The 288,358-nt window shown below is 41.3% G+C and overlaps 1 protein-coding gene, 1 long non-coding RNA gene and 1 other non-coding gene across 5 annotated transcripts; 2 read left to right on the top strand and 1 right to left on the bottom strand.

The window, feature by feature from the left end:
* Window positions 1-53,158: 53,158 nt before the first annotated feature.
* Window positions 53,159-263,412, bottom strand: LOC100671416 (protoheme IX farnesyltransferase, mitochondrial). Of its 3 annotated transcripts, none has more exons than XM_064271809.1 (8): window positions 263,301-263,412; window positions 251,129-251,262; window positions 248,871-249,195; window positions 196,619-196,743; window positions 118,111-118,181; window positions 80,217-80,449; window positions 56,195-56,551; window positions 53,159-53,325 (listed from the first exon to the last, which is right to left on the bottom strand). In XM_064271809.1, the coding sequence occupies exons 1-8, from the start codon at window positions 263,341-263,343 to the stop codon at window positions 53,174-53,176; spliced, it is 1,440 nt and encodes a 479-aa protein (XP_064127879.1). In that variant the 5' UTR covers window positions 263,344-263,412; the 3' UTR covers window positions 53,159-53,173. The 3 variants fall into 3 exon arrangements, with proteins under 3 accessions (XP_064127879.1, XP_064127878.1, XP_064127880.1); XM_064271808.1 differs by having other exon boundaries at window positions 263,283-263,385; XM_064271810.1 differs by lacking the exon at window positions 53,159-53,325 and having other exon boundaries at window positions 54,607-56,551; window positions 263,283-263,385.
* Window positions 254,209-254,311, top strand: LOC111747851 (U6 spliceosomal RNA). The gene has a single exon (XR_002783800.1). It is a non-coding gene; the product is annotated as a U6 spliceosomal RNA (small nuclear RNA).
* Window positions 263,411-277,111, top strand: LOC135228128 (uncharacterized). The gene is made up of 2 exons (XR_010318459.1): window positions 263,411-263,500; window positions 267,219-277,111. It is a non-coding gene; the product is annotated as an uncharacterized LOC135228128 (long non-coding RNA).
* The last annotated feature ends 11,247 nt before the right edge of the window (window positions 277,112-288,358 follow it).

Below are 288,358 nucleotides of genomic sequence, written 5' to 3'. Positions count from 1 at the left end.
TGCTTTGAAAGATGAGTAAATTTGCATTCTTATATTTGGTTTCCCCCCATGTGCCTGTCAGTTTGTCGTACTATGGGGGCTTGTGTGTTGTTGCGAAGCATGCAAAAGCTGGACAATGAATAAGGAAAATTAAAGAAGAATTGATGCCTTCGAATTGTGGCGTTGGCAAAGAATATTGAATGTACCATTGACCGCCAAAAGAATGAATAAATCTGTTTTGAAAGAAGTACAACCAGAATGCTCCTTAGAAGCAAAGATGGCCAGACTGCATCTTACATACTTTTGGACATGTTGTCAGGAAGAATCAGGCCCTGGAGAAGGACATCATGCTCAGTAAAGTACAGGATCAGCAGAAAAAAGGAAGACCCTCAACGAGGTGATTGACACAGTGGCTTCAGCAATGGGCTTAAGCATAACAACGACTGTAAGGACAATGTAGGACTGGGCAGTGTTTCGTTCTGTGGTACGTACGGAACCGACTCGACAGCGCCTAACAACAGCGTACTTGTTTTCATCCCTCTTTTTTTTTTATTTAATTAGTTGTTGTCAGGTGCCGTCCGGTTGATTCCAACTCATAGTGACCCTGTGCACCACAGAATGAAACATTGCCCGGTTCTGCACCCTCCTCACAATTGCTGCTATGTCTGAGCCCATTGTTGTAGCCACTGTCAGTCCATCTCGTTCAGGGTCTTCCTCCTTTTCGCTGACCCTCTACTTTACCAAGCATGATGTCCTTCTCCAGGAACTGGTCCCTCCTGATAACATGTGCAAAGTATGTGAGACGAAATCTCACTATACTTGCTTCTAAGGAGCATTTTGGCAGTGCTTCTTCCGAGACAGATTTGTTCGTTCTTCTGGCAGTCCATGGTATATTCAATATTCTTTGCCAACACCATAATTCAAAGGTGTCAATTCTTCTTTGATTTTCCTTACTTATTGTCCAGTTTTTGCCTGCACGTGAGGCAATTGAAACTACCATGGTGTGGGTCAGGCGTACCTTAGTCCTCAAAGTGACATCTTTGCTTTTCAACACTTTAAAGAGGTCTTTTGCAGCAGATTTGCCCAATGCAATGCATCGTTTGATTTCTTGACTGCTGCTTCCGTGGGTGTTGATTGTGGATCCTTCTTCCTAGTCTGTCTTAGTCTGGAAGCTCTGCTGAAACCTGCCCACCAATACTGGTGGCATAGCTTTTAGTATCAGAGCAACATGCAAGCCATCATCACAGTACGACAAATTGACAGACAAGTGGGGTTTTATTAATTACTAATGATTTTTTTAATGAATATTTAATTAGTGTATAATTAAATGTGTTTTATTTTATTAAGGGTTATAATATTTACTCTCTTAATCACAGTTCCCTGAGTTCTTTACTCTTAGTTTTCGAGAAAGCCAAGAAATGAGAGCTTCATTTTTGATATATATTGTAACCCCAAAACCAAACCCATAGCCCTCGAGTTGATTCTGACTCATAGGGACCCTATAGGACAGAGTAGAACTGTCTCATAGAGTTTCCAAGGCTGTAATCTTTATGGAAGCAGACTGCTACATCTTTCTTCCATGGGGTGGCTGGCGAGTTCAAGCTGCTGACCTTTTGTTTAGCAGGTGAGTACGTAACCATTGTGCACATATACATATTGTAGTTGGCTGGAATTAATGGAATAAATGGTGGTTGTTTTCAGAAGTGTTCATGGATGTTGCACTTCTTGATTTTTTTGTATGCTTGAGAATCTGTCTCTGCTACCTCTTTATACTTGATCAGAAATTAAAAAAAAAAAACTGTCTCTGCTACCTTTTTATAGTTGATGAGAAATTTAGCTGGGTATAATATTCTTGGGATATATATATATATATTTTCACTTAGAATTTTAGGTAACTTATTCTGTTATTCTGTTCTAGGGAGCTGTGGTGGCTCAGTGGTTAAGAGCTCAGTGCTAACCAAAAGGTCAGCAGTTCAAATCCACCAGCCATTCCTTAGAAACCCTCTGGGACAGTTCTACTCCATCCTATAGTGTCACTGTGAGTCAGGCAATGGGTTTTGAGTTTATATTCTGTTCTGGTGTCATGAATGGTTAAACACTTGGCTACTAACAGAGAGGCTATTGATTGGAATCCATCTAGAGGCACCTCTGAAGAAAGGCCTGGTGAATGATCTATTTCCAAAAGCTCACAGCCATTGAAAATCCTATGAAGCGCAGCTCTACTCTGAACCACAGGGGGTCACCATGAGCAGAATCGACTCCATGGCAACTTTTTATTTTCCTGCTTTCTACTGGGAAAGAATGTTGTCAGTTTGTCCTTTGTATCTATTCTGTAACTCAACACAGCTATTAAGTACTTTATTTCAAGGATTGTATGCTTTACATACCAGTCCTTGGCAAAGTACAGAGTCAGCAAAAAAGACGAAGACTCTCAAGGAGATGGAATGACACAGCGGCCACAACAGTGGGGTGAAACATAACAAAGATTGTGAGGATGGCACAGAACCAGGCAGTTTTGTTACATTGTACGTAGGATTGCTATCAGTCGGAACCGACTCAATGGCCGCTAACAACATGTTTTATATCTTACATTTCTATTTTTTTTAAACTCCTCATCATCTGCATGCCTCAATTGTCTAATCTTTCTTGGTGAGCTCGATTGGACTCAGTTTCTGCTGCTGTGGTACTCTAAGTGGTAGTGTTCCTACGAATGGTGGAAGGGACAGCAGTCTATGTCCCTGAGCCTGCAGGGGGGCAAGGTTGTCAACCTTTATAGAAGTATAAGAGAAAGCCTCTCTGTCCACTCCTTGAACTCTGATGGTCGTGGATACATTCTTTAGGGCTGAGAAGATGTGAACAGATGACATTTTCCCTCTAGTCTTTCAATCTCTACTAGCATAATCCAGATATTTGCTTTTGTCTGCTGTTTGTCTCTGGGATGGGTTTGGGATTGGAGTTGGGAGAACTGAACACGTTTGAGATGCCATCTGCTGAGAATCCCCTGCTTCCTCCAGGAAGCCAAACCCAGGAGACACTTTTCTGTCCTCGTCTTGCTAGAGCTCTAGGCAGCATTATATTCAGCTGACCATTCTGCCTTCCTTGACACTCACTTCTTTTGGCTTCTGAGACATCACAGTATTCTGCTTTTATTTCTGTCTCACAGTTCATTAATTCTTTGTCTCCTTTGCTTATTCCTTCTGTTTTACCAAATCTGTAAATATTAGTGTTATTCAGGGCTCATTCTTAGTCGCTTTTGTCTTCCCTTTCCGTACTCTCTCCCTAACTCAGTGGTTCTAGACCAGGGGCAATTTTGTATCTCCACCATGAGGACATTTGATAATATCTGGAGACATTTTGTTGTCACAACTGGGGAAGGTGCTACTGGCATCTAATGGGTAGAGGCCAGGCATGCTGCTGAACATCCTCCAGTGCACAGGCCAGCCACCCACAACAAAGAATTATTTGGCCCCAAATGTCAATAGTGCCGAGGTTGAAGACCTCGGTCATAGGTGATTTTGCTTAGTCTAATGGCTTTAAATACTTTCCATTTCTGATGGCCCAAATGTACATTTCCAGCCCAGACATTTTCCTGAGGTCTAGACTCACACATCCAACTGAATTATCAACAGTTCCACTCAGGTATACCACAGAAATATACAATGTTATATATTCAGGATAAGAATCTGGATTTCACCCTCCTCTTGCTCCTCTCCTCCCTCTGTCAATAGGAGGTAGCATTACCCACATAACTGTTCAAGCCAGAAACCTGGGAAGAACTAACCCTTGGTTCCGTCCTTTGCCTCACTTTCCATATGCAATCTACCAGAAAGTCTGGTCAGTTCTATTAACAGCACGTAGTTTTCACCTTTCCTCTTCATTGTTATTGTTCCCACCCTAATCCAAGCCTCTGTATTATGTCCTCTGGTCTTGTGCAACTGTCTCCCAACTAGTCTCCCCAGGTCCACCCTGGCCGCACCTCCAATCGATTCAGCCAGAAGGAGTTTTCAAGAATTGGGTGATATCTGTTTTTCAGGTTAAAAGCCACTTAAAATAAGATCCTCACCCTTTACCAGAACTTAGAAACTCCTGCGTGCTGCAGCTCCTACCAACCTTTCCAACCGCAGCTGATCACTGTCATCCAGTCACACTGGCTTTTTCAAAACCCCTTGGGTCCCCGCAGCTATTCCCCCATCGCAGTACCTTTGCACATGCCGATTCCTCGCCTTGTAATTGCTCCTTTTCTCACTCTTGCATCATCGCTTCCTTCTCAGTCTTTAAACATCAGTTTCTTCAGCTTTTTTCTGACCACCCCATCCAACGTACTCCTTCTCTAACTCAACTCCACATTTTTTTTTCCCGATACTTTTCACAATGTGTAAGTATGTTGTTATTTCGTTGTTGTTGTTCTTTCATTGTATCATCTTTGTCCCCCACTAGGATAATAACAGAGTCCCTGGGTGATGCACGAGGTTAAGGTGCTTGACTACTAAACAAAAGGTTTATGGTTTGAATCCACACAGAGGTGCCTCTGAAGAAATTCCTGTGGATCTACTTCAGAAAAATCAGCCCCTGAAAACCCTGTGGAGCACAGTTCTACTCTGACACACGTGGGGTCACCAGGAGCCAGAATTGACTTGACAACTGGTATTTAGGATCCTAGCAGCTTTGTTCATCATTAAGCACCTAGGACAGCGTAGGCTCTTAATGTATATTTGTTGACTAAATGTATAAATGTAGTTTGTGAAGATAATATTAAAATGCATATAAGGTGCATGGAGCCCTGGTGGCACCGTGGTTAAGAGCTCAGCTGCTAATCAAAAACGTTGATAGTTTGAATCCACCAGCCACTCCTTGGAAACCCTATGGGACAGTTCTACTCTGTCCTATAGGGTTGCTGAGTCAGAATTGCCTTGATGGCAATGCCTTTTTTTTTTTTTTTTAATAAGGTGCATAATACTATACCTGACACATTGTACAAGTCTAGCAATAATTCCACTTCGTTGAGAATGTGGCTATTTCTACAAAGGTACTATGGATTATTTGTGAAAATTCCAACAAATTCCTATTGCTTTTGAAAGAAAACACAGACACATTTTATGGAACTCTTGGAGCACTGGTTCTCAAAGTGTGGTCCTTGGACCAGCAGCATTAGCTTTACCTGGGAACTTGTTAGGAATGCAGCCAGAAACTCTGAGGCACAGCCCAGCACTCTGTATTGAAACAAACCCTCCCGGTGGGTCTGATGGGAGTCAAGCTTGAGAATCACTGCCTAGAACATTTTTATGTGTGTTTGTTCTTTTTTTGTTCTTGGGCCCAGTTTATAGGATAGCACACACATCTGCAACACACTGGTGAGGAATTTTCAGTGGCTTCGACCTTTAATTTTAAAGATGGATTCAAAATCCAAATTTCCTATCAATGTCATGAAAACCCTGACTTGGCTTATTCATATTTTACAGCTATCAAAATGGGACCTTTTTCCATGACCATCATCAAAACTGTAAAGACTGACAGATATATACTGAAAACGCACATTCTGAGACCTGTCTCTTCCTTCCCACAGACAGCATGTTTAGAAGATGGTAGGAACCATACTCAGGAGCTGAAATGCCCCACAGCAAATTGCTCAGGGGAATTGAAAGAGATTTTGAAGTAGCTGGATGGAATGTGAGAGCCTCGGACCAAATTCCATTCACTTATTAGCTAAAATCAGAGCAAGTCCACCAGAGCCAAAATATGACCTTGAGTATATCCCACCTGAATTTAGAGACCATCTCAAGAATAGATTTGACACATTGAACACTAGTGACTGCAGACCAGATGAGTTGTGGAATGACATAAAGGACATCATCCATGAAGAAAGCAAGAGGTCACTGAAAAGACAGGAAAGAAAGAAAAGACCAAGATGATGTCAGAGGAGACTCTGAAACTTGCTCTTGAGCATCGAGCAGCTAAAGCAAAAGGAAGAATTGATGAAGTAAGAGAACTGAACAGATGACTTCAAAGGGCCTCTTGAGAAGACAAAGTATTATAATGACATGTGCAAAGAGCTGGAGATGGAAAACCAAAAGGGAAGAACACACTCAGTGTTTCTCAGGCTGAAAGAACTGAAGAAAACATTCAAGCCTCAAGTTGCACTAGTGAAGGATTCCATGGGAAAAATATTAAACGATGCAGGAAGCATCAAAAGAAGATGGGAGGAATACACAGAGTCATTATACCAAAAAGACTTAGTCAATATTCAACCACTTCAAGAGGTGGCATATGATCAGGAACCGATGGTACTGAAGGAAGAAGTCCAAGCTGCTCTGAAGGCATTGGCGAAAAACAAGGCTCCAGGAATTGATGGAACATCAACTGAGATGTTTCAACAAACAGATGCAGCACTGGAGGTGCTCAGTCATCTATGCCAAGAAATATGGAAAACAGCTTCCTGGCCAACTGACTGGAAGGGATCCATATTTATTCCTATTCCCAAGAAAGGTGATCCAACCGAATGTGGAAATTGTAGAACAATATCATTAATATCACATGCAAGCAAAATTTTGCTGAAGATCATTCAAAAACGGCTGCAGCAGTATACCAACAGCGAACTGCCAGAAATTCAGGCCTGTTTCAGAAGAGGACGTGGAACCAGGGATATCATTGCTGATGTCAGATGTATCCTGGCTGAAAGCAGAGAATACCAGAAGGATGTTTACCTGTGTTTTATTGACTATGCAAAGGCATTCGACTGTGTGGATCATAACAAACTATGGATAACACTGAGAAGAACGGGAATTCCAGACCACTTAATTGTGCTCATGAGGAACATTTACGTAGATCAAGAGGCAGTTGTTTGGACAGAACAAGGGGATACTGATTGGTTTAAAGTCAGGAAAGTTGTGTGTCAGGGTTGTATTCTTTCACCACACCTATTTAATCTGTATGCTGAACAAATAATACGATAAGCTGGACTATATGAAGAAGAACGGGGCATCAAGATTGGAGGAAGACTCATTAACAACCTGCGTTATGCAGATGACACAACCTTGCTTGTTGAAAGTGAAGAGGACTTGAAGCACTTACTAATGAAGATCAAAGACCACAGCCTTCAGTATGGATTACACCTCAACATAAAGAAAACAAAAAGCCTCACAACTGGGCCAATGAGATCATGATAAATGGAGAAAAGATTGAAGTTGTCAAGGATTTCATTTTACTTGGATCCACAATCAACAGCCATGGAAGCAGCAGTCAGGAAATCAAAAGACGCGTTGCATTGGGCAAATCTGCTGCGAAGGACCTCTTCAAAGTGCTGAAGAGCAAAGACGTCACCCTGAAGACTAAGGTGCGCCTGACCCAAGCCATGGTATTTTCAATCGCATCATATGCATGTGAAAGCTGGACAATGAATAAGGAAGACCAAAGAAGAGTTGACGCCTTTGAATTGTGGTGTTGACGAAGAATATTGAATATACCACAGACTGCCAAAAGAACGAACAAATCTGTCTTGGAAGAAGTGCGGCCAGAATGCTCCTTAGAGGCAAGGATGGTGAGACTGTGTCTTACATACTTTGGACATGTTGTCAGGAGGGATCAGTCCCTGGAGAAGGACATCATGCTTGGCAGAGTACAGGGTCAGCGGAAAAGAGGAAGACCCTCAACAAGGTGGATTGACAGAGTGGCTGCAACAATGAGCTCAGGCATAACAACGATTGTAAGGATGGCGCAGGACCGGGCAGTGTTTCGTTCTGTTGTGCATAGGGTCGCTATGAGTCGGAATCGACTCGACAGCACCTAACAACAACAATAACATTAGCTAGAAAGCAATCTCTGGTTTTAATCAAAGAGAAAACTCCCAGCAGTATCTCGGGGCGTCAGTGGTCCTTATAATCTATCTCCCAAAGATCTGCACACATTGATCAGATATTTCAATTTGATTCCTCTTAACATAACCCAAAAACCCAGTGCCATCGAGTCGATTCCTATAGCGACACTATAGGACAGAGTAGAACTGCCCCATAGAGTTTCCAAGAAGCGCCTGGTAGATTCGAACTGCCAACCCTTTGGTTAGCAGCCGTAGCACTTAACCACTACGCCACCAGGGTTTCCCGTCTTAACATAGCAAGTAGTTATTGCCCAGAGTATTTTGTTGACCAACAACCAAAAACCTGTTAAAGTCATACAGGAATTTTTCTCATACCAAATCCCATTGGAATAGAACTTAGGATTCTTTCTAAACCTTGAAATATGTTCACCCTGGAATTTTCCCAGCAGTCAGCTGTTTGCTGTCCTATTTTTGTAGCTAGTCACCGGTTCTCCAACCTGATCTTAGTGAAAGCAAAGGCCTACTGTTCCTTGCCCCATTTCACATCCGAGGGGCTGCTGATTCCAGAGGTTTCACACTATGGCACACTGTCCCTTTATTCCCAGAGCTAACGCTGCTCTGCACTCCTATCACAATTGATACTTTCCCCTCTTTTATTTCTGGCCATTCCCTTCCATTTTCCATCTTTCTCCCTCTGGAAGTCACTGTTGTAACCTACTCTTCATTTCAGGTCCTAACAGGTACCAAACAGGCTGCACTAATAGACTAGTGAGTTTCCTGTCATCGTAAGTGCTAGCCCAGTCTCCCTCACTTAGCTAAGAGCGTGGTGGAAACACCGGCTGCTCAGGGAACATGGTGGTTTCCATTGACTTCCATTCGCACTTTATAATTCCTTAAGTTTGAACTTTTGGGAAACAAGTTTGAAATAGGGACACCTGGTCCTTTTTGTGAGGTAAGAAGTGTGAGTATAAAAGAACAATACTGACTTTCACAAACCATCCATGAAAAGCAGTTCCATGACTGAATGGTGGGCTTTGTCTCCCCGGCTGACCTGCCTGGCTTTTAAACTTCCAGAGGCCGTTATCACATTGGCGGCCCTATTTCTGCCTGGTAGGCACGAAAGCACAAAGGTGACTCTACAAGAAATGAGGCTTATGAAACACAGAGCTCCCTCTTACTGGGTCTCCTGGAGAATTTGGCTATTTGAGCCTGTGCCATCATTTCAGACTACTCTGTAGCCCCAGGCTCTACTCTGTTCATCTAGACTAATCCTGCTAAAATGCCCGTTTCTGCCAGTCACTTTTCCACTCAAAGATCTTCAGTGGGTTTTGGTATGGTGATTTATAGCTCTCAACTTGAATTTCATCTGAAGTGAGGCTTAAAAACAAAAAACTGTTGCCGTCTAGCTGATGAACTTCCCCATAGGGTTTTCTTGGCTGCAGTCTTTAAGGAAACAAATCACCAGGCCTTTCTTCCACTGTACCTCCGAGAAGGTTTGGACCACCAACCTTTACATTAGTAACCAAGAGCAAACCATTTATGTCACTCAGGGACCTGGAGTAGGTCTACCTGAGTTAAAATTGTGGCTCTGTCACTTGCATCCCAGGGCCCTTTGAAAAGTTATTAATCTCTCTGGGCCTCAGTTTCCATCTGTAAAATGAGTTGATGATGCTTTTAAAGGGCTTAGTATATGCCAGGCCTGTGTCGGTATTCAATAAGTGCTAACTACTCCTAACCAGTTGCCATTGGGTCAACTCCAACTCATGAAGACCCCATGTATGTCAGAGTAGAGCTATGATCCATAGGGCTCCCAAAGGCTGATTTTTCAGAAGTAAATTGCCAGGCCTCTCTTCCGAGGTGACTCTGTGTGGACTCCAACCTCCAACCTTTCAGTTAGCAGCCCAGCATGTTAACCATTTGCATAGCACAGGGACTCCTAGCTCTTCCTATCATGACTTGAATGATCAGTACACAGCTCTCACCTTCCTATACACTCCATTCTGCACTACTGCTCCTCACACCAGTGAGTCTCAGCTAAGGAAGTGGGGAAAGGGTACAACTAGGTGAGTTGATTTGAAATGTTACAAACTCAAAATCGAACTTATAAACAGCCCTGGGGCCATTCATTTTTGAGCCAAGCACAAGTCTGCACTGCCGATTCAGCCTACAGAACTTCCAACCCCAACCTCTGGCCTACACACTTTTGTTCCTTCCACATAGTTCTGAAAGACGAAGAGAAAATGACATCGTTTGAGTCAAAAAGACTTCAGTGTGCACTGAGTCAAAATGCTGCTTTTTATAGAAGTTTCAACAAAGGAAGTGACTTGCTGAAAGTCACCTAGACTGTGGCAGAAGAGACCAAGCAGACTTGTCCCCCACTCTCTGGCCCACCAGACAATGGTCTCTTGATCCAGAAATCTTCCTCTAGAGAAATGCACGGACCACTCCTTGTTAATTTTTTTCTGTCTGTATGTACCTTACTCACCATCCAGGTGTCAACTCTTCCACTTATTTGTAAACACTCCTCCAGCCCTCCCCTTAGCGCCCAGCACAACGATAGACCCATAGTAAGTGACCAACAAATTATTGTTGCTCAAAGTGATTAAGCACCTTTGTTATTGCATTAAGAGTAATAGCTTACTCGGACTCCCTGGGTGGTGCAAAGGGTGAAAGCATTTGGCTGCTAATTGAAAACTTAGTGGTTGGACTCCACCCAGCGGTGCCCCAGAAGAAAGGCCTGGAGATCTATTTCTGAAAAAATCAGCCATTGAAAACCCTATAGAGCAGTTCTACTCTGAAACACATGAAATCTCTATGAGATGGAACTGACTAGACAGTATTTATTTATTTTTTGGAACAACATACTTTATGACCATTGAAATACTTACATGGGTAATGTCAGTATATGGTTGGGTCTAGAGACCTTAGATTCTAAAAGAGTCCTGGTGGTGCAATGGTTAAACCCTTGGCTCCTAACTGAAAGATTGGTGGTTCAAACCCACCAGCTGCTCCTTGAGAGAAAACAGCTGGCGGTCTGCTCCTGTGAAGATTACAGCCAAGGAAGTTCTACTCTGTAATATGAGTCGGAAATGACTTCACGGCACACATCGACAACAACAAATTCTAAAGTCAGTGAGTTTCTGTATCCTCCTAAATTAGCTCAAAGTCTTCATTCATTCATTCATCTGGCCTTTATTGAACAGCTTCTGTTGGCTAGGCACTGTGGTAGCTGCAGAGACACAGTTGGAAATGAGAGTCCAAGTCCATGCCTTCATGCAATCTATAGAATAATCTCAATGTCATTAAGTACAGATGTTATAAAGGTATATACTCATCATAAAAGGGAAAAAAGACAAATAAAAAAATGAATTCAGTAAAAACTGAGACAGCTGTATACAAGGAGGAAACCCTGGTGGCGTAGTGGTTAAGTGCTTCGGCTGCTAACCAAAAGGTCGGCAGTTTGAATCTGCCAGGTGCTCCTTGGAAACTCTTTGGGGGCAGTTCTACTCTGTCCTATAGGGTCGCTATGCGTCGGAATCGACTCGATGGCACTGGGTTTGGTTTTTGGTTTTGGTACACAAGGACTGTATCTCCGTCCTTGTCCCCAATATCCCTTTTTGGAAGCTCAGAAACAAATAAGTACTTCCTGAGACAACTGAGGAAGCCTGAATAACTCCTGTCCAGCCAAGTGGCATTATAGCACCAGAGATATGGAAAGGGCCTTGGGGATCTGTTTGCTCCGTCCAGGAAGGATATTACTGAGGCAAAAAAATTTTTTTTTGAGTTATTGTGGTAAAATATAATAAAACATTTGCCATTTTAAACATTTTTTTCTAAATTTTATTTTGTTGTAGAGAATATACACAGCAAAACATACAACAGTCAACAGTTTCTATATGTACAATTTAGTGACACTGATTACATTTTTCAAGTTCTGCAAACATGCTCACCCTCCTTTTCTAAGTTGGTCCTCCCTCATTAATATAAACTTACTGTCCTCCAAGTTCCTGTCGAATCTTTCGAGTTGCTGTTGTCAATTTGATTCGATATAGGTAGTTCTTAAAAGAGCATAATGCTTAAAGCAGAGCTTTTTTTTTTTTTTTGCCAGTTTAAACTATGATTTGGTTTTAAGATGACTTAAAGCGTATTTTTGGTTTAAGGTTTAGAGATTATACTAGGGTAATAGTTTCAGGAATACTAGGAAGAAGGACCTGGAAGTCTACTTCTGAAAAAATTGGCCAGTGTAAACCTTATGAATAGCAGCAGAACATTGTCTGATATAGTGCCAGAAGATGAGCCCTTCAGGTTAGAAAAAAAAAAATTTCTTTTTCAGGTTAGAAGGCACTCAAAATACGACTGGGGAAGAGCTGCCTCCTCAAAGTAGAGTTAAACTTAATGATGTGGACGGAGGCAAGCTTTTGAGACCTGCATTTGCTGATGTGTCACAACTCAAAATGAGAATAAACAGCTGAAAACATCAGTTAATAATCGGAACATGGAATGTACAAAGCATGAATCTAGGAAAATTGGAAGGTGTCCAAAAAGGAAATGGAAGACATAAACATCGATATCCTAGTTGTAAGTGAGTTGACTGAGTTGACGTGGATGAGTATTAGCCATGTTGAATCAAATAATCATATGCTCTACTATGCTAGAAATGACAAATGGAAGAGGAAGAGTGTCACATACATCGTCAAAAAGAACATTTCAAGATCTATCCTGAAGGACAACGCTATCAGTGATAGGATAATATCCATACGCCTAAAAAAAAAAAATTTTTTTTTTTTTTATAAGGAAGACCAATTAAAATGACTATTGTTCAAATTTACACACCAACCACTAAGGCCAAAGATGAAGAAACTGAAGATTTTTACTAACTTCTGCAGTCTGACATCAAACATGCAATCAAGATGAATTGATAATTGCTAGTGATTGGAACTCAAAAGTTGGGAAGAAGGAACTGTACTTGGAAAATATGGCCTTGATGATAGAAACGATGCTGGAGATCGCATGATAGAATTTTGCAAGACAAATGACTTCCTCATTGCAAATACCTTTTTTCAACACATAAATGGTGACTATACACATGGACATCACTGGGTGAAAAACAAAAAAATCAACTACATCTGTGGAAAGAGACTTTGGAAAAGCTCACTGTCATCAGTCAGAACAAGGCCAGGGACTAACTGTGGAACAGATCATCAATTGCTCACATGCAAGTTCAAGACGAAGCTGAAGAAAATTAAAAACAAGTCCACAAGAACCAAAATATGACCTTGAGTATATCCCACCTGAATTTGGAGACCATCTCAAGAATAGATTTGATGTACTGAACATGCTAATGATTGAAGACCAGACGAGTTGTGGGAGGACATCAAGGACATCACACATGAAGAATTCAAGAGGTCATTGAAAAGACAGGAAAGAAAGAAAAGACCAAACTGGATGTCAGAAGAGACCCTGAAACTTGCTCTTGAATACAGAGTAGCTAAAGTGAATGGAAGAAATGGTGAAGTAAAAGGGCTGAACAAAGGATTTCAAATGGCAGCTTGAGGAGACCAAATAAAGTATTATAATGAAATGTGCAAAGACCTGGAGTTAGAAAACCAAAAGGGAAGAACACTCGTGGCTGAAAGAACTGAAGGAAAAACTCAAGCCTTGAGTTGCAATATCAAAGGATTATATGGGCAAAATATTCAATGACACAGGAAGCAGCAAAAGAAGATGGAAGGAATACACAGTCGCTGTACCAAAAGAATTGGTCAGTGTTCAACCATTTCAAGAGGCAGCATATGATCAAGAACTGATGGTATTAAAGGAAGAAGTCCAAGCTGCACTGAAGGCATTGGTGAAAAAACAAGGCTCCAGGAATTGACCAAATACCAATTGAGATGTTTCAACAAACAGATGGTGGTGCTTGAGGTGTTCAAGTGGCTATGCCAAGAAATTTGGAAAAACAGCTACCTGGACAACAGACTGGAAGAGATCCATATTTGTGCCAATTCCAAAGCAAGGTGACTCAATAGAATGTGGAAATTATTGAACGATATCATTAACATCACATGCAAGTAAAATTTTACTGAAGATAATTCAAAAATGGTTGCACCAGTATATCATCAGGGAACTACCAGAAATTCATGCTGGGTTCAGAAGAGGACATGAAATGAAGGATATCACTGGTGATGTCTGATGGACTCTGGCAGAAAGCAGAGAATACCGAAAAGATGTTTACCTGTGTTTTAGTGACTATGCAAAGGCAGTCAACCGCATGGATCATAACAAATTATGGATAGCATTGTGAAAAATGGGAATTCCAGGACACTTAACTGTGCTCATGAGAAACCTCTACATAGACCAAGAAGCAGTTGTTTGAACAGAACAAGGGGATAATGGGTGTTTTAAAATCAGGAAAGCTGTACATCAGGGTTGCATCCTTTCACCATACTTATTGAATCTGTATGCTGAGGAAATAATCAGAGAAGCTGGACTATCTGAAGAGGAACCAGGCATCAGGATTGGAGGGAGACTCATTAACAACCTTCGATATGTAGATGACACAATCTTACTTGTTGAAAGGGAAGAGGACTTGAAGCACCTACTGATGAAGATTAAAGACTGCAGCCTTCACTATGGATTACACCTCAACATTAAGAAAACAAAAATCCTCACAACTGGACCAATAAAAAACATCATGATAAACAGAAAAGATTGAAGTTGTCAAGGATTTCATTTTACTTGGATCCATGATCAATGCTCATGGAAGCAGCAGTCAAGAAATCAAACCATGTATTGCATTGAGCAAATCTGCTGCAAAAGATTTCTTTAAGTGTTGAAAACCAAATATGTCACTTTGAGGACTAAAGTGTGCCTGATCCAAGCCATGATATTTTCAATAGCCTCGTATGCATGCGGAAGGTGGGCAATGAATAAGGAAGACCAAAGAAGAATTGATGCCTTTGAATTATGATGTTGGTGAAGGATATTGAATGTACCATGGACCGGCAGAAGAATGAACAAATCTATCTTGGAAGAAGTACAGCCAGAATGCTCCTTAGAAGCGAGGATGGCGAGACTTCATCTCAGGTAATTTGGATGTATTATCAGGAGGGACCAGTCCCTGGAGAAGGACATCATGCTTGGTAAGGTAGAGGGTTAGCCAAAAAGAGGAAGATCCTCAGTGAGATGGATTAACACAGTGGCTGCAACAATGGGCTGAAACATAACAGTGGTTGTGAGGATGGCACAGGACCAGGCAGTGTTTCATTCTCTTGTACATAGGGCCGTTATGAGTCTGAACTGACTTGATGGCACCTAACAATAACAAATAGTTTCAGGGGTTCATCCACCTTCCATGACTCTAGAAAGTCTCAAGCCCATGTGAATTTGAAATTATGTTCTGCATTTTCCCCCTTTTGATCAAGTTTCTTCTACAGAATCTTTTATCAAAATGTTCAGCAACGGTAGCTAGATACTATCCAGTTCTTCTGGTCTTATGGCAAAGGAAACAGTTGCTCATGAAGGCAATTAGCCACACTTTCCATGTCCTTATCCCACTCCTGACTCTCCTTCTTCTTCTGTTGTTCCAGGTGAATAGAGACCAATTGTTGTGACTTGGATGGCCCCTTGCAAGCTTTTAAGACCCGAGGCTCTACGCAATGAACCAGGAGGTAGAACAGAAGCACTAAACATGTTATTAGGCCAGTTAACTGGGATGCTGCATGAAACTATGACCCTTAACTTCCAAACCAAGGAACCAAATCCCACGTTTGGTTGTATATGAGCAGCCTCAGTAGCTACTCTTTTTCTTTGTCGTTATTGTAAATATATCTATCACACAATTTTTGCCAATTCAATTTTTTACACACGTACAACTTATTAACAGCAATTACAACAATTGGTAATGCAACCCTACCCTTAATGATATGTTTTTTCCATCACCTTTAGCACCCTGTCATGGATTGAATTGTGTCCCCCCAAAATCTCTGTCAACTTGGCTAGGCCATGATTCTCAGTATTGTGTGACTGTCTACCATTTTGGCATTTGATGTGATCTTACTATGTGTTGTAAATCCTATCTCTATGATGTTGATGAGAAAGTATAAGTGGCAGTTATGTTAATGAGGCAGTACTCAATCTACAAGACTGGGTTGTGTCTTGAGCCAATCTCTGTTGAGATATGCAAGAGAGAAGTGAGCAGAGAAACAAGGGGACCTCATACCCCCAAGAAAGTCGCGAGCCAGGAGCACACATCCTTTGGACCTGGGGTCTCTGTGCTGAGAAGCTCCAGGATCAGGAGAGGATTGATGACAAGGACTTTCCTCCAGAGCCGACAGAGAGAGAAAGTCTTCCCCTGGAACTGGCACCCTGAATTTGACTTCTAGCTTCTAATCTGTGAGAGAATAAGTTTCTCTTTTTTAAAGCCATCCACTTGTGGCATTTCTGTCATAGCAGCACTAGATGATTAAGACACACCCCTTTTCCCTTCCATCCCACCCCTAAAAAAAAACCAAACCCATTGCTGTTGAGTGGATTCCAATTCATAGCGACCCTATAGGACAGAGTAGAACTGCTCCATAGGGTTTCCAAGGAGGAATTGGTGGATTCAAACTGCCAACCTTTTTGGTTAGCAGCTGAGCTCTTTAACCAAGCCACCAGGGCTCCCCCACTCTTGGTAAAAAAAAAAAAAAAAAAATTTTTTTTTTTTTGGTAGCCACTAATAAATTTTGGTCTCTATACAATTGTCAGAAACCCTGGTAGCATAGTGGTTAAGAGCTACGGCTGCTAACCAAAAGGTCGGTAGTTTGAATCCACTAGGCGCTCCTTGGAAACCGTATGGGGCAGTTTTACTCTGTCCTATAGGATCACTATGAGTCGAAATTGACTCGACAGCAACGGGTTTTTTTTTTTTATACAATTGTCTTTTTATATAAGCGAGGTCATGCAATATTTGTCCTTTTGTGACTGGCTTATTTCACTCAGCATAATGTCTTCAAGGTCCATCCATACTGTGGAATGTATTAAGACTTCATTTCTCCTACTGGCTGAGTAGTTCCCATTGTATGTACGTACCGCATTTTGTTCACCCATTCGTCTGTTGGATGGGCGTTTAGGTTGCTTTCACCTTTTGGCTATCGCGAATAGAGTTGCAGGTTCTGCTTTCGAGTCTTTTCAGTGCGTACCTAGGAGTGGAATTGCTAGGTTATATGGTGGTCCTGTGTTTAGGTTTTTGAGTAACCACCACACTGTTTTCCACAAGACTGCACCATTTTGCATTCCCGTCAGCAGTGGATAAGAGTTCTGATTTCCCTACATCCTTGCCAACGTTTGTCATTTTCTGTTCTATTTTCCACCTTAGCCACCCTCGTTAGAATGAAATGGTATCTCATTGTGGTTTTGATGTTTTGATTTGCATCTCTGATGGCTAACGACACTGAGCATCTTTTCATGTGTTTGGTGGCCATTTGAATGTCCTCTTTGGGGAAATGTTCATTCAAGTCCTTTGCCCATTTTATGATTGGGTTATTTGTCTTTTTGTTGTTGAAGTTTTATATATATATTGGTTATTAGATTCTTGTCAGATATATAGTTTCTGAAGATATTCTCTTAGTTGGTAGCTCGTCTTTTCACTGTTTTGATAAAGTCTTTTGATGAACAAAAGTTTGTAATTTTCATGAGGTCCCATTTATTTATTTTGTCTTTTGTGGTTTGTGCTTTTACTATTATATTAATCCATTGTTGAAAGTTAGGCCTGACAGCGTTGCCCCTGCTTGTTCTTCTAAGAAATTTATGGTTTCAGTTTGCATATTTAGATGCTTAATCAGTTTTGAATTTGTTTTTGCTTGTGGTATGAAGCATGTAGAAATCCAATTTTCCCAGCACCATTTTTGAAGAGAATTTTCTTTCCCCACTGAATGGTCTTAGCACCCTTGTCAAAAATCAGTTGACCATAGATGTGTAGGTTTATTTCTGGACTCTCAATTCTATTCCATTTGTCTATTTTTCTATTATCATACCAGTACCAGGCTGTTTTGATTACCGTAGCTGTATAGTATGTTTTAAAATCAGGAATCATGAGTCCTCCTACTTTGTTCTTCTCTTTCAACATTATTTTAGCTATTCAGGGCCTTTTGCAATTTCATATAAAGTTGAGGATTGGTTTTTATATTTTTGTAAAGAAGGCTGTTGGAATTTTGATCAGGATTGTGTTCAATCTATAGATTGCTTTGGGTAGTATTGAAATCGTAACAATATTAAGTCTTCCAGTACAAGAACATGGAACATCCTTCCATTTACTTACATCTTCTTTAATCTCTTTCAGCAGTGTTTTATAGTTTTCATTGTATAAGTCCTTCACGTCCCTGGTGAAATTTATTCCTAGGTATTTTCTTCTCTTAAATGCTATTGTAAGTGGGATTGTTTTCCTGATTTTCCTTTCAGAATTTCTCATTACTGGTGTATAGAAACCCAACTGATTTTTGTTTGTTGACCTTGTGCCCTGTGACTTTCGCTAAATTCCTCTATTCACTCTAGAAGTTTTCTTGTGGGATTTCCTACATATAGGATCATATCATCCACAAATAGAGATAATTTTACTTCTTTTCCAATCTGGATGCCTTTTATTTCTTTTTCTTGTCTTATTGCTCTGGCTAGAATTCTAATACAACATTGAATAGAAGTGGTCAGAGCAGGCACCCTTTTCTCATTCCTGATTTCAAGGGGAAAGCTCTCAGTCATTCTCCATTAAGTATAATGTTGGCTGTTGACTTTTCATATATGCCCTGAATCATACTGAAGAATCTCCCTTCTATTCCAGCCTTCTCTAGGGTTTTCATTAAGAAAGAGTGCCGGATTTTATCAAATGCTTTTTTCCATATCTATTTTTTTTTTTTTTTAGAGAAATAAATATGTAGTTCTTTTCCTCTATTCTATTGATGTGGTGTACTAGGTTGGTTGATTTTCTAATGTTGAGCCATCCCTGTATTCCTGGAATAAATCCCACTTGGTCATGGTGTATGACTCTTTTAAGACACTGTTGGATTGTATTTACTAGTATTTTGTTGAGATTTTTGCATCTGTATTCATAAGAGATATTGGCCTGTTTGCTTCATAGAATGACCTAGGGAGTATTCCTTCCTCCTCTATCTTTTTGGAAGAGTTTAAACAGTACTGGTGTCAATTCTTCTCTAAATGTTTGGTAGAATTCCCCAGTGAAGCCATCTGGTCCAGGACTTTTTGTTGCTGTTGTTGTTGTTGGGAGGCTTTTGATCACTGATTCGATCTCTTCACTTGTTATGGGTCTGTTGAGACTTTCTATTTCCTCTTGAGTCAGTTTGGGTAAGTTGTGTGCTTCTAACAATTTGTCTATTTCATCTAGTTTATACAACCATTCATAATATTCTGTAATAATTTTCTTTATTTCTGTTGGGTCAGTTGTAATGTCCCTTCTTTCATTTTTTTTATTTCAGTTATTTGCATCTTTTTTGTCACTCTAGTTAAAGGTTTGTCAATTTTATTGATCTTCCCAAAGAATCAACTTCTGCTTTTGTTTATTCTCTCTATTGTTTTTCTGTTTTCAATTTTATTTCTGCTCTGATCTTTGTTATTTTCTTTCTTCTGGTAGGTTTAGGCTGAGTTTGCTCTTCTTTTTCTAGTTGCTGGAGTTGTCAATCAGGCCATTAATTTGAAACCTTTCTTCTTTTATATAGGCATACATTGCTATGTTTTCCTCTGAGTACTGCCTTCACTGCATCCCATAAGTTTTGGTATGTTGTACTTTCATTTTCATTTAACTCTAAGACATTTATGATTTCTCTTCTGATTTCTTCCTTGATCCATTAGTGGTTTAATAGTGTGTTGTTTGATTTCCATATGTTCATGTATTTTCCAGGTTTTTTTCTATTACTGATTTCTAGCTTTACTCCATTGTGTGTATGATTTCAATTTTTCTTAAATTTATTAAAACTTGCTTTGTGACCTAAAATGTGGTCTATCCTGGAGCATTTGAAGCATTTTTAAGTGTATAATTCAGTGACATTAATTGCATTCACCATGTTGTGCAACCATCATCACTATTCATTTCCAAATGTTTTCATCACCCCAGAGACTCAGTGCCCCTTCAACAATAATGCCCCATTCTCCCCTTCCTTCACCCACTGGTAACCATGAATCTACTTTCTGCATCCATGCATTTGCTGTTGCTATCCAAGATACTTCATACAAGTGGGATCATACAATATTTGTCCTTTCGTGTCTAGCTTATTTCACTTAGCATTATATTTTAAAGGCTCATCCATGTCGTAGCATGTATCAGGACTTCATTTCTCTTATGGCTGAGTAGTATTCCATTGTATGTATGTATCACATTTTGTTTATTTGTTCATCTGTGGATGGGCACTCCGGTTTTTCTACTTTTTGGCTATTGTGAATAATGCTGCTGTGAACATTGGTGTACAAGTATCTGAATCATTGTTTTAAATTCTTTGGGGTATACACCTGAAAGTGGAATTTCTCAGTTACATGCTAACTCTATATTTAGCTTAAGGAACCACCAAATTGTTTACCACAGTCACTGCACCATTTTACATACCCACCACCGATGCATGAGAGTTCTTAAAGACATTTTAAAGTAGCATTTCATGACATTCTCTCTGCCTTTGGCCTCGATAACTGCTGAGCATAATTACAGACACTGCACTGCAACTAATTACTTAATATGACCCTTATAGCCATGCATGGTCCCACAAAATTATTGGGTAGTACTATGAAAGTAAGGTGCTTGTGACCCACCAAGGGAATTGAACAGCCTGGTAAAAATGCAAATAAGGTGTGCAGAACCCTTGTAGGGGTGGGGCCGTGCAAATAAGGTGTATGGAACCCTATCAAGGGGATTGATCAGCTTTGTCATCCCCCTAGGCTTAAATGGAGCCAATCCCAGAAGCAGAAAAGGAGACCTCACTACCACCAAGAAGAACAGCTGGGAGCAAAACGTGTCTTTTAGACCTGGGGTCCCTGTACTGAGAACCTCCTAGACCCAGAGGACAGAGCTGTAACACCAGAGACAGTATGAGATGGCCAGAAGCAGCAAAAGAGAAACAGCAGCGGCAGAACCAGGAGACTAGAGCCAATCGGCACAGTGGGTTTCCCGGCCCATGAAGCGAGGTGGCTACAGCGGGTGTGCTGCCCTACAAAGTGAGAGAGCGGGCGACTTCAGGCAGGAGGCTTCTTGGTGGAGTGGGGTGCCTCCAGGCACTTGTTGGCAGAGTGGGTCTCTCCGACCCATGGAGTGAGAGAGCTGAGCGCCTTCTGTTTGAGGCTTATTGGTGGAGTGGTGTGCCTCCAGGCACTTATTGGCAGACCTAAAGAGTTGTGTAACATTTGCCCAAGTGGGGCAGAGGCCAGGCTGAGGGGCCAAGAGAGAAGCCTGCCTGCAGGTATGGCCGAGAAGCTGTCCTGATTGAAGAACTGTATACTGAGTTGTTTCTGATCCTGAACTGTAACCTTTTGCTTCCTTAATAAACCTCATAACTGGGAGTATGATCTGTGGCCATTACAATGAATTATCAAACCCAGCAGAGAAGTAGAGAGTGCCATGGGAGGAATGACTAGTGTCAGAACTGGTAAAAAGATTGGAGGATGGAGGTATGTTTGACCCCTGCCTCATAGGAATCATCAGCCTTGGGCTAATGTTGATCTTGATTTTCTCTTCTCCCCCTTGTGAAGTCAGACAAGGAATTCTGATGCTTTATGCCATTCTTACAGACACTACGTAATGATTCAAGCAATTAAATCCTATTGGGTAATTACAGAGGAAGTTGGTTCTAGTGAATCTAGGCTCTTGGAGTGTGATTGGGACACCTTCTAGGGTCCACCTAATGCTTGGCAGTTCCTTTACTGGTTCTCCCTGGCTGCTTGGCCTCTTAATGTTAGGTCGGAGGTCCCCTTTTCTTTCCTCTCTACACGCTTTCCCAGGTGATTTCATCAGCTCACGTGGGCTTGAATTTCCTCTACGTCTTGGTGACTTCCACATTTACATCTCCAGCCCAGTGTTCTCATCTCTGAACCACAGCCTCACATGTTCTACTCCCTACATGACACTTCCACTCCACTCAGAGGTTGTCTTAGTTACCTAGTGCTGCTGTAACAGAAATACTTCAAGTGAGTGCTTTAAAGAACAGAAGTTTATTTTGTCACAATTCTGGAAGCTAAAAGTTTAAATCAGGGTCTTGGCCATGTCGATTCCTTCTGTGGCCCCTCTCCTAGTTTCTGGTGACCCACTGGATTCCTTGGCATTCCTTTGCTTGTAGATGATCCTCAAGTGTTGTCTTCCCCCGTGTGTGTCTCTGTGTCCTGGTATTTTTAGAACTCAGAAGAGATTAGGTTTAGAACACACCGTACGCTGGTATGACTTCATTAACATAACAGAAGAAAAAACCTATTTCCAAATGAAATCACATCCACAGGTACAAGGGCCAGGAATTCAACACATATTTTGGGGGGAAAGGGGGAGGGAACAATTCAATCCATAACAAAGGTCTTACAGATATTTCAAAGTAAACCAAGAGAACCCCTCAAACCTACCCTACCCCAGTAAAGCGCACCATTGTCTGTTTGAGCCAAAAAACTAGGAGCTATCCTTTTCTTCATCCATCCAGTCCAAACCATCAGGAAGTCCTGTCACATCCTTTACATATCCACCTCTCCTTCCTCTTAGCATCTCTACTGCCACGCCTTAGTCAGATTACCATAATATCCCTCTTGCACTATTGTGAATAGCATCCCATCTGGCCTCCCTGCGTCCACTCACACGGCCCTTCAATCAGTGCTCCACTCAGCCACAAGGGATGTTAAAGGTAAATCGAATCATGTCACTCCTCTGCTTAAAGCTCTTCAATGGCTTCCCATTGGACTTCAGGTGGCCTTCAACCAAACTATGTTCAGCCCACCCACCTTGTCTTTTGCCCTCCCCTCCTTACTCACGGCCCTGCAGGTTCAGTGTTCTCTCAGTTTTTCAAGTGCTTCCTCCATTGTGGCCTTGCCATGCATCCTCCTCCTGGCGTCCTTTTCCCCACTCTACATGACTTGCTGCTTCCTAGCCTGAGGCCTCACTCAAATATCCCCAGTTCCAAGGGGCCTTCCTTGACAGCCCAGAAAATTAGAGAACACCACCCACCCACCCACCCACAGACTCAATCATTTCCTTTCCCCCCTCTCCCTGTGTGGCACATATGAGGACTCATAATTATTGCTTTTATTTGATTACTGGTCTCTCCCACTGGAAGGGAAGCTGTATGAGCACAGGAACTGTGTCTATCTTGGTTGCTATCCTCCCCAAGTACATAGTGTCACCAAAGATGTCCTCAGAATGTCTCTTCTCCCCACGAGGGAGAGACAAGAGTAGAGGGAAGAAGATATCTAAGAATCTGTGACTGAGGAGTGATACACAAAAAGGTGAGAGGACACCAGGGAGCCCAGGATGGCACCGTTGGTAGCAGTAAAGTAGTTGACCAGGTGAACTTAGGGGACAGTGACTCAAATGCAGCCAAGAGCGGCATACCTGGGGAAGCACATGGTGATGCAACAATGAAACACCCTGTGATGCCAAGATCATGTTTAGTGGGGGACCCAGGGAGGGTGAGGGTCAAGGATGTTATGTTAATTGAGCTCTTTTAGGCTTCAAGGAATAAGGAGGCTCTTGTTACAGACCTCAGGTGATAGGATTTTACTGGAGGGGGTGCTAGAGCAGTGAAGGGGCACAGGAAGCCCTCTTCACCACCACCCAAATACCCTATATCTTGCTTTGGTCAAATCACATATCTTAGTTTCCTAGTGCTGCTGCAACAGAAATACCACAAGTGGGCGGTTTTAAAGAACAGAAGTTTATTTATTCATAGTTCAGGTTCTCACTGGCTCTAGGGGAAGTGTCTCTCTCTGTCATCTCTGGGAGAAGATGCTTTTCTCTTTTAGCTGCTGTAGTTCTGGGAGTTCCTTGGTTCCTTGTTGATCTTCATGTGGCATCTATCTCTCCCCACCCCAGTGTTTTTTCTGTGTCTAGTCTGTTCAAAATAATGACACAGTTAAGGATTTCCTTTTACTTGGATCCACGATCAATGCCCATGGAAACGGCAGTCAAGAAATCAAAAGACGCATTGTATTGGGCAAATCTGCTGCAAAGGACCTCATTCAAGGGTGAAAAAGCAAAGGTGTCACTTTGAGGACTAAAGTGTGCCTGACCCAAGCCATGGTGTTTTTGATTGCCTCCTATGCATGCAAAAGCTGGAAAATGAATAAGGAACATTGAAGAAGAATCAACGCATTTGAATTATGGCATTGGCAAAGAATATTGGATATACCATGGACTGCCAGGAGAATGAACAAATCTATCTTGGAAGAAATACTGCCAGAATGCTCCTTAGAAGCATCTGGCTTACTTTGGACATGTTACCAGATGGGACAGGTCCCTGGAGAAGGACATCATGCTTGGTAAAGCAAAGGGTCATGGAAAAAGAGGAAGACCCTCAATGAAATGGATTGACACAGTGGCTACAACAATGGGCTCAAACATAGCAACGATTGTGAGGATGGCACAGGGCCGAGCAGTGTTTCGTTTTATTATACACAGGGTCTCTATAAGTCAGAACCAACCCAAGGGCACCAAACAACAACAGTCTGCTCTTTATATAATTTAGAAGGGATTAGGTTTATGATATTCCCTACACTGATATGGCCTCATTAACATAACAAAGAAAACCCTATTCCCAAACGGGATTACATCCACAGGTACAGGGGTTAGGATGCCAACACATATTTTGGGGGGTCATAATTGAATCCATAACAACTCAGTTGCCCAATCAGGCCTCACAAAGAGCTATCACCCCACTTCTCTCACCATCCTCGGTAGGGAGCATCCAGTGCTCTCCCCATAGTTGGCCCCCTTACCAGACACCAGCTGCTCTGTCTCAGTGTTTGCAGCTCCACTGCCACCTCCTGCCTTGTCTCTCAGCTTCTCCTTCCTCTGCCGTCTCTTTCCCGCATCCATTGTGCTCCCTTCACCCAGCTCCCAACAAAGATTCTGGCCACTGTTCCAGTTCGGCAGTCCCCGGTCACCTGGCTGGGCACTAATAGATCTCCTGTTCAATCAGTTGTGGTAGTAAGTCAAGCAATACAAAACCAGCAACTTATACTGAGGAAACTACCTGTGCCACTTCCCTCTCAATGGACACTGGAGCCTAGGAGGCCAGTCTGAGCCCAGGTTCTCTAGAAAACAAAGCCAGAGGCGAGGATTAAGGGACTAACAATTTACTGGAGGGGCACAAGCCATCAGTGATGTGGATGAGGGAAGGAAACGGGACGGGGGAGGTGAGGTGAGGGAAGGAGTGCTGAGGTGTGTCCCTGGTTGATGTTCATTTACCAAGAGCTTTGATGAGTGGGCCTTTACCTGAGTTGTTGAGAGGGGGGTCCACAGGAGTGGGGGAGGGAGGTGTTACAGACTGAATTGTATCCCCGAAAAACATATGCTTGAAGTCTTAAGCCCTGCTACCTGTGAATATGATCTTGTTTGGAAACAGGGTCTTTGAAGATGTTATCAGTTAACATGAAGTAGGGTGGGTCCCAATCCAATCTGAGTGGTGTCCTGTAAGAGACAGACAGACAGGCAGGAAAGATGGCCATATGATGACTGAGTTATGCTGCAGCTCTGAGGGAAGGTATGCCTAAGGCATCAGAAGCTGAGAGAGACAAGGAAGGATCTTTATCCAGAGCCTTCAGAGAGAACTGACACCCTGAACTTGGACTCCTAGCCTTGAGAGCTGTGAGACAATGCACTTCTGCTCTTGAAAGCCCCCTACTCTGTGGCATGTTGTCACAGCAGCCCTGGGAGACAGTGCGGGAGATGTGTCTGCTGGGCTCCTCCTCCGTCCCTTTCTCAGTGTTCAAGTTTCATGGTGGGGAGTTACTTCCTCATGCTTGCAGGTTGTATCATCTGCCCCTCCTTGGCTCCTCAGGAAGCCAAATGTCTAGAGTGTGGCATTTCATTCCAGTGGGAAAGTGGAAGAGTGTGGTGGTTAGTCTCTGTGTCAACTTGCCAGGCTATAGTCCCCGGTTACTTAATCAAACACTAATCTGGGTGTTGCTCTGAAGGTATTTTGTAGATGTGGTTAACATCTATAATTGGCTGACCTTATGTAAAAGATTACCCTCGATACCGTGGATGGGCCTCATCCGATAATTTGAAGGCCCTAAGAGCAAAAACAGATTTCCAAGAAATCCTGCCTGAATTTCCAGCCTGCTGGCCTGCCCTATGAATTTCAGTCTTGCTAAACAAAAAACCCAAACTCTTTGCTGTGGAGTTGATTCTGATTTGTAGTGATCCTACAGAACAGAGTCGAACTGCCGCATAGGGTTTCCAAGGCCGTAATCTTTATGGAAGCAGATTGCCACATCTTTCTCTCACAGAGCAACTGGTAGATTTGAATCGCCGACATTTTGGTTAGCAGCTATGTGTAATCATTGTGCTGCCAGGGCTCTTTTCAGATTTGCTAGTCCCCACAATTGCTTGAGCCTATTTCTTAAATCTCTTTGTACTGGGTTCTTAGTATATTGTTCTTGTTAGTTGCCATCTAGCTGTTTCCAACTCATGGTGGCACCATGTGTGCAAAGTACAACTGCTCCATAGGGTTTTCAAGGCTGTGACCTTTTGGAACCGGAGCACCAGGCCTGCTTTCTGAGATGCTTCTGGGTAGATTTAAACTGCCAACACTTCTGCTAGTAGCTAAACCATCTGCACCACCCAGGGACTCCTTTTAGTGTGTGTGTGTGTATCGTTTTGATTCTGTTTCTCTGGAAACCCTGAGTGACACAAGAGGTGAGTAGGTACAGATCAGGTAGTCCACAAAATGACAGCAAAAGAAAGACGCATGGAGGAAATTTGAGGTGAGGGAAATGTGCATCTGGTGTAACTCCTCCTCCTCTGTCAGGCCTGGTGGGGGGTGGGGAGGGAGGAAGCCGACGTAAGGACATGGGCCTGCCTAGAGCAGCAGATGTGAAGTGGAGCTGGAGACTGAACAAGGCAGGGAGACTGAAGAGCTGTGAGATCAAAGGGAGTCACAGGTTTATTAAAAATGGATGTTGTTGTCAATGTGGATCATGGTGGGCTGTAAAGAGAAGAAGGATAAACACAGGGTTGCAGTTATCTAAGCAGGAGGAGAGGAGTGGAGGTGGGAAGTGGATGGCAGCTGGGATTATCTGGCAAGCCTTGAACAGACGAGGGACTTGAATTCCAGGTGACACTGCAGGACAATTGGCACCAAGAGGCTGATCTGGCTGTAGAGGCAGCTGTCTGTCTGTCCATCTGTCTACCTACCTGTCTATCATCAACTATAGCCCCTGAACCATGGCTCCTGCAAAAAAGAAAGCCCAAGAGAATTTAGGCATACTTGTGGAGGAAAGGCAGGTTGGCCAGATGGAGGATTCAGTTCAATTCACTAAACATGTTCTGTGGCAGGTACTATTGATGTCCAGGAAATGCACATGCTTCCATTTGAAATACAAAATCAGAAAAACAATGCTGGCTTCAAGACTTTAGGTGGAACCAGCAGGAGCAGATGATGTGGGTCCTTTTTGGGAAGCGTTGTCACTTAAGGTAGAGGTAGGGGGAATTGGGTCCCTAAACAGGACTAGAAAGGACCAGATGCCTGGATGAGTGGGTACTTCAGACATGGAAACCCAGCCAGACACATTTACATGCAGATGTACACACACACCCACACCCTACACTTCAAGGCATTATGATTTTTTTTTTTTAATCTTGTTCTACTTTACAGCTTCTGGCTGTGTCTACATCAGGCCAAAATAATCGGGCAATTTGGCAAAAACTTTAATCAAACGAAAAGTTCAGGGAGGCAGTGTAGTATAGAGGAGAGAACATGAATTGCTTACTCTGACCCCTCCTGATAAATTTATTTTTTATTGTACATTAGATGAAGGTTTACAGAACAAACTAGTTTCTCATTAAACAGTTAGTACACATATTGTTTTGTGACGTTGGTTGCCAACTCTGCGACACGTCAATACTCTCTCCTTCTTGACCTTGGGTTCCCTGTTATCAGCTTTTATGTCCCCTCCTGCCTTCTAGTCCTCACCCCTGAGCTGGTGCACCCCTTTAGTCTCGTTTTGTTTTATGGGCCTGTCTAAACTTTGGTTGAAGGGTGAACCTCAACACTGAGCTAAAAGGGTGTCGGGGCCATACTGTCCAGATTTCTCCAGTCTCTCTCAAGCCAGTAAATCTGGTCTCTTTTTTTTTTCCTGGGTTATAATTTTGTTCTACATTTTTCTCCAACTCTGTCCAGGATCCTCTATTGTGATCCCTGTCAGAGCAGTTGGTGGTGGTAGCCAGGCACCCTCTAGTTGTGCTGGACTCAGTCTAGTGGAGGCTGTGGTAGTTGTGGTCCATTAGTCCTGTGGACTAATCTTTCCCTTGTGTCCTTGGTTTTCTTCATTCTCCCTTGCTCCCAAAGGGGTGAGGCCAGTGGAATATCTTACATGGCTGCTCATAGGCTTTAAAGACCCCAGATGCTACTCACCAAAGTAGAATGTAGAACATTTTCTTTATAAACTATGCTAAACCCTGGTGGCGTAGTGGTTAAGTGCTACGGCTGCTAACCAAGAGGTCAGCATTTCGAATCCACCAGGTGCTCCTTAGAAACTCTATGGTGCAGTTTTAGTCTGTCCTATAGGGTCGCCATGAGTTGGAATTGACTCGACAGCAGTGGGTTTGGTTTTTTTTGGTTTTATGCCAACTGAACTAGACATTCCCCAAGATAGATAGGAATTATGTTGCGTTTAAGAAGGGGATACAAACCAGAGCTCGAAGAGTCAGCCAGCTACATGGTAGAACCAGCACTAGAATCCAGATCTGTGTGATGCCCACATGCATGCTTTTTCCCTCAGTGTTCCAAATGAGGGTGCAGTGGTGGTTAGTGGTAGACTTTTCACCTTTCATGCGGGAGATACATGTTCCATTCCAGCCAATGCATTTCATGAGCAGCTACCACACATCTGTCAGTGGAGGCTTGCAGGTTTGTGCTTTGCTATGATGCTGAACAGGTTTCAGCAGAGCTTCCCAGACTAAGACAAACTAGGAAGAAAGGCCTGGCGATCTCCTTCCAAAAATCAACCAATGAAAACCCTATGAATCACAATGGTTCAATCTGTAATTGATCATGGGGAAGGCGCAGGGCAGGGCAGCATTTTGTTCCATTGTGCATGGGGTCATCATAAGTCAGGGACCAATTCTGTAGCAGCTAACAACAACAACATGCCAACTGAATTAATCTACATGCTCTTTGAAACTTCTAAAGCCATCTGCCTGAGATGAAATGTGTCAGAGGAACTAAGACACTTGAGAAGAGTAGGGCAAAAATCTGTAAGGAAGTCATCTCCCCATATTATAAGCAGCCTGACTCACTCCCTGCCCCCAGCCTAATTTCATTAGGAAATCCATGGATAAGCTTCGGGGGGAACCATGAAGCCTCTGAGATTATTTGCAAGATTGTGTGTGCAGATGCCTGTTTTCTTGGAGGCGAGGGCCTTAGCTCTCATCGGGTTCTCAGAGTAGATTCTTCTCCTTGCTCTAGACATAGGAAAGAAAGCATGTGGGTTATAGGAGGAAAGGCCTGGCTTCTTAAATGTAATGCCAGCTGCACACAGTCCACAAATAAAGACGGTGCTTTGGGAAGAAACTCTAAAACTTATGTCAGAACCAATTTATGAAGAGTCATCTGTATAGAACCCTGTCATAAGTCGGGGACTACCTGTACGTGTGTTTTCTTTTTCAGCTTTGTCACTTCTGTCTAGGCAGTTATAGTCATACTTAGGTGTGATAGAAAGATATAAAAGGTTCCCCCCACAAAGCAAACCCTGAAGTTATCAAGTCATTCCAGTTACATAAAGACTTTACTAAAATTCTTGAGAAGCATGTCTACATGCCCTGTTCATTTTCCTGAAACTTTCTAAACTGCTATGATCCCTTCTTAGTGAGCTGACAAAGGTCAATTGACAGAAAAATTGATGCATTCAAACTGTAGTGTTGGTGAAGAATATTAAATATACTGTGGACTGCCAGAAGAATGAACAAATCAGTCTTAGAAGACAACCAGAGTGCTCCTTAGAAGTGAAGATGGTGTGACTTCGTCTGGCTTACTTTGGACACATCATCAGGAAAGACCAATTGTTAGAAAAGGACATCATGTTTGGTAAAGTAGAGGGTCAGCAAAAATGAAGGAAACGCTCAATGAAATGGATCGACATAATAGCCCCAACAATGGACTCAAACATAACAACAATCATGAAGACAGCCCAGGAGGGGGCAACGTTTCATTCTGTTATACATAAGGTACCCATGGATTGGAGCCTACTTGACGGCAACTAACAACAACTACACATCTACATGGGAGAAGCACAAACAGGGAAGGGAGAGAAAATGAGTCAGAGTGAGGCATACGTTCCCTCCTTTTTCTGCCAAAGCCCATCTGATTTTTCCCCCACCAGTTTACCCTCCTCTCCAGACCCAGAGGAAGAGGATCCCACTTCCTCTAAAGTGAACTCTATCCGTCCTCAGTCTCATCCTTCAACCCCAACTGTCCTTGAGAATTATCTAAAGGCAGATGTCTTAGTTACCTAGTGCTGCCAAAGCAAAAACTGCCAAAAGTGGGTGTCTTTAAAGAACAAAACTTTATTTTCTCACAGTTCATGAGGCTAGAAGTCTGAATTCAGGGCATGGTTCTAGGGGGAGGTCCTTCTTCGTCTATTGCAGCTTCCAGTAGCTGCCGGCAATCCTTGGAATTCCTGGGCTTGTAGATTCACCTGCCGTGTGTGCGTTTGTCTTTATGTGGCGTCTTCCTCCTATTTGTGTCTATTCTGGTCTTTTTATAACTCACAAATGATTAGCTTTAGGACCCATCCCACTCTGATATGACCTTATCAGTATAACAAAAGACAGCCCTTATTTCCAAATAGAGTCATATTTACAGGTACAGGGGTTAGGATTTCAACACATATTTTGGGGGACATAATTTAATCCATAATAACAGGGAAACCAGCAAAGGGAAGAATGTCATCATCCAGGTAATCTATAATCCTCCCCAGAATAAGCTGTGGATATTGGAAGGGAATGAAAGGTTAAAGATTGCAAACAGTTCAAACCTAATCAAACATAGCAGTAAAGTTCTTTGTTTCCAAGTGAGAGAAAACACAAAATGGTGTAAGTCCAAAAGCAATTGATTAGCTCATGTACATGAAAAATCCAGGGGACACTGCTGGACCCAGGGGCTCAGAAGATGTCATTAAGACCTAAACCCTCCCCACCTTTTTACTTGACTTTCATCTGTGTTGCCTGCTTTCTCAGAGAGACCCTGTCTTTGGGCTGGCAAGATGGCAGCCAGCAAGTCTAGGTTTGAATTCTTACAACTGTAAATCTGATGGCTCAGTACCATTCAAAGTCCTAGGCCTGATTCTCATTGGCCTGCACTAGATCACATGACCGACCCTGGACAGACCACTGTGGCTGAGAGGATGCATGCTGTCACTGATGAGGCCCAGATAACATGTCACCTGTGGTGCCTGGGTAGAGTGAGTCCCACCCAAGTCCATGGACAGAGAGTAGAAGAGGGCTTGCTCTCATGGAAAAGTCAGGGTCAGGTGAAGAGAAAAAGTGAACAAATGGCTGGCAGTGTGTACACTAGACCAGGCTTTCCTGTCTGGATATCTGAGAATACTTCTAAGAGGTTTGCCCCCAGGGGACACTTGGCAATGTCTGAAAACATTTTTTTCCCCTTAAGCAGCAGCACACTTTTACCTCGCATTTTCATGGGTCAGACGCCTGGGCATGGCTTAGCTGGATCTTTTGCTCAGGGTCTCAAGGCTGCAATCAAAGTGTCAGCTGGGCTGCAGTTTCATCTGGAGGCTTGACTGAGAGGAATCCACTCTGGGATACAGGCAGCATTCGTCTTCTTCTGTCTGTATGACTTACGGCAGGCAGACTGCGTCTTCTAGGCTAGCAAGAGGGTCTCGTACCTCAGGGAGGGCCCTATTCCTCTTTCAACTATTTTCACCAAATTAAATCAGGTCTACCCAGGATAATCTCCCTTTTAATTAACTCAGAATCAACTGATCTGTGACCTTAATTACATCTGCAGAATTTCTTCACCATTATCATATTCTATTGGCTAGAAGCAAGTCATAGGTTCAGCCTGCACTCTGGGGCTCCCTGGGGTTCATCTAAGGGTGTACCTGCCCCAAGTGGTGATCCTAGATGTCAGGTGAGCAGTAAGTGTCACAAACAAGGACGTGCTAGGTGCACATTGTTCCCATTGCTTAGGTCACAGTGGGGAATGGGGTGTAGTTCTGGGTGTCTCACTTACGGGGTCATTGACATACTGAGTAAGGAAGACAACAGCCAGGAAAACAGAGGGCCTAGAAAGCATAACACTGAGAAATGGCACGGAAATTGGAAAATTTTAGCCCAGAGAAGACTCACAGGGACGGACCGGCCACCTTCAAACATCTGAAGACTTACAATGTAGACATTCTTTTCTGACTTCCAAGACACAATCAAGCCCAGAGGGTAAACATTCAAGAGATGTGCATTTTGGCTGGAAAAAAAATTTCCCTTTTCATTATATTTACAGAGTTGTGCCTGAAAATGTTTTGATTATCACAACTAAGGGAGGGTGCTATCGGTGTCTAGTGAGTAGAGGCTAGGGATGATGCTAAGCATCCTACAATGCACAGGACAGCCCCCATGACAAAAAAGTAAAAAATTGGCCTAAAATGTGAATAGTGCCGAGGCTGAGAAGCCCTGTTCTCAAACCTGGGATGCAGACACTGAAGCAATGACCTATCTCATCAGAATGGAGAAAAAGGTTTCTGCCCATGGAAGCTGAGAATGTTCCTGCGTGCGCCTCTTGCATTTTGTGGGTATGTCTTGGCATTTCAGAACGAGAAAGAGGCCCCCAATCCATCCTTGTTTCCCTTAACTCTTTTTTTTATTGTGCTTTAGATGAAAGTTTACAGCTCAAGTTAGTTTCTCATACAAAAATTTATACACACATTGTTATGTGACCCTAGTTGCTATCCCTGTAATGTGACCGCACGTTCCTCCTTTCCACCCCAGATTTCCTGTGTCCGCTCGGCTAACTCCTGTCCCTTTCTGCTTTCTCATCTTACCTCCGGACAGGAGCTGCCCATTTAGTCTCCTATATTTACTTGAACTAAGAAGCAAACTCTTCATGAGTATCATTTTGTCTTATAGTCCAGTTCATTCTTTGAAGAGTTGGCTTTGGGAATGGTTTTAGTTCCAGGTTAGCAGAGAGTCCGGGGGCCATGTCTTCCAGGGTTCCTCTGGTCTCAGCCAGACCATTAAGTCTGGTCTTTTTGCTAGAATTTGAATTCTGCACCTCACTTTTCTCTGCTCTATCAGGGACACTCTGTTGTGTTCCTCATCAGAACAGTCATTGGTGGTAGCTGGGCACCATTTAGTTCTGGTCTCAGGCTGACGGAGTCCCTGGTTTATGTGGCCCATGTTGTCTCTTGGGCTAATATTTATTTTCCTTGCGTCTTTGGTGTTCTTCATTCTCCTTTGCTCCAGGTGTGTTGGGACCAATTGATACATCTTAGATGGCTGCTTGGAAACCCTGGTGGCGTAGTGGTTAAGTGCTACGGCTGCTAACCCAAGGGTCGGCAATTCGAATCTGCCAGGCGCTCCTTGGAAACTCTATGGGCAGTCCTACTCTGTCCTATAGGGTCACTATGAGTCAGAATTGACTCGACGGCACTGGGTTTGGTTTGGCTTTAGATGGCTGCTCGTTAGCCTTTAAGATCCCAGATGCCACTCACCAAAGTAGGATGCAGAGCATTTTCTAATGAATTTTGTTATGCCAATTGACCTCGATGTCCCCTGAAACCATGGTCCCTAGAACCCCGCCCCTGCTACACTGTCCCTCAAAGTGTTTTTGTTGTGTTCAGGAAACTTCTTAGCTTTTGGTTTAGTCCAGTGGTACTAACTTCCTCTGTATTGTGTATTGTCCTTCCCTTCATCTAAAATAATTCTTGTCTAATATCTAGTTAGGGAATACCCCTCTCTCCCTCCCCGCCCTTATAAACATCAAAGAATGTTTTCCTCTGTGTTTAAACCTTTTCTTGAGTTCTTATAATAGTGGTCTCATATATTTGTTGTTCTGCAACTGACTAATTTCACTCAGCATAATGCCTCCCAGGTTCATCCATGTTATGAGATGTTTCATAGATTCATCATTGTTCTTTATCGTTGTGTAGTATTCCATTGTGTGAATACACCATAATTTGTTTATCCACTCATCGGCTGATGGGCACCTAGGTTGTTTCCATCTTTTTGCTATTGTGAACAGTGTTGCAATGAACATGGGTATGTGTATATCTATTTGTGTGACAGCTCTTATTTCTCTAGGATATTTTCCAAGGAGTGGGATTGCTGTATCGGATGGTACTTCTATTTCTAGCTTTTTAAGGAAGTGCCAAATTGATTTCCAAAGTGGTCGTACCCTTTTACATTTCCACCAGCAGAGTATAAGTGTTCCAGTCTCTCTACAACTCTTCAACATTTATTACTTTGTGTTTTTCAGATTTGCCCATTTTTTAATCGGGTTATTTGTCTTTTTGTGGTTGAAGTTTGCAGTATCTTGTAGATTTTAGAGATTAGACCCTGATTGGATTTGTCATAGCCAATCTTTTTTTCCCAGTCTGTAGATTGTCTTTTTACTCTTTTGATGAAGTTTTTGATGAGCACGTGTTTGATTTTTAGGAGCTCCCAGTTATCTAGTTTCTCTCCTGGTGCTTGTGCATTGCTATTATTTTTTTTAATTCTGTTTATGCCATGTATTAGGGCTCCTAGCATTGTCCCTACTTTTTCTTCCATGATCTTTATCGTTTTAGATTTTATATTTAGGTTTTTGATCCACTTTGAGTTAGTTTTGTGCATGGTGTGAAGTATGGGTCTTGTTTCATTTTTTTGCAGCTGGATATCCAGTTATGCCAGCACCATGTGTTAAAGGGACTCTCTTTTCCCCATTTAACAGACTTTGGGCCTTTGTCAAATATCAGCTGCTCATAGGTGGATGAATTTATGTCTGGATTCTCAATTCTGTTCCATTGGTCTATATACCTGTTGTTGTACAAGTACCAGGCTGTCTTGACTACTGTGGCAGTGTAATAGGTTCTAAAATTAGGTAGGCGAGGCCTCTCACTTTGTTCTTCAGTAATGCTTTACTCATCCAGGGCCTCCTCCCTTTTCATATGAAGTTGGTGATTTGCTTCTCTATTTCATTAAAAAATGTTGTTAGAATTTGGATCGGGATTGTGTTGTATCTGTAGATTGCTTTGGGTAGAATTGACATTTTCACAATGTTGAGTCTTCCTATCCATGAGCAAGGTATGTTTTTCTGCTTATGTGGTCCCTTTTGGTTTCTTGCAGTAGTACCTTGTAGTTTTCTTTGCATAGGTCTTTTACATCTCTGATTAGATTTACTCCTAAGTACCATCTTCTTGGCTATCATAAATGGTATTGATTTGGTGATTTCCTCTTCGAAGTTCTTTTTGTTGGTGTAGAGGAATCCAACTGATTTTGGTATGTTTATCTTGTATCCTGATACTTTGCTGTGATCTTCTATTAGTTCCAGTAGTTTTCTTGTGGATTCTTTAGGGTTTTTTGTGTATAAGATCATGTCATCTGCAAATAGGGATACTTTTATTTCTTTCTTACCAATTTAGATGCCCTTTATTTCTTTATCTTGCCTAATTGCTCTGGCTAGGACCTCCAACACAATGTTGAATAAGAGTGTTGATAAAGGGCATCCTTGTCTGGCTCCCATTCTCAAGGGGAATGCTTTCAGACTCTCTCCATTTAGGATGAGGTTGGCTTTTGGCTTTGTATAAATGCCCTTAATTATGCTGAGGAATTCCCTTTCTATTCCTATTTTGCTGAGAGTTTTTATCATGAATGGGTGTTTGGCTTCATCAAATGCCTTTTCTGCATCAACTGATAAGATCATGTGATTATTGTCTTTTGTTTTATTTATGTGATGGATTACATTGATTGTTTTTCTAATGTTGAACCATCGTTGCATACCTGGTATGAATCCCACTTGGTCTTGGTGAATTATTATTATTTTTTGATATGTTGTTGCATTCTATCGGCTAGAACTTTGTTGAGTGTTTTTGCGCTTAAATTCATGAGGGATATACAGACCAAAAAACCAAACCCTGTGCTTTCGAGTCGATTCCGCCTCATAGCGACCCTCTAGTACAGAGTAGAACTGCCCCGTAGAGTTTCCAAGGACAGCCTGGTGGATTTGGACTGCTGACCCTTTGGTTAGCAGCCGTAGCACTTAACCGCAACGCCACCAGGGTTTCCAATGAGGGATATAGGTTTGTAATTTTCTTTTTTTATGGTATCTTTATCTGCTTTTGGTATCAGGGAAATGCTGGCTTCATAGAATGAGTCTGGAAGTATTCCATCATTTTCTATGCTCTGAGATACTCTAATAGTAGTGGTGTTAATTCTTCTCTGAAAGTTTGGTAGAATTCTCCAGTGGATCCATCACGGCCAGGGCTTTTTTTGTTGTTGTTGGGAGTTTTGTTTTGTTTTTTTTTTTAAACTATCTTTCAATCTCTTCTTTTGTTATGGGTTTATTTAGTTGTTCTACCTCTGTGTTAGGTTAGGTAGGTAGTATGTTTCTAGAAATTTGTTCATATCTTCTAGGTTTTCAAGTTCTTTAGAGTACAGTTTTTCATACTAATCTGCTATGATTCTTTTAATTTCAGTTGGGTCTGTTGTGATATCGCCCATCCCTTTTCTTATTCAGGTTATTTGCTTCCTCTCCTGTTTTTATTTTGCCAGTTTGGCCAGTGGGTTATTGATTTTGTTGATCTTTTCAAATAACAGACTTTTGGTCTTATTAACTCTTTCAATTGTTTTTCTGTACTCTATTTCATTTAATTCTGCTCTAATTTTTATTATTTGCTTTCTTCTGGTACCTGAGGGTTTCTTTTGTTGCTGTCTTTCTATTAGTTCAAAGCGTAGGGATAATTCTTTGATTTTGGCCCTTTCTCTTCTTTTTTGAATGTGTGCATTTATTGCTATAAATTGATCTCTGAGAATAGCTTTAACTGTGTCCCAAAGGTTCTGATAGGAAGTGTTTTTATTCTTATTGGATTCTATGAATTTCTTTATTCTGCACTTTCTTCTATAACCCAGTTGCTTTTGAGCAAGGTGTTGTTCAGTTTCCATGTGTTTGATTTTCTTTTTCCTTGCTTTTTCTGTTATTGATTTCTACTTTTATGACTTTATGGTCAGAAAAGATGCTTTATAATATTTTGATGTTTTCTATTCTGTTAAGGCTTGCTTTGTGGCCTAATATGTGGTCCATTCTGGAGAATGTTCCATGTGCGTTGGAAAAGAAAGTATACTTGTTTGGTGTTGGGTGGAGTGTTCTGCATATGTCTATGAGATCAAGTTGGTTGATTGTGGCATTTAGATCATTTGTGTTTTTATTGAGCTTCTTTCTGGATGTTCTGTCCTTCACTGAAAGTGGTGTTTTGAAGTCTCATAGTATTATTGTGGAGCTGTCTATTTCTTTTCAATGCTGTTAGTTCGTTTTATGCATTTTGGAGCTGTGCCATTGGGTGCACAAATATTTATTATGGTTATGTCCTCCTGGTATATTGACCCTTTAATCATTATATAGTGTCCTTCCTTATCCTTTGTGGTGGATTTTGTCCCCTAACTCATAAGCTAATCCTCTAGCTCCATCTATGTGTATATCAGGAACTGTAGTCATTGAATTGACTGTTTCTGATCCTAAGTAATTAGGTGGGAAAATTCTAGCAGACATCTTGTAAATCAAGGTTCTGAGCAATCCTTAATACCACAGGTGGTGGGCACTGGCCTGTGGGGTCCTGGCGAAGGTCAGCTGAATGGTCTGCATATTCTACCACTCAGGACTGGGAGGAAGCTGCCTACCCATCTGAACTCATTGTCCTTTTGGCCATATTGGCTGGCAAAACTGGCACCAGGACCAGAGCTTCTGGAGCACATTTCCTGGGGCTTCCAGTGGTGACCCTGTGGAATGATGGTTGCCACGGGAAGACAGGTAAAGAACTGTACAGTTTCCCTTCATGTTGTGAATTAGGATGTTTTGGCTGCAATGACTGAAAGCCCTTCCACAAATGGTCTTAAAGAATAAGGCAACTTATTATCTCAAATAATAAGTCCAGAGGTTCTGGTTTTGCTTGGCTGCAGCTCTCCTGGCTGTACTCTCCCCTGCAACAGTAACAGGCATCCCAGATACAACAATGCCAAGAGCGAGAAAAGGGACACCTGTTTTTTTTTTTTTAATCACTTTCTTATAAATGAGAAGAGCTTTCCCAGAAGTCACCTAGTACACTTCCCTTATGTCTTATTGTCTAAGAGTGAGTCACATGCCCAGCCCTAAACCAGTTCCTTATGAAGAAATGGGGTGGCAATCATTGGGCTATAAAATTAATTGCGTGGAGCAGAATGGATATCGGGTGTCCACCTGAATGACCACTGTATCCATTTAGTAGAAGATGGATGCCGAGCCTTGGCAGCCCGAAGTTGCCTTCCCTGGTATGCCAGTCAACAACCAGGTCTGCTATTATTGTTGAATCTCATTGAGGAAACTTAAATGTTTGAGTCACTGAGGAGACAAAGGTAGTTAGAAAAGCAGGCTTGGTCACTTGGGCAGTTAGTGCAGTATCAGCAGATTCTTGGAAGCTTCGAAGCTATGATAACGAGGTCAAAAAAAAAAGTTTGAGTCACCATGGGATTGCAGCAATATTTGGTTATGAATTAAGAACTAGCTTAGGGCAGTTCACAAGTCAGTATTTCTCTTGAAGGTAATATATACAAGAGGACAATGGAACTTCAAATTTTATATCGGATGTATGTTTTCATCCTTCCACCAAATTTTGTGAAAAGTAATCTAAAACTCTAGCTTCAATAATCCTATGGGCTGAGTTTCAAGCTACCAAAGAGGACATTGAACCACCCACTATAGTACATAGTACAATGTAACGAAGGCTTCCAATGTCCCTACCATGGATAGAAGGATCTTTAATGCCACCAGCTCACTCTGACTTAGACAATTCCACATTTATGGACTGTGACTTGTAACATTCTATTTCAAGATCCAATTACTTTTCTCATGAACAATGAGCATTTATTAATGAAACAATAGTGGCAAAACACTTTGGAAACTAAAAATTTTGACATTTGTGGTACATTAAAAAAACTTGCAAGGTCAACAATTACTCTAAGGAGAAAGTGAAAAGATAAGGATCAGGGAAACTAGAGTGCTGGAAACAGAACAACCAGAATGCAATTAAAGAGAATGTTAGCACATTAGGAAAAATGTAATGAATGTTGTTGAACAATTTGTGTAGAAATTGTCAAATGGGAATCTAATTTGCTGTGTAAACTTTCACCAAAAAACACAATATTATTAAAAAAAAAATGCAAACACAAATGAAAAACATTAAGCCCAAATAGGTAAGCACACTTAGGTCCAGTTAAGCCAAAAACCAAAGTTCACTCCAACTCATGTCCAACAATGAAAAGAAACCCATTGCCGTGGAGTCAATTCCACCTCATAGCAATGCTCTAGGACACAGCAGAACTGCCCCATAGGGTTTCCAAGGAGCCTGGTGGATTCCAACTGCTGACCTTTTAGTTAGCAGCTGCAGCTCTTAACCACTACGTCACCAGGGTTTCCAGCCAGCAATTAGACGTCCTTTATTTATTTTTTTTATTACCGATCACTGAATAATTTATTCCTAATTTTGGATATTTGACCTGGGGTTTGGACCCTTTGCAGACTTTGTGTAGAGCTGTGTAACTTTCATCTGCTTTACGTTATGGAAAACGTAAAACCCTGGTGGCTTAGTGGTTAAGTATTACAGCTGCTAACCTAAAGGTCAGCAGTTTGGATCCACCAGGCGCTCCTTGGAAACCCTATGGGGGCAGTTCTACTCTGTCCTACTCTGTCCTATAGGATCGCTATGAGTAGGAATCAACTTGATGGCAACGGGTTTGGTTTTTGTTTTTTAATGTTATACTCCCCCAGGAAACTTGTTTTTTAACTTCTTTTACTGACAAACTCCGTGTTTTCCACTTCTCATAGAAGAGGCTTCCTGCGGCAGTCGTGGAAGCTGTTCTCCAATCTGTCAGTTTAGGAACAGAAGTTTGCACATGCTGGCCCCTCGTGGTTGAAGGGAATTTTGAGTGTAACATTTGCGAGCGGGAGCATTGGGCGATACAAAGGTTAACACACTTGACTGCTAACCAAAAGGTTGGTGGTTCAAGTCTACCCAAAGGCACCTTGGAAGAAAGGCCTGGTGATCTACTTCAGAAAAACCAGCCAGTTGAGAACCCTGTGGAGCACAGTTCACTCTGACACACATGGGGTCACCATAAGCTGGAACTGACATGATGGCAGCTAGTTTGTTTGGTGGAATCTTCTAGGCCTCTCTTTCCTTTTGCCACAGTAACCGGCAACATTTAAGATGATGGTTACTCTATCGGTCTGGGTGCCAGAGTCCCAGGACATGTAACAGAGCTGCTAGCTGACCTGGGATGGGCGTGTGGTTTGAGCAAAACAAACTAACAAAAGAAAAAAAAAAAACTTTTTAAAAATAAACAAATAATATTTGGGGTTATTTATTAGTTTAGTATAGCCCATCCTACCTGAAATACCTTTTCAAAGTCCTTTTTGTGGCAGAAAAGGAAGCAAAACCAGGGATAAAAAAATTTAGGGTGGAGGATAGAAGTTACATGGCAATGTGCAGCACACGGTGCCCCCCATGTTTAAGCCCTGTATAATCTTCTATCCTTGAAGACAATGGGTGGAGCTTGTGACTTGCTTCAGAAGAATAGAACATGGCAAAGGTGATGGGATGTCACTCCCGTGACTATGTTACATCTCGCACTTGAGAGATTCTCACTGCTGGCTTTGAAGAAGTGAGCTGCCATATTGTGAAAGGGTCAGTGGGAAGGGCCATGGGAGGCAGGAAACTGTGGTTGGCCTCTAGGAGCTGAGAGCAGTCCCTGCTGAAAGCCCACAAGAAAACAGGACCTCAATCCTCCCACCACATGAACTGAACTCTGCCGACAACCTAAGGAGCATGGAGGGCATCTTTCTTCAGTGCAGCCTCTGATGAGACCGCAGCCCCAGCAGATACCTAACTGTGGCCTCATGAGACGGGATGTTGGCTGTGTAGACTAGAGTCATAGAAAAAATGGTCGCTGAGGTGAGATTTGAAGGAGGGGCAGGACTTAGCCATGTGGATATCTGGAGAACAAAAACTTCAGGTAGAGGAATGGGTCTAGCAAAGACCCTAAGGTTGAAGTGAACCTGGCTTGTTTGAACAACAGCCAGGACACCAGTGTGGCTGAAGTAGAGACAGCAATGGGGAGAGTATTGGGAAATTAGGTCAGATAGGCAATTGGGCACTAAATCATGTAGGGCTTGGTAGACCCTTTGCTCTGAGTGAGCTGGGGAGCCATTGCAGGGTGTAGAGGAGAGAAGTGACGTGATCTCACTTATGATTTAGAATGGTCTCTCAACCTCTGTGTTATGAATAGGCTAGGGCTTGGCAGTTCCTCAGAATATTACACTACCATATGACCCAGCAATTCCACTCCTAGGTATACACTCAAAAGAATTGAAAGCAGGGACTCAAACAGATACATGCACACCAATGTTCATAACAGCCAAAAGGTGGAAACAACCAAAGTATGCATCAACAGATGAATGGATTAACAAAATGTAGCATATACATATAATGCAATATTGTTCAGACAAAAAAGTTAATGAAGTTCTGATAAATGCTATGGCATGGATGAACCTTGAAAACATTCTGCTCAGTGCGATAAGCCAGGCACAAAAGGACAAATATTCTATGATTCCACTTATATAAGATAGCTATAATAAACAAATGCATAGAGATAGAATGTAGATTAGTAGTTACCATGGGCTGGGAGGGGAAAGGGGAAATGAGGAGTTATTGCTTAATGGGTACAGAGCTTCTGTTTGGTGTGCTGAAAAATTTTTGAAATAGTGGTGACAGTCACACAACATTGTGAATGCAATTAATGCCACTGAATTGTGAACTTAAAATGGTTAAAATGCTATATTCTATGTTACATATATTTTAACACCCCCCCACGGATCTGTAGTTTGTTGTACTGTAGGGACGCGTATGTTGCTATGATGCTGGAAACTATGCCACTGGTATTCAAATACCAGCAGGGTCATCCATGGTTTCAGCTGAGCTTCCAGATTAGGACAGACTAGGAAGAAGGACCTGGCAGTGTACTTCTGAAGAAAATTAGTCAGTGAAAACCTTATGAATAGCAGCGGAACATTGATATAGTGCTGGAAGATAAGGCTCTCAGGTTGGAAGGCACTCAAAAGCTACCTCCTCAAAGTAGAATCGATCTTAATGACGTAGGATAGAGTCAAGCTTTTGGGACCTTCATTTGCTAATATGGCATAACTCAAAATGAGAAGAAACATCTGCAGACATCCATTAATTGGAACATGGAATGTGCAAAGTATGAATCTAGAAAAATTGGAAATTGTCAAAAATGAAATGGAACACTTAAGCATCAATATCCTAGGCATTAGTGAGCTAAAATGGACTGGTATTGGCCATTTTGAATCAGAAATCATATGGTGAGAATGACAACTTGAAGAGGAATGGCGTTGCATTCACTGTCAAAAAGAACATTTCAAGATCTATCCTGAAGTACAACACCGTCAGTAATAGGATAATAGCCATACACCTACAAGGAAGACCAGTTAATATGACTGTTATTCAAACTTACGCCCCAACTACCTAGGCCAAACATGAAAGAATTGAAGATTTTTACCAACTTCCGTGGTCTGAAATTGATAAAACATGCAATCAACATGCATTGATAATTACTAGTGATTGGAATGTGAAAGTTGGAAACAAAGAAGAAGGATCAGTAGTTGGAAAATAGGGCCTTGATGATAGAAATGACGGGGGAGATCTCATGATAGAATTTTGTAAGATCAACGACTTCTTCATTGCAAATACCTCTCTTCAATAACATAAACAGCGACTATACACATAGACATCCCTGGAAGGAATCAAATCAACTACACCTGTTGAAAGAGACGATGGAAAAGTCAGAACAAGGCTGGGGGCCCACTGTGGGACAGAACACTAATTGTTCAGATGTGAGTTCAAGCTGAAACTGAACAAAACTAGAATGAGTCCATGAGAGCCAAACTACGACCTTGAGTATATTCCACCTGAATTTACAGAGCATCTCAAGAATAGATTTGACACATTGAACACTAATGACCGAAGCCCAGATGAGTCAAAATGACATCAAGGACTTCATACATGAAGAAAGCAAGAAATCATTACAAAGACAGGAAAGAAAGAAAAGACCAAAATGGATATCAGAAGAGACTCTGAAAGTTGCTCTTGAACGTGAGTAGCTAAAGCAAATGGAAGAAATGATGAAGTAAAAAAGCTGAACAGAAGATTTCAAAGGGCAGCTAGAGAAGACAAAGTAAAGTATTATAATGATATATGCAAAGACCTGGAGCCAGGAAATCAAAAGGAAAAAATATTCTCGGCATTTCTCAAGCTGAAAGTACTGAAGAAAAAACTCAAGCCTGAAGTTGCAATATTGAAGGATTCTGCTGAGAAAATATTAAATGACACAGGAAGCATCAAAAGAAGATGGAAGGAATACACAGAGTCACTATACCAAAAAAAAATTGGTCGATGTTTGACCATTTCAGGAGGTAGCATATGATCAGGAATCAATGGCGCTGAAGGCATTGGCGAAAAACAAGGCTCCAGGAATTAATGGAATACAATTGAAATGTTCCAACAAATGGATGCAGTGCTGGAGTGCTCACCTGTCTCTGCCAAGAAATTTGGAAGACAGCCAACTTATTGGAAGCGATCCATATTTATGCCTATTCCAAAGGTGATTCAACAGAATGCAGAAATTATCTAATAATATCATTAATATCACACGCAAGTAAAACTTTGCTGAAGATCATTCAAAAGTGGCTGCAGCAGTACGTCGGCAGGGAACTGCCAGAAATTCAAGCCGGATCTAGAAGAGGACATGGAAGCCGGGATATCATTACTGACGTCAGAAGGGTCCTGGCTAAAAGTAGACAATACCAGAAAGATGTTTATCTGTGTTTTATTGACTATGCAAAGGCATTTGACTCTGTGGATCATAACAAATTATGGATAACATTGCAAAGAACGGGAATTCCAGAGCACTTAATTGTGCTCATGAGGAATCTGTACATAGATCAAGAGGCAGTCATTCAAACAGAACAAGGGGACACTTCGTGGTTTAAAGTCAGGAAAAGTGTGCATCCGGGTTGTATCCTTTACACCATATTTATTAATCTGTATGCTGAGCAAATAATCTGAGAAGTTGGACTATATGAAGAAGAATGGGGTATCAGGATTGAAGGAAGACTCACTAACCATCTGGGATATGCAGATGATACAACCTTGCTTGATGAAAGTGAAGAGGACTTGAAGCACTTACTGATGAAGATCAAAGGCTATAGCCTTCAGTAGGGATTATACCTCATTGTAAAGAAAACAAAAATCCTCACAACTGGACCAATAAGCAACACCGTGATGAACGGAAAAAAGATTGAAGTTGTCAAGGATTTCATTTTACTTGGATCCACAATCAACACCCATGGCAGCAGCAGTTAAGAAATCAAAAGACTTCCTAAAGTGTTGAAAAGCAAAGATGTCACCTTGAAGACTAAAGTGCTTCTGACCAAGCCATGGTGTTTTCAATTGCCTCATATGCATGCGAAAACTGGACAACGAATAAGGAAAACCGAAGAAAAATTACACCTTTGTATTGTTGTGTATGCAAAGAATATTGAATATATGAAGATGGCCCAGGACCAGGCAGTGTTTTGTTCTGTTGTATATAGGGTTGCTATGAGTTGGAACCAATTCGATGGCACCTAACAACAACAACAACATATTTTAACACAATTGAAGAAATAAAAAAAAAAGTCCGTAGGGTGGTCAGAGTAGAAGCACAGAAAACTGTTGCAGCAACTTAAGTGAGAGATGGGGATTGAACCAGGTGATGGCTGTGCAGATAGTGAGAAGTGGTTGGATGCTGGATACATTTTGAAGGTAGAACCATCAGGATTTTTTGAAAACTTGGTCATGGGGTACGAGAGAAAGAGAGGAGGGTGTAGATTTTGGCTAAGGAAATGGAAGAATGGAGTTGCTATCAACTAAGATGTAGTGGCTGCAACAACGGGCTCCAGCATAACGACGATTGTAAGGATGGTGCAGGACCGGGCAGTGTTTCGTTCTGCTGTGCATGGGGTCACTATGAGTTGGAACCTACTCAACTGCACCTAACAACAACAAGATGTAGACAGCTGTGGCTAGAGAAAATTTTGAGGTGAAGACCAGCAGTTCCACTGGGGCAGGTTGAGTTTACAATGCTGATGAGACATTTAAGTGAAAAAGCTGAAGAGGCCATTGGATGTACAAGTCTGGAGTTAGCTAGGAAAGTCTAGGCTGGAGAAACACATTTGGAAGGCATCAGCATATAGATGTTATTTCTAGCTGTGAGAATGGATGAGATGTCCCAGGGGAAAATAGAGACACAAAAGCAAAGATGATCCAAGAGCCTCTCAATATTAAAAGGAAGAACACTGAGGGAGGAAAGGAAGAACCAAGAAAAGAGACTGACAAACTGACAAGGAGCAAACTGAAGAAAGACGAAAACCAAGAGAGCGTGGTGTACTGGAAGCCGAGAAGACAGTGAATCAAGGAAGAGTTCTCAATTGGGTCAAGCTGCTGATAGCTGGGTCAGGTATGATGACAGCCTAGGACTCAAGACTGGATTTAGCTATGGGGAGGTCACTGGTGACCTTGACAAGCAGTTACAGTAGGTGGTTAGTGTGTTTAAGAGAGAATGAGAGGGTGACTGAAAGTAGGAAGTATAGACAACTCTAGATAATTCTGCAAAAGGGAATGATAGGGATTGGACCGTGCCCCCCAAAAGATAGCTTGAAGTCCTAGCCCCTGGTGCCTGCAAACCTGACCTTGTTTGGAAACAGGTTCTTGATGATGTTATCAGTGAAGTAAACATGAGGTCATACTGTACCTTTCAAGTGATGCAGGTTGGTTTGACTTACTAGAACCACTGAACCATCTAAAATACAGGCTGTGAAGAGGGCAATGTGAATACAAGACAGGGAAGGGAATGGGGCTGTGGGAGAGAAAGGTAGGGATGCAGACCTGGTACCTGTGGTGGCAATGGGGGACTCAGCGAGCCCCTGGGCTTGCTTGGGGCCATTCATGGACTGGGCTGGTCCCCTGGCTTCCTGCTGTACTTATTAGCCAGCACATTTTATTTTTATGTTAGGAGACTTCAGATCTATCATTACTCGTGTTGGTCTCCAAGTGGCCTTCATTTTGGAGCAGTTTCAGGAACCGGATGGCACCATCTTCATAAGCTAGGTTGGGCCTGGCCTGTTTCTCGCCCTCCGTTTCTCCAACCTCTACAGTCAGCCACCTCTCCCAAGAGGAAGCTAATTACAGATCAGAATTGGCTAATTCTTCCTTTCTCAAACTGTCTCAGACCTCATTTTGCACTGGTTGTCTGCTGGAATGCCAGTTGTGTAAATACATGTATTAGGGCCTTTGATCCCTGAGCACAGTCACAGAGATTTATCAAATGTTTGCCTCTTGCTGCCTCTTTGAAAGGCTGATTTATTGAACACAGCCTTTGTTTCCCTTCCTTCCTTGAGATATGAAGTGTTAGAGGACAGCCAAGGTAATATTTAATATCCCTCCAACAAGCATCTCGTACTTGCTAACAAATGCACTACATCCCACCAAATGGCCCGCGGCTGTCTGGGAGCCTCTTTTCCATGAAACAAATTAGCATTAAAAGACCTCACCAAGCGTGCCAATGTCGCTTTCTGAATGAGGGAGATGGGACCATCTCTGGGAAAGGACCAGTTTCTGGAGCAGGGCCTGGCCCTGGCTGATGTGCTCCTCTCCTGGGGTGCCTGGTTCCAGTGGGCTGTGGCCAGGGCGGTTAGAGGGTGGCTCCTTGCTCTCCGCTCCCCACAGACACTCAGGCCAGGTCAAGCCAGCAAGTAGGGCGATCGTAAAAAATGGGCATTGCCAGCTATAATGGATTGAATTGTGTCCCCCCAAAATACGTGCTGGAATCCTAGCCCTATCCCTGTGGATGTGATTATGTCTGAAAATAAGGTTTTGTTGTCTTAATAAGGCCCTATCAGTGTAGGGTGTCTTAAACTGAATCACTTCTGAGTTACAGAGAGCAGCAGAGACAGAGAAAGGCAGCAGACGGGGAGACAGACGTCCTGTGAAGGCTGTCAAGGAGCCAAGAAACCCCTAGGCTACAGAAGCTGAGGGACAGGGCTCCGCCCCAGAGCCCACAGAGAGAAAGCCTTCCCCTGAATTCCAACTGCTAGCCTCCTGAACTGTGAGAGAATACATTGGTTTTTTAAAGCCACCCACTTGCGGTATTTCTGTTAAAGCAGCACCAGGAAACGAAGAGTCTCGCTAGTCTCTGGCTCTTTAATCTGGAAGGATTTTCCCTAAATGGCTTCTAAGAAAATGGAATTATCTTTCAAGCAACCTTTTATTTAAAAAAGCAGCTTAGTGGACACCACCTTCTGTTAAGGGCTATGGAGAAACTTGGGAACAACGGCGACGGTTAATGTGACAAAGAAGTAACGTCACTGACCTGCACACGTGGAGAACGGAGAGATGGCAGGTTATCTGTCACGCGTGTGTTTGCTGTTGCTGTAAGCTGCTGCGGAGTGGATTCCAACTCACGGTGACCCCATGTGTGCAGAGTAGAACGGCTCCATAGGGTTGTCAAGACCGTGACCTCTCAGGAGCAGATCGCCGGGCCTGTCTTCCAAGGTCCCTCTGGGTGGGTTTGAACCACCTATGTTTCAGCTAGTAGTCAAGTGCTTAACTGTCTGTGCCACCCACAGACTCATTACAGATATATTTACCACATTAAAAAAAGAAAGATACATCTACAAGCCAGGGAAGGCCAAGAGACACCTGGGGCTATCTGAAACTGGAAGATACAAGGAAGGGTCTTTCCTGAGAGCACACAGAGAGAGCGTGGCCCTGCTGACACTCTGAAATCAGACTCCCAGCCTCCAGAACTGTGATACAATAAATTTCTCTTCCTAAAAAAAATAAAAAAAAGGAAGCTGTGGCTGAAGTTTCAGGGTGCTGATTCAAATGCCCTTGATGGGATTTGGCTTCAGCCCTGAGTGTGGCTTTGTCTTCCCGGGCATGATCTTGTGAAATACCAGGAGGGGAGGCTGGAAAGGCTGATTTCTTTTAAAGAGATGAGTGTGTGGTAAAATGCCCTGGTTTGTCATCTCGTTAATGGCCTTCTAATAAGCTCTTCCACATCTGTGCCCGTATATAAATGTGGCCTTCTTTCCAATGAGCTGAAATATGGTTGGAGAGCCCTACCACAGGCAAAACCCTGTACTTGCCATCTTGTTTATGGGAGGGAGAGTCTGGGGAGACTTAGCCAGCACCCTTCCCCAAGGCCTTGGAGGTTTCTCTCCTGGGGCTCTAGCTGTGAGCCCACTTCCTCAGAGCTCCTGACCCCAAAAGCCCCCTTGAAAACCAAATGAGAAGGTATTTCCCTTCCCCTACACTCTTTCTGGAGTCCCTGGATGGCACAAACGGTTAAGCGCTTGGCTAGGACCCAAGAGGCTGGCGATTCAAGTGCACCCGGAGTTGCCTCAGAAGAAAGGTCTGGTGACCGGTGATCTGCTTCTGAAAGATCACAGCCATAAAAACCCTACGGAGCAGTTCTGCTCTGTACACACGGGGTCGCTATGAGTCAAAATCGACTTGAGGACATGAGTTTACTGGACCTCCCCTCTAGGAGGCCCTAAGTGGTACGAATGGTTAATGTCCTCCACGGCAAACTGAAGGGTTGAGAGCTGGAGTTCATCCAGTGGTGCCTGGAAAGAAAGACCTGGCTATCTACTTCCAAAACACCGGCCACTGAACACCGTACGGAGCACAGTTCTACTTTGACACATAGGGCATTTTGGGTCAAAATCGCCTTGACAGTAACAGGTTTCTGATTGTTTTGCCCTCTTTCCGTCAAGTTCCCAGAGCCTCGGTTAGGAGAGGAGGTGACTGCTTTCCAGACATGGGCTCTGAGTGACTTTCACCACACGAAGTCGGTCAGGAAGGGGCATGAACTCCAAATCAGGCCAGTTAGGGCCAATGTCTCAAATCCAGGACTTTGTCTGAGCTGTCAAGACTTTTTCTTATTAAGTTTGAAAAAGAACCTGTCTCCCAGTCTCCCCTAGCCCCTGGGGGCAACCACAGTGACTGGTTTTTGTGTTTTCCTCTAGAGATATTTTAAACACGTACCGTAAAGCGTCAGCTCCCTGAGGGCTGGGATACTTGACTGCTCTGTTCACTGCTGTATCTCCAGCACCTGTCACAACGTAGGCATTCAATAAACATTTGTGAATACAGCCTGGATGACTGTATCTTAAATGGGGAGAGAGCCTGCCAAGAGTGCTGCCAACCACTGGAAATGGAGATGACAACCTGCTATCAAGCCATGCCTGAAGCCAGACACTTTGGGACCTTTCAATTGCATGAACCAATTCATTCCTCCTCTTGATTAAGGCAATTTCATCTGGGTTTCCTGTCACATGTAACTATGAGTCCACATTGATGCAGGATGGTTGGCTAAGGGTTAGTGAACACGGACACACTCTGAGATTGTTGTTATTGTTATTGTGAGCTGCTGATGAGTCAGCCCCTGAGATATGGTGATCCCACGCACAGCAAAATGGAATGCTGCCTGGTCCTGCACCATCCACATGATTGTGGATCAGACCATTATGATCCACAGGGTTTTTATTATTGGCTGATTTTTTGGGAGTAGGTTGCCAGGTCCTTCTTCCTAATCTGTCTTAGTCTGGAAGCTCCGCTGAAGTCTGTTCAACAATACAGCAACACAGAAGCCTCCACTGACAGACATGTGGTGGCTGTATGTGGGGTTCGTTGGCTGGGAATTGAACCAGGTCTCTCACACGGAGGGTGAGAATTCTACCAATGGACCACGACTGCTCCCCTTCTCTAAGATTGTTCTCTTTGTTGTTGTTAGGTGCCATCGAGCTGGTTCCAACTCATAGCGACCCTCTGCACAGCAGAATGAAACACTGCCCGGTCCACGCCATCCTCACAATAGTTAGTATGCTTGAACCCACTGTTGCAGCCACTGTGTCAATCCATCTTGTTGAGGGTCTTCCTCTTTTTCATTGACCCTCTACTTTACCAAGTATGATGTCCTTCTCCAGGGACTGATCCCTCCTGATAACATGTCCAAAATATGTGGGACCAGGTCTCACCATCTTCACCTCTAATGAGCACTCCGGCTCTACTTCTTCCAAGACAGATTTGCTGGTTCTTCTGGCAGTCCATGGTGTATTCAATATTCTTTGCCAAAACCATAATTCAAAGGCGTCAATTCTTTTTTGGTCTTCCTTATTCATAGTCCAGCTTTCATACGCATATGAGGTGATTGAAAACACCATGGCTTGGGTTAGGTGCACCTTAGTCCTTAAAGTGACATCTTTGCTTTTTAACACTTGAAAGAGTTTTTTTTTGCAGCAGATTTGCCCAGTGCAATGCATCGTTTGATTTCTTGACTCTACTTACATGAGCGTTGATTGTGGATCCAAGTAAAATGAAATCCTGGACAACTTCAATCTTTTCTCCGTTTACCATGATGTTGCTCATTGGTCCAGTTGTGAGCATTTTTGTTTTATGTTGAGGTGTAATCCATACTGAAGGCTGTGGTCTTTGTCTTCATCAGTAAGTCCTTCAAGTCCTCTTCGCTTTCAGCAAGCAAGGTTGTATCATCTGCATATCCCAGGTTGTTAATAAGTCTTCCTTCAGTCCTAATTAGGCCGTAGATTTAGGGAGAGGAATTTTTCTTCCAGCCTGGTTCTGGGTAGATCATCTCTATTTTGGAGGTGAACAGATGCCCAACGGCAGCCTGATGGACCTGGACGCCAGCCATGATTTGGGTTGGTTTTAGAGTAAACAGCACGTTCTTCCTATTTGAAAAGTGTATTCAGATCCTCTAATTGAATAGGCTGGTGGGTTATTCAGATTGAAGACTCAGGTGGATGGGGGGAAATGGGTAAAAGGGTGGGCGAGGAGGGGGAGAACCTCTTCTCAGGCAGAGACGCATGACTGAGGGGAGTCCCGGGGCCCTGGGGTTAGTCTAAAGGCAATGTACATTGTCTTAACCAAGCTGGTTCTTCTTCTTTTACCTCATTTTTATAGAGATGAAATTCATGTAACACAAAATTAACCATTTTAAAGTGCACGATTCAGTGGTATTTAGTACATTCACAATGTTTTGCAACAACCACCTCTATCTAATTTCAAAGCATTTTCATCATTCCCCCAAAACACCTTGTACCCATGAAGCGGTCAATACCCTTTTCCCTTCTCTGTCTCTGGGATTTACTTATCCTAGATATTTCACATAAATGGAATCATACAATACATGGTTGTTTGTATCTGGTTTCTTTTACTTAGCTATGTTGTAGCACGAATCAGTATTTCGTTCCTTTTTATGGGTGAATAATATTCGATTATATGGATATGCCACATTTGGTTTATCTATTCGTCAATTAGGAAACCCTGGTGGCGTAGTGGTTAAGTGCTACAGCTGCTAACCAAAGGGCTGGCAGTTCGAATCTGCCAGGCGCTCCTTGGAAACTCCATAGGGCAGTTCTACTCTGTCCTATAGGGTTGCTATGAGTTGGAATCGACTCGACGGCACTGGGTTTGGTTTTGGGTTATTCATCAATTGGGTTGTTTGCACCTCTTGGCTATTGTGAATACTGCTGCTATGAACACAATGGCCTAAATAGAAGAGTGAAAACTGTAAAACTCTTAAAAGAAAATATAAGGTAACACCAAAGAGGGCACTCAGCACCCACCAAACACATGAAAAGATGCTCACTGTTTTCAGTCATTAGAGGGGAAAAATCAAAACTACAAAGAGATACCACCTCACCCCTGCTAAAATGGCATTAATCAACAAAACAGAAAACAAATGTTGGTGAGAATGTGGGGAGATTGAAACCCTTATCCACTGCTGGTGAGAATGTAAAATGGTATGACTGTTGTGGAAAACAGTACAGTGATTCTTCAAAAAATTAAAAACAGCACTACTTTATGACCCAGCAGTTTCAATCGTAGGTATATACCCTAGGTAGCTAAAAGCAATGACACACAGACATATGTACACTGATGTCCACTGAAGCATTATTCACAACAGCGGAAAGGTGGAAACAACCCGAGTGCCCATCAACAGATGAATGGATAAACAAAATGTGGTACATACATACAATGGAGCAGTACTCAGCTTTAAAGGAAAATGAAGTCCTGATGCATGCTATAACATGGATAAACCTAGAAGACATTATGCTGAGTGAAATAAGTTAATCAAAAAAGGACAAATATTGTATAATCTCACTTATATGAAATGGCAAGAATAGGTAATTACAGACCAATGGCTACTAGAGGTTACCAGGGGTGGAAGGGGGGAGGGAGAGAGGAAATCACTCTCTGAGAAGTAGTGAAGTTTTGTTTATGGTGATGGGAGAATTGGTATCAACTAAGGGCAATGACTATACCACCAAACTAATGTAGCTGTTACCATTAAGCTGTACATGGGGGGGGGGGAGGGGGAGGTAAATGCAAAGTAAAGTGTTTTATATAATTTTGTAACTACAATAGCAACCCCCAGCCCTCCCCACCCCCCCGCCCCAGTGGCTGCACCTGTTGATACTACTTAGGTACAACTAAACACTTCTGGGATTAGTTTTCTTGGTTCGAAGGTGTAGGGTCATGGTTTCAGGGTCAGGGTCTATCCAGTCAATTGGCCTAATGTTTTTAGAGTTTCTGTTCTACCTCACAGTTCAGCTCTGTTCTTAGCTTTGCTTCAGTGAGGGGCTCTCCACCAAGCGCCCCAGCCTGCAGCTCCCCTTAGCTGCTGCTTGGTGAGGATAGTCTGGCTTCTCCCAAGACTGTGTACCTCAGATTCACTCATCCAATGGGGTCAACATTTCTGCTTGGCCTTTTCTGCACCCAGGTCCCCATTCTCTCAGATTCCACTTCCCAGGCAGGTCCCCAGTTTATGAGCTGTAGGGGCTCCATTCACTTGAGCTGACCCCAATGCGTACGGCGAACAGCCCCACGCGGGCAGTGGGAGGTGGTAATGGAGCTCACCTCTGGTGGGTAATAATGGCTACAGCAGAATGTGATCCAGGACGAACATGGAAACAGGCGCCAGGTCCTCTGCTCACACACTTGAGGAAACAAAAAATAAGTAAATAAAAGAGAGAGGCTGTGGTTAGGTACCCCAGAAGCAAACTTAATTCAACTGGCCGAGGAGCAGCTGGAGAATTTGAACTGCTGCCTTTTGGTTAGCAGCTGAGCTCTTAACCACTAAGCCACCAGGGCTCTTGTGCCACCTTAAAAACAAAACAAAAAACCCTGCCACTGTGGAGTCGATTCTGAGTCATAGTGGCCTTATAGGACAGAGCAGAACTGTCCCATCTGGTTTCCAAGGAGTGCCTGGTGGATCTGAACTGCTGATCTTTTGGTTAGCAGCGTAGCTCTTAACCACTACGCCACCAAAGTTTAGCCGCTAAATATCTTAGCCCTTACTATACGCATGTGGTTTAGAGCTGTAGTACGCAGGATTTCCCAAATGCATTTGATGACAGAATCTTGGCGGACAAACATTTGGCAGCACCTGGAAATGCTGATGAGAACGGAATCCTTACAAAAGGCGGCCAAGGCCTGAGAAGAAGTCACAGGAGTCTGGGTGTGTGTCATGGGAGCGTGGGGTCTAAGCTGGGACATAAAGCACAGGCAGGGAGGTGCGCAAGGGCAGGACGTCCGTGAGGTGGTATTGCAGGCTTCACAGAGGAAGACCACTGAAGAGAAATCTGGAGGGTAAGTTGGCGTCTGAGCGTACAGGCCCGTGAATGGCCTGGTAAGAAGTCGGAACTTCAGATGATACGCAGACGGTATGCCATTGGTGGTTTTTGAGTAGGACAGATCAGAGACGCCTCAGGGAAGGTATCCTTGGCGATGGCTTGAAGGGAGGATGACTCCCAGCAGAATAGGAGGCTGGTGGTATAGTGGGGGGATCATTGTGTTTTGCTTATTATTCCTCTCTGTATAAAAAAACCAGTCGCTGTGCAGTCAGCTCCGACTCGTGGTGACCCCACGTGTGTCAGGGTAGAACTGTGCTCCACAGGGTTTTCAGTGGCTGAGTTTTTGGAAGCAGACCGCCAGGCCTTTCTTCCCAGGTACCTCTGGGTGGACTCGAACCTCCAACCATTCGTTTGAGAGCTGAGCACATTAGCCATTCACACCACACAGAGTCTCCCTCTTTTGTGTATACAGGTATCAACAATCCAAGGTGCTCATTTTTACCACCTTGGAAACATGGACTACATGAGTACCTAGAACCTTCTGCTAGCTCATGAGGACTGAGTCAAGTGTCATCAGTTCTACCAGGTACTGTGCAAACTCAGCACAGAATGACTTGGACTTAAGTAAAATTACATCACACACACTGCTGTTCATATATACTATTTTATTGCAGCAGGAAAAGAAAATCAATGCATTTTACAAATTTGAGGGCTGAAACAAGTTGTAGATTTTCTTTCCAGACATTCCTATGCCATGTTCCCCACAGTAAATAACCCGGACACGGCCAAGGGGGGTACTATTTCGGGTAAGTAGAAACAGGGATCAGATGCTATCTGCAATCACTTCAGAATATTTTCAGAAAACAGGCATATTGCAGTGATTGTTTAAATGTTGCTCAAACCCCCAGAAGAAATTCCTACAGAGCAGCTGTGCCACTGGAGACTGAATAATTAAAACATTCTGCCAAATTTCAAGGCCTTCAGGCAAGAGGGACTCGACAGCCGACTGTGGACACCACGAAAGACTGAGGAAACTGTAGGTGACCAGCTGTGTCTGGGCCCAACCCCAAGGTCACACATGACTACATACAACTTACGAAACTACCAGGACGGAAACTATCCCCTTGGGAGAGCCGAACTGACAGTTCTGTCTGTGAGGGCCATCTGAACTTGGAGGCTTACTTCTGAATTCAGGAGACAGCAGGATGGAAACGTGCTTTTCATTAATGAGGCAAGAATGTGAGCTATGCAGGCTGGCTAGCTCAGCTCGCACCAAGGTGGTGCAGCAAAGAGGAACTGAGGAGCTACCCATTACCATCGGGTTGATTCTGACTCATAGCCACCCTACAGAACAGAGTAAACTGCCCCAGAGAGTTTCCAAGGAGTGGCTGGTGGATCTGAACTGCTAGCCTTTTGGTTGATAGCCGAGCTCTTAACTGCACCACCAAGGGCCACAGGAGTAACCGAAGTGCTGAGTAATGGGATCAGCCAGAGGGGTTTCTGGTATTAAGCCTTGAGCCACCTTCCTGGAAAGAAACGCTGCAGACATTGGCTGTGCTTTAAAATGAACCCCAACAAGGCCACTGATTGCCCTGAGTTTGTGAAACGCTGAGATGCCACGGGCCAGGCATTTGGACTTCCCCTCCAGTGCTGTGCCTGCGTGCCTGGTTTGTCGTGACCGTTTGGGGACTATGTGGCTGCAAGTCTGTGTGGAATGAGCAAGCCGGGAGCCGGTCCCCAGCTCATTCTCCAGGAAAGGGGTGCTGCGCCGGCAGTGGGCACTTCCTCCAACTTCGGGGACATGTGGGACGTGAGGACACAGAACTAGAGATACCAGGTCACAAGCGTCCCCGTCTGGCCACCTGTGTGCCCAGGGCCTGGCCTGTGGTGGGCGTGTGGGGTGGAGTGGCTGGAGGAAGAGAGATGTAAAAGGCTCGAAAGGAAATAAGTATCCTTTCTTTGTTTTAACCTATTGAGCCAACCAACTCCCTTATCTGGGGGGCATTTTGGAGATTATTACTTAAAAAACAAACCGTTAAGTGATCGCTGAGCACCCAGTTATTTTACGATCTTCTTTTACTAAACTGGGGGTCCTCTTCCCGCAGAGTCCTGCCCAGCAGCCAGGGAAGCAGCCGCCCCTGCCCCTGTGTTTCCCCTCTTCTCCCACAGGCCGGTCCGGCTCCGGCTCACTCCCGGGGCTCTCCCCGGCCGCCCTCCCCGCCCCGCTGCTTACAGGTGAGCATGAGCAGCAGCAGCAGCGGCAGGTGCCAGAGGCTGCAGAAGAAGAGCCTCCGGGAGCTCCGGCGGTCGGCCTGGGTGTAGAAGCGGAAGCCGAGGTAGCAGATGTACAGGTTGATGGGGAGGGAGACGACCGGGAAGGCCCACGTGGTGACGTCCAGGACGGGGGCCGCCGCCGAGAGTCCGACGAGGGCCAGGCAGTGGCGCAGGGCCACGCGCCTGCACAGGGCCGGGTGCGTGACGGCCATCATGCAGTAGCCTCCCCGGGAGTAGTCTTCGCGGAGGCCCCAGCTCAGCGCGTTGAAGTGGGGGAACTGCCAGGAGTAGAGGATTCCTCCCAAAAGAAATGCGCCTACACAGAGTCGGGGGAGAGGGAGACAGGCCTGTCATCGCCAGTGTGCCAGCGCCGGATCCCCCTCGCCCGCCACCCTTCCGGTGCTCAGGGTTGCGACCTCTGGGTTTCCTCCAGAGCCTCGGACTCTGCGTGGGGCCAGCTGAATGCCCTCCAGTCACCTCCCAGTGCTCTCCCTCGGGGAGAAGTGTGTGTGTGTGTGTGTGTGTGTGTGTGTGTGTGTGTGTGTGTGTGTGTGGCACGGGGGCGGTGGTTGGGAGGCGCTTGGCGCCGGGTCGAGTCACACTGCACTGGGCAGAGCTGTCCCAGGCACAACAGGCCTGTAGCGTGTGGCTCCCTCCCGCCCACTGAACGCCCCTCATGCCACCAGTGTCGGACTCAGAAAGCCCTGGCAGTTTACCAGCACTCTGGGGGAGCCTGCCCTGGCTGCCCGCTGTGCCACAGCTGTTCAGCTCTATTCCCTTAGCTGGGAGAGTACTCCAGAGAGGAGAGCTGGGACCGGTGCAAATGGAAGGGCACTCAGGTCAGCCTGGCCTCCCCAGCAGGCCTCTGCTCCCCCCAGGGCCTCCGTGGCTCCACTTGCCACACCCCTGCATGCTCCCCAGGCCAGCATCTCACACCTGGGCTGTATCTGTTACCTGTCTGCTTCATCAGGGGCTAGGACGACTACCAGGGCAGGTGCCTGGCTTGTTCCTCTCAGGAGTCCTGCGGTCCACCTCTCCGCCCAGGGTCAGACAGGCAGGAAGTACTAAGATAGCCTGTGTTCTAACATGGAGTGGGCCAGGGTGCTCTCTGGCATAAAAGAACCAGATACCAGGGTGGAAGGAAACCTTATCCATGGCTTTGAAATCTTTTCCAACAAGGACATATTCATGCCTTGAGCAACATTTATAGGATTCCAGTGTGTAGGGTTGCCGTGGGTCAGAATCGACTCCACGGCAATGGGTTTGGTTTTTTTTTTTTTGGTTTAGTCTCTTCCTCAGGAGGGAGTGACGCCTCCCACCACCCTCATGGGTAAGATGGGAGAGACTATACTTTTATACAACATAGTCCAGCAGTAAAAGGCAGGCTACCATTTACCCGTTACGTGACAGAGACTTTCCTATAGTTTATCCTAGCTACAGGGCTTGCAGGTAGGTCTTCTAATCCTCACATAAAAAATACAACAGATCAGATGAGATTAAGTGACTTGTTGAAAAAGGGACGAAGGAGAAGTTCTAGAGGCGGGGTGGGGTGGCTTGTTGCCCATTTCCTCAGGCAGAAACTTCTGCTGAGCACCTGGTCAGTGGGTGCAGTGCTAGGTCAGGGAGACAGTGGGAGTAGAGGTGTGGATGTGTCCCTGTGGTGTGGGGTGGCCATCTAGTCCAGGAGGCACACTATGGAGCCCAAAGTTACCACGCAAAAATGCTCTGACTGGCAATGAGGACCCCTAGGAGGAGCTGCCCAGCCTTGGGGAAGCCCTCTTGGAGGAAGGGGTGTTTGAGCTGAGCTGAGGGAGAATGTCCTAGCCAAATGAGGCTGGGGGAGGTGACTGCTCAGCAGAGGGAAAAACGACAAGCCTAAAGGCTCTGGGACAGGAAGCTGCACGGTACATTCAAGGTTAGGATTCATAAAACTAGACACCACAAGAAAAAAAAGGTAATTTTACTATGTGATTATTTAAAAAATAAAGACAGGAAAGTGAGTGTGGCTGCAGAGCTAGAAATGACGGGGTACAGTGCAGGATCTGGCTGAGAGATGGGGTGCTCACCACACAGGACTCTGCAGCCGAGTGAAGGTCCTCTCCTGAGAGCCATTGCCCGTAAACCCCGCTGCCATCGAGTTTATTCTGACTCAGAGCGACTCCGTAGGACAGAGTAGAGCTGCCCCACAGGGTTTCCAAGGGGGCATCTTTATGGAGGCAGATTGCCACATCTTTCTCCCTTGGAGCAGCTGGTGGATCTTCTAGATGGTAGCCCAGTACTCAACCACTGACACCCAGGGCTCCTGAAAGCCACTGCAGGATCTTCAGATGTGAGAGTGTGCACCTGTGCGCCTGTGGGAGTGAGGGGGAGTGTGGGGAGGGCCCTTGTGTTATCTGACAGACTTGTGACAGAAATCTGGAGAGGCCCCAAGCAGGTTTGGGAGGCTCAGTCAGGAGATGAGAGTGGTTGGGCCTAGGTGGTGACAGTGGCGACGGAAAGCAGACGGATTTGAGGCGGATTTAGGAGGCAAATGTGACAGGATGTGGGTGCACAGGTGAAATAGGGGGATAGGGTAAGGGAAGTATCAGGAGCAACTCCTGGGGTTCTGGTCTGTGGTGACGCCATTCCCCGAGATGACAAACAGGGAGATGGGGAAGGGATGACAGGTGCGTGGGCTGTAGCGCATTCAGTTTGAAGAACCTTTGAGATACCCAAGTCAAAGTGTTCACCAGGCGTTGCAGGTGTGGTCTAGAGATATATACAGGAGTTACTAGTACATATTGATACAAAGACCAGCTTCCTTGGGTAAAGTTAAATTCTTCACCCCACACCCCGTCTCTGGAATTGCTTTAGATGCTCTGACCCAGTCACCTTTTTCCCTGCTGCCAAACGCCTCCCACAGACCTGGGAGTCTCTCCACCCATCTTGCCTAGGAGGAGAGGTAAAGCACTGTGACCACAGTCCATTTCAGGACATGAGGACCGTTGAAGCCCCTGGTCTATGGGGATGCTCAGAAAGAGAGGGTGAGGGATATTGCTAAGGCAGAATTCACTAGGACAGGGAACAGTTCAAATAAATAATTCAGAAAACAAGTCTGGGGCCCTCAGATCTGGAAGGGCCCCTGTTTGTGCTCATGCCAACGAGGGTGCCAAGAACTGAGCCCCACTTGAATCTCTTGGGTATATTCCCGACGGTGTGAACTGCAGTGTGATCACAGGGCAAGCTTTGCCAAACATCTAAAAGAAAGGATGAGGATGGCTTTTATTCACATCATTACTCGGCAGAAATTTACTCATTTCTGACTTAGGTTTCTCAAGATAACAGGTAGAGAAGATTTAAGAGGGACAGGAGACTACTTTCATACCCATTAGCAGTTTCCTGTGGCTTCCCTTCCTCAGAAACTCTATGGGGCAGTTCTGCTCTGCCCTCTAGGGTAACTATGGGTTGGCATCTACTTGATGGCAACGGGTTTGTGTTTTTTGGTTTGGTGGTCCGTCAATTTCTTTTCAGTTTCCAGTATGGGTAGGAAATACAACAAATACTTGATATTAGGGTACCTACTTCAGTCGCTGGAAACCCTGGTGGAGTAGTGGTTAAGAGCTACGGCTGGTAACCAAAAGGTCGGCAGTTTGACTCCACCAGGTGCTCCCTGGAAACCCTATGGGGCAGAGTTCCACTCTGTTTTACAGGGTCGCTATGAGTCGGAATTGACTTGATGGCAGTAGGTTTGCTTTTTGTTTTTTGCACAGGTGAGTGGGTTCATGATGGAGATGTGAAGAGTCCTATTTTTGGCCATTTTTAAGTTTGAGATGGCTATTAGACATCCAAGTTAAATGCCCACTACACATCAGGCACTGTAGAGAGGCATTACACATTTTCTCTCTAATCCTCAGGACAACCCTTCCTACAGGTATTAACTATTACCATCATTTTACAGATGAGAAAGCTGAGGTCAGAGATCCGTTAACTTGCCCAGGGTCATTCGGAGCCACAGGTGCAGTGCGTCAACGCCGCTTCCAGAAAGCTGCTGCTCAGCTTGACTCAGAGAAGCAACAGCCCTTGTGCAGCAGCTGCTGGTGGCTCGGGGCCGGGGGCTGGTGGATGGAGGCTTGCTGGAAGGCCACAGCACAGGCCTGTTGGGAGGCCCCATCGACATTATTTATTTGAGAGGAATAAGCCAGGAAAGCCAGCTGCCATCAAACTGGTTCCTCCTCACGGCGACCCCATGTGTGTCGGAACTACGCTCCACAGGGTTTTCAGGGGCTGACGTTTTGGAAGTAGATCACCCGGCCTTTCTTCTGAGTCACTTCTAGGTAGACTCGAACCTCCAGCCTTTTGGTTAAGGAGCCAAGCATGTTAATTTTTTTATACCACCTAGGGACTTCTAAAAGGACTAGTACCTTAAAAAACAAACCAAAAATGAACAAAACAAAAAATTTTGTTTCAATTACAAATAAACATTTTTCTTGACAGACGCTTCGAACAATTAAAAGGGGGAGACATAAGGTTGGCCCACCCAAGTCCAAGTGAAGTAGTACACAGAGTGGTAAAAGTAGACTTCCACTTCATACATTGGCTGAAAAAAGAAAATGATCTATGGATTTGAAGTGACTAGTAAAGAAGAAGCGTTGTTAAAAGCTCCCAGGAACTAGAGTCACACAGAGGCAGACGGTTGTCTGGAGCAGCCTACCTCCCAGCTCATAAGCTGCCTCAGAGCCAAAGGGTTTGATCAGACTCCGGTTTGCAGTTATGACGGCCACAAACCCGGGGGGAAGCCGACAAGACATATCCTGTCAAGAAAAACAACATCAGCAAAGCTTAGACATGAGGGAGGGGTGTGCTCAGTGTCTGCTCTGCTGTGGAAGTGGCTGCGAAAGGGCAGACTTGGCCCAGACACCAAGCTTGAAATGGTTAAAATATCAGGTCCAACTGTGGAATCTTTTTTGCCTTTCTCAAAAGCCCTCCTTTTTGTGTGCCAAGTGGAGTGTTCTATTTTGCTCAATACAGTCTACATTTTCAGTTATGCTTCTGCTTAGAATAACATAATTAAAAAATCATTTTCATAAGAGTAGCAGGCTGCTCTATCTGGGAGAGGAAATTGGAAATGGGCTTGGCTCAGGTCACAAATGAAAGAGCTTTAGAAATCACAGCTTAGCCTTCATGGATTGTAGTCAGAAAACCACCCTGCACACACAGTTCTACTTGACAGGCTACAACAGCCTCTGCTCATATTAAAGATGTAAAACAAATTACTCTCTTCATCAAGATAAGGTGAGCTAGAACAGGAAGGCTTGAATTCGCCCAGTGGCAGGGGCGGAGTCTATCTTCCCTGTGGGGCAATGTTTAATGAAGCACTCAGCTTACTAATGTGAAGGCCTCCCTCCCCACGAGACAGTTCCTGTCTCTGCCTCACTCCCCAGAAGCAGCCTATTTTGACGGGGCCTATCTTCTGTGACAACGCCCATTTACTGCACACCCAGGACTTGCCAGGCAGTCTGCGCTCAGGATCCTCTCAGGGACTCAGGCCAGGGCAAAGACAACACTACCAGAGGACTACAGCATGTGGGGAAAGCTGCTTTAAGTACAGGGCCCTGTAGGGAGAGGGCAGGGAAGTCTTAGTGGAGGACTACGGCCTGTGGGGATGTAGGGAGAGGGCAGGGACGTCTTTGTGGAGGATGTGATCTGTGAACTGAGATCTGGACCGGGTCTCGGAATTTCAGTGCACTGACAAAAGCCGTGCATTCTCGGCTGCTTTTCAGTGTATCTTCTCATTTTCCTTCCTACCCTTGTGTATCTTCACACATATTTGGTTTAATCACATCTGGAAATGTCTGTTTCCTTTCTTTCAATGAGATTTGTTGGCCTACAAATGCACAAAATACTGGAAATCTATGAAAGAGACCTGTGGGTATGCTTTTCCAGAGTCCAGGAGCTTCCGTGACCATTAGCCACAGTTCTTGCTCAAAGGCAACTCCAAAGACTATCCAGGGGTCCAGGGCACTATTCGTTTCCCTCTGCACACTGAGAATGCAGAACAACATATCTGGTACACTGGATGTGTGTCTGTGTGTGTGCACACATGCAACAGCCTGAGGGCACCCTTACCTCACAGTGCACTGCTCTAATTAGCAGGGATTCATTAGGTGGTAGGTCCCTGGGTGGCTGAAAGGTTGGCAATTCAAACGGATCAGGTGGCACCACGGTAGACAGACCTGGTGATCTGCTTCCATAAAGATTAGAGCCAAGAAAACCCCACGGTGCTCACTTCTACTCTAACACATGGGGTTACCATGAGTTGGAATCGACTCGCGAGCAACGAGTTTGGTTTGGGTTTTCATTGGGTGGTGCAAGGCTAACCAGTATCTTCCCAGTGATTCTTTGAAGATCTATGTATTTTTAAATCCTCTCAAAACATTTGTCAGTCATTTCTCTACCATACAGACTAGGGTTGATTCTTGCTCACTGCCATCTCTGCTCAAGGTCATAGCATACGTCCGTCATTTTGTGGGCAATGCAATTCCAGCCAAATGGTGTCCTGTTAGAATGGAGGCAAAAATCCACAAATTGGAGCTCTGACTCTCTTTTGGAATGGACTTCAATGGTTTCAGCTTGCTTCCACTGACTGCCTGGTGGGCTTATATCCAGTGCCTTCCCACCCCCATCCAAACCCATCCATTGTCATTCGCTGTCCTTGCATGGCCTTGAAAAGGATAAAGAGGCATAGCTCCAATGAACCTTGGTGCTGGGTTTGGGAGGTCTTCCCTCCACGGTTCAACGGGCTCCTTTCTGAATGTAGCCCTCAGCAGCTTGTCTGTTCCAGGCTGGTTATATTCCTGCTTTCAGAGTTATATGGTTATGTAAACTGAGGTCTAGCTGGGAAAGCAAAACCAGACCCAAGGCTTCATGGTCACAGATTTCAAAGCCTTTCTTTTGAGGGTTAACACAAAGGAGCTTGTGAAACAAATCAGCCTCAACAGTGCAATGGACTTCTATGGACTGCAGATAAAGGGAAGAGGATGTGGGCCAGTTTATCAACTGCAGAGGCCACAAAAGGGAAGATTAAAAGTCCTTGGGAAATAGGAAGCAGAGTCAGGAATAACCACCTGCCCTTGAAGAATTCTTTGGAAGAAACGACCAGGGCACTTCCTGCCGGCCACACAGCACCACCAGGGAACTTCATCTGAGGGAAAGTCCGGCCAAAAAGTGTTCCCTGCTCCTTTTCTTGCCACTGTCCCAGAAGGAAGATTCAAGCATACGTGGGTTCTCTCAGAAATTCAGGTGTTCCCCACTCCTTTAGTTCACATTTGAAGGTCTTTCAGTCTTTATCACCCAGATATTAATTTATTCACTAACTAAATCCACAGTTGGTGCCAACCTCTGCATCTGCCAGAGGCTGCCCTAGAGAGGCGTTATCTATCACTTCACACAGGAGGGCATGGCCAGCTCCCTAAAAGCTTTTGTCTTTGAAGAGAAATAGAGCTCTAAATACTGTTTTGTTTGCCGATATCACCATGAAAATGTTCCCTGTTCACTTTGTGTTTAAAAATATCATTTATCTGGAGCTCTAAGGCTAAAAAAACTAGTTATGGTAAAATCTTGTACGAAGTGAACACACTTATTTTTGAGTTCAGTTTCAAACTGAGGCAGTATTTTAAAGGCAATCTTTGAAAGTGATTGGGTTACATAGTGCCTGGTACTTATGAAGCTCTCAATAAATATTTGTTGAATGAATGAGTGACTAAATTCCTTCTATTTTCTCATTCTGGAACAAAGGAGGTAAATAAAGTGAAACAGTATTTAACATTTGGTAGTTTACCAGCTGAGGCTAAAAAAACCCACATTCTCTTTTTGTTAGTGAAACCATCCATCTGCCAAATGTCACTTCCTGATAAGAGCCCACTTCTAAGTCCTCATTTGTAACTGAATGTTGGCTGGCATAATTAATGTTTACCACACAACAACATTTGAATTACAAACCAAAGGCAATTTACAAATCAACTCTGCAAGACTACCACGAAGCCAACTCTACAAACTCTCAGGACCCGGGATTCATTCCCATTTTGGAAAAGGATGGGAAGAGTCTGAGCGTTTAAGAAATGGGGGGCCATGGGACTAGAGGTGGCCTTGCAAGGAGGTGGGGGAAGGGAATTCAACCCTAGGCCTTGGAGATAAACGAAATAGTTGCCTGAGATAAATATTCTGGAGAGGCTAACACACACACACACACACACACACACGGACACACACACACGGACACACACACAGCTCCAGGTCGCTGGTCATGGCACGTCCGCTGTCAGCACTTAGCTGCAGACCCCCCAACAACTCAGAGAAAGAGAATCCCTTCACCCCAGGGCCCTGGAGTCACCTCAAGCACCGCAGCACACGGTGTGCAGGATCAACCCAAGGAAGGAGCTCTAGACGGGCGGGCACGCGGCCTCTGGTAAGGCCACCCAGGTTTCAGCTGGGCAGCTTCTTTGATGCTTCCTGCTAACTGCAGTTAAAATGCAGGAAAATAAAATTAACAAAGGCAAAGAAGTGAGGCAGGTGGGAGGGGTGGCCTCACTATCAGGCTGTGAAGAATATGGACACACATAAAACCTCAATGTAGTGATCTCCTTGACAGACAGACTTCCTACAACAAAGTTCCCTGCTGTGCACGGCAGCAGGCGGCCATGATGGCCATGGAGGGCAATCTCCCAAACAATGAGTCCTGACCCCTGTCTGCACTGCAGACTGAGGAAAGGAAGTCGAGCTGTTTGCAGACCTTTAGTGCAGCTAGAAAACAGCAAATATCAAGCACTGTTAACATGTGTTTAGCTTTTACATTTTCCAGACATTAATCTGTTTAATCTTCTCCACTCCCTACCCTACCTCACGCCTCAGGGCTGGATTACCCCAGGGACAGACCTAGCAAGTGCTCCAGACCCACACAACTGAAGGATTTAAAAAAGGTGAGGTTAATTTCATTATCTGATAGGATGGTTAAAGTAGTTGTGGGGTGGGGGTGAGAGGGGAATCACAACCCTGTTGGGGTGTCATTACACTTATTTTGTGGTTGAGTACTATTTTTTTTTACTCTTTTCACTGCAGAGGAAAGGCAGAAGAATCTCAGCGCTCAGGCCTCTAGAGGCCTTCATCTGGCCCTGCAGCCACCACAAAACAAAACAAAAAACATAGAAAGATCTAGATGCTAAGAAGGGGGAAAATGTCCTTCGGAACCTGTGACATCCCCTTCTCCACATCACTGTGGCCCATGAGCTGCCTGCCTCGGATGCACCTGGTTTTATGTAGCTACTTAACGTTCTTTTTTCTCTATATTCCCTCCCCTCCCCCAACTCCATAGCTAACTCCTCAAAGGTAGGTCTTGAATATCTGTGGCTGTATGATTTCCATCTCAAATGTCAGCCCTGAGCTGCTTCCTCTTCAATCCTGACCATGGTATCTTCAGCCCCAGGAAAGGGCTTTTGCAAAGGTGCACACAATTAGGGTGATTGGGTGACGAAAATGCTGGTGCTGGGTATTTTACATCCTGGCTGAGAAGCCAAGGAAAGTGACCCTGAATGAGGTAAGGGAACGGAATACATACAGCAGGACTGCCTCCCTTCAAACACATATCCTTGATACTTTCTTCCAGTTGGAGGTTCGCGTGCTAACAAGCTGCTCTTTCAGAGGACAGACTGACGCTCCACTCAATACAAGATGCAATTTTGCCAAGAGAGGGGAGGGGGGCAGGAGGCAGGCCTAGGACAGGCGAGCCCCATGGGAGAAAAGAAGGTGGGGAGCAGAGGGAGCAGGAGGTGAGAGAAGGCCCAAAAGGCTTCTGAGGACAGGTAAGCCCCATGGGGAGGAAAGAAAGTGGGGAGCAGAGGGAGCAGGTGGTGAGAGAAGGCCCAAAAGGCTTCTGAGGACAGGCGGGCCCCACAGGGAGGAAAGAAAGTGGGGAGCAGAGGGAGCAGGGGGTGAGAGAAGGCCCAAAAGTCTTCTGAGGACAGGTGGGCCCCACGGGGAGGAAAGAAAGTGGGGAGCAGAGGGCGCAGGGGGTGAGAGAAGGCCCAAAAGGCTTCTGAGGACAGGCGGGCTCCACGGGGAGGAAAGAAAGTGGGGAACAGAGGGAGCAGGGGGTGAGAGAAGGCCCAAAAGACTTCTGAGGACAGGTGAGCCCCATGGGGAGGAAAGAAAGTGGGGTTCAGAGGAAGCAGGGGGTGAGAGAAGGCCCAGAAGGCTTCTGAGGACAGGTGAGCCCCACGGGGAGGAATGAAAGTGGGGGGCAGAGGAAGCAGGGGGTGAGAGAAGGCCCAAAAGGCTTCTGAGGACGGTAAGGGCAGGCAGGCCTTAGTGGTGCAAGTGGTTAATGTCACTGAAAGTTTGGAGGTTCGAATCCACCCAGAGGCACCTTGGCAGAAAGGCCTATATATCTACTGAAAAAAATCAGCCATTGAAAACTCTATAGAGCACAGTTCTACTGTGACACACATGGGGTCACCGTGAGTCACAGTAAACTCAACAACTTTTTTCCCCCTAGCAACTTGCTGACTTTCCAATTGCACAGGAGAAGCTGCTGCTCGTTGTTAAATAATCCCACAAATGTGACTCTTCTGCTTTCCTGTTTAAACCTTCAACATTTATGAAGCTGCCTTTATTCAGTTTATTCAGCCTGCCTTTGAGTGAAGTACAAATTCCTTTGTAAGGCGGCTCATCTTAGGTTTTCCTGCCCACAGACATTGGCACGTGCTCTTCCCTCTTCCTCTCTAAGGAGACAGGTCAGAACTTAGCTCAGAAGTCATTCTCCTCTAAAGTTCTGTTGGATCAGACTAGGGAGGCTAAGAACCCACAGTCCTCTGATGTCTTTCTCATGAAAGCTCTTAGCTCACTGTATTATTTGACTGTCTCTCTCTCCCCAAAGATGACTAGACAAGAGTTCCACGAGGGCAGGAACTGGGTTTTGGTTATTTCTGTATCCTCCGTTATTTTAGGTACTCAGTTGACACCTGCAGAATAAGGCGACTCCACGGATGGGTTTACAGACGTGGTAACCCCGGCAGCTCCCGGCTCAGCTGCCATCTCTCCAGCCCAGACTCTTCTGCTGAGAGGACGAGTCTCCCAGCCTCTTCTGCTGAGAGGACGGGTCTCCCAGCCTCTTCCGCTGAGAGGATGGTCTCCCAGACTCATCCACTGAGAGGACAGTCTCCAAGATTCATCAGCTCAGAAGACGGTCTCCTAGACTCTTCTGCTGAGAGGATGGTCTCCCAGATATTCTTGCTTCCCAAGGAGAGCTATTTCCTTGTATCGGCATCCAACTCACCACTCATCTCCTTCTCCTCATTGTCAGTATAGTTCAATAAAACACTTCAAAGACTGTCCTATTCACTGGTTTCTTCAAAGTGATCAGTCTTTGGAGGGTCAAAGATAAAATGGTTTGGCATCACTACAGAGGGAAGAAAACACTTTTTGGCCATTTCTTCACAGAAAGGCTCTTTTCAAACATACATGGCAGGTAAGAACAGAACCCAGGGGCAAGATAAAATCTCTGTGAATAATACAAAGGAAACCAACAGTAGCAGCTCAAATAACACCAGCCACCCAGCCCCTCTGCCCCAGCTCCTCCTTATCTAAATTACTCCAAGGCTAGAGCTCTCCTTGCTTCCATCTTTTCAGACCAGCAGCATGAGTATCACCTGGGAACTTACGTGAAATGCAAATTATCAGGCCTTACCCCACCCCTAAAAGAAGTCTTGATGGCACAGTGATTAAGCACTCAGCTGCTAACTGAAAGATAGGTGGTTCTAACCCACCAACCGCTCTGCGGGAGAAAGATGTGGCAATTTGCTTCCATAAAGATTGTTGTTGTTGTTTGTTGTTAGGTGCCATCGAGTTGGTTCCGACTCATAGCGACCCCATGCACAACAGAACGAAACACTGTCCGGTCCTGCGCCATCCTTACAATCGCTGTTATGCTTGAGCTCATTGTTGCAGCCACTGTGTCAATCCACCTTGTTGAGGGTCTTCCTCTTTTCCGCTGACCCTGTACTCTGCCAAACATGATGTCCTTCTCCAGGGACTGATGCCTCCTGACAACATGTCCAAAGTATGTAAGATGCAGTCTCACCATCCTTGCCTCTAAGGAGCATTCTGGATGCACTTCTTCCAAGACAGATTTGTCCATTCTTTTGGCAGTCCATAGTATGTTCAATATTCTTTGCCAACACCACAATTCAAAGGTGTCAACTCTTCTTCTGTCTTCCTTATTCATTGTCCAGCTTTCATACGCATATGATGCGATTGAAAATACCATGGCTTGGGTTTTTTTTGGGTTAGGTGCACCTTAGTCTTCAGGATGACATCTTTGCTCTTCAACACTTTGAAGAGGTCCTTTGCAGCAGATTTGCCCAATGCAATGCGTCTTTTGATTTCTTGACTGCTGCTTCCATGGCTGTTGATTGTGAATCCAAGTAAAATGAAATCCTTGACAACTTCAATCTTGTCTCCGTTTATCATGATGTTGCTCACTGGTCCAGTTGTGAGGATTTTTGTTTTCTTTATGTTGAGGTGTAATCCATACTGAAGGCTGTGGTCTTTGATCTTCATTAGTAAGTGCTTCAAGTCCTCTTCACTTTCAACAAGCAAGGTTGTGTCATCTGCATAACGCAGGTTGTTAATGAGTCTTCCTCCAATCTTGATGCCCCGTTTTTCTTCATATAGTCCAGCTTATTGTATTATTTGTTCAGCATACAGATTAAATAGGTATGGTGAAAGAATACAACCCTGACACACACCTTTCCTGACTTTAAACCAATCAGTATCCCCTTCTGTCCGAACAACTGCCTCTTGATCTATGTAAAGGTTCCTCATGAGCACAATTAAGTGTTCTGGAATTCCTATTCTTCGCAGTGTTATCCATAGTTTGTTATGATCCACACAGTCAAATGCCTTTGCATAATCAATAAAACACAGGTAAACATCCTTCTGGTATTCTCTGCTTTCAGCCAGGATCCATCTGACATCAGCAGTGATATCCCTGGTTCCACGTCCTCTTCTGAAACCAGCCTGAATTTCTGGCAGTTCCCTGTTGATATACTGCTGCAGCCATTTTTGAATGATCTTCAGCAGAACTTTGCTTGCGTGTGGTATTAATGATATTGTTCTATAATTTCCACATTCAGCTGGATCACCTTTCTTGGGAATAGGCATAAATATGGATCTCTTCCAGTCAGTTGGCCAGGAAACTGTCTTCCATATTTCTTGGCATAGGTGACTGAGCACCTCCAGCGCTGCATCTGTTTGTTGAAACATCTCAATTGATATTCCATCAATTCCTGGAGCCTTGTTTTTCGCCAATGCCTTCAGAGCAGCTTGGACTTCTTCCTTTAGTACCATCAGTTCCTGATCATATGCCACCTCTTGAAATGGTTGAATATTGACTAATTCTTTTTGGTATAATGACTCTGTGTATTCCTTCCATCTTCTTTTGATGCTTCCTGCATCATTTAATATTTTCCCCATGGAATCCTTCACTATTGTAACTTGAGGCTTGTATTTTTTCTTCAGTTCTTTCAGCTTGAGAAATGCCAAGCGTGTTCTTCCCTTTTGGTTTTCTATCTCCAGCTCTTTGCACGTGTCATTATAATACTTTATTTTGTCTTTTCGAGAGGCCCTTTGAAATCTTCTGTTCAGTTCTTTTACTTCATCAAGTCTTCCTTTTGCTTTAGCTGCTCGACGCTCAAGAGCAAGTTTCAGAGTCTCCTCTGACATCCACCTTGCTCTTTTCTTTCTTTCCTGTCTTTTCAATGACCTCTTTCTTTCTTCATGGATGATGTTCTTGATGTCATTCCACAACTCGTCTGGCCTTCGGTGACTAGTGTTCAGTGCGTCAAATCTATTCTTGAGATGGTCTCTAAATTCAGGTGGGATATACTCAAGGTCATATTTTGGCTCTCGTGGATTTGCTCTGATTTTCTTCAGTTTCAGCTTGAACTTGCATATGAGCAATTGATGGTCTGTTCCATAGTTGGTCCCTGACCTTGTTCTGACTGATGACAGTGAGCTTTTCCATCGTCTCTTTCCACTGATGTAGTCACTTTGATTTGTGTGTTCCATCTGGCGAGGACCATGTGTATAAAAAATAGTCACGGTTTATGTTGGTGAAAGAAGGTATTTGCAATGAAGAAGTCATTGGTCTTGAAAAATTCTATCATTCGATCTCCGGCACTGTTTCTATCACCAAGGCCATATCTTCCAACTGCTGATCCTTCTTCTTTGTTTCCAACTTTCGCAATCCAATTGCCAGTGATTATCAATGCATCTTGATTGGATGTTTGATCAATTTCAAACTGCAGCAGCTGATAAAAATCTTCTATTTCTTCATCTTTGGCCCTAGTGGTTAGTGCATGAATTTGAATAATAGTCATATTAACTGGTCTTCCTTGTAGGCGTATGGATATTATCCCATCACTGACAGCCTTGTACTTCAGGATAGATCTTGAAACTTTCTCTTCAACGATGAATGCAACATCATTCCTCTTCGAGCTGTCATTCCTAGGATAGACTATATGATTGTCCGATTCAAAATGGCCAATACTAGTCCATTTCAGTTCACTAATGCCTAGGATATCAATGTTTATGTATTCCATTTCATTTTTGATGATTTCCAACTTTCCTAGATTCATACTTCATACATTCCAAGTTCCGATTATTAATGGATGTTTGCAGCTGTTTCTTCCCATTTTGAGTCGTGCCACATCAGCAAATGAAGGTCTCGAAAGCTTTACTCCATCCACGTCATTAAGGTCGACTCTACCTTAAGGAGGCAGCTCTTCCCCAGTCATCTTTTGAGTGCCTTCCAACCTGGGGGGCTCATCTTCCAGCACTATATCAGACAATGTTCCGCTGCTATTCATAAGGTTTTCACTGGCTAATGCTTTTCAGAAGTAGACTGCTGGGCCCTTCTTCCTAGTCTGTGTTAGTCTGGAAGCTCAGCTGAAACCTGTCCTCCATGGGTGACCCTGCTGGTATCTGAATACTGGTGGCACAGCTTCCAGCATCACAGTAACACACAAGCCTCCACAGTATGACAAACTGACAGACACGTGGGGGTCCATAAAGATTACAGCCTTGGAAATCCCACGGGGCAGTTCTACTTTGCCTTATAGGGTTGCTATGAGTTGGAATTGACTAGACAGGAACCGGTTTTTGGTACTTCACATCTAATGTATCTGAAATTCCAGGGAGCAGGCCCAGGAATCTGTGTTTTAACAAGCCCTACAAGTGATTGTGATGTGCCCTAAGGTTTGAGAACCGCTGTTTTAGACTTTAACGAGAACACAAGTACAGCCTCACAAAAGGCACTGCTCTTCTGACTCAATGGCAATGGGTATTAAAGTACATACTCATATGAGGAAGATGGGACATAGATTCATAAGGACATCAACTTGTCATTTTAGGTGGTGCTGTCAGGAACCTTCTGTCATGGTGCAGATTTTCCACATCTGTGCAGTCACGAGGGGGGCTACTAGCCACCTGTGGCACGAAAACTTGCGGCCGAAGGACTGAATTTTCATTTAACATTAATAGCCACATGTGGCTAGTGGCTACCATATTGGACAACGCAGTTCCAGAAGATGACTTAACTATATTAAACCATATTCAAATTACTTCCTGAAATCCCAGCAAAAACATCTTTAAAATATTCTCTAAGATTCTGCCTGATTTCTTTGTACCTCTTCCTTCCGTGTAGTAACTTGCACACAGAAAAAGCTCAATAAATATTTTGGCAGTTGACCTTGGATTGAGCTGGTTTTGTCATCTGTAAGATGGAAGCTATTCACCGCATCACTCATTCATTTAATAAATATATTTACTGCTTATCTCAAGTTTGTTCTAAATATCAAATTAATGTTTTTGAAACTTTTTTGAAGCCGTTTAAAGCACTATGCAAAGAAGTATTAATCTTTCTGTGTAAATTTGACAAGGCGTTAGGTATGTGGCTTGACTTGTGGTAGATCAGAATTCTGGGGGCAATAAGCTGTGTTGTCACTGTGGGCCCTGATATGCATCTTTAAGATTTAAAGAAAGAGGATACAACAGAAGTCAACCTCAAGAACTGCCAAAGGAAATGATTCTTTGTGATTGTACAAATCTTTCAGACGGCTCTGCTTTACACAAGGTTCTGTTAAGGTAGGTAGTGGGTCTCATTTTACAAGACAAATATGTATTTCCATTCTGCTACCTAAAACAAGGTACAGCCTGGCCTTTACTACCCGTCATTAATGAGTCTGTACAAGAGTGATTAAATTTGGATTACAGAAAGACTATATTCAAAGTTTTTTCTTCTTTTTTATAATTTTATTTTAAATATGACTCTTAGTAGTTTAGGAGCCCTGGTGGCACAACAGTTAAGTGCTCAGCTGCGAAAAAAAGGTTGGGGGTTCGAACCCATTCAGCGGCTCTGTGGGAGAAAGACCTAGAGATCTGCTCTGTACAGATTACAGTCGAGAAAACCGTACGGGGCAGTTCTACCCTATCTCATGGGATGGCTGTGAGTCAGAGTCGACAACATTAGTAGTTGAGAGAAATCCAGCCTGTCCCTGAACAAATTCAGGCTCTTGCCTGATATGCACTTCTAAGTGTGAGAACTTTTACAAAGCTCTTGCTCTCTTTGGCCTCTAGGGATGCAACTGCCCAAACTTCACACAAGGAAATTGGCCGGGAGTTCAACAGGGGCCTGGAGCCCAGCAAGAATGTGAATCCTAGGGCCCTAGTACAAGTGATGGCCAAGTTCTCCAAGGCCCTGGGCGGACACCTCATCTGCCTCCCATGATGCCTCTCCCTGGTGCTACCAATACTGGGCCCTGACTCTCTCTCTCTCTCTGGGACCCACATACAGAAAAGAGAGTTGTTGGTGCCTTGCTCCTTTATACCAGGTTTGAGGCCACGAAATAGGGATTGGTCACTGCTGGCAGGGCCTGGGCTATCTCCATCAGACAGGCAGGTGGGGTGGGGCAGGGTGTCCAAATGCTAAAGCAGAGCTACCACCTAGGGGATGTGAGGATATTAAAGGATCCTCAGCCTGGGGGATTATCACTTTGTTTCCTGGTCTTTACCTCAAAAATCTAGGCAATCACCTGCTTTTTAGAAAGGTATGGAGGGGATAGTTGGGTTAGGATAGAAAGGGAGTTTGAGTCAAATTAAATCAAGGTTGGGGCTCCAGGCAGAGCTAAAGAAGAGGAATCTGACAGGGCATGGGAGGGTTGGTGGCATATAGGTATCTTCTCTAAGATCAGAGGATTGTAAACCAGGGGAAAATCTCAGACATCATATAATCCATGCTTTCCACCCTCTCTCTCACCTAGGACAGACATCACTAATGGACCTTAGTACTCTTTCCCACCAAGCCTGGAGGTACCTCCAAGTCTTCAAAATGGCAGCAAGGTAACAACTATGAATTGCTGAGCTTGCAAACCAAATAAAACCTCATGATCAGATAGCTTCACTGGGGAATTTTACCAAACATTCACAGAAGAACTGACACCAATTCTACTAGAACTTTTTCAAAAGAGAAAAGAGGAAGGAATACTCTCTAACTCATTCTATGAAGCCAGCATCACCCTGATACCAACGCCAGGTAAAAACATCATAAAAAAAGAAAACCACAGACCAATATCTCTCGTTAATATAGATGCAAAAATTCTCAACACAATTCTAGCAAACAGAATTCAACAACATATTAGGAAAATCATACATCACAATCAAATGGAAATCATAGCAGGAATGCAAGGGTGGCTCAACACTAGAAAACCCATCGATGTAATTCACCACATACCAGGAATGCAAGGGTGGTTCAACATTAGAAAACCCATCGACGTAATTCACCGCATACCAGGAATGCAAGGGTGGTTCAACATTAGAAAACCCATCGATGTAATTCGCTGCATACCAGGAATGCAAGGGTAGTTCAACATTAGAAAACCCATCGACGTAATTCGCCGCATACCAGGAATGCAAGGGTGGTTCAACATTAGAAAACCCATCGACGTAATTCGCTGCATACCAGGAATGCAAGGGTGGTTCAACATTAGAAAACCCACCGATGTAATTCGCCACATACCCGGAAAGCAAGGGTGGTTCAACATTAGAAAACCCACCGACGTAATTCGCTGCATACCAGGAATGCAAGGGTGGTTCAACATTAGAAAACCCATCGATGTAATTCGCCAAATGAATAAGACAAAGAAGAAGAACTATATGATCATCCCAATTGGTGAAAAAAACATTGATAAAATCTAACACCCTTTCCTGATAAAACCTCTCAGCAAAAAAGGGATGGAAGGGAAACTCCTCAACATAATTAAGTGCATATATGCAAAACCAATAGCTGTCATTATCTTCAGTGGGAAAAGAGTTAAGAGCCTTCCCCTAAAAAACAGGAATGAGACAAAGATGCCCACTATCATCACTTTTATTTAATATGGTACTGGAAGTCCTAGCCAGAGCAATAAAGCAACAAAGAAATATAAAGGGTATCTAAATCGGAAAGGAAAAAAATGAAACTATCCCTATTTGCAGGACATGATCCTACATATAGAAAACCCCAAAGAATCCACAAGAAAGCTTCTGTGTCTAAAAGAAGAATTCAGCAACGTTGCAGGATACAAGATCAACATTAAAAAATCAGCTGGGTTCCTATACACTAACAGAGAAGAATTTGAAAAGGAAATTAAGAAAATAATGCCATTTTCTAAATAGCCCCCCAAATGATAAAATACCTAGGAATAAACCTAATCAGGGATATAAAAGACTTATACAATGAAAAGTATAAAACACTAAAAAAAAAAAAAAAGACCTACATAAATGGAATGGTATTCCCTGGTCACGGATTAGAAGACTTAATGTTGTGAAAATGTCAATACTACCCAAAGCAATCTAGAGATAAATTGCAATCCCAATCCAATTTCCAACGACATTCTCTACTATAATAGAAAAACTAATTATTAACCTTAAATGGAAAGGAGAGAGGCCCTGAATAGCCAAAGCAACATTGAAGTAGGAGTGAAGTAGGAAGCCTCACACTTCCTGACCTCAAAACATAAGATACAGCTACACTAATCAAGATGACCTGTTACTGGTTTAACAGTAGACACATAGACCAATGGAACAGAACTGAGAACCAAGAAATAAATTCATCCATCTATGGACAACTGATTTTCAGCAAGGTGTAAAGGTCCATTCAATGGCAAAAGAACAGTCTCTTTAATACATGGTGCTGGAAACTGGATATCCATTTGCAGAAAAATGAAACCGGACCCATACCTCACACTATACACAAAAATTAACTCAAAATGGATCAAAGACCTAAATGTTAAAGTGAAAATGATAAAGCTGTGGGGAAAAAATAGGTCAAAACAACGGGACTAAACAAACAAAAAGATTATCAAACACAACTACAAATGCAAAAGCAGCAGAAGAAACGTCATAAAAACTAACCACTTATGCCATCAAAAGACTTTACCAAAAGAGCAAAGAGATGACCTACACACTGGGAAAAAATCTTTAGGAACAACATATCCAATAAGGGTCTGATCTTTAAAACATGTAGAAAACTGCCATAAGTCAACAACAGAAAGACAAAAAAAAAAAAAACACCAGACAAACCCAGTGTCGTTGAGTTGATTCCAACTCATTGTGACCCTATAGGACAGAGCAGAACTGCCCCATTGAGTTTCTAAGGAGCGCCTGGTGGATTCGAACTGCCAACCCTTTGGTCAGCAGCCATAGCACTTAACCACTATGTCACCAGGGTTTCCAAGACAAATACCCCAAATAAAAAACGGGCAAAAGACACGAACAGACACTTCACCAAAGAAGACATTCTAGTGGCCAACAAACACATGACAAGATGGTCTAGATCTTTAGCCATTAGAGAGATGCAAATTGACAATGAGATATCATCCCATCTCTGCTAAAATGACACTGATCAAAAAAACAGAAAACAACAAATCTGGTGAGGCTGTGGGGAGACTGAAATCCTTATCCACTGCTGGTGGAACTGTAAAATGGTACAACCATTATGGAAAACAGTACGGTGCTTCCTCAGAAAACTAGAAATAGAACTACCTTATGATCCAGCAATCCTACTCCCAGGTGTATACCCTAGAGACTAATGGAAATGACACGAACAGACATATGCACACCTATGTTCACTGCAGCGCTATTCCCAATAGCAGAAAGATGGAAACAACCTCAGTACCTGTTATGGGTTGAAGTGTGTCCCCCTAAAATGTGTATCAACTTGGCTAGGCTATAATTCCCACTATTGTGTGGTTATCCACCATTTTGTGATCAGAGAGAGAGGGACCTCATTAACCAAGCAAGAAGAGCTGGGAGCGGAATGTGTCCTTTGGACTTGTGGTCCCTGCACTGGGAAGTTCCCAGACCAGGGGGATTGCTGGCAGGGACCTCGGCCAGAGTTGACAGAGATAGAAAGCTGTCTGCTGGAGCTGGCACCCTGAATTTGGACTTCTAGCCCCCTAAACTGTGAGAGAATAAATTTGTCTTTGTTAAAGCTACCGGGTTATATTTCTGTTATAGCAGCACTAGGTAAGTAAGACGGTGACCATCAAGGGATGAATCAATGAGCAAAATATGGTACACACACACAGTGGGATATTATGCAACTATAAGGAATAATGATAAGTCCTCAAAATATATTTTAACATGGATGAATCTGGAGGACATTATGATGAATGAAATAAGTCAAGCACAAAAAGACAAATATCGTATGTTCCCACTTTTATAAAAAGACAAAAATATGTACACACACAGAAACCAGCGTTCACTGGTGGTTACAAGGGATGGGTGGGTAGGGAAGGGGGAATCTTATTTTAGATAATGAAACAGTTGAGTCGATTCCAACTCATAGTGACCCTATAGGAGAGAGGAGAGTTGCCCCATATGGTTTCCAAGGAGTGGCTGGTGGTTTCAAACTGCTGGCATTTTAGTTAGCAGCCATAGCTCTTAGCCACTGCACCACCACGGGTCCCTTTAGATAATAGACTCTTGTTATTTTGGCGATGGGAAAGGTATCGCTGAATGTGGGTGAAGTGCACACAGCTTGACTAAGGTAAATGATGTCACTAAGGAGTGTACACACACACACACACACACACACAAAAGGATGTTTTTGGTAAATGGTTGGACATAAATAATTTTTTAATGACAACCAAAAAATACATGTGTGGTTATATACGTATGTATGCATATAGGTGCATATATGTGCATATATACATGTAGGTGTGTGTATATGTATGTACACGTGTGTGTGCGTGACTGTATATTCGTAGAAATAGTAAAGCACATAGGTGGCACAGTTATGGGTACTTCTTAGACATAACCAAACACCTCACAGGACTGGTTTTCTGGGTTTGAAGCCTTAGGGCCATAGTCTCGTAGGACAACTTGGTGAATTGGCACAATATAGTTCACAAAGTTTATATTCTACATCCTGGTTTGGTGAGCAGCATCTGGAGTCTTAAAAGCTTGTGAGCGACTCTAAGATATAACATTGGTCTCTTTTCATCCAGAGCTAAAGAGAAAGAAGGAAACCAAAGACTCAGAGAAGAAACTAGTCTTTAGGACTAACAGTCTGCATGAACCATGGCCTCATCTACCTGACACCAGAAGAACTAGATGGTGCCTGGCTACCACTAACAACCATTCTGATCAGGGCCACAATAGATGGATCCTGATAGACGAGGAGAAGATGTGGAACAGAACTCAAATTCTTAAAAAGACCAGACTTACTGGACTGGTTGAGACTGGAATACTCCCTGAGACCACTGCCCTGAGATACTCCATAAACCTTGAACCAAAACTACCCCCTAGGGTTACCTTTTAGCTAAATAACAGACTGGCTCACAAAATAAAGAATATTACCAATGAGTACTACACACCTTTAAAAAATCATCTATATGAGACCAAATAGTGAACAATTACCCTAAAGCAAAGATGAAAGGGTAAGGAGTCAGGGAAGCCAGATTACTGGAAGCGAAACATCCAGAAAGGAATTAATGAGACTGTTAACACAGTGTGAAAAATGTAACCAATGTCTCTGAACAATCTGTGTATGATTGTTAAATGGGAGCCTCATTTGCTGTGTAAACATGACTGAAAACACAATAAAATACTATGTAAAAACAAACGACCCTCATGACCTTATTTGATCTGTATTAATCCACCCACTGTATGAACGAGGAAGACTTAATCATAATAACACTTTGATCTATCATGAATTGAGCCCTTACTAACGCCCAGACTCATTCTAAGCACTTTACATATAAAACCATTTGCTGTTGAGTTGACTCTGACTTATTCACGGTGACCCCCCGTGTGTCAGAGTAGAACTGTGCTCCACAGGGTTTCTGAATGCTGAGTTTTCAGAAGTAGATTGCTAGGACTTTCTTCCAAGGTGCCTTTGGGTGGACTTGAACTTCCAACCTTTCAGTGAGCAGCTGAGTTCCTTAACCATTTGTACCACCCAGGGACTCTACTTTACATAGAATAACTCATATAATCCTCATGGCACCTTCATGAGAAGAGACTGTTATTAGCCTCATGTTGGAGATGAGACTGTGGCAAACCAAAAAATCCCAGTGCCATCAAGTCGATTTCGACTCATAGTGACCCTATAGGACAGAGTAGAACTGCCCCATAGAGTTTCCAAGGAGCGCCTGGTGGATTCAAACTGCCGACCCTTTGGTCAGCAACCGTGTAGCACTTAACCACTACGCCACCAGGGTTTCCGAGACTGTGGCACAAAGAGGTAAATTTCTCAAGGTCACACAGCTAAGAAATGCTAGAGCTGGGATTCAAACCTGGACAGCCCTGCTCAAGAGTACGCACTCTTAACAACTGTGCTAATACCGCCCCCCGTGTGGATAAGACTCTGCTTTACATTTACTGCAGAGCAAAAAAAGAACAACCCAAATGAGTATGTGAGTTTTAGAATATTATATTTTTAGAATCATTAAAATCCAACACTTACAGGATATTAAAACCCTGCCAACAAGGACATCAGCGTGTTCTAGGAGACAGTAATTGTAAAGCTGCAATCGCCCCGTAAACTTTCCAAATCAGTGTAAGAGCTTTCATGAAAAGCTTCAGAAATGCGGCTCACAGGGTAATGGTTTTTGGTCAAACTGCCTTTGATCTCTCATGGGAAAAATATGTACTTACAGATATTGCAGGAAACCTCACCACTTCCTTCCTAAGTGTTGGTCAAAACCCCTAATTACCTGACTAATTAAACTGTGAACTTCCCTTACAGATGGCAAAAATGAGCTTTTTGCACCCCACAAATTTAGTTGTGACATACCACCAAAAGAATGTAGAAATATTTCAATGATTTCACTGTAGACAGCATGAAAAATTTAAACAAATTGTATAAAAATTAATTAGAAACTAATGAAAATAATCTGTTCTCTCACAGGGGGAAGATAACCCAATTCTGTAGGCATGAAGAGCTAATGAAGGCGTCTGCTGAATAATCACGTCACTTTGGCAGGGCGTGAAGGCCGAGCACCAGACGCCTTCTCCATGAAGTGGCAAACCCCAAACAAGTCCGTCAGTCCGCACTTGGTCTGTGATTCTCATACTGATTTTCTGGGACTTCCTTTTCATTCTACTTGTAGTCACAGGCCAAGGCAGCGCTGCTCCTCTCGTTTCCCCAGGACGTTCCCTACAGGGAAGGTGTCCGTCACGCTCCCCCTCCCTTAGCGCAGCATTTGCAGTAATCCAGATGGCCATGTCAGCACATTGGCCAGAGGAATTAGTACTGAGAAAACGGAATCTAATACAAGTTCTGCAGTCCTGGGAGGAAATGTCTGTCTGACTAGTGTGTGCTGCTTGCAGAGAAAGACCACTGAGCTCTCAGTCCAGGAACCTACGTTCCACATCCACTGAGGGAAGTTGAGATACCAGGAGCTACTCACCAGCGTTGAGGCTGCCAGTGGCTGCCGTCCAGCCCATAACGGGCGGGATGGCCCCAACCACGGCTCCGACCCACGTGTTGGCAATGCTGACCCTCTTCAGTGGTGTATAACAGCAAGCATACAGGAAAATGTTGAAGGCCCCCAGGGCCCCCGTGAGTGGATTCACCCCACAGGCCAGCAGGGCCACTCCTGGAACAGCGCAGCAAGTGGCAAAGGACACAGCAAGCAACGGACTGGAAAAGAGCAGAGAAGACAAAGCGGTCATTTCCGACTCAAGTTCCCCCACCGCCTGGAATCGGCGCCGACCAAGAGTGAGCAGTCGACCTCCACAGTGAAGCACTATGGAAGGGGGTGCTGGCTGGGCCTCTACCTCATTGTGGGGAATCCTCTGTACAAAACCTAAAATAACAAGGCGTTGTGTTTGCAGAAGCCCTGATTGCTCCACCTGATTCTGCCAGTTGGGAATAAAGCAGTTGACAGCCGAGGTCTGAGCCCCCCAGATTCAAATTCAGATTCTGTACTTTCCTGGCTGTACAATGTCTGGGCTTCACATTACTCAGCTGTACAAGAAAGATAATTATCTCTTCCTCATAGAGTATACATGAGGACAAACGAGATGATGTCTCCCAGACATTCTGCAGTGTTCTTTTATAAAACTAGTTGTTACTGAGTGGACTCTGACTCGTGGCGACCCTGTGCGTGTCAGAGGAGAAGTGTGCTCCACAGGGTTTCCACTGGCTGATTTAATGAAAGTAGATCAGCAGGTCTTTCTCCTGAGGTGCCGCTGGCTGGACTCAAACACTCAACCTTTTGGTTAGCAGCTGAGGGTGTTAGTTGCCTGCACCACCCAGGAACTCCAAAACCACACCAAACACAATATTGAACGATTTGGACAAAAAGAGGAGTATCTCAATTCTGCAAGCAGTTCTGCCTGTTTATACTTTATTTAAAATATCACCCAAGTTAGTATTAAGAACAATGATGTGCCTCAGTGAGCGTCACCATTACGATATTTCTAATACATTACAGATGCAGCATAGCACCGGTCAGACCCTGACAGCACCCACAGTGAAACATGGGGGGCTGTTTAGCAGTACAGCACAATTTCAGTTCAGTTTGTTCCTTAGCTTAGTTTAAGGACATGGGATTTCCAAGAGGAGCATACTAGTGCTATATGTTTAAATTAAATTTCAAATAAAACTCTACAATGACAATGACAACTGTAAGCTTGATGCTCAGAAGTCTACTTTGCCAAGAAGCCTTTGTGTGCCATCTTGTGACAGACTTTTTGAGTCTCCATAAATTGGAGCTACTAGTTCCTGCTTACATGCAAGTTTATTTATTCTTTCTAAAGAAACAGAGGAGGTCACTCACACCTGCTTTCTCCTTAGAGAAATCACAATGCTTTCTCTGAGTAAACAGCACGATGTTGGGTGTCCTCCTAATTAAAGATGGTACAATGTGCTCAGTGGGAGGCAAGAGTCACCAGTGTGCAGCTTCCAGGAAGCTCTGGTCATTTTCCCCGAGGGAGGGAATCTACCCTCCATGCCCTTCTAGTCACAGGGCTGCAGTGTTCACAGCAGGAGAGAAGCCCTGTATCTAAGGAGCCACCCCTTCAGGAAAAGGAATGAATTGTCCTCCCATTCACAAAGAAAAAAAAAAAATTTTTTTTTTTTTTCAGGAAAAGGAATGAATTGTAGAATTAAGACAAGTTAGAACTCAGTTGGTGTACGTGTGTGGTGCAAACAGTTAACACGCTTGGCTGCTAACCCAAAGGTTGGAGGTTCAAGTTTACCCAGCGGCACCTCTGAAGAGAGACCTGGTCATCTACTTCCAATAAATCAGTCATTGAAAAATCTATGGAGCACGGTTCTACTCTGACACACATCCGTCACCACAAGTCAGAGTTGACAGGATGACAACTGATAAAATTGGTAGACCTCAGCCAGGACTGGGGATGGGGGACAGAAGAGCCCACCAGCTGAAAATACCAAGCCAAGGGTGATAGAATCTGAAAGCTGGAAGTGACTTGATGGAGAGGTTAGGCTCCCACTGACATGGTGACCAGCACTGACTACTCCCAGGCCTGGAAGATGGAACACAAAAGGAGTTCTGATGGAAAAGAACACACAAGGGATATGATCTTGTCAAGATGCTGTGACAGAGATCTATGAAAAACGCCTATGAGACTTCTGAGTGAATGTTCAGCCCTGACTGTGATTGCCCACCCCTCTGTTCTCTGGCTACCTCTTATCAACCCCGTCTGTTGTCAATTACTTCCACAGCACCCATTCTGCACACTCAGTCTTTTTTCTCACATGTCCTTCCATCATTCCCACCTTGACAATCCTCATTTCTGATTCTACTGTCTCTGCTCCTGCTGGAGAAAGCCCTGCAAACATACCAACTGGCCCCCTTTCAAGAGGATGACTTACCAGTATTGGTGCTCGGCCGAGCTGATTTCCTTCCTCACTCCTCGCCTACCACCTTCAACAGATGTCCTTTCCTCATCATAGAGTGAGAAATGTCCTCATCTGTACCTCCTTGCCTTCTTCCCACTTCAAGGGAAGAAGTCATCTTCTTCGATTTCAAGATAAACTCTCCACTGTTGCTCTTGATTTTATTTCCTCCCTGATCTGTTCGCTGTCTTCCATCTCCACTGTCTATTCACCTGCTGCGTCCCCAGATAGATTACTCTGTTCATATTTCCCCCAAGGAACCATCCTCTCTTGCTTCTATACTCTTCAAACCAAACATCCTGATGGAGTAGACTAAATGTGTTGCCTCTATTTCCTCAATTTCCTATTTGCTCCTTAACCCTATCCCTCACCACCTTACTGAAACAGATTTCTTTAAGGCAGTGATGTCCCTGGAACCCGGAATCGTGATACCTGGACCACCTAGCTTTTCAATATAATACACAATGTGATTTTCCAGATGAAAGATTAAGATGTTTCTGTGTTGCTTCACCTCACATCTGCTCAGGAAGAAGAATTTAGACGGCCAGAAAACAGTGCAAATATTATTACTGCTGTTCTTCTATTCAATAAGGGGGTTTATAGCTTGGAAGAACCGATCCCTCCACCCCCCGCCTCCATGGGACTCTAAAAAGCTAGTTTTATTTTGAGTGAGAGAAAAATGTGGCTCGTAAACATTTTTATTTTTCCTGAATTGACCCTTGTATGAGAAAAGGCTGTTCACTCCTTCTCCAAGGTCTGTGGAAGCTAGTTTGTTCAAAGGTATTAATGTTATGAAGAGCCCTTTTAGAAAAGCATAAATGAATTTAATTTATTGAGATGGTCAATTTTATGTGGAAGTTTAGTTTCTGACCCTTGTCAGACTCACAGAAAATCATGAGGTTCACGTTTGGTGAACAATGTGCTCAGGGGCATGGATGAAAATTGGATAGCTTGACAAGCCACATAAACAGAACGGATATCCAGGTAGCCATGATCACTCTCAGCACCGGCAGGAACCCATTTCCCTGCGGTACAAGGAGCCCTGAGATGGTAGACTTCAGGGCTTTCCCAGGGATCGAGCAAAGGTGCAGCAAATGCAAACTCTGGGACTTTTTCTTTCTTCCTGTGATGTTTTATTTTTCTTAAAATATTTTATATAAAAGTAATGTATGTTCATTTCAGAAACTTTGGAAACTACAATCACAAGGAGAAATTCTGTATTAGTTTATTCAGAGAAACATAGTGGTTTGTATCTTTCTGGTCTTTATCTTTCTGGTCTTTTTCTAACGCATACATGTTGTTGTTGGTGAGTGCGGTTGAGCCGATGCCGATTCATAGCGAGCCTATATGACAGAGTAGAACTGCTTCACAGTTTACCATGCTGTAGTCTTTACTGAAGCAGGTGGCCAGGTCTTTTCTCCTGCAGAGAAAAGGTCAGACTCCTGACCTTTTGGTTAGCAGCTGAGTACTTAACCATTGCAGCACCAGGGCTCCTTAGTGCATACGTAACTGGGAACATACCGCGTCATGGTAGCTACCTGCTTTATTTCACCATACCGTGACCATCTTCCCCAGTCATTAAGTATTCTTTTGCATCAGCATTATCTATTGGCTGTATGTAGCCTGTTCTGTGAACATGCCGTGGTTAATTCAATCAATGCATCTTTTGGGACACGTAGTATTTTTCCAATTTTTTTTTTATAAGAAATAATGTTGGGATGAACTAATTTATAGATAGACCTTTGTCCACAGCTCCAACTGGTGTCTGAGAATAAATTTCTAGAAGTGAAATTGCTAACTCAGATCTGATAGCACAGCTGTAGGGATTTTGTTATATCCTGCCAATCTGTCCTCCTGAGCACTGACACTAGTTTATATTCCCATCAGGGCCCTGGTGACACAGTGGTTGAGAGCTTGGCTACAAACCAAAATGCTGGCAGTTCGAATCCACCAGCTGCTCCTTGGAAACTCTATGGGGCAGTTCTACTCTGAGTTTGAATCGACTAGACAGCAATTTTTTTTTATCCGTACTCCCATCAGCAGGCATATCAGAGAGCCTACTTCCTGCGCCAACCTCACCACACCCTGCACCTGTACCAGTGCTGTCTATGGCATTAAAAGCAAAGCAAACCAAAAACAAAACTTTGCCAGTGGGATAGATAAAAAATGGTATTATGTATAAGCTTCTTAAAAGAACTTAACAACGGAGTAAAGCCAGTTTAATGACTTACATAGTACAAAAAAACCCCATTGCCACAGAGTCAGTTCTGAATCATAGCGATCCTAAAGGCCAGAGTAGAACTGCCCCAAAGGGTTTCCAAGGCTGTAAATCTTTACAGAAACAGACCGCCATATCTGTCTCCTACAGAGGCTGGTGGGTTCAAACCACTGACCTTTCAATTAGCAGCAAGCGCTTAATCACTGCACCACCAGGCCTCCTCAGGTAGATAGCATTATCCCCATTTTACAAATGAGAAGCTCAGTCTCGATACAGGTTAGATAACTTAGAAACAGGACCTGTACTCAGGCTCGTCTGTCGATTCATTCATGTAATCCAGAGCTTCCTAACTGGTGTGTGGGGACTCCTGGTGTAACATGCACACTGATCCGCTGATTGCCTGGGCTGCCGAGGGCCTGGGTGGCTGGGGTCTTCTAGGCTGGTCCCCTTCAGCTGAGAGCAGCCTCCAACCCAACCCACTGCCGTTGATCGATTCCGACTCAGCCTCCTGCAGGCTCAAAAGCTCTTTCAGTTTATCCTACCATAAAAAGAGCCTCAATTTCTATTGTCTCCCTGAGATGAAAATGATTGGGAAGCACTAAATTAAAAAAAAAAAAATTGTATGCATGTATGTATGTACACACACACACACACACACACCACTTATTACCTGCCTGGGATAGAATCTTCATATACAATATGAAAATATGTCAGTAAAAGAAACCAAAGACCTCTTTTTAAGACCGTAAGTAGAAAGAGAACTAGCAGTAATAATGGCTTCAGGAGAAGTTTTATCTGGTTGTGTTTTAAAGTATGATTTACCAGGAAATAAAATCTTTAAATATGGAAATACTGAAGTTAAATTTAGCTGTTTTACTAAAGAGATATATCTTTTTGAAATATAAAAAGATTAGACAAGCGTGTTCATTTTTCATCTTAGTTAACACAGTTGTGACTTCTGCTCAGAAGTGTGGTCAGGGCTACATCTGAAAGACCCGCAGAGGCAATCCTGTGAAGGTCCGGCTTCCCGTTACTGTAGACCAATCATTCACTATGTTCTTCCTCATAGTCATACTACCCAGTCCTTTATCGAACACGCCATCTGCTTTCCACACCCCTAGAGTTGAAATCGATTAGATGGCAATGGGTTTGGCTTGGGTTATACAGATTTTGGAAAGTACCCCAAACCTGGAAACACACACACACACCTTTTATCATTTATTCTTTAACATTTTTTTCTTTTCCTTCATCTTTTTGTTTCTTTTATCATTTAAATTCTTTAGTAGTTCACAGACAGTTACATTTCGAGTGCTACTCTGCAGGTTCGGTTTTTCATATACTTTTTTTTTTTAATTGTGCTTTAGGTGAAAGTTTACAGCTCAAGTTAATTTCTCCTTAAAAATTTATACATATATTGTTTTACATTTATACACATATTGCAACATCGGTTGCAATCCCCACAATGTGACAGCACACTCTCCTTTTCTACCCCGCATTCCCTGAGTCCCTGCAACCAGTTACTGTCCCTTCCTGCCTTCTCACCCTGTCTTGGGAAAGGAGCCGCCCATTTGGTCTCCTATATCTGAATGAACTAAGAAGCACTTTCCTCAGGTGTATTATTTTTTGTTTTATAGTCCTGTCTAATCTTCGTCTCAAGAGTGGGTTTCAGGGATGGTTTCAGTTCTGGATTAACAGAGCGTCTGGGGGCCATAGTTTCAGGGGTTCCTCCAGTCTCTATAAGACCATTAAGTCTGGTCTTTTTACATGGATTTGAATTCTGTTCTACATTCTTCTTCTGCTCTGTCTGGGGCTCTCTGTTGTGTTCCCTGTCAGGGTGGTCCTTGGGAGTGGCCGGGTACCATCTAGTTCTTCTGGTCTCAGGCTGGTGGAGTCTGTGGTTCATTTGGTCCTTTAGTCCTTTGGGCTAGAATTTTCCTTGTGTCTTTGGTGTTCTTCATTCTCCTTTGCTCCAAGTGGGATGGGACCAACAGATGTATCTTAGATGGCTGCTTGCAAGATTTTAAGACCGCAGACACTACTCACCAAAGTGGGATGCAGAACATTTTCTTAACTTTTTTATGGCAATTGACCTAAATGTCCCCTGAAACTATGGTCCCCAGGCCCCGGTCCCAGCTACTCTGTCCCTCAAAGTGTTTGGACTTGTCTAGGAAACTGCTTTTGCTTTGGTCCAGTTGTGCTGACTTTCCCTGTGTGTGTGTTGTCCTTCCCTTCATGGAAGCTGACACTTATCTACTATCTAGTTGGTGTTTAAACCTTTTCTTCAGTTCTTATAATAGTGGTCTCATATAATATTTGTCCTTTTGTGACTGACTTATTTCACTCAGCATAATGCCCTCCAGATTCATCTATATTGTGAGATGTTTCGTGGATTCTTCATTGTTCTTTAGTGTTGCACAGTATTCTGCTGTGTATATGCACCGTAATTTGTTTATCCATTCATCTACCGGTGGGCATTTAGGTTGTTTCCATCCTTTTGCTACTGTGAACAGTGCTGCAATTAACAGGGGCGTGCATATGTCTATTTGTGTGATGGCTCTTATTTCTCTCAGGTACATTCCTAGGAGTAGGATTGCTAGATCATGTTATATTTCTATTTCTAGCTTTTTTTTAATGCCACATTTTTTCCAAAGTGATTGTACCATTTTACATTCCCACCAGCAGCGCATAGGAGTTCCAATCTTCCCACAATCTCTCCAACATTCGTTATTTTGTGTGTTTTGGATTGGTGCCAGTCTTGTTGGGGTGAGATGGCATCTCATCGTAGTTTTGATCTGCATTTCTCTAATGGCTAGTGATTTGTGAGCATTTCCTCATGTGTCTGTTAGCAACCTGAATGTCTTTTTTGGTGAAGCGTCTGTTCATGTCCATTGCTCATTTTTTAATTGGGTTATTTGTCTTTCTGTTGTTGAGGTGTTGCAGTATCTTGTAGATTTTAGAGATTAGACCCTTATTGGATACGCCATAGCCAAAATTTTTCCACCAATCTGTAGGTTCTCTTTTTACTCTTTTGGTGAAGTCTTTTGATGAGCCTAAGCATTTGGTTTTTAGGAGCTCCCAGGTATCTAGTTTCTCTTCTGATGTTTGTGCATTGTTAGTAATGGTTTGTATACTATTTAGGCCATGTATTAGGGCCCCTAACGTTGTCCCTATTTTTTCTTCCACGATTTTTATTGTTTTAGATTTTATATTTACGTCTTTGATCCATCGTGAGTTAATTTTTGTGTATGGTGTGAGGGATTGGTCCTTTTCATTTTTTAAAAAATGGATATCAAGTTACATTGGCAACATTTGTTAAAAAGACTCTTTTCCTCATTTAACGGACTTCAGGCCTTTGTCAAATATCAGCTACTCATAGGTGGATGGATTTATGTCTGGGTTCTTGATTCCGTTCCATTGGTCTATGTGTCTGCTGTTGTATCAGTACCAGGGTGTTTTGACTACCGTGGTGATACAACACGGTCTAAAATCAGGTAGTGTGAGCGCTCCCACTTTGTTCTTCTTCTTTAGTAATTCTGCAGGTCTGGTTTCTAAAGGTAAGATTAGGAGAAGGCTATGCAGGCTTCCTTGAGCTCAGAGTCACCACAGGGGAGGAGGCTTAGCTGGAACTTCCTGGTAGACTGCCACACCCATGGTTCTATCTGAGTGTGATCCTGGGACCAGCAGCATCAGCATCACATGGAAACTTGTTATGGGTGCAAATTCTTGGGCCCCAGCATTCTGTTTTATCCAGTCCCCAGGTGATCTGGACGCTTCTAAAGTCTAAGAACCATTGCTACACTGCTAGCGATGTGATACTGGTCCCATCTGCCCATGCCAATGTATGCTAAGCCTACATAAGCCCATCTTCACTCCACTCCAGCATCGCACTACAGTTGATCCAAGTAAGTCACACTTGCAGCTGTTGTTTGATATGGAGAATATCTCTGGTTATTCTTCACAATGGAGGGTTCTGAAGTAGCTAGAACAAGAACTAGCTCTGTTATCAGCTGAGGAACTTTGGGGGTATCCCTTAATGTCTCTGTACTATCTGCTTTGATTCAATTTAGTCACACAGCTAAAAGTGTCTTGGCCATTGAAAGTATTTTAAGGGGGGGATGAAGAAAGTGTAGAAAGATCCTGATAACTATTGATTCTGGGTAATGGGTATACTGGAGTTCATTGTGCCTCTTTGAACATTTTCGTAATAAAACTGTTTTTTAAAATGCTTTAAAAGTCTTTATTAACAGTATTGTTATAATCTGGCTTCCTTGTGGTAGCATAACTAAACACGCTGGACAGGAATGGGTGGTCTGAGTTCTAGTTCTGACTCTGATGTTAACTAAGTGTGATCAAATTATGTAACCTCTCTGATCCTGAGCTTCTTTAATTGTACAGTGAGGGGTGCGCTAGGGCTCTTTCAAGAGTAAGACCAAAATCCAAGTGAAGCTGGCTCAGGCAGGAAGGCTCAGTCACAAAGACAGAGGGAAGGCAGGCCTTCTGTTCCACTTAGCTACGTGATCTGGAGCAAATTCTTTAACCTCTTAGCCCCCGTTTCTTCATCTGTAAAGTGGGAGATACTTCATAGAGTTGCTGCAAGAATTAAATGTGATAATATAAGGAAAGCACTTAGCAGAGAGCTCACTAGGTGGGGACGTAGCGTTCACTTGTTCATTCATTCAGTCATGAAAATTTCTCATTGCCTTTACAATCAGGCACCATGCTAAGTGTATGTATATAGCAATGAACAAAATAAGAGTTTTGTTTCAAAACACAGACAGTCATTACACAAATAAATACTAGTACATACGAAATTTCAACTGGTAAGACCTGCTGCAAGGAAAAGAACCAGTGAAATGAGACAGAATTACAGGTAGGACCTATTTAAGTGGGGCTGTTTCTTTTTTTTTTTTTTAAGGGTCAGGCTGATTAACTTGCATAAATTGCATACCCCCGACTCATTTTTTTCAGTCTTGTAAGGAACTATGGGTATATGTTAGAATATGGAAAGATATGTGCATTCAAAAATTTCATTTAATTATAAACTATAGCTGTATGATACTTGTGAAGTGTTTTTTTTTAAATAATTTTTATTGAGCTTTTTTAAGTGAAAGTTTATGAATCAAGTCAGTCTGTCACACATAAGCCTACATACACCTTACTCCATCCTCCCACTTACTCTCCCCCTAACGAGTCAGCCCGCTCCCTCCTTCCAGTCTCTCCTTTCGTGACAGTTTTGCCAGTTTCTAACCCTCTCCACCCTCCCATCTCCCCTCCAGACAGGAGATGCCAACATAGTCTCAAGTGTTCACCTGATACAAGTAGCTCACTTTTCATCAGCATCTCTCTCCAACCCATTGTCTAGTCCCTTCCGTGTCTGATAAGTTGTCTTTGGGAATGGTTCCTGTCCTGGGCCAACAGAAGGTTTAGGGACCATGACCGCCGGGATTCTTCTAGTCTCAGTCAGACCATTAAGTCTGGTCTTTTTATGAGAATTTGGGGTCTGCATCCCACTGTTCTCCTGCTCCCTCAGGGGTTCTCTGTTGTGCTCCCTGTCAGGGCAGTCATCGGTTGTGGCCGGGCACCATCTAGTTCTTCTGGTCTCAGGATGATGTAAGTCTCCAGTTCATGTGGCCCTTTCTGTCTCTTCGGCTCATAGTTATCGTGTGACCTTGGTGTTCTTCATTCTCCTTTGATCCAGGTAGGTTGAGACCGATTGATGCATCTTAGATGGCAGCTTGTTAGCATTTAAGACCCCAGACGCCACATGAAGTGTGTTTTTAATAATAACGAAAACAGTAAACTTTATTTTCAATTCTAACTTTTAATAAAGAATCTAATTTTGTTCCAGCAAATCATAAAAAGACAAACAACAACAGAAAGAAAACAACACGTCAGTGCTTTGGCATATCTTCAACAGTAGCTGTGATGGCCTTTACTGAAAACAGAGGAATTAATGTCTCTGAGTGGTTCCACAGGAGTAGGTTTATACAGGAAAAATCAGAAAAGCAGGTGAATGGGCTGCTGGCTTGTGATGACATTGCAAAGGAATTCTAATTTTCAATACAACAGAACAAATGCACGAATAAGGAAAAGAGCAGTATTTGGTTGGGGGCAGGCAGGCAGAAAATGACCCAGTGATTTCCTTGAAGTAAAAAAACTCTTTCATATTTATTCACTCACTCATGCAAATAGGTTCATAGCTCATGCTGAGAGTCGAATGTTGATTTATTCCAAAACGTATATACAAAACTGAATTACATTTGAAATTGAGACATCTTTCTACTTAGTATCAGTGCATGGGATCTTCCTAGCTCTGCCTTTTCCACCCAGGCTACTTCAGAAAAGAAACTAAGTAGGGTAGTTTGTCAACACATTTCTATGAATTATTCTCCTTTAAAATATTTCTTTGTTTACTAAATACCAGTTATCATGTAGTTTTATCAAAGTGGAATCTTCTTTATAAATCAGGAACAAATGAGAAGAAAAATACGAGCTTTAATTTCATGCCTACTTATTGCACTTATTAATAAATGTACTTCAAATTACCTACCTTTTAAATGACTTACTGGAGAAATGCGGCCTTTTGTTTAAGTAATATGTTGGTGAGATCTAGGAAATGTTATATTAAATCAAGAAAGCTTTATATTTTGAGCAGTTCTGCAGGTAATTGGTTTACATGAAAATTAATCATACCCTTCTTGGTCATTCTTTCAGAATGAATGATTTTTAAATCACGTAAATAAAATTTCCTCTCTTCAGAAACAAAAGAAAACCCCAAGCCTTAATCAAACCAAGCCCATGTAACTTTAATTTCCTGCATAATTCCAACATTTGAGCTTTGACCTGAGTTTTTGGGGAAGGTCTCTATAGGAAAGTATTTTGAAATTTTCTCCTCAGAATCTTATTTAGGAGTTTTCTATTTCTGAACAGCTGTCAAGTTACAGATTCTGTCAGGTAGCAGAGGACTGATAAAAGTTTAGAATTTAAAGAAATTCTGAAGGAAATAAGGACACAAAATATATCTCTAGAGAAAATTAAGAAATTTTAAAATGTGTTGAAGAACTTTATGAAGAACGTCAAGAATAAACTGATATTTTTGGCACGATCATTTTTAGAACACAGGGAATGGAAGTACTATATTAACAAGAAATTTTTTCTCCCCCAAAGAGGAAAACAAAATAGGTCTGAGCTGAATGAATTTTTGAAAATAGATTCAAAGAGTCTTGTTAACCTAGGAGAAGGATAGTAAAGGCTGGCCTTAAACAAACAAAAAGCTAAAATGAACCTTACCCCTTTATTGACCTTTGAGATACGGCCTTCTAATTCAGGGAAAAGCAATGGTGAATTATGAATCATGGTATATCCATTCAGCTTCAGTTTAAGGATGCTGTACTTGTACAGGAGCCCTGGTGGCAAAGTGGTTAAGGGCTTGACTGCTAACCAAAAAGGTCAGAAGTTTGAATCCACCAGCTACTCCCTGGGAACCCTATGGAACAGTTCTACTGTGTCCTACATGGTTGCTGTGAGTTGGAATTGACTCAGCAGCAATGGGTTTTTTGGGTATATTTGCACGAAGACTCTGAAATTCACAAAGGGAATCCCTACTGCTTAATCTAAGCCATGAAAATCAGAGTTTCCAGCGAGGTGGCTCAATCTCTTACTGGGCTTCTCCAGCTCTTTGAGGGTTGGGACCACACATGGAACTCCTCTGTTACTCTGCCTGTCACATGAAGGACACTTACATACTTTTCCTTTTTTCTGGTTAAGCCAGATGGTTTAATTCTCAGTGCATGGGATCTCAGTGCATTTTTAATTTATAGCACTCCCTAAAAAAGCAGCTTCATTCACCTAAATAAAATTAGGGTCAATGAATTTTCAAGAGTCCTTAATGAAATACAATTTATAGAAAATGAGGTTAGGATATAAAGCTCTGTCCCTGCAACTATGTGGACTACCTGGGAGCTGTGCGTACATGTGGTGCCCAGTGCCAGCGCTCACCTCCAACGCTCTCCCCTGCCCTTCCCTGGCACTGGCAGCCCTGGGCCTGCTGCGGTGACTGCAAACAGGGCTATCTGTGGGGGCCAGGCTGGCAATAACAAGGAGTAAAGGGAGCCTACTTTAAAAAATTAGGAAGGGGGAGAATTTTGGGAACATGCAGAAGAGGACCAGAAATCTGGGGTTTCATGTTAAAATCTTCTATTTTTAAATGCTGGCACACTAAGGCAAAATGTAGGAAAGCACAGAAGGGCAAACAAAAATGCCTCTCCAGGGTCTGGTCTGCTGGCTGCTGTTTTGCAGTCTTTGGTCTAGATGAACCATTTCTTCTGTGAAGGAAGTACCCACCTAACTTTGCTCACAAACCTATGGCTCTTTTGCCCTAGAATTGACCTCCATCCCCTGCTTCAGCAACTCTCCCTCCCTCCAGTACTTCCCTCCATCGTTTGTACGGCCAGTTCCCATCCATCCCCTAAGACCAGCCTAGACATCAAAACACTGCCAAGAAAATCCCCCCTTAGCCTTCTCTCCTCCCTGGCCCTCCTTCCCATGGCTGGTCTAAATGCCAGTCCTTGGGCTCTCAGTACTGAGCTCTGATGCTGAAATGCTCTATTGCCTTGCCTGCCCAGCCCATCACACCATATTTTTTCAGTGCAGTTACTCTGTATTATTTATATTCTCTGTACCTAAGACTGGTGCTGAAAACATCGGTAGAAATGAACCTTTACAGCAGTCTTCACGCTACCACTCATGCAACGCCCATCAGCAGGGGCAGCACTTGACTGTTCTAAATATTTTCACATCATCTTACTTGAAGGGGAGAAAACAAGGGGATACAGCGTTAGACAAAATGCCCCAGATTGCCAGCATAAGGTGTTTGCTTCTAGCACTTATTTCTCCAGTGACTGTAAGGGATAGAATAGGTCACTATGACAGCTAACTCTTCATGTTCATATCTATTAGGCTATCTGAGTATTCCTGGTTATAAAAAGTGACATGGGAACCTAAGAATCTCCCACCCTCAGGACTGCTTTCAACGAATGTCCCCATCTGAGGCTGCTTCAGGACTGTCGCAAATGCTTTTTCTCGTGATGACAAGAGAAAACACTGTAGTTTTCAGAAAACCCTGGTTTACCTATCATTCCCCCACTGTAATGAGTAAGTGTGATGATGGGTACAAAGGCTTATTGTCGGCTTTTTCACACCATGGCTCATAACAGTGAACAATTTTAAGAACAAAGTACCCTAAATTAGCTCCACTGTTATAAAGTTGAGACCAAATTTGTTCTTGCCACTTCAAATGACTGGTAACATTAAAAAAGAAATTTCTATACTTATAAAATGTTTACGTTCTTATTACATCTGCTATATCTACACACCAAGAGACTAATCATAATACTCCTTGGAAACTCAGCAGAGCTGCAGTGCAGGCGGGTCCGTGTGTATTACACAAGTGTGACGGGCCATGAGTAATATTCACAGCTCCCCTGCAGCCCACCAAATGTTTACATTTGCTTAAGTGCTTACTGGTAAAACCTTCAGTAAATGTGAAAAATGTCTCCTGTAAATCCCTATAATACTTAAGCTAAACCCTGTTCTTTAAGTTAATAATGCCCACCAAACAATCCATTCATTTCTAAAACTCAATCTTTGTCATTCAGTTAAAAACCAGGTATTGGCTGACCCCTATTTGAAGTGTTTTAATTTATTCTCTCTAAATAACCTTTCACTCTGCTCTTATCGTTCAATCTTTCCTGCTCACAGCCTGCACCTAAAGCTTACAAGTTATGGATCACTCTCATCTGATCCATTAAGTTGGAAAAACTAACGCTGACATGTATTCTTTTCCTTTCAACATTTGGAAAGCTGGAAAATAGATAATTCAAAGGAGACATAGTCAAAATACAGATGCCCTTTCAAAATAACAATGAAAAAAAGCCAGCTCAGGCCCCCTCCTTTCAAAAGCTTCCACAGTCCACTCCAGTCCTCATCTGTATCTTCTTTTTCAAACTTCTCTAGAGAACTTCTGTTTGTACCAATTTATTAATTTCATTCAACATATATTTATGGGTTGCCTTGGTCTGTCCACCAAGCATTTTATATATCTGGCAAATTTTTTCACTCAGATTATAAGCCCTTTGAACTTAAAAAAAAAAAAAAATTGACAATGCTGGTCACATTCTAAGTAATCAATAAACTCTTAATGGATTGAATTAAAAGAAGGGAATTAGAGACTAAAACTCATTAGGATAGAACAGGAAAAAACTACTTAAAGAAATATGAGTAAAACGTATTAGAAACAGATGGGTGATTAAAGGTGTTTCTATACTTCTGTTCCCTCTGAAAACTCAAGGAGAAACAGACAACACCAACTTTTAGAACCAAGAAACACTCTTACTAAAGGGCTGCTAAATACAGTGGAAAAGGAGGATACTGAGAGAGGCTACGTAACTGAAGATCTTAGCAAAACCCAAACCCACTGCTGTTGAGTTGATTCCGACTCATAGTGACCATACAACACAGAGTAGAACTGCCTCATAGGGTTTAAGGGCTGTAAATCTTTACCGAAGCAGACTGCCATATCTTTCTCTAGAGGAGCAGCTGGTGGGTTCAAACCACTGACTTCCTGGTTCGTAGATGAGTGCTTTAACCACTGTGCCACTAGGGCTCCCTAAAATATAAGACACAATAAGTATTAAGTTTAAGGTTCTCTTCCGTAGGATTTTGACTATGAAACACAGAAAGAATTTGCCATAAAGTGTGTGTGCTGGGAGTCGGGGGTGGATGATAGCTAGAAAGTTACAAGGCAGAATAAGGGCTTGAGACACAGACTGGGCCAAGGGCATGTGGAAAGTCACACAGGAGTACAAACTCTGAGCAAGCAGAGGAAGAATGTAGTGGGCGGTTGTTGGAACCAAGCATCTAGTAAGGACATCAGGGGAGAAAGCAGCAGCTCTGGAAGGGGCAGTCTTACGCAGCTACTGTGTGCCCCCGCCCCCCACCTTTCTCTAGCCACAGGGGACTGGATCGGAGATGGAATATCTGGCCCAAGCTGGGCAATGCCATTTTCTCTTACAAGGCTTTGGGATCGGGACAGAGAACTCAGCAGGAAGATCTTGGGGGCTGAGACTTAGGGTGCCGTTTTGATGATGAGTGAAGTTAAATGGAAAGGGAGCCAGAAGAGTCATCATGTAGAGAGAGAAAAATGAAGCTACAGTTCAGAAAGAAGCAGAGATGGGCGTGAGGATGGAAGCTAAATCACAGCTGGCTAAGTGGCGAGTGGACCACCTTTCCAGAAGTTTGGTTATAAACGGAGGAACAGAAGCGTAACCAGAGGAGCAGCAGCTTTGATAACGATTTTTCCCTAAGATAGAAGGACCACCCACCCAAATACTCAGTCAGAAGGAAAGGACCCAGTGGGGCAGTGGGTTGAAGAGGTATTGCCAGGGGCCTCAGGCAGAGTCGGGCCAAACAACCTGCTCTCAGGCAAGTTGCTCTTTATGTCTTAGAGCCTGGACAACTATGAGACAGAAAAGGGGTCCCTGGACGCCCCCCAAATCTTCCAAAAACAGTGTTAGATTCTGGTAGCTATAATCTGCTGTGGAAAAATATCTGGTAGCTCCTAAGAAGAACAGAGGTGCTGCTTAGGGAGAAATATTAGGGATATTTACTTGTAACCATGCCTCCTTCTCTGCTCCAACCCCTTGTCTACCCTAAAACTACCCATCCATTTCATTAGTTAGGGCCAGTGTTGCACGTAGACATGAAGCTGCATTCAGTGGAAAGAATTCAGGGACACTGGATACCTGCATAATATGTAAGGAGTGGCAGGAAGGGAAGAATGAGGATATAAAATGGCAGAGAAGCAGGAGGCTCAGAGGTGTCAAAGACAAACTGAATGAAAAACCGACTACCAGAAGCTGTGGCTACCCTAGGCTGCCCTGCGGCCATGCTTACACTCAGCTGAGAGGGAACAGACATAATGGCTTGGCTCCAAGTTAGCAGGGATAAACCCTGTGGTGAGGAGCTGACACCGGAGGTTAAGACAGCTCCATCACGGCCCCTCTGGAGACCTTCTCTCCGGACTTCCTCAGCTGCAGATGGAAGAGCTCTTCAGCCAAATGCACGGTGGTGGCTCCAGGCTTATCCAAGTGCATCTGGGATGCTTCCTGATGTGATGTGATGTACAATGTACTCAAGTTCATCAAGTGGCACCCAAGCCATTAAAGACGCTGATAAATAATTCTATCACACAGCCCCCAGAGCTGACGTAAAAAGCAGAAAGCCACGGGGTCAAGTGTTTCCAGAGGAATTACATTTGGTGAATAGAGGCTACAGAAGAGTGTTTCTATGAACCAACCAGAGTTATTGCAAGGCCACAGTTTTTTCTGGAACAGACAAGCAGAATAGCTCATACCTTGAGTACCTGGAAGAGTTGAGATGCATTTAAACATGTCATCTTAATATAAAAATGCCTTTTCTTTCCACTAGTGAGGAAAACAGGAAAAGTAGTATTTTCTCAAAGAAAGTTAACAGTCACCTTTTTTTTTCTTACTATAACTGATACCTCAGACGTACAGAATAGGCATTTTACGCAGGTAGTTGACAGATAGTTGAAACTTAAGTACTGTCCTCTGTTTTCTCCTGGGAAAATGAAACAAATAATAATGTAATTTCATAAATTTTATTCTCATTAAACAGTATTTCAGCTGTGAAGATTTCCCCTTTTGATTCTCAAAAAAAAAAAAAAATTACAGAAACATTCTGCTGCTTAAAATGCAAAGCATATATTTTTATACCAACTGGCTATTTCAAACATAGTCAATTATCTTACTATTCCTTGTTTACTAAACACATTCAAGGTCACTTTATCCATCATCTGAAAAGACACAGACAAAAGGCAGTTCAGTAAAAAGAAAGGCAAGCAGCACTAAGAATGATGATAAAAGAGGTAACAGGACCGATACATCTTGAAGCACAGTGGAGCTGCAGCTTATTCAGGTCAGCCCTAAGGTGAAAATACATTCTACTCAAGATTATCCCTCAAAATCCCCTTAAGTCATCCATACAGTACAGGCAACGTTCCATATGTACAAGTCTGGACAATAACTGGCTTCCTCACTGAGTCACATTAATGGAGGGAATAAAAGAAAAGGCTCTATTTGGAAGGCTGGGCATTTGAACCATTCTGTCTCTAGTAAAGCGGTCCTCTTTCCCTGCAGGGCTCATTCCTTTCTCTCTTAAAATTGAGCATAGACAGCCTTACTAAATGGCAATGTATTTTTCTTGTAGGGTGGTTGTGAGGCTCAGATCAGGCACTGGAGGGGCATGTGATCTGGAGCTATGTTGTAATGTCTACTTTATAATGGATTATGGGTACCTGAACACAGAGCTGCAAAACTGAAGGAAGGTGGAGATAACACCTACATAGAATATAAGCACATTTCAGGGAAGAGGTGAGCCTTGAGGTATTCCCTGAAGAACGAACAAAGGTTGTAGAAGAGAGAAACAAGGAGAAGGCAAGTGGAAGGGCCCAGGAACAAAGGCAGGGATGGCAGAGTTTGTCTGGGATGCAGAGGCCAATGACTCACAGAAAAGAGAGGGAAGGGCAGACACGGGAGTGTGAGAGAACATGAGGCAGTGGCAGACAGCCTAAACCCTGAACTAAGCAAAACGTCACCTCCACTGAGACTACCCTGGTCCAGGCCAACATCAGCCTCTCCACTGGTCTCTCTGCTCACTTTTGCCACCCTGTGGCTCATTCTCCCCGGGGCTCTTTTAAAAACACAAATCTCATACTCCAATCCCATGCTTAAAACTCATCTCTGGCTTCCCACTGCACGCGCGATCCAATCGACTCCTACCTCAGCTGTCTTCGGACTTCATCGCATACCACTCTCCTCCTTGTTCATTCCCTTCTGGCCACAATGGCCTCCTTTCTGTTGGGTCACTCTGACCTCCTGGGCTTTGCCATTGCTGTGCCTTCTGCCTGCGATGTCCTTCCTTCCCCAGATTTATGCAGACTTATCCTACACCTCTCGGCTCAAAGGCCACTTCCTCAGCACAGCTTTCCCTGACAGCTCTCTCCGAATCGGTCTCCCCCCACTGCTCTATATTATCACTGTTTATTACTTTTGTAAAACTGCTAACAATGTAGACTGAGCTTTTGGAATTTATTTATTTACTGGATATTTCTACCTCCCCCACTAGGTGTAATGAGGGCACAGAGCAGGTCGCACCAGCCAGATTCTGGATTTTAGCACAGGGCTAAGACTTGGAGACGCTCAGCACGTGACTGCTGAAAAAAGTAGTAAGAACCAACAGTGATGGCGGTCATTATCATTCTTCCAGACTCCTTCACAAGAGTGGCACACTCCAGCCTCACAATCACCCAATGACGTAGGTGGCATAATCCCTATTTTACAGAAGAGGAAATGGAGCCTCAAAAAAGTTTAGTAATATCCTCAGGGTTTCATGTTGAAGCAGATCAAGGAGCTGGGTTTTGAATCCAGGCAGTCTGGCCCCCAAATCTATGCTCTATAATCCGGTCTACGACAATATGTTTCTCAGGCAAACTCAAGTGCCCTGAAAATCCAGCCTAATGCATACAATAATTCGACACACAATAAAACTCACTAATTTTAGGCGTACAGTTAGTTCTATAGCTTTTGAAAACTTACACAATTGTGTAACAACCACCACAAGAAGATAGAATATTTCTATCACCCCTTAAAGTTCCTTGTGCCCCTCTGTAGCCAATCCTTTCCCTTCACCCCCTAGTCCCTTGCAACCATTAATCTGATTTCTGTCACTATTTTTGGCTTTCCAAAATGTCATATAAGTGGAATCACATAGTATGCAGTCTTCTGGGTCTATTTTCACTTAATGTAATACCTTTGGGACTTCCCCTTGCTGTTGCATATATCACTAGTTTGTTTCTTTCCCTTGCTAAGCAGCATTCCACTATATGGTTGCACCATAATTTGCTTATCCATTCACCAGCTGAGCAACATTTAGGTTGTTTCTGGCGATTATAAATTAAGCTGTTATAAACATGTCCATACAGGTCTTTGTATGGACACTTTCCTCTCCTGGATAAAAACCTAGGAATGGGGTTGTATGCTAAGTTTTACCTTTGCAGGAATCTGCCAAACTGTTCTCCAAAGTGTCTGTACCATTTTGCATTTCAGCTTGCAATAGATGAGAGTTCCAGTTGTTCCATATCCTTGTCAGCACTTGGTATTGTCAGTTTTTAAAAATTTTAGCTATTCTAATAGGTGTGTGATGGTATCTCAGTGTGGTTTTAATTTGCATTTCCCCTAATGATGATGAAAATCTTCTTATATATTTGACATCAATCTCTTGGCATAATGGTTAAGAGCTGGGCTGCTAATCAGAAGGTCAGCAGTTTGAATCCACTAGCTGTTCCTTGGAAACCTCGTGAGGCAGCTCTACTCTGTCCCATAGGGTCACTATGAGTTGGAATCAACTCGATGGCAACATGTTTGGCTTTTTCTTATCTTTGGTGAAGTGCCTGCTTATATCTTTTGTCCAGCTTTTAATTGAGTTGTTTTCTTAGTAGTGAGTTTTAAAAATTCTTTATACATGCGGTATATGAATTATCAGTGCTTTACAAATATCTTCTCCCATTTTTTGGCTTGTCTTGCCCTTTGCTTAACAGTGTCTTTGGAAGAGCAGACATGTTAAATTTGATGATGCCTAACTTATCTACTTCTTCATTTATGGTTTGTGATTTTTGTGTTTTATCTAAGAAATCTTTGCCTAGCCCAAGGCCAGAAAGATTTTTTCCTGTTTTCTTCCAGAACTTTTATAGTTTTAGGTTTTATATTTAGGTCTATGATTCACTTTGAGTTAACTGTTGTATAAAGAGAGGTAGAGATTGACATTCATTTTTTAACAGATGGATGTCCAATTGTTCCAGTATGATGTGTTGAAAAGACTAGGCTTTCTCCATTGAATTGCTTTAGTTTCTCTGTCAAAGACTGGTTGACTATATTTTTGTGGGTCTATTTCTGGACTCTACTCTGTTCCAGTGATTGATTTGTCTATCTTTTCCCCAACATCATACTGTCTTGATTACTACTGCTTTATAGTAAGTTAGAAATCAGGAAGTATGAGTCCTCTTACTTTGCTTTTCTTTCCCAAAATTGTTTCAGCTATTTCAAGTCCTTTGATCTTCCATAAAAAAAGCCCTGGTGCAAGGGAGGATGAAGAAAACTAAAGATACAAGGGAAAGATTAGTCTAAGGGACTAATGGACTACAATTACCACAGCTTCCACCAGATTGAGTCCAGCACAACTAGATGGTGCCTGGCTACCACCACTGACTGCTCTGTCAGGGATCACAATAGATGGTCCCAGACAGAGCTGGAGAAACCCCGAGAGTATGGCCTCCGGACACCCTCAGTAATGAAATCACCCCCAAGGTTCACCCTTCAGCCAAAGATTAGACAGGTCCATAAAACAAAATGAGACTAAAGGGGCACACCAGCCGAGAGGCAAGGACTAGAAGGCACGAGGGGACAGGAAAGCTGGTAACAGGGAACCCAAGGTCAAGAAGGCAGAGTGTTGACATGTCATGGGGTTGGTAACTAATGTCACAAAACAATGTGTACTGTTTAATGAGAAGCTAGCTTGTTCTGTAAACTTTCATCTAAAGTACAATGATTAAAAAATGCAAACAATAAAATAAAAATGAGCACTTAATTTTCCTTTCAGACCTATTCCTCCTATTGAGTTCTTCTTTTGGTTGTTGTTGTCTTTGCTAATTCAAATCCATCAATTCTTCTTCTCTCTTCCTTATTCATTGTCCCATATGTGGTGACTGAAAATACCATGGCTTCAGTCAGGCAGTAAAGATTACAGCCTAGGAAACCCTGGAGGGCAATTCTACTCTGTCACCTGGGGTCACTGTGAGATGGAATCAACTCAGTGGCACCCAACAACCATTGCTTCACCACCACCCATCTGTTAGTCTGTCACACTGTGCTGGCCTGCACATTGCTATGATTCTGGAATCTTTGCCGCTGGTATTTAAAATACCAGCAGGGTTACCCATGGTGGACAGGTTTCAGCAGAGCTTCCAGACTAAGACAGACTAGGAAGAAAGACCTAGAGATCTACTTCTGAAAACCAGCCAGTGGAAATCTTGTGGATCACAACAGAACTTTTTTTTTTTTAAATAAAAAAAGAGCCCTGGTGGATCAATGGTTAAGGACTTGGTTGCTAACCAGAAGATAGGCAGTTCAAACCCACCAGCTGCTCCAAGGGAGAAAGGTGTGGCAGTCTGCTTCCATAAAGACTTACAGTCTTGGAAACCCCATGCGGCACTTCTACCCTGTCCTATAGGGTTGCTATGAGTCAGAATCCACTTGATGGCAACTGATTTGGACCTTCCATATAAATTTTAGAAACAACTTTTTGATTTCTACAAAAAACTCTGCTGAAATTTTGATTGGAATTCTGCTGAATCTAAGGATCAATATGGAGAGAACTGATATTTTGACAATATTGAGTCTTCAGATCCAAGAACACAGTATATCTCTCCATTTATCTAGGTCTTCTTTGATTTCTATCATCATCCATTTAAGTTTAGCTTGCTCTTCTGTTTCCAGTATCTTAAGGTGGAAGATTAGTTTTCTCTTTTCTAACATAGGCATCTGCAGCTACAAATTTCCCTCTAAGTATTGCTTTAGCTGCATCCCATAAGTTTTGGTATGTTGTGTCCTCATTCATCTCAAGCTATTTTCTAATTTCCTTGTGATTTCTTCTCTAGTTTATTGGTTATTTAGGAGTGTGTTGCTTAATTTCCACATTTGCGAGTTTTCCTAATTTCTTTCTGTTGTTGATTTTTTATTTTATTCCACTGTGGTTGAGGAATATACTTTCTACTATTTCAATCCTTTTAATTTATTGAGGTTTATTTTAGGCCTAGCATATGCTGCAGAGACTAATTCCAGGTAAATAAATATGGAAGAGAAGTAGGAGCCTCCTTTGTCTGACATCTTGCTCATCCTGGGAAAATACCACAGCCCTATAATTGGGATATAGGCGGAGAGGGAGCCCTGTGTTTTTGGCTGCACTCAAATCAAGTGAAGCTTCCATTACATTGAGCTGAGACCGAGGCGTGAATGAGCAGGTCATGGTTCACGTTCCACAGTGCTCTTATCACTGAGTTTTAGTAAATTTATTTGAAAAAAAAAAAAATTATTTACTGTATGCCTTTGGGATCATTCCTAGAGACTTTAAATGGCATTTTTTAAAAAATAACTTTTACCAGTTTCCCTGGAGAGAAGGTCTTTGGTCCTCCTCACTTTGTCGTGTCAGAACTGGAACTCCTACAACTGATAACTGTATATTGACCTTGTATCTTGTGCCCTTGTAAAACTCACTTATTCTAGTAGCTTTCTTGTAGATTCATGTAGATTTTCTATGTATTCTAGACTTCATCTGTGGATAAAGAGAACTTCACGTATTCCTTTCCAATACATATGCCTTTTACTTCTTTTTCTTGACTTACTGTACTGGTTAGAACCTCCAGAATAACATTGACAATGGTCCAGTTTCTACAGAATAGCCCTCACAACTTAGTCTGACAGGCGTGTTTTCCTAAACCTTCTTACCAGTTTTATTTCCTTAATATTTTCCTACACAAATCTTTCACTCTAAGTCCAGCTGGTTCACTTTTTGAAAAAATCTTCAAATGCATGTTTTACACTCTCGTCTTAGTATCTTTGCTCACTGTGTTCCTCTTGCCCAGCATGTCTTCGCTTTATTAGTTTATTCATCTGTTGAAGTCTGTAACTTCTTTCTCTAATCTTAATGCTCATGTCCTCTCCACACTAATTGTCTACTCCTGTCAGAAAAGCCTTCTCATTGTCTTGATGGTCTATAGCATATGTATCTACACTGGTGTCTTTACTTCTGCATTTCTCTTGCCTACGAGGTTATTTCTACTTCATTTACCTCTTTGTAACTCTAGCAACTAGCATACTTCTCTGAATACACAATGTTTTTGATAAATATGTCCTGAAATGATAGCATGAATGAATAATTCAATAATCTACCATTGCCTAGTTTTCACTGAGTGGTTTGTGCTACCAACTTAATCACAATCATGGAAATACATATAAATTTCACTCTCCAAGTCCTCTGACTTGCTTAGTGTTTTACCTTATTCTCCCAATCTCTTAAAACTAACTTAACAAAATCATGGAAAACATAGACAAAAGCAACAAAAACATACCCAAAATCAATGAAATCAGCAACTAGAAATTCAAACGATAAACAACAAAATTTCAGAAATGGACAACTCAATAGAAGGTTTTGAAAGTAAATTTGAAACAATGGAATACAGAATCAGTGAGATTGAAGAAAAATCTAGGGATACTGCTTTGAGGAAAAATCATAGGAAAGAAAGAAGAAAAATGAAGAAAACCTAAGAATTATATGGGATGCAATCAATATGCATGTGATTGGAGTTCCAGAAAGGGAGGAAATAGAAAACAAAGAAAAGATTGTTGAAGACTTGCTAGCAGAAAATTTCCCAAATATCATGAAAGATGAAAAGCTGAGGGTCCAAAGTCACCAAGACCTATTATAATCACACTTGCCAAAACCAAAGACAAAGAAAGAATCTTAAAAGCAGCTTGAGAAAAACAAAAAGTCACAAAGGGGAAACAATAAGTTCTGAGTACCAGGAAGAAACTATGCAGGCAAAAAGGCAATGGGATAACATACATAAAACCTTGAAATAAAGAAAAAAAACTCCAAACCAAGAAAAATATACTCTGCAAAACTTTCTCTCAAATACGATGGAAAAACCAGGACATTTCCAGATAAACAGAAATTAAGGGAATTCATAAAAAGCAAACCAAACTTATAAGGAATATTAAAGGGAGTCCTTCCATTAGAGAACCAACAACATCAGACAAAAACTGGAGTCTAGGGCACAGGGCAGCATCAGCCAGATAATAACCTAGGTAAAGAACTCTCAATAATAAAACAAAGCTAAAAGACTTAAACAGAGAAACAGAGACATCAATCTGTAAATGAGGATACTGTCAAAGCAATAAAAGGGGGAATAAATGGTGTAGGTATAAAATGGAGAGGAGGTCAAGGCGATAACAAGTAAAGTTCACACTTAGGAAGATAAGGGTAAATTTCAAGGTAACCAAAAAGAAAGTTAACAAAACTACCCATCAGAATAATAAAGAAGAAAAACATAAAGTTTCACTAAAATCTGTAAGTAAAGAAGAGAAAATCCACAAAAAAAAAAAAAAAAAAAAAAGGATCTCAGCACAGGAAAGAAGAAAAAAGAAAACGTCAGCAACACACACACACAAAACACAACAATATGATATGACAGCAATAAACTCACACCTATCAATAATCACACTGAATGTAAATGGCTTAAATGCACCTGTAAAAAGACAGTGGCAGAATGGATAAAAAAGCATGATCCATCGATGTGCTGTCTACAAGAGACACACCTTAAAGAAATAAATACATTAAAAATGAAATGATGGGGAAAAAATCAAGCAAACAGGACAAGAGTCGCAAGAAAGGACAAGAGTGTCAATATTAATTTCAGATAAAATAGACTTTAATGCAAAATCAACCAAAAAAGACAAGGATAGACTTGTCTTTATATAATGATAAAAGAGACAGTCCACCAAGAAAACATAACCTTAATAAATATTTACATACCCAATGATGGGGCTCCAAAATACATAAAACAAACTCTAATAGCACTGAAAAGAGAAACTGACAGTTCCACAATAATAATAGGAGATTTCAACACACCAGTCTTGGTAAAGGACAGAACATCTAGAAAGAAATTCAACAAAGATACAAAATATCTAAAGGCCAAAATCAACCAACCTGACCTCACGGACATATACAGAACACTACATCCAACGGTAGAAAAGTATACATACTTTTCCAATGCACATGGATCATTCTCCAGAATAGATCACTTTTAAAAAAAAATTTTTTATTGTGCTTTAAGTGAAAGTTTACAAATCGAGTCAGTCTCTCATATAAAAATTTATATATACATCGCTCTATACTCCTAATTGCTCTCCCCCTAATGAGACAGCACACTCCTTCCCTCTACTCTCAGAATAGACCACACTTTAGGGCACAAAACAACCTTCAAAAAAAGAAAAAACACTGAAATAATACAAACCATTCTCTCTGATCACAATGCCATAAAAGTAGAAATCAATAACAGAAAGATCAAGAGAAAAAAAAAAACATGGAAACTGAATAACACTTTGATTAAAAACAACTGAGTATAATAGAAGACACCCGAGAATAAAAAAAAAAATTCTAGAATCAAAACACATCATACCAAAACCTTTGGGGCACAGCAAAGGCAGTGCACAGAGGTCAATTTACAGCAATAAACACACGTCAGAAAAGAAGAATGGGCCAAAATCAAAAAGTTAGTCCTACAAATTGAACAAAGAGAAAGAGTAATGCAAGAGGCCCAGAGCCATCAAAGACAGGAAATAAAGAAGACTAGAGCAGAAATAAATGAAATAGAGGATAGAAAAACAATACTAAGAATCAACACCACCAAAAGTTGGTTCTTCAAAAAGGCTGACAAAATCAACACACCACTGGCCAAGCTGACAAAAGAAAAACAGGAGAGGAAGCAAGTACCCCAAATAAATGATATGGGGGACATTATAACAGACCCAACTGAAACAAAAAGGATCATAACAGAATGCTCTGAAAACCTGTGTTCCAACAAATTTGAGAACTTAGAGGAAATGGACAAATTTCTAGGAACACACTAACTACTAAACTAACACAACCTGGGAAAATCGGAAAAGACCCAAAACAAGTGAAGGGATTGAAAAAACCCAGCCCAGTGCCATCGAAGGGATTGAAGAGATAATAAAAAAAACTTCCAACAACAACAAAAGCCCTGGGTTGGATGGCTTCGCTGGAGAATTCTACCAAACATTCAGAGAAGAGCTTACACCAGTATCACTCAAGCTATTTCAGAGCATAGAAAAGGAAAGAATACTCTCAAATTCATTCTATGAAGGCAGCATAACCCTGATACCAAAGCCAGCCAAAGACACCATAAAAAAAGAAAATTAAAGATCAATATCTCTCCTGAATATGGATGCAAAATTTTTCAACAAAATTCTAGCTAATAGAACTCACCACCGTATCAAAAAAATAATACACCATGACCTAGTAGGATTCATACCAAGAATGCAAGGATGGCTCAACATTAGAAAATGAATCAATGTAATCCACCACATAAATAGAATGAAAGAAAAGAAGCACATGATCAACTCAACTGATGTAGACAAGGCATTTGATAAAGTCCAACACCCATTCCTGATTTAAAAAAAACAAAACAAAACAAAAAACTCCCAATAAAATAGGAATGGAAGGGAAATTCCTCAACATAATAAAGGGCATCTATATGAAGCCAATAGCCAACATCATTCTCAATGGAGAGAAGCTACTGGAACTAATAAAAAGATTCTGCAGAGTAACATGATACAATATCAGCATACAAAAATCAGTTGAATTACTATGTACCAACAAAGGAAATTAGGGAAACAATACCATTTATAATAGCTCCTAAAAAGATAAAATACTTAAGAATAAATCTAAGTGGGGATGTAAAACACCTATACAAATTAAACTACAAAACACTACTGCAAGAGACCTACGTAAATGGAAAAACATACCATGTTCATGGATAGGAAGGATCAACATTGTGAAAACGTCAAGACTCACAGCAATGCACAGAGACAATGGACCAAAAAGAACTGGTAGATGTTCAACCATTTCAGGAGGTAGCACATGATCAAGAACTTATGATATTGCAGGAAGAAGTTCAAGCTGCACTGAAGACACTGGCGAAAAACAAGGCTCCAGGAATCGATGGAATACCAAAAGAGATGTTTCAACAAACAGATGCAGTGCTGGAATTGCCCATTCGTCTATGCCAAGAAATTTGGAAGACAGTTACCTGGCCAACCAACTGGAAGAGATCCATATTTATGGCTATTTCCAAGAAAGGTGATCCAACCAAATGCGGAAATTATCAAACAATATCATTAATATCACACACAAGTAAAATTTCGCTGAAGATCATTCAAAAGTGGTTGCAGCAGTACATCAACAGGAAACTGACAGAAATTCAAGCTGGATTTAGAAGAGGATGTGGAATGAGGGCTATCATTGCTGATATCAGATGGATCCTAGCTGAAAGCAGAGAATAGCAGAAGGATGTTTACCTGTGTTTTATTGACTATGCTGAGGCATTTGACTGTGTGGGTCATTGCAAAGAATGGGAATTCTAGAACACTTACTTGTGCTCATCAGGAACCTGTGCATAGACCAAGAGGTAGTCGTTTGAACAGAACAAGGGTTTAAAATCAAGAAAGGTGTGCATCAGGGTTGTATCCTTTTATCATACTTATTGAATCTGTATGCTGAGCAAATAGTCAGAGAAGCTGGACTATATGAAGAGGAATGGGGCATCGGGTTTGGAGGAAGACTCATTAACAATCTGTGTTATGCAGATGACACAACCTTGCTTGCTGAGAATGAAGAGTACTTGAAGCATTTATTGATGAAGACCAGTATGGATTACATCTCAACATAAAGAAAACGAAAATCCTCACAATTGGGCCAATAAGCAACAGCATGATAAATGGAGAAAAGACTGAAGTTGTGGAGGATTTTATTCTACTTAGATCTACAATCAACATCCACGGAAACAGCAGTTAAGAAATCAAAATGTGGTGCAAAAGACCTCTTTAAAGTGTTAAAAAGCAAAGATGTGACTTTAAGGACTAAGGTGTGCCTGACCCAAACCATGGTATTTTCAATTGTCTCATATGCATGCAAAAGCTGGGCAACGAATAAGGAAGACCGAAGGAGAATTGATGACTTTGAGTTACGGTGTTTTGCAAAGAACATTGAATACAACAAAAGAATGACCAAATCTGTCTTGGAAGAAGTACTGCCAGAATGCTCCTTGATGGCGAGACTTCATCTCACATACTTTGGACATTTTATCAGGAGGGATGAGTCCTTGCAAAAGGACATCATGCTTGGTAAAGAAGAAGGTCAGCGAAAAAGAGGAAGATCCTCAAAGAGATGGACTGACACAGTGGCTGCAATAGTGGCTTCAAGCATAACAATGATCATGAGGATAGTGCAGCAGGACTGGGCAGTGTTTCATTCTATTGTACACAGGGTCACTATGAGTCACAAGGGACTCTAAGAAACCTAACAACAACAACAACAACACCCACAGTGATCTACAGATATAACACAATCCCAATCCAAATGCCAAGATGGAAATAGTAATGATGAACTTTATATGGGTTCCGGATAAGCAAAGCATTATTGAAGAAAAAGAACAATGTAGGAGGCCTCACACTACCTCATTTCAAAATGTATTATACAACCACAGTAGCCAAAACAGCCTGATACTATACAATGACAGACACGTAGTCCAATGGAACAGAATCAAGAAACCAGATGTAAATCCATCCACCTATGTTAGCTGATCTTTGACAAAGGACCAAAGTCCATTAAATGGGAAAAAGACAGTCTTTTTAAAAAGTGGTACTGGCAAAACTGGATGTTCATCTGTGAAAAGTGAAACAGGACCCATACCTCACACCATACATAAAAACTAACTCAAAATGGATCAAAAGCCTAAATAGAAAACCTAAAACGATAAAGATCATGGAAGAAAAAATAGGAACAATGCTAGGGACCCTAATACATGGCATAAATTCCAAACAAACCATAACTAACAAAGCACAAACACTAGATGACAAATTAGATAACTAGGAACTTCTAAAAATTAAACACTTAGGTTCATCAAAAGACTTCACCAAAAGTGTAAAAACAAAACCTACAGATTGGAAAAAAATTTTGAAGTATGACATATCTGAGAAGGGTCTACTCTCTAAAAATCTATAGAATACTTCAATGTCTCAAAAGCGAAAAGACAAATAACCCAATAAAAAATGGGCAAAGGATATGAAGACATTTCACCGAAGAAGACATTCAGGTGGCAAACAGACTTATTAGGAAATGCTCCCAATCATTAGCCATTAGAGAAATGCAAATCAAAACTACAATGAGATACCATCTCACCCCGACATTACTAACGACATTACTGGCACTAATAAAAACAGAAAATAATAAATGTTGGGGGTGATTGGGGGTATTAGAACTCTTATGCACTGATGATGGGAATGTAAAATGGTACAACCACAATGGCAAACGACATGGCACCGCCTTAAAAAGCTAGAAATAGAAATATCTTACAATCCAGAATCCCACTCCTAAGAATATATCCTAGAGAAATAAGAGCCATCACATGAATAGATATATGCGTACTTATGTTCACTGCAGCATTATTCACAAAAGCAAAAAGACGGAAACAACTTAAGTGCCCATTAACAGATGAACGGATAAACAAATTATGGTACACACACACAATGGAATACTACATAACGATAAAGAGCAATGATGAATCCATGAAACATCTCACAACATGAGTAAGTCTGGAGGGCATTATACAGAGTGATATAAACCAATCACAAAAGGATAAATTCTGTATGAGATCACTATTATAAAAACCCAAGAAAAGGTTTACACACACAAACACACATGGACACACAAAAACAATCTTTGATGGTTAGTAAGAAGTAGAGGAGTGGGGAGTGGACATCACTAACCAGATAGTAGACAAATGTTACCTTTGGTGAAGGGAAAGACAACATGCAATATAGGGGAAGTCAGCACAACTTGACCAAGGCAAAGTCATAGAAGCTTCCTAGACACATCCAAACACCTTGGGGGACTGAGTTACTGGGGCTGACGGCTGGGGACTATGGTCTTGGGGGACATCCAGGTCAATTGGCATAACATCATTCTTAAAGAAAATGTTCTACATCCTACTTTGGTGAGCAGCAACTGGTGTCTCAAAAGCTTGAGAGCAGCCATCTAAGATAACTATTGGTCCTATCATGTTCAGAGCAAAGCAGAATGAAGAAAACCAAAGGCACAAGTGACATATTAGCCCCCAAAACTAAAGGACCACATGAATCAAAGCCTCCTCCAGCCTGAGCCCAGAAGAACTAGATGGTGCCCGGTTACCACCATGACTGCTCTGACAGGGATTACAATAGAGGGTCCCAGACACAGCAGGAGGAAAATGTAGAATAAAATCCAAATTCACAAAAAAAGACCAGGCTTACTAGTCTGACAGAGACTGGAGGAACCCCCAAGATTATGGCCCCCAGATACCCTGCTAACTCAGAACTGAAGCCGCTACTGAAGTCCACATTTCAACCAAAGATTAGACAGGACTATAAAACAAACAATAACACATGTGAAGATTGTCCATCTTAGCTCAATCGAGTATGAGACCAAACGGCAACACCTGCCCAAAAGCAAAGACAAGAAGGCAAGAAGGGACAGGAAAACTGTACAGATGGACAGGGAGAACCCAGGGTGGAAAGGGAAATGGGAAGAGTGCTGATACAGTGCAGGGATTGCAACTAATGTTACAAAACAATTTGTTTATAAAATGTTTGAATGAAAAACTAAATAATCAGCAATAAAAAATTAGTTATGAAAATTAGTATTTATTTTAAAGGGGTCGATGTAAATGTGGGGCCTTGATGCTTACACTTTATTAATTTTATGGCCAATCTGCCTTTGCTTCTAGCATTTAAAGAAGTCTGAGGCCACTATGAATTTGATTCCTTGGTTGTGAACACTTCACTCCTGTACTAAATTCTATTGGGATTTTTTTCTTTATGCTTAAAATTTAAGGTTTTTTTTATCCCTTGAAGTCTTAAAGCCAAACAATAGTTTAGCTTAACTAGTAAAAAATGTCTGCCTTGTGCATCATGTTCTTTTAAGAACTATCTAAGTGGGATCAAACTGACAACAGCACCTTGAAAGATCTGATAGGAACCTTAGGGGGCAATGAGTTTATGTCGATCGGGGAGAAACAACTCAGAAAAGGAGGGTAAGAATGGTGGCACAACTGGGAGAATGCAGTCAGTGTTACTGAACTGTACTTGTGGAAACAGTTGAATTGGTGTGTTTTGTTGTGTATATTCCCAACAACAACAAAATAAACAAACAAAAAAAGTAACCTCAATTTCTTTATGTTATCACCTGGTAGTCACTTAATATTTATATTTTAAAGCAAATTTTAAAAACACATGAATGTTCTGTAAACCACTCTGCATATTTCTGGGGTTTTGGCACTCTTCCCAACGATATACTTTTATTTACATATTTTATTGATCTTATCATTATACCCACAACAGCCCTATGAAATGAACAGTTAGGAATTATGATCCCCACCTTATACACAAGGATGTACTGCTATGTAAAGATTGAGTGGCTTGCCCAAACTTAGCGTCAGATAACATTTTTCACTTAGCCCATGATGACCATATGATGAATATCTGAAGACTGAGACATTTTCTATTACAGAAATTCAAAAACAAACAAAAAATTGCTAATGAACTTTTTGCTGTCACCAAGGCTGGACCACACTGAATCCGATTTTCTAACAAGGAAGTAAATGTCTCTGGCATTTATTTTCACTACATGCCTTTGAGTTTGTAGATTCAACTTCTAAAGTGGGTCTACTCATCCATCTATGTGAGTTTCTGTACGGGACTTAAGAATTCTAAGGTGTGCCCTTTGCCAGAAACAGGCCGCTCTCAGCCCAACTCCCTTCTCATAATACTCATTTATAACCATAACATTTTTTTTGTTGCCTCTGTTATGATATTTTTGGTTTCCCTTAAACATGCTACTGCTTTTTATTTTTATTTATTTATTAAGTACACATATTCTTTTATGACATTGGTTAACAAACCCACAACATGTCAATGTTCTCTTCTAAACCTTGGGTTCCCTATTACCAGCTTTCCTGTCCCCTCCTGCCTTCTCGTCCTTGCCCGGGGTTGGTGTGCCCCTTTAGTCTCATTTTGTTTTATGGGCCTGTCCAATCTTTGGCTGAAGGGTGAACCTCAGGAGTCATTTCATTACTTAGCTGAAAGGGTGTCTGGGGGCCATACTCTTACGGTTTCTCTAGTCTCTGCAAGGCCAGCAAGTCTGGTCTTTCTCTTTGAGTTAGAATTTTGTCCTACGCTTTTCTCCAGGTCTGGCCCGGACCCTCTATTGTGATCAATGTCACAGCAGTCAGTGGTGGTAGCTGGACACCATCTAGTTATACTGGACTCAGTCTGGGGGAGGCCATGGTAGCTGTGGTTATTAGTCCTTTGGGCTAATCTTTCCCCTTGAATCTTGAATTTTCTTCATTCTTCCTTGCTCCTGAAGGGGTGAGATCAGCGGAGTATCCCAGATGGCCATTCATAGGCTTTTAAGACCTCAGATGCTACTCATTAGAGTGTAACATTTTCTTTATAAACTCTGTTATGTCAATTGAGCTAGTATAACTGTAACATTTTTGCCAGAGATATCCAAACACATTAGTTGACTGTATTTATCTTTTTCCGTTGTAGGAAAACATAAAGACATTGAGTATAGTTTAAAAATGCTGTTTAGAAGGGGTCTGTATTACAATGTCTACCCACAAACTGATTCGGATACACGGTACTTCCCATTTGTGTGTTTTGTGTTTTCTCTTCCAGGCAAAACAAGTATTTGTAATTTGTATGAAATAACCTTAAGTGTAAAGAAATTCAGTGAACATCATCATCATCTCCTTTATAAAGGGTGGCCTACAGTTACCACACTGGACATTCTTGAGAATGGCAGGGACACTGTCAATAATTCTGCTGGGACAACAAGCATAAAGCAGGACTGTCCTGGCTTACCAGGGTGCACAGTCACTCAACCTTCAGCCCACTGTACAGTCATTCTGTGTGGCAGATCACCTTCCCTACTTCATCTCTTGATTCTGACCATCACCCGATACTCATATAACATGGACACCTTCTCTCCTTTTTTCTTCTTTCACTGTCTTGGTTTATGCCCTGGACCAAGCTGAACCATAGAGATGCAACTTTGACTTCAATGTCTGGCCAAGAGTTCCCCCTCCCTGCTTGCTTCAAGGCCACACACTCTAAAATGTTGCCATGGGGAGGTGTTCTCTATTAACTGTCTGTGGCTCACACCAAGGGATGCCTGCTATTTGGTCTCCTTTATAGAAGTTGCTGATGATACTCTTCTACCACCATCAACAATTGTCCCCTATCCTTTACGAACCAAGAGGCAGATGTTTGGGCTCCACTAAGTGGTCCTTTCTTTGTAGGGACAAAGAGTCTCTGAGAGACAGTTAAGTGTACTTGTTAGGATCTTGCGGGTCTGGGGTTAAATGGACCAGGGTCAAATTCTGGTTCTGCCACCTACTCAGACAGCACGGGCAAATTACTGATTCTTTTGGAGCCTCAGTTTCCTCTCCTGAATATTGCTAGAATTTAACAGCATGTGCCTCATGGTGCTACAGTGAGAATTAGGTATTAATAGTACATGTAATGCTTTATCATCATTATGTAACTGATGTCAACAGAAAATGGAGAATGAAATTTACTGCTCAACCTTATTAACTACATGAATTTGATAAACTTTTCTTGTGGCCTTATTTATCCCACATTCTATTTTCTTTAATCATGACTTTCATTACACATTTTTCTAATTTTACTAAAAGTGTCTAGTAATACTTCAAATTCTTTCCAGAATAAGGAATAAAACTGAACAACCAAAAAACCCCACTCTCTTTCCCGTCAACTCTATCAGACTTTCTGCACCCACTTCTTTCCACCAAGTTTTTCTTGAAGACTAACAGCACAAAGAAAGGCAGTCCTGCACAACTGTGCCAGCGGATTCACATAAGCAAAGGGCGCCTGTTGGGTCGCAGCTCTTCAGGACATCACAGAACAACCACTCTGTGCACAGGTTTCTCTCCGTGTCACTATGTTACTTCGACTCTTCAGAATATAATTTTGTTCATTTCAACAAAATTTTCAAAGTAAGCTGCAGTCACTTGTAAAAGTTAATGAACTATATTGTTTCATAAACGTTTACAGTATGTCTTTAGGATGGATAGAAACCACTCTGTTTACAAAGGCTGAAGTAGATGTCATCAGCAGAACACTTTCAGAGGAATTCTTTCCCAGACGTACAATACTGCTGTCCACTAACAATGACAGCGATAACAGAACTCACACTTCTTGTACCAAATTGTAAAACAGTCTATAAAGTTGTACAGAATTAACAAGGTTTATCACTTCAAATCAAAGGTAGTAATAAACACCAAAAAGAAAATCGCAAAATAAACTGGCTAAGCATTGTACTTAAATAGTCAATAGCTGTTGTGAGCATGAGAACCACTGAGGCTGAGAAATAACCCATACGGCCACGCTTTTTGTGAAAAAACATCTGTGTGGCACACAATATTTTACTATATTATGATAAATATTAATTGGTAAGATTCAGTCCTAAAAATATACTTCTTAATATGTGAAGATTTGTGCTCCAGACTCATAACAGTTCCTGGCAGCTATTTAATACACCCTAGCTATAAAAATAAATTTGTGTCTATTTTCTTCAGGCTTATAATTTGCCCTCTAAAATACCAATTAAGGTTCATTATTTAAAAAAAAAAAAAAGAATTTGTGTGGGCCATCTTGCAAACAAAAGAAGATATAAGTTTAAAAAGAGTAAGTAATAGTACTATAATCTCCCTTCCTCTAAAAAAGAAGGGCATTGCCAGCAACAACCATGAGGGCCAGCATGACCTTGCCTGGCTGCACTAATAGACTTTACTTTCCCAAAGCAGAGGGAATGGACTAAACTGGGCAAAGACTGCTGTTGTCATTAGGTGCCATTAAGTTGATTTCGACTCACAGAGGCCCCTCTGACAGAGCAAAACTGCCCCATAGGGTTTTCTAGGCTGTAATCTTTATGGGAACAGATAGCCAGGTCTTTTTCCCAGAGAGTCACTGGGTGGGCTCGAACTGCCAATCATTTGGTTAGCAGACAAGCGCTTAACCATTATGCAACCAAAGATCCTTTGGGCAAAGATTATCACTACTTTCCTAATGACTACACTTTTTGTTATGGATAACATTGCGAAGAATGGCAATTCCAGAACACTAAATTGTGCTCAATCTGTATGCTGAGCAAATAATCAGAGAAGCTGGACTATATGAAGAAGAGCAGGGTATCAGGATTGGAGGAAGACTCATTAACAACCTGCGTTATGCAGATGACGCCACCTTGCTTGCTGAAAGTGAAAAGGACTTGAAGCACTTACTAATGAAGATCAAAGACCACAGCCTTCAGTATGGATTGCACCTCAACATAAAGAAAACAAAAATCCTCACAAATAGACCAATGAGCAACATCATGATAAATGGAGAAAAGATTGAAGTTGTCAAGGATTTCATTTTACTTGGATCCACAATCAACAGCCACGGAAGCAGCAGTCAAGAAATCAAGAGATGCATTGCACTGGGTAAATCTGCTGCAATGGACCTCTTCAAAGTGTTGAAGAGCAAAGATGTCACCCTGAAGACTAAGATGCACCTGACCCAAGCCATGGTATTTTCAATCACACCATATGCATGTGAAGTTGGACAATGAATAAGGAAGACTGAAGAAGAGTTGACGCCTTTGAATTGTGGTGTTGGCAGAGAATATTGAATATACCGTGGACTGCCAAAAGAACAAATAAATCTGTCTTAGAAGAAGTACAGCCAGAATGCTCCTTAGAAGCAAGGATGGTGAGACTACATCTCACATACTTTGGACATGTTGTCAGGAGGCATCAGTCCCTGGAGAAGGAGGACATCATGCTTGGCAGAGTACAGGGTTAGCGGAAAAGAGGAAGACCCTCAACGAGGTGGACTGACATTGTGGCTGCAACCATGTGCTCAAGCATAACAAGGCTTGGGAGGATGGTGCAGGACCGGGCAGTGTTTCGTTCTGTTGTACTTGGGTTTGCTATGAGTTGGAGCCCATTCGACAGCATCTAACAAGAACAACAACAGTTGCTGGGCGTATTCCTATACTCCTCCTGCTTCCAAAGGAGTGCATGAGTTTACTGAGGATAAATGATTGGACATAAATTCCAATCTAAATCACTTACTTGTGATTTGACCAGTGGCAAGAACTGCTTTTAACTTTGTGATGGGTAATGAGAGTCACAGTCTCGCCTCTAAAGATAAATCACTTTACACAAAAGGGCTTCTGACAGTTTCAAAACAAACACAACACAGAGTTTTGTTTATACTTCAAAAAAGGAAGTAAAGTATTAGATATATATGAGGGTTTTGTACTTAAATCTGATTATATAAAGATCCCTTTTTTAATATAATGGTATTTTAAGTTCATTAAGAATTAAATGGTTAAAAACTGTTAATATTAAATATCATTTTTTTGCATAGACTATATGATCGTATCTGCATTTCTTTGTCTTTATCTTACTTAACATGTCTGATAATTTGATCCACAAGTATTAAGTAAAATAAAGTACACTAAATTTTAGGTTCCATGAGGGTACTGCCTGGAAATATGAAAAGAGAATTTAGGACAGTCAGTATAAACCATTTGGGCCTTTTTAATCTTCTTATTCTCCTAGGCTTGTGATACACATTAGATCCCCCCCCAAAAAAATTTAAAACGCTGATCTTCAGGAAGTAAAATGTTTAATTATTAACGGTTAGTGGTATTAAAACATTTATATGCCTTTTAGTTCTATTTAATTGAATTTGGTGGAAAGGAGAGTAATGTGGGCAGTACTTTATTTGGCATGGAACTGCATTATCAGTTTATTTGAAAAAATTACTTTTCAGATGTATCTTTCTTCAGTGGCCCCATACGGATTTGTCTAACAATCGTGTGTATTAATGGAATGTTTTTATCTTCAGTCACTGTCACTACAAGTGAAACAATGTCCATGTTTCAAAACTGAATTTAATAATCTGCAAGTTATTCCCACAATAAAATGCACATTTTAGATCCACGTGAAGTGCTCTGTAGTACGTATTAGTGTGGAAAGTACTGGGAATCCACAACAATCTGCCCCTTCGAAGGTACGGAGCTTTAACTTCAGCACTCAACGCGAAAGACTGAAATGACGTAGGATGAACAGGCCACCGAACGTCCGGTAATGTGGGGGCGGCTTAGGTTCACGATTTACCTGATCTGCCCACGAACCAGAGGTCTGTTCTTTGTCCTATTCATGTTGGAATCAAATGGCACCTCAAAAAACTGTAAAAAGATTGAGAAAAGACAGAAAACATTAAATATAATAAGAAACAATTCTCCTCTACCTGCTTTAGTTTCACAAATATTTCCACAGTAAACGCCATTTTAATTTCGATAGTATGAATTAACGGTCTTGGCACTCTGAGGTAAAATTCTCCGGGAGAGATACATTTTTAAAACAACATGCATTAATTGTCAGGAATAAGCACAGATCTACTTTTATCCATTTTGAAAACCACTTGTTAAGTATATGATTCTATTCTTTAGAGCCACTATTTTGGGTTTCAAGCATTAGTGCTATAAATGATTTCAGAACCCTTCACACATTCTAGAGCCTGGGAATCAGCCAAGAATCAGGGCTGAGGTAAATTAAGATGCCAGATGGAACTGTACAGAGCCACTGCGGTTACACCGCAACTGGGGTAACCATTCCGTATGCCCGCGATAGTCCTGGTTTACACTGTGGTCCCAGCATCGTTATTAACAGAAGCCCCGCTCAGTCTCAAAGCATCCCCGTTTGGACACACGCTCACTGTTATGGACTGAATTGTGTCCCCCCTGCCAATATACGTGTTATAAATCCTACCCTCTATACCTATGGATGTAATCCCATTTGGGAATAGGGTTTTCTTTGTTACACTAATGAGGGTGTGTTTCAAGCCAATCACTTTTGAGGTATGAAAGGAAGAGAGTAGGCACAGAGACAAGCACGCAAAAACAGGGAAGACAGACAGCAGGGAATGTCGAGAAGAGCTCTAGAGAAGCTGAGACAAGGACTTCCCCAAAGTGGACAGAGACAGCCTTTCCCTAGAGCTTATGCCCTGAATGAGGACTTGTGGCCTCCTAAACTGTGAGAAAATAAACTTGTGTGTGTTCAAGCACCCACTTGTGGTATTTCTGTCATAGCACACTAAGAAGTCGATAGCCCCTCTAACAATGAGCTACTGTTTCTTCTTCATCTATTAAAAGGCAAGGCCCAGGGAATTATCAAAACTCATTTTCCAAAGCCCTGACAAACTACATAATATACTCCTAAATTTATTATCAACGTCCTTTACTTGTCACCTCTTTTGGCAAAGCAGAACTCTCAAAATATGCGCAGATCTGGCTATTATTTGAGAAGACCTTTGACTAAATGGGTCTGATGCAAACCAGAAGATGAAACAGTAATTCGATGGAAGGTTTAAGCCAGTATTTCCCCAACTATAATTTCCTAATAATCCCTGAGGTTGCTCCCAGTAAGAATGACTCCACGGCCAAATCACGTTACTTGTTAAATTCTGAGAAATTCCAAAATGAAGAAATCCAACATGGCTTAGCCAGTGTTTCCCAAACTTATTTAATCATGAAACTTTTTACAACAAAAAGGTATTTAACAGACTTTGGAAGTGTACGTATAGTGCTTTGTACTCAGCTGCCGTTGAGTTGGCCCTGACTCATGGCGGCCTGAGGCTACAGAGTAAAACGGCCCCACAGGTTCTTCTCGGCTCGACCCGACAGCACCGGGTCTGGGTTTTATAATCTTTATGAAAGCAGTTCGTCAGGCCTTTCTTCCTCGGAATCACTGGGTGGGTTCAAACCATCAACCTTTAGGTTAGCAGCTGATTGCAAATCGTTTGTGCCACCCAGACTCTTTTGTACTCAGTAGGTATTCTATAAATGTTTGAAAAAATATACATTAGTGCTAAAAGGGCAAAATCTAGAAATACACAAAGTAATATTTTCTTTATTTTAGTATACTTTTTACATAATCTAGTACTAGCTACTAATAAGTAGATGTTAAAATTAAAGAAAATTTTATCCTGAACTATTTGAAAAATTTAGAATGGATTCCTGATAGGTTAAGACATCTGGTTGTGTTTAAGTTCCTAAAAAAATTGACATAAGTTTCCTTTCCCCTTATATAATGCTATCAAAACTGTCTTTACTTCTTTTTTTTTTTTTCACAATGTTTTAATATCCCTAAACAAAGTTACACCTTCTATAATGACCTTTTTCTTTCATCCTTTGGATTACCGCATTCTCTTCACTCACAACACTCCGGGTAGAGTTATCAACAGCGTGGATTCCCTGCCAGGATTACTGCATTGTCTTCACTCACAACACTCCGGGTAGAGTTATCAACAGCATGGATTCCCTGCCAGGGTTACTGCATTGTCTTCACTCACAACACTCTGGGTAGAGTTATCAACAGCGTAGATTCCCTGTCATTTATAGCATCCCCAGTCCCTTACACCTGGCTGCAATGACTATCCAGCAGCAGCCCGTTTAGTCAGTGGTCAGGTGTCTGGTTTTCTCAAGACCTTTGAAATAAAGTCACAAACCAATAAAGGTAATCACCACCTCTTCACAACATTCAGAGAACACATACATGCTTCTTACGAGAAGAACAGCCACTTTCTCATGGCCTTCATTAAGGACGGGCTGTGCGTGTTGAGCATTTTACATGTACTACAAAGGAAGGGGATGCCGAACCAGAGCCTTCAGAACTTCAGCTGCACCAGACAGTGTGGCCGCAGGCAGAGTGAGAATCACACACTGTGGACCCGCACCGCCCGCCTGCTCTACCTGACGCCATGGCTGTGGACCCGCACCGCTTGCCTGCTCTACCTGACGCCATGGCTGTGGACCTGCACTGCTCACCTGCTCTACCTGACACCATGGCCGTGAACCCGCGCCGCTCGCCTGCTCTACCTGACGCCATGGCTGTGGACCTGCACTGCTCACCTGCTCTACCTGACGCCATGGCTGTGGATCCACACTGCTCGCCTGCTCTACCTGACGCCATGGCTGTGAACCGCACTGCTCACCTGCTCTACCTGACGCCATGGCTGTGAACCCGCACCGCTCGCCTGCTCTACCTGACGCCATGGCTGTGGATCCACACTGCTCACCTGCTCTACCTGACACCATGGCTGTGAACTGCACTGCTCACCTGCTCTACCTGACGCCATGGCTGTATGAAAGGACCCCAGCCCAGGAGATGGCTCATTTTCCCAGGGCGGCTGTTTGGAGTTGGCTTCTGTTGCAAGCAACTTGGCAGCTGTCTGCCTTAACTGTTCCTCTTGGCCTTTCTTGCCAGGGTAGACCCGGGGGAAAGTGGCTAGAAGACAGTCAACAGAGAGAGTTACTTTATTCTTTTGATCAACTAGAGTATTTTACTTTATGGATATACCACAAAACCAATTCCATACAGGTGGATGGTCAGGTTGTTTTTCATCCTTCTGTTTTCAACATCCCCAAATATGTACCAGCATATGTGTGCAATTATGCCTAGAGGATAAAGCCCTAGAAAAATCCCCTCCCTGGTGAAAACACAGTTCCCCTTGACTGGGATACACTATTGAAGAGTGGTTTTCCTAATTCTGCATGCGTCTCAAGTCCCTCTTCAACCTTACCAGTCAATCAGTACTATTTCCTCAGCACTTACTATGTGCCATACGGTAGAGATACAAAATTCAATTAGAGTCTGCACTCCCTTGTCAGAAATTCATGCTCTAACACAGGGGTCAGCAAACTAAGGCCCATGGGTCAGATTTGACTTGCCATCTATTTTTGTATGGCCCACGAGCTAATAATGGTTTTTACATTTTTTAATGTTTGGGGGGGGAAAAAAAGAATAATATCTTGTGACATGTGAAAATTATACGAAAGTTAAATTTCAGTGTCCATGTATAAGGTTTTATTGGAATACTAATTTTTAATGTATTGTGTGGCTGCTTTTGCACCCCAGCAGTTGAGTAGTTGCAACAGAGACCAGATGACCTACAAAGCCTAAAATATTTACATGTCTGAACTATCAACACTATCTGGCCCTTTAAAGAAAAAGTTTGCTGACTCCCAGTCTAATGGAAAGACTGAGACTCAAAAACCTGGATATTTATAACAACGTGTATAGGACAATGAAAGAGTATGTTCCCAGGATTATGGGAGCCCAGAGAATGGGCTCCAAACTCAGCTGGGTGGCAGGCAAAGGGGAGGGAAAACTTCCTTGAAATACTCTTAAGCTGAGGTTTAAAGGCTGAGCAGGAGTTAAGACAGTTTAAGAGGATAGGGGAGGAGGGAAGAACGTGCTAGGCACGAGGGAAAGTATAAGCAAAGAAAGGCATGGGAGGCAAAAATTTCATGTGTTTGGGTTGCTACAAGGAGTTCAGCAGAGCAAAGAGGTGAAGAGCTTAGACTTTGTCCTGAGAGAGATATCTGGGTTAAATTTAGTTTTACCACGTCGTAGTGGCTGCGTAACTGTCTGAAACCCAGTTTCCTCATGTGTAAAATGACAATAACATAACTTGCAAGTCAGGGTTAATTAAGATAGCATACACAAACATAACGCACAGCATACAGAAGGTGCCTGATAATTAACAATTGAACCGCTATTACTAGTAGTGTTGCTGGACGGGCTGGTGGTGACTCTCGGGAGCGGCCAGCTCATGGAGAGCCGCGCACACATGGCTAAGGGGCCAAAGCTCTGCTGTGCATGAGATGTGTTTCGGACAGATCGCTGTGGCTGCCACTGGAGGACAGCTATGACAGAAAAGACCTTAATGGCCCCAAGAGGAGAAGGTGAGGGCCTTAACAAGGGCTGTGGTGGTGGGGATGAAGAGGAAATATTTAGGAGTCAAAACCAACATCTTTTGACTCCTAATAGCCTGAACCTTGTCCAATTTTTAGACCCTAACCCTCTGAATTCACTCTCCTGTCTTTAGATAGGGAGCCCTGGTGGCGCAGTGGTTAAGCGCTTGGCTGCTAACTGAAAGGCAGGCAGTTTGAACCCACTAGTCGCTCTGTGGAAGAAAGATGTGGCAGTTTGCTTCTGAAAGATTACAGCCTTAGAAACCCTACGGGGCAGTTCTACTCTGTGCTACAGGGTTGCTATGAGTTGGAATCGACTTGATGCGAATAGGTTTGGTTTGCTCTATCTTTAAATAAAACCACTGCGTCTGTAGCCTTGACTTTCTCCTGAGCTCCAATTTTATAATGTCAGTTGACTTTTGGTTATTTTTGCTTGGATTTTTTTTTTTAAATATTTTATTGTGTTTTCAGTGAATGTTTACACAGCAGATTAGGCTCCCATTCAACAATTATTCTACAAATTGTTCAGTGACATTGCCTACATTCTTTACAAAGAGCGAACATTCTCATGGTTTCCGCTCTGGTTGTTCCATTCCCAGTAATCTAGTTTCCCTATCCCCTCACCTTCTCATCTTTTTTTTTTTAAGCAATTGTCAACCATTTAGTCTCATACAGACAATTTTTTAAGGGAGCGTAGTACTTACGTGTGATAATCTTTATTTTGTGAGCCAATTTTACTTAGCTAAAAGATGATCTCAGAGGGTAGTTTCAGTTCAAGGTTTATAGAGTATCTCAGGGCAATAGTCTCGGGGTGTCCTGTAGTCTAAACTGGTCTAGTAGGTCTGAAATTTTTTTAGGAATTTTAGGTTCTGTTCTACATTTTCCTCCTATTCTATCAGGATCCATCTATTGCGGTCCTGATCAGAATAATCTGTAGTGATAGCAGGGCACCATCTAGTTCTTCTGGTCTCAGGGTATATGAAGGTACATGAGGCTGGGGTTTGTGTAGACAGTTAGGCTTGTAGACTAGTTTTTTCACTGAGTCTTGGGTGTCCTTCTATCTCTTTTGTTCCAGATGAGAAGAGATGAGTAGTTGTATCTCAGATGGCTGCTCTCAAGTTTTTAAGACCCCAGACACTACTCACAAGACTAGGATGTAGAACATAAATTTTAATAACTTTATTATGCCAATTGACCAAGTTGTCCCAGGAGACTATGGTCCTAAGACTTTAAACCTAGAAAACCAACCCCATATTTGGTTATGTCCAAGAAGTATCCGTAGCTTTGTCTCCTATGTGCTTTATTATATATGTGACTATATGTGCATGTACACGCATACCTGCATCTGTGTATATATAACCTATATATATGTACAAACATGCCCACATATACATACCTATATACATATCTGCATACACACATACTTATATACCTGCGCATATATATCTCAGTTGTTGTTGCTGTTTTTGCATAATTATGTATGCCATAAGAATTATCAAAAGGTCATTTGGCTGTGTACAACTTAGTGACATCTTTTGCCTCGGTCAGGCTGTGCACAATTCACCGATATTCAGTGCTGCATGTCCTATCAACAAAAATAAGAAGTGTCTACTACCTGGAGTGTGATTTCCCCTCACCGTGCCCCCATTCCCTGGTAGCCACCAATGAAAGTAGTTCTCTGCACATATACCGATTTTTGTCTTTTTATAAAAGTGAAATCATAAAATATTTGTCCTTCTGTGACTTATTTCACTCAGCATAATGTCCTCCAGATTCAGCCACATTATAAGAGGTCTGGAGTACTTATTATGCTTTATGGCTGCATAGTCTTCTTTTGTATGTATGTACCGCATTTTGTTTATCCATTCATCTGCTGATGGGCACTTAGGTCATTTCCATCTTTTTGCTATTGTGAACAGTGCTGCAATTAACCCTCACAAACGCCGCCATGCCAAGCCTCTTTCACGTGTTGCTGTAAAAAAATTAGTACAATGTGCTTATGAAAATACCTTGGAAGGAACGGGGGAGGGCGTGGATGGCAAACGAATGCAAAGGCATGCATTATTTGCATAAAAATATGGTACAGGTGTCCGTTCCTGTCTTTACTATTAGATTTCTAGCATATATACCTGGAAGTGGGATTGCAGGACCATAAGGCAGTTTTATTTCTAGTTTTTTGAGGAAGTGCCAAACTTTTCCATAGTGGTCGTACCATTTTACAACCCTTCCAGGAATAGATAAGAATTCCAATCTCCCCATATCCTCTTCAGTTGTCGACTTGATGACAATGGGTAATGGCTAATGACTGTGAACACCTTTTCATGTGTTTGTTGGCCGCTAGAACGTCCTCTTTGGTGAAGTGTCATGTTCTTTGCCCATTTCTTAATTGGGTTTTTGTTGTTGTTGAATTTTTCTATATATCTTAGAGATTAGACCCTTACTGAATATGTTGTTCCCGAAGATGTTTTTCCTCATCTGTGGGTTGTCTTTTTACTCTTTTGATTAGCATAAGTATTTAATTTTTATGATGTCTCAGTTATCTAGTTTGTCTTCTGCGGTTCATGTATTTAATAATTTATTAAAAAAAAAAAACTAAGTCCCATAGTGTTATCCCTATATCTTCTCCCCAGAACTTTATAGTTTATGCTTTAACATCTAGGTCTCTGATCAATTTTGAGTTAGTTTTTATGTATGTATGGTGGGAGGTATGTGTCCTGTTTCATTTTTCTGCAAGTGGCTATCCAGCTTCTCTGGCAGTATATATTAAAGAGTCTGTTTCATCCTTATTGCATGGACTTTCACACCTTGTCAAAAATCAGTTGTCCATAGATGGATGAATTTATTTCTGGGTTCTCAATTCTATTCCACTGGTCAATGTGTCTATCATTGAACCAGTACCAGGCTGGTTTTCTTTTTCTTTTTGACAATTAAAAAAAAAAATTATTTATTGTGCTTTAGGTGAAAGTTTACAAATCAAGTCAGTCTCACATACAAAAAGACCAGGCCGTTTTGATTACTGTAGCTGTATAGCATGTTTTGAAGTCGGGAAGTATCAGGCTACCTACATTGTTCTTCTTCAAGATTGTTTTGGCTATTTTGGGCCTCTTTCCTTTCCGTACAAAGTTGGTAATTAGTTTTTCCATTTCATTAAAGAATGTTGTTGGAATTTGGATTGGGGCTGCATTGTATCTATAGATCGCTTTGGGTAGTATAGATGTTTTCAGAATATTAAGTCTTCCAACCCATGAGCACTCACTGCCCTTCCATTCGTGTAGGTCTCTTTTAGTTTTTTGTAATAATATTTTATAGTTTTCATTGTACAAGTCTTCCACCTCCCTGGTTAGGTTTATTCTCAGGTGGTTTATCATTTTGGGGGGCTATTGGTCATGGGTGTGTTATCATTTTGGGGGGCTGTTGTACATGGTATAGTTTTCTTAATTTCCTTTTCAGATTCCTTCATGTTAATGTATAGGAGCACAACTAAATTTTGTGTGCTGATCTTGTACTCTGCAAAGTTGCTGAATTCTTTTATTAGATCAAGGAGCTTTCCTCTGGACTTCTCGGTGTTTTCTATATATAGGATCATGCCGTCTGCGAATAGGGATAGTTTTACTTCTTACTTTCTGATTTGGATACCCTCTCTTGCCTTATTGCTCTGGCTAAGACTTCCAGTACAATATTGAATAAGAGAGGTGACCATGGGCATCCTTGTCTCGTTGCCATTTTCAAGGGGAAGGCTCTCAATCTTTCTCTATGGAGGATATGTTGGTTGTTGGTTTTATACATATGCCCTTAATTGTGTTGAGGAATTGCCCTTCTATTCTTATTTTGCTGACAGTTTTTATCAGCAAAGGGTATAAGATTTTATTAAATGCCCTTTCTGCATCAATTTAGACAATCATAAGGTTCTTTCTCTTGTTTATGTGGTGAATTACATTAATTGATTTTCTAACGTTGAACCACCCTTGCATTCCTGGTATAAATCCCACTTGATCATGATGGATGCTTTTCCTAATGTTTGCTAGAACTTTGTTGAGAATTTTTGTGTCTGTATTCATGAGGTGTATTGGTTCGTCATTTTCTTTTTCTCGTGAGTTCTTTAAATGGCTTTGGAGCCCTGGTGTTGCAGTGGTTAAGAATGCGGCTGCTAACCAAAAAAGTCAGCAGTTCAAACCCACCAGCCGCTCCCTGGAAACCCTATGGGGCAGTGCTATTGTGCCCTATAGAGTTGCTAAGGGTCTGAGTCAACTTTATGGCAGGGCATTTTGGGATTTTACATGGCTTTAGTGTCAGGGTGATGTTGGCTTCACAGAATGAGTTAGGGAGTACTCCTTCCTCTTCTTTGTTTGGAAGATTTGACGAGAATTGGTGTCAACTCTTCTCTGAATGTTTGGTAAAAAACATGGTGAAGCCACCCGGGCCTTGGCTTTTTTTATTCGGGAGTTTTTTTTTTTTTTTTTGATGATACCTAGCTCTTCTTTTGTTATGGCTCTATTTAGATTTTATATCTCTATTTGTGTTAGTTTAAGTAAGTAGTGTGTTTCTAGGAATTTGTCCATTTCTTCTAGTTTTCAAATCTGTACAGTTTTTCATAGTATTCCATTATGATTCTCTTTATCTCATTTGGATCTGTTGTAGTGTCTCCAATTTCTTATTTTGGTTATTTGCCTCATCTGATTTTTCTTCTTCTCAATAAAATAAACCACTGACAGTCTCGCCAGTGGTTTGTTTATTTTATTAATTCTTTCAAAGAACCAAGGTCTAGTCTTGTTGACTCCTTCCACTGTTTTTCTGTTTTGTATTTCACTTATTTCTGCTCTGATCTTCATTATTTCCTTTCTTCTGGTGGTTTTGGTATTCTTTTGCCTTTCCTTTTCTATTTGTTTAAGTTGACTGGCTAAGTTACTGATTTTGGATTTTTCATCTTTTTAATGTAGGTATTTATTGCTATGAATTTCCCTCTAAGCATTGTTTTTGCTGCATCACATAGGTTTTGGTATGTTGTGTTTTCATTCTCACTTGATTTTAAATAGCTTTTCAGTTTTGATTTCTTCTATGACCCAACTGTTCTTTAGAAATGTGTTATTTAGTTTCCATGTATTTTTTTTTTTCCTTATTCTTCCTGTTACCGATTCCTAGTTTCACACCGTAATGGTCAGAGAAGATGGTTTTTATAATTTCAGTTTTAAAAAATTTGTTCAAGTTTGCTTTGTGACCTAGAATATCATCTATTCTGGAGAATGTTCCATGTGCCTTGGAGAAGAATATGTGTACTGTGCTGCTGTTAGGTGATACGATCTATATATGTCTGATAGGTTCAGTTGGTTAATAGTGTTATTCAGGTCTTCTATATCCTTACCGATTTCCTTTCAAGTTGTTCTATCTTTTGTTGAAAGTGATGTATTGAAATCCGCTGTTGTAGATATATTTCTATCTTTAATTTTATTAGCGTTTACTTTATAAATTTTGGGGCTTTGGCATTGGGTGCATAAGTATTCATAATTGTTATATCATCATGTGTCTGTCAGTTTGTCATAGCGTGGGGGCTTGCATGTCGCTGTAATGCTGGAAGCTTTGCCACTAGTATTCAAATAACAGCAGGGTCACCCATGGAAGGCACATTTCAGCTAGGCTTCCAGATTAAGACAGACTGGGAAGAAGGGCCGGGCAGTCTACTTCTGAAAAGAAGCAACCATTGAAAACATTATGAATAGCAGCGGAACACTGATATGGCATTGGAAGATGAGACCCCCAGGTTGGAAGGCACTCAAAAGATGACTGGGGAAGACCTGTCTCCTCAAAGTAGAGTTGACCTTAATGACATGGATGGAGTAAAGCTTTTAGGACCTTCATTTGCTGATGTGGCATGAGTCAAAATGAGAAGAAACACTTAAAAATATCCACTAATAGCTGGAACCTGGAATGTATGAAGTATGAATTTAGGAAAATTAGAAATCGTTAAAAATGAAACAGAATGCACAAACATCGATATCCTAGACATTAATGAGCTCAAATGGACTGGTATTGGCCCTTTTAAATCAGACAATCATATAGTCTATTATGCCGGGAATGTCAAATTGAAGAGGAATGGTGTTGCATTCATCCTCAAAAAGAACATTTCAAGATCTAGCCTGAAGTACCACACCATCAGTAATAGGATAACATCCACACGCCTACAAGGAAGACCAGTTAATACAACTATTATTTAAATTTACACACCAACCACTAAGGCCAAAGATGAAGAAACTAAAGATTTTTATCAGATGCTGCAGTCTGAAATTGATTGAACATGCAATCAGGATGCATTGATAATTACTGGTGATTGGAATATGGACATTGGAAATGAAGAAGGATTGGTAGTTGGAAAATATGGCTTTGGTGATAAAAACAAATGCAGGGAATTGAATGATAGAACTTTGCAAGACTTCTTCATTGCAAATACCTTTTTTCACCAACATAAATGGCAACTATACACACAGACCTCACCAGAGGAATACACAGGAATCAAATCGACTGCATCCGAGGAAAGAGATGATGGAAAAGCTCAGTGTCACCAGTCAGAACAAGACCAGCGGCTGACTGTGGAACAGACCATCAGTTGCTCATATGTAGGTTCAAGATGAACTGAAGAAAATCAGAGCAAGTACATGAGAGCCAAAATACGACCTTGAGTATAACCCACCTGAATTTAGAGGCCATCCCAAGAATAGATTTGACACATTGAACACTGATGACCAAACACCAGACAAGTTGTGGAATGACATCAAGGACATCACACATGAAGAAAGCAAGAGATCACTGAAAAGACAGGAAGGAAAGAAAAGACCAAGATGGATGTCAGAGGAGACTCTGAAACTTGTTCTTGAATGTCGAGCAGGTAAAGCAAAAGGAAGAAATGATGAAGTAAAAGAACTGAACAGAAGATTTCAAAGGGTGGCTCGAGATGACGAAATAAAATATTATAATGACATGTGCAAAGACCTGGAGATAGAAAACCAAAAGGGAAGAACACACTTGGCTTTTCTCAAGCTGAAAAAACTGAAGAAAAAATTCAAGCCTTGACTTGCAATAGTGAAGGATTCTATGGGGAAAATATTAAATGATGCAGGAAGCATCAAAAGAAGATGGAAGGAATACACAGTCATTACACCAAAAAGAATTAGTCAATGTTCAAACATTTCAAGAGGTAGCATATAATCAGGAACCGATGGTACTAAAGGAAGGAGTCCAAAACAAGGCTCCAGGAATTGATGGAATATCAATTGAGATGTCTCAACAAAGGAATGCTGCACTGGAAGTGCTCATTCATCTATGTCAAGAAATTTGGAAGACAGCTACCTGGCCAACTGACTGGAAGAGATCCATATTTATGCCTATTCCCAAGAAAGGTGATCCAGCTGAACTCGGAAATTTTCAAAAAATATCATTAATATCATGTGCAAGCAAAATTTTGCTGAAGATCATTCAAAAGCAGCTGCAGCAGTATATTGACAGGGAACTGCCAGTAATTCAGGCCTGATTCAGAAGATGTGGAACCAGGGATATCATTGCTGATGTCAGATGGATCCTGGCTGAAAGCAGAGAATACCAGAAGGATGTTTACCTGTGTTTTATTGACTATGCAAAGGCATTCGACTGTGTGGATCATAACAAATTATGGATAACGTTGAGAAGAATGGGAATTCTAGAACACTTAATTGTGTTCATGAGGAACCTGTGCATAGATCAAGACACTGTCATTCAGACAGAGCAGGGGGATACTGAGTGTTTTAAAGTGAGGAAAGGTGTGCATCAGGGTTGTATCCTTACACCATACCTATTCAATCTGTATGCTGAGAAAATAATCGGAGAAGCTGGACTATATGAAGAAGAACGGGGCATCAGGATTGGAGGAAGAATCATTAACAACCTGCATTATGCAGATGACACAACCTTGGTTGCTGAAAATGAAGAGGACTTGAAACAGTTACTGGTGAAGATCAAAGACCACAGCCTTCAGTATGGATTGCGCCTCAGCATAAAGAAAACAAAAATCCTCACAAATGGACTAATAAGCGACATCACGATAAATGGAGAAAAGATCGAAGTTGTCAAGGATTTCATTTTACTTGCGTCCACAATCAATCCACAATCAACACCCATGGAAGCAGCAGTCAAGAAATCATTGCATTGGGCAAATCTGCTGCAAAGGACCTGTTTCTTTAAAGTGTTGAAAAACAAAGATGTCACCTTGAAGACTAAGGTGCACCTGACCCAAGCCATAGTATTTTCAATTGCATCAATATGCGCATGAAAGCTGGACAATGAATAAGGAAGACTGAAAAAAGTTGATGCCTTTGAATTGTGGTGTTGGCAAAGAATATTGAATATACCGTAGACTGCCAAAAGAACAAACAAATCTGTCTTGGAAGAAGTACAGCCAGAATGCTCCTTAGAAGCAAGGATGGTGAGACTGCGTCTTACATACTTTGGACATGTTATCAGGAGGGATCAGTCCCTGGAGAAGGACATCATGCTTGGTAAAGTACAAGGTCAGCAGAAAAAAGGAAGACCCTCAACAAGATGGACCGACACAGTGGCTGCAACAATGAGCTCAAGCATAACAACGATTGTAAGGATGGCGCAGGACCCGGCAGTGTTTCTTTTGTTCTGTGGTACATACGGCCGCTATGAGTGGGAACCAAATCGATGGCACCTAACAACCGCTTCTTGAATTGTCCCTTTTACCATCATATAAGGTCCTTGTCTCTTACAATGAAATTTGATTTAAAGTCTATTATGTCAAATATTAATTTTGCTATTCTTTCTGTCTTTTGGTTTCTGTTTGCTTGGTGTGGTTTTTCCCCCATTCTTTTGATTTTTAGTTATTTATGTCTTTGTGCCTAAGGTGGTTCTTTTGTAAACAACATATTGATAGCTCATTTTTTTAAATCCATTCTGTCACTCTTTGTCTCCTAATTGGAACATTTGATCCATTTACATTCACAGTTATTATCAATAGGGAAGAATTTACTGTAGCCATTTTCTTATACCTTTTTTTTTTGTGTGTGTATAGTGTAAATGGTTTCGTAGTTCTACTTTTTGATCTGTGCTGAGTTCTTATTGTATGTGGATTTTGTTTTCATTTATTATTGTTGTTTTTACTGAGTCTTTTCTTTTTCTTCATTTTGGTGAATAGATTAATTTTCTTGGTGGTAACCTTAAGGTTTTGATTTAACAGCCTATATTTAGAACAGTCTATTGTGTCTTTAAAGCTCCTTAACTTTATCATCATGTGGAAGTTCTATACCTACATCATTCACTCCCCCACTTGTTTTGCTGTTGGTGCTGATTACAAGTTTGTATCTCAAATTCCCCGTAATCAATTTTGTGCCTTTATTTTACTATTGTGATGTCTTTACCTGGCTTGGTATCTGGGTGATGCTGTCATGTGTCTTTATCTCAGATTGTTGTCTGATGTCATTGGTTTTCTATCTGAAGGCCTCTCTTTAATATTTATTGTAGGGCTGGTCTGGTGCCTATAAATTCCCTTAATTTCTGCTTATCTGAGATGGTTCTAAACTTGCTCTCATTTTTGAAGGATGATTTTGCTGGATATATAATTCTTAGTTGACAGATCCCTGCCCCCCTCCCCCCCACTTAGGGCTTTATATATGCCATCCCATTGCCTTCTTTCCTGTATAGTTTGTGATGAGAAATCAATGCCCAGTCTTTGACCCCTTTGTAGATGATATTTCATATTTCATGAGCTGCTCTCAAAATTCTTTTTTTGTCTTTGGATCTGGAAAGTTTGATTATGATATGTCTCAATGGCGTTCTCTTGGGGTCTATCCTACACAGGGTTCACTGAGCTTCATGGATGAAAATCATCTTCTCTTTTATGATAGTTGGGAAGTTTTCTGCCATTATTGCCTCAAAAACTCTCTCTGCACTTTTAACCCCCTTCCTCTTCTTGGATTTGTAATATGGACATATTATTCCTTTTGACAGTGTGCCATACTACCCACAGGACTTCTTCATTTTTTTTTTTAATCTTTTCTCTGTTTGTTCCCCATAAAAATTAGTAAAGGATTTTGTCCTCTATTTCACTGATTCTGTCTTCCACTGTTTCAATTTTACTTCTGCATCCTTCCATTGAGTTGTTTATTTCTGTTACTTTATTGTTTAGCTTCTGATTTTCTAGTGGGTGTTTTTACAAAGATTCCATTTTCTTATTGAGTTTTTAAGTTTGTTCTTGTACTGTTTTCCTGAATTCTTTTTGACTTTTTTCTGTGTTTTCTTTGATCTTTTTGAAGAGCCTTAATACCAGTTTTTTAAAGTCTCTATCAGGTAGTTCCATTATCAGTTCTTCCTCAGAGAGCTTTTCTCTTTATTTTGTTTGTTTGAGCCATATCTCCTGTCTCTTTGTATGATTTGTAATTGACTGCTCTCTTTGAGACACTGAAGTTTTGTTTAATTATATATTTCTTTACTGATTGTGTGTTTGTCATTATTTTTATGTATTTTTTGTTTGTTTTGATAAATCAGGAGCTTAGCTTCTTCCTTTTCTCTTTGGATTGCCTACCTTTCTTCGTATTATTTTAATTACTATTGTTTTGTGATACCGGTCTATGTATGACTTTGGTGCTGCCAGTCGGCTGTGTGTGATTTCCTCTTACTTGTGGGTACGATGGGTAGCCAGCCAGTAGGTAGGACTTGCATGGGAGTGTGCCTGCTGGCCCATGGCACAGCTGGTTAGTGCGTGGTGTTGTGCAGGGACAGGCCTGCAGGTCTGTGGCACAGCCAGTTGGTTGGTGGGGTAGTTTAAAGGCTCACCTGCCTACCTGCGTGTCTGTCAGGTTGGGGCTTGCTCAAATGAGAAGGGAGGGGGGAGGCAGTTTGGGGCTATTTGGAAGAGGGAGCTCTAATTGTTGCTCTACGGTTATACTATTCAACATACAATTCTAGTCCAAAGGGATGGATACCACCGCTGATAGGCAATCTCGTCACTAGTGCTTAGTTTCCTCTCTTCTTTGCACTTGTCAGGGAGATGGAGCCCTTGGCCACCTCCCTGTACTTTCCCTTTGCCCCTCTACAGATGTGTACTCCCTTCTTAATCTATCCCCTATCCTGAGGCTTCAATGATGCATGCTTTACTCCAGCAGCACTGCCCTGTGTTTCCCTATTTTCAAAGTATGCCACTCCCATGCATCACCCTCTTGGGCTTGTTCCGACCCGACACGTATCCTGTCACCTCACTTCTTTTCAGATTTGCTGCACAATATCACTGCCTCCATCTGTGTTTTATGTGAAGTTGCCTTCCCAGGCTCCTCACTCAGGGATACTGCTTGTTACTGTCCCAAAGTGGCCAAGCCACGCTGGCTGGCAGACTGGGCTCAGACAATCCATGAATCTCCATGTTTTTGTTCTATCTCTGCTTCCAATCAGTGCTTGGTCCAATTCTTCAATCTTCTGGTTGATGTTCAGGGATCGGAGTTTGTTATTTGTATCTGTTTCACTCAGTTTCTCAAGCCTTTGTTGTAAGGAGACATTCTGGTGCATTTATCTAATCCACCATCTTAACTAGAACCTCACTTGTATGTTTTAACATAATCATGAACTCATTGTATCCCATCTGAACGACTTCCATGAAAATCAGGTGCCATTTAAGAGTTTTTGTCAAGCACACAACTTTTATAAACCCAAACCAAACCCATTGCTGTTGAGTCAATTTAGACTTACAGCAATCTTACAGAACACAGCAGAACTACCTCATAGGGTTTCCAAAGCTGTAATCTTTACAGGAACGGGTTTCCAGGTCTTTCCTCCTTCAAAACTTTTCTTTCTGAATATCTTACCTAATGATCTAAATGGCAAGCTTTCTGAGATACTTGAATTTACAATTCTTAATGCTAGAGAAAAACAGCAAAGCACTATACAAACAGCATAGAACTACAAAAAGGCACTCAATAAATAATCAATGAACACATCAGTGCAGATAAATGTTTATATCTGCACAGACTGTATTACACTTGCACAGACTTATTACAGTCATTAAAAAGTGATATAGTTTTTAAATGTTAAACAAAAAAAAAACTTTTTGTCTTAAGAGTCTACACACCCATTCCTCACTTATCGACATGGTTACGTTCTGAAGAACAAGTTGTTATGTGAAAATGAAAGTTTTTTTCCCCCCGTTTTCAAACCATCCATTTGTCCAATTTTTTTTTATTTAGAAAATATGATCATAGAAATAAAAGCAGCTAAGATTTATTGATGTGTTCATCACTGTGACAAGTCCAATTATGGATTATTCCTCTGCAGAGAAGGCTTAGATGAGAAAAAACTGGATAAAGCCAGGCTGTATGACTGGAGGGCCCACTGCTTAACCACTTCACCTTCCTCCTGTGCTGGGTCAGAGCTTCCCTCCTGGAGCTGTCTCCAGGGCTCCACTCTCACCCCTGCAAGCCCTGTGTTCACAATCCTAGAGCCTGCCCTGCCCTCTGGGCCTTGCCAGTCACAGAAGCTTGGGACGTCCTGCTAGGGCGCTGGTAGAGGGGCTGTGCACCTACCCCCTCTGTGGCAGATGCTTCAGACCCAGTTAAGTCACTTTGGGATGTCACTAAATTCACAGGCATTTCTTTCAAATACCTTCTATGACGCCTCTTTCTTTCCTCCGTTCCCACTCCACAGCAATTCTGAGCTGCAGGGTCTCAAGCTGCATGGGAGCTGGAACCCAGAACAAGGGCCCAGTGGCTTGGTGCTGCCTGTGCATCTGCCTGGAGGCTGTGGTCACAGAGGAGGCCACCCGGCAGGAAGGAGTGGAGGGTGGGGGCAGCGCGGCGCAGCTTCCCAGACGCTGACAGGAGACCGTCCTTGAAGGAGGGGATGCTCTGCAGCTTTTGCTGCCACGCCTGCCACCTCGTTAATGCACAAAACGGTGGGATGGCAGTTTATTTTTACTATTGTTGTAAGTGTGGAACATTGGATAATGATATAGTTGGTAAGTAAGAAGTAAGTACACTCTTTATTGAACTAGCTGAAGCTACATGTAATTAAAATGGTCTGTCTTAAATGTTCACATTCCCTCCCGTCTCTAGTATTCAAACATATTCTATAGGTATTTGAAACAATCTTTTACTCATGACCTGAAATATATACTATTAATTTCAGAGGACAAATGAAAATTCCAATTATAAACCATATCATTTAAATATCTGTTAAGGTTTTGTCTAATATAATACAGAAACTCTTGTAAAAGTAACTATCTTGGCAGTTCTCAAGTCTGTGGGGTCTCTGTGTGTGTTTAATTCAGGAATTCTAATGAATCATTTAAACTGCCTAAAAAAGGATATTATCTTCTTTAAGTTTCTGGCAAGTAAGCCATCCAAAGATGGGAAGCAAGGTATAGAATGCAGAAATTGACCTCGAGGGTGCCATAACCTGGCAGAAGCTTTTGACACCGATGAATGCTTAAATTTTTTCAGAGAAAACAACATCTGGATAGAAATACCATGCTAAAACCCAGACTTACAGTTCATTTCAGTGAGGCCTTGACAATTCTTCCTAGCACCAAGAAACCAGAGCTCATTGTGCTACTTTATTCTGTTTTTCATGCATTTTCTATAAGGTTTACTGCTTTGGTTTAGCTATTTAAACGACGTTTCCAAAACATAACGTAGAGTATATTTAGATAAGAAATTTAAGCAATTCAACAGTTATTTTAGAACCTATAGTGTCAGGGATTGAATTATGTCCTCCCAAAAATGTGTGTATCAACTTAGTTAGGCCATGATTCCCAGTATTGAGTGGTTGTTCTCCATTTTGTGATTGTAATTTTATGTTGAGAGGGTTAGGGTAGGATTGTAACACCACCCTTGCTCAGGTCACTTCCCTGAGCCAATGTAAAGGGAGTTTCCCTGGGGTGTGGCCTGCACCAGCTTTTCTCTCTCAAGAGATAAAAGAAAAGGAAAGCAAGCAGAGAGTTGGGGACCTCATACCACCAAGAAAGCAGCACCAGGAGCAGAGCGTGTCCTTTGGACACGAGGTCCCTGTGCTTGAGAAGCTCCTTGACCAGGGGAAGATTAAGGACAAGGACCTTTTTCCAGAGCTGACAGAGAGAGAAAGCCTTCCCCTTGAGCCGATGCACTGAATTTGGACTTGTAACCTACTAGACTATGAGAAAATAAATTTCTCTTTGTTAAGCCATCCACTTGTGGTATTTCTGTTACAGCAGCACTAGATGACTAAGATATAAAGCTAGCTTGGAAACCCTGGTGGCGTAGTGGTTAAGAGTTCAGCTGCTAACCAAAAGACTGGCAGTTCAAATCCACCAGGCGCCCCTTGGAAAGCTTATAGGGAAGTTCTACTCTGTCCTATAGGGTTGCTATGAGTCAGAATGGACTCGACAGCAGTGAGTTTGGTTTTTTGTCTTTTTTTTTGGTCTACTCACTATTTTTTCCCTCTGTTTTATCATTTTTTTCATATAATAATCTCATAATATTATTATCATTTCAGTTGGTGCCAACTACTTCAGAAGCAGTAAAGTAAAACTCCTATAACTTGTGTTGAAAATAAAAGGAAATGCAGTATCACTAACTCAGAGTACAGGTAGTCCTTGACTTGTGACAAGGTTATGTTCTGACGACTGCTCCATCATAAGCCGGTTCTAAGTCAAATACCTTTTTTTTTTTTTTTTAGTTTTCATTATCATTGTCTTTTATTAGGAGTATATTTATAAATCTGATCTTTGTCTTTGGGGGTTGGAAACATTATATCTGAAAATGACAATATCAGCAAATTATGCGCTACAATAATATGTAACAAAGAGTACATATTACTCATAGCAACCCTACAGAACAGAGTAGAACTGCCCCGTAGAGTTTCCAAGAAACGCCTGGTGGATTCAAACTGCTCATCTTTTGGTTAGCAGCCACAGCACTTAACCACTACGCCACCAGGATTTCCTACAATAATATATATAGTACATATTACTAACAATAAGATGTACAAAAAACAAACGGAAGGTCATAAGTGAGGTCTGTCATAACTTAAACACGTCGCAAGTTGGGGACTACCTGTATTACTGTTTTATTCCTTTTTTTTCTTATACCTCAAGCTTTGAATAATATCAAAAGTAATTTGCTTAAGTGAACACAATTTGGATATCTGCCCAGGTCACGCTGATTGTCCCAGGGGCGATATTTGTGCCTTACCCACCATCTTCTAGTAGAAGACTCCATTCACTGGGTCTCAGAGGCGGTCATCTAACCCAGGACCTTGTTCCATTCCTGAGCACAGTGGTTGGTTCATTGAGTGGGTGTCTGATTCCAACTGGGCCAACTGAGAGTCCTTTCCTGAGATCTTATACACAAAAGCTCTAGGAAATAGGTTCTCCTTTCTCTCAGGTTGCCTGTGGCCTTGGAATAGGTACAAGGGGAGTGGAAGAGAGACTCAACATTGAGTACACTGATATAGTTATCTCCAAAGCTCCGCCTCTCCCCTTTCCAGTTTAAGCCAACCCTACGTGGGTCTTTACCGCTTGCCTCCAAAGCTCTAACACATGAACAGTGTAAAAATTTCAAACATGAGAGCAATGTACTACACAGAAATAAGTAATAACACCTTACTCTTGCCTTCAGCAAACAACTTGTTTCCTATCTAGGTTAAATTTTCAAAAAAAGGTTTTCCTCTCACTTTTCCATATAAAAATCCACCAATCTTTTAGAATGCTTCCCATTTTAAATCTTTTCCTTTTTTATTTAAGTTGACTCCCTCATCATCTTCCTTCCCAGTCTGTCATATACTCCATAGTTCTTGCCCTCCAGCAACCCTCTGATCTCTTATATTGCTAAGGCTTTTGCTACTCACCCACTGTCGTCAAGTTGATTCCGACTCATAGCGACCCTACAGGACAGAGCGGAACTGCCCCATAGAGTTCCCAAGGAGCGCCTGGCAGATTTGAACTGCCGACCTCTTGGTTAGCAGCCATAGCACTTAACCACTACGCCACCAGGACAGGCTCTTGCTAGGATGGTGGAAACACAATTCAACTCAGCACAAAGAACAATGGGGCTTTGTTAGCCCTCACATCAGGGTTGCACCAGCCTTCAGGAATGCCTAGATAGACAGCCTCAAATGATGCTATCAGAATTCTGATGCTTTCCATCCCTTGAACATACCTGGTTTATTCCTGCATAGAGGCTCTTCCCATGATGCAGGCAAAGGACACTGGCAGCCCCATCCACAGCCTCCTAGCAACCCCAGCAGGAAGTGTATTTCATAAGAGCTTCAAGAAAACAGTGCTGAACCACCATGGCTACGAATGAACACGGCATAAGGTGACTAACCCTTGAGCATGGGGAGGGTGTTGGTGGGGGAGACACAATGACACAGTACCCTACTCAAACCACATGGAGTAATTATACCAAAAAAAAACCCTAACCAGTTGCCATCAAGTCAATTCCAACTTACAGAGACGCTACGTGTGCAGAGTAGAACTGCTCTGTAGGGTTTGCATGACTGTGACCTTTCAGAAGCAGATCGCTAGGCCTTTCACCTAAGGTGCCTCTGGATGGGTTTGAACTGCTAACCTTTAGGTTAGTAGCCCACCCAGGGGTGGCTTAACCAGTAAGCAAGATACCCATGGACCTACATTAAGCAAGGTACACACAGGCATAATTGTGTTTACTTACTAATCTATACTGCACAATTTTCACATGGGTTTCAGAAGATGTGGTGAGACCCATGTGAAAATTGTGTACTACAGATGAGTAAGTAAGCACAAGTAAGCCCTTGCGTACCTTGCTTATTGGGTAATCTGTCCCTGAGTCCAGCACTTAATCATTCATGCCACCCATGGACTCCCATTTTATCCATAACAAAGACATACCAGAAGGAAATGCGGTGATGTCAGGCAGCTTGATGTAGCAAAATTATTTATAACTCACTCTCACGACCTCAAATCATTCCATCTCATCATATATCATGCCAACAAAATAACTTGACTCTTGGAAAAGGATACTCTTAGTTTAAAAGTATATGAAGGGTATTAATCAGCATAAACAGAAAAAATAATTAATATTAATCTTTGTCTCATTACTAATTTGGAAATCAATTCAACAGTTCTGTCTATCTTCACTGGAGCCCCTAGTGGCAAAGTGGTTAAGAGCTCAGCTGCTAACTAAAAGGTAGCCAGTTAGAATCCACCAACCACTCCTTGGAAACCTTATGAGGCAGTTCTACTCTGTCCTATAAGGTCGCTTTAAGTCAGAATCGATTCAACAGCACCAGGTTTGGTTTTCTTTTGGTTTTATCTAATAGAGTAGTAAATGGATCATTTTTTTCTCTTTATAGTCAAATGACGATGCTATAATAAAAAAACAAACAAAACCAAATCATTTGGCATCAAATCGATTCTGACTTATAGGACAGAGCAGAACTGACCCTTACGGGTTTCCAAGGAGTGGCTGGTGGATTTGGAATACCTTTTTTGGTTAGCAGCTAAGCTCTTCGTCACCGCACCACCAGGGCTCCAGTGAAGACACAGGGCACTATTGGATAGTATCATACCAATGGATAAATATCTATCAGGTGCTTATTTGGAGATTTGTGCTTTTCTATTGTACCACGTTTTTATATTATTGTTAGGTGCTGTCGAGTCAGTTCCAACTCACAGTGACCCTATGTACAATGGAATGAAACACTGGTCAGTCCTGTGCCATCCTCATTCACAACCATTGCTATGTTTGAGCCCATTGTTGGAGCCACTGTGTCAATGCCTCTTGTTGTGGGTCTTCCTCTTTTCGGCTGACCCTCTGCTTTACCAAGCATGATGTCCTTCTCTAGGGACTGGTCCCTCCTGATAATATGTCCAAAGTATGTAAGATGAAGTCTCACCATCTTCCCTTCTAAGGAGCATTCTGGCTGTACTTCTTCCAAGACAGATTTGTTCATTCTTTTGGCAGTCCATGGTATATTCAATATTCTTTGCAAACAACATAATTCAAAGGCATCAATTCTTCTTCAGTCTTCCTTATGCATTGATTGTCCAGCTTTTGCATCCATATGAGGCAACTGAAAATACCCTGGCTTGGGTCAGACACACCTTAGTCCTCAAAGTGACATCTTTGTTTTTAACATTTGAAAGAGGTCTTTTGCAGCAGATTTGCCCAATGCAATCTGTCGTTTGATTTCTTGACTGCTGCTTTCATGGGCATTGATCGTGGATTCAAGTAAAATGAAATCCTTGATGTCAATTTTTTCCCCATTTATCTTGATGTTGCTTATTGGTCCAGTTGTGACGATTTTTGTTTTATGTCGAGGTGTAATCCATACTGAAGGCTGTAGTCTTTGATCTTCATCAGTAAGTGCTTCAAGTCCTCTTTGCTTCAGGAAGTAAGGTTGTGTCACCTGTATATTGCAGGTAGTTAATGAGACTTTCTCCAATCCTGATACTATGTTCTTCTATATAGTCCAGTTTATCAGATTATTTAATCAGCAATATAGACTGAATAAGTATAGTGAAAGGATACAAGCCCGGCACACATCTTTCCTGACTTTAAACCATGCAGTATCCCCTTGTTCTGCTAGAACGACTGTCTCTTGGTCTATGCACATGTTCTTATAAGCACAATTAAGTGTTCTGGAATTCCCATTCTTCTCAATGTTATCCATAATTTGTTATGAGCCACACAGTCGAACGCCTTTGCATAGTCAATAAAACACAAGTTAACATCTTTCTGGTATTCTCTGCTTTCAGCCAAGATCCATCTGATATCAGCTGTGTGATACTTTGTTCCACGTACTCTTCGAATCCTGCTTGAATTTCTGGTGGTTCCCTGTCAATGTACTGCTGTAACCGTTTCTCAATTTTCTTCAGCAAAATTTTACTTGCATGTGATATTAATGACATTTTTTGATAATTTTTGCATTCTGTTGGGTCACCTTTCTTTGGAATTGGCACATATATGTATCTCTTCCAGTTTGTTGACCAGTTAGCTATCTTTCAAGTTTTTTGACATAGACACATAAGCACCTCCAGCACTGCATCCATTTGTTGACTTCCTGGAGCCTCGTTTTTCATCAATGCCTTCAGTGCAGCTTGGGCTTCTTCCTTCAATACCATCAGTTCTTGGTCATATGCTACTTCCTGAAATGGCTGAACACTGACCAATGCTTTTTGGTACAGTAACTCTACGTATTCTTTCCATCTTCTTTTGATGCTTCCTGCATTGTTTAATATTTTGAGGGATGCAGAATCCTTCAGTATTACTACTCAAGCCTTGAATTTTCTTCTTCAGTTTTCTCAGCTTGAGAAATGCTGAGAGTGTTCTTCCCTTTTGGTTTCCTAATTCCAGGTCTTTGTACATTTCATTATAATATATTACTTTGTCTTCTCAAGCCACCCTTTGAAATCTTCTGTTCAGCTCTTTTCATCATTTCTTCCATTCACTTTAGGTGCTTTATGTTCAAGAGCAAGTTTCGGTCTCTTTCTTTCCTGTTCTTTTAATGACCTCTTGCTTTCTTTACGTATAATGTCCTTGATGTCATCCCACAATTTATCTGGTCCTCGGTCATTAGTGTTCAGTGTGTCAAATCTATTCTTGAGATGGTCTCTAAATTCAGACGGGATATACTTAGGGTCACACTTTGGCTCTGGCAGACTTGTTTTAATTTTCTTCAGTTTCAGCTTGAACTTGTATATAAGCAATTGATGGTCTGTTCTGCAGTTGGCCTCTGGGCCTTGTTCTGATGATGATATTGAGCTTCTTTACCATCTCTTTACACAGATGCAGTCAATTTGATTCCTATGTATTCTCTCTGGCAAGATCCACATATATAGTCACCATTTATATTGTTTGAAAAAGGTAATTGCAATGAAGAAGTTGGTCTAACAAAATTCTATAATGCAATCTCCAGAGTCATTTCTATCACCAAGGCCATGTTTTCCAACTACCAACCCTTCTTGTTTCCAACTTTCTCATTCTAATCACCAGTAATTATCAATGCATCTTAACTGCGTGTTTGATCAATTTCGGACTGCAGAAATTGGTAAAAGTGTTCAATTTCTTCATCTTTGGTATCAGTGGTTAGTGCATAAGTTTAAATAATAGTCATATTAACTCGTCTTCTTTGTAGGTGTATGGATAATATCCTGTCATTGACAGTGTCATAGTTCAGGATTGATCTTGCAATGTTCTTTTTTGACAGTGAATGCCATGCCGTTCCTCTTCAATTTGTCATTCCTAGCACAGTAGACCATATGACTGTCTGATTCAAAATGGCAAATGGAATGCTTAAAGATCAATATCCCAGACACTAATGCCTAGGATATCGATCTTTAAGCATTCCATTTCACTTTTGTCGGCTTCCAATTTTCCTAGATTCACACATTCCATGTTTCAATTATCAATGGATGTTTGCAGCTGTTTCTTCTCATTTTGAGTCATGCCATATCAGCAAATGAAGGTCTCGAAAGCTTTACTCCATTCAGGTCATTAAGGTAGACTCTACTTTAAGGAGGCAACTCTTCCCCAGTCGTATTTTGAGTGCCTTCCAATCCGAGGGGCTCACCTTCCAGCCCTATATCAGAAAATCTTTCGCTAGTATTCATAAGGTTTTCGCTGGCCAATTTTTTTTTTTAGAAGTAGATTGCCAGGTCCTTCTTCTTAGTGTCTCTCAGTCAGGAAATCTGCTGAAACCTATCCACCATGGGTGGCCCTGCTGGTACGTGAAATACTGGTGCCATAGCTTCTAGCAACATGCAAGCCACCAAAGTACGACAAACTGACAGATGAGTGGTAGGTTTTTTATATTAGTAGGTAATTATCATTCATCCAAATAGTTGATGCTCACATACAAAATATGCTTATTAATCCTTCAGACGGACAAAATATAATCATGATATTACTGAATTTTGTGATCTACAATGGCACACACACCAAAAGTGAATAGAAACATAATTTGGCCCAAGCGATGAACTTTTAATTCCTACTTTGATCCATTCATTATACTCTGTGCAAAAAGTAGGTGTATTCGAGAGATGTTTGTTAAGACAGACTCATAAAATACTAAATTACATAATGAGGTGTAACTTTTCCTTCCCTATCCTAATAACGAGAACAATGTTATTTTAAAGCCTGATAGAAAAACAAACACGCGGACCTTGTCAGAGTTTGTTTTTCCTCCATCGTCTCAAAGCTGTCCACAAATGTTTGTCATTTCAATACGGATCACATCTTCCAAGGTCCTAGATAATGTCTCAATCAATCTTAGGCCAAGTTAAAAGGGATGTTTAAAAAAATAAAAATAAAGGGCAGGGAGAGGCACCCTATCCAGCAGGATTCCAGATACCATTAATTTTAGCTTACAAATCAGTTAAGATACCTAGTCAGCCATTACGCCTTGGTTGTTACCAATGTTCTATTGCTTTACCTAGAGTAAACAAATTAAGGACTCATTGTTCCCATTGATTTTTCTCCCTAAGAGGCACTTGAAGTAATGAATGTATGTGTGCTCCGGCATTCATCAGAAGTGGTTTTTCACCTAATGTGGTGACTGGGGCAGTGTTCTACTCTAACATGTTACTCAAGCTGTGACATGTAATCACAATACTTATTACACTGCATTTTAAGACTCGGTTATGAAAGAAAAAATCAGAAAGGTCTAAAAGTTCACCCAGCATTTATTAGAAGCCCAAAGTACCACATCCTACAAGTAAAACAATCCAGAAAGTTGCATTGGTCTTAAGCTTCAAGTATCACTTCTATGGAATTGACTGGTCCCTTTCTCCTGCCAGAGAGATCCCCAATTGTAAACATTGCTTTCTGAAAAAAGATGGAAAGAAATATATCAAAATATTTACAATATTTGTCTCTGGGTAGTGAGGTACTGAGTGATTTATTATTCTTTATCTTTTTGTATTTTTCAGTTGTCTATAAAGACCAGGTGTTCCCCACTTAGGAAAAAAAGTAGTAAGAAATTCTACCTAAATGATGCAAGTCTGATGGACCCTCTTAAGGTAACTAATGAAGAATTAATAAACTGATGCAGTATAAAACGAACAAAATAGAGCCTTGGCCAATTAGAACCCTCTTCCCCCAAGACTGAGTCACTTGGATTGACAAAATGTTGGTCCGAAATATTTCTCAAATATACCCATTTTCCCCCCCGCTCAATACTATTTCCTTAATTTATGGAACTATTTTATAGATTACAACCGCTGCCTAACTACTTTCTCTACCTCCAATATTGACTCCCCGTCAGTTCTCTAGGAGTTCCTGGGTTGTGCAATGGTTAAGTGTTTGACTACTAGCTGAAAATGTTGGTGGTCTGAACCCATCCAGAGGCACCTTGAAAGTCAAGTGTGGCAATCTGCTTCTGAGAAGTCACAGCCTTGAAAACGCTACGAAGCAGTTCCACTCTGTACACACGGGGTCGCCATTAGTTGGAATCCACTCAATGGCAACTAACAACAGCAGAAATCAATTCTCAGAAAACAGTCCAAGTGATTTTTGCAGATGCAAACCTGACCACATTATTTTCCAGACAAAACTCTTTCTTGCCTGACTTCTATCCAAAACGTAAAGGTAAAGGCTCTAACACGGCTTGTACAGTTTTTCCTAAAAGCTCTGGCTCCATTTTTTTTTAATCTCCCTGGGCTGTGCTCCCAGCGTTCTGAACTGCCTTCTAGTTCCTCACAGGCCTTCATATACCCTGCCCCCGCCTGTCCTGACCCACCATAGTGCTAACACACCTGTAATTACCCTCAGCCTTACTGGTTTGCCCTATATTCTACCTTCCCGTGTGTGCCTGAGCCGTTGAGCTGCACTTGAAAAGCCACCCTCACAGGATAGCACACACTGCGCACTCATAATCGCCGACTTCCGACGGGCTCTTCCCATGCCCTGGCAATCTTCCTACACGTCTCTGGTGAACATGTTGCCCTCCTCTCCTCGCGGAGTATCTCAAGCCTGGTCTACTCTCAAGCATCTGACGTCCCCGTTCCCACCTCTCCACCTTCAGTGCCTGATACGCCCTTCTACCTCAGCCAACACTGAAGTCCTCTAAGAGGACACTCCCTTGTTTTTCCAGGGGCCCCCCCTACCACTGTGCACCCCCTCCTCTCCTCTCCTACCTAGGGCTAGTCCCTCTACCTGGGCTGGTGACCCTATCCCCTCCCGCCTCCGAAGAAACTAACTCCATCCATTATCCCTTTTCTCTACAGCACATTTAGACTCTCTCTGTTAGTTGGATTTTTCCATCTATATCTAAAAAAAAAAAAAAAAATCTAAATACCCTCTATTTCCCCCCTCAACCCCCGACCTAAAAAAAAAAAAAAAGCTCCACACAACTACCCAGTGCCACTAGCTGACATTAGCACAAGGTTATCATTTGTGAATGAGAGAAAAGGGTCTTTTAAGCTGATATACATGAAGTTTGGGGCTCATTTCTTAGCCAATGTGCTCAATATTAGGGAGTATACAGGGTGCAGTTAAGGGCCCTCTAACATCCCCAAATAAGCTCAAAGGAATCTCTAACAGCTGCCAAAACCAATAATTCCATCTTTGCAAAAAAAAAAAAAAAAAAAATCCTTTTAAAAATATTTAATTCCAAAAGTCAGTTTTGAAGAACAACAAATAAACACATCAGTAGCCCACTAAAGGCTACTATGGATTGACACAGTGGCTGCAAAAATGGGCTCATGTATAACAACGACTGTGTGGATTGCGCAGGACCAGGCAGTGTTTCACTCTGTTGTACGCAGGATTGCTATGAGTTGGAACCGACTTGAGGGCACCTAACAATGACAAAAGCTACTAATATGAACAGACTATTTAGATTACAAAATTAAAAACAAACAAAAAACAGCTTTTAAACTAGAGTTTAAGAGATTAGAAAATTTTCCCTCAATGATAATTTATCATAATTTTACATGCACAAAAGGTTATCATAGTTAATAAATATTTGCAGATTCCTGCGTAGCGATAAAACCAAATAGGCATGCTTACCCATAATATTACCAAAAATAAAATAATACGACAAGTTTGGCCTCTGAATCAGCTCTCTAAGGTACTATAAAGAGTTTAGGTGCTACCACTCAAACAAAATTAGAACAGAAATATTTTAAAATGATAAGAAGTAAGTAAAATTATCTTTTATCTTTATCTAGGTCTCCACTGCAGAAGAATGATACAATACTTGAAAAGGTTATACCAGGTGCTGATCAATAAAACTGGCAAATCTACAGAGGTTCCAATACTGCCATAATACACATCTGGTCCAAATGGGGTGGGGCTGGAGGCTAGAAAAATCATTAAGCAATCTGAGAGCTCCTAAACAAAGAAACTGTAAAATTCTGAACTATAAAGCAAAGGAAACACACTTAATCCCTCAGGAGTTGCAGTATGTATTTCAACTGGGTTATCCCTTCCTCGCAAGGACACAGCAATCCGCCAAAACCTGGAGTGACACAGTATCTGCACTGGATGCTGTGGCACGGAGCCAGCTTGCTTCAGCACTCCTGGCACCTGTCGGTTTAATCATCAGCAAAACCTCTGCTCTACACAACGGAGGGAAAGGGCAGGCAGGAAACAAAGGGCCAGAGGTAGCAGGAAAAAGACCTGTCTTACTCATTTTGCCTACCAGAGAATCTGTTCCTTTAAAAAATAGTTACATGATCTTTCCGTAAAATTTCAGTAACACATTGAAGAGATTCACCTTTCTTGTAAGATTACAGTCTGTCTTTGAACTTTAGATCACACAACTGAAACGGGAAATGATAGATAAATAAAGTAACTAGCATACGTGGTTTGTCAGGAAGGTTCCAACTTTCTATTACCTTAGCAAAGTGACTTGAAACCTCTCTTCAAAGATCCTGTTCTTTCCATCCCTGAGATTCTACGCAATTACAGCACGTTTTAACTTCAGTGAGATTTTCCTGCTGTCCATTTTCCCAGAACTCTAAAATATCCTCTTCCCGATTCCCTAAAAATACTTTCACTTTTTAAAAACCTCCATGTTTAGATAGTACATATTTTCAAGCAAATATTATTAAAAAATGTGCCTTTCTAGGAATTTAAGGGAAAAACCCGAAATGGCAAATAGAAACAAGTCCTTGCCACACTGCCACAAAATAAGGTCTGTAGTAAGGATATGAAATAGCACAAAAAATACAGCAGGACATTTTCAAAGAGGAGTCATTAACTGGAATGCTTCCGACAGCTTTTCACAACTGCTCCTGTGTCCATATTCCCACCGCTTTCCTTCCAATCCGAACACTAGAAGCGCCAGACGCATTCAGAACATGTATGTGGGGCAGGATCGGACCACATACAAGACAGAGTGGGCTCTGTGCTGCCTATGCTGAAAGATGTGAAGCGGCTGAAAATTCTTCTAGTTGCTGAGACACTTGGCATGCACAATGGATAGGATATTGGGTAATTTCCCAGAACCCTCAAAAGTTTAAGTGCATAGCTTCTTTCCTGAGAAGCCAAACAAAAACCTCTAAATGTGTTACAAGCATAGTCACTGTGTTTTGACAGAGCAATCTGCATTACCACCTTACTGAACGATCCAAAAATAACAAAGTGGTCAATCCATGCAAGAAAGGTTTCAATACACGTACAAAATATTTTCAGTTCTCCTGTTAAGAGCAAACCTGGAAGAAATGTTTACTTTTCTAAGATATGTAGGTAAAAAATCCAAATTACTAGAAGCTTCTAGAGAAGAAAAGACATTAATAAAGGGCTCAAAGTTTCCATTCTGAATTTTCCAATGGTACTTTATTTTTTTCCCCCAAGTTTTATTTAACTAAATTTACCCCCAGAAAGCAGGCAAACATTTTTAAGTGTCCATAAATTACAGTAACTGACATGTGACCATGTTTTGTTAGTACGATTATGCTGCTTAGATAAATGGCATTTGGTCATCAGATCCCGGTATTTTAAGAATTGCAACAATAGATTAGGTTTTTACATGTTAGCTATCCACAACATGGCTTTCTGTCTCAGATACAATCCTTAGACTACAGGGAATGTGTTTATTTTCTACATTTGCGTAACTATCCACGTAAAGTAGCAATCTAACGTTTCTCACATTAAAGACAGTGTTAATGCCCTAATGAAATACTTCCAAACAGAGAAGGTTTTAATTTTACAAACTAGATTTCTTTTGTGTTTTAAATATATTTCAGGCTTTTTAGTGGGAAGGCAGGCCCTTATTTCCTTTCTTACTTTGCTAGGGTCAGGCAGTGAAAGCCAGGAGAAGAAATGTTTCTCATGTTGGTGATAAAAACACAAAAACCAACCTGCTGCTGGAGATTCTGACTCACAGCGACACTACAGGACAAAACAGAACTGCTCCATTGGGTTTCCAAGGCCATAATCTTTAGGGAAGCAGACTGCCACATCTTTCTCCTGCAGAGGGGCTGGTGGGTTCAGACCACCAACCTTCTGGTTAGCAGCTGAGCACTTAACTGCTGTGTCACCAGGGCTCCTACATTAGTGATGGGTATGTCAGAATAAGATAAGATAAAAAGTTGATGCCTGGGTAAATTTTGCACAATATCTAAGGTCAGATTTTACAGACAAAGTATTTTAAACTTTGTTTGAATGCATTTCTCATCAGCTATTTTACTTTAAAAGTAGACCACAATTCTGAATTTAACTCATTTTATTAGGAACATCGTCCAGACCGTGTACTTGTTCTCTTCTAAACCACATCCGCCAGGGTAAAGCTGAAGCACCATCACCACTATCATAAAATCCTTAAAAAACAGAAAGGCAAACAGGCTCCTTAAATATAACTAAGTTTGTAATGGTATAAACCAATGCTAAAAAATAAACGTTTCCATAACGACTCGACGGCAGTGGGGTTTTTTATAAGAAAATAGGCTGCAGTGCTGAATTACCTAAAAATCACTGTATTTATTGTAGCCTATTCAATTGATACTGGCTTTTATTCTATGAGAACGGATTAAAATATTTCCCATATTTATAAAAGGCAGTCTTTATAGATATAAATTAGACAAGTCACACTGGGGAGGGAGGAGATGGGATTTTGTCAACTGATTTTTAATAATTATTTTGAAACTGTTTCAGATACAAAAGTGTGATCTAAAACAGATAAATGGACATTATAACTTATAATTATGCTTAAAAATACTAGGCAATAGACACATATTAATTTTAGAAGGAATATGAGGTATAGCAAATAGTAGAATCTATACCAACAATTTTTCAAAACGGTAATTCTAATAAGAAACTATATGTGAGTCATCATTTCTTTCATCATTTCTCATAATGTGATGATTTAAAAGTTCATTCTGTTAGAAGTTGCTTTTCTTTTTTTTTAAGAAAATTGCTACCACAAGTCAAGATTCTGAAGGCTATGCAACCAAGAAATCAGACACAACATTACAATCAACAAAGAACAGGCTTGCAAAAGACTGTTGTTGTTAGGTGCCGTCCAGTCGGTTCTGGCTCACAGTGACCCTGTGTACAACAGGACAAAACACTGCCCGGTCCTGTGCTAGCCTCATAACTGTTGTAATGCCTGAGCCCACTGTTGCAAAAGATTACTGATCAAATATATCACGTCTGTATTTTATATCACTTCCTAGCAGTTCAATGAGATTACTACTAAAAATAGAAATTGCTTAAATTTAAAACATAAGATAAAAAATATTATTTCAATACCATTAATTAATAAAAAGGAAAAATGTTCTAATGAAGGCCAGCAAGGAGCTCTAAATTAAATATAAGCTCAGTCCATTTCTAATAAGTTCTACTTCTGCGACTACATACTAAGAAAATAACCCAGGAGTAGAAGGGAAAACTATAAGCCAAAAATAAAAAGTATCTATGGCAGTGCTATTTATAACAGATAAAACTGGAAGGAACACTAGACGAATGGTTAAAATGAGGCAGAGTCTTCTGATGGAATATCAAAACCCAAATCCACTGCTGGGGAGCCGACTGTGACTCACAGGAGCCTGCGGGACAGAGTAGAGCCCCCACGCTGGGTTTCCGAGGCTGTAAGCTTTACGAGAGCAGACTGCTCCGTCCTTCTCCCACAGAGCGATGGGTGAGTTGGAACCGCTCACCTTTGAGTTAGCAGCCGAGCGCTTAACCACTGTGCCACCAGGGCACCTTGGTGGAATATCAGGGATTCATCAAAAACGATCCTGGAGAAAACTCTGTAACAATCCAGCAAAGCGCTTCAAATACTACCACTGTAGTTGCTAGTTTACTACTATTTGTTTCAAAGTGGTGGATCTATGGTGTTTTTCTTTTTTCTTTTCAAATTTTTCCCTTTTCATAATAAAAAGGAGAAAAGTCATAAATACAAATAATAAATTATACAGGTAGATGTAGCTACAGCTTTAAAAAAGATGTGTGCATGGTTTGGGAATTTTTAAAAATTACTGTATATTTTAATGCAAACAACATGCACCTTTTAGATTTGTTTGGCAACCCCATCCATACCCCACCGACCCCCATATAAAACATGTAAAAAAAAAAAAAAAATTGGCGTAGCGGCGCTTACAAAAGTACCTAATGGAAGGGATGGCATGGCTGGCAAACAAACGTAGAAGGCATGCATTATTTGCATAAAAATACGGTAAGTGTTACATTTTCCAAACCATGTTAAATCTTTTAGGTTTTCCAAAACATATTCGTCTCTTTGAAGGTTAGTTTGAGGGAGATAGGTCCCTATACAGAGAGCAAGCCAAATGCACAGAAAGAAGAAGCTCCTTTAGTGAAGGTTCTCTTCATTTTTCACAGCTCTGCATCTCCCATGGCTTTGCCTGTTTACCCACAGCTGCAGCTGGCTATGCCTCTGTTGCCCAGAATTGTTATTGTTGTTATTATTATTGCACACACCTACTTTGGTCAAGAGCTTACAGACATTTAGCAAGACAGGTGGTAATCCAATAAAATACTGCAAGTTGAAACAGTTTCTGATACCAAATACTGGAGGTAACATAGAAGTCCTCCTAAGTACAAAGCTTTAAATGTACCCATAGCTGTAATTTTTGCACTGTGAGCCATAATGCTGAGGAATGAAATATCTAAGTCTGCAATTGCTAGGCAACTTGTATACCTTAATTTTATTTTATTGCCAAGAAATTCCATTTAATTTGTTCAAAGGACTAATGGACCACATGAACCACAGCCTCCACCAGCCCGAGCCCGGAAGAACTAGGTGGTGCCTGGCTTCCACCACCAACCTGTCTGACAGGGATCACAATAGAGGATCCGAGACAGGATGGGAGAAAATACAGAACAAAATTCAAATTCACAAAAAAGACCAGATTTACTGGTCTGATAGAGACTGGAGGAACCCTGAGACTATGGCCCCCGGATACCCTGCTTACCGAGAACTGAAGCCACTCCTGAAGTCCACCTTTCAGCCAAAGATAAGACAGACCGATAAAACAAACAATAGCACACGTGAGGAACGTGCTTCTTAGTTCAATCAAGTATACGAGACCAAGTGGGCAACACTTGTCCAAAAGCAAAGTATAGGCAATTTGTTCAGGGATATGTAGATTAAGCATTTGATACTTGGAAATAGCAACGATTTCCCAAAAAGACTGCAGAGATTTTTCTTCCCCTAGAATGTCAGGGCTCAAATCCTCCTAGCCCTTTGATATCCGATATATTAGCCTCTCTAGTCTACCTTAATGCTACATACTTATTCTTCCTTCATTCACTGATTTATTATTTTGAAGTGATTTGTTTTAGAAAGTTGTAAATTTCGATAAGCATAACTTGGAAATCCTAACCATATTCTCTTAGCAACATTATCTTTAAAATTTTCTGTATTCAAAGCATTAAATATATAATACTAGCCTATAGGGTCACTAGATAGAATCGGAATCGACTCAACGGCAGTGGGTTTTCTCATAAAATTATTTTTATTCTCCCTCACTTCTGTTCAGTGTCTTTAAAAGAAGTATAAATATTTATTTACTTTCACTCATGATATATTAATTTCCAAAAAAAAGAATTACTGGGCAAAAAGGTATGAATAATTTTTGATCCCACCATTCAGATACAACATACATATCGTCCACACTATCATAATCTGGTATTTTTTCATTTAACACTCACAAACTTCCTATACCATTGAAATATTATGTAGACAGAGTGATTTTTATAACAGTGTAGGGTCGCTATGAGTCGGAATAGGCTCGACGGCACTGGGGTTTTTTTTTTTTTTTTATAGTATTTCATTCATTTGTATGAATGAAAAATAATTTAACTGAACTCATTTTTGTACATTGAGATCATATCTACTATATTTGTTATATAAAAATATTTATATATATTTAGATAATTTAGAAAACAAAATTCTAGAAACAGGATCTCTGGGTTGAAGGAACTGTATACGTTTTAAGGATTTCCAAGCCAGCAAAATTTCCCCCAGAATGGCCTTCCCAGTTTTCATTCTCACCAGCAGGAAAAAGGCGCGCCCTCCAGGACCCAGGCCAGCTCTGGGTGTTAACAGCAAAAACTAGACAAAAATCCTAGAAACTTCTTCACCCATTTAATTGCCTACCACCCTACCAGGCACACATAGACTTCTCATGGATTTAAAATAACCGAAAAAAAAAAAAAAATTTTTTTTTTTTTTTTAGAAAAATCTAAACTTGAGACTTATTAAATGATTTAAATAAAAAATATAAACAAATAAATAACAGAAAAGATTTCAACACAGGATGTAAACTAAACCCTACAGCTTTTCACAAAAATACCTAGTAAATAAAATGTTTATTTTTTTCAATAAAGCAAACAGTACATGCAGCTATCTGTATGAACAGACTAAAACTATACATGTTTCTCTCTGACTTACTAAAATTAATTTCTAACACTGGGAGGTAAGCTGGAGTCCTTACTTTGCCAAATTTATAAATAAGGTAATGCTAAAAATAAAAAGATTACCAGCACAGAAATGTATTTTGAAGTAAGATATTCAACACAAGCTTTGATGTGCTAGCCCTACCTATCAAGCACACAATTACAGGGCCCAAACACCCGAAGTTTCAATTGTATTTTAAGGCAAGAAGTTTCCTGAAGCATCAATAGCAACCAAGCCAAATGTAAAGGGTTAAGCAAACTAGAAATGAGGACAGCAAATCTGGACACTTTGTCGATCGTAGGAAAGACGTCTACAAAAAGGTATACATAATTACCTCACTTTTCCTCAGAAGGATACCATGCCACTACTTGAAAGTCAAATGAGTGAGTCACACCTCATTTTTCTGTCATCTCTAGGAAATAGGATGTTTCATAGAAATGAATTTTCTAGATTAATGAAGTAATTTTCTGCTTTGAATACCAAAATATTTATAAAATTAAAACCAGTTGTTGATACAAATGTTTCTAAAATTTCTCATATTTTCAAGCTCTCGAAACAATTTACTGAACATCCCCTTCACCTCGCTTTCAAAGACTCGGGATGCTCGTCCTCACGTTAGGTCGCTGTAACTGCTGTGCTTTTCCAAGTAAATCACATTTACACTTTCTTTGTTTTATTCCACACTAATGTTTTCTTCCTCTCTACCTTTATCCAAACTTACTTTTTCTGCCATTACTTCAAAAGACAGAAACAAAAAAGGGTTGATGGAAGAAACCTAAACAACCTACTTAATTAAACACAATGATCTATTCACAACAGTACTCCAAGCTGCTTCCTTTACTGCTCAGATAAACGCCTTTGTCTCTCCTGAGTTTCTGGCCACAGGGTTGAAAAAGATTTCAGCTGGAGGGCAGAGGTGTCACTGAACTGCAGGGTTCATATCTAAAAATTCCAACAGGTACACAACAGCTATGAAAAATTTAACCACATTTCAACAAAAATCTGGAAAACAAGAATTATGTTATTTATACATACTCAGAGAAAAACTGTAGCATTCTATTGCTATACAACGTAACAGAAAACTGCAATGTCTAAAGAAGCGTTTCTCAGTGTGTAGCTCAGGGACCACCTGTACCAGAGTCCTCTGGAGCCTTAATTAAAAACGCAGACCCAGCTCCCCCGCCCACCCTCAGCCTTCTGAAGCCGGACGTCTACTAGTGGAGACGGGGAAGCTGCACTTTCCAATCAGCTCCCCAGGTAATTCTTTACCTACAGTAAAACTTAAGAACCACTGATTGCATATTGCTGTGAGTCGGAACAGACTCAACAGCAACGGTTACGGTTTAATCTAACATCGAAAATCAGTACTGTGCTTGGTACACCAATATTAACACATTTTAGTTCTCAATAAAATAGCCGTAGTAATTCCAAAGAAATTTTATCATTAAAATATTGGTTAATTACCAAAATCATCCAAGGATTGCAATTTAATATAATCTGTATGCTACCCTGGAAACCCTGGTGGCCCAGTGGTAAAGAGCTATGGCTGCTAACCAAAAGGCCAACAGCTCGAATCCACCAGGTGCTCCTTGGAAACCCTAGGGGACAGTTCTACTCTGTCCTATAGGGTTGCTATGAGTTGGAATCAACTCAACTGCAACAGGTTTGTTTGTTTTTTGGTACACTACTCTGATTAAAATCAAATCTGTCAATAAAATCAACCAACTAAGCTGCACAGGAAAGCAGTGTGCTCCACATAAAATTTACAAAATTGTACCTATTCAAAAATGAACAGATTTGTAGTATGAATTGTTATGTACATGGTAATAACAGAAATCTTAGCATATATCTAGTTTTAATATTTTGTAGGTTAATTTTAAAGATAATTTTTATATGTGTAGTTATGCACAATTGTCCTTTATTCAGAACAAAAGAAAAAAATGGTGCTATGTTTTGGTCATGTAAATAGAGTCAAAAAGCATTTTTAAAACACAAACGAAAGTCGATATCCTGGTTGTGATGCTGTACTACAGTTCTATAAGGAGTTACTTTTAGGGGAAACTGGGCACAGGGTGTATGGGCTCTCGCTACGTTAATTCTTACAGCTGCATTGGAATCTACACTGATCTCAAAATAAAACAGTTTAATTAAAAAAAATCACAAAAGACATTTAATTTATCCATGTCTAGTCATACTTTCTGCTGTGGAAATTAGATGGCATTGCTATTTTTTAGTTTATTAAATTGGTTGGTTTTAAACTCTCTAATTGTGGATTATCTTGGTAACTAACCAATACACTATTGCAGAGCATTTTAGAAGAACACATGTTATTTGGGGACAGGTTTAATCTCCTTTTTATGTGCTTGCTATCCCTTTTGGAGGTGAAAACATCTGTGCCCCACACATGAGGCGAAATCAGGCATCTTGCATCGTTACTCTGTGCTCTGAAACACTATATGCCAAAGGCGGATGTTTTTCATCTTCCCATGTGAACAACCATCAAGACCCAGTTAATTTTTTCCAGAAAACTAACATCTTCTAACATACAAGTGGTATACTAGATTTCTTGATGGTTAGTTTGAGTAAGGGCTGATAAAGAAGAAGGCTCTGTACTTCTATCTCTGCGTATTCTTTAACAATACTTTAACAAGGCTGTAAGCATATCATTAGTAATATTCCGAAAATCAAGGACAACTAGATGAAACTGGAACAACTAAACTCTTTAACAATCTGTGGATTATGAAGAATCACTGTTTTCTCCTTCCGGCACTAACATCTGTTGAATTTGAAAACATTACGGAGTCTACACCATGAAGCCTTCTTATTACAAGTAACTGAAAAATTATTAATCTTTGTGGCTCAAAAATGAATTCTTTAACACCAAGGCAAAAAGATGGACAGAGTTAAGAAACACTGATTCAAAGAACTGTTATGAAGACCAGGGCTAATGTCTAACACTAGTCCTCTCTGTGAAAGTCATTCAGCATCTGTGGTATTACATATATTTTGCAAGAAGCAAAGGATTTTCATACAGTAACGTAGAGTCTTGTTTATACACTATAAAGTAAGTCAGTGCAGTTTTCATTGTTGTTTTTGTTAGGTGCTGTCGAGTAGTGTCTTAGACACCTGGTGCTGCCGTAACAGAAATACCACAAGTGGATAGCTTTAACAAAGAGAAATTTATTTTCTCACAGGCAAGTAGGCTACAAGTCCAAATTCTGGGTGCCGGCTCCAGGGGAAAGCTTTCTCTGTCAGCTCTGGAGGAAGGTCCTTGTCATCAGTCTTCCTTTGGTCTGGGAGCATCTCTGCGCAAGAACCTCAGGCCCAAAGGACACACTCTGCTCCCAGCGCTGCTTTCTGGTGGTATGAGGTCCCCATGTCTCTCTGCTCACTTCTCTCTTTCATATCTCAAAAGAGACTGGCTTAAGGCACTATCTAATCTTGTAGACCTCATCAATATAACTGCCACTAATCCATCTCCTTACATCACAGTGATAGGGTTTACAGCACACAGGGAAATCACGTCAGGTGACAAAATGGTGGACGATCACACAATACAGGGAATCATGACCTAGCCAAGTTGACAGATGTTTTGGGGGGACACAATTCAATCGCAGACAAGTAGATTACGACTCATAGCGAACCTATGTACAATAGAATGAAACACTGCCTGGTCCTGTGCCATCCTCACAATTGTTGTTATGCTTAAGTCCACTGTTACAGCCACTGTGTCAATCAATCTCATAAAGCGTCTTCTCTTTTTCACTGACCCTCTACCGAATATGATCTCCTTCTTCAGGGGCGAATCCCTCCAGACAACATGTTCAAAGTACATGAGACAAAGTCTCGCCATCCTCGCTTCCAAGAAGCACTCTGGCTGTATTGCTTCCAAGACATTATTTGTTCTTCTGGCACTCCACAGTATATTCAATATTCTTCGCCGACACCATAGTTCAAAGGCGTCAATTCTTCTTTCATCTTCCTCATTCATTGTGCAGCTTTCGCTTGCATATGAGACGATTGAAAATATCATGACTCAGATCAGGTGCACCTCAGTCCTCAAGATTACATCTTTGCTTTTTAACACTTTAAAGTGGTCTTTTGCAGCAGATTTGCCCAATGCAATATTGATTTCCTGAACGCTGCTTCCGTGGGTGTTGATTGTGGATCCAAGTAAAATGAAATCCTTGGCAATGTCAATCTTTTCTCCATTTATCATGATGTTGCTTATTGGTCCTGTTTTGAGGATTTTTGTTTTATGTTGAGGTGTAATCCATACTGAAGGCTGTGGTCTTTGATCTTCATCAGTAAGTGCTTCAAGTCCTCTGCTCTTTTGGTAAGCAAGGTTGTGTCATCTGCATAATGCACGTTGTTAATGAGTCTTCCACCAATCCTGATGCCCCACTCTTCTTCATACAGTCCAGCTTCTCAGATTATTTGCTCAGCATGCAGATTAAATAAATATGGTGAAAGGATGCAACCTTGATACACACCTTTCTTGATTTTCAACCACACGATAAAGTCAATGCAGTTTTCATTAGAACCTCACAAATTAAGAATACACTGGAATTAATGAAAATCTGAATTAAAGACTATTTTTAAAGAAAAGATGCTTTCTTAATTTGAATTATGGTAAAAGCCTCATAATTCAGACTGAACTAATTAGTCATTTTTCCTCAGCCGTACTGACATGAGGACGAAGCTGACCTCACACTTGGCAAGTTTTCTTCTTTCCGTCCAGTGCCATCTCAGTTTTGACAGTTCTGGTGTTGGCAGTGATGGCAGGCATTTAAAATGCTCGATGAACAACTGTTTAAGTATCTTCAAGTATATCTGATCACATACTCAGTGTAATTGCAAATAATTCTTGTTAATTAATTCAATTAACTATACTATTAGCTGCTATGGGCCTACAAACATAAGCATAATACCCACAAATTTTACTCCTAACAATCAGTAAGAAACTCTTCAAAGACTTATTTTTCTAACTCAGTTTTAAAAATAACATTATTAGATTTCTTTAGAAATATTTCATAGTTTGAACACTGCACAAATCCAGTTAGTCCAAATGAGTGTAATTTAACTACATACAATAATACAGACTAACAGGTAACCAGGAATTCTCTCAAAGCTTCCTTTAACGAATGACTTATAAAATTATTTTATTAACAAATCTCTAATTCAGATGTAAATATGCACCTCTAAAATGCTTTCAATTATTAAAAAAAAATACACGCAGTAAACTACAATCGCTGTTACTACGCTCTGAAATTTGTTTTCACAGGAAGTGCAAAAACAAGCTTAAGCCCAACCTAACTAAATGAACATGAATTCTAATCACGAAAACACAAAGTTTTGAAGCTTTACTCTATAATTTCTGATTTAAAAAAATTGACTAAATGGCTTACTTTTAATTAATTTGAGGAATTTTATAAAATCCACATTAACCCAAGGTTTTCCTGGTTCCTTTGTAAAGAACTTTACAGACACCACCATGATCTCTATAAACATACTTCAAGGTTACCATCTTAGAAATTTTTAAGTTGAAAATTTCAAAAAAGTGTCCAAATTGACTAATTTGTACTGTTCCTTTTAGGAATTAAATAAATCTAAAATGAACTAAACTTAAAATAAGAACGGTGAAAACTGTAATCACAGTTATGTCAACATTATTAGATTATTAAATTTCCACAATAACAATGCAGAATTCATTAATAGTACTTAAATATTTTTCAATCTATAATTTAGCATCAACTTAAACATAAGAAAAATAAAAAAAATAACCAGGAATATTCTTTGATATAGATGGTTCTTAAGGCTACACACAGATTGCTTTTTTCTCCTCAAATAGTTTAAGAGGTTCTGGGTTAAACCGTGTATATAACCTAGGGAAAATTTAACACTTTATAAAAAAATACTGCACAACCCGTAAAAAAAAAAAACTCATTGCTGTCAAGTCGATTCCGACTCAAAGTGTCCCTATAGGACAGAATAGAACTGCCCCATAGTGTCTCCAAGGAGTAGCTGGTGGATTTGAACTGCTGACTTTTTGGTTAGCAGCTGAGCTCTCAACCACTGAGCCACCAGGGCTCCAGTACAGTCGTTAAGACTGAAAAAAAAATACATAGAATTTTATTTTTTAAGATTAAAACCACAGATCGAAAATTTAAAATACAAAATATCATGCTGACAGACTACCACCACCATTCATTCATTAAATTGCTTATAAACCCAAAGTGACAGAAAGCAGAGAATTAGGGAATACGTGTTTAGTGATACAAGGATCATACACACTTCTGTGTCGTATAAACTGATACATGGTTGTTTTACTTCAGATGAAACTCCTTAGGTAACAGATGTGACCATCCACATTTACCCTCCTTCAGAGTTTCACACAACATCATCGAACGTGGTTGTGTGTAATTATCTCAGGTACAAGTGATCCTACAGCTGTGAAAATTTACATCTCAAATATCAGAAATTCCTGATATAATAAAATGGTGTAAATTTAAACCTCCCATTTCTAATCCAATTACTTTATCTCCTCACCTCATCTATGATGATTTCATGACGTTTGGATGAAGAATGAGGTGGTATTTTGGTCATGATTAAATGCTAATTGTAGAAGATAGGAATATTATAAAAAATTAAATCCAAACCAAGCAAATTTAAGTATTTTTTTTTACATAAATGTAAATAATGAAAATGTAGCTATTATTAAGGAAACTTCTAGCTCATAGGAAAACATTCACGAACAACCTGTGGACTCACCATCCTGTAGCTTAGTTCTGAAAAGTTTTTATTCAGAACATCTCCCAGATAAAAGGACTTTGTCAAAAAGCTACCAGCTTACATTTTGGAAACTTCTACACAATCACCTTCCACGTTTGCTGCCTGTCGCCTGTCGTTGTTACAACATACACATCAATGTTCTTTACTACAATGAGTTTGTCAGTCTTGTTACACTCAAATGTAGTCGCTCTTAATCACATGGTAACAATATATAGTCATTTATTTTAAGGGCAAAAATCTGCTTTATATTTTCTATTATTGTTTTCTAAATTGTTGCCATTGAAACATTTGAAGTGGAATGTTTTGTCCGTTTTTTGATCTGTCTTATTTGCTCTATCCACTATACAGGTTATTTATACAAAAATATTTTAGACATCACGTTAAGCACCCACATTTGAAAGCTCAGTGGGGGCACACGGTATTAATAACCACTCTGCTGCCTGGTGTAATCTGGAACACCACAGGCAACAGAGACCCCAGTCACATACAGTTGTCCGTAGCTATTTCACATTATGCAAAGCCGGGGCCAGAACAAAATTGTCTCACAGGTGTTTACCTTCCTCAGTGAAAATAAGTTGAGAATTGGAACTTTCCTGTTCCTACTCCCGTAACTTTTGCTAAGCGGTTCTGGCAGGTATACGGGGTAGTTTTAACATTTCCTAGCTTCCCAAGAGGTCTCTGGGTTAACGCACTAGGCTGCTAACTGAAAGGTTGGCGGTTCGGGTCTACCCCAGTGGTTCCTCAGAAAAAAAGCCTGGCAATCTACTTCTAAAAAACCAGCCATCGAAAACCCGATGGAGTACAGTTCTATCCTGACACACGTAGCGTCAACACGAGCTGGAATCAGCTCCAAGGCAACTGGTATCATCATTCAGTAGTTTTTTAGTTGCAATCAACCTTATTCCATAGAACTTCTTCGGCCCCACAAATTTATTAATAACTTACCCTTAAACAGGAAAAAAAAAAAAAATAGCATTTCACAGCTTATATCATGTTTTCACATGTATTCTTTTACTTGAAAGTATTTTTTTCCCCCATAGGCATCTTTATCAATCTTAGGTAATATAAGACGGGTAGGTGTGTGCCACTTTTTTTTATATGTATCCTGTTTAGGTTGCTTCTATATTTTTTTCTCTTGAGCTAAGACTTAATTGCATAAAACAGAGGCCCTTTTTGCTAACCAATACGTAGTAATTCAAACTGTTTAACATCAAACAGCATGGGCATTGGGCCAGTCAGAAGGGGCACTACTGGCTCCCTGCTATCACTGCTGCTCTGGAAGTCCAGGAGGGCCGTGGGGAGGGAACGGAACAGTTGGAAGAGTGTCTTCTGGGGGCGGCAGCTATTTATCAACCCATATTTTAACAAGCAGTAACTATTATCAGGAGTCCCTGGGTGACTCAATGCACTTGGCTACTAACCGAAAGGTTGGATGTTCAAGTTCACGAAGAGCTACCTTGCAAGAAAGGCCTGGAGATCTACTTCTGAAAAGTCAGCTGTTGAAAACCCTATGGAGCAAACCCTATGTCCTACTCTGACATACAGGGGGTCAACATGAGTTGGAACTGACTCGATGGCAACTGGTTATGGGTTAACCGCTCTCGGCCTTGCCTGTAGATTTTTGTCCCCACGTTTAAACGGGACTATTTCACTAGACCAATGGAATGTTAAAATGGGTACTGAGAACTCATTCTCCTAAACTCCTAGCCAGTTTTCAACTTCTGCATGGTCCTTCTTGCTATTACACATTTTGCATATCCCAAAAGGTCTTAAGTGAAACAAATTCTAACTTCCGTACATCAGCCGACAAACAAAACAGCTGAGCTGCTGCACGGTAGTGTTTCTGGGCCTGTGCACCCTTGAGTTTCAGAAGCATAGCTCTCCTTGTCTCAACAACAGTATTAGTGAAATTATTTAAAGGTGTTATTGAGTCTGCTCTCATGTTTAGAAAATGGGTATAAAACAGTGATGACAAGCTCAGATAAGAAATTTAATATAACCATTTTCAGAAGGACAATTTGTGCCAAAGCTTTTATTTATTGGATTAAACTGATACATGGTGTACTGAACTGTGACAGAAATACTAAAAACTTAAACACAGTGAGAAAATTCCAGAAATAGATCATTGAAGACTGTTTAATTAGGAACTATAATTAAGACTTTAAGGATAATTTTAAGCTTGATGGGAGTGTCCAGAGCCGCTTCCCTTATAAAAGGAAGCTGGTCTGTTTACTGGCTATTTAACACATAAAACAGTTTTCTTAGGCTTCGAAAAACAGTTTCACTTTTTGTTTTCTGATTATAAAACCACAAAATATAGAAAAAATAAAAGATAAGCCATAGTAGACACATATATAAAAAGTTAATATTCTGATCTATATCCTCATATACACTACTTTGTAACGTGCTCTTTCACTTAATATATGGTGAACATCAGTTGTATAAAATATAGATTTACCTCATCATTTGTAATGGCTTCCGAGTATTTCCTTCAATAGATGCATTAACATTTATTTAAACAATCTTCTTTTGGGAGATATTTCGATGGTTTCCAACATTTTGTCATTATTTATAACAGCAATTAACATTTTTATATATTTATGCCTTTGCCCGCCAACCCTATTATTTCTTCAAATTCCTATAAATACCAAAAGTAGAACTGCCAGGCTAAGGAATATGTACTCTAGAAAGGGATTTTGGTACCCAATGCCAAATTTTTAGTTTTTCTTAAGCTGCTTTGTGGTTATTCTTTGAAATTACAGTGACTTTACTTAGAAAATGTACTTTGACTTCTTCAGTAAAGTGCCCCTTTAAGATGTCTGCAAATCAACAGTCGTTGGGCCATTCACTTATAGGACTTGAATATATTCAAACTACACACCACAGCCTTGCTTGATGAAAGCGAAGAGGACCTGAAGCACTTACTGATGAAGATAAAAGACTACAGCCTTCAGAAAGGATTACACCTCCACATAAAGAAACAAAAATCCTCACAACGAAACCAATAAGCAACATCATGATAAACAGAGAAAAGACTGAAGTTGTCAAGGATTTTATTTTACCAAATCCACAATCATTGCCCACAGAAGCAGCAGTCGAGAAATCAAATGACATATTGCATTGGACAAATTTGCTGCAAAAGACCTCTTTCAAGTGTTACAAAGCAAAGATGTCACTAAGAGGACCAAGGTGTGCCTGACCCAAGCCATGGTATTTTTAATCGCCTCACGAGCATGCAAAAGTTGGACAATGAATAAAGAAGACTGAAGAAGAACTGATGCCTTTGAATTATGGTGTTGGTGAAGAATGTTGGATATGCCATGGGCTGCCAGAGGAACAAATAAATCTGCTTGGAAGAAGTAGAGCCAGAATGTTCCTTAGAAGCGAGGATGAAGAGACATTGTCTCATGTACTTTGGACATGTTCTCAGGAGGTATCAGTCCCCGGAGAAGAGCATCATGCTTGGTAAAGTAGAGGGTCAGCGAAAAAGAGGAAGACCCTCATCAAGATGCACTGACATAGTGGCTGCAACAATGGGCTCAACCATAACAATAATTGTGAGGATGGCACAGGACCGGGCAGTGTTTCCTTCTGTTATGCGTAAAGTCGCTATGAGTGTGAACTGACTTGATGGCACCTAACAAGAACACATTCCACAATGAGAATTCATTTACTTGTAAAGAAAAATTTTACTAAGTATCTGGTGTGTGCTGCTGGTTCCTGAAGTCTGTTCAAGGTTCCTGATCCTGGAGAACTACTAGTTCATTAACACGCAACCCTATGCCAGTGACTAGACAGAGCCTAACTTAGGGGTTTTCAAACACTGCCTGGGAAGGTTCTTGAAGGGTCTTTACAGGGAATGACAGGAGTAGATAAGGAGTGAAGGAAGAGGGGAAGGTGGGGGACAGGAAAATGAGAAAAGAAAGCCAAGGAAGGCGAGATTAACAAGAAGACAACAACACAGATGAAAAGGTAATGAGGAAGATGGCCAAGAAGATGCACATGACAAAGACAATTAGGACAACAAAGAGAACACCCAAGAAATCAAAGACAATGAAAAAGAAGATGACAAGGGAAGAAATTTTAAAATTAACCTAACTGAATTCACAGAAAAAAATCCTATAGGGTAGATATTACAGGCCCTGGATTATATATGAGAAAAGTTGAGGTTCAATGAGATTAAATAATTTCACACACTTAGAAGAGCTAGAATTTGATTCTAGCCCTGTTTCACTCTCTAATCTAAAAAAAGAAGAAAAAGAAAAAAATCCTCATTGCCATCGAGTATATTCCGACTCATATCGACCCCACAGGACAGAGCAGAACTGCCCCATAAGGTTTCCAAGAAGTGGCTGGTGGATTTAAACTGCAGCCTTTTCGTTAGCAGCCAAATGCTTAATCACTGCACCACCAGGGCTCCTGATCTTAACCAGTATATTATTAAATGAGCTTCTATTAAAAACAGCTGTATCAGAAGTCCTTGAAATTTTTAATAATGTATGAAATTGCATTTCAGAGACAGTGATAAGCTTCAAATCCTCCCATCACTGATAGACATTACCCTCAAATTTTATCTGAAAGGGGCAAAATCACCAATAACAATAATGTATCTAGTGCCTTAACTTGCAAGAGTACTTCACAAATATAGAACAATGTTTGCCTGGGAAAGGAGGAATTATTTTGAAGGAGACAGAATACCGTCACTCATAGGATATTTCATTCTTTAGTGTAATTTAATTGCTGACTGAAAACTCCCCATTTATGTCCACAGGGTGTCTATTCTACTTCCTGGATTTTTGCTAGAACTCCAGGCTGGCACTGGCTGACTTCAGCATCTCCACTGTACTTTCCCAGGAGAGGAGAGGAGAGGAGAGGTGCGTCCATCCCCTCACAGGGCTCACAGATACACACCAGGGATAAAGGAGCAGCAAAAGCGCATTTATGTGGATTTCTTAACATGTGATTGTAGTATTTCCTAGATAGGCTGACACACAGGCTGGAAAAGGAGAAATAGGTTTGCAATCTTGATTCTCCAATAAATAAAAACAAAATCACCAACCACATCTGGCCCTATTTTACTCAGAGAGTCTTTCTCCGACCCTTCTGCTATCACAGCTCTGCTGAAAATGGCTTCTCTACAGGCCTGCTTTTCAAGGTAAAACGGTCTGTTTTTGCATCTTTTGCTAAAGAAACACATGGCTTACAATGCTTACAGTGCCATGACGAAAATGACTGAGGTGATTGTGGGGAGTCTGCTCAAGGGGCCTTAAGAAAACAGAGTAAAAGCAAACAAAAATATAGAAGGCTGAAAGAGCTAGTTTACCCCTACGAGCCTATATAAAAATAGCTCTGCTACATAAGCACCAAGAGTAAGATCCTGGTAAAGATTACAAAAGTTATAAATACCACAGGAAGTTTTAAGCTGATTCACACAGTATGTATATAACTAGAAACCAAACAATGGAATTCAGGTAGGAGAAACTGCGAACGTGAGTAAACATTTCTTAGTGGCAAAGGGCCCATCAATGGAGGAAAGGCTACAGTATTTATACAATGATGCAGAAATTAGAAGGTGCCATTTCATCCAAGACATTTCTCTGAAAAAAAAACTTGAACATAATGCAGTATCTACAATCAAAAGAGGAAGGTTTTTTTTTTTTTATTAATGCAAAACAGGTGTTTAAAAAATCAAGGTAGAAACACAGATTTTAGAAGTGTACCCTGCGATGCACTCTTTTTAACGTTGCACACTGCTGTTTGGGTTCTACAGTCCTGCTATAACTCAGCCCAGCTGTGCAGTCATAAATCCAGCCACCATGTACTTCACTTCCCCTCATGGCACCCTGCTCCCCTCTTCCAACACTTTTTATTTAATTATCTAAATATTTGAGGTAGAAGCATTTTTGCAACAATCTGTGCATGCTAAAAATTACAGAATCTCTACTAGGTATACACCGTACTAGCAGAAATTCTGGATAATTTGTATCATGAACCACTAAAATTTAATGGGTTATTACGACTAAATGAATATTTGAGAATAGTAGATTGATTTCTGCCTACAAATATAGAATAAGAAGAACACAGGTATTATAATCAAGTCATAGCTGAATAAAATACACAACTGATATTTATTATACTTTAATTACTTCAGGGATAGCTTTTTGTCAAATGAACATCGTTTGGTCCTAATGTCCACAGGTAACATCTTTATCACTTAAGTATAAGACAAACTAAAACAATTAAAAATGCCAGCCGAAAATGTGAATGTTCAAAATTGTAGCATAAAAATGTAGAGAAGTCTACATAATTCTATAACTCTCTAGTGTTTTAAAACCCATTTATATGAGCATATAGTAGTTTGCTTTTCATAACTTTTTTAAATCCAGAAATCAGTTCAGCGGAATTTGTTTACTAAACCATTAGAGGCACCAGCAAGAGTAAAATTAAACATAAAACGCCTATACTGTTAAAAAACACACACACACACACACACAAAAGATAAATCAGATTTATAGACAGCATCTGCAACAAATTTGAGGTGCTGGCTAGGCCTTCAAGGTTCCATGCTATAATTTAAAAACCACAGACACACACATAAAAATTCAAATTACTATTAAAAATGCAAGTTTTGAAAAAAATTAAAAACACTTCTGAAGGTGGTGCTAATTTGATGTGGCCATGTTACCAGGCTGTTTTGGTATCTGAGGGTAAAATCATAGTAACTTCTTACCAGTGTGTAATTAACAGAACATCTAAGTCTGCAAAGAATATTACTTTTTATTTTTAAAAACAGAAGAATAGTGTAACTATTACATTTTAATTTAAACACAGCAAAAAGCATAAGTTCTCAAAACAGCACATTCACACACTTATATAATTTCTATTAAATAGAAAACACAATTTTATAATCACTAATGTAGTGTTATTTCTTTGTTACATGAATATAATAAGTAGAACACATTTACCACACTTGGATTTTTTGTAACTGCTCCTAAAACTACCTACACGTGCACACAATTTAATTTTTTTTTATAGCTTATTTTTATTTATAACATCAAGACTGTACATCAGGATATGTTATTCTCCTCTCCAGCCCTGCAGTACTTAAATATGAGAAAACCAAGGAGGAATAGTAAACAGCTGAAATATGGTTATTACAGTGGAGCTTCCACCAACCTCGTCCACATGTCTCAATGCTATAACTTAGAGAGAGCACCACGAAAACAAGATACAGGAAAAATATTCTTCAAAAAATAATCTATTCAAAACATTCAATGAATAAAATAAATACACCTAGCAGTAGAGAAGTTGGCTTAGTAAAGAGTGAATAGCTTAAATTTGTAAAGCGGTTTGTAATCTGCTTTAAAATAAACTCGTTAAAAGAGCCGAAAATTAATTCAGAAGTTAACAACATAGTATTGGTCAAATTAAACTACTTTCTTTCAGAATTATAGTTCAAAGATTAAAATATGAAGTTTAGGACATTTGGTCCTTTCCACCAAATTTACGATTCTATTATTCAAGGAAATGTGAATTACAATTATTAACCATATATTTTTTTCTGAAGTTGAAACTAAGTCAGAGAGTGGATCAACACAGTTTAGCATACTGCAATCATGCTCACACTGATTAATATATAAGGTAAATATTTTCTCACAATTTTTAAACACTAATAAAACTCTACGCAAAGCCAAAGCGCAGACATTCACACTGCAGCAGCTCACAGGCATCACATGGAAGCCGAGCTCACCCGAGGAGCACGATTACAAGTTCCCCCCATGGAATTATCCCCCCACGCTGCCCCCAGGAGACACTCCCCTCCCCTGCACTGCACACACACATCAATGAGCCCAACAAAAGACAATTCTCATCGAAATAATAAGAAAACTAGAATTCTGACACAATTGTCACCATTAACACACAGTTCAATTAGGCAGCTAAAAAATGTGTATATATAAAAGTACAGACCGCTGCTTTAAAATTTAAACACCTCTGTATATAATGTCTGAAAGCTGCAAAGAGAAAATTGAGTTTTTAGTTGTGAATTAGCTGCAGTAACAGGATGTTTATTAAAGCTGTATTTATTTTTAAAATATACATTATATATCTTCAAAACGAAGAAGAGGATTACAGAAATCAGAAACTTTTAAAAGTGTGTTTGAATGCAGTAATTCAAGAGTTTATACTGAACCTTTTATTCAACAGTTTGACTAAAGGAATTTAAATTAGTGAGACCCAAATGGCTTAAGTTTAAATGGATATTGATGGAGAAGTAAACATTTGGGTACATTTTAAAATAAAGATGAAATGGTAAAGTGCCTTCAAGCTAAACATATTTAAAATAATAAATAGAAAGTAATGAAAGATGCATCCTTATAAGGAATTAGGAAAAAAAAAATTTCAGCAATGAATCAACACAAGTTCCCCTTATTAATCGCAGCGTTTTGTTAGAAGCATTTGTCTAATTGACACTGAATTAGCATTTACCATCCCAGAGAGAGTTCTCCCTGGCAAGCACTTAAATGGAGGTTGCCTGATAGCTTTGGCTCACATTCGAGGTGTAACAAAGTAGATTTAGTGAGCGGAGTGGTGGCACAAACTGCACTGGGGAGCTGTTCTCTTCACTCATAGAACATCTATGCACGAAGCTCTTGCCCTTGACTAATATATTAGGTCCTCTAAAACAATACATTAATTACGCATTCACTGTGAGTTCAGACACTACGCTTAATAAGATTAGTGCTGCTGTCTACCCTACTGAAGTACTGACATGTATTTTAAAGGCTGAAAGTGAACTGGATGGCTTCTACTACCCAGAAAGGAGCTGTGGAGTCTTCTCAGAGAACATACAATAAAGGTGAACACACACATGCTTTAACTACTAATACCTGGAGGAGTCCTGAGTTAGTTCTTTAAACTCACAGGCATTTCCTTTTGTAATCCTTTCTCAAATTCAGTTGCCTCCCAAAAGAGCTGCATTTTATCATCTGGCTCTGAAAACTGGCCTCTGGATATGTTTTAAGTTTTACAATGTGGTTTCAGTATTAAAATAAAACTTTGTTTTCCAACAGTCAAAAAAATTTTTTTTTTCTCTCAATTGCAACGAATCCCCTTGGTACAAGGCTAATTCAGCAAAGAATGAATTTAACTGCCAAATATTATAAATAACACCCAAAACTCCCTTCTAGACAGCTGTAGGACTTGACTGCCATCTTATTAACAAGATGGCAGTGCTGTGCAAGGCCAGCATGCTGTCCTCCTTCCTACTTCACTTCCTGTCAGCTGTTGCAGCGAAGCCTTCTAGCTTCAGCGCAACCTCCATGAAACATTTCAACTGGAGTTGGCAGGATAAAAACATTCCTGTAGCTATTTTACCAGTGTGCACTCATCAGTGACGACCTGTGTAAATACATTTAAAGATGAAGTTCACATTTCATTGTTCACATTTCAGGGGGGAAAAAACCCAACCGGCATCTCATAAATCAATTTGTCACCTGCTTTTACTGGCCATTTTCTATTGGATTTCAAACCAAAGTGAAAACTGGTAAAGCAATAGGAAAAAGGATGAGATTTAAATAATTGTACACAAAAGAGAACATTTCTCAAATTGGAGAACCTTTGTTTCAAGTATAATTTATAAAATGGTTGTGACTCAACGTTAAACAAATAATACTCAACACTTGCCACATTACAGAGCATTAGAACACCCAACCTTCCCCAGCCCTCTGTGTGGTGGACCAACCTTCCCCAGCCCTCTGTGTGGTGGACCAACCTTCCCCAGCCCTCTGTGTGGTGGACCAACCTTCCCCAGCCCTCTGTGTGGTGGACCAACCTTCCCCAGCCCTCTGTGTGGTGGACCAACCTTCCCCAGCCCTCTGTGTGGTGGACCAACCTTCCCCAGCCCTCTGTGTGGTGGACCAACCTTCCCCAGCCCTCTGTGTGGTGGACCAACCTTCCCCAGCCCTCTGTGTGGTGGACCAACCTTCCCCAGCCCTCTGTGTGGTGCAAAGGAAGGCTGCATTTTGATGCTAAAGAAACTGAAGCGCAGAGCGGCTCAGCACAGGCCCCCTTCCACTGAGTCCCGGGGCTTCTCTCAGCCTGTAACCTACGCTGGGCCACCAAGGTTACCAAGAACATGGCAGTTTTTTTCCCTCTTTATGCAATTCCCACAGGGAATCACCTAACAACCGGGTGTTATGAAATGAATATGCCAGCTTAATTATCAAGAGGCTCATTAACAAATGACGCATGCAACGTGAGCTGTGCGAACAGGCACACCAAGGGCAGTGGGACCCGCAGCAACTCTCAAATGCCAAGGTTCTCAACAGAACCAGGAGAAACAATCTACTTGAGTTGTCCCATGCAATTTTATTTTAACCTTTGCTGTGCATGATAGAAATAATGAAAAACTAAACAAAAAACTCATTGTGGCATATTCTTAAGATATTGCTCTACTTCACCAAAACTATCCCACTTCTCTGTCTTTGAAGAAATGGAAATAAAGTAGAATAAATCCCAAATGCAAATCTCTGTATTTAAAACTGGGTCATAATTCACAAATTTTACGCCAACTTAGAGATGAGGCAATTCTTTCTATCATTAAAAAAGAATTGTACAAGTCTAATGAGTGGTAAAAAAAAAAATATATATAAATATATATATATATTTTTTAATGAGTGGTCACCCTGCGATATTTTGATGCAACAACTAACCTATTTATAGCTGCACTGAGCAGAAAACAAGGGTCAGGTACCTGGTTTATTCATTAGAGACCCACAGTCACCTTGACAGAAGCGGGAAAGGAGAAACAAACTACCATGCAACTGTAACGGTTGACAACGCTTTATCTGCTTTTAAGGAACAAAAGGCAAAGCCTGGTTTCGCAGCTGGGCACTACTAATACCAGTGAGGGCTGAGAAAAGGGAAAACTACTTGATACCGAAGGGAAAAATCTGTGTCTCAACCTCATATGGTTTGACTTAAGGCGGACTGATTAAAGATACTCAAATCACCCTTGGATGTAAATTGCGTGCACCTGTTGCCCCCACACTGGCAGCCCGCCCCCCCCCCCCCCCCCCGCAGGGCCCTGTGAGCAGGAGAGCTCCGCTCCGCCAGCAGAAAGCCGGCGACTCCACCTCTCCTTGCCCAACACTGCAGGGAGTGGATTTAGTCATCGATTTCATAGCTTCTTTGGGATACATTATTTACATTAAAATATGATACCAAATAGACCACAGAAATAACATTTACATTTTTGATTTAATGCCTTTCTTTATAAACCGCCTTACTAATTTTATGATTTGTATAAATTTTTCTTTTTAATCAGACAAATTAGTTTCATGTGTTCCCATCATGGTCTAGGCTACTTTATCCAAAGTGGAGAAAAAAAAAAACAAAAAACCCTGAATTCTTATAAAAAGTTTTAATTTTCACAGCTTACACACCAGTAATATTGCCTATGTGAGTCCATTCGATTCAGCAGTCTTAAGAAAGTGTCTGAGTTAACGCCATTAAGAAGAGATTTATGATTTTGAGATCCAGATTAATTTATGATAGACTATGAATCTATAGCTTAAAACATTTCTGAAACAGTCACTTTCCAAAATAAAAAGTTTACAGCATGAGCTGGGTTTAGTGATAGCAGAAACTGAATTCTGAGTCTGAGCTTTGGCACCTAAGACAAGGCCTTATAACTCTGGGCCTCAGTTTTCTAATCTGTACTCATGAACCTCAGACATTTGTGGGAAAGATCAAAGGCCCAGTACATGAAATAGCTCTGTAAAGTACAAAGTGCCCTAAAAATACAAGGCATTATACTACCGTGATCACTCCTAACCCTCTTCCCACACCAACTGACACACCTTCTTAGGTGCTGTGGGCTTGGCCTTTGCTTTCCAGCCCCTTTGGAGCCAGGCAGACTCTGCTCTCCATCCAGCCCCTTTGGAGCCAGGCAGAGTCTGCTCTCCATCCAGCCCCCTTTGGAGCCAGGCAGACTCTGCTGAGACAACTCCCCAAATCAGAACCACTAGAAACACTGCCTAGGTTTCTCTGGGTACAGGCAGAATTTAGTTGGCTTCTGGCGTGGTTCAGTTACGAAAACTATTATTGAACTTGGTTTACTGAAGCAATGGCATTTTGGCCCACGGTCTGCCCATTAACTTGGCACTGATGGTGACTGAGGAAGAGTGTGATGCATTTTGTGGCGGTGAGCAGGCCAAGACTCAGAACTCACAGCAGTATTCGCCAACTAACAGGACTTCTTTCAGTTAGCCAAGAGCATCGTTCTTCCTCAGAGAACCCCAACAGTCGGTGCCACCTACCAAGAATTCACTCAGCCCTGCACCTTGAAAATCTCAGCCTACAGGGTGAGGAGCTAGAACAGAGAGCTATGGCAAGGCTTCAATCATCAAACGGAAAGCATCATAGGAACAAGTCAGATCCAGAAATCTGCTGCTAATAAGTGGAGGTAAGAATCTGGAAATACGTGTTGATGTTTGGTCAAAGCAAGGTTAGAAATCAGGTCGGTAAGTCAGAGTGAAGATAGAGAGCAGGGGCTTATGAGTAACAGAAAACTGATGTCCAGCTCTGCCACTTGGCCAAATGACCTTAGGCAAATCACTTCTTTCGGGGTCTTTTTTTCTCATCTGTCAAATGGTAATAACAATACTCAGCTTATGGGGTTGCTGTGGGAATAAAATCGGGTGATGTATGTAGAGTGTCCAGCAGCCTAAAGTATGGCTGTGACTATTATTAGCATTATCATCATCATTACAATTACAGTTTTGTAGGCCAGCAAGGCTAAAGACAGAGGACACAGTGAGTCACCAGGGCCCAGGTCAGGAGGGCTTACAGGCTGCAAGCAGGGCAAAATGGAAATCCAAAGTATAACCCACTTGATCAGGTACCAGGAGATACAAAACATTAAGGGTGGGGGTGGGGGGCCATCCGGTCAGTGGGCGGATAGATAATTAGGTGACTAAGGCCCTGGAAGCAGCAGTTAAGAAATCCAAGGACCCAATGCACTGGGCACATCTGCTGCAAAAGACTTCTTTCAGGTGTTAAAAAGCAAAGACATCACTTTAAGGACTAAGGTGTGCCTGACCCAAGCCATGGTGTTTTTTAATCGTCTCATATGCATACAAAAGCTGGGCAATGAATAAGGACGTACAAAGAATTGATGCCTTTCAATTACGGTGTTGGCTAAGAACATTGACTATACCATAGACTGCCAGAAGAAGGAACAAATCTGTCTTAGCAGTGAGGGTGGTGAGACTTTGTTTTATGTACTTTGGACATGTTCTCAGAAGGGACCAGTCCCTGGAGAAGGACATCAAGCTTGATAAAGCAGAAGATCAGTGAAAAAGAGGAAGACCCTCAATGAGATGGATTGACACAGTGGCTACAACAACAGGCTCAAGCATAACAATGATCGTGAGGACGGCACAGGACCTGCCAGTGTTTCATTCTGTTGTGTACAGTATTGCTATGAGTCGGAACCGGCTCAATGGCATCTAACAACAACACGAGGGAAAAATATTTTTTCCCTGATAGGAGTCTTATTTATAAGACTCTTGATTTTCATTATTTTAAAAAACTTAACCAAAGAAACTATGAAAACTACAATAAGTAGGCTAGCAAGGACTTGGTAAGACCTTGGCAAATACCAACTCTTTCCATTGGCTGACAGTGACTGCCAGGGTACAATGAAGATTTTGCAGCCCTGTCTGGGCAATAAGGACAAGAACCCTGATCAGAAAGTGGTATCTGTCACTCATGGCAGGCCAACATGTTTATTATCATACTAATGAAGTCACCAAACTCATTGCCATCGAATTGATTCCAACTCACAGTGACTCTAAAGGACAGAGCAGAACTGCCCCATAGAGTTTCCAAGGAGTGCCTGGAGGGTTTGAACTGCCAGCCTCTTGGTTAGCAGCCGTAGCTCCTGACCACTATGCCACCAGGGTTTCCAATAAAATCACAGCTCAAATTAAATTAACTTCTCAGAACAAAGCTCCTTCTACCCACTCCATTTCCTCCTTCTTATTATTACTATCATTTGAGTTCATTTTGCCTTTAGTTGCTGGGATTGTGGCAATAACACCCTAACTGGTCAACAGGACTCTAGGCTTTTCCTACTTCAACGTCTCCCTATTTCCTACTAAGTCAAGCGTGAACTCTCTGGTCTGGCAATGATGACACCCACACACACAAAGGACCTTGGCCTTATGGCCAGTGACTTCCTTTTTGCAAGCCGACATTCTAGGCACATCCACACCCCACACATATGTGTGTGCATGTGTGCTTTCCAGATTTCCTACTTTGGCTCATGTGATTTCTTCTGACTGGAGTTGTCTCTCCTGCCTTTAGATCATGCAAACCCTACACAGCCCTGCTAACTGCGCCTCCTCATCTGGGAGCCTCCCCTAGCTCCTTCCACTGTGCGAGCTAGAGATAGTCTTTCTTCTGGGATATCCCATACAACTTCCTCTCTTATATACTTCCTACCATGAGCTGCCATTATTGGTGAATGTATCTTACATTTCCCACAAGGTTGTGAGACCAGAAATAATGTCTTATCTACCTCTATCCAATGACAGTGCATGGTATTGGTAGATATTATTTTATCATCATTTTATAGATGAAGAAATCAAACCACAGAAAGGTTAGATAACTTGCCCCATGGCGCACAACTGGGGACAGCCAGGACTCAAACCTGTGGTGCAGTGTTTATGCACATGGCTGCTAATCGAAAGGTCAGCAGTTCAAACATTACCTGCCACTCCACTGGAGAAAGGTGTGGCAGTCTGCTTCCATAAAGATTTACAGCCTTAGAAACCCCATGGGGCAGTTCTACTACGTCCTATAGGGTTATTGTGAGTCGGCATCAACTCGACGGCAGGGAGTTGGTGTTTTGGTTTTACCGGGACACTGCAGCTGTTGGGATGCATGACGTGTTCATTTTCACTTTGATTAGTATGCTGTTTAAAGCCTCCACAGTTAAGGTGCAGTCGCTCCAGCAACAGTGCAGGGCATTACAATGTGCACCTCTAAGCATTAACCTTGCTTCTGGCCTAATTTTTTCAAATTATTTATTTTTTCTTGCCATGATTCTTAGAAAGTGCCTGAGAATATATAATTTTTTAGATCGATGTTTATTTCACATACACAATAAAATTCAGATCATAAAGCTTGAAATTAAACATGAGATGAAATACAGCTGGCTAAGGCAGACAAGATAAGAGTGCTGGAAGACATGAGTAAGCAAATTTAAAAATACAACTGCAGAATTAAAATCAGAATTAGAACTATTTAAGAACAAAATCCCCCCTGAAGGGAGTGAAGCCAGTCACAGGCAGAGTGAGCACGATGCATCCTCCCTGACTGCAGAGGAGAAGGACAAAGAGGAGCGAATGCCAAGAAAGGAAGTCAATGATGCGGAAGACAGACAACGAATGGGGAAGGGAGGCATAACCGATGCCTGAATGGAAAGACTACTTGTTACAAAGATAGAGAATCTCCACATAATAATTTCTGTGTTTCTGGGGATCTAACCTATAAAGGGAGAATGTCATCCTAAGGGAGGGACCAAGCCTGGGCAAGTCTCGGGACACTATACTTCAGAGGATGGGTTTTCACTTGGCGTTATCTAATGACCTCTGCCTCCATTTCACCGTCTATTCCTTTCTCCAGTGTGGCTCCCAATGGCTACTGTGTGGCACAACTCCTGGAGTGTCACTCATTTTTATTCTATACGAGTGACACCTTCTGGAATTCTGCCTCACGCTGGGCCTGTGGTTTTCGCACCCAACAGACCATCAAGATGCTCTTCCTAAGGTCACCAATGATCTCCTCATCACTATATTCAAAAAAACCTTTCAGTCTTGGCAACGTTACACTAATAAATACTTACTTCCTAAAGGTCTTGAAACACACCCTTCTATTTCTGTGATACCCTGGTTTTCTTTTTTTGTTAGTGTCCTTTGCAAGGTTCTCCACTAGCCATCAAATGGTGCAGCTCCTCAAGGCTAGTCCTAGGCCATTTAAGCTCATTCGTGTCCACAGCTACAATTACCATTTCTACGCAGGTGATTCTCAAATTTCTATCTGCAATACCTTCCTCTTTTCTGACCTGCAGACCTGTATCAGTCTGTCTACGTACTTGACACTTCCTCTTGGTTATGCTAAAGGCACTTCAAATGCAACATGCCCAGTAGTGATTCTGCACCAAACCTGGGTCCTCTTTTTTTTGGTGAATGGTATCACCGCTCTGCAAGCTACAGCCGAGCAGTCCTCCTGACAACCCCTCGTCCTCTCTCCCTCACTGCCAGCAGTTGCTAAGTGCTGTTCATCTTGTCTCTCAAATGTGCTCCCTCCAGCGTCACCCCAGTGTAAGCCACCATCACTTTTCGCCTCCAGCAGAGCAATGAACGGCCTCAGAGCTGTTCTGTCTGGATCCATCCTGGCTCTCACCTATCTGTTCACCACACCAGCTGCCAGAGTGGCCTTTTCAAGTAACAGTCTCATCAGGTTATCCCTCTCTGCTTAAAGCATAGCGATCGCTTCCTAATATTCTTAAAAAACAAACAAATAAAAATCTTCATATGGCCTCTAAGACCACACAAAGTCTGAGCTCTTCCCTCCTGTGCAGCCTCACCTCCCTTGTCCTGTCTCTGCCCAGTCAAACTGCTCTCAGTTTTTCTAAGCCATGCTCCCTCCTGCCACGGGGCTTTTGCACATATTCTTCACTCTGCCTAGAATACTCTTCCCTCTCCTCTTTGCCTAGTAAGCTCCAACTAATCATGGGGATTTCAGCTCAGGCATCACTTCTATGCCTTTTACAAATGCAGACAGTACCAGGTACCTCTCACTTCTACCACTCAACTGTCAGCTTGCCATACTGTGGTGGTTTACCTGCTGCTAAGATGCTGGAAGCTATGCCACCGATATATTCAATACCTGCGGGGTCACCATGGTGGACAGGTTTCAGTGGAGCTTCCAGACTACAAAAGACTAGGAAGAAAGGCCTGGTGATCTATTTCTAAAAATTAGCCAGTGAAAACGTTATGGATCACAACAGAATACCGTCTGATACAGTGCTGGAAGACGAGCCTCCGAGGTTGGAAAGGTCAGGAGGAGGGTGCAGCACTAGGCAACATGTCAGTCTGTTACATATAAGGTCACCATGAGTCAGAGCTACTGGACAGCATCTTGTAACAGCAACAACTTCTCATATGCAGCACTCCCTAATGGCAACTTCATAATTTTAAAATAAAATTTGTGGTTATTTAATTATCATCTACCACCTCACTGCTCTCTAGGCGTTAGGTTCACTGCAAGCAAGGCTCACGTCAGTTGGTTTTTTGCTTTCCACGTTGTACCCCAGTGCCTAGTGACAAGTGTATGCAACAGACACCCAATACGGATGAGTTAAATACCTGAATGAATTGCTTCCATAAGGCATAAATTATAAGCTTTCACAAAACACAGGAAGTGGGACCAAGAAATATCATCTCAGAGCAGAAGATGAAGACTCTGTAAACGTTAGAGTCAGGTAACAGATATACACATATCAATTGTTGCAAATCACAAGGCCAGAGGACTGTAACATCAAGCCTGCAGACACCGCAGATTCAAGTAAATATCACCTGCTCTGCATGTAAGTAAACACTCTGACTGACTGTACCTCTCTGAGTTCAATGGTGAATAAACAGGGGAAATAAACAAAGACGACGGGGGACTGTCAAAACTCCCCAGCATAACAAATGGAAAAGAGAAGTAAGAGGCAGTAGAATGTATGTCTGAAAAAGTCCTACTAGGGAAAAACAAAAGTAAATTTTGGATAGCATTGCTTTTTACTTTCAACACTGTAAGAGAAGAGTTAAAGGAGGGTATGACAACATACTTAAAAAAAAAAAAAAAAAATTAGGTACATGAAAATAAAGTGCTTCCTGAGTACAGGCAGAAATGAAAAGAAAAATGGATGAGGGATGTAACTATTTTTAAAGAAATAAAAAATCTAAGAGCTGACCAAGAAAATCTAGGAATAAACACTCAAAAAATGTGCAAGATCTAAATTTTAGAAACTACATTTCATTAAGAAATAGAAAACGTAACCAAACAGAAAAAATAGCATATTTCTTTGATTCTTTTACGTCCTTTTTTCCTCCATATTATAACACTTCTGAATTGGGATTCACCTTCTAACTGATTTGTATATTTAATGTTGTCTACTGTTGAATTGTTGGAATCGACTCGATGGCAACGGGTTTGGTTTTTGAGTTTTAGTGTTGCATCAGAGTGCTGGTGGCGTGATGGCTAAGAGCTATGGGTGCTGGCCAAAATGTCGGCAGTTCAAATCCACCAGCTGCTTCTTGGAAACCCTATGGGGGCAGTTCTACTCTGTCCTATACGGTCACTATGAGTTGGAATCAACTTGATGGCAACGGGTTTGGTTTTTGGTTTTGGCATTGCACTGGGATACATGGTTAATGCACTCAAGTGATAACCGAAAGGTTGGAGGTTCTAGTCCACCCAGGGGCACCTCGGAAGAAAGGCCTGGAGACCTACTTCTGGGAAAAATCAGTCACTGAGAACCCCACGGAGGGAGCACAGTCCTACTCTGACAGTCGTGGGGTTGCCGTGAGTTGGAATTTGCTTAGTAACGTTACTTGACATTTCCTCCTGATTATACTGACGGCACTTCAAACACGACATGTTCAATATTGAACTCATGATCTTCCCATCAAGCCAGGTCCTCCCTGTGCAGGGGATGGTATCACCATCTACCTAATTTTCTAAGAATTGCAGTGAATTCCAACTCCTGGCAATTGGCCTTAGTGTCATATTAGTCACCCCCCGGCCTTAAAATCTAGGAAATACAGTGTGCTTTTGGATAAAAGGGCTACTGCAATGCTGTCTGCTTGCCCCACATAAATTTGGGGCATAATGTTGTTCTAATTAAAATCTTAACACGTTTTTGTTTTTTTAAGAACTTCAAAACAATGCTTTTCAACTTTATATGAAACAATAAACCAGTAAGAAGAACCAAAAGAGTTTTGAAAAAGAAGTAGATTGTGGGAAAACTAACTCTCTCAGATATTGAAGTATATAGTAGAGATATACTACTTACAAGGGCGTGGTTCTGGACAGAATAAACGGACAGACTAGTGAAGTAGAAATAAATCCAAAGTACCACAGAATATAGTTCAAGAGTGGCATTTCAAAATAATCCTGCGATAACAAGATAACAATCTAGAACCAAATTAAAGCAAACCCACCTCATAACTTACTGTTTTTTAATCCACATACTAGGACACAAGGCCTTTCTAATTTTTTACCAAGGAAAAAACCATGACAAAATGACAGGTTTGAATATTAAAAGATTTAAGGCCTCCTTATGTTCCAAAACACATAAACATAAATAAAAGTTAAAACAGAGGACAAGCTGGGAAACATATCTGCAACATGTAACAAAGGGCTAATGTCCCTGGTGCTGCAGATGGTCAAAGCACTTGGCTGCTAGCTCAAAGGCTGGTGGTTAGAGCACCCCAGAGGAGCCTCGGAAGAAAGGCCTGGGGATCTACTTCTGAAAAATCAGCCACTGATACCCCATGGAGCATGGTTCTACTCTGTCGCACCTGGGGTTGCCATGAGTCCAAATCAACTAGACAGGAACTGGGAAAAAATATCCTTAATATACAAAAAGCTCTTACATACCATTTAAAAATACCTTAACATAAAAATGGGCAAAAGATATAACTGGCAATCATAGCAATTAATAAGAAAATACAAATGACTAATAAGTATTTGTAATTAAAGCATTATAAACATAAGGTCATCCTCCTTTTCTCGAAATTTAACATGACAGAATGACGATCCTCAGTGTTGGCCAGAGTGTGAAGACACAGGAGTTGAGGATGCGTGGCAGGATGGCACTCACGCAGTCACTGCGAGGTTTTGAGCAATGAGTGATGTGATGTGACTTATAATTTTAAAGGATCATTACGGATGTCATGTTAAAAACAGATTGTAGACCTAGGAATATATCCTAGAGGAATAAGCGCTGTCACATGAATAGACATACGCACACCCAAGTTCACTGCAGCATTGTTCACAACAGCAAAAATATGGAGACAACCTAGATGCCCACCAACAGGTGAATGGATAAACTGTGGTACATAGAGTTCTATGCAACGATAAAGAACAATGATGAATCTGTGAACCATCTCACAACATGGATCAATCTGGAGGGCATTATGCTGAGTGAATTAAGTCAATCACAAAAGGACAAATATTGTATGAGACCACTACTATAAAAAGTTACAAGAAGGTTTATACACAAAAAGAAATAATCTTTGATGGTTATGAAGGAGGGGAGGGGTGGGGAAGAAAAAACACTAAAGAGACAATAGGTAAGTGGTAACTTTGGTGAAGGGTAAGACGGTACACAGTACTGGGGAAGCCAGCACAACTTGTCCAGGGAAGGTCACGGAAGCTCCATAGACACATCCAAACTCCCTGAGGGACCAAATTACTGAGCTAAGGGCTGTGGGGACCACGGTCTTGGTAAATATCTAGCTCAATTGGCATAACACAGTTTATAAAGAAAATGTTCTACCTTCTACTTTGGTGAGTAGCGTCTGGGGTCTTAAAAGCCTATTAGTGGCCATCTAGGATATTCCACTGGTCTCATCCCGTCAGGAACAAGGGAGAATGAAAAAAACTAAAGACACAAGAGAAGCATTATTCTGAAGGACTAGAGCTACCACAGCCTCCACGAGACTGAGTCCAGCACAACTAGATAGTGCCCAGCTACCACCACTGATTGCTCTGACAGGGGCCATAATAGAGGGTCCTGGACAGAGCTGGAGAAAAATGGAGAACAAATTTCTAACTCACAATAAAAGATCACTTACTTGTCTGACAGATGGAGAAACCCTGAGAATATGGTCCCTAGACACCCTTTTAGCTCAGTAATGAAGTCACTCCTGAGGTTCACCCTTCAGCCAAAGATTAGACAGGCCCATGAACAAAACGAGGCTAAAGAGGCACACCAGCCCAGGGCAAGGAAGAGAAGGCAGGAGGGAACAGGAAAGCTGGTAATTGGAACCCAAGGTCAAGAAGGGAGAATGGTGACGTGTTGTGGGGTTGTTAACTAATGTCATAAAACAGTATGTGTACTGTTTAATGAGAAGGTAGTTTGTTCTGTAAACCTTCATTTAAAGTACAATAAAAAAATAAATAAAAATAAAAACAAGTAAAAAAAATTAAAGAAGGGCAAGGGTGGAGGCAGGGAAATCAGTTAGGAGGCTGTTACAACAATTCGGGCAAGGACAATGGTAGGGTAATGTGAAGTTTATGAGAAATGGCTACAGGATTCAATCATCTTCCAGCCGTTTCTTGCAGCTCCCACAGCTGACATGTATGTATGTATGTGTGCATGCACACGTGTTTATGTATGTATATGTGTATATGTTCTATACACAATCAGTAGAGTTTCTTGATGGATTAAACGTGGGGTTTAGGAGAAAACTAGGGGTCATGAACGAGTCAGGCAGATTGGACTGACTGCAGTTGAGATGGGAAGGTGGCGCAGGTTGCGGGAAAAGATCAGAGATCTAGTTGTAACCAGGCTTCATTTCTGGTAGCCTGCAGAACTCGAAGTAGAGCTGTTGAGCAGGCAGTAAGACACATGCACAGTGTGCATTTCTGTACCTCCTATCTTATTTTTTCCTCTGGTAATGAAGTTTCCGGTGAGGAAATTTATCACTGAAATACATTTTCATTAATAGGTATTTGTTGTAAGCACAGAGAATGGATACTTTATAATGTTACCTCCAAATCACCTTAGAATACCAATTAATGGAGAACAAGTTTTTAAAACCTTCGAATGACAAGGTGGAATTAATACATAATTTCACTTAGTGTCCTAAGAAAAAACTACTTTGTTGTTATAAAACAAACTTTTAACATTGTCATTAGCCTTAGCCTGACTTTATCTGTTCTTTTAGAATAGATCCAATTTTAATTGAAGTTGTTCTATTACAGTATCAATGCTAATCCTTTCAAAAATGACTAAAATTTCCAAGAAAATTTGTACAAACAAGATTATCTTCCTTGTAAAAGGTAATTTCATTTTAAACGACAGCTTTGATAAATTAGAATAACAAAGGAACACTATATATTTAAGTTCTTTTAATTGCAGAACTGATGTTCTCATTTGCTGATTCATTTTCTCATTTATTTATTCAATCAGTATTCAGGGAATGCCCATAAGTCCTATCTGCCAGGTACTATGGATTAAGATCCAAGCCCTGGTGGCACAGCAGTTAAGAGCTACGGCTGCGTACCAAAAGGTCAATAGTTCGAATCCTCCAGCAGCTCCTTGGAAACCTATGGGGCAGTTCTACTCTGTCCTATAGGGTCGCTATGCGTTGGAATTGACTCAATTGCAACAGGTTTGGTTTTTGGTTTATGGATTAAGATATGGGTGAAACATGTGGCAGTTTGCTCCTGTAAAGATTACAGCCTTGGAAATCCTATGGGGCAGTTCTACTCTGTCCTACATGATTGCTATGAGTTGGAATTTACTCAATGGCAATGGGTTTTGGGTTTATGGATTAAGATAAATAAAACTTGCCCTTGTAGCCAAAGGGCTCATGGGCTAATGGAACATTCAGATATATAAGAACATAATTAAAGGGCAAATTAATAAATGATGTAACAGAAAGTATACAAGGAGTTACGAGACCTCAGGGGAGAATGTGTCAAAATCCAGAAAAGGTTAAATCAAGCTCTATATAACATACAAGTTTATGGAAGGCAAGTACTAAACGAACATTGATTAAAATGACTTTCACGTAAAAGGTTAAAAATAACTAATATGGGAATACTATTGTGGTACCAGAGAGTAATCCCTAATGATCAAAATTTAAGAATAGTCATTTTAGGTCTTTTCTACCTGTCATAACTGAGAATTACATATGCACATGACTGTAGTTGTTCTGTCAAATTACTGAAGTCTGAAGTGTTCACTGAACACCTAACACGGAGGATTATAGTGTTGATATCATCTGCTGGCAGTGTGAGCTTCTCTGTGGTAAAACAGCAATGGCATACCCAGAAGTATTTCTTTGATCGATGAATTACTAAAAATGAATGCTGAATTCTTTACTACCACGCTAACCTATACAGACATTTAGAAAGCAATTAAGAACCCTATACTCAACTATTTAGATTTCAACTTGATAGAAACAACAATGAATATATGGATGAAAATAAGTAAGACATGATTGATTTTCTCCTCTCGCAAAATGACCAGTGGAGTTAAATGGCTTGAGTGTCCAGTTCAAGCAATTTTTTAAAAAATTCAAATAAATTTTTAAAAAACTATGTTTGGAAAATGATCAAGTTATTTATCATCATCCTAAGATGTATATGTGGACATCTGTGGGAAAGAATGGGATAATGGAGGAAAGGATGATTAAGAAATGTGGATAACTATTTAAATGCTTAAGCCAAGAAACATACTAAACAGAATATGGCACAAAATGTAAATTAACTTGAGGGTCTGGTCTTTTGACAGCTGTTTGACAACCGCAAAATGGAAAACTGACCTCAGACAACTGTGTATAACTGAGAGACAATTAAGTCAAAGAATTTCACAGGGAATGATACAACACACATTGTAGGAACTCCTCACAGGAGGACAGATAAATGCAGGCTGGAATTGTTATTGTCTTTGAAGGTGCTGATACTCACTGGACTTAAATTTCACAAAGAGCTGTGTTACGCTGTCATAATCATTGGCACTTTCTGAAACATAACCCTATCAGTAGAGAAATAATTGTAAACACGTTCGCAATTTCCAGGTGTTTCTTGAAGCAATTTCTCATTGACCCTCCTTGACTTTACCTTTGAACACTAAAGTGGTAACATCCACTTTTTTTTCTTTTCATTAAAAAATAATGAGCTCTTCCATGGTAAAACTCGAGGAGACACATATGTCCAACAAAGCTGGCAGCCTAATCTACAAGTTATATCAGCTTGATTCTATCTAAGCTCCTGAGAGATGCAGTGCTTCACCCTGCTCAGCATGAAAATAGAGAGGAAACTACATTCCACCATCACTTGTGAAAGATTTTTCTTTTCTTTTCGTAAACAGCGGTATAAAAAGTGTATGTTCTCTTTCAAAGGCCAAGATCTGGGGTGAGGACGAGGGCTCAAGCCAACTTCAGCCCACTGAAAGGTTTTGTTTGGCCTACACAGTGTTTCTAAAATTGAGCCTACATATAAACTCAGGAAATCTCACATGAAAATCCAAATTTCTAGCTTGTATTAAAAAACCAGCAGTTCTAGCAACACTGGGCCAGCATATACCAAGGCCAATAATAGCATGCACCTCGGCCAGAGCACTCACACTCCAACTGCTCATGGCCACACGTGGCTCTAAAACAACAAGTAAAACACGTACAGCAGGATCTGAGAGTGTTTCCTTCTGAGAGAGAAATACTCACCGTGGGTATCTGAGATGAGTACCATGTGCAGGGAATAACTTAAAAAAAAAAAAAAAATCTCATTTCTGAGGCTTGTGTATCGTCTCTCCTCCAAGAGTCTTTCCTAGCAATGCAACTGTAACCCCAGGAACTAAGCAGCTTGGGGTGGAGGTCCACAGATAAATCTGTCCCTGGGGAATCCCCTTCTCATCCCAGGAAGCAATACAGGAAGACCAAGGGGGAGAAATGAAGGCCAAGCAGGTCTCCAGTTTGGCCTTTTATCTTGCATGGATCCGCCGTTGACCGTCTTCCTCATGGATAGATCAGGGTCCCCTGCTGTACGCCCTGAATGCCTTCCCGTGCACTGTGGTTGGGGTTTTACACTTACCTGTGTAATTTCTGACTGATGCTTCTTGCCTCCACCAGACAGTAAGCACCATTCATTACTTACTTCCCTACTCAGTCATTCACTTGTTCAACTCTTACTATGTACCAGATACCGCCTAGGCACTGGGGGAGCAACAAATAAACCAAATCTCTGCTCTCACAGAGCTGACATTCTAGTGGGAAGACAGTCAAATAAATACACCAGAGGAGCACAACAAGTGTTCTGGCTCCTCCAACTCTGAGTGGAATTTGAGCTGAAATTTGAATGAAGTCAAGTGGCTATACCTATGAGAAGGCAGAGGGAACAGGAAGTGCAAAGTCTCTTGCGTAGGAGTTACTGATGGACTGGGGAGTGGCAGGAAGCCAAAGCGGCTGGAGGGGAGTGAGCAAGGGTGCCAAACGGAGACAGCAGGAGCTGAGGCCACAGCACCTAGAGCTTTGGAGGTAAGGACTGTTTTATTCTGAGCTGATCCACCCCTACTCCTTCAGCATAACTTTCATTCAATTTGTCCAATATCTTTATCTTTGCATCACAGAAATCACCAAAAAATTTAAAACCACTCCCAGCCCAGAGATTCTAAGTTTTCATTGGTCTTCTATTCTCACTCCTACTATTGTTATTATTTCTATCTCCTTGCAAGATCTCTTCTGAGATCCAATACAGCCCTTACTCATATCTACCTGTACAGCAAACCTATACTTCCAAAACGGAATTATTATTTTTCACCAAGACCTGTTCTTTCTTCAGCATTCCCTACCTCACTGGATGACACTCTCTGTCCACCCAATCATATCAGATATCCTCTCTATACCCCTTCCCTCTCCTTACTTACTACCTCTAGTCAATGGCCGAGCCTCCCAGTTCAACTCCTCTCCTACTGATGTAACTTCAGGTCCATATCACCTTTATTTTTTATTGTTGTTAAAAACACACAGATTCAACAATTTCTACGTGTACGATGCAGCGACAGTGATTACGATCTTTAAGTTGTACAACCATTCTTACCCTCCTTTTCTGAATTGTTCCTCCTTGATTGATAGACATTTGTTGTGTGCCATCCAGTAGATTGTAACTCATAGCGATTCTATAGGGCAGAGCAGGGTTTCCTAGGGTATAATCTTTATGGGAGCAAATCACCAGGTCTTTTCTCCCACAGAGCAGCTAGTGGGTTCAAATCTCCTACTTTTCAGTTAGAAGCTGAGCACTTAACCATTGCACCACCAGGGCTACCTGACATAAACTTACTGTCCCTATGCTTCCTACCTAAGCTTTCAAGTTGCTGTTGTCATTTCAACCCCATATAGATGGTTCTTTAAGAGGGCACAATGCCCAAGGCAGATATCCTTTACGAATTAAGCTAAACTGTTGTTTGGCTTCACGAAGGATTCAGGGGATATTTTTGCCTAAAAGGTTTAAAGATTATCTCAGGGCAATAGTTTCGGGAGTTCATCTAGCCTCGATGGCTCCAGAAAGTCTGGATTTCTACGAGAATTTGAAATTCTGTTCCTTATTCTTCCCCCTTTTAGTCAGCGTCCTTCTGTAGGATCTTTGATGAGAACATTCAGTGATGGTAGGTGATCATCATCCAGCTCTTCAGGTCTCATGGCAAAGGGGCAGCTGTTCATATAGGTAATTAGGTACACATTCCATTTTCTCCTTCTGTTCCTGACTCTCGCTCTTCCTGTTCCTGACTCTTGCTCTTCCTGTTCCTGACTCTCGCTCTTCCTCTGCTGCTCCAGGTGAATAGAGACCAATTGTTGTGCTTTGGATGGCCAGTTGCAAGCTTTTAAGGCCCCAGGCACTATGCAACAGACTAGGAGCTAAAGCAGAGGCACTAAAAACCATATTAGGCCAAATAACTGGATGTCCCATGAAACTGTCACCCTAAACCTCCAAGTCAAGAAACCAAATTCCATGAGGTGTTTGGCTGTACATAGGTAGTCTCAGCAGCTACTCTTCCTTTTTGTTGTTGTTAAAAACATACATACATATCACAAATTTTTGCTGATTCAACTTTTAGCAAGTATACAACTTACTGACAGTAATTAGCTGTGCAACCCTACCCTTAATCAATGCGATGTTTCCATCACCGTAAATCAGAACTCAGTGTTCCATAAGCAATAGTTCCTTTTTAACGCCTCCCTCCTGCCCCTGGTAACCACTAATAAACTTTGCTCTGTACAAATTTGCCTGTTACTGTTTTTTATGTAAGTGGGGCCATATAATATTTACCCTCTTGTGATTGACTTATTTCACTCAGCACAATGTCTTCAAGCTCCACCCATGTTGTTGCATGTATCAGGACTTTATTTCTTTTTCTGACGGAGCAGTATTTTATTTATCTATTCATCCACTGAAGGGCATTTAGGTTGTTTCCACCTTATACCTATTATGAATAGTGCTGCAATGAACACTGATGTACACGTCTGTTTGCATCACTTCTTTTAAGACTCTTGGGTATATTCCTAGCAGTGGAAATGCTGGGTGGTACAGGAGCCCTGGTGTTGCAATGTTAAGTGCTCACCTATTAATCAAAAAGTCAGTGGTTCGAACCCAGCAACTCAACGGGGGAAACAATCTGGCAATCTGCTGCCATAAAGATTATCGCCTAAGAAACCCTATGGAAAGTTCTACTCTGTCATATTGAGTCTTTATGAGTCGTAATCAACTCCACAACAAGATAGTTCTATTTTAGCTTTTTGAAGAACCGCCACACTGTTTTCCACAATGGCTGTATCATTTTGCATTCCTACCACCACACCCTCGCCAAATTTTATTATTTTCCTTTTTTTTTTTTAAATCTTAGCCATCCTCCAGACTAATGATCTGACTGAGACTGGAGGAACCCCAAAAGGCATGCCCCCCAGACTCTCTGCTAACCCAGAACTAAAACCATTCCCGAAGCCAACTCTTCAAACAAAGATTAGACTGGAGTATATATAAGATATTAAACGATACTCGTGAAGAGTATGCTTCTTAGTTCCTGTAGAGACATGAGAATAAATGGGCAGCTCCTGTCCGGAGGCGAGATGAGAAGGCAGAGGGGACAGGGGCTGGTTGAGTGGACACAGGAAATCTGGGGTGGAAAGGAGGAATGTGCTGTCACGTTATAGGGTGAGCAACTAGTGTCACATAATAACGTGTGTAATGTGTGTATAACTTTTGTATGAGAAACTAACTTGATCTGTAAGCTTTCACTTAAAGCACAGTTAAAAAAAAAAAATCTTAAGTATCCTACCCATTGTTGTCAAGTTGACTCTGACTCATAGCAACCCTACAGGATAGAACAGAACCACCCCATCGGGTTTCCGAGGCTGTAATCTCACGGAAGCAGGCTGTCACATCTTTATCCTGCAGAGCTGCTGGGGGTTCAAAGCACCGACCTTTCAGTTAGCAGCCAAGTGCTTAACGAGCTCCTTAGCCATGCTAAACCTGTGCTCCCTGCCCTCAGTGATCTTCCAGTCTGAGGGAGAGGACAGCAACCAAACCCACTGCTGTCGAGTCAATTCTGACTCATAGCGACCTAGTGGGGGTGAAATGGTAACTCATTATGGTTTTGATGCCTAAAGACGTTGAACATCTCATCGTGTGTTTTTTGGCCATTTCAATATTTTTATTTGGTGAAATGTCTGTTCAAGTCCTTTGCTCATTTTTTGATTGGGTCGTCTTTCTGTTGTTTAGTTGTTGAATTTTTATATATATTTTGGTTATTAGATTCTTATCAAATACACGGTTTCCAAAGATATTCTCTCAATTGGTAGCTTGTTTTTTCACTTTTTTGGTAATGCTTTTTGATGAACAAAAGTATCTAATTTTTATGAGGTCCCATTTATTTATTTTGTCTCTTGCTGTTCGTGCTTTTTTTTTTTTTTAATCATATCAGATAACCCATCGTTAAACGCTAAGCCTGCCAATCTTTCCCCTGTATTGTCTTCTAAGAATTTTCTGGTTTTGGTTTTCACACATGGGGCCTTAATCCATCCTGGATTTCTTTTTGTGTATGGTGTGAGGCATGGATCCTGTTTCACTTTTCTACATGTGGAAATCCAATTTTCCCAGCACCATTTATTAAAGAGACTCTTCTCTCCCCATCAAGTGGACTTAGCAGTCTTGTCAATAATCAGTTGACTGTAGATGTGTGGGTTTATTTCTGGACTTCCAATTCTATTCCACTGGCCTATGTGTCTATTATTATATCAGTACCAGGCTGTTTTGATTACTGCAGTTGTATAACGTTTTGAAATCAGGAAGTGTGAGTCTTCCTACTTTGTTCTTCTTCAAAATTACATTAGCTAATGGGGGTCTCTTGCTGTTCCACATAAAACTGAGGATTTGTTTTTCCATTTCTTTAAAGAAGCTGTTGGAATTTTGATTGGTACTATGTTGAATCTGTAGATACAGGCTCACACCATCTTGACTCCTTTATTTGTCATCTGAATTGGTCTATCTCCCAGCTTTACTCCACGGACTAGAGAGCACATCTCTCGACCTCCCTTCCTCAATCAATTTTTACAAACAGTAATAATAATTAAGGGTCCCTGTGTGACTCAGTCGGCTTGTGCTTGACTACTAACTTAAAGGTTGGCAGTTCAAACCCACCCAGCAGGGGTGCAGAAGAAAGTCCTGGAGATCTGCTTCCATACAGATTACAGCCAAAGAAACCCTACAGAGCAGTTCTGTTGTGTAACACACAGGGTTGCCATGAGTCACAGGCGACTCACTCACAGGTGACTCACTCACAGGCGACTCACAGGCGACTCACTCACAGGCGACTCACAGGCGACTCAACAGCAACATTTTTTTTTTTTTTTTGAGAAAAATAATAATTAACTTTAATTGCATACTTACTATGTACCAGACCCCTGGGCAAGCACCTAGTACAGGTAGTCCTCAGTTGATAAAGGGGATCTGTTCCAATGATTCCGTGTTACCCTGGTTCTGGCCTAAGCTGGTACCTCTTTTTTTTTCATTATTATTGCCTTTTATTATCAGCATCTTTGTAAATCTCATCTTTATTTGTTTTGGGGGGCTGGAAACATTACATATAAACTTACAGATATATTTTAACATTGTATATAGTATAGATTGCTAACAATAAGATGTAAAAAAAAAAAAGACGGTTGTAAGTCCCACACGTAGCATACATAGTAACTCAAATATGTCACAAGTCAGGGACTACCTGTGTGTCATTTAATTCTCCACAATCTCAACTGTTTACAGATGAGAAACTGATTCCAAAGAGGTTAAGTAAACGGCCCCAAATCATAGAAGCTGCCCCGGGCCATGGGCTCCCGAGCCTGTACTGAGCCAGTAGGTGGCGCTGCTGTCACTGATGCTGCTATGCTTCCTGCCCTCAGTGATCTCCCAGTCTGATGGAGGGGACAGCAATCAAATGATCACCCAAAGCCGTGCTTAGAACCTGTGAAAAGCATTAAAAGAGAGCTACGTGCTGTGATAGAGAGGAAAAGCTGAGTGGCTCTGGGGTTCTGGAGGGTCAGGGAAGCCTTCTATGAAGCTGCGATGCTGTTGTACCTTCTGGTTTTATTCTCATCACAACACTACCACTACCTGGTATTTTCTTGCTAACGTATTTATCGTCTATATCGCACTATTCCACTGTGAACACCAAGAAGCAACCTGTCTGTATCCCTAGCACCAAGCACAGTGCCTGCCATATAACAGGTGCCTAGGAAACGTTTCTTGAATGAATGAACGAACACTCTAGCTAAGGTCTTAAGGATGAGAAGGCGTTAAACAGGCAGGGCCTCCAGGGTTCCAGGCAGAGGGAGAAGCCTGTGTAAAACTCTATGGCTGAAACATGGAAAGAGATGAGGCTGGAGAAGCCGACCATGCCTAGTCTGTAGTTCAAAGTTAGGACTTTCTTCTCTATCCTAAATGTAAGAGAAAGTAATTAATTGTGTTATGGTTGGTGGTTTGAACCCACACAGCAATGCCTCAGAAGACAGTCCAGACAATCTGCTTCTGAAAGAATACAGCCATTGAAAACCCTATGGAGCACAGTTCTACTCTAAAACATGTGGGGTTGCCATGAGTCAGAATCGACTCTCCGGCAACTGGAATGGTTGTCCAACATGTATAGGGTAAGTCTGAATACTTTAGAGGCATGCAAGGCCCTTGACGGCCTGGCCCCTGCCAGCTTCTTCAAAAACCTCTCACAGCATGCTCCCCACCTTGCACCTGAGGCTTCAGCTGCACTGCAACGTTGGCAGTTCTTGAACAGTCTCCCTGTGCGTACAATTTTACATCTCTGTGTCTTTACTCATGACGGTCCCTCTGCCTGGAAAGTTTCCTTCCCGTGCTTCATCTACCTGGTCCATATTCTCTGGTCCCTTCTCTGTGAAGTTTTCCTGACCTCCATAGGTAGGAATGACCACTCCCTAAGCCGTCCTACGTACACCTACGGTAACGGCTGCATTTTATCTCAGTACTGACATATTTTATTGTTTTATTGTATTCATTTACACATCTGCCTTCCTCTACCAGACCATGAATTGCTTCAAAGTAGGGACTAGTCTTTTTATCCCTAGCATAAGTAATCAATAGATGTTTAAGGATCCCTTCAGAAAATAACTTTCAAGAAAAGAGTAGCACAGAATATTAGTATTTTCTACTGCTTAATGACATTTTGTTTTCTGGTCCTAGCCAAATCAGAATTACTTTCTAGCGGGCAGATAAACTTCAAGAGGATTTCAACAGCTGTCCGCCCTCAATAATTCTAACTATGCAGAAGGAAGAAGCAGTTCATTCACATTTTGGTGCCTTTCAAAGGCATTAAAACAAAATTTTAAAGGCTGAATGTTCCCCGAGTACTAACTAAAAAGGGTCATTTTTTATATAACCTGACTTATTTAAGTCAGAGGTATTTGGGATGGCTGGATAGCTATCTGCTGAAAAACTTATAAATTATTTCCTCTTGTGGGAAGACACCTAGGAGTGTGAATCAGGGGACTGTCCACATGTCTGTTTTCAGGACTGATTGTATGCTTGTTAGAATAAGTCATTTTGCCATTCTGTCCGTCATTTATTCAAGAGTGAGGAAGAATCATGGCGGGAATCCAGGCACAGTAAACAGTGTCCTTTGCTAATACCTGAATGTCTTTATAAGAACTAGTAATCCAGTCTGAAGATATGTTCATATTCATGAGGTCATACGTTAATATTTAATTCCCGTTATTTTAAATTAGGATACAATGTCAGCAACATGAGAAGACAGATTTTTATCCACATATCTTTAGCTAGCTGTTTAGGAAAATTACATATAGAACTGTTAAATCTCGCTTATTTAACTAGTGCCAGTAATAGACAAAATTAAATTTTTTATAGTAATAGACAAAATGGCATTTTCTAGATTATCAACTGTAAGTTTGCTAATTTTACTCAGACATATTAATGAAAATATTAGGACATTACATTAATCGTCTATTTCAGTGTTAATTTTTTTCTTTCAACTAGCAGATATATATCCTCAGGTAGTAAAGAAATCCCAGTTAGAAAAAAAGCTAAAACTATGTATTAGGTAATATTTAAGGCTACACAGTACATTTTAAGGTCTAAGAACTCTCTGGGTTACAAGTATACATAAATCTTATTAACTACCAAATTTTCTCTTTTGTTTCACCCTATCTCTACACTCCATCATTCAAATCCCCTTAAATTTCTTTGTTCCTCCTGTGATCACTGCTTCTGGGAGAAATCTGGCATAGGATCTGAAGGAAATGCCAGAGTGAAATTTCCCTTAAGATTAATTACACAGGTAAGTAATTTCCCCTTCTTGCCAAAAAATATTTTCTAAAACTTCCTAGAAAATTGGTAAGACAGGACTGGGTGGTCATGAAAATGTGAGTTTTGGATTTACTTAATCACTTACACACACATTTTAAAGGTCTGATATCTTGCTTAAAGCACTCTGAAGTTCCATTAGTCGTTAGGAATAGCAAGAGACAAAGAATTCTCAATACTTGGACGGGGTTAGGAAGCACAGGCATAACAAATAACATCTGCTTCACTGTCCATTCCCCCTGCCCTCCTCCCAGCACACCCCCAATTCCTATTCCTTTCAGTGTCTGGGAGCTCAGTGCGGAATTCAGAATCATCAAATTACTCAAATTTTGAAGTATAAATACATACCAAGGCATCAGGAATTCTCACATTAAACCTTAAACGCAGTTTGTCACTAAAACAAAGACAGTGTGTATGCGATAAGGAAAAGATATAGTCTCCCAGGGATCTGCCACACAGTCAGTTTTTACATCAGTGTCATCACTCATCAGTCAGTTAAGGTTCAAACTAACCCTGAAAACAGGGAGTGGAATCTGCAGTTCAGAGCAGAGAAGCAAGAGCTACGGGATTCAGAAGAACAACTATCAAGAAAGACAAAACATAACTGGAGATTAAGAAGAGATGAAGAAACAAGGAAAGTTCAGGAAGACACTCAGCCTGACCTCTGCTAGGCTGGGGTGATAAGGAGACCAGTAGGAAGGCAACAAGTCCCCAAACCATCTGTCTCTGGTTTACCCATACATATGACCCAGACAGTACAAACCGAGAGTCACGACTCAAAAAAGCCGTATTGGTACACAATCCATTATTTCCATTACAGTTGGCCCTTCGCATCTGCAGATTCAACCAACCACAGATGGAAAATATTTGTGAAAAAAAAAAAGTTCTGGAAAACAAAACCTGAATTTGCTGTATGCTAAGCACTACACTGAATCCACGCAAATGAAGGACGTACAGGCATCCCCTGCTGTAGCCTCCCGTCATCTCACAGACGCTCAGTCTCTCTAGTTCTCATGGTTTGAGCATTTTCCACCTCTCTCGTCATTTTTCCCCAAACAGTACGTCCTGCATAAGAGCTATTTACACAGCATTTACGTTGTATTAGGTATTATAAGTAATCTAGAGATGATTTAAAGCACGCAGGAGGGTCTGCGTAGGTTATATGCAAATAGTATGCGACTTTATATAAGGGATTTGAGCATCTTCAGATTTTGGTATCTGTGGGGGTCTGGAACCAATTCCCCACAGATACCGAGGGATGACTATGTATGTCTTAAATAAATGTCTACTTTTTTTGACTTATCAACCTTTTCAGCAGTATTTCTTTGATTTACCAGAATTGACGCATAACTCCAACATGTCTACCAAAGAGTAGAGAATAAAGTCTGCTGACCCTAAGGCATCACCACACATTTAGATGTAAAGAATGTACCTATAAATACACACACACTTGTAATGAACATATACATACATTCACACACACGCACACTCACACACACATTCACAGACACACTCACACACACATTCACACACACTCATACACCCACATTCACACCCACATTCACACAGACACACGCACATTCACACACACACACACATTCACACACACTCACACACACTTTCACACACACACATTTTAGTTTGCAAACACAATCCAACTCTCTTAGTACAGTAAGGAAAATAAACACATTTTCCCTTCCCATTAAGTCCATTAAGAGGGATAACCAGAAGATAACGTGATTCTGAAAACGTGAAGGATGTGGGCCACAAACAGACCACACCTCTACATTAATCACAGTAACAGGTAGCACTAATTGTGCAGTTCATTTGTTCAGGGCTTAAGTGCTTTAAGTTCCTGCAGTCTCATTAGAGACGGATACAGTGCCGTTCCCACTGCGGTAACCTAACCTCTCATCCGTCGTAGCGGAGATACCAGCAGTTAGCCCCGCTTGCCCCCTAGACAGACATGCTTCCCACAGGCTCTAAAATAAAGCAGTCACCTGAACACAGGCCTTCTGGAATTTCTAAAACCTTGGTCTGCATTGAGTTTCTATAAATTTCTGCCTAAACGTAAATCATTCCCTTTTTTTCTTTCTCCAGATACTTTCTAGTTACATCAGGCAGTGTTTTTGTTTTTTCCCCATAGTGAATTCTTGAACCCCCTTTTTTTGGGATGGTGAGGCAGGAAAGCAGCTCCAATGCAAGGCAACTCTCTTACATTTTATAATATTTTAGGATTTCTGAACCATATGATACTACTTTTTTTCCTGAACCCGCAAATTTTTATTTTAAATCTTTTCTTTGAATCTATGTAATTTCAACAGAAGATAGCAGTTAGTATCTCAAGGATCAATGTAGCTCTTCTGTTTAAAGGAGCCTGAAGACAACAATGTGCTCCTGGCTCAATGTCATGACCTAGATCTGTAACTTAATAAAGGTAATAAGACAAATGACAATAACAACAACAACAAAACCTGAAAAACAGACCTCAAATAACCAAATAAAATTCCATTTTACTTATATTGCTATTCATTCAAATTTTCATTAAAAATATGCTCACAGCATGCTTATTCCCTTAGCCAAGAAATACAGGCAGCGGTAGCAAAAGGAAGGAGCAACTTGGAAGAGACGGCATCGTGGTTACAGAAGCCAGCCGGACTTCTGGCAAAGCGGCGGCACGATCTGGACCTCACTAGCAGACTGCTTTGACATTAAAATAATAACAGAAAAATAAGCCTTATTTGAAACAGATTGATCTTTCTCCCAGAAACACATGATTTGGGGCATTATCGAATTAAAGTTCTCATACTTTGCAGACTATCAATGATACATCCACTCAGCTGTTTCCCTGCTCATAACCTGAATTCCTCTTTCAAAACTCTGCCAACTCCTCTTGGGTGTTCTGGTGACGAAAATGACTTTCCTTAAGTTTTAGCCAAGATTTTTTCACTGTAATATCTTAAGAAAAAGCCACAATGTTAAGGCAGACTACAGTGACCAGGGAGGGGAAAATTTTTAGAGAAATATTTTGATGTTTAAAATCATAGAGGAAAAGGCACATTAAAATAGTATACTAATTAATTTTAAAATGTATTCTGATTTCATATACTAAGTTAACTGAATACTGAACTACTTTTTTAAAAAGCTGTATATGCTTATTTAAAATATACCCTACTAAGTATAATAGTGATTTTAAAAGAAAATAAATCAAACCAAGGAAAGACCAGCAGATAATAATGACAAGGTCTGGGAAAGGTACCTGAAATGGATGGACAAGGATGTCACTAAGAGGAAAAATTAGGACAGTTCTAAAATACTTCTCAACCCAAGGATTCCTGGTTATATGAAGCAGATACCCCATTGCTGTCTTACCTGAACATATGTGAAAGCCACTGACCTTAAAAGAAAAGACAAATTACTCTTACAAGTTCACAGTGCTAATCCATCAATATAGATTATTTTGGAAGGTCTTTTAAAATGTGACAATACTGCAGTCTAGGAAAAAATGACAATACCGTAACTGAGCTGAAGAGCGGCAAACTGACCTGGTTGATGGAGTTGGCCGCACAGGACGCGAGGCCAGTTCCGGCAACAGTGAGTAGGAAGCAGGGCAAGTCGAAAGGTCCTGGAGCCAATGCAAATCCAGCTGACGTGGTACTTACAACCAGAGCTGCAACATGGAAACAGAGCCGATGTATCATTACCAACACATGCTCCAGACTGTAAAAGCCAAAAAGACAAAGGACAAGCCGTCTTCCATATAAAGCAACTGACTACATTAATGACATGAACTATTTTTATAGCCTAATCGTCTCAAATACGTTTTTCTAATGATAAAAATCATGTGTTCATCACAAAAAATGTTAATTTTCCTTTAACTCAAGAATAAAAGAAAAGGTGGATATTCTGGGTTCGATCACTCACCCAGCAAACGTTTACTGAATACCACGGTCAGTACTGTGCTAGGTACTAGGATTGTAACGGATACAGATGTATGTGGTCTCACGCCTGCTCTTGCAGACCTGAGCTGACAGGGAGATGACAGACGTACATTAATGACTGTAACACAAGGTAGCAAATAATAAAGGTCTCAACTGAGTGATAAGCTCCAGGCAACTAGTGGAGGGTTGCACACAACAGACGGATGGTCCTGGGGGCCAGAGGACGATAAGATGACTAGAGGGAGATGATAATCCTATTGCCACCCACAGGGACGAAAGGAAGTGGCAAGACGCAGAAGCAAAGCCATGCAATTCAAGCACTCACTAAGGCTGCTCCTTTTCTGTAGGCCCCAGGCTTCTCTCGTGGAGGTTTACAGAAGGTGACGGGGCCAGAGAGTGTCTAAGAATGGGACTGACAGAGGGCTACAGAAATTCATTGGAAAAAGGATCACTCACCGGTGGACTTATCTGAGAAGTCTTCAAGAAGATGGCATTTCAATTAGACCTCCAAGAGGAGATGTAGGAGAAGGAAGAGAAGGGTGGAGAGGGTAACATTAGAGGCAGATGGATAATTCCAAGAACAGGCACAGAGGCAAAGAAGACCAATGCCATGGTTTACAGGAGACAGGGAGTTTTTCAGAGACAGTTTAAGAGTCTACACCGGTAATCCCCTGTGAATAACGGTAGTCAAAGTGGGAATCGAAAAGGTATAAGGGATATTTTGATTGGAAAATTGTTAGGACTTGGTAACTGTGAGAGGTAGGAAAAGAAAACAACAAGAAAGAATGAAGGGTACAGTGCGGCACCTGGGTGACATGGAGAATTGTAAAACTAATAGAAATAAGAAAACCAGGGGAAGAGGTGATGGAGCTAGCTGGTTTTAGGAAAATGCTGCTCTTGAGGAACCACAGCACATTCAGGTAGAAATACACCGTAAGAGGATGAAATATGAAAGTAGAGCTCAGGAGAGAGGCTGGGCTCAACACAAAGCTGTGTGCCTCAGGGAATAGATGAGATCCCCAATGGACAGCGTGGGCAGTAGAAAAGATGTACATGAAAAAGGTCAGAGCTTTACAGATAAGGGAAAAGGAAACAGTGAAAGATACAGAGAAAGAATATTTGGAGACAAGAATCAGGAGGATGTGGTGTCACAGGTGTCAAATAAACATGTGATGGAACATAGGAAACAGGCAGGAAGACACCACTACTGACATCGATATGCAAATGCTAGAGAAACTGATAATTCCACCTAATGGTCATAAATTGGTTGGAATATCCTTCAATCTAGACTTATCAGACTTATAAAAATTCTTTATAATTATATCATATGGGCAGGCTTCTTCCCTAATTTCTAGACAGACACAGGTTTATTGGTATTTCCATATTTCTTTGGCTGGGTTCAACAGCAATTTGCAAGACGGCTTAAGGACATGTGCTGCGGCTGCCATCTTGAATTAGAAATCGCTAAAGAGCATGTACTTTGGGCAAAAGGTCCTTCCTTTAACTCAGTGGTTCCCAAACTTGGTGTGCATCCAAATCACCTGGGGGAAGATTTATCTCCAGAAAAGAGCAGACAGGTTTAAGTGGATGGAAGGGCAACGTTTGGGAATGAGATTTAGATAGAGATGACAAGAAGACAAAGAGATTAAGAGCTGAAGGCAAACAGGAATCTGATCAGAAGTTTGTAGAGAGCAGCACACCCAGGAGAAAGGCAGGACAGCTTAAGCAGGGGGCGCTTCTAGGTCAGGAAGCATGCACTGTCCCCTCTCACTGCCTCTGCTTTGGGGCACAGCCAGCCCTGGGCCAGATAGGATACAAGTCATAACACAACTTCACGTAAGGTACACAACAGCACCAAACAACCACGTGAGGCAGGGGCAACAATCCAAAATAGAATAGTTATTTCAAAGGAAACATTCTGACAGCAACTTTTAGCTCTCTAATTCTGCAAAAACTTATGCCCAGAAGAAAACTCCTCAGTGATTCCAGGCTTGGTAAACAGTAGCTGCCGGTATATATTAAAGAAGATTTTACCCAACAGGGTGAAGTGCAACAGAGAAGAACAACCTTTCACGTAACAGTCCTCTTAGCCACACCTGCACATGTCTAGTGACCACATATGTAAAAGAAGTTTTTACCCAACAGGGTAAAAAGTGCAATAGGGAAGAACAACCTTTCACGTAACAGTCCTCTTAGCCACACCTGCACATGTCTAGTGACCACATATGTAAAAGAAGTTTTTACCCAACAGGGTAAAAAGTGCAATAGGGAAGAACAGCCTTTCACGTAACAGTCCTCTTAGCCACACCTGCACATGTCTAGTGACCATATATGTAAAAGAAGTTTTTATCCAACAGGGTAAAAAGTGCAACAGGGAAGAACAACCTTTCATGTAACAGTCCTCAGCCACACCTGCACACATATAGTGACCATCAAGGAAAACACCATTTTTAGAGTAAACGACAAAGCCCCTTTTATGACACTCACTAGCACCCTTCTTTGAGGAGGCTTTTTCTTTCCTTACAGATATCACACCATAAATTATGAAGTCTTGTGGATGGGCTGAGAGGCGTTACAGAATGAGAGTCATCTAGTTTTGCACAGCTCAGCAGCTCTCCAGATGGGTCAGGTGACTCCTCACAGATTCCACTGTGTGTCAGTGACAAGCCAGGACTGGAACAAAATATCCTTAACACCCAGGCTACTTCTCAGTTCCACCAGAAAAATTCTACCACCCAAGAAGCAAGGTTGATGGTATCAACGGGAGAATTTGAAGGCTTTTCCTTCTCAAAATGAAACTACGTAAATTACTTCTATCCAGAGAGTAAATCAGTCAGAACAATTATTGACTAAACTGTAAAACCTTAGAACAAAAGTAGGCCACACATAAACAACAGCTGTAGTTAGAAGAGCATGTAAAATCTATTAGCGCTTTCTCAAGATATAATTAGTAAGATCTAGAGTCTCCAAAACAACTACTTTAGATATCTATAAATTAAATATCCAGACGAGCATTCTGTATTGTACTTTAATGACCAAAAAAAAAAAAAAAAAATCAATTGCCACCATAGTGGACAAGATAGCTCCATAACTATTAAATTGTCAAAACAAAAATGCTCTAAAAAGAAGAGTCATTTTGAAAAGGGTATGCAGTTACGGGAAAGCAAAATTGTTAAGTATTTTGCCAACTAAACTCTAAGTTAATTCAGAGAGGAAGTACTTGTTTTTCTTTTTATCCACCCCAGAGCTTAATCAGGTGATGAGCAATCCAGAGAGCGCATCTGTTTTTGACTGATGGGTCTGGTCTACTGGTAAGCTGAGAAGACACAGACAGGGACTTAGGAAAAAATGACAAAGGAAAAAGAACAATGTTTTAGGAAGATATAACAATGACTGAATCTGCAAAATGGAAATTTTGCCAAATTTAAAGATGTATAGATTTTAAGTGGTAATATAAACTATTATTTATTATTAGTTACTATTATAAAGGAGAAAACTTGGATTTTTATAACACATTTCTAAAAAAGCTCAAAAGCTGACAAAGAATGTATTTTTATGCACTTCATCAAAGCAATTAATTTAAAGAAAGAGAACGGCAGAGAGGATTGATAAATTGTACAAGTAAAATTGACCGAAGCAATATTCTCATACAATGCTGCCATGACTGTAATTAAACTTTTCATTGATTTCCTGGGATTCATTACATGGAATCATTCTGCAACACCAGAAGCTCATTAAAAGTGAATGTAATACATTCTTTCATTAAGAACACTTGAAATTATATTTTATTTGGTAATCTCGCATTCTGTCCCTTCACAAATAAACATAAAATCAACGCTGCCAACAAAGCAGGACTCATCCAGCATGGGCCCAGAGGCGTTGCACTGAAGCCCAGTAATGACTCTGGGGACCCATGGAAGAGTAATACCCACCCTACTGGATGATGGAATCTGGACCGTCCCCTGATCCTCGGTGGTGGCCATCTAGCCAGAAAAACCCCAAGCTTCCCCAGGAAGAGAGGTTCAGTAGAAGCCTTCACTAAGACAACCAACTACTAGGTCCAACCTTAGCACACACGCCATCCCATCAGTCAATCTCCTCCGCATCATAAGGCCTGACCTAAGAATCATCAGGCTACCCTCCTCCATGTCCTTTCATAAACAGGATTCACTAAATACGGTCTCTTCTGTCTGCCTTCTCCAGGAAGAACTTCTTACTTATGTCCTCCATAGTTTTAATAACATTTTTATTCTGAAAAAATCACAAACAGGATACAAAGAACTCTGTTTATCTTGAACTCTTTGAAAATAAACTGCTAACCTATGACCCACAAATAAATATGTTGGTGTGAATTTCCTACAAACAAGGACATTCTCCTATATAATCATAATGCAACCATCAAATCTGGAAATTAACAAGGCTTTCTTACTACCGTCTAATTGACAGAAAAGTTTAACCATACGTCCAATGTGCTTTATAACTAGAGGGTTTAGTTTGGAATCACACCTTACACTTCATTGCTGAGTCTCTTTAGTGCCCCTCAGTGGGGAACAGTTCCTCAGCCTTGCCTGGACTTTCATGACTTTGACACTTCTGAAAACTACAGGCCAGTTATTTTGGAGCCCTGGTGGTGTAGCTGCTAACCAAAAGGTCAGCAGCTCAAATCCACCAGCCACTCCTTGGAAACCCTGAGGCAGCTATACTCTGTCCTATTGGGTCACTTTGAGTTGGAATCGACTTGTTGGCAACGGGTTTGGTTTTTTGGTTTTATTTTGAAGAGTGTCATACAATATGATCTTTGGCAGGAATATCACAGGAGCAATGTATGCCCTTCTCACTGCATGGTATCAGATGGCACATAACTTCTATTTGACCCACCCCTCACAGTGATCATTTTGGTCACTTGACTAAGTTCATGTCCGCCAAGCCTCCCCACTGTAAACGTACTATTTTTCCTGTTGTTATTCATAAACACTTTGTACTTTGGAACCATGTAACTATCACATTCCCCATCAAATTTTTAACTATTTATTTATATCTGTATGATTTCCATATAACCATTATAACCAATTGGTTATAATCCATTACTATTATTTATTTTGATGCTCAAATTGTCACTGGTTTGGCCAATGGGAGCACCTTAAAGCTGTCTTCTGTATCTTTTTAACAAAATTTTTCATTATTCTTTGGGATCTTCGTTGCTTTCTAGCACAAGATGTTCCAGGCTTATTTGTATTTCCTTTGCCCCAGTACTGGGTCAGCCACTTCTCCAAAGGGCCTTGGTTCTTTTTACGAGAGAATGATATTTAGAAACTATGACCTGGGTACTTTGTGTGTTCACTGTCACTGGGCTGTTGCTGCTCCCAGTGCCTCTTGATGGACACATACTTCAATCTATATTTCATTCTCTCTTTATATATATAAAATCAATACCTACAATTCCAATCCTACACGACAGGTTTCTCTTCCCGTATTTGTTACTCCCTTCTGTGACGATGAGAAGTCTCCCTGTTTCCTTGGTTTACTTTTCCTTTGATCAATTCCCTGTATGTACTCATTCCTCCACTTCCACCTCCCTCTCCCCCCTCCTTGCCCTCTGCACCACACTCAGACACTGGTCCTCTCTACCTTGCTCACACTCTGACTCTCCACCCTGGGCCACCTCTAAGCACAGACACCTGCCTCGCCCCTCAGGCTTTGAGTCCTCATGCCAGGCTGCCTTGTCCCCTCCCCTACCCCTACCCTCTGCCTCCCACCATGCTGACACCCCATTCCAGGCTGTCCCTCCGTGGGATGTCCTTTCCACCCCACTTAGGCTTCAACTCTCCACCCTGGATGATGTGCCCTCCCCCGACCTGGCTAGAAAGCTTCCTCACCACGCTTGGGCTCCGGTATCTCCTGACAGGGCTTGTCTCTTAATCAGGTTTTAGAACAGTCATCGATCTATGTTCTTATTCTCAAGACAGACTGAGATCCAATCCCTTTTCTCTGAAAAGGCTCCACTGTCTCCATTTGGAGTTATCTGCCAGTTCTCAGAGAAGATGCTAACTATCAAACTTCAAACCCAATACCCAAAACTTCAAGCATCTATAAATGCTGAAGAAAGTCACACTGTGGACTACTGAGGAATATACTGGATATAAAGTTTGAAACTACATTACAAAGGACATTAAAATCTGGCCTACATAAGATTTGGACTTTATTAAATCAAAGACTAATCTAGGTATTGTTGTAAGGAGATGCTGCAGGTATGAATCAGCTAACCTTAAGAGTATGTGTAAGGAAGAGGAAGTTACTAGCATGGAAGAAAGCAACAACCCTGTAGGCCTACGAGGCCCACCTGGCAAAGAACTGTAGGTGGTCTCCAGGAGCTAAGAGCAGTCCTCAGCCAACAGCTAGATGGAAAATGGGAACCTCAGTCCTACAGCCACAGGAAATGAATTCTGCCAACAACCAATGAGCCCCGAAGACGCAGAACCCCAGATGAGAACTACAGCCCCTGCCAACACCTCAATTTCAGCATGCTGAGACCCTGAGCAGAGTCTAGCTATGCTGTCCTCAGGCTTCTGACCTGCGGAAACTGTGAAATAATAAATTTGTGTTGTTGTAAGCCAGTAAGTTTGTGGTAATATGTGACAGCAAGAAAAAACTAATATAAATTGTACTGAAAGTGGCATTTAAGAAAGACTAGTCTATCAGCAACACAGAGGACTGAGTGGTAAGGGGGAAAATTCACTCAGGGAACCATCTAGAGGCCACTGCAATGCACTAAATGGGAAGTGATCAGGGCCTAAAAGGATGGCAATGGTATAGGCAGGGGTTTACACAGAGGTTTTTTTGAAGGTGGAAATCTGGGACGTCATTACTGAACAAACACAAAAGTACAGAGCAAAGGACTGAAACATAATTCAGTGACTCAAAAAATAATAACATCTTAAAAGGTCAAAAGGAACTTAAAGTCAACTAGTTTAATCTCAATCCTGATGCAGGCATCCTATCTACAACATTTCAGATGGACGTTGTCTCTGAATCTGGTAAGAGGAAGCTATTTCTCCCTGGGTAAGGCTTTTGGTCACAGAACATATCTAGGTGTTAGTTCTCTCACAAACCAAGTAAGAGTTCACTTCCTAGAAATACCCACCTATTAATGTAATTTCTGTCTTCTGGAACAACACTGGAAGGATCCCTTGTGGTGCAGTGGTTAGAGTGCTCGGCTGCTAACCAAAAGGTTGGTGGTTTAAACTTACCAGTCACCCTATGGGGGAAAAGATGTGGCAGTCTGCTTCTGTAAAGACTTGCAGCCCTGGAGACCCTACGGGGGAGTTCTTCTCTGCCCTATCGGGTTGCTATGAGTTGGAATTCGATCAACGGCAGTGCGTTCTTGGTTTGGTTGCAGCAACACTGAACTTCTTCCTCCTTAGCACAACACTTCAATCATGCAAATGCAATTATTCCCACAGTATCTACTTCTCCAAGCTCAATATCCCTAGCAACCAACCATTCTTGACTTCTAGACGTCTGTCCATCCTGAGTGACACCTTCTAGTGGCACACTAGTTTTTCACTATATCAAAAGCACTTAGCCCAGTGCCTGGCAAATGCTGTTGCTGTCAGCTGCTGTCTAGTTGGCCCCTGAATCGTGGCAACCCCACACACAACAGAATGAAATGCTGTGTGGTCCTTCGCCATCCCCATGATCAGTTGCAGATTGAACCACTGTGGTCCACAGAGTTTTCACTGGCTGATTTTTGGAAGGAGATTGTTGGGCCTTTCTTCCCAATCCTTCTTAGTCTGAAAGCTCTGCTGAAACCTGTTGGGCATCACAGCAGCGCAGAAGCCTCCACCGGCAGACGGGTGGTGGCTGTGCATGAGGGGCACTGGCTAAGAACCAAACGTGGGTCTCTGGCATGGTCAGTGAAAACTCTACTACTGAAGCACCAATGCATTGCTTGGCAGACAATAAGGGCTTAGCAAGTGCTGCTAGCAGTAATTATTAAAATGTGGTTCCTATATAATTCTGGATGAAGTATCTCTTGGGCTACTAAGTTCAGACTTTACATTTCAAAGCAGTGCCTAAAGGAATTAGAGAAACGACAAAACGCTTCATCTAAAGCTCCACATGCCTCCGTATTACGTGTAAGTCACCTCTCTATCTCCGCTAGGTGAGTGGCCACCTGGCAGCTGTTCTGCAGCAGGCTTCTAATAAATGTAGACTAAAAATGATAAGGAGGACACAAAATTCATATTTGTGAAGGGCTTTACATTTCCAAGGGCTTTTGGATTTATTTAATCTCAAAAACACGGCATTTCAAAGTAGAGTGTGTATATCTCAGGGGTATGGAAAAAACCATAATTTTTATTTATATTTGATTTTTAATTCCTTCCTATAAAACACATTTTTGTGTCTTATAATGAATATAATGTTAATGTTAAAGTACATGAATTTTATTTACAAATAACTATGAATTCATACATTATATATATTATATACAATAGTATAAATACTGCAAAAAATACATATAAAAAAACAAAACCAAAGCCATTGTTACTGAGTCGATTGAGATTCATGGTGACCATGTATTACGGAGCAGAACCGCTCCACAGGGTTTTCAATGGCTGTGATCTTACAGATTACGGAAATTATCGAACAACATCATTAGTATCACATACAAGTAAAATTCTGTTGAAGATACTTCATAAACAGTCGCAGCAGTACATTGAAAGGGAACTGCGAATTCAAGCTGGATTCAGAAGAGGACGTGGAATGAGGGATATCATTGCTGATGTCGGGTGGATCTTGGCTGAAAGCAGAGAATACCAGAAAGATGTTTATCTGTGTTTTACTGACTATGCAAAGGCATTTGACTATGTGAATCATAAAAAATTAAGGATAACATTGCGAACAATGGGAATTCCAGGACACTTAATTGTGCCCACGAGGAACCTGTACATAGACTCAGAAGCACTTGTAGGAACAGAACAAGGGGATACTGCATGGTTTAAAGTCAGGAAAGGTGTGTATCAGGGTTGTATCCTTTCACCATACTTACTCAACCTGTATGCTGAGCAAAAAATCCAAGAAACTGGACTATATGAAGAAGAGCGGGGCATCAGGATTGGAGGAAGGCTCATTAGCAGCCTGCATTATGCAGATGACACAATCTTGCTTGCTGAAAGTGAAGAGGACTTGAAGCACTTACTGATGAAGATCAAAGACCACAGCCTTCAGCATGGATTATACCTCAACATAAAGAAAACAAAAATCCTCACAACAGGACCAATAAGCAACACCACAATAAACAGAGAAAAGATTGAAGTTGCCAAGGATTTCATTTTACTTGGATCCACAACCAATGCCCATGGAAACAGCAGTCAAGAAATCAAACGACATATTGCATTGGACAAACCTGCTGCAAAAGACCTCTTTCAAGTATTAAAAAACAAAGATATCACTTTGAGGATAAAGGTGCACCTGACCCAAGCCACAGTATTTTCAACCGCCTCATATGCATGTGAAAGCTGGACAATGAATAAGGAAGATCAACAAAGAATTGATGCTTTTGAACCATGGTGCTGGTGAAGAATATTGAATATACCACGGACTGCCAGAAGAATGAACAAATCTGTCTCGGAAGAATAGCCAGAATGCTCCTTAGAAGCAAGGCTGGCGAGCCTTTATCTCATGTACTTTGGACATGTTATCAGAAGGGACCAGTCCCTGGAGAAGGACATCATGCTTGATAAAGTAGAGGGTCAGTGAAAAAGAGGAAGCCCTTCAATGAGATGGATTGACACATAGTAGCTGCAAAAATGGGCTCAAGCACAGCAACGATTGTAAAGATGGTAGAGGAAGGGGTAGTGTTTCGTTCTGTTGTACACAGGGTTGCTATGAGTCACAACCAACTCCATGGACCCAACAATAACAACAATCTTACAGTAGACTGCCAGGTTTTTCTTTTGTGATGCCGATGGATGAATTCGAACCACCAACCTTTCAGTTAGCAGCCTAGAGCAAACTGTTTACACCACCAAGGGACCTAAATATGCATACATGTGCACTTAAAAAGTTTTTTTAACTGATAAAGTATGTGATTAACTCTGGAGATAAAATGAACAGCAAAGCAGACAATGGTAGGTAATAACACCTAATTTAATATAGAGAGAACAACTTGCAAATCCGTGGTAGTACTGAATTCAATCCAGGGTCTAATCAAGAGAGTAACATGGTTTATTTGGAGTTATTTAGCTCTCTGCTTTATTGGGTAGTCTTTAACAAGTACTCCAAACATTCGATACACACACACACACACACGATCACCTAGCCAGGCAAAGACAATCACAAACCAAGTAAATCAAGTTTTAATGCATTGTACTCCTGGTATATGATCCATGATGCTGTCTCTTACTCCACAGGTCTTAGAGGAATTGGAATGAGCTGCAGAGGTGGGAGCCCAATCCTGGGGGTGGGAAAAAGGAGCCCACTGCACATGTGGCTACTTTGGCAGCAGAGGGAGGTTTAATTGTCCAGGTTTTGCCGCAGCCAGTGGGCAACTTTAGCCGGCCTCTCAAATTCTAACCTCACAGTATACTTTCCAGAGCAGTAACGGACCACTTCAAAGGTTTTGCCTTTTCCAATATGCAAGAGGTTTCTTTAGAGAAATGACTTCATCGAGCATGATTTGGAAAAAAAAAAAAAAAGGTTCAATACTTCGAGAATCATTGGTCTCTGAGAATAGGAAACAATGGATATATTTTACTTCCTCTCTAAGATCACCAATTAAATATAACAATAAATATTCTGTCCAAAAATTGGTCATCTAAATCCTGCTTTCTTCTTATCCTGCCTTTTACCACCCCACAATGTTTTAGCACTGGCCCCAAAAGAGTTAAGTGAAAAACAAAACTCCAATAAATCAATTGGGATAATTATCAATACTGATAAAAGACTTTATAAAATGATTAAACCTACGGGCTAAATGAGATTTTGAGATCCTGTACAGATTTCAGATTATCCTTGTGATCTGTTCTATCTTGTCATCCTCTACAGCAGATACCACGCAACATTATGACCCAAACCCCAGACCTGAGATGAACTCGCTTTGAAGCTCTGTGATGTACGAAGCTGACAGAGCAGGCAGTTACTGAATCACTGTGGAGCTCTCTTCAAGTGTGTGTCCAACGAAGGGGATAAGTTTTTGTCAATAGATTTCAAGTATGATGTCCTTCTCCAGGGACTGGTCACTCCCGATAACATGTTCATAATATTTTATGCAGATAATGCACACATTATACTTTTTTAGCTGACTGAGCCACCTCCTCCTGTATTATTTCCCTAGGTGTTATGTGCGTCATATGTGTGGTGTCATTTTTATGTGGGCATGCTATTTGCAAAAAATAGGTATATAGCTTAGTTAAGAGCCAGGAGTTAAGTCTTTTCTGGTTTTCACATGAGAGTGTATTTTTCACTAAATAGCTTTATTTATGACTTCCATCTCCATCTTCATTTCTATTAGTACCTTGAGCTTCAAATGGTTGAATTTTTAATTTAAGCAAAATTTTTTAGGCTTCATAACTTGGCAGTATTCTGTGAAGCTCCTAACACAATCATCTTATCAACACACATATCAAAGAAGGTGGTAATTCTTATGCTTATTGTTAAATTCAGATGAAAAGTTAATTGATGAGAGACAGAGTATTTTCTTCTTAGCCACATTAAAGGATATCAATCAGGGGTAACTGATTATAAACCACAGCCTCTTCTGGTTAAAAGATAAGACTTCTACAAAGATTTTTAATAACACAGCTGTAAAACTAAGAATTTATCAGGGCTTCTGGTTTTCCTACGTTCTTTTTTTCATATACTTAATGACCAAAGCTGGTCTCAAAGTCCTCGAACCAAATTAAAACTCATAACCTCAAATTTACTAAGCAACACTACAATCAAAATGAAATATTTAAGTATATCATCACCAAGGCAATTCACACAAAGCATTTGGTTTGCATTTACAGTTAGCATTCTGAAAAGGGGAATGAAATACCTATCAGGTCTGACTGAATAAGTACAGACATAACAGCTGTTCATACGTAAGTTAATTATCCAGCACAGAGTGAGATCTAAGATTGTTCTTTCAGTTACAGTTTTTCCTTCAATCAACTAAGTTTTTCTACTTTGCCATCCTATTCTTAGTTTTTTTTTTTCCTTTTCAATAAAGAAACATTTCTTCTCAAAATACTTAACCAACACTTAATAACCATTTTAATTAACTAGAAACTTTTCAGAAGAAGAAACACAGGTCTTTTATGAGTTTGAAGAGGTGGGACCAAGATGGCTGACCAGGCAGAAGCTTCCGCTGAACGCTCTTGCAACAAAAATTCAAAAAAACAAGTGAGTTGATTACATACATGGCAACCTACAAACCCTGACCATCAAAATCAAAACTAAGGAATTGACCTAAGAGACAGGGGAGCGAGAAACCGTGTGCTGAAGCAGCGACCAGTTTTGGAGACCGGTGTGCTGTGCCTGAGCCCTGTGCAGTCAGGGGAGCGAGAATCCCTGCGCTGAAGCAGTGAGCAGTCCCGGAGACCACCCCGGCCTGGGCCCTCAGAGGAGTGAGAATCCACGGGCTGAAGCAGTGAGCAGTCCCGGAGACCGCCCCGGCCTGGGCCCTCAGAGGAGTGAGAATCCACGGGCTGAAGCAGTGAGCAGTCCCGGAGACCGCCCCGGCCTGGGCCCTCAGAGGAGTGAGAATCCACGGGCTGAAGCAGTGAGCAGTCCCGGAGACCGCCCCGGCCTGGGCCCTCAGAGGAGTGAGAATCCCTGCGCTGAGGCAGTGAGCAGGCCCGGAGACCGCCCCGGCCTGGGCCCTCAGAGGAGTGAGAATCCCTGCGCTGAGGCAGTGAGCAGTCCCGGAGACCGCCCCGGCCTGGGCCCTCAGAGGAGTGAGAATCCCTGCGCTGAGGCAGTGAGCAGGCCCGGAGACCGCCCCGGCCTGGGCCCTCAGAGGAGTGAGAATCCCTGCGCTGAGGCAGTGAGCAGGCCCGGAGACCGCCCCGGCCTGGGCCCTCAGAGGAGTGAGAATCCCTGCGCTGAGGCAGTGAGCAGTCCCGGAGACCGCCCCGGCCTGGGCCCTCAGAGGAGTGAGAATCCACGGGCTGAAGCAGTGAGCAGTCCCGGAGACCGCCCCGGCCTGGGCCCTCAGAGGAGTGAGAATCCCTGCGCTGAGGCAGTGAGCAGGCCCGGAGACCACCCCGGCCTGGGCCCTCAGAGGAGTGAGAATCCCTGCGCTGAGGCAGTGAGCAGGCCCGGAGACCGCCCCGGCCTGGGCCCTCAGAGGAGTGAGAATCCCTGCGCTGAGGCAGTGAGCAGGCCCGGAGACCGCCCCGGCCTGGGCCCTCAGAGGAGTGAGAATCCCTGCGCTGAGGCAGTGAGCAGGCCCGGAGACCGCCCCGGCCTGGGCCCTCAGAGGAGTGAGAATCCCTGCGCTGAGGCAGTGAGCAGTCCCGGAGACCGCCCCGGCCTGGGCCCTCAGAGGAGTGAGAATCCACGGGCTGAAGCAGTGAGCAGGCCCGGAGACCGCCCCGGCCTGGGCCCTCAGAGGAGTGAGAATCCCTGCGCTGAGGCAGTGAGCAGTCCCGGAGACCGCCCCGGCCTGGGCCCTCAGAGGAGTGAGAATCCCTGCGCTGAGGCAGTGAGCAGGCCCGGAGACCGCCCCGGCCTGGGCCCTCAGAGGAGTGAGAATCCCTGCGCTGAGGCAGTGAGCAGTCCCGGAGACCGCCCCGGCCTGGGCCCTCAGAGGAGTGAGAATCCACGGGCTGAAGCAGTGAGCAGTCCCGGAGACCGCCCCGGCCTGGGCCCTCAGAGGAGTGAGAATCCCTGCGCTGAGGCAGTGAGCAGTCCCGGAGACCGCCCCGGCCTGGGCCCTCAGAGGAGTGAGAATCCCTGCGCTGAGGCAGTGAGCAGGCCCGGAGACCGCCCCGGCCTGGGCCCTCAGAGGAGTGAGAATCCATGCGCTGAGGCACCGACCAGTCCCGGAGCCCGATGTGCAGCACCCCAGCCCTGAACCCTCAGGGGAGCGATAAGCTGCACACTGAATCAGCAACCAGTGCCTGAGACCGGTATGCCACGCCCCAGCCCAGAGCCTTCGGGGGAGCAGGAGTCTGCGTGCTGAGGCACCCACTGAGGGACTGACCAGTTCCGGAGCTGAGGCTCCACCACCCTGAACCCTCAGGGGAACGACAAACCTCGCACTGAGACCTGAACCCTTGCGAAGCCTTGGGCCAGAGCTGCAGGGATGATCATGGCTTCCTGACACAAGGCAAGCAGGGATGCAGCCCTGACCCCCTGGGGCAATCTTGGTGGGGATCCAGGCAGCACACAGAGGCTACACACCCCTCTGGAATCTCAGATAAAACAGTCTTTACCAAACTAAATAAGTGATTTTGTCTATTTTACCGCTAATCCCTCCTGTCTATCTGATCCCTCCCCTCCCTGCCCCATCCGGGTTCATTAACATTGGAATTCCCTGGGCAAGAGAGTGAAGTGCTCTGCAGATTTTTTTTTTTTTTTTCTTTTATCTAACCCATTCTCCTGGCCTGGAGGAGCAGCAATTAACAATCAGGGGGAAAATCCTTTCCTGATTTCTCTGAAGTGGAATAACTGTACAGAACCAGCTCCATCCAGGCATAAAAGATCCAGTCTTTGGGTTTCACCCCTACATGGAACCAGGTGGCTATTTTAATGCAAAGGCAATTCTTTTAGAGATCGAACTGTAATTGTACCTGAGCAGTGGAAAGGCAAGTTTTGGAGATCTGATACTGCTTTACATATTAAACAGAGCCCTCACTGATCCACACCAGGGAACTGAGGGCTGAGGCTCCATCCACACCACCTAGCCACCTGCTAAAGGGGTCTGAGGATAGTGACACCTACCAATCTTTAGAGGTACAAGCATTGGGTGCCTAAGGTACAGCTGCAGAGCCCATCCACCAGAGTGCTCTAGAGAATAGAGACACTCTTACCTCACTGGCACTTGGGGGAAGGCTGTCAGCACGCTGCCCTCCTTGGAGTGGGACCCCCTGCCGCTACTAGAAACTAGTGCATACAAACACCACCACTACTCCTCTAAGATAGTAGGTGATAGCCTACACCACACACTAGGTGACCCACTATCAGGACACCTGAGCTGATTCCATTCAAGAATAGTGAATGGACTCATAGGATCATATACCTGGTAACAGATCTAACCAGCTGGTAACAGGACATAAGTGATTCAAAGTCTCCAACAATTAAGTGAGCTCACTCTAGTAGTCCATCTGGGTATACTGAAACAAAACAAAACAAGAAGATAAAATTCAGTGACCAAATATAAAATAAATTATTACAATATCTTATAGATGGCTCGGAGACAGCAGTCAATATCAAATCACATAAAGAAGCAGACCATGATTGCTTCTACAACCCCCCAAATCAGAGAATCAAGACCTTTCCTAGATGAAGATACATTCCTGGAATTGCCAGTTGTAGAATATAAAAAACTAATATACAGAATGCTTCAAGACATCAGGGATGACCTCAGAAATGAAATAAGGCAATCTACAGAAAAAGCCAAGGAACATACAGACAAAGCAGCTGAAGAAACAAAAAAGATTATTGAAGAACATCGCAAAAAATTTAATAAGCTGCAAGAGTCCATTGAGAGACAGCATTCAGAAATCCAAAAGATTTAACAATAAAATTACAGAATGAGACAATAGGGAGTCAGAGGAGCAGAATCAAGGAATTGGAATGCAGAGTTGGGAAGATGGAGGATAAGGCAATTGACACCAATACAGTAGAAAAATCAGATAAAAGAATTAAAAAAAATGGAGAAACCCTAAGAATCATGTGGGACACTATCAAGAAGAATAACTTGCGTATGATTGGAGTTCCAGAACCGGGAGCGATAACAGAAAATACAGAGAATAGTTGAAGATCTGTTGGCAGAAAACTTCCCTGGCATCGTAAAAGATGAGAGGATATCTATCCAAGATGCTCATCGAGCCCCATAAAAGATAGATCTCAAAAGAAAATCACCAAGACATATTATCATCAAACTTGCCAAAATCAAAGATAAAGAGAAAATTTTAAAAGCAGCCAGGGATAAACAAAAAGTCACCTACAAAGGAGAATCAATAAGAATAAAGTTGGACTACTCGGCAGAAACCATGCAGGCAAGAAGGAAATGGGATGACATATATAGAGCACTGAAGGAGAAAATTTGCCAGCCAAGGATCATATATCCAGCAAAACTCTCTCTCAAATATGAAGGTGAAATTAAGACATTTACAGATAAACACAAGCTTAGAGAATTTGCAAAAACCAAACAAAAGCTACAAGAATTACTAAAGGAAATTCTTTGGTCAGAAAATCAATAACATCAGATACCGACAAAACACAAGGGCACAAAACAGAACATCGGGATATCAATTCAGATAGGGAAATCACAAAAACTAGATAAAATTAATTAAAAACGAAAAAATGCTCAAAACAGGGAATCATTGCTGTCATTATGTAAGAGATTACAATAATCAAAAAAGAGGGACTAAATACAGGAGGCACAGATCATCCAGATGGAGCGGAAACCAAGGTGATATAGGGCGATACAAGTTAGGTTTTTACTTAGAAAAATAGGGTAAAATATTAAGGTAACCACAAAGAGATCTAATAATTCCAAACCTCAAAATAAAAACCAAGATAAACATAACGAGTCAGCAAAAATAAATTCAACTACTATGAAAATCACGAAACAACAATTTACAAAGAAAAACTTCGCAGCACAAAAAAATTAAGTGGAAAAATGAAACTGTCAACAACACACAAAAAAAGGCATCAAAATGACAGCACTAAACTCATACTTATCTATAATTATGCTGAATGTAAATGGACTAAATGCACCAATAAAGACAGACAGAGTTGCAGATTGGATAAAAAACCACAATCCATCTATATGCTGCCTACAAGAGACACACCTTAGACTTAGAGACACAAATAAAAACTCAAAGGAAGGAAAAAAATATATCAAGCAAACAACAATCAAAAAAAAAGCAGAAGTGGCAATATTAATTTCTGACAAAATAGACTTTAAAGTAAAATCCACCACAAAGGATAAAGAAGGACACAAAAGGGACAATTTGCCAGGAAGATATAAAAAAAAAAGATATAACCATCTTAAATATTTATGTACCCAATGACAGGGCTGCAAGATACATAAAACAAACTTTAACAGAATTGAAAAGTGAGAGACACCTCCACAATTATGGTAGAAGACTTCAACACACCACTTTCGGTGAAGGACAGGACATCCACTAAGAAGCTCAATAAAGACATGGAAGATCTAATTGCTAAAATCAACCAACTAGACCTCATAGACTTATACAGAACACTCCACCCAACAGCAGCCGAGTATACTTTCTTTTTTAGTGCACATGGAACATTCTCTAGAATAGACCATGTATTAGGTCATAAAGCAAGCCTTTGCAGAATCCAAAACATTGAAATATTACAAAGCATCTTCTCAGATCATAAGACCATAAAAGTGGAAATCAATAACAGAAACACCAGAGAAAAAGAAATACTTGAAAGCTGAACAATACCCTGCTCAAAAAAGACTGGGTTATATAAGGCATTAAGGAAGGAATAAAGAAATTCATAGAATGCAATGAGACTGGAAACACTTCCTAACAGAACCTTTGGGACACAGCGAAAGAGATGCTCGGAGGACAATTTATATCAATAAACGCACACATACAAAAGGAAGAAAGGGCCAAAATCAAAGAACTGTCCTTGCAACTTGAAAAATTAGAAAGAGCAACAAAAGAAACCCTCAGGCACCAGAAGAGAACAAATAATAAAAATTAGAGCAGAGCTAAATGAAATAGAAAACAGTAAAACAACTGAAAGAATTTACAAGACCAAAAGCTGGTTCTTTGAAAAAAATCAACAAAATTGATAAACCATTGGCCAGACTGACTAAAGAAACACAGGAAAGGAAACAAATAACCTGAATAAGAAATGAGATGGGCCATGTCACAACAGACATCAAAAGAATCATACCAGATTACTATGAAAAACTGTATGTAAATTTGAAACCTACAAGAAATAGATGAATTCCTAGAAACACACTACCTACCTAAACTAAGACAAATGGAAGTAGAACAACTAAATAGACCCACAACAAAAAAAAAGAGATTGAAAAGGTAATCAAAAAACTCCCAACACACACACACACACACACACACAAAAAAAAACCCTGGCCCTGATGGCTTCACTGCAGAGTTCTACCAAACTTTCAGAGAAGGGGTAACACCACTACTACTAAAGGTATTTCAAAGCATAGAAAAGGACGGAATACTCCCTAATTCATTCTATGAAGCCAGCATATCCCTGATACCAAAACCAGCTAAAGACAGCAAAGAAAAAAAAAAAAAAAATTATAGACCTATATCCCTCATGAACATAGGTGCAAAAATCCTCAACAAAATTCTAGCTAATAAAATCCAACAATATATCAAAAAAATAATCCACCGTGACCAAGTGGGATTTATACCAGGTATGCAAGGATAGTTCAATATTAGAAAAACAATTAATGTAATCTACCACATAAATAAAACAAAAGACAAAACCACATCATGATCTTATCAATTGATGCAGAAAAGGCATTTGACAAAGCCCAACACCCATTCATGATAAAAACTCTCAGCAAAATAGGAATAGAAGAAAAATTCCTCAACATTATAAAGGGCATTTATACAAAGCCAACAGCCAACATCATCCTTAATGGAGAGATTCTGAAAGCATTCCCCTTGAGAATGGGAACCTGACAAGGGTGTCCCTTATCACCACTCTTATTCAATATTGTGCTAGAGGTCCTAGCCAGAGCAATTAGGCTAGATAAAGAAATAAAGGGCATCCAGGTTGGTAAGGAAGAAGTAAAAGTATCTGTTTGCAGGTGACATGATCTTATACACAGGAAACTCTAAAGAATCCTCAAAAAAACTACTGAAACTAATAGAAGAGTTCGGCAGAGTATCAGGTTACAAAATAAACATACAAAAATCAGTTGGATTCCTCTACACCAACAAAAAGAACAGCCAAGAAGAAATCACCAAATCAAGTAGCCCCCCAAAAGATAAAAATACTTAGCAATGAATCTAACTAGAGACATAGAAGACCTATACAAAGAAAACTACAAGTACTACTGCAAGAAACCAAAATGGACCTACATAAGTGGAAAAACATACGTTGCTCATGGATAGGAAGACTTAACGTTGTAAAAATGTCTATTCTACCAAAAGCCATCTATATATACAATGCAGTTCTGATCCAAATTCTGACATTTTTTAATGAGATGGAGAAACAAATCACCAACTTCATATGGAAGGGAAAGAAGCCCCAGCATTACTGAAAAAGAAGAAAGTGGGAGGCCTCACTCTACCTGATTTCAGAACCTATTATACTGCCATGGTAGTCAAAACAGCCTGGTACTGGTACAACAACAGACACATTGACCAATGGAACAGAATTGAGAATCCATCCACATATGAGCAGCTGATATTTGACAAAGGCCCAGTGTCAGTTAATTGGGGAAAAGGTAATGTTTTTACCACATGGTGCTGGCATATCTGGATATCCATCTGCAAAAAATGAAACAAGACCCATACCTCACACCATGCACAAAAACTAACTCAAAATGGATCAAAGACCTAAACATAAAGTCTAAAACGATAAAGATCATGGAAGAAAAAATAGGGACAACGTTAGGAGCCCCAATACATGGCATAAACAGAATACAAAACATTACTAAAAATGCCGAAGAGAAACCAGGTAACTGGGAGCTCCTAAAAATCAAACACCTATGCTCATCTAAAGACTTCAGCAAAAGAGTAAAAAGACCATCTACAGACTGGGAAAAAGTTTTCAGCTATGACATCTCTGACCAGTGCCTGATCTCTAAAATCTACATGATTCTGCTAATACTCAACCACAAAAAGACAACCCAATTAAAAAATGGGCAAAGGATATGAACAGAAACTTCACTAAAGAAGACATTCAGGTAGTTAAGAGATACATGAAGAAATGCTCTCAATCATTAGCCATTAGAGAAATGCAAATCAAAACTACAATGAGGTTCCATCTCACTCCAACAAGGCTGGCATGAATCCAAAAAAACACAAAATATAAACGTTGGAGGGACTGTGGAGAGATTAGAACACTTATACACTACTGGTGGGAACGTAAAATGGTACAACCACTTTGGAAACCGATTTGGCGCTTCCTTAAAAAACTAGAAATAGAATTACCATATGATCCAGCAATCCCACTCCTTGGAATATATCCTAGAGAAATAAGAACCTTTACATGAACGGATATGTGCACACCCATGTTCACGGCAGCACTGTTGACAATAGCAAAAAGTTGGAAGCAACCAAGGTGCCCATCAGTGGATGAATGGATAAATAAACTATGGTACATTCACACAATGGAATACTACGCATCAATAAAGAACAATGCTGAATCCATGAAACATTTCATAACATGGAGAAATCTGGAAGACATTATGCTAAGTGAAATCGCTCAATTGCTAAAGGACAAATATTGTATAAGACCACTATTATAAGAACTGGAGAAACAAAGCAAAGAAAATACTCTTTCATGGTTACAAGAGTGGGGAGGGCAGGGAGGTAGGGAGAGGGGTATTCACTAATTAGATAGTAGATAAGTTTCATTTTAGGTGAAGGGAAAGACGATACACGATAAAGGAGAGGTCAACACAAATGGACTAAACTAAAAACAAAGAAGTTTCCTTAAAAAACTGAACGCTTCAAAGGCCACCATAGCAGGGGCGGGGGTTTGAGGACCATGGTTTCAGGGGAAATCTAAGTCAATTGGCATAATAAAATCTATTAAGAAAACATTCTGCATCCCACTTTGGAGAGTGGCGTCTGCAGTCTTAAATGCTAACAAGCGGCCATCTAAGATGCGTCAATGGGTCTCAACCCACCTGGAACAAGGAAGAATGAAGAGCACCAAAGGCACAAAATAATTATGAGTCTAAGAGACAAAAAGGACCACATAAACCAGAGACTATATCAGCCTGAGACCAGAATAGGTAGATGGTACCTGGCCACAACCGATGACTGCCCGACAGGGAACTCAACAGAGAAACCCTGAGGGAGCAGGAGAGCAGTGGGATGCAGACCCCAAATTCTCATAAAAAGACCAGACTTAATGGTCAGACTGGGACTGGAGGAACCCCGGAGGGCATGGACCCCAGACCTTCTGTTACCCCAGGGCAGGAACCATTCCCAAAGCCAACTCTTCAGACAGGACTTGGACTGGAACAGGGAATGGAAAATGAGACTGGTGAAGAAAAAGCTTCTTGGATCAAGTCGACACATGGGACTATGTTGGCATCCCCTGTCGGGAGGGGAGATGAGAGGGCAGAGGTGTCTAGAAGCTACCTCTGAGGGGAGGAAGTACTGTGCTATCTCATCAGAGGGAGAGCAATTAGGAGTGTATAGCAAGGCGTATGTAAATTTTTGTATGACAAACTGACCTGATTTGTAAACTTTCACTTAAAGCACAATAAAGAAAAAAAAAAAATGAGTCTGGCAAGCAGAAATTATTAGCTAAACACTTCAGTACAATAAAAGAGCTTCATCTCAGTTTCATATCAAAATTGTAAGTATCACTATCCAGAAAGCAGAGTTTTTACAAACACTTAAAATAATAAAGAATTAAGATTAAGCCTTCAAGTCAAGTATCTTTCTGATTTTGGCAGTATTTTGTGTTTGCACGTTTGACTATTTTTCAAAACACACGTAATAAGTCAGTGAAATGCATCCATTTGCTTGCTCTTCAGATCTGAACCTAAATAGATACGTATACTAATGTTCATTGTTTTTTCCCACTGGTAATTACCATTTAGTCCATAGTAACTAAACAGCTATGCAATAGTATTGGCCTTGATAGTAATTAAATAGGTATGCAATAATATTGGCCTTGGTAGTAATTAAACAGTCATGCAACAGTATTGGCCTTGATAGTAACTAAACAGTCATGCAATAGTACTGGCCTTGATAGTATAAACAGTCATGCAATAGTACTGGCCTTGATAGTAACTAAACAGTCATGCAATAGTACTGGCCTTGATAGTATAAACAGTCATGCAACAGTATTGGCCTTGATAGTAACTAAACAGTCATGCAATAGTACTGGCCTTGATAGTATAAACAGTCATGCAATAGTACTGGCCTTGATAGTAACTAAACAGTCATGCAATAGTACTGGCCTTGATAGTATAAACAGTCATGCAATAGTACTGGCCTTGATAGTATAAACAGTCATGCAACAGTATTGGCCTTGATAGTAACTAAACAGTCATGCAATAGTACTGGCCTTGATAGTATAAACAGTCATGCAATAGTACTGGCCTTGATAGTATAAACAGTCATGCAATAGTACTGGCCTTGATAGTATAAACAGTCATGCAATAGTACTGGCCTTGATAGTATAAACAGTCATGCAATAGTACTGGCCTTGATAGTATAAACAGTCATGCAATAGTACTGGCCTTGATAGTATAAACAGTCATGCAACAGTATTGGCCTTGATAGTAACTAAACAGTCATGCAATAGTACTGGCCTTGATAGTATAAACAGTCATGCAATAGTACTGGCCTTGATAGTATAAACAGTCATGCAACAGTATTGGCCTTGATAGTAACTAAACAGTCATGCAATAGTACTGGCCTTGATAGTATAAACAGTCATGCAATAGTACTGGCCTTGATAGTATAAACAGTCATGCAATAGTACTGGCCTTGATAGTATAAACAGTCATGCAATAGTACTGGCCTTGATAGTATAAACAGTCATGCAATAGTACTGGCCTTGATAGTAACTAAACAGTCATGCAATAGTACTGGCCTTGATAGTATAAACAGTCATGCAACAGTATTGGCCTTGATAGTAACTAAACAGTCATGCAATAGTACTGGCCTTGATAGTATAAACAGTCATGCAATAGTACTGGCCTTGATAGTATAAACAGTCATGCAATAGTACTGGCCTTGATAGTATAAACAGTCATGCAATAGTACTGGCCTTGATAGTAACTAAACAGTCATGCAATAGTATTGGCCTTGATAGTATAAACAGTCATGCAATAGTACTGGCCTTGATAGTATAAACAGTCATGCAATAGTACTGGCCTTGATAGTATAAACAGTCATGCAACAGTATTGGCCTTGATAGTATAAACAGTCATGCAATAGTACTGGCCTTGATAGTAACTAAACAGTCATGCAATAGTATTGGCCTTGATAGTAACTAAACAGTCATGCAACAACACTGGCCTTGTCAGTTTTCTAGGCACATTAGAGAACTTTCTAAGAATAAGAATCTTTCAGAAATCCTTATTAGATTACCGACAACTGGAAAAATTTCCTTTATGGCGTTCCTTTAAGTGAAACCGACAAGCAATATCATATCATTTGCCAGCCCTAATGACTGATAGGATAAATGCTCCTTGATAACATTCATGCTTACTACTTATCTGAAAAAGAATCTCTTAGCTGCAGACAGCATCATCTAGAATAAAACAAGGAAAAGTCTTTGAGGATCCCTCTAAGCTTCAAAGGATACGGTTTTTACAAATTCAGTGAACTTTGGGAGGACCAAGATGGCTACGCTGAGTACAAAACAAAGTAGCAGATTAAAAACTTCAAGATGCAATGAGAACAGGTGGAAGAGCCACTAAAAAGCAGACAGAGCACAGCAGCCTAAAGTCTTTTGGTTCAGGTACAGGTTCAGTCACTGCTAAGCATCAAGTAGTACAACAATCAATTATTTATAACTAAAAGGCTAAGCTGTTCAAATCTGCAAATTATGGCAACAGAGGTCCTGATACATTTTTTCTCACTGCTCTACTATTTTCTGAACACCTACTATGTGCAAGACACTGACTGAGTGAGGCACAGGGACACAAAGGTCCACCAGACAGATACACACTGATGGAGATTCAGAAAGTACAGAGGCATTACAACACAGAGGTACTGATTCAGTGGAGGAAGTCACCGATGCTGTGAAGAATACAGAAGGGCTTCCCAAAAATGATGACAAAGATGAAGACGGAGGGCTAAGTAGGGGTTAGCCTGGTGAACAGGGGAGAGGTGAAACCTAAGTGTTGGAGGCAGAAGAAATGGCGCGCACAAAAGCCACCGTGTCAGGGTGCTCTAGATAAACAGTCACTCCCCAAGCGACAGCTGAAGTATCTCAAAGTGTAAATATGCTAGTAACGTACCCATGTCTTTTAAAAGCTCATTGATAATGATCGAATTCCTCTTTTCATTCTTAATCTCCAAATTCACTATCCCCCTTCTATCTGATAGAAAAAATAATAAAGCTACTAGTAAAGTTAAAATTTTAGAAAGGTTTTTCAAAATAAGGTTAGGTAAAAACATTTATTTAGTACTTAAAGAAAAAACCTTGGAACATTCTTTTAAAACTCACTTCTGTAAATGGCTCACTCCTTAATTGTAATAAATGAGACGTTACCATGCTTTGCTTTGCACTGGAAACCAAGCCCTTGATAATACACCTACTTCTCACTTACTATCTTGTTTACTATTGTTGTAAATATAGTTTTATATTTACAACAAGAGTAAAAACGCTACCATCCAACTATTTTGTGCATTAACGACATACGGCTAGCAGTGACAAACACTGAGGTGCAAGGTGAGAGTAACATTAGCTGTGATAGTTAAGGTTATGTGTCATCTTGTCTGGGTCATGATTCTCAGTGGTTTGGCAATTATGTAATGATGTAATTTGGCACTTATGCAAGAACATAACCACCCTCCATTTTGTGATCTGATGTGGTCATCTTCCATTTTTGCATAATGCTGACTTTCATGTAACAACCTGGTCTTTGGAACCTAACCATGTCGATAAGTGAGGGGTGGGTATATCCCAAAATGAGAATTCAGCACCTGGGGAAGCCTGACCTGCAGTGTTGAGAAGCAATCCTTTGGTCCCCTTAGAGATTCAGACAACACATCCTTCGCACTGTAGGAGGGAGATCTGCGTGGACTTGAAGAGACAGAGGATCTAAGAGGATCCCCAAGTTTCAGGTTGATGGTGCCATCCACTGATCAGGTGAGAAAGAAAAGATGGAGGGAGAGAAAGGGCAATGACAGGTGAGAATTCAGGTAAACTGGATTAGCAGAAGTTGGAGGATTTCCCACTTACAGGAAATAAACCTGTATTTTTGTGTGAAATGGTCTTATGAATTATATCCCCCAAAATATGTGTTGTAAATCCTAACCTCTATGCCTGTGGTTATAATCCCTTTTGGGAATGGGTTGCCTTTGTTACATTAATGAGGCAGGATTAGTGTAGGGTGTATCTTGAGTCAATTTCTTTTGAGATATAAAAGCAAATTAACAAACTCGCAGAGAGAGATAGGGTAAGATAGGTGCCAAGACACATGGAGATCTCCAAGGAACCATGAGGCATAAACTGAAGAGACAAGGACCTTCCTCCACAGCCAACAGAGAGAGAAAGCCTCCTCTTCCAGCTGACACTCTGAATTTGAACTTTCAGCCTCTTAAACTGTGAGGAAACAAATTTCTGTTTGTTAAAGCCATCTACTTGTGGTATTTGTTATAGCAGCACTAGATGACTAAGACAAATGGGAAGCAAGGTAGTTTGCTGAGAGTGAAAGGGGGACAGGGGGAGTGTGTTGAATGGGTTCTCCAGATAAGGAAAGTGTTGTCTCAAAGTACATTCTGGGAACCATCTGTATCAAGTTCATCTGCTAAAATACAGATTCCTAGGTCACATCCCAGACCTAGAGTAAAGGAATTTGTGGAAATGAGGCCCAGAAATTTGCATTATAACAGGCACCCCAAGTATCTCAGATTGCAAAATGAAGTTTGAGAACCACTAAAGATACTTTAGTAATTCTTTCATGGTTCTCAAACTTCATTTTGCTATTTGAGATACTTGGGGGTGCTTGTTAGAAGGCAAATTGTATGCAGGTTTCTGCTTTTCCACGTTGCCCCCCTCCCTCCTGCTTTCTGCCTGGAATACAGCATGATGATAGATTATGGTAGCCATCCTGTGACCTTGGGGACAAAAACCACAAGCTAATGAAGATAGAGTCGAACAAAAGAATCGGGTGTGGTGACAAGACCCCTGCGCACTAGCTCTAGGCTCCTGACTTCAAACTCCTTGATACTTGAGAAAAGGGAACCCTTTACTCGTTTAAATCACTGCTTTTTCAAGTTGTTGGTTATGTGCAGCTGAGCCCATTCTCAACTCACTGGTTTCTCTCTTCTTTAAAGTCATCAATATTTTCTGACAGTGTTAAAAATCCTCAAGACACTTACCTGCAGATTCCCCTAGCATCTACCACAGCATCTTACACAAACCAGTTCACTCAACATCAAACTGAATTTAAAACAATTACACTTCATCTTAACAACTGAATCATCTAAAAATAAAGGAGTCTAGGTAAATATACCTGTCACCTAAACAAGAACTGGGGCACTTCTACTTTGTCCTATAGGGCCGCTACAAGTCAGAATCGACTCGATGGCACTGGGTTCTGGGTAGGTAAATATACCTGTCACCTAAACAAGAGCAGCAGCATTAGGAGGGAGCTTCAAGGAGTGAAGGAGAGAGAGAGGCTGGTGTGGTCAAACCAAAAAGAAAGCAGGGCTCACCTTGACATAAATTCTCCCTGACACAAGGCAGAAAACTTTTCTGAGTTAACTTAATCCAGGGTAGCAGGCCACCCACTAGCGCTGCACCCTCATTTCTTCAGGTCACAGGGCTGTTATACCGGTAGTATAAACTGATAGCATCCACTGCTTTCGGATAAAATGCAAGAGGAGAAGTCCAACAATCCCAAGTTGGTGGTGAGGAAAACGTCAACCATTCATTCATTCAATCAATACACAATGAGTACCTGGCACTGTTCTAGGCATGGAGGATGTAACAGTAAACAAACAAATGCCCTGTATTTGTGGAGCTTATATTCTTTTGGGGGCATAACTTGTCTTTGAGCTCTGCTGGTGCAGTGGTTAAGCACTTGGCTGCTAGTGGAAGTTCAGCAGTTCAAATCCACGAGCTGCTCTGAGGGAGAAAAATGTGGCAGTCTGCTTCTGTAAAGATTTACAGCCTTGGAAACCTTATGGGGCAGCTCCACTCTGCTCTACGGGATTGCTAGGAGTTGGAATCAACTCAACAGCAATGGGTTTGGTTTTGGAGCTTGTCTTCATTCAGAAATGAATAAAGATGAAGAGATGTAAGTCAGTATAAGACTCCTTAAAGGCTTCTATAACATAGAAGAAAAAATTAAGTTTTTTCATAGTTTGACTAAAAGAGGTTGACTATATTTCTGAAAAAGATGTACCAGAGAACCACTAGACTCTAAGCTCACCATCAAGATTAAGACCCAGGAGGGCAGGGACTGGGTCAGCTGTACCTCATTCTGTCTACAACATACAGAAGAATTCCTGAACATCAGAGGCACTCAATAAATATCAAATGATTGAGTAGAAAAAACAAATCTGTGCACTCTAGAAAAAACAAACCCCATGAAACAGAGTGGGCTAAGAAAAAACGTATAGAAACAAAAACTGCCATTGCAGAATGCTACTAAGAAGTATTAAAAGTAACATGAGAACCAATAAAAAGTAGGCAGCATAAAACCAGTGCTGCACAGAACAGATCTCAGAGGATCCTTCAGAGTGAGGTGGGAAATGGTAGTGAAGGAAGCAAGTGGAGAGAGCACCACAAATAGGCAATTATGCCAGAAAATGAAATCGTTGGTATAAATACGAAAAGGGAGATAACCTGATCATTATTTGCCTGGCTCTTCGAAAAACTCAAAAAAGAATCAACTGAAAAAAAGTATTTTAAGATATACCCGGAAATTAACCTATCAGTGAATGTATAATACCTGTTGAACCAAAACCGTGAGACTTAAAAGGCATGAAACAAGACTTAGATAAATGAAGAGGATGTGAAGGTCTCAATCCATCCCCAAATTAATCTGTCAACATGTTGAATTCCAATTAAAATACTAACGGAATTTGTTGTCTTTGAGGGAGGAGGGACTGACGTTTTCCCTGAGATGGAACTTCAGAATTCTCACATTTGCGAAAATAACACTCAAATACCAGTTAATGGCTTATTAAAATATAGTTCTATTTCTTACCTCATACTATTCACCAAAACACATTTGATATAAATAAAAAGTTTAAATAAAAAATCATAAAAACAGAAGATTAAAAATGTAATTACAAAATCTTGGTGTGGGAGAGCCTAAGTATGATACAAAAACCAGAAACCACATACGAAAACGCTATCGGATTTGACAACATAAAAATAACTTCTGCACATCAAAAAAAAAAGAAAACAAGAGGCAAACAACATGTACATGACATTTAAAGCAGATATATATAATAGATTCAAATCTTTAATATTACAATAAACAAAGACAAATAGAAGACTAGAAGGCAAACAGTCCATTCACCCCCCCCCAAAAATACAAATCACTAATTAACATATGAAAAATGTAAACCTCATCAATAATTTTAAATGCAAATTTACTTTCAACCATCAAATTGATAGTTATTTAGAAAAATATATTATTATCTAGCACTGGTGAAGGTATGGTGAATTAGCCACACTGCAACAGCATAAACTGGTAAAGCCTCTCTCAAGGGAAATCAGCCAGTGACGATCAAAAGCTTTGAAAGCGTTTGACCCAGCAAGGCCGCTTGTACATACTTGTCCGATGAAAATGATCATAGATTTAACTTCAAAGATACTCACTTACAGCACTATTTGTAAGAAGTAACTGAACATAACCTAAACAGAAGAATGGTAAATAAATTAGGGAACACCTGCAATGGCAACCTATCTATCCACTGAAAGTAATGGTGTACTTCTAAGCATCTAACTTTCAGAAATAAATGTATACAAGGACGTACGTATGATGACATTAAAAATCATTTTATAGACTTTATTTTTTAAAGCAGTTTTAACGTTACAGAAAACAGAGTTCCTGTATACTCCCTATTCCTACCGCTCCCCCGTTTCTGCTATTATTAACATCTTGCATTCCTCGGTACATTTGTTATCATTGAACCAATACTGATACATTATTATTAACTAAAGTCCATAGTTTACATTAAAAACAAAAAACCCAAGCTCGTTGCCGGCGACCCCATGTGCGACAAAGAAGTGCTCCATAGGATCTTCTTGGCTGTAACCTTTAGAGAGGCAGATTACGGGATTTTCTTTGGCAGTGCTAGTGAGTTGGTTTGAACCGCCAACCTTTACACTCGCAGACACCAAATGCTGGTGAGGATGCGGAGCAACAGGGATGGTAAATTATTACTGGTGGGAGTGCAAAATGGACAGCCAGTCTGGAAGGCTGTCTGGCAGTTTCTTGTAAAGCTAAACACAGGCTTACCAGATGATCTAGCAATCACGCTCCCAGGTATTTAATCAAATGAGATGAAAAGTATGTCACCTAAAAACCTGTGTATGAATGTTTATAGCAGCTTTGTTCACAATTGCCCCAAATTGGAAGCAACCAAGATGTCCTTCGACAGGTGAATGGATAAACAGTGAATTGTGGTGCATCTATACAACAGAGGATGATCTAGTGATAAAAAGAAATGTGCTATGAAGCCGTGAAGACATAGAAGAACCTTACATGCACACTGCTAAGTGAAAGCAGCCAATATGAAAAACTACATACTGTGTGATTCCAACTAATACGACATTCTGGAAAAGGCAAAGCTATAGAGACAGTGAAAACATCAGTGGTTGCTAGAGGTTCCAGGGGGTGGGCGCAGGGGTAAGGAAGTGGAACAGACGGCATTTTTAGGGCAGTAAAACTATTCTGCACGATCTTGTTAATGGTGGACGAGTAACAGTATACATTTATTAAAACCCCTAGGACTGTACAACACAAACTGTGAACTCCAGCTATTCTAGGAAGTTTGTCAGAGTATCTCATTGGTGTTTTGATTTGCAATTCTCTAATAAGTCAGACTTGATGGCAACAGGTTTTTTTTTTGGTAATGACATACGATGTTAAGCATTTTCTCATGTTCTTGTATTCTGAATATTTTCTTTGGTTTCTATTCAGAGTTAGTGTCCATTTTATAACTGCGTTGTTTGTTTCCTTATAGCTGAGTTTTTGTTTTTTTGTAATAATTTTTATTGTGCTTTAAGTGAAAGTTTCCAAATCAAGTCAGTCTCTCACACAAAAACCCATATACACCTTGCTACACACTCCCAGTTACTCTCCCCCTAATGTGACAGCCTGCTCTCTCCCTCCACTCTCTCTTTTCGTGTCCTTTTCGCCAGCTTCTGACCCCCTCTACCCTCTCATCTCCCCTCCAGGCAGGAGATGCCAACATAGTCTCAAGTGTCCATCTGATCCAAGAAGCTCACTCCTCACCAGCATCCTGCTCCAACCCATTGTCCAGTCCAATCCATGTCTGAAGAGTTGGCTTTGGGAATGGTTCCTGTCCTGGGCCAACAGAAGGTCTGGGGGCCATGACCACCGGGGTCCTTCCAGTCTCAGTCAGACCATTAAGTCTGGTCTTATGAGAATTTGGGGTCTGCATCCCACTGCTCTCCTGCTCCCTCAGGGGTTCTCTGTTGTGTTCCCTGTCAGGGCAGTCATCGGTTGTAGCCGGGCACCAGCTAGTTCTTCTGGTCTCAGGATGATGTAGTCACTGGTTCATGTGGCCCTTTCTGAATCTTGGGCTCATAATTGCCTTGTGTCCTTGGTGTTCTTCATTCTCCTTTGATCCAGGTGGGTTGAGACCAATTGATGCATCTTAGATGGCTGCTTGCTAGTGTTTAAGACCCCAGATGCCACTCTTCAAGGTAGGATGCAGAATGCTTTCTTAATAGATTTTATTATGCCAATTGACTTAGATGTCCCCTGAAACCATGGTCCCCAGGCCCCTGCCCCTGCTACGCTGGCCTTCAAAGCATTCGGTTTATTCAGGAAACTTCTTTGCTTTTGGTTTAGTCCAATTGTGCTGACCTCCTCTGTATTGTGTGCTCTCTTTCCCTTCACCTAAAGTAGTTCTTACCTACTATCTAATTAGTAAATGTCCCTCTCGCACCCTCCCTCCCTCTCCCCTCTCATAACCACGAAAGAATGTTTTCTTCTCTGTTTAAACTATTTCTCAAGTTCTTATAATAGTGGTCTTATACAATATTTGTCCTTTTGCAACTGACTAATTTCACTCAGCATAATGCCTTCCAGGTTCCTCCATGTTATGAAATGTTTCACAGATTCCTCACTGTTCTTTATCAATGTGTAGTATTCCATTGTGTGAATATACCATAATTTATTTATCCATTCATCCACTGATGGGCACCTTGGTTGCTTCCATCTTTTTGCTATTGTAAACAGTGCTGCAATAAACATGGGTGTGCATATATCTGTTTGTGTAAAGGCTCTTATTTCTCTAGGATATATTCCAAGAAGTGAGATTGGGGGATCGTACAGTAGTTCCATTTCTAGCTTTTTCAGGAAATGCCAAATCGATTTCCAAAGTGGTTGTACCATTTGACATTCCCACCAGCAGTGTAGAAGTGTTCCAATCTCTCCACAGCCTCTCCAACATTTATTATTTTGTGTTTTTTGGATTAATGCCAGCCTTGTTGGAGTGAGAAGACATCTCATTGTAGTTTTGATCTGCATTTCTCTAATGGCTAATGATCGTGAATATTTCCTCATATATCTGTTAGCTACCAGAATGTCTTCTTTAGTGAAGTGTCTATTCATATCTTTTGCCCATTTTTTAATTGGGTTATTTGTCTTTTTGCAGTTGAGTTTTTGAAGTATCATGTAGATTTTAGAGATCAAGCGCTGATCAGAAATATCATAGCTAAAAACTTTTTCCCAGTCTGTAGGTAATCTTTTTACTCTTTTGGTGAAGTCTTTGGATGAGCATAGGTATTTGATTTTTAGGAGCTCCCAGTTATCTAGTTTTTCTTCTACGTTCTTTATAATGTTTTGTATACTGTTTATGCCATGTATTAGGGCTCCTAACATTGTCCCTATTTTTTCTTCCATGATGTTTATCATTTTAGATTTTATATTTAGGTCTTTGATCCATTTTGAGTTAGTTTTTGTGCATGGTGTGAGGTATGGGTCTTGTTTCATTTTTTTGCAAATGGATATCCAGTTACGCCAGCAACATTTGTTAAAAAAAACTGTCTTCTCCCCAGTCAACTGTTTTGGGGCCTTTGTCAAATATCAGCTGCTCATATGCAGATTGATTTATGTCTGGATTCTCAGTTCTGTTCCACTGGTCCACGTATCTGTTGTTGTACCAGCACCAGGCTGTTCTGACTACTGTGGCGGTATAATAGGTTCTGAAATCAGGTAAAGTAAGGCCTCCCACTTTGTTCTTTTTTTTCAGTAATGGCTTATTTATCCGAGGCCTCTGTCTTATCGCTGAGTTTTAAGAGTTTTTGGTATACTTTGGGTACAAGTCCTTTACAAGGTATATGTTTTGTAAATTTAAAAAATGATTATTTTTAATAGCAAAAAGTCAGAAACTACCTAAATATCCATTAATAAGGAAATAGTTAAACAGATTCATCATACAGACGCTACAGAATACTAAAACCAAAAAAAAGGAAAACCATACCCGTTGCCATCGAGTTGATTACAACTCATAGCAACTCTATAGGACAGAGCAGAACTGCTCCAAAGAGTTTCCAAGAAGCACCTGGTGGATCTGAACTGCTGACCTTTTGGTTAGCAGCCATTAACGCCTAACCACTACGCCACCAGGGTTTACAGAATACTAGCAACCTTAAAAAAAGGAAACGCATTTAATTGTACTGATGCGTAAGTGTAAATCTACAACATAATATTTAGGTAATAAAGCAAACAATTAGACATGACCCCATTTTTATAAAACAAACACAACAAAAATTATATATTATCTGCATTATCTCATATTATCCTCAGAGCAATTTTATGAGGTAGCACTATGCCCATTTTACAGAGGAAGAAACCAAGGCTTAGATATTTGAAATAGTGTACCTGTGATCACAAAGTTAATAAAGGGCAGACAGTCTGACCCCAAAGTTACAACACAGACTGTGCAGAGAAAAAGGCTGGAAAACTGTATGTAAAAGCGTGGTCACTGCAAGGCCTGTAGGGTACTCTATATTACTATGAGCTTTTGTTTAACACTTACTATCTTAAAATTAAAAAAAAAAAGTCACCAAAAATACAGAGTAAGCATATTTATACAAAAAGATAAGTGTAGAATATTGATTTTTAAAAAATTATAAAGAGGATTTACATTATGATCTTACATTTGTTTAAAAAGCAAAAATATATGAATGTGGATGCATACAAAGTCTAGGGATTAACGCACCAAAATTTTCAAAATGATAATTATTTTGAGATGGAATTACATGGGGGTTTCATTCTTCTCTTTTATGCCTATCTATATTTTCTATTTTTTCTAAAAATAAATTCTTAACAGTTACATAGTTAAAACACTACTATATTTAATAAAAGGAGCCTTGGCGGCACAGTGGTTAAAGACAACGACTGCTAACTGAAACATCAGCAGTTTGAAACCATCAGCTGCTCCTCAGGAGAGAGATGGGGCAGTCTGCTTCAGTGGAGATTTACAGCCTTGGGATCGTTATAACTCAGAATCGACTTGATGGCAGTGGGTTTGGTTTGGGGTATAAATAAGGAGCCGTGGTGGCACAGTGGTTAAGATCTTGGCTGCTAACCTAAAGGGTGGCAGTTCAAATCTACCAGCCGCTCCTTGGAAACTCTATGGGGCAGTTCTACTCTGTCCTATAGGGTCACTAGGAGTTGGAATTGACTCCATGGTAAAGGGTTTTTTTTTTTTTTTTGGTTTTATATTTAATAAGCATATGATTATTAAGGCAATTATTTCAAAATGTAAATTAAAATTCAAGAAATTATAACTCCATTCAATTAGTGTCTATATGAAAATGTGGCAAGTCCCTTGATACAGCTATCTAATAGCTGAAGTTTGCAGTAAGATGATTTTTAAAAATTATATAAGCAATCTAAAATAAATTTGTAACCTCCATTCTTATTCTGGAGCCCTGGTTGTGCAGTGGTTAAGAGCTTGGCTGATAACCAAAAGGGCAGCAGTTCGAATCCACCAGTCACTCTTTGGAAACCCTATAGGGCAGTTCTACTCTATCCTATAGGGTCGCTATGAGTTGGAATCCACTTGACGGCAATAAGTTTATTCTATTTTAATAAAAAGCAACATTCTAGGCTCTAAATTAAAATATATATATATACACACACACATTGATAGAATGTCACTTATGTCACTTCCATCAGCAGCATAGTCTACTGGGTTCCAATAAACAATTTATGTTAGTGGTCTGGTCTCAGAAAATGTGCTGCAGCTTTTCAGCACAGATGTTATTCAGGAAAAAAAAAAATTCTGCTTTTACCGACCTATATTAAGTATAAACTCAGCTGAGTTGCTAAAGCTTCTTATGATCCTAACCCAAATGAAATTTCTTCACCCCAGTGTGGTCTTTGCAACAAACTCCAAAAACAGATTGTAAATGGCTCAGTTGGCAAGAGAAACTCAAGAAAGACATATAATTCCTTCTTTATAAACTCCGTATTCCTTCCCTTCATAGAAAAAAATCTTTAAATGGCATTAGCACCAAAAACCATTTCGCCCAGATCTCACATAAATGTCAGGGCAGCAGACTGCTGCATCCTACTGTCTTATAAATGAAATGTACGTACGATCACTGTACGGTCCTTCACCTAGCCTACAGCTAATTATTCTTGGTATAGTATAGCTATAAACAAAAAGGAGCAAGAAAGGACTAGTTCTATAAAAGTGATCACTGACTCCCAGATATTTCTGCCTCAGCTATCATTAGCTATGAATGAATTGCTCGAGACGTTAAGAGTCAGAAAGAAATCAATTGATAGATACCACAGTTTCCTCAAAAAAAAAAAAAAAAAAAAAAAAATTCCTGCTGACTCCAAGACATGTATGAATTTAAGTAATAAACTAAATAGGGAGGTTAAAAGGTCAGATAAGGGTAAGGGTCACCCAAAGGGTGCTACCTCCTTAAATGGAATTAGCAGAAGGAAATGAGTTTCATTCAATTAGCCCATCCACCAACCTGGGGCACGGGATGTATAAAAGGATACTAGGGGAAGTTTACTGTCCCAGGAATTTTCCATCTGTGGCTATCAGTGAACCTGCTGTTCTCTTCTGTCTTGGTGCATCTTGCTTCCACGTGCCTCTCGTGCAGTCCAGATTCTGCCCAGCTGGCTTTTACTGCTGGCAGTAGTGGGAACGGCTGCTCTGGCTCTTGCTAGGTGAGCTCTCTCCGTATCCAGCCATACCACTCGGTCTAGGACCAGCACTCTCTGCTTGCGCAACACCTACTTCACTTTCCTGAAGTGTGGTCCAGGACCACCTGCATCACAATCATCCGGCATGCTCGTCAAGAATGCAGATCTCTGGGTCCTGTTTCACATTTATGGAATCTGAAACCTGGGGGCTGGGGGGCAGGAATCGGCACTTGAACAAGTGCACATACGTGCACCTCAGCACGCTGACATTTGGGAACCAATGAGCTGATGGTCACTACACAATGTAATAATAAATTTAATAAGTGCTTTAGATTTCAGACACCGTGTTTTAAATATCAAACTCTGCATCTGGAGTGTCAGTTGAGATTGATAATCACATAAGCTGTGTAAAAGGAAAAGTAAAACAACCGTAGCCAGTGTGAAAGGGAAGATAAGCCCCCACCTGCCCCAAAAGCTGATCCTAAACCAATTATCGTACCTCCCTCTGTTCAGAGTGCAGTAATGACTCCAAGAATACTCTTTAAGAAATTATTTAAAATTAATTATCTTAAGCTGCTCATTTAAGACTCTAAGAAGAGGAAACATCAATAATTATTCTCCTGATTCAGTCAGCACTGACTTCCTCGCTGCCAAATAAAACAACTCGACTCAGGCTTCCTAGTAGACCCCTAGCATTCGACTTCCTTTATGAATCATTTTTATTCTTTCAGCTTCTGTGAAAAAGCTCTTTCTTGTTCTCCTCTGACCATTTCTTATTTCCTCGCAGACTCCACTCTATACCTTACCCAATTCTTTAAAGAAGCTATACTCCCAATTCCTGACCCTGGACCTCTGCGCTGGTCACCCTGCATGCTGACCCTTGGTAACCACACTCACCGCCATGGCTTCACTGGCAACACCACACTGAAGACCCCTCGTTCTTCCAGCCCAGCATTTTATCTGAGCTCCTGTCCCTTCACAGCCAACTGCCCACGGGTCCTCTCCACCTGGATGTGCCAATGGCAATGCAAATACCATATGTCCCAAATCAAATTCATTACCTTTTTCTCAAATCTGCTTCTTCCTTCAGTATTTACATTCTTAAAATTCAGCACCACCACTCATCCAGCCTTCCATATCAGAAGCCTGGGAGTTTTTCTAGAGCAGAGGCCACAAACTCAAATACCCATGCGGAAACTGGGAAATCTATTTTTTATTTAAGAGCACGCCTAGTTCTTAACATACACCAGGCACTTTTACGTAGTTTGCAAATGTTTACTCATTTAATACATGATGTCCTTTTCTAGCAATTGGTCTTTCTTGATGATATGTCCAAAGTAAGTGAGCTGAAGTCTCATCTTCCTCATTTCTAAAGATATAATTCTGATTGTACTTCTTGTAAGACTGATTTGTTTGCTCTTCTGGCATCCTCAGTAAATTTAACATTCTTCCCCAACACCATAATTAAAATACAATAATTGTGATGGACACCCAAAAAACACTGAGGGCAGGCAGACAGGCTGGCTCTTGGTATGGAAGGGGGCTCGGTAGCAGTCATCTAGCTTCACCCACTATACAATGCAAGACTTTTGTCCTCTACTCTTAAAGATGATCTGCTTCCACTTGCATAGTTCCAATACAAAGGCCATTGTCTTACAAGGCAGCCCATTTCACATCAAGCTAGTTCTCCTCAGGACTCTCCTTCATACTGAGAGGATCTGCCACCCTGTTAGCACATGCAATCCTCTAGTTCTGCCTTCTAGGCTATAAATTTAATTTTATGAATTGTGGTGCCTTTAAGTCAACTGGGCTACAAATGGTTGAAGATGGCTATCATTTGTTCATTTTTCTTTCCCTCACCATCTTTCTCCCTCCTCCCTTCTCTTTCCAAGCTAAACAATCCACTCCCCAAGTGCCAGGGTTCTCATATCCCCTCTTCCTTGTGGCTGCCTCCTCTGGAAGACTTTAGTTCGCCAATTTCCCTCTTAAAAGCAAGTGCCTACCAAGTTAGGAGCATTGCGTCAAGATAGCTAGAAGTAAACCAAAAGCAAAGAAGTTTCCTGAATAAACTGAATGCTTCGAAAGCCAGCATAGCAGGGGCGGGGGTCTGGGGACCATGGTTTCAAGGGACATCTAAGTCAATTGGCATAATAAAATCTATTAAGAAAACATTCTGCATCCCACTTTGAAAAGTGGCATCTGGGGTCTTAAACACTAGCAAGCAGCCATCTAAGATGCATCAATTGGTCTCACCCCACCTGGATCAAAGGAGAATGAAGAACACCAAGGACACAAGGTGATTACAAGCCCAAGATTCAGAAAGGGCCACATGAACCAGTGACTACATCATCCTGAGACCAGAAGAACTAGCTGGTGCCCGGCTACAACCGATGACTGCCCTGACAGGGAACACAACAGAGAACCCCTGAGGGAGCAGGAGAGCAGTGGGATACAGACCCCAAATTCTCATAAGACCAGACTTAATGGTCTGACTGAGACTGGAAGGACCCCGGTGGTCATGGCCCCCAGACCTTCTGTTGGCCCAGGACAGGAACCATTCCCAAAGCCAACTCTTCAGACATGGATTGGACTGGACAGTGGGTTAGAGAGGGATGCTAGTGAGGAGTGAGCTTCTTGGATCAGATGGACACTTGAGACTATGTTGGCATCTCCTGCCTGGAGGGGAGATGAGAGGGTGGAGCGGGTTAGAAGAAACAGACAGTGGAGGGAGAGAGCAGACTGTCTCATTAGGGGGAGAGTAATTAGGAGTGTGTGGCAAGGTGTATATGGGTTTTTGTGTGAGAGGCTGACTTGATTTGTAAACTTTCACTTAAAGCACAACAAAAATTGTTAAAAAAAAGATAGTTAGAAGTACTCAACAACTATATGGCAAGACTTCTGACCTCAAAATCTTAGGTAACACATAACACAAATTAAACAATCAAGTGTTTAACTCCTGTAACGATTTGGAAACTAATATTGGGTGGCCTACCATGTGTCAGGCGTGCTGCTGAGTGTTTTAAATGTGTTTTATGATTTAATTCTTAAAGGACTTATTATTATGCCTATGTTATAGATAAGGAAGTTGTTTTCACCAGGGTAAGGAACCTGCCCAAAGTCTCACTGGTTGGTAAATGCCAAAGCTAGGATCTGAACTCAAAATCTTCTTGATTTCAAAGCCATATTTTGAGTTTTGGAAGGAAGACTAGGGCCAAGAGCTAGCCAGAGAGGGCTTACTGGAGAGGCCTTGAAAGGGCTAAGTGGATATGAGAGGTGGACTGGTTTCCCATGGGAACAGGCAGGGACGAGTGAGATGGCATGGAAGGACTAGTCTAAATGGCAGGGTTGGGGACAGGGAAAGGGAGCAAAGATACGTGTCTAAATAAGAGTTTCATCATTCAGATTAAAACACTCTTTTAAAACCAGGCAGAGTTGAGGCAGGAGGCAATGCAGACTCTTGAGTAAGTTAGTAAAATATGAAAGCAATATTTTTAAAAAGTTAGTCTGGCAGCCCTGGGAGGTACAAAATGCAGTGAGGAGAGGATGAAGGCAGAGGGAAGAGTAAGGCTGCTAAAATAACAAAGGTCTCATATATTTATGAGGATCTAAACTAGGATAGTTTCGGACATGGGCTGAGGAAGCCAATCTTTCGGGCTTCACAAAAGATTCAGCTAGTCACAGTTGCATGTTAAACTAAAGGTCAAAGGGAGAAAGGAGGGCAAAGAGTTAAGAACGACTCTAATGATTCAAAACTCTGGAAACCAGTAAAAGGTTTATAGCAACTAAGTGAACGCAGAATCAAGAAGAAGGCAGCTTCAAAACGGTCAGAAAGCTTTGGTTTTCTACATCCTCATGCCTCACCTCCTCCCTGTGTCAGCCAACTTAGAGCACTGGCAGACTGCATTCCCAGAGGGGCTACCTGAAGGATGGATGTACGGCAATCATCTCTGTCTGACCTATCTCAGAACCCAGGCAAGGCAGAAAAACGGCAGGCACTGGCAGAAAACGGTAACTGCCTATAGTCACCTGGAGCTAAGCAATAAAACTGAAGCATAATACAGATACCTAAGGATTAGAAACAGGAGCCAGGAAAAGTGTTTCTTTGGAAATTAGAGCATTCAAAAGCACCTACGTGTACAGGGTAAAACAAAAAGCCACATGCAACCCAGCACACAATACAAGCTGAAAACGTACCTGAGAAGACCCTATGCTTTCATGTCAGCCTGGTCCTTAGGCTTAGTGCAAGCCTACCTAAGTGTTGCAAAAGTGCCCCCAGCACAGAGCCAATCTGCAATGACTGGGACAGATTTTGGTTTTTTTGTTTATTTGACTGTTTTTCCCTCCGGGGTTCAAGGAAATCTCTGTCAAAACACTAGCTGAAGAAAAGTTAAAGAATAGAGATTTCAGGGATCATACTTAGGGGAAGTCACTAAACAAAAGGACTACAACAGCCTTCAACAATTAAAAAAAAAAACGCCTGGAGAAAGGGGAGAATCTGATTTCCAGAGTACAAACATAATATATTCAGATGTCCAGTGTCCAGTTTTTCAACAAAAAAATGATAAGGCATATAAAGAAACGAGAAAGGATGGCCCATAAAAAAGAGCCAAATAAAGTGAAACAAACTTTCCCTGTGGGAACCCTGACAATGGATTTACTACACAAAGGCTTTAAAACAACTGTATTAAATATGCTCAAAAAGCTAAAAGAAAGCATGTATAAAGAATTAAAGGAAATCAGGAAAATGATGCATGGGAATAATGAGAGTATCAATAAAGAGAGGGAAATTCTAAAAAAGAACCAAACAGAAATACTGCAGCTGAAAAGTACAATAACTGAAATAAAAATTCACCAGAGGGGTTCAACAGCAGATTTGAGACAGCAGAAGAAAAAATCAACTAGCTTGATGACAGGAAAATTAGAATTATCGATCTTGAGAAGTAAAAACAGTAAAGAATGAAGGAAAGCAAACAGAGACTAAGAGACTTGTGGGACATCATCAAGTGAACCAACATAAGCATTATAAGTGAACTGAGGAAAAGGTGCAGAAAGGATATTTGAAGGAATAATGGCCAAAAACTTCCCAAATTTGATTAAAGAGATCAATCTACACATCCACAACATTAAGTGAATTTCAAGTAGGATAAATTTAAAGAGATCCGAATTGAGATACATTATAATCAAATGATCAAAAGCTAAAGACAAAGAATTCTGATAGTGGCAAGAAAGAAGTAAACCCTCACATAAAAGGGATCTTCAGTAAAATTAAGTGATTTCTCATCAGAAACCACAGAAGTCAAACTGCAGTGGGATGACATATTTAAAGTACTGGAAGGGAAGAAGAAAAAAAAAAAGTCAACCAAGGATTCTCTATTTGGCAAAACTGTCCTTCAAAAATGAAGGTGAAATTAAGACTTTTCCAGATAAGAAAACCTGAGGGAGTTTACCACCACTAGACTGATCCTAGAAGAAATGCTAAAGGGAATCCTTAAGGTTGAAATGAATGGACACCATACAGTTACTCAAAGTTGTATGAAGAAATAAAGATCTCCAGTAAAAGTAAAAGTAGTATATCATGGGCAAATATAAAGAGTGGTTTTATTGTATTTTGATTTGTAACTCTATTTGATACATGCTACATGATTTCAAAGACAAAAGCATGAAAAATAATTATATATTATCGGGTACATAATATATAAAGATGTAATTTGTGACAACAACATAAAGAAGGTAGGGGACAAAACTGAATAGGAACAGAGTTTTTGTATGCTATAGAAGTTAAGTTGGTATCAATTCAAAACTACAGTGTTATAAATTTAAGGTGTCAAATGTAATCCCCATGATAACCACAAAGAAGATATCTTCAGGAACATACATAAAACGAAAAGAGAGGGCAACCAAAATGGTTCACTAAAAAAAAAGTAAAGATTAGAAAAAAAAAAAAATCAGACAAAAAAGAAGGCAGTCTTGGAGGAAATGGACAAAAAGAGGCTTAAGACACAGAAAACAAAGGGCAAAATGGCATAAGTAGTTCCTTATTAATTACTTCAAATGCAAATAGATTAAACTCTCCAAACAAAAGGCAGAGATTGGTAGGATGGATACAAAAACATAATCCAACCATATACTATCTACAAGAGACCCACTTTAGAGCCAAAGACACAAATATATTGAAAGTGAAAAGACGGATAAACATATTCCATGCAAATAGTAACCAAAAGAGAGCTGGTTTGGATATATTAATATGAAACAAAATAGACTCTAAAGCAAAAACTGTTAAAAGAGACAAAACCCCATTGCTATCAAGTCAGTTCTGACTCATAACAACCCTATAAGACAGAGTAGAATTGCCCTGTAGGGTTTCCAAGGTATGGCTGGTAGATTCGAACTGCTGACCTTTTGGTTAGTAGCTGAGCTCTTTAACCACTACACCACCAAGGCCCCAAAAGAGAAAAAGAAGAGCATTATATAATGACAAAAGGATTAAGGTATCCAGATGATACAACAACTGTAAATATTTAACAACATGGTCCCAAAATATATGAAGCAAACATTGACAGGATTGAAGAGAGAAATAGACCGTTCTAAAATAATATTTGGAGACTTCAATGCATCACTTTCAATAATGAATATGACATATAGACAAAAGATCAATAAGGAAATAAAAGATTTAATACTATAAACCAACTAGACCTAACAGACATGTAGAACACTCACCCAATAACAGAACAATATATAGTCTTCTCCAGTGCACACGTATCATTTTCCAGAGTAGACCACATGCTTGGTCAAAAAACAAATCTCAATAAATTTTATAAGATTTAAATCATATAAAGTATCTTCTCCGACCACAATAGGCTAAAACTAGTAATCCATAACAGAAGAAGAGCTGGAAATGTCACAAATATATTGAAATCAAACAACACACTATTAAGTAAGCAATGGATGAAAGGAAAATTAGAAAATATTTAGAGATGAATAACAATAAAAGCACAACATATCAAAACTTACAGCATGTACATAAGAAGTGCTCAGAGGAAAATGTATAGTGGTAAACAGCTACATGAAAAAGGAGGAAAGATCTCAAATTAATAACCTAACTTTACCCCTTGAGGAATTAGAAAATGAAGAGCAAAAGCCCAAAGCTACAAAAAGGAAGGAAATAATAAAGATTAGAGCTGAAATAAATGAAATGTAGAATAAAAAACAACAGAAAGAATCAATGAAACTAAAAGTTGGTTCGTTGAAATTGACATTTAAAAATGAGAAGACACAAATAACTAAAATCAGAAATGAATGTGCGGACATTACTACTGACCAAACAGAAATAAAAAGGAATATAAGAGAATATTATGAACAACTGAACACCTACAAATTAGATAACCTACATGAAATGGATAAGTTCCTATAAACACGCAAACTACTTAAACTGCCTCAGGAAAAAGAGGAAAAATCTCAACAGATCTATACTAATTAATCATTAATCAAAAACTTCACAATAAACAAAAGTTTAGGACCAGATGGCTTCACTGGTGAATTCTACCAAACGATCAATGAGGCATTAACAGTGATCCTTCTTAACCTCTTAGAAAAACAGCAGAGAAGGGAACACTTCCTAACTCATTCTATGAGTCAGCATGACCCTAATACCAAAACCAGATAACTACACTACAAAAAAAAGAAAATTGCAGACCAACGTTCCTTATATAGATGCAAATACCCTCAACAAAATACGAATCCAGAAGCATAATAAAAGAATTATACGCCAGGACCAAAATGATTATATACCACAACCAATAACGCAAGGGTGGTTCAACGTAAGAAAATCACTGTAATACATTCCATTAATAGAAAAAATGATTGAAAATACACAAAAGACATAGGATCACCTCAATTGATGCAGAAAAGGGATATGACAAATTCAATGCCTTTTCACGATAATAACACTCAGTAAACTAGGAATAGAAGGGAAATTCCTAAACATAAAAAGGGGTATCTATAAAAAGCCCACAGCTAACATCATACTCAATGATGAAAGGCTGAAAGCTTTCCCTCTAAGATCAAGAACAAGAAGGATACCTACTTTCACCACGCTATTGAACACTGCCAGCGGAAAAGAGGAAGACCCTCAACAAGGTAGACTGACACAGTGGCTGCAATAATGAGCTCGAGCATAACAACAATTTTAAGGATGACACAAGACTGGGCACTGTTTCATTCTGTTGTGCATAGGGTTGCTGTGAGTCGGAACTGACTCAATGACACCTAAAAACAGCAACAACATTCAACACTGTGCTGGCAGTTCTGGCCAAAGAAATAAAGCAAGAAAAAGGAATAAAAGGTATCCAAATCAAGAAGGAAGAAGTAAAACTGTATTCACAGACGACATGATCCCAAGTATAGGAAATCCAAAGAATCCACAAGAAAGCTACTAGAGCTAATACATGAATTCAGCAAAGTGGCAGAGTTCAAGATAAGCACACAAAAATCAGTTGTGTTGCTACCCACCAGCAACGACCAATTTGAAAAAGAAATTAAGAAAACAATTCCATTTAAGACAGCATCTAAATAAATTTTCCAATTAGGTGAAAGATTTGCATAATGACAACTATAAAATATTGCTGAGGAAATTAAAGGAAGACTAAATAAATGGAAAGTCACCTCATGTTCATGGATTGGAAGACCTAACATTCTTAAGATGTCAATTCTATGCAAAGCGATATACAGATTCAACAAAATTCCTATCAAAATTCCAATAGCCTTTTTGCAGATATGGAAAACTTGATCCTCAAATTCACATGGAATTGCAAGGGGTTTCAAACAGCCAAAACAAGATTATAAAAGGAAAACAAAGGAGGAGGACTCACACTTCCTGATTTGAATACTTACTACAAATCTACAGTAAACGAAACAATGTGATACTGGTATAACAACAGACACATGTTACTGTTGTTAGGTGCCATCAAGCCGGTTGTGACTCACAGAAACCCTACATACAACAGAATGAAACACTGCCTGGTCCTAGGCCATCCTCAAAATTGTTACTATGTTTGAGCCCATTGTTGCAGCCACTATGCCAATCCAACTCATTGAGGGTCTTCCTCCTTTTTGCTGGCCCTCTACTTTACCAAGCATGATCCCTCCTGATAACATGTCCAAAGTACATGAGATGAAGTTTCGCCATTTTCGCTTCCAAGGAGCATTCCGGCTGTACTTCTTCCAAGACAGATTTGTTCATTCTTCTGGCACTCCATGTATATTCAATATTCTTTGCCAGCACCATAATGCAAAGTCATCAATTCTTCTTTGGCCTTCCTTATTCATTGTCCAGCTTTCACATGCGTATGAGGTGATTGAAAATATGGCTTGGGTCAGGTCACCTTAGTTCTCAAAGTGATATCTTTGCTTTTTAACACTTTAAAGAGGTCTTTTGCAGCAGCTTTGCCTATTGCAATAAGTTGTTTGATTTCTTGACTGCTGCTTCCATGGGCACTGAGTGTGGATCCAAGTAAAATGAAATCCTTGACAACTTCAATATTTTCTCCATTTATCATGAAGTTGCTTACTGCTCCAGTTGTGAGGATTTTTGTTTTCTTTATGTTGAGGTGTAATCCATACTGAAGGCTGTAGTCTTTGATCTTCATCATTAAGTGCTTCAAGTCCCCTTTACTTTCAGCAAGCAAGGCAGTGTCACCTGCATATCGCAGGTCGTTAATGAGTCTTCCACAAATTTTGATGCCTCGTTCTTTTTATAGTTCAGCTTCTCAGATTATTTATTCAGCATACAGATTGAATAAGTGGTGAAAGCCTATGACCCTAACACACACCTTTCCTGATTTTAAACCACGCGGTGTCCCCTTGTTCTATTTGAATGACTGCCTCTTGGTCTGTGTATAGGTTCTGCATGAACACAATTAAGTGTTCTGGAATTTCCATTCTTCTCAATGGTATCTATAATTGGCTAAGATCCACACAGTCGAATGCCTTTGCACGGCCAATAAAACAGAGGCAAACACTCTTTTGGTATTCTCTGCTTTCATCCAAGACCCACCTGACATCAGCAAGGAGATCCTCCTTTCACAGCTCTTCTGAATTCTGCTGAATTTCTGGCAGTTCTCTGTGGATGTACTGCTGCAACTGTTTATGAATTATCTTCAACAAATGACTACTTTTGTGTGATATTAATGATATTGTTCAATAATTTCTGCATTCTGTTGGATAACCTTTCTTTGGAATGTGCACAAATGTAAATCTCTTCCAGTTGGTTGGCCAGGTAGCTGTCTTCCAAATTTCTTGGCATAGTCGAGTGAGCACCTCCAGCACTGCACCCATTTGCTGAAACATCTCAATTGGTATTCCATCAATTCCTGTAGCCATGCTTTTTGTCAATGCCTTCAGTGCAGCTTGGACTCTTTCCTTCAATACCATCAGTTCTTGATCATATGTTACCTCCTGAAATGGCTGAACAACTATCAACTCTTTTTGGTACGATGGCTGTGTATTCCTCCCATCTTCTTATGATGCTTCCTGGGTCATTCAATATTTTGCCTGTAAAATCCTTCAATATTGCAACTTGAGGCTTGAATCTTCCTTCAGTTTTTTTGGCTTGAGAAACATGGTGACTGTTTTTCACTTTTGGTTTTCTGACTCCAGGTCCTTGCATATTTCATTATTACACTTTGACTTCTTGAGCTGCTCTTTGAAAACTTCTGTTCAGCTCTTTTACTCTATCACTTCTTCCTTTTGCTTTAGCTACTCTCCATTCAAGAGCAAGTTTCAGAGTCTCTTCTGACATCCATTTTGGTCTCCTTTTTTTCCTGTCTTTTTAATAACCTTTTGCTTTCTTCATGAATAATGACCTTGATGTCATCCACAACTCATCTGATCTTCAGTCATTAGCATTTGATGTCTCGTATGTCTTCTTCAGATGGTCTCTAAATTCAGGTGGGATATACTCAAGGTCATGTTTTGTTTCTCCTGGACTTGTTTTAATTTTCTTCAACTTCAACTTGAACTTGCATCTAAGCAATTGATGGTCTGTTCTGCAGTTGGTCGCTGGCCTTGTTCTGACTGATGATATTGAGCTTCTGCATTGTCTCTTTCCACAGATGCAGCTGATTTGATTCCTGTGTTTTCTGTCTGGCGAGACCTATGTGTATAGTCACCGTTTATGTTGTTGAAAAAAGGTATCTGCAATGAATAAGTCATTGGTCTTGCAAAATTCTATTATGTGATTTCCAGCATCTTTTCTATTACCAAAGCCATATTTTCCAAATGTTGAATCTTCTTCTTTGTTTCTAACTTTCACATCGCAATAACCAGTAAATATCAATGCATCTTGGTTGCATGTTTGATCAATTTCAGACTGCAGAAGTTGGTAAAAATCTTCAGTTTCCTTATTTCTGGCCTTAGTGGTTGGTGCCTAAATTTGAATAGTCATATTAACTAGTCTTCTTTGTAGGTGTATGGATATTATCCTATCACTGACAGTGTTGTACTTCAGAATAGATCTTGAAATGTTCTTTCTGACAACGACCGCGATGCTGCTCCTCTTCAATCTGTCAATCTCTGCATGTCTGAAGATATGTTACAACATGGAGGAATCTTGGAACCATTATGCTAAGTGAAATGAGACACATACAAGCCAACAGATATTGTATGATCCCACTTATATGTAATATCTAGAATAGGTAAATGTATAGAAACAAAGTAGCTACAAGCAGTGGGAAGAGGAGGAGATGGGTAATTATTGCTCAACTGCTACAGAATTTCTATTTAGGTAGATAAAAAGTTCTGGAAATGAACACTGGTAATGGCTGCACGCACACACACGCACGCACACACACACACACACACACAAATGGTCCTAAGGTTTCTCAGTTGGGGGAGAAGAACAACGCTGGTATTACTGACAGAAATGGAATGATAAGAAAGTAAAATTAATCTGAAGAATTAAGTAGGGATAGTAATGTGGACATGTTGAATGATGAGTGCACACAAAAAAAGAGGCTCCAGCTATTGACACAGGTCGCTTCTTATGACTACAGAGTGAGAGGCTTCATTTTGGGGGCGACAACTGTATGAACATATCTTATTATATAGAAAACAAAAACAAAAAAACAGTTGCCATAGAGTCAATTCTGACTACTGCAACCCCATGTTGTCAGAGTAGAACTGTCCTCCACAGGGTTTTCAATGGCTGATTTTTCACAAGTAGACTACCAGGTCTTTCTTCTAAGACGCCTCTGGGTGGACGTGAACTTCCCACCTTTCAGTTAACAGCAAGTGTATTAACTGTTTGCATCACCCAAAGATTCCATCTTATCTACACCAAATCAAACCCAAACCCATCGCTGTCAAGTCAATTCCAACTCATAGCAACCCTACAGGACAGAGTAGGGCTGCCCCATGGGGTTTCCAAGGCTGTAAACCTTTACGGAAGCAGAGTCCCACACCTCTCTCCTGTGGGGCAGCTGGCGGGTTTGAACTGTGACTGGTTAGCAGCTCAAACTGCCTCACCAGAGCGCCTTATTTTATCTATCTATGGCCATTCTTAATATACCAACACCATGACACTCACACCACTTGTGTATGAGAAAAGATAACAGAAATGTGATGATTCTGTGTTCAGATGCCATAAACACCTAAGACTTGTTTTTAAATATTCCACCTACAATCAGTCTCACTGTTTTAGAATTACACTATGTATGTCTTACTAAGATTCTTCAGCTCTTTTGTCAAATTCTCTAAGCCTATGCATTGTTCCCAAAAAAGATTTTCTATAAGTAAGCTTGGTCAATGAGAAAAGAAACAGTCTGGTTTACCTCCTTTTACTCTGGATTTCAGGTTCAACTCTCTTTAAAAACAAACAAACAAACAAAGCCACTCTTTCTCTTATCCTTCTCTACTTTCAAAAGCCTCTCTGCCTCATCTCTTCATGTCCTCAGTTTGACTCAGTAGCGTTATTCATCACTTTCTCTTCTCAGAGAGCAGGTGGCTTAACCTCATCGTTATCCATTTTGTTCCTTCTCCTTATTGTCATCCCAGAAGGAAAGGAGACACTAGTATTCTTCAGTTTGCAGAATAGCCCAGAATATACCTTCTAGACAGTGTTAGACCAGAACAAGCTATCTCTAAGTCTAGCTATAAGATGAGACAATAAAAAAGACTTACACAAAGAGAGCAATAAAGTTCTTCCGCAGGAAACCAAAAGAGACCTACATAAGTGGAAAAACACATCTTGCTCATGGATAGGAAGACTTAACATTATAAAAATGTCTATTCTACCAAAAGCGATCTATAGTTTTAATGCAATTCTGATCCAAATTCCAATGACATTTTTTAATGAGATGGAGAAACAAATCACCAACTTCATATGGAAGGGAAAGAGGCCCCAGGTAAGTAAAGCATTATTGAAAAAGAAGAACAAAGTGGGAGGCCTCACTCTACCTGATTTTAGAACCTGTTGTACCACCACAGTAGTCAAAATAGCCTGGTGCTGGTACAATAACAAGTACACGGACCAATGGAACAGAATTGAGAATCTACACATAAACCCATCCACATATAAGCAGTTGATATTTGACAAAGGCCCCAAAGTCAGTTAAATGGGGAAAAGACAGTCTTTTTAACAAATGGTGCTGGCATAACTGGATATTCATCTGCAAAAAAAATGAAACAAGACCCATACCTCACTCCATGCACAAAAACCAGCTCAAAATGCGTCAAAGACCTAAATATAAAATCTAAAATGATAAAGATCTTGGAAGAAAAAATAGGGACAATGTTAGGAGCCCTAATACATCGCATAAACAGTATACAAAACATCACTAACAATACAGAAGAAAAACTAGATAACTGGGAGCTCCTAAATATCAAACATCTATGCTCATCCAAAGACTTCACCAAAACAGTAAAAAGATCACCTACAGACTGGGAAAAAGTTTTTGGCTATGACATTTCCGATCAGTGCCTGATCTCGAAAATCTACAAGATACTGTAAAAACTCAACTACAAAAAGACAACCCAATTAAAAAGCGGGCAAAAGATATGAACAGACACTTCACTAAAGAAGACATTCAGGTAGCTAACAGATACATGAGGAAATGCTCACAATCATCAGCCATTACAGAAATGCAAATCAAAACTACAATGAGGTTTCATCTCACTCCAATGGGGCTGGGATTAATCCAAAAAACACAAAATAATAAATGTTGGAGAGGATGTGGAGAGATGGGAACACTTACACACTGCTGGTAGGAATGTAAAATGGTACCACCACTTGGAAATTGATGGGCACTTCCTTAAAAAGCTAGAAATAGAACTACGATACGACTCAGGATTCCCACTCCTTGGACTATATCATAGAGAAATAAGAGCCTTTACACAAACAGATATCTGCACATCCATGTTCACTGTGGCACTGTTTACAACAGCAAAAAGATGGAAGCAACCAAGGTGCCCAACAGCAGATGAATGGATAAATAAATTATGGTATATTCACACAATGGAATACTACAGATCGATAAAGAACAGTGAGGAATCTGTGAAACATTTCATAACATGGAGGAATCTAGAAGGCATTATGCTGAGTGAAATCAGTCAGTTGGAAAAGGACAAATATTGTCTAAGACCACAATTATAAGAACTCGAGAAATAATTTAAACAGAGAAGAAAATATTCTTTGATGGTTACGAGAAGCGGGAGGGAGAGAGGGGGTATTCACTAATTAGATAGTAGATAAGAACTACTTTAGGTGACGGGAAAGACAACATACAATACAGGCAAGGTCAGCACAACTAGGTTAAACCAAAAGCAAAGAAGTTTCCTGAATAAACTGAACGCTTTGAAGGCCAGCATACCAGGGGCAGGGGTGTGGCGACTATGGTTTCAGGGGACATCTAAATCGATTGGTATAATAAAATCTATTAAGAAAACATTCTGCATCCCAGTTTGGAGAGTGGCATCTGGGGTCTTAAACACTAGCAAGCAGCCATTTAATATGCATCAACTGGTCTCAATCCACCTGGATCAAAGGAGAATGAAGAACACCAAGGACACAAGGCAATTACAAGCCCAAGAGACAGAAAGGGCCACATAAACCAGAGACTACATCAGCCTGAGACCAGAAGAACTAGATGCTGCCTGGCTACAACCGATGACTGCCCTGACAGGGAACACAACAGAGAACCCCTGAGGGAGCAGGAGAGCAGTAGGATGTAGACCCCAAATTATCATAAAAAGACCAGATTTATTGCTCTGACTGAGACTAGAAGAACTCCGGGGGTCATGGCCCCCAGACCTTCTGTTGGCCCAGGACAGGTACCATTATCAAAGCCAACTCTTCAGACAGGGATTGGACTGGACTATGGGTTGGAGAGGGATGCTGGTGAGGAGTGAGCTTCTTGGATCAGGTGGACATTTGAGGCTATGTTGGCATCTCCCGCCTGAGGCGAGATGAGAGGGTAGAGGGGGTTAGAAGCTGGCGAAAAGAGAGAGTGGAGGGAGGGAGCGGGCTGTCTTATTAGGGGGAGAGCAATTAGGAGTTTGTAGCAAGGTGTATATGGGTTTTTGTGTGAGAGACTGACTTGATTTGTAAACTTTCACTTAAAGCACAATAAAAATTAAAAAAAAAAAAAAAAAAAGATGAGACAATAATACCTTGTCTGACTCACAGGGTAGTTGTGAAAACCCAATGACATAATTATGGGTTAATACCCAAGTAGCATGTAGTTTCCTAGAATCAGGCAAGAAAATATGGTTCCAAACTTCCTTTCAGAGAAGCGCTCTAAATATTCCCAAATACCTGGGACCACCCAGGAGTCCTAAGAGAAGCAAAACAGGCATGAGCTGGGAGTCCCAGGGGTCACTGTTGGCTCAATGGCACACCAAGTACAGCAGTGCAGCCTACTGTTTTTAGAAACGCAAACATATAGCACTCATTATCTTACTGCATTTTTAACTATGAAAAACCCCAACCAAACCCAGCGCCATCGAGTCAATTCCGACTCATAGCGACTCTATAGGACAGGCTAGAACTGCCCCATAGAGTTTCCAAGCAGTGCCTGGTGGATTCACACTGCCAACCCTTTGGTTAGCAGCCATAGCACTTAACCACTACGCCACCAGGGTTTCCACAGTAGGTCTGAAAATACAAAAGACAAATAAGCAGGATTAACATTCTACTTTAATTACAAATAAATGAGAATCCTTTTTGTTATAGTGTAATAATATTTACATTCTTTTTAAACAGAATTTATAAAATTTTATTTCAAATCTAAATTAAGTTTATGAGAGGAAAAATACTGAGAGGGTCTGTAGTTTCAAATATTCCCTTTGGGTCAGTAAGTAAAAATAGCTTTGTATTTATCTAAAAATAAAGTTCCGAGTAATAATCTACCTGGGGTAGGAGAAGGAAAGTACCTGTGAGCTTGATTTTAGACAGCCGAGCCAAGATCCCTGGCAAATTACCCAGATGCAGCTTCATCTCTTTCCACTGGTTTTCCTCTTTTGCCTCTTTTTTTCCCATTTCTACTGAACCTTCAGTTATTGAGGCGGAGTCTAGTTCTAGCGATTCCTCTTTACTTGGCCTCTGGGACAACGACAGGCTGGGTGGTGAAAGAGATCTCGTCGCATATATTTCTGCTTTGGCTGGACCCGAAGATGTTTTTTCAAGGAAAGAAGATGCCATTGGTTCTGACTTTGGTTTCACTTGCTGGCTGAGGCTTCTGTTCAGTTGTGTGACATACTAAATAAGAAAGCACACGTCAGTCCAGAACCTTAAACGGTTGTGTTTAGTAACCCCTCCCATCAGTTCAGCTTTTATGGAAGTTGAAAATTGTCCTATAACTTTAACCTTAATTAATTCAGCAGATATGTATGGAGTGCTTATACACGAAAATCTCTATAGATATGAAGAATATGCTTAATGCCTCAGCAAGGGGTTTGGATTCTGTGTTTTAGAAATCTTAGGAATTTAAGTTCCTTGTAAGATAAATTTGTTTTTTTTAATGCATCTTCTCCAGAATTCCCCCAACACTAAACCATAAACTGGAGGTTAAATACTCCCAATACAAGGAAAACGTTTTCTATAATCAAGAGCCCACTGACTTACAGCAGTGGGGTGTGTGGAAGAATGCAGGCATCAACAGTCAGACAGTCTATACCACCTACGAGCAAAAATTAGTAACTACTACTCACATTTGTGAGGTGCTTTACAGTTTAATATATATCTCATTTGGAAACCCTGCTGGCGTAGTAGTTAAGTGCTACAGCTCTTAACCAAGAGGTCAGCAGTTCGAATCCACCAGGCGCTTCTTGGAAATTCTATGGGGCAGTTCTACTCTGTCCTATAGGGTCGCTATGAGCTGGAATTGACTCGATGGCAGTGGGTTTGGTTTTTTTTTTATATATATCTCATTTAATCTTCACAACAGTTCTTAAAGAAGATGTATCATTATTAGTACCTAACTTACAGGTGAGGAATCCCAGGCCTGGAATTAACTGACATAGTCAATAGTCAACAACCAGTTATGGGTGGCCCTAGGACTAGGACCCACCAGTCTTGATAACTAGTTAAGTGACTTTTTCATACATCACAAAGACTTGAAATAGCATATACTAGTCTTAGATAGTAACTACAAACTCATAAATAAGTAAAAAGTAAATTCAGAGTCCTGTTTACATGATTAAGGTAATATACATATTTGAGTTTGGTCCCCAACTTAAAGGGATTGAAATTATCTGGAAATTTAAAACTCTTATCAAAAAATGACCTTTCAGAAAGGGCATTTTAAGTTAAAAAGAGGTAAGACAAAAGTTAAGTAGGGCTTTAGATTATGAATTTGCTGCTCTTTGATGCTATGAGTTTGTAGCTGTCATTCTCCCATCTGTGATCCTTGTTTTCTGACAAGATGGCCAGTCCCCTCATTGGTACTCACAACGTCATGGAACCAAGCTAGATGAGGGCCTACGTGAGGATTCAGATGCACTACCAATGCCTACTGTAAAATGCCTAGCAAATTACAAAAACCAAGTTTCTTTGTGTCTACACAGAAGTACATGTGATAAAAGACATTTTAAAATATATGGCTGATGTAAGACAATCATAGGGTCACGCCGTTAAAGCCATGACTTCTGCATTACCGATGGACTCACAGAACTTTAGATAACTGACAAAGTTGTATCCTAACAGTTCAGCGTTTCCCAACTTTAGCCTAACTGAAACATGCAAGAAGTTTACAACCTTTCTCCAAACCTAATCAATAAGTTCAGGATCATATTTTGACCCTCAAATGCCAGAATTATTTTGGTTTTAGTTAATAATAATCACAATATGAAATTAAAGTTTTGGATGAACTTAGAAAATAACAAAAAAACAAAACAACACTGCTCTCAAGTCGATTCCGACTCATAGCAACCCTGTAGGACATTGCAGAACTGCCCCATAGGGCTTCCAAGGAGCGGCTGGTGGATTCGAACTGCTGACCTTTTGGTTAGCAGCCAAGCTCTTAACCACAGCACCACCAGAGCTCCATAAACTTAAGAGGACACTAAATAAAAGTCCTTTTTAAAATAATCCTTCCTAAAACGTTTCTTACAATAGGAATTTCTGAAATCCCCTCACACAGAAGAAAGTAAAGGCAGAGGCACGCAGAGTAAGGGTGGTCTTCTAAATATACCATGCGCTTGAGGAAGTTAAAGTGCTGAAATGTAATCCACTGCTTATGGACGTTCCTGAAAAGGCGCATAAACTTGTGAGGAGATTCCTGCACGGCTCTTCTTTCCTGGTACCAGACACATCCTCCTACCCAACCTACAAAACAGAGACAAGGGATAAAAATGTTAGTCATGACTGTTTCTCACCAAATGATGGCTGCACCTACCAGGAGGCAAAGCCAGCATCACATTAAGCATCGCCCTGTGTGACTGGTCAGAGCTTTGAAATGATCTAGATCAGATCTGCGAATCAGTGCAATTTATCAGCCCCATACACTCTGTAAGTCAGTCAACTGAATTCTTCAGCAGGGATAGGGAAAATTTTCATTTTGGGATCATTATGCCTTTATTATATTAAATGCTAAAATGATCACACTGTAATAGAGATTTTTTAAAAAGAAAAAGTAAAATCAGTTCAGTCACTCAAAAAAATTAAAAAAGAAAACCACAATTTTTCTTAATAAAAAATAGTAAGTTAAAAGATAAATTTCAACTTAATGTTTTAGCCATGTAGTGAAAAGGCAATTAAAAGAGAGGAAATAATTCTCAATGAAGTATGACTTGATCAATCCAGTTAGGAGTAAGCTAGTTTCATTATATCCAAATTTGGTTTTTATTCATTCCTTCTCTCAAATATCAATAAATCCAATGCTTCCATCTCAAGCCTTGTTCCAATTTAACCCTTCAACAGTAAGATACTACAGATTCCCTTTCCTTTAAAAGCCTCTCCTCCCACGGCTTCTGTGACACTAAGGCCCCCTAGCTCCCTCCTTCCAGTACCATCACCTCTCAGCTGCCTACTGCATCTCTGCTACTTTAAGGTGGTGCGTCCTCACTGCTCTGAACACTACATACTGTCCCTGAGCAAATGAAATCATAGGGTAATTTCTAATCTTCAACCTATTTCTAGCGTGCCATATGCCCATTTCCAACTGATTTCTTGGTATCACATGGATGGGTTATGCCTTTTTAAAAAATTTTATTTGCAGTAAAATACATGACAGAATGTTTCCCATTTCAGCAGTTTTTATTTGCACAATTTAGTGACGCTAATTACATCCATCACGTGGTGCAACCATAATCACTATCCATTTCCAAATTTTTCCATCACCCTTAGCAGAAACTCAGTGTCTCCTGAGCAATGACTCTCCTTTTCCCCCCAGTCCTGCCCCTGGTTACCACTAATGAACTCTGGTCTCTATGCATTTGCCTATTTTAGATATGTCATATAAGTGGGATCATACAATATTTGTCCTTTTGTGACTGACTTATTTCACTCAGCATGTTTTCAAGGTCCACCCACGTCGTAGCATATATAAGAACTTTCATTTCTCTTTGTGGCTGAGTAATATTCCACTGTATTGACACGCCACATTTCACACATTCATTCCTCTGTTGATGGATGCTGGGGTTGTTTGCAACCTTTTGGCCACTGTGAATAATACTGCTGCAATATGTCTTTAAGAACATTTTATTTTCACCCTTATCTTAGTTCCCTACTAGAGATAAAACTATTATCTATTTAAGAGTTTGGAGCCCTGGTGGTGAAGTGGCTACGAGCTCAGGCTGCTAACCAAAAGGTTAGCAGTTCAAATCCACCAGTCCCGCTGTGGGTCAGTCCTACTCTTTCCTACAGGGTCGCCAGGAGTTGGAATTGACTCGACAGCAACAGGTTTTTTTTTTTTTTTTGAAGAGCTTAGGAACATCTTTAACTCTTCCTTCCTCATCAGGTCTTGTCAGCTTTCACATCTAGGTCAAATCTGTCTCCTTCTTTCCATTCCTAATGATATAGACCATTATCATCTTACAGTTGAAATATGGTATCAGTAGTATCAACCCAGTCATTGTCTTCAGTAACTTCCTTTCCTCTCCAAAGCCAGTTACATGAAGCCAATCCTTTTCTTCCCAAAGACAAGAGTATATCACACACAAAACTCAGCACAGTAACACCTCGCCATGCCCCACTAAGTACAGCACACAGTTCCACCCTTTTGCTGACTTGTGCTCATGCTGTCTCCTTGCCTGTCATGCCCTGGCCCCACTCTCCGCCTGTCAGATTTCCAAAGGCTCTTTCAAATGCTGTACCATGTCATGCCATTTTTCTGGCACCTCTCAAGGCAAATTGCTTCCACTGCCGTATCTGTTAGTTCCTTGATAGCAGGAATCTTCTTCTACTCACCTTTGGTACAACAGATAGCAGAATGCCTTTCATATAATGAAGTAACTGTTTCCTGACTGATATCAGACTGCGGAAAGCTTATCTGGACTGTGGGGGAAAAATGATCACTACCCCTTGAAATACATGACAATCATCTTAGACTGGAGATAAACATTTCGTCATCAAAATTTTACTTCAAATCTCAGTTAATTCTGAAAGGTTTGTTTTCATAAATGTGAGTATTTTCCTTTATATGTATATATAAAGGAATTTTTTTTTTTTCCTTTTTAAATTCTCTTTGAAATTTTAGAAATGAAAATCATCCTATATGGCCACAAGTGTCCTCTGATATTCAATGTTGTGTGTGTGTGTGCGCGTGCGTGCAGGTACACAATGTTGTCTGTGTGTGCATGCAGGTACACTAGAGAGAACGAGAGAGGGAGGGAAGGAGGGAGGGAAAGAGAAATGGATGCAGAGGGAGAGAGAGAAAGGGCTGTATTTTTTCTTCTTTACATTTTCTTTCTTAACATTTTTCTTTGAGATATCAGGAATTCATTACTAAAAGATTATATAGAAACTATCAAAGTTTTATTGTTCTGAGGCTTTCTATCAAAAACAATTTTGAGTTCATCTGGTCCCAGTGGGAAATGCATGTGGCTGGGAGGGAAAGATATGTGGGTCAAACAGATTTTAGAAAATGGCAGGGAGAAGAAAACACAACTAGGAAACATCACTTAAAAATGATTTAAAAAACACTATGTTTAGTCAAAGCATGTCACATTTTTATGAATCAAGAGTCTGTGAACTGAAAGACATTTCAACACATGTGAAGGAGTGTTGATTTGAAGCTACTCAGGCCTTACAATAAAAAACCAGCTGTCGTGCTCGCTTTGGCAGCAGATAGACTACAACCGGAAGGATACAGAGAAGATTAGCACGGCCCCTGCACAAGAACGACATGCAAATTCGTGAAGAATTCCATATTTTTTAAACAGAAATCCAAAATATTAACAATAAAATTTCAGAATCAGACAACTATAGAAAGTCATAAGAGCAGGACTGAAGCAATGGAAGTCAGAATTAGTGACACTGATGATAAAGCACTTGATACCAATTAATGTGAAGAAAAATCAGATAAAAGAATTAAAAAAAAAAAAAAAAGAAACCCTAAGAATTATGTGGGACTCTATCAAGAGGGATAACCTATGAGTGACTGGAGTACCACAGTGGGAGGGGAGGGGGGAAGAATAACAGAAAATACAGAAAGAATTGTTGAAGCTTTGTTGGCAGAAAACTTCCCTGATACCATGAAAGATGAGAAGATACCTATTCGAGGAGCTCACTGAACCCACACAAGGTGCATTCCAAAAGAAAGTCACCAAGACATATTATATTCAAACTTGCTAAAACCAAAGATAAAGAGAGAATTTTAAGAGCAGCTAGGGATAAACAAAAAGTCATCTACAAGACTAAGCTCAAACTACTCAGCAGAAACCACGCAGGCAAGAAGACAATGGGATGACACATACAGAGCCTCGAATAAAAAAAATCACCAGCCAAGAATTATATATCCAGCGTAACTCTCTCTCAACTATGACGGCGAAATTAGGGCATTTCCAGATAAACAGAAGGTTAGGAAATTTGTAAAAACCAAACCAAAATTACAAGAAATACTAAAGGGAGTCCTCAGGTTAGAAAATTAGTAACACCAGACATATACCCAAGACTAGAACACATACAGAACAACCAGATATCAACCCAAATAGAGAAGTCACAAATAAAACAAAGCCACAACCCTGAAAATTGGGAAGCAAAGACATCAATATATAAAAGATAACAATACTAAAGCAAAAGAGAGGGACTAAATAACGTACTCGTACGTCTTTCATACGGAAAAGAAGTCAAGGTGATATACAGAAATAAAAGATTAGTTTAAACTCAGAAAAATAGAGGTAAACATTAAGGTAATCACAAAGGAAATTAACAACCTACATATCAAAATAAAAAACAAGAAAAACATAAAGACTCAGGAATACAAAATCAATGATGAAAATACATAAAGAAAAATGACTCAGCACAGAAAATTCAGTTGAACAAAGAAACTGTAAACACTACCAAAAAAAAAAAACACAAAGCGACAGCAGTAAACTCATATCTATCCATAATTATGCTGAATGTAAATGGATTAAATGCACCAATAAAGAGATAGAGAGTGGCATAATAGCTTTAAAAAAACATGATCCATCTATATGCTGCCTACAAGAGACACGCCTTAGACTTAAAGACACAAACAAATTAAAACTCAAAGATGGAAAAAAAATATATCAAGCAAACAATCAAAAGAGAGCAGGAGTGGCAATATTAACCTCTGGCAAAATAGATTTTAAGGTAAAATTCACCTCAAAGAATAAGGAAGGACACTATATGACAATTAAAGGGTCACTACACCAGAAGGACATAACCATAATAAATATTTGTGCACCCAACAATATGGTTCCAAAATACACAAAACAAACTCTACCAGCACTGAAAAGAAAAACAGCTCCACAATAAGAGTAGGAGACTTCAACACACCACTTTCAGTGAAGAACAGAAGATCCAGAAAGAAGCTCAATAAAGACACAGAAGATCTAAATGCCACAATCAACCAACTTGACCTCACAGGCATATACAGAACATTCCACCCAACAGTTGCCAAGTATACTTTCTTTTCCAATGCACATGGAACATTCTCCAAAATAGACACATATTAGGCCATAAAGCAAGACTTAACAGAATCCAAAGTATTGAAATATTACAAAGAATATTTTCTGACCATAAAGCCATAGAAGTAGAAATCAATAACACAAAAATCAAGGGAAAAAAATCAAATACATGGAATCTGAACAACATCGTGCTAAAAATGATTGAGTTACACAAGAAATCAAGGACGGAATAAAGATATTCATAGAATCAAATGAGAATGAGAACACATCCTACCAGAACCTTTGGGACACAGCAAAAGCAGTGCTCAGAGGTCAATTTATAGCAATAAATGCACACATCCAAAAAAGAGAAAAGGCCAAAATCAAAACATTAACCCTACAACTCAAACAAATAGAAAGAAAGCAGCAAAAGAAGCTCTCGGGCACCAGAAGAAAGCAAATAATAAAAATTAGAGCAGAGTTTAATGAAACAGAGAATAGAAAAACAACTGAAAGAGTTAAGAAGACTAAAATCTGGTTCTTTAAAAAGATCAACAAAATCAATAAACCACTGGCAAAACTGACAAAAGAAAAACAGGAGACTAAGCAAAAAACCCAAATAAGAAATGAGATGGGCACTATTACAACAGAACCAACAGAAATTAAAAGGATCATAACAAAATACTATGAAAAATTTTACTCTACCAAATTGGAAAACCTAGTGGAAACGAAAAAATTTCTTAAAACACACTACCTACCTAAACTAACACAAACAGAAGTAGAACAACTAAATAAACCTATAACAAAAGACAAGACTGAAAAGGTAATTTAAAAACTTCCAACAAAAAAAGCCCTGGCGGAGGGGAGATGGGAGTGTAGAGGGGGTTAGAAACTGGCAAAATGGTCACAAAAGGAGAGACTGGAAGGAGGGAGCGGGCTGACTCATTAGGGGGAGAGTAAATGGGAGTATGTAGTAAGGTATACATAAGATTCTATGTGAGAGGCTAACTTGATTTGTAAACTTTCACTTAGAGCACAATAAAAATTATTTAAAAAAAAAGAAAAAAAAAAAGCCCTGGCCCTGACAGCTTCACTGGACAATTCTACCAAACTTTCAGAGAAGAGTTAACACAACTACTACTAAAGGTATTTCAGAGCATAGAAAAGGATGGAATACACCCAAAGCCATTCTATGAAGCCAGCATAACCTTGATACCAAAACTAGGTAAAGATGCCACAAAAAAAGAAAATTAGAGACCAATGTCCCTCATAAGCTTAGAAATGAAAATGTTCAACAAAATTCTAGCCAATAGAATTCAACAACATATCAAAAAAAATAATTCACCATGACCAAGTGGGATTCATACCAGGTATGCAGGGACGGTTCAACATTAGAAAAACAATCAATGTAATTGATCACATAAATAAAACAAAAGACAAGAACCACATGACCTTATCAGTTGATGCAGAAAGGGCATTTGACAAAGCTCAACACCCATTCATGAAAAAAACTCTCAACAAAACAGAAATAGAAAGGAAATTCCTCAACATAATAAAGGGCATTTATACAAAGCCAACAGCCAAAATCATCCTAAATGGAAAGAGTCTGAAAGCATTCCCCTTGAGAACAGGAACCAGACAAGTATGCCCTTTATCATCACTCTTATTCAACACTGTGCTGAAGGTCCTAGCCAGAGCAATTAGGCTAGAAAAAGAAATAATGGACATCCAACATGGTAAGGAAGAAATAAAAAGTATCCCTATTTGCAGATGATATGATCTTATACACAGAAATCCCCACAAGAAAACTACTGGAACTAACAGAATAGTTCAGCAGAGTATCAGGATACAAGACAAACTTACAAAAAATCAGTAGGATTCCTTGACACCAGCAAAGAAAAGTTTAAAGAGGAAATTACCAAATCAACGCCATTTACAATAGCCTCCATGATGATAAAATACTTAGGAATAAATCTAACCAGGGATGTAAAAGACCTATACAAAGAAAACTACAAGACACTACGACAAGAAACCAAAAAAGACCTACGAAGCGAAAAAACATACCTTGATTATGGGTAGGAAGGCTCAACACTGAAAACGTCAATTCTACCCAAAGCAATCTACATTCTACCCAATCCGGATCCAAATTCCAATGGCATTTTTTAATGAGGTGGAGAAACAAATCACCAACTTCATATGGAAAGGGAAGAGGCCCCAAATAAGTAACGCATTACTGAAGAAGAAAAGCAAAGTGGGAGGCCTCACACTACCTGATTTTAGAACCTATTATACTACCATGGTAGTCAAAACAGGCTGGTACTGATACAACAGATACACAGAACAAGGGAACAGAATTGAATATCCAGATGTAAATTCACCTGCCTATGAGGAGCTGATATTTGACAAAGGCCCAAAGTCCGCTAATTGGGGAAAAGACTGTCTCTTTAACAAATGGTGCTGGCATAGCTGGATATCTATCTTCAAAAACAAACAATAATGAAGCAAGACCCATACCTCACACCATGCACAAAAACGAACTCAACATGGATCAAAGACCTAAATAGAAAATCTAAAACGATAAAGATCATGGAAGAAAAATAGGGACAACTCTAGGAGTCCTAATAAAAAAAAAAATACATGGCATAAAAAGAAGAAAAAACATTACTAACAATGCACAAACACCAGAATAGAACTAGATAGCTGGGAGCTCCTAAAAACCAAACACTTATGCTCACCAAAAGCTTCATGAAAAGAGTAAAAAGACAACCTACAGACTGCGAAAAGGTTTTTGACTTTGACAAATCTTATCAGGGTCTAATCTCTAAAATCTACAAGATACTGCAAAACCTCAACAACAAAAAGACAACCTAATGAAAAAATGTGCAAAGGATATGAACAGGCACTTCACTAAAGAAGACATTCAGGTGGCTAACAGATACGTGAGGATCATTAGCCATTAGAGGAATGCAGATCAAAACAACAAAGCGATACCATCTCACCCCAACAAAGCTGGCATTAATCCAAAAACACAAAATAATAAATGTTGGAGAGGTTGTGGAAAGACTGGAACACTTACACACTGCTGGTGGGAATGTAAAATGGTATAACCACTTTGGAAATTGAGTTGACGCTTCCTTAAAAAGCTAGAAGTACCATACCAGAACCTACTCCCGTCGAGTCAATTCCAACTCATAGCGACCCTACAGGATAGAGGAGAACTGCCCCGTAGAGTTTCCAAGGAGCACCTGGGGGATTTGAACTTCCGACCTTTTGGTTAGCAGCCGTAGCTCTAACCAACCACTACACCACCAAGGTTTCCTGAAGTGCCATATGATCCAGCAATCCCACTCCTTGAAATATATTCTAGAGAAATAAGAGCCGTCAATCAAACACATATATGCACACCCATGTTCACTGCAGCACTGTTCACAACAGCAAAAAGATGGGAACAACCTAGATGCCCATCAACGGACAAATGGATAAACAAATTACGGTAAATTCACACAATGGAATACTACACAATGATTAAGAACATCAATGAATCTCCGAAACATCTCATAACATGGATGAATCTGGAAGGCATTATGCTGAGTGAATCAGTCAGTCGCAAAAGGACAAATATTCTATGAGACCACTATTATAAGAACTCAAGAAAAGGTTTAAACACATGAGAAAACATTCTTTGATGGTTACGAGAGTAGGGAGGGAGAGGGGTATTCACTAACTAGATAGTAGACAAGAATTATTTTAGGTGAAGGGAAGAACAACACACAATACAGGGGAAATCAGCACAACTGGACTAAACCAAAAGCTAAGAAGTTTCCTGAATACAACCAAACACTTCCAGGGACAGAGTAGCTGGGGCAGGGGTCTGGGGGCCATGGTTTCAGGGCACATCTAGGTCAATTGGCATAACAAAGTTTATTAAGAAAATGTTCTGTATCCCACTTTGATGAGCAGCATCTGGTCTTAAAAGCTAGCAAGCGGCCATCTAAGTTGCATCAACTGGTCCCAACCCACCTGGAGCAATGGAGAATGAAGATCAAAGACACAAGGAAAATATGAGACCGAGAGACAGAAAGGGCCACATAAACCAGAGACTCCATCAGACCCAGACCAGAAGAGCTGGATGGTACCCGGCTACTACCAATGACTGCCTGACAGGGAACACAACAGAAAGTCCCCGACAGAGCAGGAGAAAAGTTGGGCCCAGAACTCAAATTCTAGTAAAAAAAACCAGACTTGATGGTCTGACTGAGACTGGAGGGATCCCAGAAGACATGGACCCCGGGCTCTCTGTGAGCCCAAAACTAAAACCATTCCTGAAGCCAACTCTTCAGACAAAGATTAGACTGAAATATAAGACATAAAACGATACTTGCAAAGAGTGTGCATCTTAGCTCAAGTAGATAATGTAAGACTAAATGGGCAGCTCCAGTCTAGAGGCAAGATAAGAAGGCAGAAAATGACAGGAGCTGGTTGAACAGACACAGGAAATCCAAGGTGGAAAGAGGGAATGTGCTGTCACATCACAGGGAGAGCAACTAGGGTCACATGACAATGTGTGTATAAATTTTGTATGATAAACTAACTTGAAGTGCAAACTTTCACTTAACGCACAATTAAAAAAAGTTGCCACCGTGTCAACTCTGATTCATGGTGACCCCATGTGGGTCATATGTGCTCCATAGGGTTCTCAACAGCTTATTTTTCAGAAGTAGATTGCCAGGCCTTTCTCTGTCCGGGTGTTTTTAAACCACCAACCTTTTGCTTAGCAACCGAGCATGTTAAGTGTTTGCACCACCCAGGGACTATAACTCCGTTAACACATGACCGTATCCACCATCGGGGGTCAGGACTGCAAGACTTTTAAAATTACATGAGCTGAAGGTTCTGATTTTTTGTTTAATGCCTATTAAATACTTTAAACTTTTAGAAGCAAAATCAGACACGACTACTAGATACCCAATATAATCTCAGTTTACTTCCCTCCTACCATGTTGCTTCCCCATCAAGTCTATTTAGTGGATCTTCCCAGTAAATCAAACAGACCATTTACTATCAGTTTTTTTTTTTTTTGCTATTATGACGTTCACAGTTTTAGGAAGAAGAGTGTCTATTAATTCCTTCTATAGCACCATCACAAAGTTTGACCTAGCAACTAATCATTTTGGCCATCTGCAGCCCACCTACTTGAACTAGGAAATTTAGGGCAGTCATATAAATCCAAAAATCAAACCCACTGCTATCGAGTTGACTCTGACTCATAGCAATCCTACAGGACAAAACAGAACTGCATGATAGGGTTTCCAAGGAGCAGCTGGCAGATTTGAACTGCTGACCAATCCTACAGGCAACTGGAAGGCAGTAGAGCTGTTCTGAGAGGAGCAAACTAGAGAGACCTCCACACACAAGTGATAATTCAAGAAGTAAGAAAGGATGAGTTCTCCAAGAATGAGTGTCCAGGATCAGGATCAAAGAACACTCACAGTCAGGAATGGGAGAAGTAACAAAGAGGTGATTCAAAAAAAAATCATCTAAAAACCAAACCCACTGCTGTTGAGTCCATCCCCACTCACAGCGACACTACACGACAGTATAGAACCGTCCTCCAGGGCTTCCAAGGAGCAGCTGGTGGATTCAAACTGCCGATGGTTTGGTTAGCAGCTGTATCTCTTAACCACTGTGCCACCTGGGCTCCAAAAAAAAAGAATCATAGACCTTTTTAAAAAAGCTTTACACTATGGAAAATTTCAAACATATACAGAAGTAGAAGAGTAAAGAGTGAACCCCTGTTATTTATCCTAGTTTCAACAATTACCAATCCATGGCCAATCTTGTTGCAACTAAACTCCTGCTCACTCCTTACCCTCCTCCACACTTTTTGAACCAGAAGAGGCCTTTGAGATCATCTTGCTCAACTGCCTTATTTTACATGGGTAAACTCAGTTCCAGAAAAGTCAAAAGATTTGCCCTGAGATCACAAGGAGCAGAAAAGACCCAACAGCAATATTATGGGAAAGAAGGGAGGACTTTCACAGAATCATGGTGATGAGCCCTGCCAGATGTTGCTGAGAGCTTCTGATAGGTGAGGCACGGAAAAAGTTCCTGGAATTTGAGCGAGAGAGTCCCTGGCTTCTCCAATCTGGACCACTGGCAACACATTCCTCACATTGCCATTAGTTATCATTGTAAAACACTGGAGCAAACAATTCCCAACTCCCTCTTTAATATCTTCCCATTTCATCAGGGCAAATTTGAATCATTAACAAATAGTTATTGAGAGTCAAGAATGTACTAGGTACTGCTCCAGGCACTGGGGATACAGAGGTGAACAAGAGAAACACTGTTCCGCCTTCACAAAGTTTATATTCCAGTTGGGTGCAGATAATAAACAAGTATGTAAATAAACGATTACACTATGTTAATCATGATACGGGGCTCTAGTGGCGCAGTGGTTAAGAGCTCTACAGCGAACCAAGAGGTCGGCAGTTCAAATCCACCAGGCACTCCTTGGAAACTCTTTGGAACAGTTCTATTCTGTCTTATAGGGTCTCTATGAGTGGGAATCAACTCCATGGCAACGGGTTTTAATCTTGATGAAAGAAATAGAGTGACATGGGAAGAGACGCACTGGACTTTAGACAGGGTGGTCAGGGTAGGCGGCTCTGAAAAGGTGACACCTGAGCTAAGATCTGACAGATGAGACGGTAGCCTTGCAAAGAGCCAGGAGTCAAAGAACATTTCGGCTTCAATATACATTTGTCACAGGTCCCTTCAAGTGGGAGGGTTCTATCAGGGGCCACACCACAAACCCAAAAGTCTGAGGGGCACTAGGGCCCGCTACCTGCAGTCATCATTATTATCACCACGACCCTTTTTGTCAAGGCTTAAAAGGCTTCTGAGTGGCAACAAACCACTTTCCTTTTCATTAAGAGTCAGGAGCTAGGAGCTGAGGCTCTGACAAGCCAAGATGTTCGCGAAGCCCTAGGTTTTACTCCTGTCCCCTCTTCTCCGCCTTCACTACCTGAAAAGCGGAAGACGCCCCAGGCACGGCCGCTTCCCGAGGGTCGGGAGGAGGAGCAGATGGTGTGGACCGTGGGGGTCACAGTGCGAAACGCTGCCCTAGCTCCGTGGTCTCTTCACCCCAGGCTACTCGAATGGGTACTTCCTTCCAGCCCGTGCCCAGCCGACCTCCCCAAGGGCTCCCAAGGTTGCAGCCAGCCGGAACCACGGCCTCAAACGCGGCAAAGAGAATTATGCCGAAGTTCGTACCCGGGACGGCTTCAATACCTGTCAGGAGGCGTGAGGAAAGAGCGTGCGAGGATGTGGCCATAATGCACACATCTGACCGCTCCCGGAAACCCCGTGTCCTCTCTCCTCACCGGCTTCTGGGCGCCGCCATCTTCCCTCCCCACGCCACGGGGAGGAGGGACGTTTCCGTTTCGTCACTTCCGGCAGGCAGGACCGGGGGAAGAAAGCTGTGACTGGAGGTGAGTGGGACTGGAACGGTGGAGGGTGTTGGAGTCCGGGTTGGTCACCTGAGGTAATTTGGGAAAAAGAGAGCGGCAAGGTGTGGCTGTGTCTTCCTGAAGGAAAATCGCGTGCGAACGGCAGCCCCGCGCCTCCGGGTCGTGGCGGTTGGCAGCTGCTCGGGGTGATCGCGGGCGTCCGCAGACGACGTCGCCCTCCCGGGAGCGCCTGCGATGGGCGGGGCTTGGCTGTGCGCTTACCGGCGGGCGATTGAAAGCTACCCGGGGCCGGGAGGGCGTTGCGTGTTCAGTGCGAGGATTCTCGCCTTCCTTGCGGGAGAGCCGGGCTCCGTTCTCAGCCGGCACGTCCTGTGCAGCCCTCCAGCCGCCTGTCAGTGAAGGCTCGATTGTTGCTGCGATGCCGAACAGGTTTCACTGGAGCATCCCGCGTAAAGCGACTAAAGAGAAAGGCTGGCGATTTACTTGGGAAAACCAGCCAGTGGAACACCACATGTTTGGGTTCTCCATCAGCTGGGGTCCGCTCCCAAATACCAACAACTGCTGGCGACCAGAGTGCTGACGATGCTTCCACTGGCCGGCCTGATCAGCAGTGCGGCTCTAACTTCACGTATTTGCTGTCGAACGGGGGGGCCGGTGAATGAGAGGCTACTTGCCCCTGAGCTGCACCAGGGGAACTGAACCATCAGAATACGTTGTGAAGAAGGTGGTACCGTGCGCAGGAGTTAAGATTTCTGTCTCGGAAGTGAGATCTGTATGCCGGTTCTGGCTCCACTTCCTGGCTGTTTGATCTTGCCTGAGTGAAGAACATAAATTCTCTGAGCTGCAGTTTTCTAGCTGTACCGGTTAACACCCCCCCTGCGGCCGTGGTATGGATTCCAACTCATAGGGACCTGTAGGACAAAGTAGAACTACCCCATAGGGTTTCTGAGGAGCAGCTGGTGGACTTGAACTGCCAGCCTTTTGGTTAGCAGTGGAAGGCACTACCAGAGCTCCTCTAGCTGTACAATGGGGATAAGAATAGTGTATATTTTATAAGACGCTTGAGATAAATAATGTCTCTAAAATGGGTAGTCAGGGGCCTACCACCTATGTTGTTAGGTGCTGGTTGAATCGGTTCCAACTCAGCAACCCTGTGTACAACAGAAGAAACACTGCCTGGTCCTGCACCATCCTCAGTGGTGGCTGTGTTTGAGCCCGTTGTTGCAGCCACTGTGTCAGTCTATCTCATGGAGGGTCTTCCTCTTTTTCACTGGTCCTCTACCTTAAGAAGCACATATAAAACCAAAAAACCAACCCCGTTGGCGTCAATTCCGACTCATAGTGACCCTATAGGACAGAGTAGAACTGCCTGGTAGATTTGAACTGCTGACCTTTTGGTTAGCAGATGTAGCTCTTAACCACTACTCCACCAGGGTTCCCAAGCACACGTACAACATATAGGCACACGTACAACATAAAAAAAAAAAAATAGGCACCAATAAATTATTATTTTTGTAACGTGATCTCAGCAGCCCTCCCTTAATCTGTTTTTCCCGTTGGAGTTCCACAGTAAAAGTACACTGAAGACTCAGCTTAAAAAAAAAAGGAAAAGAAGGTAACTGGGTTCCATAAAACTAATTTCTGTCTGTTTTCAAGGATGAGGTAATAACCATTTTTATTCACTTCAGTTAACATTCCTAGGCACAGTGGATACTGAGAAGAATGAGAACTCCTGATTCTTTAGGAGTGTACAGGATTGGTATTTGGGAGGGGATGAGTAATTATCTGAGGCATGTGATAGGGGTAATGTAGAAAGTGCTGCGGAAACCCAGATTAGGTAACATTTCTGTGTAGTTGGGTCAGGGAAGACTTCAGAGATTTAAAATTGGTACTCAGTTGAAGGACTGATAGATTTTTCCAGCATACAGGGAAGGGAAGGGATACTCCTTGAAAAGAAAACAGCATTAAATAATGTGTTAAAATTTTCAGACTCCTTATAATTCTCCAAATTTTTTAATAAAATCTGATGTTATCTTTAACATCAAGAGTAAAGGGTATTCTCTTATGACACCTCTTTATTAAGGCTGAAGGAGTCCCTGGAAGGTACAAGCAGTTAACTTGCTCTGGTGCTAACTGAAAGATTGGAGGTTTGAGCCCACCCTGAGACTCTTTGAAAGAAAGACCTGGCAATCTACTTCCAAAAAATCAGCCATTGAAAGCCCCATGGAGCATAGTTCTACCCTGACCCAGGTGGGGTTGCCATGAGTCAAAACTGACTCGATGGCAGCTGGTTTGTTTTTTTATTAAGGCTCAAAGAGTTTAAGTGATCTTCCCAAAGTCACCTCACTGGTGAATGCTAGAACCAAGACCAGAATCTCTGATACCTGTGATAGTGTTACTTGCACCATGCCGTATAGCCATGTTCACCTAAGCAGTTTGAAGAGCCATGGCTTCTGTGATTTATAAAGGATGGTATTTCAACCTTGGTTACCTTTCACAATCACCTGTAGAGCTTATAAATAGATCTTATAAGTAGCTTATAAATAGTGTATATTTTGTAAGACCTATTTTTTTTTATTGAATCAGAATGGAGAGGGTTTAATGGAGAGGGTTTAATGGAGAGGAACATTTTTAAAGCACTACGGGTGAATTTGATATACAGAACTGAGAATTACTGGATTTCAGCTTTTACTTCACAACACAATAATGTCCACAGTGTTAATTAACGTGAATGATGTTGTCTTAGTTATCTAGTGCTGCAGTAACAGAAGTAGCACAAGTGAATGGCTTTAACAGAGATTTCTTCTCTCACAGTCTAGGAGGCTAGAAGTCCAAATTCAGGGTACCAGCTCCAGGAGAAGGCTTTCTCTTTCTGTCAGATCCAAGGGAAAGTCCTTATCTTTCGCAGTCAAGGAGCTTCTCAGTGCAGGGACCCCGGGTCCAAAGGATGCACTGTTCTCCTCACTCTCGTTTCTTGGTGGTATGAGGTCTCTGTCTCTCTGCTCAATTCTCTCTCTTATATCTCAAAAGAGATTGATTTAAGATACAGCCTAATCTTGTAGATTGAGTTCTGCCTTGTTAACATCATAGAGGTAGGATTTACAACACAGGAAAATCACATCAGGTGGCAAAATGGCAGACAATCACAATACTGGGAATCATGGCCTAGCCAAGTTAATACACATTTTTGGGGGACACAGTTCAATCCATAACATTCCACCTTTTGGCCCCCCAAAATTCATGTCCTTGCCACATGTAAAAGACATCCCATCATATCATCCCAAAAGCCTTAGATCAACTCCAAGTTCAAAATCCAAAAATTCCTCCTCTGTGAAATCTAGAATACAAGCTATCTGCTTCCGAAGTACAATGGTGGAACAGACAGAGCTAGACATTTCCATTACATGCAGAGAAATTGGAGGGAAAGAAGGCATAACAGGCACCAAGCAAGTCAGCAGAACACGTTACATTAGCCCTCAAGACTTGAAAATAACTCCCTGTTCTCTAAGACCATTTAGGCAATGGCCATGCTCTCCAGACTCTGAACGTTGACCTCACTCTCCAGATTCTGGGCTTCAGTTTCACCTTCTAGGCCCACTGGAATGGCAACTCTGCTCCTTTGAATTTGGGCAGGTCCATTCTCCTAGTCCATCTGAGTGGCAACTCCACCCTTTGAGACCACAGAGGTCATGGCCCTACCCTTTGAAAGTGAGGCTACCTGTGTTCTTTGTCTCTTCAGCTTCTGCTTCCTGGATGCTTGGTTTCTTGGCCCCTCAGACCTCACTGTCTGCATCTGCATCTGCCCTGCTGGGGCAAGTGTTCCTAAGCTCTGTGGCTCCACTGGTAAGTGCTTAGAGGCACCCCACTCTGCCAGGAAACTTTGGCCAGAAGCACTCAGCTTTCTTGCTTCGTGGGTCAGCAAGCCTAGCTCTACCGGTAAGTGCTCAGAGGGCCCCCACTCCACCTGGAAGGCTCCTACACAAAGGCTTTCAGCTCTTGCTCTGTGGGTCAGCTATAGCGCTGTCTAGCGCTGGTCTCCTAGTTCTGCTGCTGCTGTTTCTTTGTTACTGCCTTTTTTCTGTTGCTGCTTCTCACCATCTGTGCCATTTTCCCATGTAACATCTCTCCTCACTTCCTTCTCAATCCTCACCAGAATTGTCTTTGATGTCCAAAAGTCCACCAACCATCTCTTCAAGGCAGCCTAGGCTTTTACTGTTTAAAAGGCTTTTACTGTTAGGCACTTTAAAACCCTTCCAGCCTCTATCTGTTCACAGTTTCAAAACTGCTTCCACATTTTAGGTATCTGTTAGAGCAGCAGCACCCCACTCTCTCAGTACCAGATGTCTTAGGCTGGGTTCTTTAGAGAAGCAAAGCTAGCAAAGCGTAAAAATGCATACATAGAGAGAGATTTATATTAAGGAAATGGCTCATGTGATTGTAGAGGCTGGAACACCCCAAGTCTGTGAGTCAGGACAGAAGCTTCTCCTCATTCACATGGCCGCGGGAGCTGGCGAACCCAAGATCGGCAGGTCAGAAGGGCTTTTGCTTGCTCTGAATCCGGCAGCTGGCTCCTGTTCACCTAAACTCTGGTTCTTGGGACTTGAGCTAACAGCTTACCTGCCATCTTGCCTGCCAGTCTCAGGTTCACCAGTCCCTGCAGCTACGTGAATCAGGAGAAGACTCTATCCTGATCCATGGACTTGGAATGTTCTAGCCTCTGTAACCACATGAGCCATTTCCTTGATATAAATCTCTCTTTATATAGGTATTTTTATGCTTTACTGGTTTTGCTTCTCTAGAGAACCCAGCCTAAGACAGTTGTGTTCCATATACTCAGAAAATGTGAATGCTCAAGTTCTCTAGTCTTATAGACAACAAGTTTAGAAGATGTATATCTCCTTGGTCAACACATTTTTCCTTTGTTTTAAATCCTTTCCGAAAACTGAGACAGGGTATGACCAAATACATGAATGAATGCATAGAAAGCAGAGTGCTTAATGGGAGAAATGCAACAGATTCTGGCTTTATTGGTCAAGAAGTGCATTCAGATATCTAATGTTTGTAATACAGTAAGCCTAGCTCTGTAGTCCCAAAGCGTACCTTTCTGAAGAGTAATCCTCGGTTATACTTCTGAAAAGAAGAAGGCTCCATGCCCAGATACATTGGGAGGTCATAACAGATCATATGCCCCTGTTAGAGTATCAAAATGCCCTTATGAATTAAAGGCATTGAGAAATTCTGCATTAAAAACAACAATAAAATAGTTTAATTTTTGTATCAGTTAAAAAAAAATTTTTTTTTCTTTTTTTTTAAGCGGTTAGTGTCAATTATATTCCAAGGAACAGAGCAGAAAACTCATGTGGCTTTAGCAACTATGGTTTGTTTTTCTTATATAACGAGAAGTCCAGATGTACACACTTGCTCAGAATTGTCAGGGCTGATGTCTTATTCCCTTGTCCTTTTTCTCATGGTCACAAAGTGTAGCTCCAGCCATATGTCTGTGTTCAGGGATGAGACAGGGTTAAGGGATGATGCTGGCTGCCTCTCCTCATTTCATCAGGAGGGCCAAGGCCACCCCAGGACCCCCGACCCCCATCCCCAGTCCCCAGCAGGCTTCCACTCAGTTCTCATTGAACAGAGCTTTGTGTTTTGGTCACCCACAGCTGCAAGGGAGGATGAGAAAGAGAACAGGAGTACAGTGATTAGCTTAGCCCAATCATAATCCATCCATGGACCTAGATTTACTAGGCATTACTGCCCAAAATCAAAATAAAATAATGTTAAACCAAGGAAAAGTAGGAATGGATTTTGGACAAGCAGCTAAGAGTCTACCACATATTCATTTAACCCATAGTTTTCCAAACATTTTTTAACACAACTCATTGTGTAAAATACCATGAAAGCTGATGAAATGCTAGCCTTACACACACATACCAAAACACACCCCAAAACAAAACAATCTGTTTTGTTTTGGGGTGTTTATGTGTTTGGGAATTGAAATATTGTCATATTGACAGTATGTACTTATTTTAAGCTGAACCAGACCTGGTTTGAGACTACCACATCTTGCTTCATTAGATAGATTCCTTAGAAACCTGGAAAGATTTCCTTAGAAGATACCACAGAGAAGCTCTGCTCTTTAGTTACTGTAGATTAATAGGACTTTTAGAGATAGGCTTTGAATAGGGCTATAGCTCAACCCTTGCATTTCACAGATTTGGAAACTGAGGATCAGAGAGGTGACTTACTCTAAATGTCTGTCATCTCTAGACATCCAGGAGAGGATTTATTTCTATCTCATACTATCTTTCTTGTCCTTTACTCTGCCTGTAGCATTTTCACTGATGAAATGGTGGTGGTGGTTTTATTAGGTGCTGTTGAGTTGACTCTGATTCATAGTGACCTTATGTGTAGCAGAACAAAATGTTGCTCGGTCCTGTGCCATCAGTATTATCATTGGTATGTTTTGAGTCCAATCAACACTCATGGAAGCCGTAGTCAAGAAATCAAAAGACACATTGCCTTGGGCAAATCTGCTGGAAAAGACCACTTTAAAGTGGTGAAAATCAAAGATGTCACCTTGAAGACTAAGGTGCGCCTGACCCAAGCCATGGTGTTTTCAGTTGCCTCATATGCATGTGAAAGCTGGACGATGAATAAGGAAGACCGAAGAAGAATTGATCCCTTTGAATTGTGGTGTTGGAGAATAATATTGAATATACCACGGACTGCCAGAAGAACAAACAAATCTGTCTCGGAAAAAGTACGACCAGAATGCTTCTTGGATGCGAGGATGGCAAGACTACATCTTACATACTTTGGACATGTTATCAGAAGGGATCAGTCCCTGGAGAAGGACATCATGCTTGGTAAAATAGAGGGTCAGCAGAAAAGAGGAAGACCCTCAACGAGGAAGATTGACACAGTGGCTGCAACAATGGGTTTAAAAGTAACAATGATTGTGAGGATGGTATACGGCTGGACAGTATTCCATCCTGTTGTAGCTAAGAGTCGGAATCGACTAGACGGCACCCAGCCTCAACAACAATAGGACGAGGGTATGGGTACCCCCATTCTCAGAAAGGTGTGCTAATATGGATAGGTTAAGAACAAGGATCTTTCTGGACCTGCTGCTAAGAGTCACGCTTTTGGAGAGATGATCAAAATGGATTAAAATACTGGGTTTCCACTTGGCATCTTCTCCTTAGATTCAGTTTCTTGAGATTCCCGGCCTCTGAGTTTTCCTGTCTCTTGAAATATATTCCCTACCCATACCCATTCCCTTTGATGGTTCTTCCTCAGGCCCTATGATGCACAGGGTCGGTGGTGGCAGGACAAGCATAGGCACGTCTCTTGCTTGAGAGGGTGTTATGGATTGAATTATGTCCCTCAAAAATATGTGTCAACTTGGCAAGGCCATGATTCTCAGTAATTTGGCAGGTATGATGTAGTTTAACAACTATATAATGATGTAATCATCTCCATAATGAGATCTGCTATGAGCAGTCAATCAATTTAAAGGGAGCTTCCTCAGGGATGTGGCTTGAATCCAATACATATGGACTTTCTGGCAAAGCTTGCTGGCTTTTGCTCGCTCTCGATCCTCATCTGACCTCTGGCTCTTGGGACTTGAGCCAGCAGTTTGCCTGCAGATTTTGGGATTTGTCAGCCTCCATAGCCTGTGAGCCAGTGGCCTGTTGTCTGACCTGCCAATCTTGGGTTTGCCAGCTCCTGTAGCTACATGAGACAGGAGAAACCTCCAGCCCGACCCATGGACTTTGGACTTTACAGCCTCTAGAGCCACATAAGCCATTTCCTTGGTATAAATATGTCTCTATATATGTATATGTACATATGTATTTATACACTTCACTGGTTTTGCTTCTCTAGAGAACCCAGCCTAAGACAGAATTTAGCACCAAGAGTGGGGTCCTGCTCTAACAGTTACCTAAAATGTAGAAGCAGTTTTGAAACTGAGTGGGTAGAGGCTGGAAGAGTTTTAAAGTGCCTAATAGTAAAAATGGAGCCCTGTTGGCACAGTGGTTAAGTGTTCAGCAGCTAGCCAAAAGGTTGGCAGTTCAAATCCAGCAGCCTCTCCTTGGAAACCCTATAGGGCAGTTCTCTTCTGTCTTATAGGGTCACTACAAGATGGAATTGACTGGACAGCAGAGGGTTTGGTTTGGTTTCTTTTTAACAGTAAAAGCCTAGATTGCCTTGAAGAGATTGTTGGTGGAATTATGGACCTCAAAGACATTTCTTGTAAGGGCTCAGATGGAAGTGAGGAGAGCTGTAATGTCAGAGACAGCGCAGACGGTGAGAAGCAGTGGCTAGAAACGGCAGCAGCAGAACCAGGAGACTGGTGTGAGACAGCACTGGAGTTGACTGATGGATCAAAAGACCTGACTGCCTTTGGGCAGGAGGCTTCCTGGTGGAGTAGGGTATCTCTGGACACTTACTGGTAGAGATAAACAGCTTGTAACTCTTGCTCAAGCAGGGCAGAGGCCACGTTGGGCCTAAGAGGCCAGAGGGGCCGAGGGGCCAAGAGACCAAGGAACCAGGAAGCAGAAGCTGAAGAGATAAGGAGCACAGGAACCAGAGGTGCTTCTGTCTCAAAGGTTGGGGCCACGGCCTCCTAGGTTTCAAAGAGTCAGATCTTTGCCAACTCGGTTCTGGAGAGTGGGGCTGCCTTTCATGAGTGCCAGCAGGATGGGGCCTGATCGCTCCCCAAGGCTAAGGCAGCAGGGCTGCCGTGCCTAAGGGACAGAAGAACTGGGCCTGCTGGGGCAGAGCAGATAGAGTTGCTACTGAGACAGACTGGGTGAATGGGGCCACTCAAATCAGAGGGAGCAGAGTTGCCATCCCAGTGGGCCTGGAAGGTGGAGCTGAAGCCCAGGGCTGGGGGTCCTCCACCCAGAACCTGGAGAGCATGCCCACACCCAGAATCTGGAAGACAGGGTCATTGCCTAAATGGTCTCAGAGACAGAGGATTATTTTCAAGCCTTGAGAGCTAATGTAATACGTTCTGCCGACTTGCTTGGTGCCCATTATGCCTTCTTTCCCTCCAGCTTCTCCCACTTGTAAGGAAATGTCTACCTTTGCCTGTTCCACCATTGTACTTTGGAAGCAGATAACTTGTATTCTAGATTTCACAGATGAAAAGGAATTTTTAGAATTCAGACTTGGAGTTGAATTAAGACTTTTGCTGTGGTATGATGGGGTGAATGTGTTTTCCATGTGGCAAGGACATGAATTTTTAGGGGCCAAATGGTGGAATGTTATGGATTGAATTGTGTTCACCAAAAATGTCTCAGTTTGGCCAGGCCATGATTCCCAGTACTGTGTGATTGTTTACCATTTTGTCATCTGATGTGACTTTCATGTGTGTTGTAAATCCTACTCTATAATGTTACTGAGGCAGGATTAGAGGCAGGACTCAATTTACAGGATTAGGTTTTGTACCTTGAGTCAATCCGTTCTGAGATATAAGAGAGAGAATTGAGAGGAAAGGGAGCTCATTACCAGCAGGGAAGAGTCAGGAGTAGAGCATGTCCTTTGGACCCAAAGTCCAAGGACTTTTCCCTAGAGCCAACAGAGAGAGAAAGCCTTCCCCTGAAGCTGGCACCTTGAATTTGGACTTCTAACCTCCTAGACTGTCAGGGAATAAATCTCTGTTTCTTAAAGTCACCTACTTGTAGTACTTTTGTTATAGCAGCACCAGACAACAGAATCATCTCCTGCTTTGAAAGAGGCCCGCCAAAAAGGAGGATGCTCAGGCTCCTGGTAAGGTGGGCTCCCGTGAGGTCTACTCCTACCCAGAGTTAGGGCATCCACGTAAGTGTATGGGGACAGAACCTTAATAATAAACAATGCCTTTTGTATACGACCTTATCCTACATTGGAGACTTAGAGAAAATAGATGCTGCTACTCAGCAGCTCAGGTGTGGGGAAGTATAGAATACTTCACGACCCTGCCTTTGACTGTCTCTCTCTTCATGGCCTAACTATTGTTCCTGTTGTTTGGTGTCATCAAGTTTTTCCAACTCATAGCAACCCCATATGACAGAGTAGAACTGCCCCATAGGGTTTTCTTGACTGCAGTCTTTACAGAAGCTGACCTTCAGGTCTTTCTCCCATGGAGCCGCTGGGTAGGTTTGAACCGCCAGCCTTTCAGTTAGCAGCTAAGCATTTAACCCTCTGTGTTACCGAGGTTCCTTGTGACATAACTAACACCTAACACTACTGAATTAGTCAGGGTCCAGCCAGGAGACAGAAATCACATACCAATTATTTGAACAAAGAATTTAATATAAAGAAAAATTAACTAATTTGCAAAAGTTGCATGGTAGACATATTTACAACAATAACAAAAAAAGAGTAACTGCTAAGGCTGTTATGTATAGCCAAACAGCATATGGGATTTGGTTTCTTGGTTTGGAGGTCTAGGATCAGAGTTTCATGGGACATCCCAGTTAATTGGCCTGATACTGTGTTTAGTGGTTCTCTTCTACTTCCTAGTTCATTGTGTAGTGGCTGGGGTCTTAAAAGCTTGCAAGTGGCCATCCAAGGTATAATAATTGGTCTCTTTTTTATTCATCTAGAGCAGCAGAGGAAGAAGGAGAGAGTCAGGAATAAGAAGAGGAAATGGCATGTGTTGCTAATTACCTATATGAACAACTGCCCCCTTTGCTATGAGACCGGAAGAATTGGATGGTTCCCGGTTGCCATTACTGGAAACTTTGATAATTGGTTTTATAGAAGAAGCCTAATCAAAAGGGAGAAAATGCAGAACAGAATTTCAAATTCTCATGTAATCCAGAATTTCTGGAGCCATGGAGGCTGGATAAATCCCCAAAAGTATTGCCCTGAGATAATCTTTAAACCAGAAGTATCCCTTGAAGTCTTCTTAAAACCAAACAATAGTTTAACTTAACTAATAAAGAATGTTTGCCTTGCACATTATGCTCTTTTAAGATCTGTTGTTATGGGATCAAATTGACAACAGCAATTAGTTCAGATAGGAAACTTAGGGGGCAGTGAGTTTATGTTAATTGGGGAGGAACAATTTGGAAAAGGAAGGTGACTGTAATCAACGTCACTGAATTGTACATGTAGAGATTGTTGAATTGGTGTATGTTCTGCTGTGTATATTCTCAACAACAAAAATAGAATAAATTTAAAAAAGATATAAAGTTGTAAACTAGATAATCAAAAGGATAAAAAAGAATACTATAATGTGTCACAGGTCATAACTGCAGGAAGCAGCTACCACCTCTGTGGCTGGGGAAACAAAAGGAAAAAGTTGGAATTATTAAAACTTAGAAACAGCTGAAACTCAGACTGCTAGTGAGGGGCACTGCCCCACTGGTGCTGCTATCTCTGAACAGGGCCTGCAAGCTGGTTCTGTAAGTGCTGGAAAAGCTGTAACCTGGGGGCAGCTGCCGCTCCTGGAGTTCAGAAGCATTGGAGGGAAGAAGCATTGCAGTGATGCTCAGAGGAACTGTAAGCACACAGAAGCAAGAACTTCCCTCTTCCCTGTCTGTAGCATCAGTGTCTCTTGTTGGCAGAGCCTACTAGGAACAGTGAGCCTGCAGGAGTGTGGTGTGTAGAATCCCAGCTCAGGCACCACTCAGCACATTGCAGAAGGGGAGGTTTGGAGCCAGGGCAGACAGCTCATGTGAGTTTGTGTGGCATGATGGGTTGCTTTTACATGGCCTTTCTCGCCATGGTCTTGTGACCCCCACCAAAAGATTGGGTGGGACTGTGCAAATAAGGTGCTTGTGGCCCACCAAGGGGATTGGACAGCTTGCTAATAATACAAATAAGGTACATGGAATTCTTATGGGGGTGGAACCATGCAAATAAAGTATACAGAACCTTAATAAGAGGATAGGTCAGTTTTGCCATCCCACTAGGCTTGAAATGAGCCATCCCAGGGGCAAAGGGTGGGGACCTCACTACCACAAGAAAGAAGAGCTAGGAGTAGAGCTCATCCTTTGGACCTGTGTTCCCTGTGCTGAGAACCTGCTAGACCCAGGAGACAGAGAGAGACCTGTAACCCCGGAGATGGTAAGATAGCCAGAAATAGCCGTGGAGAAATGGTGATAACAGAGGCAGCAGGATCAGGAGACTGGCAGGAGGCAGTGCAATGGGCTTCCTTACCCACAGAGCAAGAGCTGAGCACCTTCGAGCCAAGGCTTACTGGCATAGTGGGGTGCCTCTGGGCACTTATCATTGGAGCTAAAGAGTTCTGTAACACTTGTCTGAGCAGGGCAGAGACTGAGCTGGCCCAAGAGGCCCAAGGGGCTGAGGGCTGAGAGACTGAGGGTCAGAGAGAGGCCTGCCTGCAGGCATGGATAAGAAAACGCTGCTGTGATCAAAGAATCATATCCTGAGTTGTTTTTGGTCCTGAATTGTAACCTGTTGCTTCCCTAATGACCCCCGTAATCGTGAGTATTGTCTGTGAGTTCTGTGTGGCCATTGCTAGGAATTATCTAACCCAGCAGAGAAGTGGTCAGAATTGGCAAAAAGGCTGGAGGGTGGAGGTGAGCCTGACTCCTGCTTCACAGGAATCAGCCTTGGACTGCTGATAATGACACTCCTACTCCCCCTCTACCCATCAGGTTAGAGGAGGAGGCCGGACAACGCCCCGCCCCAGGCTGTTATCACAGTTTGTATTTGGATAGATGTTCCACTGTAAAGGTACAGATTATGGTTTACTTATCCACTTCCTCTGAGCTATATTAGCTTAAATCAGCTCCTAAAATCTCTTAATAGTTCCTCCCTGGCAACTGAAAAAACCAGATAGAACCCTAGACCAGAAGTCAGGAGTACCCCAGTCAGACACTACACCTTCGCTGTAACCTGCCAACTGCCCTTTTCTGTCTGCTCCCCAGGGCTTGATTCTGTATGTGAGTTTTTGGATGCCAAAAGTGAAAAGTGCTGTTCGAGATGCAGAGAAAAGAAACAGTAGTGGGGAAATGGGCTGTAGTAAACTCCACTTACTGTCACGACCTGCTTCCAGAATCCTGGATTTGTTCACCGAAGCAGTATGCCCAGCCTCAGGACATGAATCATGATTACCTTAAACCAGTCAGAGCAATCTCATTCACATTTGCCTGATCCTCAACTTTCCCAGCTTCTGACATGGCGGAAGGCCATGTTATCTGGTTCTGGCTGGAGAGATATTGGGGGAAACTGCTGGCAAGGATTCTGGGAATAATTTTGTTTACTGCTGAAAGAGCCAGTCATGTGAAGGAAGATGCTTTCTCTGCCTTTCCCCTTCTTTTATTTTCAGGGAGCAGTGCTGAGAACATAATTCCTAAACTGAGGCAGCCACTTTGGAACCATGAGGTAACAAGCATGAGAACATGAAAACATGCAGAGATGGCTGAGTGGAAAAAACAGAGCCCGGTTTCTTGATGACATACTTAAGCCACTACACCAAATCTGCAACTTCTACTTGGTTTTCTGCTCGTTTCATCCTGGATGATACATTCAGGTGGGACAGGGGAGCTGAACAACCTGGTACATCGAAGCTTGCTGAGGACAGATGATGTGGAGAAGCAACTGGAATCGTGTCAGATATCTGAAAAGCATATCGTTTTTAACAAAAATAAGACAACTTTGAATATGGTGGCTCTTTCTAATATATAAATCCAGAATAGTTTAAATAACATACACTAAAAAATAAAAGCAATTTTTTGCGATTGGTTTTCCTATCTTGTTTCCTACTATTTTTCGTCTGCCCGACTCCTTTGATGATGTCACAATGTCCTGCTACCCTGTCGCAGGAAAGCACTCCCTTCCTAACATCGAAATGGCGTTCCCTCCCTCTCAGCACCTTAGAGCTTGGTGAAAAATGTGCAGTGTTCCAAGTGTAACCGTTGCTGTGGAGTCGATTCCGACTCACAGCAACCCTATAGGACAGAGTAGAACTGCCCCACAGGGTTTCCAAGGAGTGGCTGGTGGATTCGAACTGCTGACCTTTTGGTTAGCGGCTGAGCTCTTCACCACCAGGGCTCCGTTCCAAGTGTAGCAGGAAGCAAATCCTACAGGGTACTACTTACTCGTTGAGGAAACCACAATCCATAAACAGCATCCTTAAAGACATATTCTTTTAGCTCCTGAGAACCCTTTTTCATAAATAATTGTTTAATTTTTTTTTTCCCATCATTGTTAATGGGGACATTAAACATAATCACAACAATTCAAATAAAGGGTCTAATTTTGTATTGTCTGAGCTATTATGTATTATTTGTTTCTGTTTTTTCTCTCACCTGTTTTGATTGCATTGATTGAGTTACTATTTTTAATTACTATTTTGGCCCGTGATGATTCGGAAGTTTTCCTAAACGTTTCTGTTTTTTAGAGGGGATATATATATATATTTATGTGGTGGAGATACTTGCAGAAAAACATATATCAATTCAACAATTTCTACATGTGACATTGGTTACATTCTTCAAGTTGTTCCACCTTTCTCGATACCGTTTTCTGAATTGTTTCACCATCATCAACACAAACTCACTGCCCCCTAAGCTGCTCAGCTAACCTTTCAAGTTGCTGTTGTCATAGCTACTAAGAACCCTTAAAAATGAATTTTATACTGGTAAATGACCTCTCGATATTAAAACACTGGAGAATTTTCATATACAAGGAGATGTGGTAAAGACTGAGTTTAATAAAAACAATCCCAGATAAGTTATTCTCAGTACAAGAATAACAACTATTATGAAAGCATAAACATCATATCTTTTTTAAAATGAGCTACAAGTTCCCCTCTGTGGACCTTCTTTCTCCCGATGTTTGTACCTTTAAGGCAAACAATAACCAAAAATAAAGATTTTTTTTTTGTTTGGAAATAAATGTCAAGGCACGTTCCCCAAAATACACCACTTACTGTGTATTCAGAGTCCCTGAGTGGCGCAAACGCTTAATGCACTCGATTGCTAACTGAAAGGTTGGAGGTTCGAGTCTACCTAGAGGCACCTCAGAAGGAAGGTTTGATGCTCTAGTTCTGAAAAACCAGCCACTGAAAACCCTGTGAAGCACAGTTCTACTCCAACACACTCACGAGGTCACCACGAGTTGGGATCAGCTTGACAGCAACTAGTTTCTTTTGGTTTGGTGTACTCTGTGTTAAATGTCTTACCATACTGCATTTGCTTTTCTCAAGAACCTTGTTATGTGTTATTCCCATTTTCAAATGAAGAGCCCGAGACTTTAAAAGGTTTAATAATTTTCCGAAGGTCACATAACTAGACAGTCAGTGGCACAGCTAGAATTTAAACCAAAGTCTGATTTGCAAGCCTGTGTTCTTAACCCTCATACTGGACTTTCTCCTGTTTTTACTATATGAGGGAATCCTCGTTATCTGGAATTTCCTCATACTGGTCTAGAGTTTCACATTTCATCAGAACAGTGAAATTCAGCCTTAACAGTTAATGAGAGTTCATGTCTGGGCACCTTCAAACAATACTCTTTCCAGAGACCTACTCAAGACCTGTTGAATCAAAAATCTTTGGGGGTGGACCTGGGAATATACTGTTAAGAAAAATTATTTTATACAAATCATGCAAGCTGTGTACAAAAATTTTAAGAGAACAGAAAAGGAAGCATTTCATGGAGATTGAGCTGTCTGAGGTGGTGGTGGTAGTCCTGGTGATGAGAACGATGATAACAATAAGAACAACCCATCCTATGTATGAGATTCTTCATCTATCCTAAAATGTACGTAGCCTCTCGTTTAATTATATTTAATCTTCTCAATAATGTTTTAACACATTATCACCCCCATTTTACAGATAAAGAAACTGAGGCCCAAATATTTTAGAAATCGGTCCAAGAATACAATGGCCAGTAAAGTGTGGACTCTAGATTTGAACTTAAGTGACACTAGAACCTTGGCCACCAGCCACCACATATTTTACCTCGGTGGAGTGCACTTGGGGGAGAAATGGGAAGGCATAATAAGTGAAAACAAAACAAAACAAAAATCCTGCAACTATTCAGCAAAAATTTACTTAAAAGACAGCAAAATTTTGGATGGTCTCAGACATTTCTTCTGTAACAATTAGATGCCAAACAACTCAGAGTTTCAAGGGGGAGAAGCTATGACCTAAGAACTTGACACTCAGCACTTTGTCTTTGATGGGACAGGCAATCATTCTTAGAAATGCAAGGGCTCAGAAAATGTTCCACTTGTTGGAAAAATTTGAAGATACATTCCAGCTCAGTGGTTCGCAGGGTTTGAAATTATGCAGACCAGAAAAAAATTTCAAAAATAATTTGGAAACCCACGTGGAATTGCCAACTTTCAACATTGGAAGGACATTTAAAAAAAATTAGACTACCATCTAATGTTATAATCATTCCATAAAAGATAAATTATTTTAATGCCAAAAAAAAAAATTAAAAGGCTATAATCTGATATTTAAGTAAAATAATGTAGTTTTTTTTAAGTTGTGCTTTAAGTGAAAGTCTGCAAATCAAGGTCTCTCATACAAAAAAAATAGTATAGTTTTACAAAAAAATCCTTCATATCATTTTGCCCCAGACTAGTGAGCTTTTTCTATAGATAGATGCTCCTCACTGGGTTTTCGAAAACCATTGCTCTCCCTGACTGACAGGTACACAAAGGACATCAACCGAAGATAAGCTCTGGCTAGCCTTCCATGATTTATGCAACTGAGGGGAAAATATTATTTGACACTGACTAATGATTTCCACTTCCTAAGGGGAGTTTCAGTGGGAAAATACATCTTTGCAGAACTACTGCTCCTTTCCACATACAGAGGACAGTGGAGGGGAGAGAGAAGAACTGGTTCCCTCAACGGACATCTGGCTTTTCACTTAGCCTTTTCTGAAGTCTATGAAAATATTTATGAAAGGACCACTAGTTTAAAACTCACACATTTAATTAAGTCTCCCTCCCAACTTCTCTATGAAAAGTACATGTCTGTCTTTGAAACCAGCTAGTGTCTGGGTGTAGTACCTAAGAATTTTTGCAGACTAGAGTATTTTTTTTTAGAGTATAGGTGAGACCATATTTGAGAAAAGGACCCATCAATCTATTTCATGACATATAAAGGGTAGAACTTACCTATTAGGAAAGACGAAGAGCCATGACGTAAAATTCAACCAATTCATCCTGCCCCAAACTTAGAGCAAGAGGGGCTGGGAGCCAGGACAACCAGAATCAGGTATTTGTGTCAGGAGCCAACACAGGCTGCTTGAAGCATTCAGTCCCTGCTTATACTTGGAATGAGCACCTGGGCTGAGTAAAACGGCAGCTGCAAAGCTGGTTAAAACAAGGGAAGTGGGTTTGAGTTGGGGAGTACTGCCCTGAAACATTGCCCAAGAGCCCTAAGTGTGAGCTAGATTAGAAATGGGAAGTGTCACTGTTGTTAGCTGCCTCCAACTCATGGTGACCCCATGCACAACAGAAGGAAATACTGCCTATTTCTGCACCATCCCCATAATCAGTTGAGGATTGGACCACTGTGAGCCATAGGATTTCATTGGCTGATTTTAGGAAGCAGATTGCCAGGCCTTTTTTCCTAGTCCATCTTAGTTGGGAAGGTCACTGAAACCTGTTCAGCATCATAGCCACACCTCACACACAGCCGCCATCCATCTATCAGTGGAGGCTTGAGTGTTGCTGTGATGCTGAGCTAGTTGGAGCAGAGCTTCCAGACTAAGAGGGACTAGGAAGAAAGGCCTGGTGATCTATTTCCAAAAATCAGCCGGTGAAAACCTATGGATCACAACAGTCCTATCCACGACCAATCATGGGGATGACAGGACTTGTGCGTGGGGTTGCCATGAGTCAGCTAACAACAGCACATGTGCGATAAAAATTCGAGAAGTATACATGCAAAATTAACAGTGATTACCTCTGATGGGTAGAATGAAATCCTTTTTAGAGCAGTTTTTTAAATGTTGTACAATAAGCATCTATTGCTTAATTTAAAAATGGAGAAGGTGGAGGGAAAAAAAAGTGTGGCCCTCATGGAGTGCCCACTGCCAAGATCCGAAGCCTGGAGCAACAAAAGAGGATGATTGTTTTGCCCCGTGGCTGACTGAAAACACACACCTTTTGGAGTTGGCCGCACACTTTGTGGTCGCTCCGTGTTCCAGGGGCTGAGTTTACACAGCAGCTTAGCCAAGTACAGCGTGTGCCCCTTCAGGTGGTTTTGGAGCTCAGCAGGTAGGAGTAACACTAGCTCCTTCATCCTGGCGTGTATCTGTGTGGTGGGCCGAGGTGTTGACAGAGCCTGAGCTGAGAACAATGTTTATTTATATCTACAAACAATAATTCATGTCTCTCTAAATCTAGGATTTTCTCCTAATTTACTCACAGCTTGCAAACATTTGCATTTCTCTCCACTAGTGACGGCTGGTTTGGCTTGGCTGGGCTTGAGCAAATGAAAATGGAACATAAGACAATGAATGCAGCTGAATGCTGTGATTGACACGCGGAAAGAGAACGTTTGCTTACGCTGCTGTGTCAGAAACGCTAAATCATTAGACTTCTGTTTGCACCTTCGTGACTAATTAGTATCTGCATTGTTTGTCCTAGATGATGTTTTTAACTGTGTGACTTTGTGTCTGGACAGTAAGGATGAGGGGACCCTCATAATGCCTGGCTGGGTGCTGAACCATTTTTAACTATTGGATGCCTTTCGAGAATGCAAAAATGCCTTTCAGCTTCTGTTTATTATGGAAAATTTCAAATAGATAAAAACCAGAGATATTAGCATAATGACCCCCCATGCACCTAATATAGGTCAGTATAATTGCTTTAGCTATTATGATCTCATAAAAATTATTATGATCTCATAGCCAACCTTATTTATAATCCCAACCATTCCCCCCACTTCAACTATTAGACACTATTAATGACAGCAGGTGTGAAGTTCAAGTGGAAAGTCTTAGATCATAGTATGCAATTGTGAATTGTGAAGTAAGAAGGAATAGAGTAAAAGATTAGCAAGCCAGATAGACCTGGTCTGAATTAGGCTTGCTTGTTGGTGAGTTTAGGCCACCTAGCTAACCTTTCTGGGCCTCATCTGTAATATGGAATTATAGAAGGTAACTTATAAGACAACTACATGAAACCCTATGGTATACTTAAAGTGCCACGTACCATTCTTTGTATTTGTTGTTGTTGTGTGCTGTTGAGTCGATTCTAACTCATAGTGACCCTGTGGGACTGCCCCATAGGGTTTTCTAGGCTGTAATTTTTAATGGGAGCAGATTGCCAAGTTTTTCTCCCTTGGAGCCACTGGTGGATTTGAACCACTGACTTTTTGGTTAGCAGGCCAGTGCTTAACCATTGTGCCACCAGGATGGTTTGCCATGTTGTGGTGACTTCCGTGTTGCTGTGGTACTGGAAGCTATGCCACCAATATTTCGAATACCAACAGGGTCACACATGGTGGACAGGTTTCAGCAGAGCTTCCAGACTAAGACAGGGTAGGAAGAAAAGCCTGATGACCCACTTCGGAAAATTAGCCAATACAAACCTTAGGAATCACAACAGAATAACGTCTGATTTGCTTGCTTTGGACACATCACCAGGAAGGATCAGTCGCTGGAGGAGGACATTGTGTTTGGTGAAGTAGAGGGCCAGCAAGGGCAGGGGAGGGTTGGCACAACAGCTGCAACAGTGGACTTGAACATGCTGGCCATGGTGCAGGGCTTGGCAACACTTTGTTCTGTTACACTTACTGTCACCATGAGTCAGCCACTTTGCTGGCCCTTATCTGTCTGTCTGTCTATCTAGTCCTTCTACATCTAGAGTAGAAAATCTAAAGTATAGAAAAAGTCCTCCAGAATATTAAAATTTCCAAATAGCTTGAAAAGTGTTAGTTACCCATTGGTTGAGGTTAATACTCAGAAATGAGTACCTTTTGAGAATAAAAACTGCAGTTCATCGTTATGAATAGTTAGTGCAAGCTGCTGTTGTCCCAGTGAAAAGGGTAAATATATATCCTCCTATCCAACATTGACTGTCAAAATTTAAAAAAAGAAATCAACGAGCTAACCCTCTCCTTAGCTATGGCTTTGTCGCTCTAGTGGAGAGTGATTATACCTTTTCCAGGTTGCTTTATGGAACGAAGAACATGCTTCCTTTTTTTCTGCTCTTCTGTATTAATTCTTTGACCTTTTAGTTTTTCCTTCTTAAAGGATACTTTGAAAAATGTAAGTGTTATTTTATGTGTTTTACATATTAACGAGGAGTCTTTCTGTTGATGCTATCCATATCCATAGATCACATTCATTATGCGGCCCAGCTATTAGTCAGCTTTTGTTTACAGGGGTCCAGTACTTGTTAGGAATTACATTTGACTGTGAATAATATAGTCTCAAATAAAGTGGTTTAAGCAAGGGGAATTGTAAAGAAATCCAGAGTATGATGGTGTTGTAATGTATCAACCTGGCTATATTGTGTGCCCCAGAATCCCTTTCCTGTTTATTTCCAGTTAGGGTGGGTCAAAGGCAGGGACATATTACCCAATAAGTCAGGTACGTACTGGCTTACTTGTGCTTTCTTACTAATCTGAAGTGCACAATTTATTATTCTGGTTTTCAAGACATCAGTAAGCAACATCATGGTAAATGGAGAAAATATTGAAGTTGACAAAGATGTCATTTTACTTGGATCCACAGTCAACACCCATGGAAGCAGCAGTCAAGAAATCAAATGACATATTGCATTAAGCACCTCTGCTGCAAAAGACCTCTTCAAGTGTTAAAAAGCAAAGATGTCACTTTGAGGATTCAGGCCACTGTATTTTTAATCGCCTCATATGCATACAAGAGCTGGACAATGAATAAGGAAGATCGAAGAAGAATTGATGCCTTTGAATTATGGTGTTGGTGAGGAATATTGAATATACCATGGACTGCCAGAAGAACTTGCAAATCTGTCTTGGAAGAAGTACAGCCAGAGTGTTCCTTGGAAGTGAGGATGGTAAGACTCCGTCTTATTCATATTTTGGACATGTTATCAGGAGGGACCGATCCCTGGAGAAGGACACCATGGTTGGTAAATGAGAGGTTAAGCAAAAAAGGAAGAGCCTCAAAAAGATGGACTGATGCGGTTGCTGCAACAGTGGGCTCAAACGTAACAAAATTGTGAGGATGGCGCAGGACCGGCAGTGTTTTGTTCTGTTGTACACTGGGTTGCTCTGAGTAGGAACTGACTTGATGACACCTCACAACAACAACATAACAGCAACGTGGGCTCCAAATGAGTGTGCAATTGAAATTAAGTCTTGAAGAGTGATGTGAAGGAGTACTAGAAAGAAGCTATGCTGAGTTTTTGTGAAGGGGATGAAATACTACACCAAGGAAGTTTTCTGGAAGAAGTAGAAAGCGTGTAGGAAATTACCGGGACGTGGGGGAGGAGGGAGGCACTAAGGAAGTAAAAATAAGGTGTGTCGGATTTGCAGTCGGTGACAAATTGGTGCTGATGACGACTGTTTGATGAGATCGCCGGGTACTTTAGGCTTCAGGGTATATGTCTGAAGAATCTGAAGGTCCACGAGATGTGCATTTTTGTGAAAGAGGAAATGAAGTAATATGTACTTTTCCCTGTTTACTACTTGCAAACCAGAATTATGCTCATGTTTTTGTTTGTTTGTTTTTGGTATAAATACCATAAGTGTATCCAGAGGCCTTTAAGCACAGGAAACATCAGAAAAAAAAAAAATCCATATTAGAAAAAATATGTCTTACTTAACAAACGAACTTTATAACCTTTCCCAGGAGTTTTCCATGATCCTTCTCTTCAACTAATAACTAGAACAAATTCAGTATAAACGCTGGAAAGCTGAAGAGAGTTAGAAAGGGAGCCAAATAGGAAAATCACTGCCTCAATTTTTTTTTTCTTCAATTTATCTCTTCCAACCAGTGCTTCCTAGAGACGGTAGCCTTAACCTTATTTACCATGCCTTTTTATATCTGTTGGTGTGGTGGTTAAGCACTACAGCCGCTAACCAAAAGGTCGGCAGTTTGAATTTACCAGGTGCTCCTCGGAAACCCTATGGGGGCAGTTCTACTCTTTCCTATAGGGTCGCTATGAGTCAAATCAGCTTGGCGGCAGTGGCTTTGGGCTTGGTTATGCTTATTTATTGGGTTGCTTCTTTTAAAATTGGTCAAATACTCTATTTTGTTTTAAACATTTTTTTTCTTACAATTTCAGCATACCCTTTCATTGGGATCTCAACCTCATTTGTTCCTTAAAAATGAGAAGACAAAAATATTATATTTAGATATCTTAAGACATTTTAAACCTTGACAGAACACTCAGTACTTTATATAGATTGTTATTTTATCAAGAAATTATGAGATATTTGTACTATTAGAAAACTTTCTCTACCCATAATCTAAGGCTTTAAGAAATCTCCACTTGTATCAGGAAAGTTTCAGTTTGCCTAAGAACTTAGCTGTTGTTAAGTGGGATGTCATTTAAAAAAATTCTCTTTTTTTTCCTGATGAATCACATTTTTTACCAAGTTAAAAAATATGCACTTAGTGCTCATTAAAAGCCAGGTCTGATGTTGATGGTATTAGTAATCTGTCTGAAAAATAAACAGCGGTAGAATCTGAGCAGAAGAAACTGTAGTAGGTGTGATTCTCAAGCCACAAAAAAAGGAAACAGGAAATGTATCTTTTTATTTTTTTGTAGTAGTTGGAACCCAAGGTTCTATTCTACCATGTTAGAAGAAACACAAGCTCAGTGGGTTCCAGGTGCCTGAGCCTTCCGTTGTTTCTCCTGCATTTCAGGTAAGCTTGTATATAACATTGTGCCTGGTGGCAGAAGGGCGGGGGAGGCCAGGGAGCACCAAGTGTCAATAACTTGAATTCACGTTGTGCTTTTTCTAGCTATTCTCATCCGCTCATGCTGTCTTCTTGCTCCATTTTCTGTCTGTGAAGGTCATTCTTCACCGTCTCTCTCCAGGTACAGTGGTGTCTCTGCTGCTCCTGCTCCCTGTTTGGGCACAGGACCCTGCATAGGCCCAAGGCCCCTCTGCCCAAGTATACCTACATCCCCATCCAGGATCTTCCTGTCTTCCCAGGGATCCATATGGAGAAGGCAGTGCATATCATATACAACTACTTCCCTTCCTTGCCTAGTTTAAGGGTAGGAAACAATGCTCAAGAATTGCCCAGAGGCAGCTGTGAGCACACATGGTGCCTTTATCCATTTAGAGCAGGGCACCCCTCTGGCTGGTCCAGCTGAGAAACAGTGTTCCCTATGGGTGGACATAGCCATGCATGCTTCCTGCCTGGTGAGCACCAGGGCCTTTGTGCACTTAGAGTAGGACGCCCCTCTGGCTGGTCCAACTGAAAAACCGTGCTCCCTGTGGCGGACATATCCACTGGGTTTCCTGCATGGTGAGCACCAGGGCCTTTGTGCAAAGAAAAAGGCCTCTTTTCTGGTAGGCCCAGGAGGGTACTGGCTTCCCTCACTTAAGGTCTGCTTGCTTCCCTAATCATAGGGGAGAAAAGTTTCCCCAAAATCTATGCTTTTGGAACTATGAGCGCAAGAGACAGAAAGGGCCACGTGAACCAGAGACTACATCATCCTGAGACCAGAAGAACTAGATGGTGCCCGGCCACAACCAATGACTGCCCTGACAGGGAGCACAACAGAGAACCCCTGAGGGAGCAGGAGAGCAGTGGGATGCAGACCCCAAATTCTCGTAAAAAGACCAGACTTAATGGTCTGACTGAGACTAGAGGAATCCCGACGGTCATGGTCCCCAAGCCCTCTGTTGGCCCAGGACAGGAACCATTCCCGAAGACAACTCATCAGACATGGAAGGGACTGGACAATGGGTTGGAGAGAGATGCTGACGAAGAGTGAGCTACTTGTATCAGGTGGACACTTGAGACTGTTGGCATCTTCTGTCTGGAGGGGAGATAGGAGGGTAGAGAGGGTTAGAAACTGGCAGAACGGTCACGAAAGGACAGAGTGGAAGAAGGGAGTGAGCTGACTCATTAGGGGGAGAGTAAGTGGGAGTATGGAGTAAGGTGTATATAAGCTTATATGTGACAGACTGACTTGTAAACGTTCACTTAAAGCTCAATAAAAATTATTTAAAAAAAATCTATGCTTTTGGGACATGGGCATTTGAAACTGAACACCTTTTTTGTTACTTCACTTCTCTGACAAAAACAGCTCAGTGTCACCTGGCTGCTGCCTGATAGTGTGTGTGTGTGTGTGTGCATGTGTACATGCATGTGCATGTGTGTGCATGTGTGTTGCGTGTGTATGTGTGTTGTGCGTGCATGGGTGTGTGCGTGTGTCCACGTGTGTGCATGTGTGCATGTATGTGTGTGCACGCGTGTGTGCATATATGTGTGTGCGTGTGCATGTGTGCATGTGTGCATATGTGTGTGTGCGCGCGTGTGCATGAGTGTGCACGTATGTGCGCATGTGCATGCATGTGTACATGTGTGCACGTGTGCGCATGTGTGTGCATGTGTATGGGCGTGCGTGTGTGCATGCATGTGTGTGTGCATGTGTATGTGTGTGCATGTGTGCATGTTTGTGTGTGCATGTGTGTGTGTGCGTGTATACGCGTGCATGTGTGTGCATGTGTGTGTGTGCACACGCACGTGCAAAAGGGGTGTGGGGAGGGGAGGAGACACTGCTCATGTCATAGTCCTTAGAGGCAATTGGGATTCTAATCTGACAAAGTAAAAAAAAATATATAAAAATAAAAATAAACTTAACCCTTCTCCCTCATCTGGGATCAACAATTTTGAAGGGGAATGCAAACAATCCTGAGAGAACCCATCTCAGTTTTCAAAATGGGACAAAGACAGATTGTCGTCTGTCAGAAGGAGCCAACAGAGAGCAAC

The sequence above is a fragment of the Loxodonta africana genome, chromosome 18 (genome assembly GCF_030014295.1).
Source record: "Loxodonta africana isolate mLoxAfr1 chromosome 18, mLoxAfr1.hap2, whole genome shotgun sequence".
Lineage (NCBI taxonomy): Eukaryota > Metazoa > Chordata > Mammalia > Proboscidea > Elephantidae > Loxodonta > Loxodonta africana.
Note: the sequence above shows the minus strand (reverse complement) of the source record. Positions and strands in the feature narration are given on the sequence as shown.

Coding starts and splice junctions, on each gene's coding strand:
- LOC100671416 (XM_064271808.1), bottom strand. CDS start 263,343: ATGGCCACATCCTCGCACGCTCTTTCCTCACGCCTCCTGACAGGTATT. Junction 249,196..251,128: donor TTAACTTCCTCAAGCGCATG/GTATATTTAGAA, acceptor TTTCTTATTTAG/TATGTCACACAACTGAACAG. Junction 196,744..248,870: donor GTCTAAAATCAAGCTCACAG/GTACTTTCCTTC, acceptor TCCATGTTGCAG/CTCTGGTTGTAAGTACCACG.